Below are 288,358 nucleotides of genomic sequence, written 5' to 3'. Positions count from 1 at the left end.
TATAGTAACTGAATCGTGCACGTGGGGGCGCCGGTGGGTGCTGAATTAACCGGAACGGCCTGCTTTCGCATTCGAATGAAACGAGTCCTTTCTATGACAATGTATAATTTCTCGCTAGGACTTTCCTGTGCGTTCGATCGACTTAAGCGAAAAGTTTAATCCTTAGCCAGGTAAAACTGATTAGGTGTTTCTCCACTGTCTCTGCGCCACTGCGAAACAGACGACGGCGTCATCACGGTGGGGAGGTGTCACAGAGGAACGCGTGCACCACGCTTGCTGCACTCCCGATATAGGCAGAGTGCGTGCCTCCAGCTTTCACGACACTGCACTCTATCGAACGCCGAAAACTGCGCGGCGAGGAGGAGGCGGCGAATACAAACACTACAAACGGGTTGGAGCTTCGCCTCCTCACCCCCTCAGGGCAACGCGCCATAACTGCGCGCGCGAAGGGGCCGCGCCGAGGAAAAACAAAACCTGAACCGAAACCACAACACAGACGGCGTGCAACGCTAGGAAACCCTGCGTTGCCACCATCGATGCGAAGTTCCGTCTAGCTATTTCTGTCGTTTATCATCATCAACAGCAGCGGCCTATTTTTATGTCTTCTGCAGGACGAATTACCAATTACCCCAGTGCTGCGTGCACCAACTGATTCCAACTTGCGCCCGCAAATTTCCTAATTTCATCATCCCACCTATAGTCTTTTGCCGGCCTCGACAGCGCTTCCCTTCGCACCCATTCTGTAAATCTAATGGTCCACAGGTTATCCGGTTCCGTCATTCACCAGACAGCAAACGCTTAGACGCAGCAGAGATTCGACAAGTGCTTTTCGTCAAATTAAGCATTGCAGTTGATTGGAACTTGGCCGACCGCACGATAACCGCCTACTCCCCTTCTGAAGAAAAAAAAAAATCGCAATTGGCCGCCTTTATCCCAATGGTCAATCACGAAAGCCGAACCATATACGCAACTACACTCTAAGAAGAATTCCGGGGAAAACGGGAGTAACTGGGCAGTTCGTCCTAAAAAGGGCGCTTTCGTCCCTCAAGGGAGTAACTGCATGGATGTGCGTGTCGTGTGCAAATTTTGGAGAGTAAGTGTTTAGTCCCTGGTCGGAAAGAGAGCAACGGGAGGACGAACAGCAACAGTTACTCCCCATGCGCTCCGCTGTTTTCGTCCGTGTCGTGGAGTGATGCGGCAAAAACTGTATTGTCTATAAATCGTGAATAGTTCGAAGTTAGTGCAATGTCTATTGAACTACATGCATAGCAGCACTTTGCCTCTTCGTGAGAAAATTGCGTGAAATTTAAAGTTGGAATGTGAAGAGCCATGCCCTTCGTAGGCACACCATAAGTGAGCGATACACATTAAACGCGCAAGTCATTGATAGACTGCCAGATTGTGCTGGTCAATAGTACCTAAGTTCATTCCGTTCCAAGGAGATTACGAACTTAACTGAAGTGGTGTGTAGCTCAAACGGGACACACTAAGCGACAGAGCAATTGTCCGTCTCTGTCGTCTTAGGTGCCCCGTTTGAGCTCGCATATACACGTTTACATCGCGTAGTGCCTAAGTTTAAAGCACCCTAAGAATACTCGGGCAGATTTCTTTTCGCACTCGCTTATGGTTCCAGGTACACGCAACGTTACACTCTCGCCGCACGGCATACACAAAATGCCGAGTCGCTTTTACATTGCCGCACCTGCATGCGAATGCTTAACCTGTCTCAATTTCCTACACCGTCAAGCAATCTGCCGTGGTGCAGTGGTTGGAGGAACTGACTTGTGGGCGCGAGGACGTGAGTTCGAATCCTCCTTTCAGGTACCTTTTTCTTTTTTTTTCAGCTCAGTAATCTTTTTATTAGTGTATAAATGCCTAATTTTATTAATTCCACCTTTGCGGAGCATCGAAAATAATGGCCGTTACTCCCTTGAGGAGCATCGGAAAAGAGCAACTGTTAGTCCTCGGAGGAGTAACGGCATGGGGAGTAACAGTTCATCCCCTCGCACTTACTCCCTAAAGGGAGGAATGGTTGTGGCAGATCAGTTGCTCCCCTAAAGGAGTAACCTCAATACCCCATTTCCTCCTTTACTTCTTAGAGTGTATGACTCGCAGAGCGAGCTTGACAGCGACAGAGTCAACGACTGACGAGCGCTAAAACAAAGTGCGAAAAGGTGCAGATTGGCAGTATACTTCCATGACCTATATATCTTGCAGACCGTCTTGCAGACAACTTCTGTGTAGATTATCGTTACTGTAAGAAGTACTGCGAGATTGTCTAATCGCGCTCACATGCAGATTATTAACATCTTCCAACTCGCCCAGCTCTCGCTACTTGCGAAGTACTGTAGCTTGATAGCAGATGCATGCCGCGGAAACGCGACGCTGTACATTCAATTGCACTCACAAAAGGAAAAAGAAGTAAAAGCAAGGAATTTAGATTTTGAGAAGGTCAGTGACAAACTTCACACTTGATGCGATTTTAGAAAGCGTATGACACGCTTCGAAGTGATAAGCGCTTTGCCACAAACGTAATAAGTAACGTTTATGCGTGTTCCTCTTTTCGGAATCGCACTCGAATTGCCTGTTCAAACGTAATGACGCAGAGAACATTCAGGCGGCAGTATCGCTCCTCGCGCGCTCTATCAGAACCAAAACAAGGCCCCTGCCATATATATCATATATATCCTCGTTCCACCAAACAGGTACCTTTCGCTTTCATTTCCGTATTTTTCTTTCTTTTACGCTAAGGTCGACGCCGCGGGAGCCTCAACTTCCGGCGGTTGCTCCCTTCCGCCGAGGTCGCCGTGCACACATGAAACGCACGACATTCGCAACAGTCGGCTGTCTCGCGCCAGCAGCGCTGCGATCCAACACGCCCGTGGCGTTAGATCAGGGAGGGCGCGTGACCGCGTTGCGAGCTTTATCACGCGCGGCCGCGAACGCGTTTCTTCGAAGAAAAAAAAAAAAAAGAATACCCGAGTGAGATTCACCGCAGGTGTGGGGAAAAAAGAAGAGTACGTCACGCCTTAGAGGGTGCTACGCAAGCGTTTCTCGTGCGTTACGCCGACGACGCGTCACCTGTCTTGCGCGGCGTTTGCCTCGTAAAACGCCTTGAAAACCGCGATGTCCAAAAGCGACGCTAATCGTTCGTAAAGGAGCTCCGCGCATGCCCTCGGTGTGCAACGTCAAAACGGGACACGCGACGCGTCGACGTGCCACCGTGAGGCGACGGCGCCAATGCCGAAATCGCGCCGTGAAACGCTCACGTTTCAGCGTATATATCGACTGGGATACATAGCGCAAAAATTGACACAGGGACAAGCAGAACACAGCGCTCGTCCTGTGTTCTGCTTGTCCCTGTGTCATTTTTTGCGCTATGTATCCCAGTCTGAATGCATCCCACCAACACGCCCAAACTTCTTCCCTGCTAAAGCATATATCGAACTGCTTGACACGTCCCACGCGAACCGGCCCTGTGAGGCCAAGGACACGTCTTCAGCGTCGCGATGCAAGCACACGAAGACAGCCAGAATACGGGCGGTGACGCGCGACTGCCGCCTCTCGCATTTAATGTACTTTTCCTGGTGAACTATTTTCTGAACACAGGTTTCAACACAGGTTTCGAAAAAAACTTCCGGAAAGTGGAGTGACGTACTTATGACGTCTGTAATGCCCAGGTTGCGAGTTTATATTACAGTCGTGGTGCGTTCTCTCCTTAATTGCGTTCCTTTTAATGTTCTTTGAATGAATGAATCCACCGAATTTACGCCCAAAATTTTCTTTGGTTTCAGGACTAAAGGGTAATTCGCTAAATCGAGTCCTTCGGTTGCCCTCTAAATGGTTACCGCGGATATCGTTGCCCGGCGAAAATAGATTCTCTTACGTCACACGTATTTGCAACGCGCGGCTCTCATGCGTAACGAAACTGGAAACGAGTTTTCGAGAACGCTGCTTCTGCAGTTCGAAGGTCACACAAATCATCGTCATCGGACGGAAGTGCTGCGTGTTCGTCCAAAGCGCCGGGCCTGAGAAAGCGACAACGCGGACGACGCTGGAGAAAGCGAACCGAGGGGAAATAAGACGCCAGGAAGGCGGGCAGCTGGGCAGGCAACATACGCAGGAACGAAGAAACAATGGACGATGACCCATGTGCGCGAGGCTGCAGGTTGAACGAAAAAAAGAAGTAGGAAGACGACAGCAACCGATTCTCCGTACGACAAAAGGATATTGCTCCAGTTCATAGAGCGAACAAACCAAGGTGCGGAAGAAAGTCTCGTGGAGACTCTCCGGGATATTCCCTGTCGCCATCGCAAGCGAGGCAGAGCGCCCATCAGAAAACAGCAAACCAAGGGCATCCATTATCAGGGTGTCCCAGCTAACTTTAGTCAGAGTTTTAAAATATGCGATATGCCATGCACGTAGCTAGAAAGAACAAATGTGATGTTTGCCGTCGCTTGGAGATACTCAAATTATTTTTCATTCCGCCTAATCAGATAATTAGTCTTAATCAACTTCTTAAATATTATAATCAGATGAGAACTCAACGAGAAAAATTGTAGAGCGGCACAAAAAACTCCCGATACAGCTTTGTTGCTTAATACATGCTACATAAGTAAAGTTTTTTTACGAGCACGAAAGAAGTCCGCGAATACACGCAGTGCCTCGAGCTGCCAGTCTAGCGGCAATTTCGAAGTGAACGGGACCCTTTGAGAGGGCACATCCCGCTGAGCGACGGCTGTATACTGCGGCAATGCATGTTTAGAGTACACGCTTAGGAGCCAATGTTCTCAATGCATTTTCGTGTGAGCTTAATTTTGTGCATTATGCCTTAAATACAGCCGACGTGTACTTATAAGGTCCGTTAGAAATGCTCGCTCAATATTTTCTTTTTTCCCTGATCCGGAAAAGTAACAGTTTCCAATTATAAGGAACAATTATATTTTGCTCTAAGCGCTGTTTGTATCGTGCAGGGCTTTGTGCAGGACTCATTTTAATGTATAATACTTTAGCAGCTAATTGTGGGATCAGAGTTTGCGGTGTGCAGCGGTACGATTTCTAGAACGCTTGCAAAGTTCAGAGGCGGAAGAGCCATTTCACCTTTCGGCGCAGGTCCTGGCGCCGGCAAGAAGTCGATTTGGCGCAGCAGCAGCAAGCACTTTTGGCGCAAGGTTCAACGCACGTGTGCTTATATATTCCATGCAAAGGTTAACTGATACAGTCGATATGTTGCGCCGACTGGTTTGCGCGAGGCTTACCCTGCAAGCGCGGTCAGGACAGGATGTAACGATCCCCCCACACCGCGACGCACTAAGGGTCGGGTTCGTCGATACAGCACAGAGAAGCCACCACAGACAGATCGTCAACAAACGCATGTTTATTAACCCAGGATGCAACATAGTGCGACAGTCACGGCTTGTGAGCAAAGGCTCACGGCAAGACCAATCGTGTAAGCGCACCTGCACAGAACATGACAGCATGCAATATACTCATGACATGACATGCACATAAGGGAGCTTTCGAATAGGGGCCGCAAATGTTTGAAAAAACAGCGTCAGCGCTACTGCGCATGCGCGAGACGCAAATACGGTTTTGCGTTTGCGCCGACGACGTTATTTCAGCGAAATAGCGCAGCGACACAAACTCGACGCAAAAGTTGAGTCAAGGAACACGGCGACACCCATCGAAGTGGCGCCTCTCGCCGTGTACCTCCATTCGCTAATACCATTCTTAACTATGCACCACGTGCGATTCTGATTACAGCGGCTCTTTTGCAAAGCCCCGCTATAAGCTCTCCGCGGTGCAAAGCGGGTTCGATGAACAGCAAAATGAAGTGCCAGCAAGACGGTACAGCGGCGCTACATTGTACGTCTGTCAGCGAAAAATGAGCAAATGATCATCAACCGGACGAGTGAGAAACTACGGACAGACCCCTGCTTCCTTATATGATGATGATGATGATGATAGCGTGCCGTTGGTTTCGATTCCAGTTTTGCTAGCTGCGAAGCATCGACGGAAGAATGATTTCACTTCTGTGCATGTTTTGGCGCAGGCTCCACGCAATTTTCCGCTAAAATGCCGCTTTGGCGCAGAATGACGCAGCTGTTCCACCGCTGAAAATTTGACATGTCAAACTGCCACCACGTTCTTTTTCATTCTTTTTTTTCAGAAGTAAATGCCGAATTACAGGCAAAAATAAGAGCGTTGTCATTTTAAGTGATTTCACATTCAGTACACAAAATGTGCGCTAAGAATAGGGTGGAGGTGCCACTGCCTCGCATTTCGGCCGCCTTTGTCAACTATGACAGATGAGCACCTATGGCACGCTGAACTGCTGGGTACGCTCGTTTCGACCCGATTAGCGGGTCTTCTAAAATACTTCGAGCCGCCAATGCCGAATCGGCCTCCTCCGCCGTGTATAGGTCCGGCCCTTGGCAAGGCCACACCGCAGGCTTCAAAGAGGCGACGAACCCTCCCACCGGCGGTCGTTGTTCGCCGCGAGAGAGAAGGCTCGCCGTCGGGCATTCTTCGCACTAAATGGGCCGACAGGTGCGCCTGCCCCCTTTTGTTACACGCTCTCTCACCACGGCTGAGAGAAACGCCCGAGAAAGGTAAAGAAACACCGCGCGGCTTCGCTGCGGTGCGCGGCCCAACGAGGCGCCCGTCTACTTTTTTTTTTCCTTCTCTCCTCGGACGCGCGCACACACGCCGAAGAAGGGTCGCGTCACGCTAACGTGGCCGCGCCGGCACCGCCACGCCGGCCGCGCAACGACGAAAATCGCCGTCGCACTGCGCTTTCCTTGCGCGCACGCGGGTTCGGCCGAGCGGACCGAGACGAAAGGTGGCGCCGTCTTCGAACATGGGGAGGCCGCATCCACCAGTAAGGCCTTTAGAAAGGCCTGGGGTGCCACTATCACGACGTTATTGTTATTTAGACCCGTGGGCAAATTTGCTCCAGGGTAAAGAGCATGTCTAATAAAATATACACCCCGTGCCACACAGATGATTCGATCTGTAGTTTCTCTTGTTCTTTTGCGCTAAGCTTAAGTTTGGCCAAAGAAAGGTACATAAAGCGTCGTTGAAAGTATGGCTACGTATTAGTGCTTCGAGTTCAAATGGTAACGCTCTCATGCAGCCTCAGTCCATGACTCCTGCTTCGGCCCCTACAGACAAAATTACACTATAAATAGCCGACGCCTCTAATTTTAATGCCGTTCAAGAGGTGGCAGAAGGGGGGGGGGGGTGAACTTTATGTCATTCGCCTTAACGTAACCGGCTATCCAGTACGTTCGCACCAACTCATTCGGTCGGGCAATGCGTACTGTCGACGCCGTAGCTTGCATGCAATTAATTTTTTTTAATATTTGGGGTTTTACGTGCCAAAACCACTTTCTGATTATGAGGCACGCCGTAGTGGAGGACTCCGGAAATTTTGACCACCTGGTGTTCTTTAACGTGCACCGAAATCTAAGTACACGGGTGTTTTCGCATTTGGCCCCCAGCTTGCATGCACTGCATGCACGGTGCACTTCATTTCATACTGCTGTTGGTGCGAGAGTTCGCGCCATGCTTAGAGCGGAGGGATAAGAACATGCTGTTCCGCGAATAGCATCAGATCGACCCTGTGTCACCCGCTCTATACGATCGGCGCCCTATTTTTTTTTTTTCTTGGCTTCAAATGATCTGTTGTGAATGACAAACCAGGCAGACCACAATAACTGTAGATCAGGCCTCATTATAATGAAATATTGGTAAATGAAGTTTCAAGTCGCGTATGCAGGCCTACTGTTAAGTTATCATTAATTTATTTTCAAAGGACAGCTGTCGTCATCATCGTGTCAAATGAAATTTGCACTTATGACAGAAGCTCTGGAACTAATGCCATTAGGGAGTCTACTTGGGGTTCACCATTTATTTTTCACGCCGTTGTTCGCAGGTATAACGAGAGACACTGACAGGAAGACTTTAGTACCTTTCGCACTCGAATATTGCGACAGGCGTGTTGTACTGAAAGTTGGACAGAACTAAATGTAGTTTAAAAAATGAATCGCGAGTGATAATCTATACTCGCAGCGGCGCGCTTAGGACGGGACAGTATCGAAAGCGACACACACAACTTTCCATTAGGTTGAACGTTCGCTTTAGTGCGACGTTGAAAAGTAGGCGTTAAGCTGCATGTATACAGGCGCCGCGTCACCGTCTTGTGGGAGTAACCACAAACGGTCTATCTCGCAACTGTTTCGCTCTCTCTCCGCAATTTAGTCCTTCGTGGTCCCGAACGCCTATCAATTACACTAAAATCTTAGCACAGAGTTTAAGTCAGATGAGAAGATAGGTACTATAAGCATAAATTCAAGCGTGAATAATTTCGAAACTATGCTCAAATGCATTGTTCTGCTTCCGGTTTGACCTGCATTCGTAACAGTGGCTTAATTCAGATCCCGCTGATTCAGATTCTAAACGTAAACACTTGGGAGCACATAGCGATAACTCGTTGCACTGCATCCTGCAAAATGCGTTCTGATAAGTTATTTCCCGTTCACGTTTAAATTTGCGGATGACTGCAAACTCGATACGGAAAGGCAGGTTGTCGGTATTTGTACGCCTGCCTTCCCGTATAGGGAACCAGCGCTGGCATTTTCACGACGCCTGCAGCGCCACCCTGGCGGTCAGAACATGCACAATGCAGCCGCTCCCGCGGACGAAAATTGCTGCTGGTAGCGGCGTTGCGTGCGCTGAAATACAAGTGTCACAACTACGTCGGAATGAGGGAGGATATATCCTTCTGCGTCTTTCCATCTAAACCCTACGAACAAGAACGGAGGCGGCGTTGGATCCAAGCAGTCAGGCGAGCGCAGTAAGTTCGTCTTGTCGCCCTGTCAAGCGCTGTCGGGCTGGTTTCTAAATTGAATTTCGCGTGTGTGCTTGGTTTATTCGATAGTGAAGACGGACAGCCGTGGAAGCCAGTACCAAACAGCAGAATCTGCAGTCGGAATTTCGTCGGAAGCAAAATGAGCAATAGCATGCACCATCCGGCATTTGTACCAACCATTTTTCCTTCGCAATACCACCGCCAAGCTCCTTCCAATGCCACCACACCAAGCGAACGATACGAAAGGTAAATAGTTTCCATTATTGCCAAGAATTATGTGGCAGGGAAGCTGCCTTGTAATACGAGTTGTGTACGCATACTGCCGGCGCACGCGCGACTAAGCCGCCTATGTGTTTTTAAAAATGCGCATGCGGATGAGGACTCGGCCCTGAGATGCATCAGGTAAATTTATGTAATAAGTGCTAAATGTAGCCAGGGTTGTTACGGATCAAGCAGCGGAGCACTCAAACCTTTGCTTGCCCGAGTCAGCTGATGCGATAAAGCTTTCTTCTCCATTGACTGCTGTGGCGAAGTAACATCAGAATCTCTTATGTCTAGCCAGAGAAGTATGGAATGTCTTCAGGCAAACTAATACTTCCGAAACCATAGCGCAGCAAGACCGGTGCCGTAGCTACTAGATTTGCGAGGCAGGCTGCCACACAAGCATGGGTATGGCACACGGCGCAACCGTTAAATAAACGCACGTGCTCGCGGCGACACAGTGAAAAACATAAAGCTTAAAAAGCTTCTTTCGTCATTTCTTCACTTGATGGCGGTAGCTTCTTTACGAAAACTGTCCACTTGAAGCGGCGCGAAAACGGAAACATGCGAACCATATGTGCGAACTATGAAACAGCCGCGGACGTGTCGTCTGGTCGAGCGGCTGGAATATGCCGCGTTTCGTCGCCAGGGCGGCGTGCAACGCACTCTTTTCGACGCGCCGCCTATCCAGCGCTGGTTCCCCATACCACCAATCCGGATACCAACTTGCTCGACTTTCAGCAGTTCTCAGGTACACTTGAGCAGCATTTGCAGTTTGATTAGGCGTGCGAGTACGCACTTGAGCGAGCAGCTGGCAGTATATGCGGGAATTCACGAGTGCACGCCACCATACCGGTTAATGGTACCATGCAAATTACAAATACCAGTTACGGAGCACGGAGCGCGCCTACATTCCCGCGTACTAGGGTCGAATCGAAACAGTACAGCGAAAGCAGTACTGTAATATATATATATATATATATATATATATATATATATATATATATATATATATATATATATATATATATATATATATATATATAATGTGCGCGCGCGTGCCCCTAGATTGGGACCCCTCAACACGCGTCAATAAACGCGGCACTGAACGGCGACGCGGGCAGCGAAGCCACAGATTCGCCAGATAACGGGGACCTCCCGAGAGCGGTTAGCACTTATTTCTGGTGCGGCATGAAAGAACAAAAGGCGGTCCCCGCGGCGACAGACCGGAAAGAGGAAAAATAAAACGGGGACATAAAAAAAAAAGCGACGCCCAGAAAGGACCCACGAGTGAACGAAGGACATCCGGGGGCACTTCTGCACGCATGTGTGGCCTCCGCAGACGCGCTCCGATGCTTTGCGCCTGGAAAACCGTGCAACACACGGACGTTACCGAGCCAGCGTCAAGTAACTTTCTAATCCCGCAACACGCCTCCTAAATGCTTTGTATGAAACCGTGCAAGGAAGTTTTTTTTTTTTTTTTTAACAGCGAAGCTTTAGCCTCTAGTTGGTCGGAATTTTTCGTGTCGTGCTCACCCTAGAAAAGGGCTTTGTATTTATTTTTTGAGTTTCCGCATAATAGAACTATGTTTTCTTGTAAAATCGAATTGCAATCAGATTCTATCATATCTGCAGCTTGTGTCTGAAGCACTTTACTTCCGAGAAATTCAATTAATGAAATAACGAAGCTGCGATAGGCGGAGGCCCTACACCAATGAGGATGTATGCGGCACTTGGATATTGGCGCCAACCTGCGCGCGCGCGTGACGAACGTGTGTACACTGGATTTGTCGCACAGCCTGTGCTGCGGCCGTCATCGGCATTAAGGCAAACACTGACCAAAATACAGTACCGCCACCTAGCGGAGGTCACTCAGACACATCAAACAGCAGCTGGAAACGGGCTGTCTTTCAGTTTCCGCGTAAAATTACATTTCCTTGCATAATCGTATTACAATCCTAAACTCTCCTGTCTGCATCTGGTGTGTAAGTCACAATTTACTTTTAAACATTCACTTACTTCAATGAGGCACTTGTGCTTAGCGGAGGGCCTAGGAAAATTAGGATGTATGCTGCGCATCCGCACACGTGCTAACGTCGTTTAAGGTCATTTGGGGTTGGGTCGTGATACTTGTCTACCGTCGGTTGTGCTTGTTTCACGTCGGCAACACCTTCACTGCGCATCCACTTTCACAGTTTGGAATGGAGGCGGAACTTTTTTTTTCTTAGGGACACCGCAATTCGCCGCTTCGAGAGGGAAGCAAGTACGCCAGCCATAATACACTAGAGGGAATACAGAGTTCTAGACGGGGGCATATGCGCTTCGACATACCGTATTACTGCGACACCCGAGACTCAGACAAAACGCAGCGATAGCTTAGGCGTTCTGTTGCGTGCAGGAATTGGCTAGCCTATATTTAGACATCAATGTAACGCGAGACTGTTCCGGTACACATGGACGTACTAAAGCGGGCGTAGACAGCAAAACGACGAACAATATCGTTCTCACTACGGTCTCGTGTGACCGCGCTACGTGTTTCAACGGAACGGGGCGGCCTATGCATCGTCCAATCAAACACCTCCTGCGAGGCGCAGCTTCGCGCATTCGCTGGCGCCAGGCAACGTTTCCGTAATGCTGCACGGTACTAGACGAGAGACGTGCTGCCGCTGCCGAAGGCAGCCGTGCAGCAGTCATGTAGCCTTCGGCAAATATACGCCTACTCAGCCATATACGAGAAGCGACTATGCAAGCCCCTGGTCTTCCGCTGCACGGGCCCAACGTGGACCAACGTCGAAAAGGGAGGGGGGGGGGGTGAGGGGAATTAATTCCTGGCGATGACGAGCGCAATCAAGATGTGAGAACGTTTTACGGCCCGCAGACTCGACGCCGGTGGTCGCTGGGCGTCCTTGGGCATTTCCCTCATGCAACGCTCTTTCTCAAAAAAATAAAAGGGAATAAAAATGCCCCGGACCGTCCGCCAAGCACCATGCATAATTGAGCACTGTGTGCTCAGTGCATCGCGATGTCCCAATAGCGCCTCCACTATTTATTTAAAGCATGCTATATACACCGCGCTGCAGTTGCACATTAGGAACAATAGGTTGGTCAAATTGCACATTAGGTTGGTGAAAGCTTAGCGCACTATGAATATAGCGTGGGTCTGCCGGCTTTGCATTCACCGGCACAACAAATTTCCGCGTAATATGCACCCGTCTTCGCGTGAAAAGCCAGCAACGCGCCACAAATGCGCGAAGGAATGAAAAGGCGGGCACCGGTGAAAATTTTTAACCAGATTAATAGGATCATTTTAATTGATTGATCGAACTTTGGATTTACGTACGCTTGAGCTGAAAGTCAACCGATTACTTCCACAAGGTCTGCAGCGTGGCTGAAGACAAGAGTTGAGAGATCCTAAAATGTAACTGAAACAGCAACGAACAACATTTGGAGGTTGAAATCGAGAAATATGTTGGAAAGGGTATGTGTGGGGGTAGGAGCGAATAACTAAAGGCAATGAACAGTAATGAGAACGGGAAAAAAAGAAAAAAAAGACAGTGATCTCATACCGGACAGTGCGATAGCGGGCCGTCTGTCAGTAGATAACTGGACAGAAAGGTAGCTGCAGGTGGTAGATGGCGAGAGAGGTATGAAACGTTTAGTGTGCACGTACAGGGGGGCAAGTTACGTTTAATGTATAAGGTGGACCCAGTTGACGTGGGTCGGTTGGGGGAGAACCTGTTATTTTGTTTATTTTTAATCGTGCGCAATGCTGCACCAAATTAGCTACGGCAGCGCGACTCAACTCCGCCGTTTACGCCAATGCTTTTAGCGTGCCTGTGCATGCGACCTGGCCTTCCAGGCGTCCGACACTGTTCCCGACTATATACGGTGGAATTATACACAGGAAACATGGTAACAGCCACGGGCGACATGTATTTGCAGGGGCCGCTTCACCGATACTTCTCTGGCCCAAAATGACACTCGTGCTATAGGACACTCAAGGAAGAATACAAGGCAATGAAGGCAAGCGTGCTTGTGCCTCGTTAAGTGAAACAGGACGGTCAAAGTAAGATCCGAAAGATGAGGTGGAAGGCAAGATTCAAAACGCTCGCACTCTGCACAGCTCGTACAAAGCCTGCCCAGATCGATACTGGAGGTCGTTGATCGCGGAGTAGTGAGAAAAAAGACCAGACACGCGGGAGAGAGGTGAACGCGTGCTTCGGTGCTCAGGAAATGCCTTAGACCGCTCACGTCGTTCTGTACAAACGCTATGCAGATGCACTATTAATACTCCATCTGCAATATTCATAATGTTGCATCATGCGTGAGTATATACGCATTCATGTTTACCACCCGGTAAACACCCTTACAAAAATGACTTTAGACTGTCTATAGAAAGTCTATAGACTTTTCATAGACGACCTTTCCTTTCTATAGATTTGGACTTTTGTTGATATAAAGTCTATAGACTGTCTATAGACGAAAGTCGATAAAGTTTCTATTTCTTTTTGTCTATTCGCAGTCTATAGACGGTCTATAGAAAAAAGTCGATAAGGTGTTTGTTTCCTTTTTGTCTGCTTCCCCTCTATAGAATGCCTACAGACGAAAGTCGACACAGTCTCTATCTATTTTTGTCCATACTTTGTCTTTAGACTTTCTATAGACGAAAGTCGATAGGGTTTCTATTTCTTTTTGTCTATTCGCAGTCTATAGACGGTCTATAGAAAAAAGTCGATAAGGTGTTTGTTTCCTTTTTGTCTGCTTCCCCTCTATAGAATGCCTACAGACGAAAGTCGACACAGTCTCTATCTATTTTTGTCCATACTTTGTCTTTAGACTTTCTATAGACGAAAGTCGATAGGGTTTCTATTTCTTTTTGTCTATTCGCAGTCTATAGACGGTCTATAGAAAAAAGTCGATAAGGTGTTTGTTTCCTTTTTATCTGCTTCCCCTCTATAGAATACCTACAGACGAAAGTGGATACAGTCTCTATCTATGTTTGTCCATACTTTGTCTATAGACTTTCTATAGACGAAAGTCGATAGGGTTTCTATTTCTTTTTGTCTACTCGCAGTCTATAGACGGTCTATAGAAAAAAGTCGATAAGGTGTTTGTTTCTTTTTTGTCTGCTTCCCCTCTATAGAATACCTACAGACGAAAGTAGACACAGTCTCTATCTATCTTTGTCCATACTTTGTCTATAGACTTTCTATAGACGAAAGTCGATAGGGTTTCTATTTATTTTTGTCTATTCGCAGTCTATAGACGGTCTATAGAAAAAAGTCGATAAGGTGTTTGTTTCCTTTTTATCTGCTTCCCCTCTATAGAATACCTACAGACGAAAGTGGATACAGTCTCTATCTATTTTTGTCCATACTTTGTCTATAGACTTTCTATAGACGAAAGTCGATAGGGTTTCTATTTCTTTTTGTCTACTCTCAGTCTATAGACGGTCTATAGAAAAAAGTCGATAAGGTGTTTGTGTCTTTTTTGCCTACTTCCCCTTTATGGACTACCTATAGACGAAAGTGGATACAGTCTCTATCTATTTTTGTCCATACTTTGTCTATAGACATTCTATAGACGAAAGTCGATAAGGTTTCTATTTCTTTTTGTCTACTCGCTGTCTATAGACGGTCTATAGAAAAAGTCGACAAGGTGTTTGTTTCTTTTTGTCTATTTCCCCTCTATAGACTACTTTTAGACGAACGTCGATACAGTGTCTATTTATTTTTGTCCATATACTTTGTATATAGACTTTCTGTAGACGAAAGTCGATAAGATTTCTATTTCTTTTTGTCTACTCGCAGTCTATAGACGGTCTATAGAAAAAATTCGATAGGGAGTTTGTTTCTTCTTTGTCTACTTCCCCTCTATATGGGCTACCTGTAGACGAAAGCCGATACAGTTTCTATTTATTTTTGTCCATACTTTGTCTGTTGACTCTCTATATTATGGACAATAGTCGACAAGGTTTCTATTTCTTTCTCTACTCCTGGTGTATTGAATGTCTATAGAAGAAAGTCGATAATATGTAATTCCGAGTTCCCATACCCCCCGCCCTCTGCGAACGCGATGATATGGCACTGGTTTATGCACGACGGCACCGCAACCCTGGCGCGGCGGGCAAACCGTGCAGACTGCTAGTCTGCGTTCGGTGCAGCTGCACCGAACGAGGATCGCGGCGGAGCAGGCACCGTCCGAGTCACCAAGGTCTTCCAGGCACCCGAAGGCCCTAAACCTGGCTGCTTCCAGGACGTACACTTCGCGAAGACCAGGTGGTGAAGGTCAGATGGTGAAGATGTGGCAAAGGGGGTGAATAAGTGGCGAAAGCCCGCAGACCAGGTGGTGAATTCACCACCTCTGAGTTGTCGTGGTCTTGCATGTCTATAGATTAACAATAGACAAACATCGTTAACCTGGGCCCAACCCGTGTACGCTGTAACCAAGCGCAGGTACCGGTGGATAATACATAGCTGCATTTGATATAAGCCACTAAAGTTGTATACTGCTGAGATTGCTATAGAGCCTATTTGTAGACATTAGTATACACATAGTGTATACCTCCGCATTTGTTGACCACATATGATCTACGTAGTCACTCTCGGCAATCCCAAGACAGTCTTCACAGTTGTCGCATCACTTTTGCGGCAGTAGAATAACGGAAGCAAAACGCCAATCCAATTGTTAAAATATATGTTATGAACGCCAGCTTCAGATACAAGTGGATTCGAAACAGGCATCAAGCTAACAGCAAAGACACTCGTAATGTTTGTAGCTGACAACGCGGACTTTGTGAATGTGCCATGAACCGATGTCGCGCATGTAATGTTCGCGTTGTGTGTCGTCCGATTCTCGGATACTTTTCACATTGTCTTCATATCTCGGCTGCGTCACTAACATCGGGCGACTTTTGTTGCCTAATATCCTGCACTATAAACTCATCAACGTTTCTCATTCACTTAAAATAGGTGCCAAATTCTCTGAGCCCACCCAGTATTTCGCCGGCGGTATGCCTGCGCAGCCACGCATATGAGTACCTCAATGCTGTACTGATTGCTTTGACCTATCATCGGAACAGAAAATTAGCACTAACATACGTGCGGGCATCACATTTAGCGGTACGCTGGAAGATATGCTACAAATACGCTGTATTACTCATCGACGCTGGCAATAATGCGTTAAAAACGTCTGAAGGGCACCGTAACGGCTTTTACAAACAGCGCATTCATGTTAGCGTTCCAGTCTGATACGATAGCCCACAGCGTTTGTCTTACAACCTGCCAGCGCATATCCTTCGTCCACGAAAAAAATGCATAACGGAAAAGAAAAGCCACCCGTTCCGGCGCGCATGGCGCATCAGAGAGAGAGAGAAAGAGACAAAGAAAAAAATGAAGGAGGAAAAGGCGCTCACACTCCTCCGAGAGCGCACGCCCTCCGCGCGGAGCTCCTGCGCATGCTCGGAGTTCTTGCGCATGCGCGGCGGTGCGCCGTCTCAACGAGCGCGCCAGGCCCGTAAACGGTTGTGCCGGTGTGCGGTGTCTCCCTGAACGTTGGTGTCTGTGTATGCGTGTCTTCTTTGTGGCATCACAAGTCAACTACATTGAATGGTAAGCTTTATCAAAGACGTTTTGCGTCAATACCTCATGATTATGTGAGCGCATTTCGTAGCGCGAACCGGCTGCACGTAGCGCAGGCGACTCGGGTATAGTGTCGGTTTGTCGTTGACATGGTTTGATAACGCGCTCCTGTTCTCGCTTCTACTATACGGAATGTATTACGGCGAGCGATCGCTCGTGCGTGTTGATTTTATCATTATAGCTTAGGTGCGTAAAAAAGGAAGTACACCATGTTTTAACTTGATACTGAGCTACCACTAAGCGGATTGTGTGTGTTGGGCAGCCAGTGTGGTAGATCTCATTTAGTGGCGCTAGATCCGGCCGCGATGAATGCTGCACCGTATGTGTAGCGAAATTCTCGTGACACGCTTTACGCATATATCTCGAAATTGTGTTAGCATCAAGAATTTTCAAACAGACAGGCATAGTTGAATAACTGCTAGCGTACTAGGATGAAAGGCCCTGTTTGCGGGGCATGCATCAGCAGTGTGTGCGCTGCCGTTCTCGCATAGTTTCAAAGTAGCAGTATTTTTAAGGTTCCTGGCAACCAATCTAAATAATTTTGGGAAGTTACAGCAAGCAAAACACGAGACTTGAAGAAATATCTAGTAGAAATCTCTAGATTCACCCAATCTATTTATATGCAACCACAAACGCTTTTGGAGCATGAAACCTGCATGCGATAAGCTTAGTCACTTGCAGCTCCGCAACTTAGCCGAAAAAATTAGAGAACAATAAATTAGTCGCTCCGGGAACACCTTTACACGTTTCAAACTGAAGGCATTGCGTTTGACGGTAGTTGGAAGATTTGTTTTTTGTCTTTTTAAACAATTTAACAGCAGAAGTTATCTTTCGAGCTATATGAAAAGCGTTAAGCGGCTTCCGATGCTTCGGCGTTCTGTAGTTTACGTGCTCTTAATCACAAGGCAGCTGCTGGCGCAGATTCGCATTGTGCTAATCGTGCATGGTATGAAGCCATTGTCGTGCGTAATAAGTGTTCCGGTTTTCATTACTGTTGCCTGTAGCGCCGTCGTCTTGGACAGACTGCATACAATATGCGCTGTACAAAAGAAAAAAAGAGCCAGATTATCAATTTGGTGGTCTTTTCTAAGTAGATAACGCACAGATTATTCAAATAATTCAGTGGGCATTGCATTTGTTCTACCCTTATCAACACACCTAAGAGATCGTAACATGTTTTAGTTGATAAGTAACCTGATCAGTACGCCCCCATTCATGTGCATTCTACTGAAAGTGTGGCAAATGTATTCATCTCGAAGTATGAGAAAAGAGACATTGCAGACTGTTCTAAGCGGAAGTAAATTGCAAATCTTAACGTGATTGTTCAAAACTGCAGTCAGTATGCTGAGCATGTTCGTTCGGCACGGGCATATTGTATTAACACCTGAAAAATGTGCACAGTCCAGCCGGGTATCTTTGTTTCAACAAGTATTATTATAGGAATCGCTTGGGATTCTCGCATTTCTTTTATTTTTATAAGTACACTGTGTGTCACATGAACCTGTCCTAAAACGAAACGTACCGTTGCTGGCACCGGCGACCATTACGGTTGTCTAACTGCTTATCATACTGTAGTATAACGAAACATCATAATGGTACTGATTAATATTCCCATGTAGTCTTGTTCACCATACCATGCAAATTGTTCACCATACCATGCAATAAAACATTCTATAAAGGTGCTGATTTGTATTGACAAGCAGCCATTAGTCATAGTTAAACCGCATTAAGTATTGACTTCGATGGTTTGAGCAAATATATTAAGCTGCTTAATGAACACACAAAGAATATACACTTGTTATTTTTGCCTCATATTGCTGCATCTACTTATTTGCAGCATACACCTGCAGCACCTTTGGGACTAATGACACAAAGGTCAAGGCCAGCCTGGCGACCATGCTTGCCAAGGAGTAGTGTAAATATTTAATCTGTTTCCATAATAGCATACGACATGAATTTAAGGAATTCATCTATTATATCGAGCAATAAAAACGGTGAATGCATTGCTGGCGCATTTGTTTTATTTTTCGCACTGCATGATTCAGCACTATATAAATTCTTTCTGTTTGTGCAACATATATGAAAGTACAGCTGGTTCAGAAGCATTATTAATCTACTAACGGTAATGCATAAGTGCAGATGAAAAGGAACAGGTGCACATGCATAAATACATTCAAAACTTTTTGCTACCGCATGTGAACAAAAATGTAAACTAACTTGTAGGTAGCCGCTATGGAGTTATGGCCTTATACACTCTTTGTAGACTTGTCTATAAGATGTCTGTGTATATAGAGTGCCTATAGATTAAAAAAAAATTCATATTTGTTAACAAATGTCTGTAGAATGTCATAGAAAAAAAGTGTATCGGACTATAAAGTTCTGTTTTTGTAGACTGAAGTCTATAGAATGTCTATAGACTATCTATATACATTTGTATATAGACATTCCATAGACTTCAGTCTACAAAAGTAGAACTGTATATATAGTTCTACTTTTGTAGACTGAAGTGTATAAAATGTCTACGGACAAATCTCATCTGTAGACATTCTATAGACTTCAGTCTGCAAAAGTAGAACTGTAAGCCTATACACTTGTCCATAGACAGTCAATAGACAGTCTATAGACTCAGACTTATAGACTAGTCTATAAAAAGTGTATGGCCATAAGTCTCTAGACTGTCTATAGGCAGTGTATAGACAGTCTATAGACTCAGACTTTTTATAGACTAGTCTATAAAAAGTGTATGGCCATAAGTCTATAGACCGTCTATAGACAGTCTATAGACTCAGACTTCTTATAGACTAGTCTATAAAAAGTGTATGGCCATAAGTCTATAGACAGTCTATAGACAATCTATAGACTCAGACTTTTTATAGACTAGTCTATAAAAAGTATGGCCATAAGTCTATAGACTGTCTATAGACTGTGTATAGACAGTCTATAGACTCAGACTTTTTATAGACTAGTCTATAAAAAGTGTATGGCCATAAGTCTATAGACTGTCTATAGACTAGTCTAAAGAAATGTCTATAGACAGTCTATAGACTCAGACTTTTTATAGACTAGTCTATAAAAAGTGTATGGCCATAAATCTATAGACTGTCTATAGACTAGTCTAAAGAAATGTCTATAGACAGTCTATAGACTTCATAGACAAATGTCTATAGACTGTCTATGGACTTTCTATAAAAATTTTTGTAAGGGCATGGTGTTGCCAGTCACTGCCGGATGGCACTGGATATTTCTGTGGGCGTGGAGGGCGTGAATTTCGTTGTTTAACAGTGAGATTAGTTCACCCGTTACATGGAATTGCGTGTCACACTTGGTATTTCTAACCAAGCACGCCAATATTGTCCCTTTACCTCATTTTAACTTTCTACTCGGGCTTCATTTGTTCACTATAGCGTGTTATACTTGTTATAACGCGTTACAGCGTGTTATACCTGCACGTTCCTGCTGGTATGGCACCAGCTCTCGAGACAATACCGGTCCAAGGGTTATCGCACAAATGACAAAGTACGCGTACACCCGAAGGCCTGCTGAAAGGGGCGACGACCCCGTCATCCGAGCCAAGACGGGCAAAGGAGTGACAAAGAGCGTGCTTTGCTTTAGCGGAGGCCAACCCCCGTCTTCAAGCAGTGTAGCCGACCGGAACGCGGCTCCGAATAACCCCCCTGTCTACCTCTCCGCTGGGGACCCGCGCGTCATCAGAGACGCGCAGCTTCCGGCGTCCTCAGCTGCGTGCCCATACTGCGCGCCAGGCGTGCACGCGCACCTGCCGCCGCCGTACACGACGCGCCTTTACGGAGCTGGACACAAAGCCAGCCGGCCGACCAGTTGTTGGTCAGCAGAAATAGAACTCGAGGAACAGGCAACGGGCAATCGCCGGTGGCGCTGCCATTGATGCCGATGCATGCTTTGCAGAGAGCCCCGCCGCCATCGGCCGCACCCCAAAATGTAATGCGCAAATCAAGCGTCACTATATGCATGGCCGAGATGAAAATAGGCACGTGTAAACTTCAGCAGTACCTGTTGCGCCAACGGTAGACGTATGGTATGCGTCTGTGGACGACGTATAGCAAGGGTCTACCGACAGACCAACGTGCACTTTTGAATCTTCTCTGCTCGACTGTAATATCAGTGATCGGCCGCTCTGTTAAGTCAGCTGTGGAAAGAAGGCGCACTCCCTCCACGAAAGTCTCGCATGTCACTTGTATTCCCCTTGTCCTGCATCTCCCCCTGCGACGTGGCGGCCGCCCCGGCTGCGGGAAGTCGTGGGTTTGTCACCCGCCACTCACTAGTGTGAACACGAGTACCCCGCCATGCACTTACCAGGCCAACGCTCACCTCAGGCGAAAGGGGCTGTCAAACCTCGAAGGCACGGGGGACGTGAAATGCATCCTCCCGCGAAATTAGGGACAGCTGGGCGAGTTGGCGTATAGTGAACAGCGCCAACAGACGAGCACAATGACGCAAACGCTACAATACTGCGCACTGTCTTGTTTTACTTTCCTTGGGCTCGTCCTTCGCGCTATTTTCTTTATCATGACGTCTCCCCGATTTTGCTTGCGTACCTGGTACTCGACGTGTTCGGCCTGTATTAAATTTGGTACATGCCCCGCTGGCGAAGCCTCCCGTCCTGTGCGGTTCTCGTTAATAAAACTTGATTACATTGCTTAGGAAAGCAATCATTCCTACTTACCGTTAATGTTCGCCGTTATCTATTTTATACAACTTAATTAACATAACGTAACTTAATTCCAACTCCAAGTGCACTGATGCAAATACGGTCAAAGAAGAAGAGGCCTTTACGAAGTGTGCACATTTCTTTACCCGGTGCGCAGTCTCCACCACGAGACAGCTCGTGCTGCAGGCAGCGTTCCCGGACGCAAGCACCACGACGGAACAACGGCTATTGTTCACTGCGCAGTCGGTGCTATCAAATGGCTGCTGCTGTGCTCGTAACTATACAGCTCGTTAAACCTTTGCGCTTCGGCGAAGCCCAAAGAAGCCGCCGCGATTTCAGCACGCAAGACAGAAGCGCTTAACGCGCATTTGACGACGCTGTGCCTGCGTCAACAGCAACGCACTAACAGTAATTCATCAACGGCGCTACGGAAAAAAAAAAGAAAGGAAAAAGGTCATTAGCTGCATAAAGGGCAAAACACCGACACAAGTATACCACGGCACACGGAGAACAGCTGTTGCCGCGATCCGCACATCGAGCGCTTTAACAGTAGAACGGATCTAGTGTACGTTACATTAACTCTGACGAGCGCAAATGAACAGGCTCTTTGAATCATCGCAATCCCATAACGAAATTTGCTGTTTAACGAGCCAATCTGGTTCCGGGTTGGCATCCGATACGCTCTCGGCACCTATACGCTCACGCAAAGGCGAGTTTCGGAGAGCAAATAGAGCCTTCGACTAAATTGCTGAATATGCCGCAGGGCACGGTATATATATTGCATGCAATACTGAAAACTGCCTTCTCAAACTCCACAGAGCCCTAACAATGTGGCTTACCACATTATTCCAGAACCGCGGCAATACACGGGGCTGCCGATTTTAACGCCACATATTTGTGGATACCAAATTTTGTTCAAACCAAAACTAACTATAGTGCCAGCTTTACACTCTCAAGAGCATGTATACTGCTCGACTATTTCTCCCTGTCAACAAAGTTTGGTCTTGCTTCCGAGAGCGGCATATGCATACCTTTTTGAACTACATGTGTACTTACGGCATGTGCAAGTCCTGTGGCAATAACTACGAGGGATCGGAACAAAATCGGACTGCCTGTGAGCGACAGCCCGTTGACACGACGAGAGACAAGCCATGCACATAGAACAGCATAAGAACAGGCTGCTTGACAGATTCACGGAAACGTAACGGAGATGAGAAAACAAGTGAAAACGTACACCAGACCGTCCTATATGTGCGCGAATGGAGTCAGCTACACGTGCCAGTCGTAAGTAGCGCTTTCCAGTGAGCCAAAAACTGCAACTAAGCCAATCAAGTCAGCTATATCATTATTGAGGTAATCGCCAAGCTACAACACAGTTCAGAACCACCGAAGTGCTAGCGACAAGCCACGCATTGTCTTTTTCCCGACGCTTCCCGTACAGCTATGGCAATAAATAAACTCAGATTAGCAAAGCGAGCGTTAAATCAACGAAATAATGTAAATAACTGGCACCACGTGACCAATTAGAGAGACAACGAAACGCACGCTGACGACTATAGCTTATATATATTACATCGATTCAAGCTGGGACGGACAACCACTGTCTAGATCACGCCGCGGCATTAACAAGCAGCCGTGGTCCCGCCTCAGTAGCGTAACTACAGACAGACACGCTTGGCCTACTCCCCCCCCCCCCCCCTCCCCTTCGTCTGGCGATGACGGATGGGTCGCGACAGCGGTGTGGGGCGCCGCCTGCGTCGAGCTGCCATCGTGCACACACAAATGTCACGTTCCGCGTCACGTTTGTGCGTGCAGGTCACCGCTGTGTTGACGCCACGAATTACAAAACTACGAGGTGTAGAGAGAGAGAGAGGCCGGGGGGGGGGGGGGGGTTAGGAAGAAACGTGAGTGCGTGCTTTTGGTCGGTTAAGCCAGAAAGGCCCGGTAGGGACATTACATGTGGCGGAACCACTGATAATAGCTAATGACGTAGCTCGTTGCAGATAAGCAACGGTAACACACGAAAGTGATGAATGCGACAAATCTAGAAAGCACTGCTGTTTCCAATAGGATTTCTCACGATTACACCAGTATCTATAAACAGTACAAGTTCTCATAGAATACAGATATAGGGTATCTAGATAACAAAAGGCTTTCGAGCACATGTCTGCAACTACGCAGGTTTACCTTAGCATGCTGACCTGTCATGGCCATTAGTGTCCCTTTTATACAATGGCCAGTCGAACGAAAACGGTTATTTTTATATTGAGCGAATGAGAAACACTTTAGCATGATTTTACACGTAATTTTCCCCACAATCAATACAATTTTCCAACGTATGCGCAGCATCTGAATTCCCGTGGAGAAGAGGAAGAAGAGGAAACTTTATTAAAAAGAACGGTCCGGTAGTTTGTTATAGAGGCCTCAAGCGGCGGCTCCAAGTCCTTGGACTCGGGCGGCATCTCCGGCTTGCCGGACGGCCCAGAGCTGGTCTTCCAACTACGGAATTTTGAGAGTCGCCTTCCAGCGGCGGCGACGCCGATTGAGAAGGTCCCCGGCGGCTCCCGCAGCGTGGGGCGGCGTCCCGTGGGGAAGAAAATATTTTTGGCTGCGCAATCGTGCACCGATCGGTTGATCTTTATCTGACCGAACTTGTTTTCGCCAGTATCTCGCTGAGCGGGGAAAAAAAAAAAAAACATTTGGCAGCCACTCGGTACGACATCTTGTGAATACGGAAAGTGGTGGACACCTAATGCGTAGGTTGTGAATGGCAACTGTTACAAGGGTAGTGATAGGAGGACGGGCATTACGCTCTGGCGTCGCAACTCGATGTGCCTGACCCGAGTGAAGGGAGAGAAGTCACGCCACTTGGGAATTTTCGACGCCATACGCCTGTTGCGCTGGTAAACGTGTATTGGCGCACTTAAACTTTCACCCTTTAATTAATTTCTTAATTGGGGCGGCTATCTTTGCAACGAGACGGTGACGATGTTATGGACTATGTACCGGCAACAAGTTTGCCAACTTACACGTCAGTGGCATGAAAATTTGAAATGTACAACGAATTGAGGGTTTTCATTTGACTGCCCCTCGTGCTGCTTCACAACGATGGTGACAATCCCCTGGTGGTCAAAATTAATCCGGAGTCCCTCACTACCGCGTGCCACTCAATGAAAATCGCGGTTTTGGCACGTAAAGCTCTAGAATTTATTCACGGTAACTTACGAAACACGCTCGAAACCGTGCTGGCAATAGACAGGTTACTTGAAAACGATGACTGCCTATCTCCTCCTCCCCCGGTCAAGTGCACGCGCAATTCTGAGAGGTCACGCGCGCGCGCACACACACACTCGAACACCGCGACGGTGCGGTGTTATCGTGCCGCTGTGTTTACACAGGCCACAAACGGCTCTGCGCATTAATACCTGCCCAAAGGAAACACTATCGCGTTCGCCCGACAAAATATACCCGCACCTGACAATCGCGGCGGTCTGCGGTAACCGGCGTGGCGTTGTGCCGCAATTTCGTTTACCGACACAGCAGCTGACGCGCGGACTGACGGGAGCTGTCTGTAGCAATAGTGAACGTGCGCGCACAACTGTGCACGGCCATCTATCCTTTCGTCGCCGAAAGGAATTTGTATCGCGGACGTCACACGGCTGAATCATGCTCCGATCAGGCGCAAACGTCTGCTTCCGAGGATGGCGGACTTGCGTCTAACGCGGCTGTATGCACGTCTGGGTTTTGTGAGAAGCAGCTGCAGGTGCGTATACTCCTTTCGCCTTTGACCGTACTTTCCCTTACTACGAAAAAAGATCTACACTAAAGAACTTGACTAATAAGCTCGAGTAGAAGACGGTGTATGAAGTGTATTATAGACGGTACGCAGGCAATACCAATCCGGAAATGTGTGAACCATAACTAGGCCGAAAGTCAGACCTGTTAAGAATTTTTGTCTGCACCACACTCCCAAGAGTATTTGACAAACCAAATCACAAATATAAGAGAAAGTAAATCAGTCCGAAGGCATAATAATAATAATAATAATATTTGGGGTTTTACGTGCCAAAACCACTTTCTGATTATGAGGCACGCCGTAGTGGAGGACTCCGGAAATTTTGACCACCTGGGGTTCTTTAACGTGCACCTAAATCTAAGCACACGGGTGTTTTCGCATTTCGCCCCCATCGAAATGCGGCCGCCGTGGCCGGGATTCGATCCCGCGACCTCGTGCTCAGCAGCCCAACACCATAGCCACTGAGCAACCACGGCGGGTAGTCCGAAGGCAGCCCGGTAAACTTGTATAAGAGGTCGCCGCGCTTAAGTTCTAACATCAATCATTACGAACATGCCTAATCTTATTGCGCAGCTGCCTCGCTTAGAGCGCATTTCGATTAAGGAGGTGATCTATTGATAGGCAGGCCGACCAATCCGCCCTCGTGAATGTACAATGTGCGGTTTATGAGTGGGAAATCATTCAACGCTATTGCTTTTCCACACACACACACACACACACACACACACACACACACACACACACACACACACACACACACACACACACACACACACACACACACACACACACACACACACACACACACACACAAAGTGTGTGTCTCTCGAAAACACACACACAGTGTGTGTGTGTTTTCGAGAGACTCTTTTCGAGAGACCGGGGAAAGTGCGTCGAGCAGCGAAACAGGAGGAAAACAACCACCACTGTATACGTGCGGCGACTTTCCGAGTGCCCAGAATGAGAGCCCTTATGCCAGAAGTGCATGCTTCACGCGAGCGTATATTTTTTTATCTCTCCTGGCGACACCGGATCAAGAGAAAGTCGTTACACAGCAGCGAGCGCCGCGAACGAGCTGCGGGGCATTAAGCGCTCAAGTCACGAGGCAGTTCCTGTGCGAGGTGTTTCAGGCGATTATACACAGTTCGAAGAGGTTCGAGACTGACGAAGCGCTCCTTCAAAATGGCGTCCGCCGATTTCGCGGTAAGAGGTTGCTGGCTATTAGAAAATGACGACCGACGTTTCGCTTTTCTCAATTTCGCGCACACACCCCGGCGCCGGTATACGTCAACACGACGTAATTTCGAAGTCTGTAGGATTTCAGACTTCTGTTCCTTTAAAGAAGAATGCACACTGTAAAAAAATAAATGTGAGAAATAAAATCTCAGAATGACGTCACCACAGAAATTTCAATGGAAGAAAAACTTGAAAGTTTCTTTTTTCCAGTTTGACCTACGGCCAATAACATTTTTCTGAATTTTAACAAATTTGATCTTTATATGGTAAGTGAAAGATGTGCCATCAATACCGTGAGCAAGATAAGTTTTTCTCCTCTCTTTAGTATTCTCAATTTACATTTGTGAGCAGAAATACCTTGTATGCGCGACTGCATTGGTCTTTCTGAACAAGATTACACTGAGCCAATCAGGGCGACTCGTTCAGCTCAGAGCATGGTTAAATTAACTCGTAGAGTGAACACTCGAATGTGTCGCGTAGTGCCGGGTGTCTTGGCGCCAGACATATGGTATTTCTACATAGCGTGCTCATCTGTACATATATGATGACCTCTTACCAGCATTTGACTCTCGTGCTACATGAAAGCCGCAGTCATGAGGGGTGGAAAAGTTACTTCCTCAATCGAATAAACTATACGTAAATTTTTTGTCTCGAAGGTTACGGGGGGAAAGAAAGCGATTTTTTTTGCCAAACTCATGAAACAGAAGAAGCTAACAGAAAACAGCAGAGAACAGAAAATGTCACAAAAATTGCCTTCTGTTTTTAACACACACACACACACACACACACACACACACACACACACACACACACACACACACACACACACACACACACACACACACACACACACGCACGCACACGCACGCACACGCACACACAATACAACGGAAGTCAATCTTTACAGGCAAAAATTGACTAGGCCCCAGAAGGGGCCGTCAAAAAGCTGTGACGTCACGGCGCACTGGATTTCACCACAGCGTCGCCACCAGCCTCGCGTTAGAGTTTGTTCTGGCTTGAGGCTCTTCTTACGGCAACTTGTTTGTTATTGTAGCGACGCAATTTACTAACACACCTGCATCGCGGCTAGCGGCGCCGCACCAGCAGATGAACCGCGCACTCGCGACTGGCTCGTGCTGGAAGCAGCACGTGCAAACGCACACTACACACTCGAAACCGGTTGCTCGCGCAGCAGGTGTCTATCTGCTCCGCCGACGCGTCTCGGCAATGACAAGATGGATGGCGGCTGGTGTAGTTGCGACGACGCAGATTCGTCACACGTTCGCACACCACGTGACCACTGTACACGGGGCACAATGGCGCGGGCAGACAACACGGAAACCAATAACGTCTCATATTACATACACCACAGATTGAACAGACACTCGGCTAACGGTATGCACAACCTCAAAACAGCGCATGCACAAGGACAAAAAAGAAATAAATAAAAGAGACGCTCTAGCGGCGAAACGCGAGTGTGCGTGTGCGAGGCCATAACAGATCCCCCCCTCAAACTAAACTACAAATGACGAGCGCACGTCCGCTGAACAGGGTCGCCACTCTGCGCAAGCGCCGCGCTTGACGCAACGTTTTCGTGCGGAAACCAAGTCGAGAACGCACCGTGTTACTCTGCTTACGAGGCCACAGTGTGCCGTAGACAGATTACGCATTAAGGTCCCGACTCGCGAGAAGCGCATGCAACTCGTCGTCCACCGTTCCCCGGTGCGACTCCCACCTTGGCGACAGCCGTACCACGATTCGCACTTTAAAAGGGCACTAAGTGACGCACTAAACCAGCATATATTAACAGATTTTATACCAACTTTCATTTTCCAGTTACAGGTTGATTATTAGAAGAAAATGAAAATAAAATAGGTAAAAGGTTTTATAATGTCGCGGGTTTCGGAGTGTACTTATTGTGGGCTAACTTGTGCCCTGTGGGTAAATAAAAAGGACTGCCGCGTTCTAAACAGGAGATCAGGAATGCCTTCTCTCGAGCGTCGCTTCACCTCTTATTGTACACGCCGACAACGGCCACCTACGATGCGAGTGCGTGCGGCGAAAACACGTGCCATTATTTCGTCGTCTTTTGCTGCAATACGCCGTTATTCTTTGGGGGGGGGGGGGGCGCACGAACCTGGGCACGTTGTTTAAATATGTTTCTGTCTTGTATCATCATCCCCGCTTCAAAACGCATCGTCCCGCTGCGTAAAGTGACGAAATTGTTCACAAGCTGTTGTCCATACTAAAGTGGTATAGGGTACAAAATAGATGTTTGGTAGAATATTCACTGCATGTCCTAATATGGCTTCAGGCTGACCACATGTACAGTTTCTGTGCGACGCCGGCATCGTGATGAGCTCACTTGCCCTTCTGGCGTAACTTCGTAGTTCAGAGGACTGATGCGGCGAAGCACTCGGTAAGGGCCGAAATAACGGTGCAAAAGCTTTTCGGACAGGCCGCGCGTCCGCACGGGAGTCCACACCGATACTCTGTCGCCTGGTGCACATCTCGACTTCCCTTCGCCGCAGGTTGTATCGGTACGCGTCGATGCGCTGCCTTTGTTGAATGCGATGACGCGCCAGCTGACGTGCTTCGGCCCTCTGTGTAGTCTCTGATGTAAGGGTTACGTTCTGTACTGTCGCTGACAGGCAGCATTGCATCCAAGGGTGTGGCAACTGTTCGACCAAAAACAAGCTGGAATGGCGTTACTAGAGTGGTCTCTTGCAATGCGGTATTGTAGGCAAATGTTTCATAGGGTAGTACCTTGTCCCATGTACGGTGCTATGAGTCTACCTAAATTGACAACATATCGGTCAGCGACCTGTCCAATCGCTCGGTTGGCCCATTTGTGTGAGAGTGATAGGCAGTTGTTTTCCTGTGGCTGGTATGAGTCAGTTTCATAATGGATTGCGTCAAATCGGCTGTGAATGAAGTTCCTCGGTCCGTGATAATAATTGCAGGGGCACCATGTCGTAATACTATCCTGGTGACAAAGAATCGAGCCACTTCAACGGCCGTAGCACTGATTAGAGATGATGTCTCGGCATATCGGATTAGACAATCCGTCGCTACTACAATCCATCGTTTCCCTGATGACAATGTCGGAAAGGGACCGAGCAAGTTCGGTCCCTACTTGTTCGAACGGGGATCCTGGGGGTTCTATTGGTTGAAGGAGGCGTGCTGGTTTTAATGGAGGCGTTTTGTGTCTTTGGCAATCTCGACATGTTCGTACATAATGCTGTACTGAATTCAATAGCTTTGGCCAGTAGTACTTAGCATGAATTCGGGCGAACGTTCTGCTCACTCCGAGATGTCCTGCTGATGGGTCGTCGTGATAGGCTTCCAAAATTTCGGATCGCAAAGCTGAAGGAACGACGAGTAGAAATTTCTCTGTGCTGTGCTCAAAATTTCTTTTGTACAGAACGCCATTTCTCATCACATACGATGACAAGCCCCGGCAGAAAAGTCGCGCAACATAGACGGAGTGTCCCTCGAGGTGCCTGATGAGGAGGAGAAACTCGGCGTTAGACTGTTGGTGTTTGGCCATCTCATATGTTGTCACGGCTCCAAGAAACGGAAAGTCATGTCCATCTATCACAGGAGCAGATTCGACCGGCGCACGTGATAAACAATCAGTGTCACTGTACTTGCGACCTGACTTGTACACGACCGTTACGTCGTATTCCTGCAGCCTCAGACTCCATCTAGCAAGTCGTCCAGAAGGATCTTTCAGGTTTGCAAGCCAGCACAATGAGTGATGGTCGCCGATTGCTCGGAACGGTCTACCGTATAAGTATGGTCGGAATTTTCCTGTGGCCCATATTACTGCGAGGCATTCTTTTTCTGTGGCTGAATAGTTTGTTTCAGCCCTCGAAAGAGTGCGGCTAGCGTATGCGATCACTCTTTCCTCTCCGTTTTGCCACTGAACGAGGACGGCACCGAGTCCTAAATTGCTGCCATCTGTGTGGATGTCTGTTTCCGCTTGCTCATCAAAGTGCGCAAGGACCGGGTGGTTTTGAAGTCGCCGTCGTAGCTCATTGAATGCTTCTCGTTCACTTAGCCAGACGAAAGGCATATCTTCTTTCGTTAATCGCGTTAACGGCTCGGTAATCTTCGAAAATTTTTTGACGAAACGCCTGCAGTAGGCACAAAGTCCTAGGAATCGCCTAACGGCTTTTTTATCGATTGGTCTAGGAAACTTCTACTGCTGCGGTCTTCTCAGGGTCACGACGGATGTCTTCGAAGCTAATCACATGGCCGAGGAAAAGGAGCTCGTGGAAGCCAAGGTAACATTTTTGTGGCTTTATCGTCAGCCCTGCTGAACTAAAAGCTTTGAGCACAGTCCTTAGTCGTTCCACAGGGTGAGCAAAGGCGGTGGAAAAAATCTCGACACCATCAGGGTAAACCAGACAGGACTGCCACTTTAACCCGGAGAGCACAGTGTCCATCATCCGCTGAAAGGTGGCAGGTGCGGAACAGAGGCCGAACGGAAGTACCTTGAATTCGCATAGTCAGTCTGGTGTGACGAATGCTGTCTTCTCACGATCTCGTTCGTCCACTTCTATTTGCCAGTACCCGCTTTTGAGGTCGAGAGAGGAAAAGAATTTCGCATCCCGTAGTCCACCGAGGGTGTCATCGATCCTCAGAAGTGGACAGACATCTCGCTTTGTGACGGCGTTTAGCTTTCGATAATCAACGCAGAAGCGCAAGGTCTGATCCTTTTTCTTTACCAGCACCACGGGCTGGTCGATGGATGAATTACGTCGTCTCTAAGCATTTCTTCGACTTGTTTGCTGATGATCTCTCTCCTTCGGTGACACTCGGTAGGGATTCTGGCAAGTAGGCCTCACAGCTTCGTCGACAATGATACGGTGTTTGGCGGTGGATGTTGTCTGGGCTTTCGATGTTGAGGAACACGAGGCGAATTCTCATACAAAGTTTTCTATTTACTGCTTCTGGCTCGGTGATAGTGCTGCTTCGATGTTGACGGATGCAAGTCTACGTTGTCAGAATCCAGTAGCGCAGCATCGGAAGGGCTCAAATCCGTAATCTGTTCATAATCGTTAAGGCGGGAAATGACGGTTCCCTTCGCAACATGCTGGACTTCGTTTCTAAAATTAGTCAGGAAGACATTCGAACACCCGTCACGCAGCCGAACAAGACCCTTGCCATACAGATCCCTTTTTCGAGTAAGAGCCCAGTGCTACTGTCTGCTATTCCTTCATAGTCGCTGAATACGGTGCTTCTTACGGCGACAGCTATGTTGGATCTTGGGGGTATCGTGACGCCGTCGTCTATAATCTGAAGCGCATCAAATTGTTCCATAGAGGCGACGTTCATATCGCGGTTGTAGAGTCTCGCTCGCTGTTGTAGTGTCCTTTCCATGGTTGTAGCCTCGGAGAGGAATTCGGCGACGGTGCGTGGAGGGCTGCGAACCAAACTGGCAAAAAGCTCCTGCTTGACACCGCGCATCAGGTGTCGAAGCTTCTTGTCCTCGCTCATGCGCGCATCGGCCCGGCGGAATAAGCGGGACGTATCTTCGAGATACATTGCCACGCTTTTGTTGCTTCGTTGGCTTCTTGCTTACAAAGCGGCTTCAGCTCTTTCCCGGCGGTCTGTGCTCGGACACGTGGCCAACAACTCTCGTAGGAAGTCATCCCACGACCGGAGGACAGCTTCATGGTTTTCGAACCACATTCGCGCGCAGTCTTGCAACGCGAAGTAAACGTTGCGGAGCTCCCGGTTTTCGTCCCATCAATAGCAGTCCGCGACGCCCTCGAAGCCTTCCAACCAGTCTTCGGCGTATTCGAAGGTGTCGCCGTGAAAAGGCTCGGGCGTCCGCGGCTGATCAACAACGATGCGGGTTGAGGCTGTCTGCGATGTCGTTTCAGTATTGTCTGCTGCTGCTATTATAGTTTGCTCCGGCAAAAGAGGAAACTCAGGCGGCTCACCACGTAGGCGACGGCTCGTGCGCTGGTGGGCAGGCGTGAGCTCGTTGGGTCAGAGATGGCGTGGCTCCGGGCTGCTTTCTCCAACTCGAATTGGGCTGGAAATCATTACCCAGCACACCTCCACCAGAACTGTAACGAACAGTTAAGGGAGTCCACACGCAACTATTTATTGTGGGCTAACTTGTGCCCTGGGGGTAAATAAAAGGGACTGCCGCGTTCTAAACAGGAGATCAGGAATGACTTCTCTCTCGAGCGTCGCTTCACCTCTTCTTGTAGACGCCGACAACGGCAACTTACGATGCGAGTGCATGCGGCGAAAGCACGTGCCATTATTTCGTCGTTTTTTCCTCCAATACGCCGTTGTCCTCTTGGAGGGGAGGGGGGGGGGCACGAACATGCGCGCGTTGTTTAAATATGTTCCTGCCTGGTATCAATATTGTTATTTTGCCTGTTCTGGCGCAGTAGAATGTACTAGAACGCCCCTGGTAAAAAAAAAAAAAAAAGAAAAAAAGAAAAAAAGGAAAAAGGCCATTGAACGAGCTCAGCTCGTCAACGGTACTTGTCATTTTCTGGCCATTGATGAGCCTATAGTTTCCCCTCGGCGCTTAGCCCGGTGCTTCTCGTAGATGGCAACAGAGTCCGTGAGATAGCGCAGCAGAAAATTTATCCTTTCCGAGGAAGTAAACACGTTCGAAACTCGGATCTTTGAAAATAGCTAGACCAATTTTGGCCAGAATTATGGATACAGAGTGGCACGGAAGGGGCTAAAGCAGGCGTCGCTTCTCGTCTTGTTCTTACGTTTTTCTGGATTTACAAAGCATGCTGACACGATTAAAGTATTTACTTATTTATTTATTTTAGAGAGCGAGGGGGGATGGAAATGTCAAGGGCTATCATTGAAATATTATAAGGACTGACAAAGCAATACAACTCAAATTGCTTTTTTAATGCGTATTTTCACGCTCTGTGTATTGTCTGTGTACGCTTTCTTCGCTTTAATTCTAAATGTTACTCCTGTTGCAGCACCATCGAGAATCGGACGACAAAGAACTGAATTTGAGCGCGAAGTGTGCAGCCTATAACCAAATTCTCGCTTACGAAACACCGACGTACCAACCGTAACAATCAGCCATGTTCTCGGACTATACAGACATCCAACTCATTCTTAAATAATTTACGATGCCTTGGAATAAACGTTAGCGACTGCCTCTGAAATGGGCAATGTAACAGACCTTATCGACGGTCAGCGAAACCGACGAAAACGCCTCGTCGAGCGTGGGGCGTACGTAGCATTATGGACTATCGGTATATATGGAACACCCGAGTCAGACGCGTGCTGCAACTTTTGTGTGTGTGTTTTTTTTTTAATGCTGTAGCACTTTATATGTTCTACGCCTCCGGGCCCCGACAACTGTAGTACATGACCTTTGCGCAAGAAGAAAGAGGACGTTGTGTGCAACTGGCTGTAATCGAATAAAACACTCGTGTAGTGCATCGGTACCGTCTGGGTGCACTATGTGGTACGTCATTTAGCGCTGCGAATATATATATATATATATATATATATATATATATATATATATATATATATATATATATATATATATATATATATATATATATATATATATATATAAAATTGGGGTTTTACGTGCCAAAACCACTTTCTGATTATGAGGCACGCCGTATAGGAGGACTCCGGAAATTTTGACCACTTGGGGTTCTTTAACGTGCACCTAAATCTAAGCACACGGGTGTTTTCGCATTTCTGCCCCATCGAAATGCGGCCGCCGTGGCCGGGATTCGATCCCGCGACCTCGTGCTCAGCAGCCCAACACCATAGCCACTGAGCAACCACGGCGGGTGCTGCGAATGTCTGTATATGGCTACACAAAGATGGTCATTGTCCCAACGTGCGATACGTTATTAGCGTTTCTTTTATTAAACTTATCCGACCATCACATTGACACACAAGGCTCTTGACGATTCTACAGAGGCCTCGGAAATTGCAAGAACGCGTCATTTGATCTCGGAGGCCATGATTCTACATCAGTTTCCTACAAGAAAAAAATACCAGAGGGAACTCTTGCGGTAGTGTCTAGGGGAGCTGCAACTGTAGTCAACATGGGAATTATATGCTAGTGGCTAAAATGGAGATAAGGGGTAGTATATGAATTTACATAATCTGTCCCAGCTTCAAACGGTTTTCTTCACAAATTAATCATTTTCGACAAAACATTTTCTTAAGTACAACAACGCGGAATGATTATACGTACGTGTGCACAGATTTGTTGCCCTGCTGTGTTTGGAAAAGTGCGGTTGCCTTAAAGTTTAGAAAGAAACAGTAATAGGCAACATTGAGAACGTCTGAATCAACTAGCAAGAACGAACGAATTCATCCAATACAAGTCATGTTTAATACGACTTTCAAATAACAAGTCTAAAATAGAGAGTTCGAGACAATGAAGGAATGAAGTGGAAGTACATGTATTTGCACTATCTTCGTGCTCATGGCTTCAGATGTTCTTGCGACCTTACTTATCACGTTTTAATCGGGGATTTGACGAAACTTCCTCTGGTCAGATAAGACGAGGATGAAGTTGCGGGCACTGACCAAGCCAGGGCTTTTTTCCTTGGCTTGGCCAGTGACCGCAATATCTTCAACGCGTGTCAGTTTTCAAAATTTCCGAGCAAACAAAATTTTGTAAGCACAGCAAGGCAACAGGTCTCTGCGCACATAATCATAGCGAATAGTTGCACGCTTAACCCAATACTTTCCGTAAGATCACGTTACAAACTGAGTTCGCAATGCTGTTCAGGACAGAACAACGAAGTTTAGGCAAATCCATGCTTAATTATAAGCTTTCCTCCCTCCCCTTGTCCAGGCGGCGGGGTACTTAAGGTGCCCGCGCGAACAAGAGAAAACTATGATGGACGAAGTCTTTTCTTGCGACATGCCAAATAATGACAATAAATTCATGTAATACACATTATTCGCACGCTATACAAGGAGAAAAAAAGACGTTCCTTCAGAAAAAAAGAAAAGCGAGTCGGCAGCTTCGTCTTCTTGGCTGCGATCCTGGTCATTCGGGGAGGGTGGACTTAGTCTAGAGTTCTAAGGGCTTTTTTTCTTTTTCTATTCTACAGTTTCCTGTATTTGTGCCGACTGAACCGCCACAATTTCTCCCCCGTAGACACTATATAGCGCCAGAGTTCCCTGTAGCAGTTTTTTGTAGTAAGCTAAGCGCGATTCTACATAAGCAGCAGCAGCTAAAGAAAAATGTAAACGAACACGAATGCGTGCTCCTTCCGGTCCGTCTTGCGGGTGGATCGCGCTACGCGCTGTTGGCCCCGTTATCGCGAAGGCCTATTGCTGGTACCGTTGATGGCGTTGATGTCGCCGCCCGGCGAGCAGGTGAGCGTGTATGCGTGGCACATTCACATCGTACCTGCACGTTTGCGCAAAGCGAGCGGCATCTCGCTTTCCTCCACGCTCAAACCCTCCCCACCTTTTTTCCGGCAAAACTAATGTTAATGTATGTCGCCGCCGTTCCCACCAAAGAACGCAGTCGCCCTTTCTCGTTTTTTTTTTTGTCCAATCCTTTCCGTTTCACCGCAGGAGACACACGGGCACGTGCGCCTCTACGAGGAACCAGACCGAGAAGAGAGAAACCACAGTGCGTAAAGCATCGTCGCAGTTATGAAAAGCAACTGCTGTTGTGGGGCGCATGCGAATTCCCGGGACCTGTTTATGTGTTCTCTCCCTCTGTCCCCGTCTTTTTTGCGGTCGATATGATATGCAGTAAATACCAACTAGGCCAAAGTGAAGTTCTTCTGAATTCCCGGGAGCATAGGAAAAAAGCCAAGAAAAAAAAAAGAAAGAAAATAAAGCTATTGCGGTTATGTGAATATGAACAGGCAAAAGGGCGCGACAGAAATCCGCCTGTACACCATATCTTCTCCAATCAACACATGGCACTAAAGCATCCCTGCCCATATTTAAGGATAAACAATTAACTAAGCCTCAACGGGCATCATAAAAATTCATGACGTCACAGCGATTTAGTGCGGGAAATTCACCACCAGTCTTTGGTTCTTGCGGCTTTTCTGGCTTACCAGGCCTCTTCTGGTGGTAGGAGTCGCTTCATTGACCTGTAGGCTAATTCACTAATACATGTGACATCATTTTTCTGTAGCTACAAAGTAAACGAGTGATCACGTGGGCGGCTCCCTTCAGCGGCTTGCTATCGTGGTACGCCACATTCTGAGAAGCACGTTTGTACGCACTATCGGCATAAAATTCAAACATGAACAATTCCGAAACTACTCTAATGCGTTCTTTTGCTTCCAGCTGCATGCTGTCGACCCATCATCCTATAAAAATAATTTCAGCAGCCAATTTTCCTCCCGACGCTTCCAGGATTGTCGCTTTATTGCACACATTTCCCGCCTACGGTAATACATTCTCTGCCACCCACAAGCTTGATAATCGGCTATATGAACTCCTGGCGACAGCGCAGTTTATTTCGTCGTATTCCACCATTCTAGGGTCTGACAGTATAATTGCGCTACGATATGAGCACCTATCAATCAAAGATACGCGATACGTCGAAGTGCGTCACGCGCCTTATCGACAAAAATCGCACGAAGCCAATTTGTTTGGCGCATTGGTGTAGGAATATCTCTCTCTCTCTCTCTCTCTCAGCGCCAGGCGAGCGCTTTATCTGGTCCCCTTAGGGACTCTGATAACAAATCAATGTCAACGCCGAGTGATGCGCAAACAAATGCGCTCGCTCGCTCTAGTGTACACAACACTACCGCACTATACAAAAACACAGACAAGGGAGGGCGCACAAGGAATGGGGACACAACGCGCGCTAGTTTCGTAGCTCTCCTCGTAACTAATTGCGATTTTTCTTTTTCGTCATTTCCCCCCTTACCTAACTAAAACGGCAGCGGTGGCGCAAAAACCTCGGCGCAATGATTGTGCAAACAAAGGACGAACGCGCTCCGTGAGGTGTGTCGCTCGAGCAGGTCGTCTGCTCTTTTTCAGATACCGCGCTGCGCCGTGTGTCGTACGAGAGTGCGATAAACCCGACAGCGTAATAACGACGGGTCGGGCCGGTGCCTGCACCTTTCCCACCAAACCCAGATTCACGCTCCGCCGACCTCCGGCGGGGCCGTGCTCGCAAAGGCCGGATAACAAATAGGTGACCCTCGGAGGCGGCAAGTAAACACAATCGACAAATACGAGAGCCGCAGACGTGCTACAAGGCAAAATGCAAGGCACAAGATTGCCCCCAGGGATACCACGCCATTTGAGCATCTAGGCAAGCAAGAAGAAACTCTCGCAACGTTTCACAAAAGGAAGCTATTGTCCGTGCGTGAAGAGGCCCCCTCGACGCCAGTGGACAACAATTGAAAGCTGCTTGCGATGCGGGCTGCCAGCTAGCTCGTGTTTCGTGGTCGCATATAATACGCTAGCCGCAACAATTAAATTGTACGCGCAGAGGTCGCGTCCGGCTACTCTAAAACAGCACTAAGCAAAGCACCAGTATCCCTTTCACGTCCATGCAAATGCGAGCAGCAGAGTTCCGAGTATCAAAACAGCCGCGGTACGCATCACGTTACTAAAGGCGAAATATCAATGGAAGAGTTCCGTTAGATCAAGCTGGAACTCGACCGCTGTGCTAGCCGTTACCAAGTGGCATAGCCAGGCAGTGGCACACCAGGTGCAGTTAAATACTGACGTTAGTAAATATTGCACCCCCTCGCCTCGCCTGCTCGTCCCCGGTCAAGTGTGTGCGCGAAAACATTTCTCCTTACGCCACAGGCTGTACCCGCTCCTGCTATTAGTCCTTGAGTGTTTCGGCAGCGTGGGTTGGTTTCGATTCCAGCCAGCCTACAAGCGCCAACCTACGCGGAAAACGGCTCTCGCGCAAATTGACGCACGTACTAAGAAGGTGATGGTCTCTCCCCTTTTAAAGTCATGAACTGAGGTTCGCTTCGCCGCAACGGTGGCTAAAATTCGGCTCTGCATAACGGACGACGCTCGGACAAGAGGAGACGGCGGGCTTCCATCAAACAAGCTGCGCCCGAGGTTCACCGAAGCGAACTGTCAGGTGCTAACGGAAGGCGAAGAGCTTACCGGACGGCCACCCGAACGCTCGTGTCGTCGCCCATTATGCCGGTGGAAGCGAGCCCGTGGCGACAGCCTTGGTCAGCGCCGTAGAAGTCCTCTCATCTTTGCAGCATCCCAATGGTCGTCTGCGCGGCTTCGGCCTTTGCACCGAACGGGAGCCCGTGAAAGCACACAACACAGCGCGAGCTTTTCCGCCTGTCGGTTCAGCGCAGCAGCGCGACGAAACCGACGCTAAAACTGAAAACCACCGCCGGCTTGCAACTTGCAGCCAACTGATCTTTTTTTTTTCTTTTCCCTTTTTCCCCTCGCCTTCCAATCACGTGACACGCGTTCAGGTTCTGGCGCAGCGCGCGACCTGTGGCGCTCTCTCCCGTCTGATAAACACAACGTGTCGTGTGCCAGTGCGCGCAATCTCGGAGGCCTAAGTTAGCAAAGCCTCCGAGGTCAATGTCGGAAGCACGTCGGAAGTTATGTGTAAGTGCTGTGCAAACCACATGGGGTCTTTTTAATGGCTCTTTTGCATGCAAAAATTACTCGTCACATGGTAATAGAATTCAAAGTTATCGGTGGTGTCCAAGTAGGTGTCGTTCAAATTCACAATTCATAAGGTGGCGCCCTCTTATTTAACATGCGGGTCTTAAAGGCTATACTTTTTATTGTCGAAGGCGCCGAGTGCGATATCGAGAGCCGAAACACGTCACAGATGTCACGTTTTGGACACCCAAAACCTGACGTCCGTGACGTGTTTTTCATAGAGTTTCCCACAAAAATTTTGCCTCCTACAGTCTCATCCGGCACATTCAATATGCAAAAGCATAGCCTTTCAGATTCGCGTTTTAAATCTAGAGGGCGTCATTCTATGGGTTGAGAATATCTGCCCAGCGGTCGATTTAGACACCAATGAACTTCTTGAAACTCTTGGGTTCAGCGAGAGCAGGAGGAAAGTAAACATGTCCGCAATAGAGATTAGCAAGATGCGATTGGAAGATTGGCGGAAGTACAAAAACGACAAAAAATGGAGTCGTACAAGAACAATGTTCACAATGGGGACTCAGAAACGTTGGTTATGGGAATTCATCGTGTTTTTTTTTTAAACATAAGTCGTACATTAGGCACGACATTAGGTAATAAAATAACAAGGGCTTGGTGGCGCGACCCACTAACCCGTTCCAAAGGGGACGCTCATAACATCCATCCACCCATTCATCCATCTATCAATCCATAATTTGAACAGCGACTATCATAGAGTTTAGTGAGAAACTCTATGGGCGACTATGGATAAACATATGCAGATCTTGAAGGCTATGTTTTGCTGGTTGCATGCGGCGGGACGTTCAAAATATGATGCTATGTGACTTCTAAAATCTGCCAAATGCAAAATCATTGCCTTTGAAATTATTGGTCTCGAATTTCCGAGGGTCGTATCAAGAACGTTATATGAAGCTTTTGGAGTGGCAGCACAGAACACCTATACAAACTTAGAGAAGGGGAACTGTACCTTCCACAGTACTACGGAAATAAGCGTAGCGGTGGCGTCGTGAACTAAAGTATGCGACCACTGGTGGCGCTGTACAACAGGAAACGGAAACGGGGTTTTGCACAGTTTACCAGGTGTTCTGTGGCTTTACTGGGTTTCTGGCTGCTGCGCCTTGATCGTGCTCCCATAGGTGTTCTGTGGTGCTCCCGCGAGTTTAGTTGCTGTGTGGCTAACGTAACGCCTACATATGAATGTAGGCGCTACGTTTGCCACACAGCAACCAAACTGGCGGGAGCACGATCGAGGCGCAGCAGAATACATGTAGCACTGAGTCATATCGAGTTAAGGCACACCCTCAACTGACTTTTAAGGGCATCCCGAGCGGTTTTTCGTTTATTACGCCGCCGTTACCCCGAGTTGTGCCGCCGCGCTCCAGCTGTTGCATTTCGTGTAGGGCTACTGACAGAATGCGGTTTCCAGGTGGCACGATGGCCTCGACTGGAATAAACGCTCACGACACCAAAGATTGAGTAAGCCTGAAAATATTTTATTTGCAGTTTACAAGTACAACAAAAAGCACACGTCTACGCATCCACACAAACGCGGTTACATAGTCAAGAACATAGTCAAGAAATGGCTCATTAATAAGGGTAGCACAAACGCACAAGAAAGAAGACCTAAGCTACAAAACGTATGGTCGGCTGCTAAGTATAATAATTTCCCTGTCACCGCGTGTCACTTTTATACAGCATCTTTACAGCACTACCAGGCCGGGTAGTTTGGCGGAAAGAACGCAACAGCTTACGGCCGTCAGCTGCCTCTTCCTTACGGGTGTCATAATTATCCTAATCTCCGCATCAACGTCGTGCAAGTCCGCATATAGGTATCTGTATCTGAACCATATGTGCCAGCTTAATACATGTGAAGTGAAATTATGATAACCACTGCGTCTTATCAAAGGTATTGGTTTTGCAAATGCGCATTACGGCTGACGGAACGACATACTGTAAGTGAAGCACAAGAGAACAAGGACAAAAGGAGAATACAACACTTGAAGAAGAAATGAAGAATTAGTAGGCGTACAGCAAACAAGCGATGACGGAGAACACACAATGATGCATCGAGTGTTCTGTGACATCGGTTTGCGTACTTACGGTGTTATGGAGATCAACGGCATAAAAACGTACCTTCAAGCGTACTCCCTCAACCTCCGCCGCATTCATTATGATAATCAACGCCTAAACAAAATGAGGCACTATTTTTTGCCAAGAGTAGACCTCTTTACAGCAAGTCTATGTAGTGACTCGCAGACGAAACCAGCATGCTTTCGAAAATGTTTTACCGCCGTAGTATTCGAACGCCAACGGCCAGGAAAACACATCGATACCAATAGGCTGTCGGCTGTCGGTGGTTAATTAAGTACAAAAACCTTGACGCTATGACTAAAAAGCAGCTTCAACAATCAAATTTAAAAAAAATCAACTGCCTATTTGCCTGAGGTAAAAAAGCATCCTTAGACACCTCGATTGTTTATGTCAATGGTTTGTGTAAAGTAAAAAATTCAGCATGTTCAGCGCCCCTAGCAGAGAAAGCACAAATTAAAGTATTCGACCAAATTACAGTAGCTCCACTTGCGCGCTTACGCTGAAACGCGCCTCGATTGATTTTTCGCCCTCTGTGGCCATTTGTTGAACTTGAGAGTGTGCGGGGACTGGTGGCAGTTCCAGTAGCCGCCTACGGGAGCGAGTGAAGCCGCCAGCGGCCATATTTCTTGAGGCAAAAGAGCGCATCTCTAGCACAGGAGGTCGCGCTATACGCGCGGCGCTCGCTTTGTTTACGGTTCCCCGACGAAGAATAAAAAAAGAAACCCCCTTAGAAAGTATATCAGTCCGAACTTACATGCTGCCGTTGTCGACAAAATAATATTCCTGCGTCGATTTATTTCCGCCGGCTTCGAGAAAAGCTATCAGCGGGACGCTTCGTCAATCGCACTTCCTCCCTTGGTTAAATTATGAACAGTCTCTACATATTACTTTGTGCGATCCGAGTGCGTAATGAACATTCATCTCTGCTTATCCACTAGTTGACGTGAAAGATACAATAGACGCTGTTATACGGCGCGCCAAGTGAAGGGTCTCCGGAAGTCACGCGGCGCATCACCGCGCCATCCGCGTAGCCGTGTTCGATTGTGGCGCGGGCCTTTCCGAAGAGAGGTTTGTCCAGTGACGTTGGTGGATGTTAAGGACGACGACGATGTTCTCGCCGACAGGGATAAATACGTCAGCACTCACCGTTCCACGTCATTTTGCCACGGCAGTTCGAAGTAACGATGAGTAAAGACTTGCGGGCACCTGCATTTTCGCGTCGAGTCCCGCTTTGATAGTAATAATTCCTGTTGGTATAATTTCCATATAGTACGCATTTTTCTTTTTCTTCTGAGAGACCTAAAGTCCTGCTCGAGTTATATCTGTGGTCGCGTTATTTACGAGCAAATGCGGCAATTACTCTCTATTTTAGTACACAACGTACGCCGAGCTAGTTTACACAAGACATCGCAAACTACGTCTTTAGCATCCCGAACAACTTGACAGTCATATGCTGAAGCCAGAGCATGCGTCATGAACTTCACTGTGGACGTTCTTACAATTTTCATACGTGATCATAAAAACTGATGCCACTCATCCATACCGTCTAGAACTTCTTACTCTAACACAAACGACAACTAAGACATTGGTCATAAATGCTACACAGACATAGGAACAGATGAAAACATTTACAATTGACACCTGAACTTATACAATACATAATGGCAAAGACACGTACACCGACCAATAAAAACGTTTTATAAACAAGACGTTAGGACTTCCATGTGGAGGCCTTTTTTACAATGGGGCGAAAAAGGTTGAAGTGCCTGCCTGTTTAAATAAATTTTAGCATGTGGCGCAAGCATCGCGCGTAAGGCGGCAGGAGGATTCCTTCGTTTCGATTGAGCGCGTGTGTCCTGTTGATGTATTTCGAGGGACTCCAGGTACAGGCGTTTCGAGATTCCTTCTGTCAGAGGTCCCTTGTAGAGCCAGTCTCCACGTGATCCTGCATCAGTCGTGATCTGCTCTTACGATATGCATGTCTGGCATGACCATGAGTTTGTATCATCATCTGACATGCTTTTAAGACATTCGTGACACCGGAGCATTTCCCAAAGTTGTTATCAACTGAAACAGTTCGAGCGCGCAAGCCACTGACCCTCAGGCAAGATTGCCTTCATGGAAGTAAGACAATCTTGAGAAGTTGACATCTTTGCACAAATGAAAAAAAAAAAGAACAAAAAAAGATTCAGTGCCATTCCAATCGGTCAAGGTGGATGACCAGCGAAGCTGTTTATGGGGGCTCCTTAATGGCGAACTGTCCACTGCCGTGCGTCAAACGCCGTATGCACATAAATGGAAGGCGAGGCGCGACTGTTCGCTCCTCCACGATTTTGAGCCTCGGAAGATGATGAGGCACTGGGGGGTATACATACCCATGTATTGTTGCAAAACACGGCACGACACCTTTTACTAACGAATCCTGGCACGTGGAACAGATACGCACCTCGCTGCACTCCGGGGGGCGCACGCTGCTTTGTCGTAGCCAAGGCGACCGTGCGTCGGTCGACGTCCCGCAGTGCAGTAACGATTGCGAGGTCACTCGAAAACCACGAGCGGTCCCACACAACAAAGGCCACACAAAATCGGTTTCCCACAAACTCGATATGAAGCCTGGCCGTCGCTCCGATGCAACGTTGCAAGTTTGCGGGATCGGGGCCACATGGACGGTTAGCATTTCTTTCCGCCTCGAGGAACCGACACAGATTTCGGTCTGTTGGCGACAGCGCTTCTTTCTTCGTGTCGGCGCCTCTGTACCGACGCCGACAATCTGCCGCCCGCGGAGAGCTCGGCCTCGGTACAATATGACAGAGGCGCCGACACGAAGGAAAAGAACGCTGTCGCTGACAGTCGGCAGTCCGAAATCGGTGTCGGGTCAGCCTAGTGTAAGTGAGAATTACGGGGCCGCCACTACGGGCGAGCGGAAGGAAAGGAAGGAGATACGCAAGCGCTTGGAACGCCGACAAAGAGAGGTCGGCGCGAATGTAGACGTGGCCGACGAGGATCAAGTGTCGTATCTGTTCTGATCAGCTTAATATTTGATACGGGTTGTATTTGGACCGAAGATATTACACTTATTTTTGAAAGTTGGCGGAAATGCCTGCTTCACTTCCGCCGCGGGTCGGCCCGGTTTTGCACTATCTTCCCACGCATGGGAAGAAATTCTCTTCCTACACGGCTTGATAGACGCACGAAGATTTTTCCAGAACCTAGCCATATACAGCATTGCTGTAAAAACTTCAGCGCAACAGTGAATAAATACTTAATAGAATTTAGAGATGGCTATTGAGGAAAACTCCAGAAAAAGAGCGACCGAAACTTAGAGCACTCAGTCCGGCGGAAATGGGCTACAACAACCGAAATTCAAAGGCAACACTGCTCTTACCTAACACGAAGAACAAGACGATTATGTCTGGCTCACGAGCTCCGCCTAGCTGCGCCCGATCGTTATGGAACGCTCAGTTTTATAGTTACTAGTTGTTCGTGTGGTGCTTTGACTGGCCGGCGATTAAAAATCGTTGATCCATACCAGCTCAACCCGTGTAAATGTCAGGTGTCCAGTGGGTTGTTGACATCAGATGCTGCAGCGCTTGTCATTCAGGCGAAGCGAGGTGCGGTATAGACACTCGGCACGGCGACCGTTTCCGAGTTCTATGACGATGTAAGTCATGCGCTCCGGAGGACTACCAAAAAGCACACCGAGATCAACAACCCTGGTCACCAATGCACAATCAAATGAATCGCACAGTCTTTCCTATTCATTTCCTATTCAATCAACCAATGCACAATCGCCCTTCATCACGCGCCATAAATCGTTACCGTAACACGCATCTCTCACCGCACCAGTCGTCTGCAGCAAGTCGCACGGCCGCGTGCCCGAACCGCTCATCGTTCCGCCTCGTTCATTCCTCGAACAGCTAAAGACTGTAACGGCCTTCCTGCTGACATGGTTGACATCGCTTGCCCGTCTTTGTTTCAACAGCAACGAGCTTTGGGAGAGAGCCTTGGCCAGCTCCGACCTCGAGGATCAGCAACGGCTGATTGCGAGGGCCCAGGACGCGGCCCGAGCTCAAGGCATTCTGGAATGAGGACGCCTCTACAAAACTGCATGCACCCAATAAAAATGTTTATTCTCTCTCTTGTGATTGATCACTTTGCACATAGCCAATGATGCGTACATAACGTTGAACTTGTGTAAAACCCACCCATTATGTAGTACCCCTTCCGGGGGTTCTTTAAGTACAATAAACTGAATTGAACTGAAGAGAGAACAATATTATGTGTTTCGCATGAACGCGACATAATTCTGATTTAAGATGGTTTTTTTAGATTGCACAGGTTCCGAGATATGCGCCGTCAAATTTGCGGTAAGAATGCACTGGTGGTCCACTTACTTTCTTTAAGAAGACGCTGCTCTATATGCATTGAAGCACAAAAGCAACTGTAACGCAATGCGCTTCGTCGGACACTGAAAGTGGATATCTCGAAACTGGCGTATAGTCCTGAGAATTCGGTCCAACTGGATTTGCCTCGCGAACTCGCCGGTTACAATTCGTAGATTGAAACATGCGCCGTAAAATAATTAAATAAACATATAATTAATGTTACTGTGTTAATCGTTCAATTGAGCATTTGGATTTCCCGTAGAAGTAATGGCCGCCTCGTCGTCGGCTCAAGGTTCAGAACTGTGCAATCTGCCACTAGCAATTTATAAAAATTTGGTTCAGATAAAGAAACAAACACCTTGTATGCGGTGAAGCACACCATTTCTTTCGTAAAGCGAATGGCTTGTTTGAAGCGTTCAGCTATTCGCTTGCATTGGCAATCATCGTCCGTGGTTTCTGCGAGCTTTTTTTTTTTTTTGTTGCTATGATGTGCTTTTTTTTAAATAACCTCATCTATGTGCCTTGCTTATCACAATATTCGCTCGGAAAAGCGGTGTTTGGCCATAAGCAGGAAAGGTAATTTTTTGAAATGAAACAATGTGTTTATTTCCATTGAAGGAAAATTTCTGTAGTATAGAAACATAATTTTCCGTTATTTGTTTATTTTCGCATTTATTTTTTTAGAGTGAACAGTTGAAAATTAATCAGCTAGCGTAATCATTTCTGGGCCGATGATTGCTGTAGGAATCAATGTGTTGCATGAAATACCCGACACAGATAAAAACAATATTCTCAGAAATACGAGCGTCAGCAACATGCTAAGAGCACAGTTTGTCGACTTTGCGCCGCAGATAAATGTGGATCTTCCAGATATTTCGCAAACGTCTGTGCGTCGCATCACGCTGAGATTAGGTCTCCGTGCTGTATCATTGGAGCCTGCTGACTATAGTACATATTGGGCACCCTGGGTGGCAGAAAAATGTTTTTCGATAATCTCTGGCCATACTTCACACCATTGTGTTCGCGCACTAAAAAGAAGCCTGAAGAGCCACATGCTGCTTAGGACACCTTGAGTTCACGAGAAAAAAAAAAAAAAACATTTGATTCATTGCCAAATACTCTAGTTGGAATTTTTTATTAATTCTTCACTGTCTTCTGACGTTGAGGTGTACGTAACAAATAATTTTCATTTCAATAAAGACATTAGGACCAGAAGGGTCGGAAATGGTGATACTAAGTTGTTACAACAAAACCAATTATGTTTCTAAATTAGCTATATAGATTGCACATGTACGATAATTATAGAAACAAAGAACGAATAGAGTCACAAGTTCCGTCGCCTGGCGCTGCCGACCATACTCATTACGTCTTTGCGCATTGCATCATATTCTTTCATAAATGTTGATTTAATATTAATATAAATATTAATTAATTTATTAATCGCTCACAAACTCGCCTTGCTATAAGCAGAAAATTAAAACGCTATAGACTATAAATCTAAAGAAGAAGGGGAAGGAAAGGAGACGAAAGACCTTAAAAAGCAAGGAGATTAACCCGTAATATTTTTTTCTTTTATTACAATACTTCCGTTTCGTGACCCGTACACTGTAATGTGATTTACACCCTATAATTGAATAGTGGTGTAAATCGGTCTGTACCTCACGCATTTACACCCTTTCTTGGGTGTAAGGGTGCGAGGTGTAGGCCGATTCGCCCCGTTCTTCCCATTTCCCATTTAAGGGTGTAAATTAGTTTACAACACTGCGGCATGCGCATTGCACGCTCGCCGGCTCAGTAGGTGTTGCATCTCGACAGCGTGATCTGGGCGCCGTTGTTCACTGTCGGAAAAAGAGGTATTACGGCTCTTTTCTTGTACCTGGCAAAAAGAGAAAGAAAGGAAGAAAAAAAAAATGAGCGCCGATAAGATTACAACTGGGCCCAGTCGGTTCCGCACTGCATAATATTTTACTGGTTCCACATTGCGCAGAGCGCGAACTAGTTGTCATCGCGCTTATCCAATGCCATGAACACCGCGTTCTCGGCTTGCACAGAGCCACTGGGCATGCGCACGGCAAAACTTGGTTTGTTAATTAGGGTGAATAGAGCAACAATGCGAGAGAAACACACCTTATGATAAACGCAAGTTCTAAAGCTGCCAGGGTGAGTGAACGGTTAATATGAAGTAGAGACTGCGGAATAAAAAGCGCAACAGAACACGCGCAGCGCAGTTTTAAAAGGCTCTGACTAAGGCATCTGTATTTCAGTCACACCATAGGTGCTAGCAAGCCTCTATAAACTTTTTATATAACCTCATAATATCGTAAATAAAGTAAGTTGGCTGTTAGGAAGCTGTCCCGCCATCCTTTGTGCTCAGCGGCGCTTACACTGAATAAGACAAGTGAACCCATTGCTCGCGAATCGCGCATCCACGCAAACGGCTATAGGAAGGCGAATTGCACGATGGGACAGGAGGGGGTAGAGTTCAAGACGGGGTAAGTCTACCTCACACGGTGCACGACAATGCTGACGTGTCGCATCGAAGGAGAGAACGAAAGTGAGACGCGGCTGCTGCCGTGGTGCTGGCCTCGATCCACTCACCGGCAGAACGCAAATCGCCCGAAGCAGGTTCCGGCTTTCTTACAGGCAGGGGGAGGTGTGATGCACCGCGTGTAAACGCCGTCGCACGAGTATTTGGCGCGATGCGCCAAGAAATGCGATACGTTGCTGTCGCATTCCTGTGAACGAGGCTCTTGTCTGCTCTGCGATTGGGTTTTCAATTTGACAGGTCCTGTTCCTCCGCCGAACGAGCGCAACGTAGAGAGTTTAACAACAAATGACCAGTCTAAGTTATCCTGACACGCGGTCGTGATCCTGCAGCATCCTCGACTTAGACGAGGCGAGCGGAAGGCTATACACGTCGACATCTCTCACCTGGCCACGGCGATGTTATTCATCAGGGATACGTCCACTCTCTGAATCGCGAGCTCGCCCCTGTAACCGTTTCCGGTAGAGAGCAGGTTTACCGCACCTTCCAGTATGTCACCGACCCTTGTCCGAGTTGTGGACAGGTACGTGAGCCGGGAGCCGGAAGAGAAGTATTCATGCCTGCGCGCAGACGAGTCGAATTTTACAGAACGTGAATATCGGTGGCAGAACGAGAATGTATAGGGTTTTATTGGTGTTCAACTAAAACGAATGCAAATATTCGAGACAAACGATCTTCGAACATTGGATCGAATATTTTTCTCTTTTCCTAAACAAAGCGAAATAAGAAGATTGCGTGGAGTCTGCTTGCCAAAAGAGATTAGGTTTAATAGTTACATTATTTGATGCGTGCATGTAATGCTATTCACAAGACATCCGGTAAAAGCTTGTAGACGCAATATATATATACCGCTTTCTGCAGTCAGTTATCTGTTATCTGATTTCTGTTATCGGCTCTCTTGCGGCATCATGATTCGGATTAGTCTTCGTTTGCATCGATACTTCATAGTAACTAAAGCCCACTCACTAAACGCCATTTGAGCCTGTAAAGTATTTTAAATAAATTAATAAATCTTATGCCAGCAGAGCTTGCAGCTCCGAGCTCTCTCCCCTCCTCTCTCTGTCACCCTTCTCCCCCTCTTCCGCGTTACTGACCAATGTTTAGGAGTCAGCGCACTATCAACAGTTACGGTGCGGTCAGCACGCTTCCCACTTTGTTAATAAATCTATCTCGAGCTCAACCGAGACTCCAATAAGTGCGTTTATTTCTTATATTGGAACAATAACTCATATTCGACAATGCTGTGTAGCGAATCCTCGAATCGAATGCGAATCGAAAAGCAGGGACTATTCAATTCGCATTCGAAATGTCTACCATAAGCAAACCCTTACCACAACGTCATCGACTCTGTTACCAACAAGCTAGACTCATGATTCTAACACAATGAAGAAATTAGTGAGCAAGGTAAACTTTGCACACGGTGCTCTTATCAACAAAAGCGATAAAGATGGACGTCGTAAACTGATACGTGAGCAGCGCACCAGACAACGAAAGTTAACTACAAGGTTGTGTTTGCATAGAAACAGTTTAGTTCGTCTGAAGTCTTCAGTATTGCCACAAATTAGAGGGGTCGTTTCCCCCTTATGGCCATTGTGTAAGGGAAGCAATGGCGGTCACTACGCCAACGATGTATTTGAAGCTCAAGGTGGGTGTTACGGATCAGAATAATTTTATATTGAAATGACTAATTAATCAAATTTGTCTGCCCTTTCTTTACTATGCCCGCGGCTTACTCGCGGAGTTCGTACGAGTGATAATGACATGCAAAAATACTTTCCTAACATTCTCGTTACGTCAGCTTATTATCTAAGGCCAAATTTCAGGTACCATTTCATTACCTGCACTTCTCGATAGAAGCACCCCGTGAAATATGTCAGGCCTGTTGTACAAACAGAGCCGACAGCAAACAGTTGTACAAATGTTCAAAAGACCGTATGCATCAGTAAAGTAACAACGACACTTATTGTCCGTATTGACAATAATTATCCGCCTTGACAAATTAGTACAGCTGCAAGGAGAGAGCTCTCGTAGCGCGGAAAACTCGGTCCGACAAATCAGAAAGAATGAACAGTGTAACTCAGTATACGAGGCGCAGGTAAAGGCAAACGATCATGCGTGCAACCACCAGTAGGCTGTTCATATGAGGGCGGTATTGAACACGTTGACCTACGTTTTACTCAACGTCAAGGTTGCTTGTCCTTCTTGCCCCGTCAGTTGAAGGCGCAATTTCCCAGATACCGGAGAAGGCAGTGGACCTACGTGCACAACTATGTAATAGTGGTACACTGAAAAAAAAAAATAACGGAAAAAAATAAATCAAAAGGGGCTTCAGTTGACTTTGCATCTTTCGTAATGCAAACCATGTTGCCGTCCACTGTCCTAATAACAACAACAAAAAATGCCGTCTATACCGTAATCAGAAGTAGAAGTCTGCAAGAAATGTTCTCATAGCATGGACAACTTACAGAAACCATTTTGTTACGTGCTTTAGGATCAGGCTCATCGGCATGCCCCGTCGGTTAAAGGCAGTGATTCTCAAGCCTTGAGCCTTTACGGACAGCTTGACCTGCTCGCAGGTAATTCAGAGACTGCATTCAGTGCTTAGCCTTAAAAGCGTAAACAGAAAAACCTACACTAACGATGACCACGTTAGCAGTCACTAGAATTACGCTCGTGAGTTTTGTTATTTAGCTATTATTTATTTTACTATAGTTAAAACTCAATCTAACGAAACCCAATTTTAAGAAGTTCCCGATCTAACGAAGAAATTTCCATTCCCCGGCAGGTACCTATAAGGTTCAATGTTGTCATCAATTAGAATTAACGAAACTAACTTGGCCAAACAAGATTTAGCGAACTTTTTCCTGAAATAAGTGAGTAAGGAAAGCGGTGATTTCTTTCAAATTTCGACACAGACGGGTTTTTCTCTTCGAGCGTGCGTTCTAAAGTTAACGCGTTAAAACATCTAGGCGCTATAGTCGCGGCCCTATCTTTATTTTGACGAGGCTGCAGGCCGCGTCCATGAACGGAACAGCGCGGACCCAATACCGCCTCGGTATGGGCGGCGGCGGTTGCTTTATTTCATGGCTTATGCGACAGATGGCTGGACCAGCAGCAAATACGATGCCGCGGTAGCTTTTGCGTGCTGCTACGTTACAATTTTAGGTTTCGAAGGACCGAAAAATTCCTTTCTCCAATTTTTGCAAGGTTCCCGAACTAACGAGATATTTAGAGCGTGGTCATCGCTTCGTTAAGCCGAGTTTCGACTGTATTAGCTGATTATTCGGTACTCGGTAACCGGTGAAAGATAATGCTCATCTGCATCAAACAATCTCGCTCGCTCGCTTAATAAGTAAATAAATAAATAAATAAATAAATAAATAAATAAATAAAAGACAAACCAGTCAGTAAAGACAGGAACGTGCTACCTGCATGCACTCACGGCAAAATGGGGCCTCCTGGTTCGTCTGGATGTACATCTTGACGGTCCCCTGCCGAGGCCGTGACCTGATGGACGACAGGCCCATCATGGCGCACCCGGTCCCGTCAGGGCCGCAGTCGGCGCATTTTCCTGACAGGAACAGCTCGTAGCTGGCGCAGGCGTAGGCGACGAACGCGCACTGTCCCAAGTCACGACTTGCCTCAGTCACCAATGCCTCGGCCACGAACTGGTTGGCTCGCTCATGGCGGCATGTCACAGAGTCGCGAAAGCCTGTCTGGGGGACAACGCGCGGTCTGCGTATTCTTCGCACGCGCTGCCAGTGTTTCGAGGCTGCCGTCTTCTAAATCATCAGCAGCATCATCAACAGCACCACCATCATCATTAGCCTCATCATCGCCACCATCACCACCACTACCACAACACCACCGGTCACCTCTACACCACCAACCGCCACCAACTAGACGAAGGACTCTCCCACCGAATCACAGAGGTCGTGCGACCAAGTTGGCCACAGGGCTATGGTCGCAAGTAGTCGCTTTGGCCGACGAGCGACCATTTCTGCTCATTCGTTCGCCGCTCGATTTGCCAGATCTGCGACTGGAGCCGGAAAAGCTGTTGAACGAACCAGCAGCGCAAGAACAAGACGTCAGACGTCACTTAATTTACGTGCCAATTTACGCGAGACATTTCGGTGTGACGTGCTCGCCGATGTGAACATCGGCCATCGTTAGTTGCTCCTTGGTCACTAGTCGCGGTCGGTAGCGCGTCCTTTGTTAATTGCTGGTGTGGACGCCGCTTCCCCTGTGTTATGGTGGCTACCTATGCCCTGTGTCTATACCGAGTTCATCCTGTGCCTGCAAGCTCCTTGATCGTATACCACTGCAACTAGTAATCATCTAAAGCCCTAGACCGCGTTTCACTGCCCTTGGCACCCGTTCCGTTGCTCTTATAACCACCGGTTATCTATCGGTTCTGCGAGGTCACACAACGTGCTCAACTCTAGTTCTTGCTCTTATCCTAAACTAAAATACCAGCCCACGTTCACTCTCTAATCAATGCTGTTGTCTTTCTGCGTCTTAACATTAAGTTTATCATTTTGCGTCTCATCACTCTTCGGATGGTCTATAGCTTCCTTTCAAATTACTGTGTTATGACAGTCACTGCCCAATAGCATAGCACTGTTCTTTCTTTGTACGCATATGGAAACTGGCAGCGCTATGTCTCGCACGTAAAGGCCATGAAATGCTAAGAACGGCTATAAAAAGGTACTTCTGAGAGTTGGGTAAATTCCTCAAATAGTCGAGCAGAGATAAAGAAACAAACGTTTTCGGCAACATATTTTTGACAGCAGAGTACAATCAAACATCATATAATAACCACTAACAACTTAAGTGATTAACTAAAGGCACCCACTCGGCTTTGCATTTAATAACTTTTCTGCACGTGTTGCAGATTCGACAATGAAGGCAGCCATTGGTCAAGCGACCTCCATTTACCGACGCTCCTGGGCTAACATCTCTAGCAGCGGCTTAAAAAAACATGTCACAATACTGTTCATTGTATAATTTCCCCATAATTTTCCTAGTGCGCGCTTCGATCAAGCTCTACGTGGAACAACCATTAAGCATCCTGCCACAAAATGTTTAGAGCGCAGCTCTTAGGCGCCCGTTCCTGCGGCGAACGTCGATGTCGCTCGTAACCGAGCGAACATGAAAGAGCGGACGCGGAACGTAGCGGGATGTGAAAGACAGTGATATAGAAGAGATCGTGAGGAGGAAACCGGAGGAGGAAGGTGTGGCGAAAGCGTGAGAAGAAAAGCGTAGTGGCGGCGAGGATGGCTACGATATGGCGATAGAGTAGCGCGCGTCAGACATGGAAACAAAGCGCTGCATGAGCGGAGATCTGTCTGCGGCGGCTGCTGTGAATCGCGCCTCACCCGCCCGTTGCCTCTCGCGATCTCCCGATTAGCGAGGTAGTCGTGCCACACTTCGCTCCATTTGCAACGTGCCGCAGGAGACAGATTGTCCGCACCAGCTGCGCCTGAAATTTCGCGTTAGGGAGTACCGTAATCTTCGGTGCATTTCTCGTCACAATTAAAAAAAAAACTGGTGCTAGTTCCCGAGTATACCTATATACATATAGACATGCCTTTCTGAGCCTTGGCTTCCCTATTGCACGTGTTTTAGATTCAATAAGTAAAAAACAAAATATCGTTTGAATCATCGCTGATTATTATATAACTCTTCGACCTATATCATATCTAAGCGTAATTCAATTTAACCACACGGATAATTTGTGTGGCCTCCGAACGTTGCGATCTCGGAGGCCACGATTTTCCTAGCGCCGACCTCGTGTCAAGTTTCTTCACCAGGCGCGCAGCCGTAGTCAGCCCAATGCGATCATGATAGCTTTACTTAGCAAGCGAAATAAATAAATTGTATAAATGTTTTCGTTAGAGGAATAAATAACCATGGTGTTAGGCAAGGTGTTCTCACTGGCTTAAATTTAGAGCAAGATAAGTCCGAAGTCCCCTGATAATAGCAGTTAAAATAAGGAAATAAAGATATCAAATGTACACTGCCATGACCATGGAGTAAGGAAAAATATAGGAGGGAGCATTACGTCACGCAGCCAGCCTTGGCAAGCGAAGTGGTTGCCCAATACGTGAACTCTTGCGTCGAGATCAAGGAGCAAGAATCAAAATTTGCTGAGACGCATGGTTCCCAGTAGCTATGCCAGTAGTTTTTATTCGCTACGCGCTGGTTCAGCTGCCCTGTCGTGGCTCTGCCTGCAGAGCGGGAACACTAAAACCAACCGCGCACTTTGACGTGCGACCACGTGTTGAGCCACCACTGGCTCAGCAGATTTCAGCTTCAATCGCGTTGCTGTATGCTCCCTCCTATTTTTTCCTTACTTCATGGCCATGGCACCGATACGGTAAGGTTTACGTGTAGCGCGCACGTGTAACGCAGGAGGCAAACGCGAGCACTTCTACGGCACGCAGACATAGCTGTCATGGAAGTGAAGTTTTTGATGACGTAGCATGTGGGATTAAACTGGCGGAACTACAAAGGCCCTTCTTGGAGGTTACCTGGAGACGCCAGAGAAAGAAGATGAATTTAGCGTCAATGCAAATCAGAAGGCAGCGACAGCCGCGATATGAACTTAAGTCATTAGTTGATACCTTGAGTCAGTAATGACGCACTGCCATGTTCATTTTCTAAAGATAGGAAATATTGGAAGTGGCCCATTTTCCAAGTTCGACAACCAGCAGCTGACAGATTCCTCGCGCTAACAGATCGACGAATGTACGGTGTTACGAACGGCCTGCGGGGGCTGGCGAACTAGAGGAGAAGTGACCGTCGAAACCTGCCCGGCCCGCTGCGACGACTCGCTTTGGGAAAACAATGCGCCGAGTCAAGAGCCCATCACGCGCCATCATGTCTGCTGCGACGACTCGCTTTGTAAGGACCACAACGCGCCGCGTTCCCAACCGAGCGGCGCCGGTATGTCTAGACGCAGTCGGCGGACCAACTATTGTTTGCGGAGTCGCCGCGCCTTCACGGTTTGATTGGAGCGGGGGAACTCCTGGAATAAGAAGCTTTGTGGCGCCGTCTCACGGGTCTTAGAAGTCGTGAGTCAATGGACAGACGCGGCGGCCAATATCTGCGGAGTCAGCTCTGGGATCAAGAGGCGCCTGCTCGAGGCAGGACCCTTGTCTGGGAGAACCCTCTCACCTCGGTTTGGTCAGTGAAACCTGTGCGGAAGTGAGTGTATAAACCCTCCCCCTCAAAGACGGGTCGGCGACGATGACTTTGGACGCTCCCATCGGTCGATGGTTGAACCGCCGCTTTCCATCACCTAGGGATCTAGGGAGAGCAGAGTGTTTATAAGCAGCCGTGGCGCAGCTGCTGGGTGTGCATTCTCTTTCAGTCATGCTAGACTGATGAACTGTAACGTTCTCATGTAGATACTGTAAATAAATCCCATATTCCTCGTTCTCGATGAGAACAAGTCTCTCCCTCCAACGACGTCCTCAGCGTGGATGAGTTGGACGACGGCATGGGCCAGCTACCATTTATTTCACGCCCGACCCCAACCCTTGGAACGGTAAGGTCAGACGGCCACGTCATTAGGTATACGCGAGGACTACGTACCTTGGACGGCTCCATTCTTGAATGAAAAGTTCTTGACGATCTTTTCGCACCCGGGCTGTGTGACGCCGCCATTGGGATAGAAGTCGATGTGCGCCACTGGATCGATCATGCCGTAACCAACTGGAAATTGGAGGAGACCGAAATACTATACTAAATGAATTCTGATGATATGCGCGAAGTGGAAGTAAATTCAAGACAGCGGACGTTGTCATCCGCATGGCTTCTGCAGAGTTTCCTTTATAGCTGTTTATCCTACAGTTTCCGACTGATTAGTTTCAGTTGGTAAAGCGGCCAATCTGATCATGTGGTTCTTTGTGGTTTGATTGCCCGATTAGATAGGATTCTTCAACTACAAAGATATATTTTTCGATGAGCCCTTACTGGCTCTTCTTGCTGCATTTTACTTCTAATTAAGCAAATGAAAAAAGGTTTTCTTCCATGGTAGCCTGCACAAGGTACAGCATAGGACCCTAAGCTATTTAACGTTATTTTGATAATACACGCTCACCAAACTGATTTATTTTCGACACAAATCGCGAGTTTGCACATGTGCGAATTCCCGAACTTTGAAACGCTACTCTGGAACGGATGAATGAATTCTGGGGATTTACGTGCCGATCCAAGATTAAAGTCCCGGTTCAGGGCGAATTTTTTCTTCAACTGCAAGGCTTTCTTTCGAGGAACCCGTATAGGTTTCCTTCGTAGCGATTGCTACAACTGGGTGGATGTCCCATTTTGCATTTATTAAGAAAATAAATGAAATGAAGTTAGACAGTGAAGGCGCAGGGTCTACTTAGCTTACAATACATGCTTATTACGCGATGTCTTCAAGCATATGGCCCACCAGATTAAACGAATTCTCTAACACTAAAAATTCCCCACCGCTCTTCACAGCCTCTAACCAGATGCAGTGTGCACATATGTATATCATTCGCTAGAATAAACTCAAAGACTTTGATTTACTTAGTGAACTCTCATCTTAATCTGAGAACGACTGAAACTGACCTATAGGCAGAGGAATCATAAAACGTTCTCCGTCGGTGTGAATGGCGTCAACAAAAACGGCGTCACCCGGGTCCAGCCGTACTAAAGGAGACATGCCCTCGAAGAGTGGCCCGGCAGGATCAAGACCTGTACAAAAATCCCGAAAGTCAAGAGAAGCGCGCTAGATTAAGATAAGACAAGGGTAGTAGTCTTAAGGTAAAGTGTTTATGCCTGTAGGTAGGGCGGATGATGTTGGCTGCTCTGACAGATTGTCTGACGTCACCGTCACTGCATTCCCACCCATCTGCGTAAACAAATTCCACCTGAAACCCGTTATGGATAAACTCACGCGCAGACACAGTAGATAATGCAAGTCGTCCAAAATGTCTGAGCTTACATATGAAATCGAGATTAACACTCGGGTACTTCGACTGATCGAGAATTGCCGAACAAGGGCAGGCTCAGCTTGGAACCAACGTTTCGACAAGGAGCCTTGACCAGACGAAGGTAAGTTACATTGTGGAAACACTGGTTCCGCACTGAACCTTCTTTTATTCACCGAACTAACAAAGAATTAGGCTCTGTAGTTTTACGTGCAGTAACTGCGATCTGATTATGAGACACGCAGTAGTGGGTCACACCGGATTACCTTGGACTACCTGGCGTTCCTTAACGTACACTAACATCTAAGTAAACGAGTCACATGGTTTACATTTCGCACCCATCGAAATGAAATGTGGCCGCTGCGGCCTCGATAGAACCAGTGCATTCCCGTGTCACAGCAATGTGGCCTGTATTTAGACCCTGCACAAGATGAGACACGCCAGACTGCTAGTCTGGCGATGCTCATGTGCAGTGTCTCGACGCTGCGCCGTGCTCACTGATGGGTTGCAAAACTAGGCGCCATTTCCTTCTCCAGATCACTATATATTGCCCAGTGGCGTCCGCACGCTCCACACAGTAACACACCAGGAATACCGGTGTACACTGAGAAGCGAGTATTTCGCTAGCATGTGCCAGCTTCTGTAGCTAGGGGATACGCCTTGGAGGTTTCCGAGGAATGACCACAGGTCATGGAAGATCGGTAAACCCAGAATATATCAGTCTTTGGAGGTGGCTTTATCTCATTCTCTCTACTGCACCATGCACCATGTGCGTTAGTGAACTGCTATACTGCAGCAAGGCCGGGGCCGTTTCAGTATTAATCTCATTATTTTATTTCATTCAACAGTAACAGAGAGGCCGGCGGTGTATTTGTCGCCAACAATCTCCATATCAACACAAGAAATTATTCGATCTACATATCGTGGTTTCCGATTCCTCCCCGTAAGTGCGAGCAGAAGAAGGAACAAGAAGGCTTTTTCTTTTTACATTCATTGATCAGAGAAAGAGAAAGCTAGGAAAGGAAGGGAGGTTGTCCAGTTGGAATGAGAACACTTTCAAGAACTAAAATATCACTGAGCCCACAACGCGAGAGCAAAACGCCGGTGTCGCAAACAAGGAGAAAGTTTGCTTCTTGATCACAAAAGTTTGCCTGTTTATCCCGATGTGCGACGGCATCGACAGCGACAGTATAAGGTTTCGTGTTGCGCTTGAACTTTTCGGACGTTGCTGTTTGCGACGCGTCGGCACGACGCAGCACACAAGGCAACTAACTACCAGGGGCGTATTCCGGGGACGATCACTTTCGGCGATACTATCGCCTCGGCCATCAGGAGCACGCTGATTGGTTGGTTGCGCAAATTCGCATGGGCTGATTGGCTGGTTGAGCACTCCGCCACGCAAAGGCGAAAGTATCGCCGAAAGTGATTGTCCGAGAAAACGTCCCCCTGTACGGCGGGAGGAACCGATCACAGGCGTTTCACAAAGCTGCAGTATAGGACATAGAGTTTCTCACTATAATACCTAGAGGGAAATCTGGCGCCACCGTCTATGGGGAGTTTTTTAAGGGGGCACCGTGCCGTCATGGGAATGACGGTATATGTGCCTGCGAGGCTCGTGTTGGCTGGTGTTGCAAGAGGCTTCGTCTAAAACGTGGACAAGGCTACGCAAATAACGCGTTCTCAAAGTAAAATCTTCATAAAATGTTTCCGTTCACGCATATTACATCTTTACTCACCCACAATGCATGAGCAAGCGAAGAAAAGCAAGAACAGACGACCAACTGTTTCAAAGCGAGCGCGAACCTTGTCGTCTGTCCTCCAACTTTAGCGGCCCGCTGATATTTTTTACGTAACATATAGTCGTACACGCAATAACAAGTTTTCATAGTTAAACAAAACATGTTTTCGCGTAATAATAAAGTTAAAACAGCTTTTTACCCGCTCTTTTAGTAGAAAATGAATCATTGTGACAGACTGAACGGTACTTGCCAGGCGCGTCTTCAAGGTATCCTGTCTCTCCGAGAACGATGTCAATCCGAAGTCACAATATACCGGCATTCCCATGCATACCACAGCTCAGCAGCGCCAGATTTCCCTCTAGGTAATGTAGTGAGAAACTCTATGGTATAGGAGCTCTACCAGCGGCCTTGCAGGCGTCGCAGCTGGATGGTGCACGGAAGGAGATCGACGGCGTCAACGTTAGCAACTGCTCAGTGAAATGTCAGACAGCGTTAGGTCGATGTCTACTGCACGTTACGCTCGGAACAGAGCATACACACAGCAGCTCGGTAGGAACGTTACTGTGCTTATAGTGTAGTATATGCCGGCGTATACAGCAGCGGAATGCAGAACGCTGGTTTGGCTTCGCCGCCTAGGTAATCGAGCATAGCGTTGACAGTGCGTCCGCTTTGTTTCGTCGTTGTTGCGGCCAAGCGCGCTCAGCAGTGCTGGAGACCCTCGAACCCTCTCTCTGTGCACGATAAGCGCGTGCGTCGTCGATAGCAAGATAGCACGACGACGCCTACGCCAACGGGGACATCTTGAATGAGCCTTGAGCCTTCTTATAGTTGCTATAGCCATTCAATAAAAAAAATAACAAGACAAACGCGCACCTCCCCTATACACCGCCACAATACTGGTAACTATATACACTCTTAAAACAGTTGCACCTTTTGGGGTGTGTATTTGTCCCACAACAATAATTGCCATCTGCCTTGCTTGCGTTTCCTTTCTTAAAGAAAGGAAATGCGGGTAAGACAGGTGACACGATTATTCACTCTAAAAAAGGTATACACCCTTTGGGTTGTATTTTGTCTCCAAACAATAAGCGTCATCTGTCTCCAGTTATCACCTTGTTCTCGTTTTACTCAAGAGCTAAGTACGAGAAATTTAAAAGTTTCTACGGATTGAAAAAAATGGCATTTTGATGACCAAAAGTTTTCAAGGTCTTCAGGTATCTGAAGCGCAATCTCATAGGATAGCCGTAGACGTCAACACAAGAAAGAACAGCGTAAGTAAAAAATGCATTAGTTCAAACATGTCACAGCGTGAAAACAACGGAGATGGATTTAGCCGTTGCTCACCTGTAATTCTTCCGAGCCTTCGCAGTTTCTGTCCGGCGTAGCCAGCTATATGAGAGCCCAAGCTGTGACCGAACACGTGAAACTTGTAGGGGCTCACTCCGAACGCTTCCTTCAAAAAATTAAAACATAAATAAAATACATTGAACTAGTGATTTAAATGAATGAACAATCAAAGTAATAGAGCTATTTACACATAATTACATGGGAAGGTGACCTTGAAGCTCTGCATTCGGCATTCAAGCATAGAGTATAGTCCCCAATTTCTATTTTGGAGCTTGTGTCAATCCACTGCTACAAATGTAGATGAATTCGCAATCCTCTACATATATCCCTCAGGCCGTTTACTTTCTTCTTTTTTCCTCCCTTCTTTCTTTTTTTTCTATCGCTTCGTTCTTGCGTGTTTGTCTTTCCCTACTTAAATATATAAAGATACTGTTGCGAAAATTTACTGTATCGCTTGAAAAAGGTCGGTCCACCGACAAACATAAGCGCGCGCGCACACACACACACACACACACACACACACACACACACACACACACACACACACACACATATATATATATATATATATATATATATATATATATATATATATATATATATATATATATATATACACGAGAAGAAAGGGGGTTAGCAGAGGGGCCCGATTTTTATTAGTCATATCATAAGAATGGGGAATCCGGCTACATTGATGCCTTCATGTAGCATATGTGGGTTTATTGACCAGTTGCCTTCACCCAAAAAGGTCACGTTCTCGTGAGGCCTGCGGCAAAAAAGACGTTCCACGTCCGCCGCCAAGGTCTGTGAGTGGTGGCGCTGGCTAACACTCCCAGAGTTCTACTAGGACACATAAATACCCAAGAAAGTGGATGGGGAAACAGCGCCGCGGTCGCTCAATTGGTAGAGCATCGCACGCGAAATGCGAAGGTAGTGGGTTCGGTTCCCACCTGCGGCAAGTTGTTTTTTCATCCACTTTAATTTCCATTAATTTATTGTTTCTTTAATTTTACTAAGCACTAGTAATGTCCCCTATGTTGTCCTTGGTGTCGGTGTTTGTTGGCTTCTTATGATATGACTATATATATATACACTTCGCCTACTTTGTATCTCGCCTCATTAAAACTATCTACGTTTAAAGCTTTTTCAGTGCTGCGCGGAATGAACTCGCATCACACGGGTTCCTGAAGTACAGCAAGCAGCCCGACGCTATGGCACTGCGCTAGGAATGCCTGCCGGTAGCGAGGGCATTATTTTCAGTGTTAGCACGCTCCGGCGTGCCACCGGAGCGATCTCGAAGGCCACTTGAAAAGAGGGGGACTTAGCTGCGGCGCCGCCAGGTGGCACGGCGTGTCCAGAGGAAAGCGCGAGAGAGGATCCCGGCTGAAGTACACGATTAACGCGACGCGTGTCGGCGGTGGCAACACGGTGTGATACTGCATTGCTTGAATTCTAGTGGCATTACCGTCTATAGTCATTGTGAGATGAGTTCTGCCGGAACTTGAATTTTTTTTACGTTACCTGGAGCAGGCTGATAAGGCGAGCGATCTCCAGCCCGACCACACGGGTGTTGGCCGTCGCCTGGACGTATTCGTACCTGCTGCCCCTCGCCCAGTCTACCAGGATCACGTTGAAGTCCCCCAGTTGTAGAAGAGCGTCTTTGACGGCCTGAAATCAAAAACATTCGTGTATCTTGGTTTTACCGAAACATCTGGTCACCAACGACTACGATTGCGGCAGTGGCACACGCAATAATTCGGAATCGCACAACAACGGTGAACCAGTGAATGTATCATATTCTGTTGCTGTGATCTAGGAAATCCAAAATAGATCGACGTGGCTCGTGAACAAACTTTCGAGTCAGGGATGGCGAACAAAAAACGTCTTACGCACTCGTTTCAGAGCGCAGCTCTTAGGCACCCATTCCTGCAGCGAGAGTCGGCGTCGGCGTAACCGAGCGCAGCGGATGAGAGCGGGCGCAGAGCGGAGCGGATGAAAAAATCGGCGAGAGCGAAGAGACCGCGAGGAGGAAAGTGAGCGAAGAGACCGCGAGGAGTGTGCAGCGGAAGCATGACTCGGAAAGCGGAGGAGGGTATGGCGAAAGCGTAAGAGGAAAAGCGTAGTGCTGCGCAAGATGCGCACTGTGGCGACGATGTCTAGGAGATGCCGCCAGTCTGTTCATCTTCTCAAGCACGTCTTGCAGCGTAGCGATCACGTGCGTGCCCGGCAAGACGCGGGAACGCCCATCCCGTGGACCAAGTGATTTACGCGACCGCGGGTACACTGTCTATGGGATCAGCACACCCTTCATCACGGCATCTCCGTAATCAGTCCAGTTTAATACTGCACTGTGTCCAGGGTCAGCCCACTTTATTTGGCAAGAAGCTGACATGTGAGACATACCAAACCAAGGCAAAGAAGGCGCAGAAGGCCTCACTGTAATTAAGGAATCCCGACATGTCACTTTAAACCGAGAACGGAGAACCGTACTTGTGCGTTTTGCTTGATAGGAACATAAGCATAGCAGCATACCTTCATCGGATAATCGGGAACCCTCTCGACTTGCAGGAAACCGTGGGCGAACAGCTTGGTCTCGATGCGCGGGTCAAAGGCCGAGTCGCGCAGCTGGTGAGCGGTGACGTTCCATGCGAAGATGTCCGGCACGTCGGGCTTGCGGCGTGTGTACAGCTGAAAGTGGGTGCCAATCTTCGATCGCGGCCATGGCATGGCGTTGACGAAGCGCAGTTTGGGGTCGTAAAAGCCCGTCAAGTTGAGACAGCCGAGTTCCCCGTAGCAGGCCGACATCGGTCCTGCGGAAGATGGCGTGCAAGACCACGGGTGCGATCACAAGTAAGGAGGAAGTCGGAAAGCGGAACACAAAACAGCTATAGTGATTATTAATGCGGTGGCATTAGGAATGTCAAAGTCGAAAAAAAAAGTGTATGAGTGTGAAGTGTGGGAAGCTGGTCACGCAGTAGAGTTATATAAAGAGAGCAACTGACGGTAGCCTGCTCCGGGCCACTGTCAGTTGCACTTCGCTCCTCGAAGAGGCAGGACGTGTGCCGAGCGAGTAAGCTCCTGAACAACACTTTGCATTGTGCTGAACGTGTTTTAGATCATGCACCCAGGACTTCAAAGAGGTGTGAAGTAATAGTAACGCATTTCTCTAGTACTTACTGCTAAATCGCCATTCACTTGTTTCGCAAACATAAAAATAATAACCAAGGAGGGGTAATAAAAAGAAAAGGACATTAAAGCTGACGAATGACTCTGACAACACGGCATCCGCCATTTGGCCAGTAAACATAATATTTCGCAGCGAAATTCAGCACTTGTTTGCAAATGGATTTGATATAGTAGTCAATCAGGTATATTAGTCAGGTTTGGTTTTAGATTTTAACGCCCACAGAGTGTCGCAGTGACAGCGAGGTGTCAAAGCCTTCCCTGCTATATCACACAACGTTGATTGGTTCGTGGGGCTTAACAAGGCAAAGCGGCACTAGGCCTATGAGAAATGCCGAAGCGGAGGGTAACCGGGTTAATTTTGACCATCTGATATTTTTTGACATGATGCTAAACATAAATACTAAGTCATGTTTTTTTTTTTTGGCAGGACTCTAGTGCAGTACGTTGACGATGTCAGAGAAGTGCACTACATGCTCGAAATTGATCTTCCCGGTAACTAAATAAATGTTCCTGCATTCCTCACATATTTCCTCGCCTCGTTCTTGCATATTTCATGCGGGCTAGTGAAATAAATCTCAATCTGACTCTTTGGTCACTAAAATCGTGCTCATTCTGTAGATGCATATTAAAGAACCCCAGGTGGTCAAAATCAATCCGGACTCCACTACTGCGTCTCTCAAACAAATTTCAGAACGTTAACCCTTAGAATTATTTTTAAAAAGCCATGCTTACTGTCTCCGAAGATCAGACTGCGGGCTTGGTCCAACAGCGTGAGTAGCGTCACGGCAAACGTCACGCATCTTTGTACTTTAGATGTCAAAAACCTGCACTTTCGAAACATTATTGCCCAATTCTCCGAGCAGGGCCCAGGAGTCCTCGATCGGCACCGAGCATACTCGAACCATGCTTCGGACGCCGACGCTCTCACAATGTTGGTTTTTCAGCGTCGTGCAGCGCTCGGTCACGGTGACGTCGCATCGATCACGATACCTTCATGTGTGAGGCCAGCAAATTCACGGCGAAGACCGTGGCGCTTGTATCCTCAACGGGCACAGACTTCTTCCTGCAAACGAAACTGCGAATTTTAGTTTACCCAGGCACGATCGAGCACGGGCAAACTAAAGAATATTGATAGCTCGAATGGAAGCCCACTTTCAAGGCAAAGACGACCGTTTGCTTACTTGCTTGCTTGCTCCTCGCCTGTGGCGCTTACCCACTATGGGGGATTGGCCAAGAAGCCGGCAGTTAAAGGGAAGGGAAGAAAGAAAAACCTAAACGGAAAAATTAATCAGGGTGAAGTATAACGTTCATGTTAATTAAGATATAGATTTCCGCTTTTTACCGTCATGCACCGAAGGTAGACGTAGAGGTAGAGTCCATACATTGGTGGCACATACCCACTCTGGGGGATTGGCCAACAACCGGGTAGTTCAATATAACAATAAAGAAAACGAAATGTCAAATAATGTATACAATATTTGTGAATGCGTATATGAGAAAGTTGCTGTTGTTGCCTCAAAACATGGCTCGTACCTACGAGGGGGATTGGCCATATGAGAAGATTCCTGTCGGTGCTGGGACCTTTAAGTATATGGCACATGCCCATTGAGTGAATGAGTGAATAAAATTTTATTGGGTCCAGCAAAACGCGATGAAACGCGCACACGGCTAATCCCACGACGGGACTGACAGGCCTAGCCTGCCGGCGCGAACGCGGGCGCGCAGGACGGCCAGGATTTGGTCCTCAAAGACGGGACTTCGCAGGAGCGCGTCCCACTCTTTCTTGGTGAACTTCGGGCCCAACGACGCTGGGAAAATCTGTTGTTTTCTCTGCGCAAGTGGGCGCACATACCTACCATGGGGGATATCGGCCGAGAATCAGTCAGTTTGCGCAAAACGTATTAAAAAGGTTCAGAAAGATACCCTACCGGGGAAAGACGTGTTATTTAACAGTGCGACTATACTTTCATGTATTATATAGTGAAGTTAATCGAAAACTCTTTAAAATCTAAATCAATTCATTTATTGTTTTAGGAAGGCGGGCGACGTCATTCAAAAATGAATTCTTCCGCAGCAGTGCAAGCATTCCGGTATAGCTGTGCTACAATGTGGAAGCTCCAAACGGAAGTAGGACGGGGAGCATCCTTGTTGAGGCCAAGCTTGTTTACAGGGACCTCGAGAGAAACATTATTCGTAACGAGGAAAATTGTTGGCATGCAAGTAAAAAGTGGTCGTGTGTTTCCAGTTCACTGCAATGCGTACGTATACAAAGGAGATAGTACAGCCAAACCAGACCTGTGAAAATATAAATTTAGTGCTGAAACACGGCGGCGTATGATCGTTAAATAACCTTATTTTGCGCGTTTGGTATAATTGGCGGCTCCAGTAGAATAGTAGACGGCGATAGTCAAAATAAGAGGCCAAGTAGACGAAATTTGCGAAACTCGTTCAGACTCGTTAACCTCCGGAAACATAGCTGCAGTAGTGTAAACGGTCGGGGAGGAAATAATTACGCGTTTAGACAAGCATATCAACAAAACACACATAAAGAAAACAAAAGTTGGTAAAGGAGTAAATGACGACTACTGCAGGATATATGACGGTGCGACAATGGCGGCATGATGCACACGGGATTACAACGCGATGACGACGACAGAGCGAACACAGCGGAACGATGACCGACGGCATCACAACGAAGGAATGATCACGACTGAATGAAGGCTATGAAATGAAGACGACCACACCATGACAACGCTGTGTTTGTGTTGCAACTCATGTCCGCGCTTACGGATGCATGCTTCACCTGGAACCCCGGGTCGCGTAGGTTTACATAGCATGCGATGCCGCTGTTAGCACATGTCCGATACCGGCCATTCGACCACTGCAGGAAAAAGGGCTCTCCTGTCGATTTTCAATCATCCCTGTCCTGTTTCAGCTGACAACCAACTGATGCCTGGAAATTTCCTGAGTTCATCACACCACCTCCTAGTTCTCTGCCGTCCCTGATTGTGTGAGACTTGAAGCGGCGCGAAGAAGACGAGGACAGTAATAGAAAACAAACATAACAGGATGAGCGCTGTACTGCCAACTGGAAAATTTATTGAAAGATCAACCAGCCTGTTGTATTTGTTCTCGATTGTTGTCCTCTTCATCACGCTGCTTCAAGTGTTACTCAATATGAACCAACTCGCCCAAATCAAGTTGTTGCTATACCCTGACTGCTTCTCTTGTCCAGGCCCCAATTCCAATTAATAGGCCACCGGTTATCTGCCCTCTGCATTTCTTTGTTAACTTGAACATGGACTACAACGTTTGCTGTCTAATCCTGTCTTTCTTTCTCCGTGACGTTACGCCTATAATTTTCTGTTCTAGCGCTCCTTCCGCGGTTCCTAACTTCTTCTCAAGCTTCCCTGTTAACCTGTTTCTGCCCCGTATGTTAGTATCAGCATGCACACACTCGCCTGTGTCACGGAGGCGTGTCTATATCGCCGGTGAACAGCTGTAACAGTTATGCTATTCGCGCCATCCCACTATAGCGATTGTTCAGCCACAGAAGCTGATAGTAACTCTTTGGCGAATGACGCTGCGATCCACGGTTATAGAGTATCATATCGGGAGTTATGACGTGGCTGTGAGCGCCGACCTGTGCGCATGCCTGATGCAATTTTTTGTGTGCCCTCCCCCCTCCTCCGGGGGTACCAGATTCCACTGTAATTTAGTTAAGCCTTCAGCCATAACTCTTGCGTTCCAACAACTTTTGTCCGCACGTGTGCACCCAGGAAAGGGCGTGAAGTACTAAATACAACGCAGAAAATGTTGACAACGAACCCTTCAACATTTTCATTTAGCTAGAAAACATTATTTAGACAGTCAGCAGTAAGCCTGTAGAATTGATTTTACATCTAAAGACTGCGTGTTGACAGCCCGCAGACTTGCGGCTTTACCCTTCCCGTCGATTGGTGCCCGTATAGACGCTGGGCAGGTATCCATTTCAGAAGTTTACCAACCGCAGTAGACCAAAGAATGAATGAATGAATAGAATTTATTGATAGGAAAGACAGAGAGGTCGACCTGAGCTAGTGCGCTCTAGTCTGCTACTCTGCACTGGGGAAGAGGGAAGGGGAGTGAAAGTATTGGAATGGATGATGATGATAAGAGAAGTGGTGAGTGCTTATGTACATGAGACAGTTGCCTCGTTAGAGCCGCTCGTCGAGCTTGGTGTCCTGCAGAAACTCCAACAATACTTTTGTTGCACGCATTGAAATTGCAGTGTCAGGCCATGGGCCGAGGATAGCTTCCTCCGACAGTAGTTGCCTGCCAACGCTGGCTAAGAAACTGTCTAACGTCCTTCGCTCCAGCATATATGCTGGGCAGTCGCACAGTACGTGTTGCAGTGTTTCGGGCATCTGGCAGTGTACACAATCAGGGCTGTTCGATTGGCCGATGAGGTGTGCGTAGCGACGGGTGAAAGCAACGCCGAGCCGAATCCTGTGTAGCAATGATGTTTTGCTCCGTGTAAGCTTCGGGGGCAAACAGAATTTACCGTCTGGGTCAATCATATGTAGACGTCTGTGAATGTTATCAGAGTGGGCTCTGTAAGCCTTTGTAAGGTCCTGCATGAGTGCCTTGATCATGGAGTTGGTGTCAGGTCGCGAGTAGGCAATCCGTACTTCATCAGAGGAAGAGGAGGCCGATCTTGCCTCACTGTCAGCGAGTTCATTACCAAAAACACCACAATGGCTAGGCACCCATTGAAAGGTGATCACGTGGCCACTTAACTCGGCACTGTGATAAAGTTCGACGATTTCCAGCACGAGCAGATAGTATGGTCCTTTGTTTAAAAAGTATTTTAGCGCCTGTAGCGCTGATTTGGCATCGCACAATATTGTCCATTTATGGGGTGTCTGCGTTCTCATAAAACGGACAGCCTCCCGTATTCCCGCAAGTTCCGCAGCCGTAGATGTCGATTTGTGGTCTAATCGAAATCGTTGAGTAATTCCAAGTTGTGGGATGACAAATGCGGTTGTGGCAGATGGCGTGACCGAACCATCGGTATATACTTGTACAGTCCCACTATATAAAGTAAATATATGGGACAGGGTGAGCTGCTTCAAGCCAATGGAGGAAACGTGAGATTTCTTCCTAATTCCGGGTATCTGAAGCCTCACTAGTGGTCTTGGCAATGTCCATGGAGGTGTCGCGGGGATGTCGGTTGCCTGGAATCTTGCAGGTACAATGCTTGCGTGACATGCAATAGCTTTAGAAAAAGCACAGTCAAGGTTGATGCTTGAAAGCGTTGACAGTGGATGGTGTGAGTGTCTGGTTAGCAGGCGAAGATAGGTTCGCACAGGTTCACAAGACCTGTATATGTCGATAGGACAAGCCCGTGCTTCCGCTATTGTGCCCTTAGTTGACGTGCAGCGTGGCAAGCCAAGACATATCCGTAGTGCTTGAGCCTGAAGGCTCTCCAGCGTGCGTATACAAGATGACCCCATGTTAGATAACACAGGCATGCTGTAGCGTATGTAGCCCACAAAAAGTGCCTGGTACACTTGGAGCAAACTTCGCTCAGAGGGGCCCCATCTCAGTCCTGATATTACACGAAGAACGTGTATGAAGTTAGTCAGTCTAGCCCTAAGCGCAGTAACATGTTTGGTCCAAGAAAGACTGCGGTCTATTATCACGCCAAGAAATCTGTGGTGGGTGACTAAAGGAAGCGCCGTTCCGTCGACAAAGATTGGATAATTTGACATCGATTTGCGCGTAAATGCCATGACTGCACACTTAGTTGCTGAGAGTTGCAGGCCTCTACGGCGCAAGCACTTCGCCGTTATGGTAACTGCACGTTGAAGCCTTGCACGCACTTGTGGACGTGTGACCCCGGATGACCAAATACAGATGTCATCCGCGTACGTACTGATACGCGCTGTTTCAGGTAGCTCGTCTGCAAGGCCCACCAGTATCATATTGAACAATACTGGGCTAAGGACACCACCCTGCGGAACACCCCTGCGAACTTCATGTCTATCAGTCTGGCCATCCGAAGTGGACATGAAAATGGTGCGGCCACTGAGGTAACTCTGCAGCCATGCATACATCCGGCCACCAACACCAATATCCTCAAGCGCCTGAAGAATCGACTGGTGGAAGACGTTGTCGTAGGCACTTTTGATGTCCAGAAACATTGCGCATACCAGACGACGGCGTCTCTTTTCCTGTTGAACAGAAGATACTAGGTCGATCACACCGTCAATGGATGATCGGCCTCTTCTGAATCCATTGATGAAATCAGGAAGTCAGGAAGACCAAAGAAAGTATACAGGCTTCTCAACGACTTTTGTGTGAAAGCATTATGCCTACACCCCAAATTGACATATGTTTTAAAAGAATGCAGCTGTCAACAAGAAGTCTAGAGACAATCTATAAACTGTGACATTATACATTTGTACTAGGCTTGCGTCTTCCTTTATAAGGGCCCAGAGTTGGTCAACGTGTCATGATTCTTTATACTTGTTTATTTTATTTTATTTCGCCTATTAATGAGTAGGCCCACATCTACGATAGTAGCTGGTTCGTGCTATTGGTGGATAGATTATGGGATTTTACGTGCCAAAACCATAATTTGACTATGAAGAACGCCGTAGTGAGGGACTACGAATTAATTTTGACCACCTGGGGTTCTTTAACATGCTCCTAAGTCTTAGCGCAACGTTCATCCTGTTCAAAACGCAGGTCGTCGCAAGGCAAGAGCATTGAATATACTGAAGCAAATAAACAAGGACAAGATCGAAGCAAGCTTCGTCGACGCAGCTGCATACCGAGACGGCAAGGCTTTTGCGGTTCCCGTCGTGGACACGCTGGCCAAAGTCATGAACTGTGCTACTGTCCGGACGACGAACCCCGAGGTGGCCGAGCAAGTGGCCATTGCACTCACCATGCAAGACGGTCGGAGAGAAAGGGTGTATAGCGATTCGAATGTGGCCGTAAGGGCATTCCAGAAAAGCCGGGTAGCCCGGCAGGTAATTCAAATTCTGAAAGGCGCCAAACACGGCGACACCTCCATACACTCCATCATTTGGTTCCCTGCCCACGTCGGGGCGATTGAGGTGGTTCCTCTGAACCTCAACGAGTCTGCCCACGAGGCTGCGGGTGGCTTTACCGACCACGCTGTCCTCGGATCGGGCCACTTTCTCCCCGGACACAGAGACGCTCCTATCACGCACAATGAACTTACTAAATTCTTTTACTTAAAGAGAAGGGTTTCCCGCCGCCTCACTCCAAGCTAAGCAGGCCGCAGGCGGTCACGCTTAGACTCTTGCAAACGAACTCCTACCCAAATCCAGCGTCCCTTAACAGCATATATACCGAGATTTATGCGAACTGTTCTTGCGTGGCCTGTGGTGAGGTTGCTACTTTGCCTCATATGCTCTGGTAGTGCGGGTCGCTGGGCCCGAAGTTCACCAAGGAAGAGTGGGACGCGCTCCTGCGAAGTCCTGTCTTTGAGGACCAAATCCTGGCCGCCCAGCGCGCCCGCGATTGGGCCGGCAGACTAGATCTGTCAGTCTTGTCGTGGGATTAGCCAGGTGCGCATTTTATCGCGCTTTGCTGCACCCAATAAATGTTTACTCACTCACTCACTCACTCACTCAGCGCACGGGTGTTTTTGATGGTGATCAATCATGGTTATCATCATTATAGATATATTTTGTTTACGGGAAAGGCAGAGAGGTTTGCCTGAGTTAGTGCTCTGTAGGCTTATATATATATATATATATATATATATATATATATATATATATATATATATATATATATATATATATATATATATATATATATATATATATATATATATATGAGAGAAGAGAAGGAGTCCGATGAGTGGATGCGTAAAAGCATATAAAACAAACAAAAATTTCATTTATTCACATCTTCTTCACTGGCAGCCGTTGCCACGAGCCGGCTCCTGCTTTCCTCGCGATCAGGCCGCGAACTCAACAGAAGAAGCGCGTGCCATCGCGTGCCCGCGATACCGAAGATGAACCAGCCTGAACGGTCCAAGGGCAAATCCAAAACGCGTCGTACTTCCAAATCAAGCCGGGTAAGCAATTCGCACTCGCTCCACTGCATGCACACCTATAGTTGTTACATGCGTCCGTTTCTGGATGCTGTTTCACGTACAGAGCGTTGTACGTGCGCGCAAAGGCAGTGCTTGACGTACATGGCCGCCAACCCGGTGATGCGCCACACGTTCGAGAGTCTATAGACCGAACAACCTGCGATGTACCTACAGCGTGACGTGTAGACACCCTGACCAATTGTCGAAAGGCGAGGTGTTGTCGCAGAATCATCGTTGGAGCTCACACCCAAAAAAAAAGAAGAAGAAGAAAGAAGGTTCGGTTCTGTGTGCGAACCTAGGCTGCAGTCACTGCCGTAAGCACGAGGTCGCTGGGTCGACTGCCAGCCACCGTATTTCGATCGGGACGAAATGGAAAAACGCAGCAAGCACAACTTCATTAGCAGTGTGTTCAATGTGGCTGGTTGGTTCATCTTTAGAATAAAAACAGGAACAGCGCAACACAGGACGAGCGAGTAATAACGAGTAATAAGAGTGACAACTTCATTAGATTTTCTTACACGGGATCTTTCCAATAATGCCTCTCCCCACTGGTATTCACATGTTGCTCAGTGTTTCCAGGTTATCCTTCTTCCAAGCGTCAACCAATGACAATGTTTCAGTGATCAACCGATAACCGCCATTTTCAGCACGACACGGCCAACGGCTTGGTATAACCATAGCTACCGAGCACATCGTTAACTGTAACAAGCTAATCATTCCATTGGCTGTTCAAGTTATTATCCCTGTTTGTTTCGGGCTACACCTTAGGGTGCGCTGCGCCGCTCAAGTGTGATTACTTTGAGATGGCCACCAGTTGCGTTTGGTTGGTATCACCTGGCGACCTCGGAAAGTATGTACCAGTGCTAGAACTACTGTGTGGAAAGCTGCTGCATTTTAAATGAAGCTTCCCAGGCGGACTCTCCCGGACTTGGCTGACCGTGGGTACTATATACTGCTGCGCCTGCTGTCTCGCCGAGAAATCACGTGACAGCACTCGATCGTATCTCGCATAACGAATCAGCTGCACTAACCCTACATATGTGCCGCTGACCGGCTCTGTTCTCTACGGAATTACGCAGTGATACGACAAACGGTATATCTGAACACCCTCAGTGAAAGAAATATACGCCTTCAAGGCGAATAATTCCTTTATTAAAGCGAATCTTTCTGTGCTTCTTGTTCTCGAGGTTTGGTGAGTGTGGTCGGTCGGCTTCTTGCCGAGTAAGGTGGACCGGTCTCGAAGGCAGTGAAATAGTAAACTGGGATGATCCCGGAAATGGTGCGATGACAGGCGGGCCCATTTTGCAGAGTGCAATTTCTGCGGTCACGTGGGTCACGTGGTGGACGTTTCCGCGTCTTGTTGACTTACTGCGGGCAGACACACGATCCTTACGCTGCAGAAGACGAACAGTTTCATATCATTTAATTATCACTTCACATAGAATCTAAAGCGTGCAATGGATATGCATAGAATTTTGTTAAATTCAAGGTTGCTTTTGACTCTCGGCCGAGTCTATTTCTGTAAACGTTCGTCTCAAAGGGTGCATCACTTTTATCATCATCACTATCGCCATGCAGAAGATGGAGCACTCGACCGCCTCCTCAAACGCTGACGAGCCGTTGAGGCCGACTCCGGAGAAGACGACTATCAGCGCTGGCCAGCCATCCGATACTGAAACACTCGCCGCGGCGGCCAAGAAAAACGAGGAGAAACGACTGTCACCCAAGCGTTCAGCATCAACGTCGTCTCAGGTACAGTCCGCGCTCGTTGCAACGGATCCGAGTAGTTAAAACTTTCGAACCTTACAAACCGTAATTCTCGTTTTCTTACGTCAAGCTCCACTACCAATGCCAAGAAAACCAAGTTTTAGTGGATCCTGTGCTCGCAGGCTGTGAGATACGATGCACGAAATTTAAGCCAATTGCTCGAAGTGGGCGCCTGCAAACAAGCATGGCTGCTCCAGGGTTTAATGCGTTTAAATAAATGAGATGTGCTTGTGTCGTGCAGGCAGTATTACGAACTCGCCGCCGCGGGTATAGTATTCTGGTCAAGTCGTCAATGCCTGCGTTGCGATACTCGCATTCGGCCATTTTCGTCGCGCAGATTTCTGGATAGAGCTGGCTAGGCAGCATCGAAAGGTTCACATGTGCAAAACTGAGTAGCTTGCGTTGGAAGTTCAAGATCACCTCTGGTGCAAGTGACAAGGCCTGGTGATAAGTAGGCAGACGTTGCGAAGTATACAAGGCTTACTAAGCGAGCGCTAACAAGACGGCCGGTTGTACACTTTGTTACGCAGTTATTTTTCCAGATAAAGGGCGAAAAGGTTCCATTATAATACTAGTAATTTTTAGGTGCCATTGTCACCAGCCTTTGTGCTATACTGCATGACGCCGGATACAACGGACTCCGCTTTCTGAATTAAGAGGGTCCATTGTAACGAGCTCTGACTGTATCATAAAGGATCATGAAATGGAAAGCTGGCGTGCACCTGAAAGTAGCACAGAGCTGCAAAGGAAAGCCCATATGAATTTTTTGGAGGGAAGGTCCTCAGCTGAAGAAAAATTCCTCCCGTTCCGGGTATCGAACCCAGCACCCCTATCATGACTCACCCTGGCCACTGTATCTCTACCAACAGACTTAATTAGGAAAGTTGCGGATGGTAGGGCGAGAACGGTTTAATCGACAAGTTGAAGCACGGAGCAACATTACAGTTTCGTGCTACTTCCGGTCAGATGCAACGCCTCCATTTCATAAAACTTTCTCCATCTCAGGGATACCTCACGGATTTCTGGAGAGTTCACTTGGTTGAACAGTAACTCATGAATAATGTTTACATATACCTGAAATTGGACACTAAGCGTGTTCGTTAATGTCACAAGCAATTAAGAAAAGGCTCATCAACAGGAATTATTACGATGACTTTCCGACAAAGAGACAGAGTTCATCACCACGTCAAGAGTGGATGCTTAGGAGTGGCTGATCTAAGGTAGGATAATAAGTGTGGAAGGCGGCGAGGGGAGTCATCATAACAAATATAGAACTAGGCGGTGGAGGAAAGGGGGACGCTGCGGAGCGCGCAATTTTTCTGCGGAACATATACCACGACCAATTCATGTGTCAGAACTTGTAGAGTACTGCACAGGCCCGGGCCAGACCCGGGCTTAGGAGCTTCGGGCTCGGTTCTGGCCCGCATTAGGCCCGGACATGCTATTTGCTACTCCGCAAAGCTGAAGACTATAAAAACTTGCAGCCCTTTGCAAATTTAGGTCAGTGGTGCCTGTCGGTTTATGGGAGAGAGAGAGAGAATCAACTTTTGCGCTGAGCCCTTAGTGACGGTTGGTGCGCGCTGGCACCAGATGGGGTGGAACCTTCTTCTCAGGTCCCATATGCGTCCAGCAGTTCCTGGCCCCTAGCCGCCAGCGCGAGCTGGGTCGGTAGGTCGGGGCTGGACAACAAGGTCTCCCATCGCTCGGGGGGGTTGGGACTGGGGAGGGTGGGGGGTAGGGATGGTGGGGGGTTCTTGAGCTTAGTGCACTCTGCAAGGATGTGTGCTAGAGTGCCTTTTGACCGTCTGCAAAAAGGGCATGAAGTGTCATGCTCTGTTGGGAACATCTTGTGCAAGAGCACGGGATGCGCTAGCGACCCCGCTTGCGTGCGTCGCACGATCGTTTGCTGCATTCGGTTGAGTTGCGGATGCGGACGGGGAAGCCTACATCTGCCGCTTCTGTACATTTGCGTGATTTCTTTGTAGCTTGTCACGGGGTGCGGTAGCTCTGGCTCGTCCTCGGCCCGGATTGAAAGTTCTCGGGCATAGTGGTCGGCGAGTGCGTTGCCTTCCACGTGCGAGTGAGCCGGGACCCACACGAGCTCAACGGCCCGTCCCGGTGATTTGCATTTGGTGAGGATCGCTAGTGCCGCGGGAGAGATGTTCCCCTTGCGGTAGCTTGCGTAGGCGGTCTGGGAGTCTGTGACCACGGTCCTCACTCCCGGTTGTGCGAGTGCGAGGGCCACGGCCACTTCTTCTGCTTCGGCTGTATTCGTCGTCCGTATCGACGCGCCTGTGACCAGTTTATCAATGGTGGTGACGACCGCCGTTGCTCTGGTTCCGTGCTTGGGAAGCGAGGCGTCCGCGTAGAGGACCTCGGGGTCCTCATCCAGCTGTCGAGCCAGTGCCTTGGCCCGCGCAGAACGTCTCTCGTTGTTCCTCCCCGGCTGCATGTTCCGGGGGAGGGGCTTGGTTTTAATAATGTCTCTCCACGTTTATGGTTTATGGTTTATGGGAAAGTCGAGACAAGCAGGCCACGACACAGCAGCTGTACGCTGCAAAGATTAGTGTAAATTAGCGGCGCTCTTCGGCCACGGAGAAAACGGTACCGGTGATAAACCACACCAACTGTACGCCCCGCTTTTTAATGCGATCAGCATTCATTGCCTCCTCCAGGAACGTTTCATCTATCTATCTATCTATCTATCTATCTATCTATCTATCTATCTATCTATCTATCTATCTATCTATCTATCTATCTATCTATCTATCTATCTATCTATCTATCTATCTATCTATCTATCTATCTATCTATCTATCTCACGCCACGTGATCCAATCGCTTTCTACTAAACTTGAGCCACTACTTATGTCCTCGGGGTCATGGTAGTTCAATCGTTGTCATACAGTCATTGTCATCCCGTTCTAGTCATGTCGTTCTCGTAACGCTGTAGTACCATCGTCATCATTTCAGAAACGTCATCAAATTGGCGTCATACCGCCTTCGCTGTTCCACCGACCTTATTCCATTGTAATCATACTGTCTTCATTCAATCGCGATTATGGCGCGGTTGGCATGCCATCTTGATTATGCAGAGGTTGGCACGCCATCTTCGTCATTGCGTCGTCGACGTACGGTCATCGTCATGTATTTGTTGTCATATCGTGGTCGTGATACCGTCGTCGTCATTCCAGCTTTGTCAGCTGATTTTCGTCGTACTGTTGTCGTCCCGCCATTTGCGTCATACAGTCGTCACGCTGTCGTCATCACGTTATCATTATCGTACACTGTTCGTCATTCCATTGTTGCCAGGCCACCGTCCTCATGCTGCTGTCGCACCGTGGCCGTCATTTCGGAAATGCCATCGAATTGTTGTCATATCCTCATCTTCATACCGCTTTCGCCCTTCCATCAACATTTCTCCTCCTTACAGTTATAATTGTGCTGTCGTCAATCGATAGTGATTACGCCACCATCATCATGGCATTGTAATTGCGTCGCGGTTATTTATCGTCATCACTTCAGAGTGATCCCATCGTCGTCATTCCGTCGTACTCATAATACCTACGTCGCTCCTTCGTAATTCCACCGTCGTCACTGCATGTGCCGTCGGCGTACCGTCCTCGTCCTACCATCGTGCGATAACCTTGGCAAGCGATGGTCATAACAAAGCGAGCCAGTCACGGGGACAGTGTATGTCGCCTATAGTCGAAGCACTTGGAACCTCAGGAGGACCACTACAGATTCTAAATAAAGGTGTTCTAGTCAATATACGGTGTGCCACTATCTAGTTGCTAGATTGCGAGAATGTTAATCGCACTCGCTTCGATAACATTTTATGAGGCGTTCTTCTGGAATTCTTTCGTCTTGGCGACACTGAAGAACTCTGGTCAACATTGCTTACAGGTTACTAAGACCTCAAATTCCTTTAGGTGATCGTGATCAGGCGGAGACGGACGACCGGACGATCGATGGAGGTAGCGCTGTGAGTTCCTGCCTATCAACAAGGGGAATCGCATTGGGGTTGCCTTCAAGAGTTGCTAGACATCACGGAGTCGAATAAACATGACGAAGTGTTTGAAAGATAGTCGCACTGCAATGGCGTTAAAGAGATTGGAAGCTATTCTGCATGGTGCGAGACTCGCTGCAAAAGAATTCACTAGACTCTCTTCAAGTATCCAAGTTATCCTTCGTAGAGCAACCACAAGAGGAATCAATAAGAGTAGTTTCGGTACAGCTGGCTATATCTTTCGAGAGCATATTGCAGATCATTCTGCAATATACTGATGCTGCACGAAAATATGTGGATTTTCGACAGCGGCCACAGATGTACCGCGTTGCACTACCTGTGCGTGCTCATATTAATGGAAAGACAAAAAATAAATTTTCAGCAAGTTCTCAGAGCACCTAAATAATTTGGTAGCAAATAAGTTATGGAAAGTTCCTTGACAATACTTTTGTGTATTAAGGAATAGTGCAACTCGATACTGGTTTCTGTTATTTTTCTTCATTATTATTTGTTCAAACGAGTTGAATATTCTGTCATAGTTATCGCACGATTAGTTCAACTCATTAAATTTAGACTTTCGAGTGTCCAATGTTCTTAGATAAATACTTTAAGCTTACGCGGATGCTGAAAAGTTTCTCAACAATGGTGAGAGGAATCGGAAAAAGGAAAAAGAATGCAGAAAATGTTATTGTCTCAGTGAATTCTTCTTTTGAATGCTATTTTCGCACAATAAGTGGCTCAACCCTCGTGTTCACAGTCCTGTACGTGTTTTTCTAGCACTAGGTGAGTTGCCTGCGAATTTAATTGAATAGACAAACAGATCACATTGCAATCTGACGGGGAGAAATCTATATACGTTGCATACGTTGTACGTGCACTCTACTGGAACAAAAGTAGACGAGTCCAAATTTGCATATATTGCGAAACAAGGACGCTTAAATTGTCGACTGAAAAGCTGCCACTATTATAATGAAGCCGAATAAAGCAATAAAAATTTCATGTTCCGCATGAAAATATGATTGCACATGAGTGTTAGCTTTGCGGATCACCAATTTGTTTAATGAAGAAAGCGTTTTGTGGCCGTGTGTTATAGTATTCCTTAAAGCTAATAGACCAGCGTATTTAAATTTATATTCGCGCCAAATTTATTGGCTCGAGTTAATCACTGTACATCCGAATGATTGCATGAGATTCAAAAGTGAAGTGAAATGGCTGGCGGTGAATATGGGAGTGTTCACCTATGGTTTCGTTATAGTGTATTGCCGCACAACTATATAGAAAATGTAGTACAGCCGTTCATATCACACTTAAAGCACGAGCATAGTGACCAATGGATGCATTTCTCTATATCTTCCTTTCTAAACATAAGCAGGCGTTGTGCCGCTCCCGGCGGCTGTTGCGAGCCTGATCCCTCCATAATTTCCTAACACGCCATTGTATGTGTTTTCATACCAAATATTCGAATGCGTGTGCGTGTTCAGCTAGCAATGAAATGAGAGGTTCATTTCTCTCACATTTAATGTAGCCAGCAAGAGGGGGCACAAGGCAAAAAGCTGCTTTGATGCAGCTCGAAGACCGCCCGGTACCGTTGATCACATGATGGTATCTTCACAATAATGGAGAACGCGACCTAGCTTCGTATAGGCACAAGGTATAATGAGTCGAACACAACCTGGCCGGACCGGGCCGGAATGCTTCGGGCCCGGGCGGAGTACGGGCCAGGTTTAAAATCACCGGGCCGGGCTCGAGCGGGCTGACGCATGGTACTATCGGGCACGGGCCGGGCCAGGCCAGGCCTGAAAAACCTGCCCGTGCAGCGCTCTAGTCAGAGTGCCGGCATGTATAAGGGAAGGAGAGAGGGGGGGGCGCCGTGTCCTTCCGTCAATTTGTATGGACTTGTTGGTACTTCATTCTTAAATCTATGGGCGCGAAAGACGCAAAAGGGCAGAGCAGAGCACCACAAAAAAGGAGCACTTGCTTGGGGTCAAGCACCCACTCTTGTAATGTTCAGCTACGCGTCTCTTTGCGTTTGTCTTAGCTTTAGCAATGTCTTTGCGCGAGCGAGCACTTTATGCGTGAGCGAGCATCAAGGTCGCGCACGCCTTCCATATCCAGCTGCAGCCGGCCATCTTGTTCCTTCACCCAGTCCATCGAAAGGATCTAGGCCGTCAAATGCACGGCAATTAATCCACCCCCTATAACCGTATAGTGATCTTACTAAGGCGCCGCACCCTTGTTGCTGTAGCTCTCATTGAGAAGGGGGATTTCGTGCGCGTGTTAACACTCCTTGGCCATTATTTCACTTGCTCGATCAGTATGTCATAAGCATATTGCAAGCGTCGCCAGCCTACTAAACAATAGATAACGTAAAAACAGGTTCGTCAACGGTTTGGCTTTGTTTGTACCGACAGCTTGATATATCATTCTTTGAAGCTTATTGAATTCAGTGTCCTAGTGCACTGACAACAGCTTCTGGAAAGAGGTCACTTGGAATGAGGTAGTTAGTCGGGATGAGCGGCCAGAGCTCGTCATTGAAGAACAGGTTCGCGCCACACATTTGCCGTGGTCTTTCAAGAAACTAGATTGATTGCAGTAGCATTCTTCTGTTCATTTTGGACTGCAGGAGACATGCTCGCACGTCTGCCCCGGAATTTGGCTGCAGGCATTAATATTTCGTCACCAGAATGCGTTGAGCGCTATTGCCCAGCACATTTAGTTGACGAAATGACATTGGTCGAGAACGCGGAAAGTGATTCGTTGTAATCTTTTGGGCATGCCGATTTTGTAGCCATACATAAGAACCTCATTTACTTCGGCGAAGCGGTACTTTAAGAACGCTCCTTGATGCCAAGCTAGAGACAAAGCCCAATCGCCAGCGCTTTCGAGTCAAGCACGCACTCGGTGACAAAAGTTGTGTAACTCTTTTCTTACAGATCTCTAGCAAAAATACTGGTAAAACAGGGAGTAAAATTTGCGCTCCCCACGCAATGTGGGAATCGATGTAAGCGAAGCTTTCTGTGCTGTTTCCATTGACTGAAGATAATTAGCTGTGATTTTGACGGATGCAGTAGCAGTTTTGTATTTCACTCCCATCGAAATGCGGCCGCCGCGGTCGGGATTGAACCCGCGACCTCGAACGATGCCATAACCGCGAAGCTACCGTGCCGGGCACAAAGTGCTGACTTAACGTGCAACCGCTTCCGTAGTGTCGCCTAGACCCCATGGTGCTTTAATGCGGCTCTACTTCTGCACGTCCTGTGTAAGTTGTCCGCTTGACAAATTTGCATGTTGTTTATTTTTGAGAAATAGCAGAAACGTACCGTATCATACCTTCAGCTTACCCTCAACCACTGTCATGTCAATAGATGGCGTTTCCTTGCCTTCTCATGTAATCTCAGTGAAGCTTTCATTGCCTCCCCGCACTATGCGCGAGCTGACTACTGGATGCTGTTGTTTTGCTGAGTAGACAACTTCGGTCAATGAATGCGTGCCACTGGTTATGCACCCATTCCTGTCCAATCCTCCAGAATATAGACATGTGCCACTGTGACACAAATTGCATAGAAGACGTAAATGTACTCGGATATGTGTCGTGCTTCTCTGTGCATACAGCTCCCAACATTCTTCTCTCGACGTACGTCATCATCATCTTCGTCCTCGTTTCATCCGATACTCTTACTGCCTCGCTAACTCAAACAAGCTTCGCGTAATTTACATGTGTGCGCTTTCATTCTTCCCTTAGAACGAGTCAGACTGTTCTCGTAGGGAAAAAAAGTTGGTCGTTGTCGATGGTGTTATCCGTGGTGCGGTACGTTTGTGACACCCTACTGGTTTTCCGTGTGGTCGAAATTAAGCCGGAGCCTCATAACCTACCGTGCAGTTTCAGTACGTTAAAACTCGACAATTTAACTTGATCATTGTTCGAAGAAACAGAGAAATCTTAGGTCGCGAGAAGCCTCGATATCCTTGTGGCTCAACGGCAGGTGAAAAGCGCGTGCTCCGCCAGGAAAGGGCAGAGGTTCATGTTTGGCGGCACCGTACAGCTGTATATACGCTGCACGAATACCGGTAATACAGCGCTGACTTTGAGTCGCACCTACTATCACTGTGATACCATGAATCGAGTGACGTGCAGATGTTCAACGCAATCAGTGTTCAATGTAGATAAACGTCTTCAGAATTCGCATCTCGTATAAGGAATTACAAGTAGTCGTTTCAATTCCAGGCGCAACATAGACGCGGCAAGACTCATAGCATCTCTACCGGTCCCGCGACGCTAACGCATCAAAGCAAAGCTGCGCACGAAGCTCTAGCCGGTCAAACAGGCGCCAGTACTTCATTGCTGGGCCAGCAGGCTGTGCTGTCATCGATGTCAACGTCGACATCCACAGGAGGTGGAACCGTGTCATCGGAGAGCTCGCCAAAGTCCGGCAATCCGGGCGAGGCGACCGTCGAAGGGCGAGCCAGCCAACCAGCCGCCGCACCTGTCAATATGGCTCAGTCGAAGCAGGTCGGAGAGCAAGCGTCAGCGCAGCCCAGTGGCCAGGTCGCCGTCGGTGTGGCCCCGGCACCAAAGAAGAAAGAAGCAACACCGACGATTGAATATATCGAGACGCAGCCACCAGCGCAACCGAAGGTCCGACCAGTCGAAGAGGAGCCACCAAAGGCGGCGCCACCGAGCACGCATGCTCATACTCAGACGGCGCTCAATGAGGTGGCGCAGCCTCTGATAGATCCAGTGGACAAGCCGGTGCCACAGGCGTTGGCACCAGAGACTAAGGCAGACGCGAAGCCCGAGACGCAAAAACCGAAGCGGGAAAAGCAGCAGACGGTGGACAGCGTACAGCCTGATACGCTACCGCTGACACAGCTTCAAGAAAAGCATGCGCCCGCCTTTGTGGACGCGGCGACGCAGTCCTGCACTCTCACCGCAGCCGCACCCCCAGCGCATCGGAATGCCGCAGTCGACACGGGAACGGACGCTCCCGACGACTTTTGGGTGGCGCCCAGTGGCGATCAGGAGCTTCCTTTCGCCTCCCCAGAGTACACGTCGCCACCAGGGGGGGCGGTGGCCAGCGCCAAGGTAGCGGCTGTGAGAGGCGCCCAGAAGGCTGATCGCAAGCACTTCGAGAGCACGGCTACTGGTGAGGCCCCTGAGGATGTTTAGCACATACAAGGTTACGTACGCGAATGTTTGTTTAAAGGCTTCACTGGGTGTCTGTAGCGACCGGGCACAGCCATGTGATCCCCATTATTATAGCATCATTATAGTGATCACAACAATGACAATGGCAACATAGTGCTCGTGATGACACATTCAGCAAACGAACGACGTATATGAAATATCACTCGCTAAGAAGCTCACGCTGTATCAATCCTTTTCTCTTCAAGTTCTGCGAATATTTATTGTGGCTCTCCATTCTTAACCGTTCTTCGGTAGATTATAGTTAGCTAGTAATTAACACGTAATCCTTGTCTTACTGGCATCAATGTTGGCTTATTTTAACTTGTAGTACTTTATATTTTCATTCAAACAAACAAGACTGATGGTACACAGGAAGATGGAGACGAAACGTTTAACAGTGGTTGAACAAAGGAAGTTTCTGGGCAAAAACTACATTGTTGCGCTGACGATGACAAGTCCCCATGTCTAAACGTTGGCTCTGGCGACTTACTTTGTTGATTACTTTGCGGTATTTGTGTTTCCTTCTACGGCCCGATTTCTAGCCTTTGTACTGCAATGGGTACGCGCGTAGTTAAGGTCATAGCTCCATCCTGCACCCATTCCCTGGTGTATATCACCGATTACTGGGGTTATGCCATAATCGCGATCCGCCAACGACGATATTAAAGCTTCCAGCCTAATGCGTTCGGAAAGTTCAAAGCGTGGTGCCATGCTGCAGGGGGTGTCGGCCGCAAATCCATGGCCACGACGACTGAACCGGGCGGCGGGGCCACTACGGAAGCGACGGTCATGTTGGACGTGAACCCGTACGTGCGCTACCCGCTGCTCATCATGAACCTGCTCATATGGTTCATGGGTGTGACACTACTGCTCGTCGGAGCGTACGCCTACGTGGACACCTGGACCAAGTCGGATATCCCGTCGCATTCGACTTCCTACAACATCTACAGGTACGTGTGCAGTTCTTCACGAGAAAAGACTGCCCAATTGAAAGTGCTTGTTTCATGTACAAGTGCTTCTGCTAATATTAGTGAGAAGCACGTTAAATTGAGTTTGTTGGTAATTAATAATTTTCCTAGAACAGGGTGAACAAAACAAACGCGCAGTGAAGGCAAATGAAAATGCGACCCGCTGGCTTATGACTGAACATTTATTCAGAAAACACATGTTATGAAGCGCGCGTCTGTGCTCGTCTCTATTTCGCAAACCGTCTCCCACTGGAGTGCAAGATAAGGATGCCTTCAGTCAAAGCCACGATTGCGGGAAGGCGTGTCCCTATGCCATGACCGTTGAGTCTCAAGTACACTGTCGTTTTCCAGAGAGTGTTTCACGTCTTCCTATCCAGCGACAATCAAATTCATTGCCAAATCCAATTCAGCCGAATGAAATTCGGCTTCATATCCAGTTCCGAGCCCATTATGAGACCAAAAGCAGAAATAAACGCGAGACTTCTTCACGGGTGCTTAAGCACAAGTTCTCGTATCGTGTGCTCATCTCCTCCTTCCCTATCATTTAAGTGATAAAAGTGACTTAAATTAAATATCATCACGTGTCTCATTTCTCCCTCCCCCTAACCACCCCGTCAGCCTAGATTGCTGTTGTCCTGCCTACTTTGGAAAGCGAGCAGTCACGGTACGTATTTCTCTTCTTGCTTTCTCATGACAGCATGTTTGTGATCAAGATGGAGATCTCGGTGATGCTGTTCGGCATGGTGACCATGTCATTGTCGTTCTGCGGTTGCGTCGGCGCGCTGCGCGAGAACACCTGCCTGCTGAATGTCTACTCATCGTTCATCACTGCGCTGCTGCTCATCAACCTGGTCGTAGGCCTCATCGTCTTCTTCCTGCCGTCGCAGATCAAGAAGCTTCTCTCCGAGACTTTCTCCATGGAGCTAATCGTCCATTACCGGGACTCGCCAGACTTCCAGAGGCTCATGGACAGCATACAGGTGCGCACGTTGAAGGGTTGGGATACATTAGGGGATGAAAGAGAGGGAAGGAGTGGAGTCTGCTACCACATGCAACTCGTCATGCTCGTTTAAATGAACGCTGCAACGCTTTCCAAAGTGGGCCAGAGAAGAGAAAATCAAACACATATACGTTGGTGCGTGCATACGAGAGACGAAAGCCGAGAGACTACCAACCTTCGCAAGGCAGCCCACCATCGTTTTTGACATGCTTCAACATGTTGAGAAACCACCAACAGATGATTTAGTTAACCTGTAATTTAATATTGCGCAAGCATACCGAATGACTTCGTCAAAAAGGAGTATAAGTGAATAACGAACGACTGGCATTGTAATAAAGAAAATCGGGAGGGAAGTAAGTGTTGAAGATACGCCGCGAACGTTACACACAGTTGGGTAAGTACTGAGCCTTCGTTTCAGAGTCAGTATAATAGTCTCGCCATTGATAAACCGGGACCGCGCTGCACCTCTGGAATACGGGTAGCTATACAACATAGTCGGCTGTGAAGTTCAATAGGATATAGATATATCTGCTTTTAAAAACGTGCATATTGCACTTCGTGTGCGCTGCCATTGCTTGTCAGGCGAACCGCTAACCGCGACTGGGCGATTTCAGGAGCGGATGCAGTGCTGCGGCATCTCGAGGAGGAACTTCAGGGACTGGAACGCCAACATGTATTTCAACTGCTCCCGCGCCAACCCGAGCAGTGAGCGCTGTTCCGTTCCTTATTCGTGCTGCAAGCGCAACAGTACCGAACAGGTTCGTGCATTTCTGTCCGTCACCTGTTCGGTCATTTCACAGCGATCTTTTACGGGCTCCTACATATTCTTTTCTTGAGAACCCTCTAACGGCAAGCATGTGTTCAGCGGCGCGCCATATATTACAAGCATGGCGCATTCTTACGATATAATGGTGGTGAAAACAATGAAAGGGTGCGCACTAAGGCTTTGCACATTCGCATTTTCGTTGCCTCTCATTGTAATTGTTCTCGGTAAAAAATTTACGGGTTGTATTGAAGTTGAAAAGATGGTTTCTACAAGTGACACCGCAGCGGTTTCTACAAGGGCATCTTATCTCTGTAAATACGGTTTCGCAAGTCATATCGGGTTATCTTTTCTTTCTGTGTGGTAAGAAAGTTTTTAAGACTTAACGGTTGCGAGTATTATTTCCTTACTATTGAACATTGGCAGTGTGGTGGACGTGCTATATGGGATGGAGGCCATCACAGTCCGTAAATAATTGAATTTAGATAACTTTAATTACTCCTTTGAAGGTCACTGTTGCATATGCAGTGGCAGTATTAAGTGGGAACGTGCAGGAGATGTTTGCCGACAAAAATTTATCTTCCTCTGCTCCGATTCCGAAACTGGGTGCTCCCGCCACGTTATATTCGACGCCCTTAATTGTGATGCAAGCACTTCACTGCGATCGGCACCTGACACATACAGTCCGTTGTCACGCGCTTCTATAGTATCAGCGACGGTGCAACACAGAGAGATACGGCATGGGTCACAATACGGAAAGCATCACATGGGCACTGCTTTAGGGGTTCTTGTGCGCCATGCCTCGCAATGGTAGCGGGAAAAGGTTATAAAAAGTGCGCATTGCTGAGGGTATGGTGACACAAACAACTCGCACACGCTAAACACGCTCTACTCTTCTTGATTTGAAATGTTATGTTTGCGTGAATCATCGGAGCCGGTTAATTGCTCAAGAACAATCCGTCACTCGCGTTGAAAATATCTGTCCGCGCCCAAACGTACAACAATCACAGGTACACATCGCGATGCGGCGACACAGGTGGTGAGCCTCTCGTGCGGCCGCAGCGTCCTCAACATGACCGACTACGACGCCTGGTTCCAGGTGTACACGGGCAACTGCCTCGACTCGGCGCACCGATACGTGCGCGAGAACGTCACCATCATCACGGGACTCTGCCTCGTCTTCGTCATCGTGCTCGCCTTCGTGCAGATGGTTACGCAGGCGCTCATCGACGAGATACTCATCATTCGCCGCATCTACGAGAAGTTCTACGAGCGAGCCTACGACATTCGCGCCGCCCAGGAGCAGACCGAGCCGTCGGCCAACTAACGGGCGCTACAGCTACAGCCACGGCAAAGTCGACAGGTCCACGCGCACGGTATTGCTGAAGGCAGACCATTTACGTGGGCTCATACGCAAGAACAATCTCGGCAACTTGATTCGGTCCCGGTCACTACGTTAGCGCGCGTTGATGTCTGTTAGACGCTGGATGTGTTCGTTAATGTCAACGAAGTATACTGTTAATATACAAGCTATGCCAGAGAACTATGCAACCTCGTCGTGTTCTTTTTTGCGGCCTCTGGAGGAACACAATCTGTTGGTGACGAACTTCAGATGGGTGCACAGTTCACTGGATTGTCACAAGACCCGCGAGACGTTGCTAGAATCTGCAGGGTCCTTAATGAGTGGTAATTGCTTTTCCAAGGTCACTGGCCAGAGCAGACGCTATCGGTGACCCTTGTAGTTAGCTGTAGATGCACTTTGGAAAAGCCTTGCGAGACATTGTTACAACAAGACTGGGCTCTGGGCAACGCCTTCTTATGATGTCTGCAGCAGCAGAAGCTGACAATGACCAGAAAGTTCAGTGAAAATTTTTCGAAAAGCACAGGGCAGCCAGCTCGCACTCTTCGGTCATGTGTGCTACTGTTGGTATTCTGTGGGCGGCGCAGCGCCGCACACTTCGTTGTCGTGTAGATATGTTGTGCAGAGACGATTTTTAAAAGCATTATAATCTACCAGCAATTGTCTTCGCTGTGCTCAGCAGGTGCGAAACCTGTGAGCGCGTTTTGTGTCTGCGTTCTTTTCCGGTTTTTCGCGTGCATCTGTTCTACGCCATCGTGGATATAAGGGATACCTCAACTTGAATTGTATTTGTCACTAAGCGATAAACGAGTCAGTGCTTTACAGATTGCGTATTTGGTATTGTTATATGTTTTAACGGAAGTGCTGCACGTTCGGCCCTTTGCATGCTTTGACCCTTCGTCGTTTACTTTGCCTCGCCTATACGCTGGGTTCTCTTTCCGCGGTTCCTTTCTTCAGCGAGAACTCGCATACGTATACTTACTGCGGCGCGCAGTTCATAGTTAATTCTGATTAGTTCTTGCAGCAAATAAAATGGCGCGATAGTAGCTCCGATTTCGGCACGCCCTAAACAATTTACGTGGTAGGACAATAAAGCAACGCTGTATACCTTTCGGTATGCTCCCTGAAGCAAGACCATCACCGCGCGTAGTGGTTACACTTGTATCGCGTTTGCAAGGACCATGGCTCTATTAAAGCCTACGTAATGGTCTCTAAAACAACATTTTCGCAACGTACGAGCATGACGCATTTTTTTTTCTGCAAGCATATTGTACCTGCTTAACCGGTGAAACAGCAACGAAATAAATAGTGTAAATCGTTCCCTGCTCGCTGATTGCTCTTACCGTTGCAGGCCTACAGGAGTCCAGAATTCCGCTAGGGCCTTGAGCTGCCTTTTCTTCTCGGCGTACCGAGTTTGTAGCTAGTTCGACGACTGCCAAAAATTAGCTCCAAAGATGCTGTCATGAAGATGCACTCATGAAAGGGGAAAATTGTCATCAGCCTGAGCGCAAAACAAAACTACAACGGTGTTTTACAATTTTGTTTTTCTGGCCTCGAATAACGGCACTTCCGCGACGGGCATCGGCCACAATGGCTGACAATTTTTACGTTAAACTTCTTTCATTTCGGTCAGCATAGGAGTCGCTAAAACTGTATATACCGAAAACATGTAATATTGAGCTTTGATTACTTTGATTACGGCGCGGTGAAGTTTTGCGCTTTGCGGCGCCATCGTTGTTTTTACGCTCTAAAACTCTATCGAACAGCGTCCCGCAAAGGTTAAGCGTGCGAAACACGCCTACGCTAACGCAAGCATTTTACGCTATACTAAAACTGTTTATTATCGCTTATGTTTCGGGACCGCACCACCCACGAGCGTTATTTTGGTGTGGTTGCGTAGAGAAAAGAAGCCATCACTCGATCATGCACGAGTCACGCTCACAGATGGCGCCATTGTCAGGCCTTGCATGGCGCAGTTGGAGCTAAATAAGTTCTGCAGCACATTTGTAGATCCAAGTGCGAGTGGTCGCGTTTGAGAGAGACTCTCTCAAGTTCACTCTGGCCATAGTAGGTATAATCCATCAACCTCTAACCTAATGTGTTCATCATGTGTTATGAGGCTGACAAGTGTGCAGTGTGCAGTTCGTTGCAGAAATTTGGCGGTTGCTCGGCTATGGCAACGCCGCGTTCGACACTTAGGGAGCAGAAATGGCCTGAAGAGACATGGACAGAAGAACGGAGGGATGCCGATTCGCGCCCACCACCTTTGACTACGGCGGGCCCACTACGAATATGGAGCGAGCGCGATTGCAAGAGTAGACCGTAGGGGCACCCCTAACTCTACCATAAGTTAAGCATGTATGTTTTGTAATGCGTGAATAAATGCAACTTGTGCATTTGGTTAAGTCATTCTTGTACATCCTATAGTGACCGATACAGCCTACCCGATATTTCTTTTTCCTTTCATGAACTTTCCTCCAACTCGCGGGCTTCTGCAGAACTGATTTATCATATAAAGTGTCCATGGGCTTCTACCTCTCGATTCATTCGACCTTATTATGCGATCTGCTGGCCTCGTAATTAGCAAGGGCGTTTGTTCCAGGTTCGATGCCCCTGGACCAAGAGGAATTTTTCTTCAACTGCGAAGCTTATCGAGAAACCAGGGGCCCTATAGCGTAGAACTATTCCAATATGTTTTTAGTCCAATCTCCTGACGTCAAACTTGCGTAAACGCTGACGCAAGTATCAGGCGGTCACCCGCAGGGTTGTCTGAACAGACCAACCAAACGCTCTCCTCGTTCAAAGGAGGTCACTTTTGTTTGCTTGACAAACGAATAACATTGCTTACACTGAGCGGCTTGTCTTATCTAATTGGCTGACAAGAGGCGAAGAGCACGCTGAAGTGGAGAGGGATTTGATGGGGCCGAGCCACTGCAATGAAAATCGATAACAGGACAAAGAGGGTAGTGCCGGCGTCTGCGATTGGTCTACTTTCCCTTACTTAGCTTGCGGTGGCTGGTCGACAATCGCGGAGGCATGCAACAGAAGCTTAAGAATGACGCTAAAACGGAGCCTCAGCAAAGAAGAGTTCGCCGAAAGAGGCCGTCAACGTGCCGAAAGTGCTCGAGAACGTTACACGGCCACGCAAAAAGCTTTATTATACGCAAATAAACCTATACTCTCCGGCAGGTGCGAGTAGCCAGTGCTTGAGCGATCGGCGGCAGCCATTTTTTATTCCTTTCGGAACGGGGCAGTCGGCGGCTATTCAGAAGAAAACTCAGTTTTGTTCGGCATATTAATGCATCTTTAACGCATACATGTCACTTTGGCGCGGTGAGTCTTTGCGGTTTTGTGACGTCGAGTGACAGGCAGGTGAAGTGGATGCAGCCCGAAAGCTTTTGACCAACGCCCGAGGGCTAATGGCGAGAAGTCGTCGAATCAGAAATAACTATTTTTCTATTGTTCGGTCAAATCATGCATAATCAGTGTGCGCACGTCATATCAGATGGGAAGCTATCGCGGTTTTCGTGACATCGCGTGGCAGACAGGTGAAGTGGGGGTGGTCCAAAAATGCTTTTGACCAATCGCGGAGAGCTGATTGCAGAATTGGAATGGAAAAGTTTGGAATAGTTTTACGTTATAGCGCCCCAGCATTGGTTTCCTTTGTAGCTTCGTGGCTGTACTCTCAGATAGACGATATTTTAACCCATTCACGAAACTTTCTCCAACTTGCGGACTTCGGCAAATTGATGTTGGCAGACGCTTTCGCGTTCCGCTAGAATTGACGAGGCGAGCCTCAACTGCGTTGAGGCAGTGCCGTATCGTCGTTTTATACCTTCTTGTGTCCTTGTCTTGTAGTGCGCTGTAACAAACCTTACTATGAATCCCAACCAACTGGCCATGTGTAGTAAAAGCAGCACAAAAGGAACGGCACACATGACGCCCTGTCTTGCGTTGCCGTTCGTTTCGCGCAGCTTTTACTACGAAGATCAACTAACTCGCCAAGTTCTATTCTATTTGCTCAACTGCAAGACCTCGGAAGAAACATTTTCTTGGAATTTTCGACGAAGTTGACTGGAATAAGACGCAGTGATGTTTTGCATGTTAGCGATAAATTCTTGATACAACTCGAAGTGGCTCCGTTTGGCTTCAGATAGAACCTTGAACACTGACTCGTAGACATTCTAGACACGTGAATAAAAGGTCACGGAGTACTGCATGTTGCTGTTCAAGCACTTCTTTGTGCCTGTTTCGGTTCATGTGTGCATGTGAGCACCGAAGACACACAACCTTTGACAAAAGAACCGATGTCATTAGGAACATGTGTGTTGCTTAATCCTGGTTGCCCCGTGTGGCGGCCTTGGAACTCGGGGCGCCAGAAAGCTCTCGAGGGAGAGGAGCAATTAATCGCTCGTGCAAGTATTCCTCATGGCGAAGTGCGGCGAGTATACATGTTCTGTAGAAATACACTAACGGGCCGTACGTGCCTCTTATGGACGGTAAGTTCGCCATCCACCCTAATTTCGCAGAATGCTAGGAAAGAAAACCATACGTTATCCTCGAAGAGGGCTAACCTCTAGGTATGACGTTCGTTTATGATGAATATTTAGGCTTTTCCGCTGTAACGTGCAACTGCCAACAGAACGATTCTACAGTGCGCGTTTCTTTTGTGGTCTGTGCTCTTTTTCCGCCACGAGATCATCTCCGCGGCGAAAAAGCCGATCGCTTGACCAGAATTGGCTCGCAAGTTATATCACGCTCCCACGCGCCCTGCTCCAGTCAACGTGAACGCCGTCGCCCAGTGGCCCACTTCCGACGACGCTTTTAGTGCTCAAAAAACAAACCAACTCTCTCTTTCTCCCCCCTTCTCTCAACCTCCCTTCCCCTCCCTATCCGTCTCGCCGCCACTCAGCCCAGTCACCATCATCCACTTGTCGCCCAGCCACTGGATCAGCTCCCGCTCCGGCGCGCCCCGCACGAGCCACAGGAGCAGCAGCAGCAGCAGACGTCCCTGCTGTTGTAAAGAAAAACCCGGGGGCCGCGTGTGAAAGCAGTATAGCCGCGGGAACGTAAACACACGCGCACGCGCGCCGAAGAACAACAACGCATAAAAGCGCCCCGACGGGAGGAGGCTTTCGGCGCGAGGCGAGAAGCCGTCGTCTTGCGTTTCACGTCGCGTATCGGCGGGCGCCGGTTCTTCCTCTCCCAGCCGTCGCGCCCTCCCTTCACCGTCGACGGGAGGAAGACGCGACGCCAAGGATGACTCGGCGGCGACGCCGGCGAGAACGGCGGCGCCGGGCTGACCAGGCGCCTCGTTTATATAAACAAGGAAACCAAGAAGCGTCTGCTTCCCACACCCACCGCTTTGCGACGACCACCGGAAGACTTCGAACCCTCTGGGAACGGGACGTTCACAACTGTGCGCCGCGCCCGGAACGCGCGCTGCTCAACCTGGTCGCCGATCGGGTTCCGAGACGACGACTCGGATGCGCGAGCGTTTGGCAGGTGCATCTGGCGCATGCGCCATGCGCGCTTCGTACTGGTAGTTTCACTGGCAGGTGTCCGATTCAGCTTTTGCGGGTGAGCTTAGTCGCAGGTATGGTCTAGGAGGGGCTGTGGGCGACTTACGGAGTGCGGCTGAGCGGTACAGAGACGGTGCCGTCGGTATAACTGGCATGAATGTCGTGCTTCGTCGATGTCCTCGTACAGTACTTTACAACTTGCGCTGATCTTCTTCGTAAGTGTGTCTTGCCGAAGTGGACGCGCTCGACAGCCTGGTAAGCCATAACGGATGACACACCTCAATAGCTGAACATTGTAAGTTGCCTGTACGTGGGTGCCGTCTGGGTTCTCTAGGTATCGCAGTTTCTGTTGTCTGTAAGGTGGAGTATTCACAGCGTGCTACACCGATGAACTTTCAGGGAAGACAGTAGCTCTCGTCGGATTGGAAGTCCAAGAGGAGACATTCTGTGCTTCCAGAGAGCCCGAACTCTTTCGCGGCGTTTTACTGCAATTTCAAAGATCCGCGTCCCTGTAGGAAAAAACCTTTTCAGCGGCGACGTACTATGGCATCCACCTGAAGAAAGCTTCTGTACATGAGAAATTCCTTCAGGCATTTTATGTCCCGTCGTAAAGGCTTCTGCAATTGGCACGTGGCGATGAACAGTGCGTATGACATGGGCGCGAGTAAGCGATTGACTTGACAGCGAGCATCTTGCTGAGCGCTTAGGTATCTATTACAATTAGATTACTAGGAATTATCTGAACTGTCCTCTGCTATCTATTTTTGAGAACAATATGACGATGTTTCTTAGCAGGCTAAGCTTTATCGAGCAGGAAAGGATTCATATCTGAAAGCCATGCCAAGTGAGGTACGACAGTTCTGAACATAGAATGAAAGTGCTGACGAGGCTGTGGCTGTTCGTTCTTCTGTTCACGACTTTGTGTCCGACGCTCGAGCGCTATGGTGTCCGAGTGGAAGGACGTTCGATCCGCACTCGATATCCGGGACCGACTCCGAAAAGTGAACGCCTTAATGCACTGGGTGCTGTACTCAAGCGGCACGTCTCCAAGCTGCGAAGTGCCCCGAGGGCGGAGCTGGTCTTTCTCGTCGATAGCTCGGCGTCGGTGGGCGCAGAAAACTTCGTCAACGAGCTGCGCTTCGTGAGAAAGCTGCTGGCCGACTTCACGGTGTCTCACGACAGGACTCACGTGGCCCTTGTGACCTACAGCTCGAAGAAGAAGGTGGTCCGCGAGGTGGACCACATCACGGCGCCGTCGGCCGAGAACCACAAGTGTGCTCTGCACAATAGGCAGCTGGCCGGTGCGAGGTACTCTGGAGGTGGAACCTTCACCCTTGGGGCCATGAAAGAAGCCATGGTAAGCACTCTCGATATTGCTTTGATTCGCAGCACTGTCACTTATGTCACGTGTTGAAGGAGGTCTGCTAATCGACTGGGCTGGCGTAGGGCATTGTGCCCCTTACGAGTAAAAGATTTGTCCTCGTACAATGATAAATTAAGAAGGTAAATCAAGTTCATGGTTGGTTAGTCAGCTTATCTAGTCAGCTAGTCAGTATCCTAGGATTTGGCGAGGCCAACATATTTCCCAAAGTAAAGAGAGCGCAGAATATCAGAAGAGTGCAAAATGTAGAAGAGCGGCAGAATTGAAAAAGAGTGCAGCTCATGACTTGCTTTACTCGTTTCTCCAATGTGAACTGCTTGCACGCCCCCATGAGGAAGTTCAATCTAATGTTTTCTTTGCTACTTTACACTCTGGACGCCAATTAGTGTATAGCACGTTACACACAACATTCTAAGGCAGCCCATCGAGTTTGATTTATTTGTTCATACATATGCTATGCCACTGCAAATGTTCGCAACAGAGCTGTACTCGGGTCGGCAGTGAAAAGATGACGTCAGGAGAAATGAATCGGTAAAGCTGTTAAGCAGTTTAGTAATCACAGTCAGCTCTATAGCTCTTCCAGTTACAGCCCAAGTACGGCCACGAGCTGAAATGAAGTCGTCTCTCAACACTTCTCTGGTTGTTCGGACAGCTTGACAACATGAGAAGCTCAATAAAGTTCTGGAGCCCTGATTGCTTTCTTGCGCGGTAGCATTCTGTGCCGAAACAACAGGCACGTGCTCTCTCACTTCGTGTCTCTTGAAGGACATTCTCAAGTTTGCTCGCGAAGACGCTGTCAAAGCAGTGTTCCTGGTGACGGACGGTTACTCGAACGGAGGGGATCCTCGGCCATGCGCGAAGATGCTGCGCGACGGTGATGTGACGATCTACACGTTCGGAATACGCAACGGAAACGTGCGGGAACTGCAGGACATGGCCTCGACTCCATACGACGAGCACTGTTACATACTGGACAGCTTCGAGGAGTTCGAGGCACTCGCTCGAAGGGCTCTTCACGAAGGTGCGTGATTTTCACGTTCAGAGATGACGAATAATAATGACAAAGGTATTCACGGCACTTGCGTGCGATAAGTGGAACATTGCGGCTAGAGCATGTTGCACACCTACTCTCATGATTTGACATGTGTGTCGGTGTATTTTGTCAAGCACAATTGTGTATGCACCAATCGATCGGGAAGAAGAAATATAACATTTTTAAGAAATTTAAACGGCGACCTTTCAACCTTTCATTGCGAAGGAGGTGCTCCCAGTACTCTTCCATTTTGACTAATGTTGTCTTTATGGCAAAAAAAAAATCTTACTTTACCGACTGCGTTCGCCATAATGAGAACGACTCTAGAAAGAACTTGGATATGCTGAACGCACAGAAGTACATTTTGCCGCAAAGTATTCCTAAAATAGTCTATTTTTACTTCAACTGCATTTCTCGAAAAGAAGTGGCTCAGGGACCCTTTAAATAATTAACGCACTAGACACCGTTTCCTATTATTAAAAGTGCACAGTAACTACGGTAGATTTACCTTGAAGTTTTTAGGAACATTGAGCTGCACCTGAGCTCTAATATTACATGCGTTCATTCCTAGCACTCGTCTTGAGCGCTTTTTGTTTTCCGAGCTTTCTCTCGATTGGCGCCTTTGCGAGAAAACTTTCGCTTTTCTCGCAAAAGCGCGAAGTTTTCGAAAAAAAACAACAACAACAGGTGCATCGATTTTTCGGGCACTTTGTTTTTCGCGGCAAAGGTGCGCGCCAAAGTCATGTGACCGGGAGTTTTCGCGAGCCGCGGGGAGGAGAGAAAGGGGTCTCCAGCGGCTCCCTGTCTTTCTCGAAAACTCACAGATATGCACGTGGGCCCGCACCAGCTGGTGAACGCGACCGAGTGCGCGGGACTGTGTCCGGAGGGCGACCGGTGCTGTCACCACGAGGCGCTCTGCACGTGCGGCACGTCGTCGGGCCAGTACGCCTGCCTCTGTCCCAAAGGGCACTACGGATCGGGACTCAGGGGAGACTGTCACCGTAAGCGTTCCGCGATACTTAGGCGACGGGGGTTCACGTGATACCTCATTCCATCATCATCATCATCAGCCTATTATGTCTGCTGCCGCACGAACGCCTCTCCCAGCCATCTCCGATTAGCACTGTCTCGCGTCAGTCGATAGCGTCGCTATATCTGCAAACTTACTCATCTCAGCTCACCACCTCATCATCTTCTATAAGAGACTACATTTCCCTTCCCTTGGCATACATGCTGTCACTTCAACGGAGCACTATCAGCTCTGTACCTAATACAAAATAATACCTGACCTGTCCCACCTCATTTCTTCATCTCAATTATAATATCAGCTGCACCTGTCAGCTCTCTAAGTCGTATCGCAGTCATTCTGTTCTTTAACGCTACACCTATCATTATCTATCTAGCGTTGCAGCAGCTAGATGCGCCACCCTCTGTTGCACCCCCCCCTTCCCCGCCCCTACCCTCACTCAGCGCATCACAATTTCTTTTAGTCACCGCATAAGCAGCTCTGTGCATAAGTGGCTTGTTCTGCTGTGCGTGTTGGCCTCTTATTTTTGGAGTACCAATTACACGAAGCCCGCTTACAACGGTTCATGAGTGGCAATGTCGAACAGTGTATTGAGAACGCACAACGGTCGCCATCACTTTCGTTCGTTCGTTACTTATTCATTGTCTTGTCTATACGCTGATCGGGCGTTGTACGCGCGTAACTCGCTTGTTTCGTTTGCTCCGACGAACAGCGTGCCCTCGGGGCACCTACCAGCCCGTGGAAGCCAGCGGGGACGCGAGCATCTGCGTTCCGTGCCCGCACGCGCACCAGAACTCTTCGCCGGGCAGCACCAGTGTGGCCCAGTGCCACTGCAAGAGGGGCTACAGCGCCGACGGCGGCACCTGCAAGGGCATGTTGTTTTTTCATGATAGAATTCGGGAGCGCCGCCTGCTGCCGCTCTACAGTGCATAAGCGGTTACCTTGTTTGTACTTCATGTATGTATGTATGTATGTATGTATGTATGTATGTATGTATGTATGTATGTATGTATGTATGTATGTATGTATGTATGTATGTATGTATGTATGTATGTATGTATGTATGTATGTATGTATGTATGTATGTATGTATCTATCTATCCGCGTCATGCATATTATGACGCCGCGTTCGAAGCAACGCAATGTTGCACGAACTTTGATTCAGATCGTTGGTCGGGTTTGTCAAATTTATGCACACATTTCGATTCACAAAAATCAAATAAACCAGTCAATCGGCGGGTCGAACGATTGATCACTTGATCAATCAATGAACGAACGACTTAGTTAAGCATTAAAATAATGAGTCAAAAATACATCCGACAATTACGATGCTGAAAATGATGACAGTTGTCATCGATGACCACGCCATCGTAAAACGTACTCGAACTTTCTATGGATGCGTTCGTATATTTGTGATAAATTCCCGCGGTGCTGACGACAGCCATCCTTGTCTGCGTGCGCTCACGACTTGAAAGAGCTACAGAGTAGATTTCACTTTCCTCAAAGCAGAGATAGCTGTTTGAAGTACGTACTGCCTGGGTCACACCTCCTGCAGTCACCGACAGCTCGCCATTTTTTACAGAATTTTTCACACAAAAATTTTTTGCCATGTATGCTCTCGACACGCAGTGGTCCGCTGCGACACGCTGAGTCCCCCCGACAATGGGTACATGGTGAATGCAGACTGCGAGGTCGTTTTCAACGCCGCCTGCGGATTCCGCTGCAACGCAGGCTACCGCCTCATCGGCAACAGCATACGCGTCTGTCAACACGACGGCACCTGGTCTGGCAGCGATCTCGAGTGTGAAAGTGAGTCCCTCGTAAACTCGCATCAGTCGCTTTAGCAGATACGCCGATAAGCGTAATACTGTGAGTGCACTACTTGACCAATTCCTGATGCCAGCTGCGCATTCGCACGTAGGCGCTTACTCGCAGGTGGTTGCGATAAATACGGTGAATGGCACATCAGCATAACAATAGTAGATCAAGCTTGTTTATCAATGTTCTCCTCGGCGTTATGAAGGTAACATGTAAGGCCAGCACAGCAAAACAGAAACGCCGAACATATACACCAACTGAATTTATTGCCAAAAAGATTTGTTTCATCCCTGCAACTACAGTGTCCCTTTAAATCTCTTTCGTTCGGTAAGATCACTTCATCTTAGAGTGTTTTATTGGTTAGTTGGAACAGAGTTCTTGTACTGATAATCACGACATTCCAGCGCACCGACGCAGGTAGAAGTGTGGGCTGAATATAACATAGTAAATGAAACCGATGTCACACCATGCCATAGCGCAAGTCTTACGCCTTGTTTTACAGCTGAACCAGTGCACGTCAGGAACTAAGATTGCCGATGACATTCATGCAGCAGGCTTGTTGAGAAAAAGTTATGCCGTTACTTCCCGACCAGACGAGATATCGTCAAACTCTTGATTTCATGACAAAGTGTTCATTCCCTATCTTTGATTTCACCTGGGGAACAACACGTTCGCGATGCACGGAGACATATCTTCACGATAGAGGCTTTATCGGCTGTTTCGCTCGCAGAGAAGAAATGTTCCCCGCTGGAAGCGCCCCTTCACGGGTCCATGAGCTGCTCCAGCGACTCGTTCGACTTCGACACGACGTGCGAGTTCGAGTGCCAGAGGGGGTACGCGCTGATCGGCTCGCGCAAGCGGACCTGCCTGTCCATCGCCCTGTGGGACGGCCTGCCCGCGCTCTGCCGACGTAAGGTCCACCAGAAGGCACTGTTCACTGCACTGTTCACTAAGTAACTACTTAAGAGGGGAAAAACGAAACTATTAAGAAACAACTTATGATAACGCGATGGGGAGCTCATTACTCATCGAAGCGAGATGAAAACGCCTTAGAACACGCTCTTATAAAGCGAGATACAAGGAAGAAGTACATTCTTGCTGCGGTAAAGCTGGGGAGACGATGTAGCATGTTTTGTTAGAATGTGAAGATTTAGGCACCTCTGGCCTCCTTGAAGCCCTTGGTTTCAGCGAGAGGAAGGGGTAAAGTAAACACGTCCGCAGTAGATATTAGTAAAAGGCAATTGGAAGATTGGTGGAAGAAAAGTAGGCAAACGGACAAACAATGGAGGCGCGCAAGCACAAAGTTTCCAATAGGGGTTCAGAAAGTTTGGTGATGGGAATTCTTCGTGGGGTTTCTTTTTTTTTTCCTTTTCTTTTCTATTTTTTTACCATAGGTAGGACATTAGGCAATATCAAAACAAGAGCTTGGCGGCGCAACCCACCACCCCGTTCCAAAGGAGACGCTCATAGCATCCATCCATTCATATTTCTTGTCACGCGTTGTTATTAAAAATATGAGCTAAGGTTAAATTGGCGTCTCTTAGAATAAACTTAAATTTCCTTTATTTGTTATAACCTTTCAGTGACTCCGAGCGTCTTCGTGGACTTAGCGATTGGTGTATCTTGTGTTCTAAGGTACACGATACCTCAGTTGATATATCGAAAATACACATTCCGATACCCGTCTTGACGAATGTATCATGATACATATGCAAGATACCAAAAGCGTATCTTAAGAAAGCATATAGGATACACGTATCTTCGCTACTGCATGCCCAGCCTTGCTTATCCTTAAGTCGTTAGAAGCTATAAAAGTTTATTTCATCCAGTTTTCGTGTCGTCATGTTACTGGCCGCTTAATGTTGTCAAAAAAGGCAACTTCATTTGTCTCCATCGACTATTCGACCTTACCCTTTAAGGATAAAGGTGTTTAGCCATGGGACAAACCACCAAACCAGCACCCTTCAGGATGCAAAAAAATGTTTATTATCTTTATTATCTTGAATGAATGGCGCACCATATCAAGAGTAACCTTCAAAGGGACACTAACAATCAACACGAAATCGGTTTGAACTGGTATTCTTTCACAACAATACTTGCATTCACTTTGCGGAAAACGACTAGGTGGTACGCCAGTGTGGTTTCATTGCTTTCAACGTATAATTTCTCATAAATGGACCGTTTTGCCACAAGGGAAAACATCGAATCTTTATAATTTGAGTCTTCGGTTCCTCTATAATGCGGCGTAGTCCTTTGCCGACAAACAGCCAGCTGTATAACATTTACTCTGTAAAAACCTATGACGCCAAGGTGAGATGATGTGGCAACTTCAAAGTGGTGTTGCCACGCCTTTCGTTCTCGCGTCCATTGTGACCTTCGTGTCCTTTCAAATTATCTTTCATGTCCTTTTCAAGACAATAATGTGGTTAATTTAACGCTGACCCAAAAGCCACGGGGAAGTGAAGACGAATGTCAGTTACTCACTTTGGGAAGACGACTGGTCCTGTCGTTCTCCTTGCCCATTACCTTTTGATCGCGCTGTTTCCCTGTTTTACCAAATTTTCTCACCCCGATTCTGCACGTGACCTGAAGAATGAGATTGCGTTGCAACGCGCCGCAGCCGTCACCTGCCCACCCTTGGTGGCACCGGCTAACGGGGCCTTGAGCCCATCCCACTGCAGCGAGACGAAGTCGTCGTTCGGCGAGGACTGCACTGTCACCTGTGCCGACGGATTCCGCGTTTCGGGCCCCGACACTCGCCACTGCCTCGGCACGGGAGCGTGGAGCGAGCCCGACGACGTGACCGTCTGCGCTGGTAAGGATGCTGCCGTGTGGCGCCTTTAAGTATCCAGTTTTGGTCCCGATGATCGTGATGATAATGACGAACGAGCATCCGCTTTGCAACGGCGCGATGGCACACGCCACCGCGGGCTACGCAGGCGTTGTCGCAGGCCGTTTTATGCCAGGTATCCCTGGTGCACAGAACCCTCTCAAGAAGGTGGGTGCACGTGCTCGGGCGTGCCCAGATTAAGCGGAATATACGAAGTACTCTAAGGAGCGTCACATGATGGCAAACCATACTTATTGGTTTCATTCAGCTGCGGCTAACCACTTTCTTTTTTTTTTAAATAGTTGGTTCAAGTTACGCGAAACACCCTGTATACGCTTGGTTGAGTGATTCAGTCAACTCATTTGTTCTATAGCTCTAGTGATCATGTTATTTCTATGTTCTGAAACCAGAGTTTAAAAGGGTAACGACATAATATATTCAACTATTCATTTTGTTTGCATTAAATGGAGGCCCACTTGGCTTGTGTCGTAAACCTCTACACCCTAAAGAAATATTGACAAGCCCAAGAGCGCTGTAAGTAATTTATTATAATAGGTTTTGTGCAGTCACTTTCAGTTTCGTTTCCCATGAGGATACCGCGATGTGACGTTGTGACGCAGTACGTGGTCACATGGGAGCAGGACAATACGACGTTTTGACGCTCGCTACAGCTCGCTCGGTCGCCTCGTATGCTGATTATTGTTGTAACAGCATATGTAGCAGTATGTAGCACAGGCGATATGTAGCAGCAGTGTGCAGCATCGTAGCGGACGACCGGACGAGCCGGAGCGGGGTCTCAAACATCGCAATGTCCTACTCCCCCGTGACCACATACTGCGTCCTGACGTCACAACATAATAGAAGTGAAACCGAAACTTCCCTTAGAAATGTTATTATAGTAAGTTAAGTTACTTAGCCTTGTGAGACCTGACAGTACTTTCTTTCTTTTTTTTGGGGGGGGGGGGGGCGTTAGAAATACCGGACCTTCAATTGAAAAAAAAATAGAAGACTTGAAAATATCATGTCCGGTTTAAGTTTGACCCATTCAGTTTAAGAACAAAATTACGGAGCACATCTCTGGTATCGTTCATTGCATGGCTTTTTCAGTTAACTGCGAGTCCGCAAGAAAATTGAGACGTGCTAAGAAAAGAGTTCTGATTGCGCATCGCAGACTACGCCACCGAACGCAGTCAATTTCGATTTAAAAGAAGCTGGTCTACCTTCCCTCTTGTTAGGTACCGAGCCTCCTGTCATCAGAAACTGCCCAGGTGACATCGTGGTAAACTCGGAACCAGGTTACGGAGAAGCGATCGTCGACTGGGAGATGCTTGAAGCTGTGGACAAGACCGGAGCTTCGGTCTTCCTCAACGTGGCTCCGTCTGTGATGCCGCCACACTTGTTCCCCATAGGAGAACACGAAGTGTCGTACTGGGCCGAAGACGAGTGGGGAAACATGGCGTTCTGCAACTTTACCGTGACGGTAGCAGGTGGGTGAAAGTGACAGAAACCGTCCTCAAGGGTTCGGTGTTCGTGTTCACCGACATCTTTTGCTTAGCTGGTCGGCCCCTGCCAATTTCTTTAAGAAAGAAACTTCTGCGGCGATGATGTCGATGACGATGATGATCTCCATAAGGATCCTCAACTGTGGCACGTGTACACTTAGTTATCAGTCACCGAACAAGATCGTTCTCAGCCTAGAGCAGTGGCGTAGTTAGGAGGTGGCACACCGGGCACGTGCCCCATCCACCCTCTCCCGAAAGTTACACGTGTTACTGCGCGGCTTTTCCAGCCCCTCTCCCGTTCCTCCCTCTCCCCGTCTGCGGTGAAGTGTGTACCCCTACTCGAAAAAAAAAAAAGAAAAAACTTCTGGCTACGCCACTAGCTTGGCGCCAACGTTTCAATAATCTTACTTATCTTCGTCAGGCCAGCAATTGACAAAGGTTTCGTTGTTGTCCTGACGAATACAATTAAGTCCCCTTGTCGTAACGTTGGTTCCGGGCTGAGAATTTTATTGTTCGACCAATGCTGAGAACTTCGAGTGTCCATTATCCCGTGAATCCTTTGTCTCGCTTGGGCAGCACCCACTTGGGCACAGGGCAAGAATCGGGCGAAAAAATAAAGATGTTCAATAGCAAGAATAGTACGTAAATGAATAGTGAGATTAACTCTAATTAAATCATTAAAGAAGTATTACATAACGATGGATACAGTACCGCTGAATTGAACAATTCGGAGAATTGTGAATTGAAATGAACAGCGGTGCCTGGAGAATTAGCCAACTTAGTTTTTCCGCTTCTGGGTCCGTATTCGCCAAGAGCTCGTGCGCTAGAAATGTTCGTAAGACAAAATTCCAGCCAATTCTCGATCTCGCCACGTTATAGACGAAGGCGACCAGCCACTGGCGAAGATCACTTACGAACGAAGAATTTTGTGAATTCGTCATTTGTTACTTTGGCAAGAATGTTCACCAATAACGTAAAACATCATGAAAAAATTTACGAAACAACGCGCATGCAGCGAAGAGCACCAGACGATGGATACAAGACATAAACGAGACGCATCAACTTGCGCATCTGTGCCCATATCACACGCAAAACGAAATTTTCCTACGCTAGAATTGTGCGCAAGACGAAATTTAAACCAATCCTGCCGTTGGGCATATTATTACCGAAGGCAGCCAGCCATTGGAAAAGGTCACCTACGAACAAAAAGCTTTGTGAATGCGGCCCTTGTCCTGTTTGTATGTCGAGTGCGATAGTCTGCACTGTTCGATGCGTGTTGAATCAAAATCAAATGACACAACTTCGAACTCTTGCGAAAAAAAGAGAACAATGGGGCAGGAGTTGTTCCCGGTCATTTTTTTTCTCGTTTCTTTTTCTGTTCTCTTGACGTTATGTTTTGCGCATCTACCGGGCTTGCCGCAACTATGTCACGATGAAACAAGGACAGCGCAGGGTTAAGCGCCCTAAGCAGTTGTTCCTTTTTTTATAGCACTGAAACTCCAAGATTATTCAACTGCGATACCTCCGAACTTGCACCGTACAGGGCTACGCTAGTAGGAGCGAAATCTACTTCGCGTTTTGACTTCATTACGCGATATTTTAAACTTTACTGTCAGCTTGAAGCATACTTTTGTACACTTCACGCTCAACCTACACCTATGTTATATTATATTTAGGGGTGGGCGAATATTTGAAGTTTCCAATGCGGGTGAAATATCACACTCTAACTGTTCACATTTGAAAATGAACTATTCAGTATTTTCGAATAGCAAATTATCAGAAGTGAGACAACGACAAACGTTTTCGAAGCAATGCATAAACAAAATAGGTGCAATGTAAGCTTTGTTTGCGGTTTCGCGGCTGAAGCCTACATTACAAGCTGAGATTTTTGCTTGTAGTCAGTCATTTAGTTTTATGGCAGTCCAGTCACGTAACAGTATTATTTTTTATGCCACAGCCAGTGATATTCTTTTCTTGCAACGGACGCTATTACATGTTTCAATGGCACTCAGGTCGTTCATCAGCTTTTTCTTTTATTTTTCCAGAACCACTGGTCTTTCTTCAGCAACCCTTTATTTAGGGTTTTTGGAAAGCTAGTCATACAGATGCCATTCATTTTTGGCAATTTTTGGCAAGCTCTAAAGATGTTGAGAGGCTATTCCTGCAATGTTTTAAACTACAATTACTACTCTTGTGTTTACCACTGATCCCAATAGTCCTTGATAGCTGCCTGCCTTTTTTCACTAGTACATAGAAGCGTGGTACCTAAATATACGGATATAAATATTCCCCTTTTAAATATATGCGTCTGCATTTGACTATACGATATTCGGTTCCATTTTCGATACTTACTATTCGTATTCAATTGGTATTTGCAAACGTTGGTATTCGCCCACTTCTAATTATTTTACTCAATTACCAAAGCAGCATGAACTGCACACACAACGCACTGAAGTCACTAAATGTTACTGTTGCATTGGGTGTTCTGATGACACATAAGATGAACACGGCTTTTTCTCGTGTAAAAGTGGTCTGCTTTATAACGTGTTTGCTCCTTGCTTACAGACGAGGAGCCACCGTTTGTTGAAAGCTGTTCCGACCCGCCTGAAGCGTTTTCTGACGGGCAATCATTCGCATATGTGTCCTGGGAGGAGCCAGCGTTCTGGGACAACTCGGGGGAAGATGTGAAGCTGTGGAAGTCCCACAGTCCAGGAGTGTTTCCTGTGGGCGATACGCTAGTCACATACGTAGCAACCGACGCCTCTGGAAACAACGCCTCTTGTGTCATCAAGGTCACTGTGAGAGGTGACCGCTTTCTTCGTAACGGACACCCGTGCACATATAGGGAGGAAGCCAGATTGTGCATGCATTTGAAGCACACATCCCGGCTTTATTTCGCATGGCGTTGCTGAGAAGCATGCCAATGCTACTAACTTATATTTACGGACGTTTCATTGTAATACCAATGCACGGGCTATTACCCCGCTGCCCTACTATGCCATGGTCCAGCAAACGCGAGTTACATCAATCACACAACGTTGCTTCCAACCACATGCTTACGATGACTTGCCGTACATACGCCGTTTATGGAACCTAGAAACAAGCAGTGATGTATCCACGTGAATGTCTCAGGGTGAGGACATCATCCCCCGAAATTTTACTCATTCCAGTGACAACAACAAAAAATTTTTAAGTCAAGAACACCTTTCTAAATTAACTGCTCATTGTGCTCCTGCCTGCCGTGGTTCGTGGCCTATCTTTCATACCACAACAAAGCATCTTGTACAGGCATACAAGCAGCTCCAATTAAGTGGTCAAATTCCCTTTAATTCGCGTTGCCACACATGCGAGCAGGTTCTCTTCGTGCATGTTCTCGGGTTCTCTTAGTGCACACACAACCTCTTGTTCATGAGCCAACGCCACGCTAAGACTGTCAAATAGATAAACCCGTAGCATGGCTATTTATGCATACTTCCGCGTCTGCATGTATAATTCGCGCCTGCAGCGGATGTTCGCCATCTAGATTGGACGTGCCCTGTGGCAAAGACAATTCGCAAATGTGTGCTTAAAGGTTCGAAATTCAACAGTGATCAGGCTGAGGAGGATGGAGTACGGACAACACGTTTTAGAAGTCACTATTGCAGTATCACTCTGAAACGGGCCTGCAAGCTTACATTTAGTTTCATACCGACGTTATGCAGCGTGGCAAACCAAGCGGGGAAAAAATGCATGATTTTCCAGATGGCTTCATTTTTGAACTCCTCGTGTGACGACATTCAGCGTACCACTGCTGAAGTATCAAGTCATTTCTTCCTGCTGACCGCGCTTCCAGAACACCGATGTACCCAGCCACCTGCTCCAGCCAATGGGAACGCTGACTGCCAAAGCACCACTTCCGGTGTCACTTGCATAATTTCTTGCTTGGAGGGTTATGAACTTGAACCAGACAGCCCCAGTGAGTTCTCGTGCACCTTCGCCGAGGGATGGACTCCCCATCGACCGGAGTCTTTTCCCGACTGCTCTGGTAAGTTGCTCAATTGATAAGTCACAACGTTTTCTCTTCTTTTTTTCCTCGGATTACGCATGTATCAGCCACTTGCTATTCCCGCAAGATGGTCTGACAAATAGCGAAACACTTCATCCGCCGCCACTTTGGTACAGCGATTGTGATTTACTGCTGATAAACACATCTCCACATATTCAGTGCCCTGTCGCAGTGGCAGAATTCTGATAGGAACGGAATAAGAACCCATGTGGTGAGATATTGTAGCACTTCAATAAGCTCCAAGTGATAAAAATCTTTATACGGCCTTTCATTGTGGTGTTTATCATGGCCCATGAGCGAGTGCTGAATTTCACATCTCAGTGATTCACTAAACACACCCTTAATCAACAAGTCAACAGGAAAATATTATTATGACTCAAAAATGGAGCCCAAAGTTTCAGCTGCAATCTGAACAAAGCTTCACAAATGTAGGCTGTACACTTAAGCTGCGAATATAATATATCCGTGTAAGCAATAGCCCACAATCTTTGCTCACTTATAGATATGTGTAATATTTGCACGTGCGAGTCCTCCTAGTTTTATATATCGATACCGTCCTTTGGTGCTTAAAAAAAACGATAAATTCTGATGCATACTAGCAGCAGTTATCAGGTAGGCGTGTCTATTGCAAGCAAAAGCTACTTTCTGTTCGCCTGGAAAAACAACTCTTGAAAGAAACATCGCAAATGAAGAAGAAGCATAAGGTAAACTGGGCGGAGGACCAAATGAGAATGCTACTGACTAGGCTTTTTGATGCGAAAGCATCAAGTGGCCCATTGAGCGAAAAAGTCGGCGTTTGTAGCAGCGAAACTGCACCTGAATTCCCATTGGCTGCGACCCCACGTCACGAGTACGCCTCAACGGTGCAGAGCGGGAGAATTGGAACATCTGCTGCCACGATAGCGCGCCAGTTGTTGTGTGAGGGGAGAGGGCATCGCCGCGACGCCACGTCACCAGCGCGCCTCGACGGAGAGAGAGAGAGAGAGAAGGAGATTCTTGTTGATGGGAAGGAAAAGTTGGGGTAAAGTGCAGCAGATACGGCGACGCGACGCCGCCTGGCGAGACGGGTTGTCGTCGGCTCGCGTGACGCACGCGCGCGCGCGCGGGTGCCGCCGTTTCCCTCTCGGAAGCCAGCGCGCGGTCCGCATCTCTCCCCCTCTCTCTCTCACCCCCACTGGGCTTAGCTACGACGCGCGCCTACCTTTCTATCCCCACTCCCCAGTGCAGCGCGGTTGAAGTGTCCTCCAACGAGAGACAGTCACTGCGCTGTTCATAACCCATCCAATTTCACCTGCCCCAAACCAAAAATCGCTCACCTGCCGGCCTTGGCGGTCGCTGCTGCTTCCTCGGTCTCCCGTCGCGCAGGACGTCGGTGACATGCGGCGTCCTCGATTTCTTAGCAGTATCGTCCAAATGACTCCAGTCTACAGCCAACATTCTCACGCAGGAACTGTAAAAAAGATACATATATATAACCCGTACCAGTTTAATCGCAAAGCTCGATAATATATCCCGCGACAAAACTCGAAAACATTACTCGCAGCGCAAAACTCGAAGTACAGCTCGGCGGCGTTCAGTTGGGCATTAACGCTTTCGCATCCACAACTCGTAAGAAGTGCTTAGGTGTCCACGGATTTTTCTCCTTTAGAGTCTGTGCGATCAACGGCGGCGACGGTAAAAGCGAGGATGCTGTATTCCGCGCCGCTAGGATTGGAGTGCGATGAAACAACGGAAATGAATATGCGCGACCACATCCAGATGAAGCTGGCAACGCAGGTAAGACAAGTTGACCAAATACTCGTGCGCACATAGTTTTTTTTTTAAGTGATAACTTTCCTTAGTTACTTCACCCACTTTGGATGCTTGGTGCTTCTCGCTCTGTAGAGAAAGTAACAAGATGCATAGAGGATGAGAGCAGGAGACTACAGGAAGAAAGTCAATTGCGGAAGGGGAAAGAGCAGAGCAGAGCACGCGATAAAGGATAAATTCTGCCGTGAATCACTGTAGTGGCACGGAGAAAGGCAGCAGTGTCGCAACACAAGAAAGCTATCACTGACTTTGACAATAATCTACGACGGTTTCTGCCCTAATTCTTTATTCGAATAGTTCTTTGCTCAATCGTCTACTTCGCGCCTGCTGTGGTCTGCGTGGCAACGTTCGCCGCGCCGGCAGCAACGCAAGGTGAAGTAGTAGTAGAGTAGTAGTAGAAAACTTTTAATGAGATCGTTTAAGAGATTCGCGGATTCGAAGCCTCCGTCGTCTTTCTTGGCGCCGGCGACTTGAGGCTTCTCTTCAGCAAGGTTGGGCCCCTAGTCCAGGGCTCCACTGAGTCGCGCTGCATCAGCAGCGTGCCGCACTAAGGCCCTTTGGGCCGCGAGCTCGCTGCTGGTGAGCCGGCTCTCCCATTGCTCCGCACTCGGGAATTCGTGTTGGTGGAATGCTTTATTTCGTTCGCACTCCCATGTGATGTGGTATAGTGTGGGTGTGTCGCCGCACCAGGGGCAGTTTGCTCTGTATTGTGTTGGTGACATCTTGTTATAGATGTACAAGTTGGGGAAGGAGTTCGTTTGTAGCCTACGCCAGCCGACTGCTTCCTCCCTCGTGAGGGCTTTGTGTGGTGGTGGGTACTTGAATCTAGTCCCCCTGTATAGTTGTAATGTCTCTGTGTATCCCCCCTCGCATGCCAGTAGCTGAAGCTCCAGAACATCTGACATGCCTGCTCGGTATGTAAGCCCTCGAGCTAGGCTGTCTGCTCTTTCGTTCCCCGCTACGCCTGCGTGGCCTGGGACCCAGATTATGTGTTGTATGGGTGTCTGCTCAGCAGAGGCTGCTGCCCCACTGATTATCCTGAGGGCCATGCCGCTAATTCTGCCCTTCGTATAGTTTTTACACGTGTCTTTCGAGTCTGTTAAGATGTTTAGGGATCGGCCTTTCCTATAGCCTTCTGCTACCGCCAGCGCGACGGCAATTTCCTCGGCCTCCGTTATGCCCACGACCTCCACTGAGGCGCATGTGGCCATGTCTCCTGTGCTATTAGCTACCACCGTAGCGGCTAAGCGCTTCCCTGCATGTACGTACATGGAGGCGTCCGTATAGACTGTGTTCTCTGACCGGCCTAGCCTCCTTTCTAGCTGCTCGGCCCTTGCTGTTCGTCTGTCCTCGTGTAGGTTAGGATCCATGTTTTTAGGCAGGGGTCCTACATTAAAGGTCTTTCTAAGGTCGTCCGGTACGTCCGCGTATCTGTCTACCAGTCCGCACGTGTTCCGACCCAACCTTCTCAGGAGCGCCCTTCCCGTAGAGGAGCCTCTGAGTCTGATGAGTTGTGCCCCCAATCGAGCCTCGGCAAGCTCATCGAAGGTATTGCTGATTCCGAGTTGGAGTAGCTTCTCGTTTGATGCGTTTCTGGGTAGGTGTAGAGCAATCTTGTATGCCTTCCTGAGAATACAGTCGGCTTGCTCTCGCTCCGCCTTTGTTGTTGCGTGGTAGGGCAAGGAGTACATAACTCTGCTAACGATTAGGCTGTTGACGAGTTTGAGGGTATCTTCTTCTTTCATCCCGTACCTTCTCTGAGAGACTCTACTGATCATTCTGCCAACCTGCTCCGCGGCTCTTCTCAGCAGGCTGATGGTATGGCTGCATTTTCGGCTGCTCTGCAGCCACATGCCTAGGATTCGTACCATGTTCTGCTCTGGGATCAATTGCCCCTCTAGAACTACTTCCAGCGAGGCTTTGGTAGGATTTCTTCCGATCCTGATGATTTCCGACTTCTCCGTCGAACATCTGAGGCCTCTCTCCCTGACGTAGGTCTCTACGCAGGTCGCAGCTTCTTGTAGTCTGTCCTGCTTCTCCCCTAACGATCCTTGGGTGACCCACACCGTGATGTCGTCGGCATACATCGCATGTTGGATGCCCGGGATTTCCTTGAGGCGTCTTGCTAGCCCGATCATCGCCATATTGAACAGGACGGGCGATATCACGGAGCCTTGGGGTGTTCCTTTGCAAGGCGTGGTGAAGACGTCGCTTCTCAGCTCGCCTAGTCCCACGGTCGCTGTTCTGTCGCTCAGGAAGGCCCTGATGTAGTTGTGGGTTCTTCCCCCGCAGTTGGTGTTGTTGATGCCTTCCATGATGGCGGCGTGGCTCACGTTGTCGAAGGCTCCCTTTATGTCGAGGGCCATGACAACGTTTTCGCCACTTCTCGGCATTTTCTCGAGTACCTCCTCCTTGAGTTGGAGTAGTACGTCCTGCGTAGACAGGTGGGCTCTGAACCCGTACATGCTGTCTGGGTACAGTTGGGTCCTCTCTAGGTGCGACTGGATCCTTTTTGTGATTACTTTCTCGTACATCTTGCCCAGGCACGACGTGAGGGAGATCGGCCTGAGGTTCTCGACCTGGAGTTTCTTGCCTGGCTTCGGGATCATTACCACTACCGCGTGTTTCCACTCGGCCGGCACTTTTCCTTCGTGCCAGAGCTTGTTGAAGTAGGCTGTGAGCTGATCTATGGCGCCATCGCTGAGGTTTCTTATGAGCGAGTTCTTGATTCTGTCCGCCCCCGCTGCTGTGTTTTTTGTTGCCGACCTGATCGCCTCGACGACTTCCTCTCTCGTTATGGGCCGATCCATGGTGGGATTCTCTTCGCCCTGGTACTCTTCTTGGTAGCTTTCGACCTGGTCTTTGCCGTAGCATTTGACCCGGACTTCCTCGAGTAGCTGTTCGTCCGTGCCCGTGTACTGGTGCACCAGCCTCTGAATCGATTTGCCGCTTTCTGATTTGTTCTTGCTCGGGTCCATGAGGGACTTGAGGATCTGCCACGTCCTGGCCGTGCTGAGGGTGCCGTTCAGCGCGTTGCTGAATTGCTGCCATCCTTGCCTAGCCAGCTGCGTTGCATACTCCTCCGCTTGTTTAGTTATTTCGGCTATTTTAATCTTTAGCTTCCTATTGAACTTCTGTCTTTTCCAATGCTTGGTGAGGCCGCGTCTCGCCTCCCATAGCTTGAGGAGCCGCTTGTCCACCTCCGGAGTTTGTTCGGTTCTATCCACCTCTTTAGTATAGAGTTCTTGGATCTGTCTGAGTTGCTGGCTCCACTCCTCCGCAGATACAATGTCGCCCTTGATCTGCTTGCAGTGTGCTCTGAAGGCGTCCCAGTCCGTTAGGCGGACCTTGCCTATTTTCCGCTTGATATTGTTTGCGGTTGTGCTGATCCTTATTATGTGGTGGTCGCTTCCAAGGTTCTCGAGCAGGTTCTCCCATTCTGCTTGTCTGGCGCCCCTTACGAAGGTTAAGTCAGGGCACGTGTCTGAACTGACGCTGTTCCCCTGTCTAGTTGGGTGGTGTTCGTCGGTTAGCAATTCGCACTCTGCCTGTTCTGCTGCAGCGCAAATGCCACGTCCCTTCTTGTCGTCTTTATTGTAGCCCCACCTCGGGCTCTTGGCGTTGAAATCACCTGCTATCACTAGGGTGTTGTTCCCCGCGAACTTTTTCGCCTCCGTAAAGAGCCTAATAAAGTCCCCATCTTTCTGTCTGGGCGGGCTGTATAGGTTTATAATATAAGTGCTTTTAGATCGTGCTTTCTTTTTGGGGATTATCTCCGTGATCACGTGTTCGATCCGGGTGTCCTTTATTTCGTTATGTGCTATGGCTACTACTTGCTTGCTAATGAGAGTTGCCGTACGGCCATTTTCCTGACACGTGTAGCCCCTAAGCGTAGGGGTGCAGTTTGTTTCCTGTAGCATAATTACGTCTGGTGGGGTTCCTCTGGCATAGATGAATTGCTGCAGGAGGCCTTGTTTTTGCCTGTACCCCCTGCAGTTCCACTGCCACATCTCTAATTGTTGGAGGCGTTCTGCCATGATGGGTTACCATTATTTGCGTTGGGGGTTTCTGTGCCGAACCTGCGTTCGTTAAGTAATCTGTCTCTAGCATCATTGGTTATTCTCTGTGTGTTTTGGCTCTTGATGTGCGTCCTGACATTCTGTTCTAACAGGGCGAACTTTTGTTGTCCCTGCTGCATTTCGTTTTTTAACTGCTGCATCTGCTCTTGCATCTGCCTCTGCATGTTCATCATGAAGGTTTTAAGGGCATCGTTGGAGGTCCCTCCCTCGTGGTGTTGTTGCCCCGTTTCCATCGCCCTAGGCGGTGGGGTCAGAGTCCTAGGCGGGGCATAGCCTGTCCTCGATTCACGTAGTTCTCTGATAACTTCGCTTAGCTGCTTCCTAAGCTGCTCAAGTTCACGTTTAAGTGTCGTATTTTCCTCCGCTAGCTGTTTCTCGCGTGCGGTTTGTGTGTTGTTTGTGTTCGAGTGCGGAGCAAAGAGTGATTTGGGAGGGCCGTCTCCCCAGCTCACCTTAACGCCGCCGCTCTTCCTCTTTTGCTGTCTCTGCCCTTGCGTCTGCTTCTGCTGTTGCTTGCCGTTGCCGCCCAGGGGTGGGAAGGACTCGTCCCTTTCGGATCCCCGGCTCTGGCTCCGGTTCCGGCTGCCCCCGCGGCTGCTCCGGCCCGACTCCTGACTCTCGTCACGGAACCATCTTGGTGTTCTTCCCCGGCTGCGGCCCCGGCTACGGCGTTGCTGCTGCAGGGGGCCCCACCGCAGCTCGCTCGCCGACTTGAGTCGCTGTTTGCAGTCTCTCGTGCCCGCCACGTGGTCGCCGCCACACAGCAGGCATTTGGGTGTGCATGGGTGGTCTGCCGCCGGGTTCTGGAGGCCGCACTGTCTGCAGGCCCTAGTCTCCGGATTCGGGCAGACGTCCATTCGGTGCCCCTGTTGGCCGCAGGTGTAGCATACCTGCCTCGTGGGCCGGTACGGGTAGCACCAAAATTCTCCGCTGTGGTAGAGAACTTGCTTCGGGAGGGTGGGGCCGTCGAAGGTGATGATGGCCGTGCTGGATCTCCCGAGCATTCTGGCTGTTAGGATCTTCACGCCTTGCGTGCGAACTCTGAGGCTTGCCTTGAGTTCCTCGGGCGAAGTCTCCGGATCCACTCCGTGGATCACCCCGCGTAGCGTGCCGTCCGGCGCCGCCACGTGTGCGTTTACGGCGTAGTTCTTGCCTCCGAAGCTCAGCTGCTTGATGCGCATAATCTTCTTGGCCGCTTCTTCGTTGCTGGTGCTCACAATTATGATGTTCGATCCATTGCGCAGCCGGATGATCAGGTCTTCTTCCTTACATCCCCGCTCGGTAGCCGCGACTACCGCCCGCGCCACGTGGTGTTGGTGCAAGTCTCTGACTGCGAGTCCTCTCGGCCGGAGGACGATTTTAAAGTCGTCTCTGGGGAGTGGAGGCAGGCGTCGCCTCGGCGCTCCCTCCCTCTCCTTCTTCTCCGCCGCGGCTGGCGCGCCAGCTGCGTTCTTCGTCGCCCCTGAAAAAGGCGCGCAATCTAGGCCGTTTCCCGCCAAGACTTGCTGCTTGCCGCCGCCGTCTTGGCGTTTCCGTTGTTTCTTCGACATGGCGACTATCCAGCCGTCTTCTTTTTCTCTGTCGATGCCGCTTACTTGTGAGCGTTGGATCGGTGAGGTGCTGCTTCCCGGGGCTTGGATCCCTGTTGCAGCGAGGCCGTCTCGGTCTTGCCGCATGTGGGCCACTTCGATGGTGTCGTGGAAGTCTTCTTCCATGTTTTCCTGGGATTCAGCCGAAAATCTTGTCGGTCTTAAGGTCACGGGTTGGTCGTAGCTCGGATTGCTCGTTCGGGACATCGCTCCGATGCGTCTTCACCGCGGGCCGAAGCCGGGAAGGCCGCGGAGCCCCGTACGTAACGCCCTGCCGACCACGTGGGAACTTCAAATGCCGATAAAATCCGAAAAAATGGACCCACCGGCTTGAAATTGGTATCCTCGTGGTCCTCTTCACTTCCGACGTTGATTCCGACCAAAATTTCGGTAGTCCGATGGGATTAACCGGGTCAAAGAACCCCAAAATCACGGAGCGCATGTGAGGCGCGTCCGCACTCTTCGGCGAACGCAGCGTTCCCAAGGTGAAGTAAAAGACGCGTATTCAACGGCAGCGACGGCTGACGCGTCGGTTTGCGCAATCCTCTGTGATAACGGGTCGGCGGCGCCGGATGTCGCTTCTGCGCTATTCGTAGTTCGCTATAACAATGCGACACCAATGACCTGTATTATTATAAAGTATATTAACGCAATACTCCAACTGATGTCCGCATTCGCTATAGCACATCGAGCACCCAAACACTACTTCTTTTCTGTTCTTTTTTTCTACCTTCCTTTAGGCGACCTTGTGTCCCGTAGGTGTGAGCTGCGCTGTTGAAGACCTGCGTGTAGATTGCTCTGGGGGTGACGCGACACCGAGCCGCCAGCGGTACAAACGCTCGAAGGAGACGGAAATCAGCGTCTCTTTCCGTATCACAGGTAACGAACTCCTTCGATTTAACGCTCTGCGAGCGTGTTCACTATGGCAAGCATAACTCTAAATCAGAAATCATCAAACTGTAATCAGCGTTTCGACAGCGGAACGTGGTCTCCGTCAGAACGCTTTTACCCTGACGAAGACCAAGCGTCTTTGCCAAAACGTCGGTTCCACGGAGGATGAGCCTTCCCTTGCTAGACCACTGTTGACACCTTCAAGTCTCAATATTTCCATGACCCTTCGTCATGTCTAGATATGAAAGACGTAGTCCAACACTATCCTTTACGCGCCGTGGCGGCTGAGAGGCTGTGGCGTTGCGCTGCTAACCACGAGGTCGCGGGCTCGATACCCGGTCGCGTCGGCCGCATTTCGATGGAGGCGAAATGCAAAAAAAACGCTCGTGTACTTTACCATGTCAAATAACTTTACTATGTCAAATAACTTTACCAAGGGGGCCAAAATTCATCTCTGGTATACCCAGCTACGGCGTGCCTCGTAATCATACCGTGGGTTTGGCACGTAAGACCCAAGATATAGTTCAAAAAAATTTAAGCGCCATCTTTTATGTCGCCCAGGATGTTATACGGCATTCCACACAGAACAATAATAAACGAAACGAGGGCACGACGGCTTCTCTGCGAGGGGCGTAAAACTAAAGCGTTGTCGTCCGTAGGCCCAGAGTTTCGACAATACATCTCGGGTTGGCGAAAGTTTAGTCTCGCTGCTGTAGTTATCTGCATTGAGTGTGTATGTGCTGCTTAAAAAAAGAAATAAAGGAAGAAGGAAACCGAAAAGAAAAGGACGTTTCTTGCCAGTTCTTACGTTGTGTGCCGAAGATGGCAAAGTGGATACATTGTCATGCCCAAGAGTTCGAATGTATCTTATAGGATGGTGGTGCATGTACGCTAAGTGTGCAGACGACGTTCTTCTTTTTCTTTCGTTTTAAGACAATGGTGAGTTAACTAAAACAACACACAGCTTTTGCGAGGGAGTTCTGGTTCAACGAAAGGTAAGCGTTCGTTATGTCTAACTATTGGTCTCCTGACAATTATTCTATAGACCATCCAAACAGTCCGATACTGCAGTTTTCAGAGACACTGTATATATGTGCCCCTGAACTGCTGAACTGGGCGAAGGCACGAAATGAAGCAAACGCGCAGTGACGCATTGCGAAGAAAGCTGCAACACTTGAGAAACTGCCACATTATCGTTTTGAGCCGTGTCACGACGAGTTGTGGTGGCAAATGTTTGTTGAACTATAATTTTTAACGACTCGACATAGTGCCGTGCAACGTCACAGTCTTTTTCTTGCGTCACTTCTGTCCACTCCAACTCGTTTAATCTGCGATTTTCTCTTTTCATGACAAAAGCTTTTCAGGGGGTACCACAGTCAAAACAAGGACATAACAAGGTATATGGGAATACGGTGCTAACTATTACAACAGCGTTTTCCCTTCCGGAAACATAAATTTACTTAAGACTGAGAGCTAAGGCCTAAATAAATGCAGTTTTCTTGTGAACGCACGAGCTTGCATGGCTGCAACGACGGCATGTTTATGGAGCGTTCGGTGACAGCGTGCCAAGCAGCTCACATCGCAAGCCTCCTGTTTCCACAACAGGTTCGCACAGCGAAAGAACATCCTCCTCCTCATCCGACAAACATATTCTCTCAGCCATGAAGGCATTTCTGGCGAGTCTGAAAGAGGCCGTGCTTCGGAAGGAGCTGGACGTTACGCTGGAACAAGGCGACCTGACTGCAACGGCACTCGAAGAGTCGGAAGACGACACCCGCCTGGTTTGTCCTCCGGGAAGCATTCCCTCGCTGTCGTCGCATTGCGGTAAGTCATTAGATTGTCGTCGTTCCAAAGTTGGATGGTGGGACATCGGCTGGTATAGGGTGATTATGAGGCGCGGAATTGATCACGAAGACGACAATTTCAAAACTGTGGCGCATGCCCACTAAGAAGGGTTGGCCAGTTGAATCGAGGGCGTAATTTTCTTTTAATCTCCTCGATCGTTTTCTTCTTTCACTTCGTTTCTTTGCCACTACGCCCGACACGGGCAACCAAAGAGAATTCAGGAATCACCAATACACAGCTGCGGTGAAAAACGAAATGGCAAATCTTTGCTCACCGGTACTAATGATCAAGTGTTCTCGTTTACTTTATAGCTGCGCACCTAGCTTCGCTGCCTAAGGTCAGGGTTTCATATCAAGACGAATTTGAGACTGCCGGCGTAAAATAGGACAAAAGAATCTTATACAAAGTGAGTGGGAGACGTTAAGAGTGCTGGTATCCCTTGGCCTTGCCTTAATAATGACCACCTTCTTTAGCGCTGATTGTCACTTTTTTCTTGTGCGCTATTTTCTTTTAAAATATGAGGCCGATGAAAGCCTTCGAGTCCACGCTCATGTATGAATGCGCAGGCAAAAATGCAGCTTTCCCGCCGTCATACAGAAGAGCACCCGTACGTTTTACAGCGCAGCTGTGAGTGTCACTGTACGCGATGGAAAATGTTAGCGCAGGACGGCCGCGCGAAACGTGGCTTTGTTGTCGACAGAAATTTATTTCGACAGAACCATTCGAGCGGGCAGCTCTGAAAGCGCGCAGGGCCCGGAAAGTCGACTTTGACGGGAAAAAACTCTCTGCCCATAACAAGGAAAGCGGGACGGATGAACCAAGCAGTAGTGGTTGAACCAAGCAGAATGGGCATGGTATGGTTCGTCACTTGGGTAGTAGGCATGCACTAGGATTGGTCAGCTACGCTGGAATTTGGGCTGTGATTGTGCAGGGTCGCACAAGACTGGCGGTTTTCTTTACTTTTTGGGCGACTTACCGCCATTTTACCGTATCGTGTATGTCTCTTTCTAACGTCTTTTTCTAGCCTCACTATAGTGGGACGATCCGAATATGGTGCTGTCTAAAAATGGTGACAGAACTGATGATGACATGATGATGAACCACATCATTTATTCTGAGAGCCGACCTAATGATGATGATATTGATTATGCTTATTGTGATGACGATTATGATTATGATGATGACGATGATGATGACTGATTGCAGAAAGTTGGAAGGCGATACAACCTCTAGTTGACTTCGATCAAACGTTGTCGCTACAGCGCGTCTCTCACAATAACGTATACGGTTCGAACAACCCATTCTTACCCCCAAATCGCACAGGAAGACATCGTCTTTCATCGACTTCAACAAGAGCTTGAATCGCATTCCTAATTTTTCAATTGTTTTTTGTGTGTGTGACGCCGTGTCCTCATTATTTTCAGCCTAAAGGCGTATTTCTCGTGTTTTAGTGAAGTGTCCCGTGGGAACTTACTTCGATTCTTACAACAAGACTCAAGCTAAATGCCGACCCTGTCCCAAGGGCACATTCCAGACGAGCGAAGGACAGGAGATCTGTGTCCGCTGCCCGAACCGCACTTCCACTGCCACTGCAAGGTCTAAGAGCGAGCACGAGTGCAAAGGTATGTCCTGACACAGCAGTGGCGGTTCGCGTCTTATTGTATATGTGGATATAATTACATCTAATGGCCCATCCCTCTCTTACGGGTTCGGAAGCCCGACTCTAAAAGGGAGGTCACGCACACGTCCGTGCTCGAACGTCATCTTTCAAGACATTCTTTCGACTCTTTCAAGAGAAACAAGCGCGATAATTCCACCGAGCAAGAATGGTCGACTTCACTTCTGAAACAGAATATATTTCCCGTTTAACAACAGCAAATATTAATTGTACCATAAAACTTGAGCGAAGTGAGAGACAGGTAGGGCTACACCGCCTTCCAAGTCCTGAAACCCTTCCCTGTGACGTCGCATATTTCGAAAACGACGAAAAGAGGCTGGTGAATTCTCGTTCATTGAATAAAACATTACAATACATTCGAAGTCCAGATGACACCTAAGCTAGCAAATTATGAAGGTATTGCATCCAGGAAAAAAAACGCCTAAATCCGCGATGATTCCACGATGTATTTGTAGTCATGCATTGGCGTCATCGACGTGACGCTGCGGTTTCGGAAATGCGGCCTTTCAAACTGCGATTTTCTCCACTCCGCGCAGAGCAGTGCAGGCCGGGCACTTTCTCAGAGACGGGGTTAAGACCGTGCAAACGTTGTCGCAAGTCCCACTACCAGCCCGATTACGGAACGGCAAGCTGTACGCCATGCCCAAGTGGGACGCGTTCCAAGCGTCGAGGATCCGTAAGCGTAAAAGAATGTGAAGGTAGGTCTCCATGCTTCATGACACAGCACTACGGCAATTCACGCCTCCCGAACATTATTCGAAATTACACTTGAAGTAACGGAGGCCTATACTATGACCGGCCACGGCGCATGCCCTCATAATACTTCGTGTGCATATCACTCTTTAAATAATATTTTCTGGGCCGAAACGTCTACGCGTACGAAAAATGCCTTGCATGAAATAGTCGATTCTTGTTTGCCAAACATAATTTCTTCACTTAGTAGCCGTTTCAGCCCGAGGGATCCGGTAATCCTGCTAGTTCAGCGTGTACTAGAGCGTAAAGGCGATTTCGGCGGCAGATTATTGTCGGCAGCTATAGGTGCGTGTTTGCCGTTGAGCGCGAGGTCCCCGGTTCGATACCAGACTACGGTGGGTGCATTTTAATGTAGAGGTGTACAAAAGCCTTGCTATAGCGAAACAGTAGTAAAAATTAATCTCGACTCCCCCCGCCCCTCTCCTTCCTTCCTTCCACTTAGGCGTCTGTCACGTATCCAAATCGTACGTGACTATAGGACGTAAAACCTTGTTAATTAGTCTCTTGTTATTGTAAAAAGCTGACGAGAGGAAGCGGATTGTATGAGCCCCAAATAATAATAATGAAAAATAAAACACAATTTACAAAACGTACGAGTCAACCACGCGTCGGTAACTTGGCTGACATACGATAACTATGCAAGCCAGTGCCCAAGGCGTCTCAAAGTATAGTTAGATCCACATTCAGGATGTCCCAGCAGTGCGAAGCGATATGCACAGGCGCTTTACGTGTTTATGTTTCAAAAACCCATCCTCATGCTTCTGCTTTGTCTGCTGGGTGTACACAGCGAGAAGCAGCCAATAAACAAGCTACGTATTTCTGAGCAGACGCGCACACTGCAGAAAGAGCGTACAACCATGTTGACAATTGTCCGTTTGCCGTTTTCAGAAACGTCTGATAACTACCTTTTGTAAACTTCCCCACGTTCATTACGTTTGCCTTACGAAAAAAAAAAAAAAGAAACATCAAGCCAGTAAAATTAGACAATTTCTTTTTCGCCTGCACTGAGGCAGAGTTACTGTATAACCTTCGGGGAGCCAAGAGGAGTCTATACAGTACCTGCGCACGGAATGTGACGGTGGCACGACCGCACCTTCGTGACGGCACGCTTTTAATGCTTCTCTGTATCCAGAACAAAGTGCTTGGCCTTCGGACTACGCGAACGTCAGACTAAGCGCGTCCGTTGTGAGCGCGAGTCTCTCTTCGTTTCCTTTAACGGCGTTGTGTGCGTTTCACATCACAGCGCTTTGTTCTCCTGGTTTCGTGTCCAAGTCTGGAGTCGTGCCTTGCTTCAAGTGTCCGAACGGGTATTACCAGCCTAAGCAGGGACAGAAGGCGTGCCGCAGATGTCCCGACGGTGCCGTGGACGCGGCGACGGCCCAGGACAAGGCGGTCTCCGGTCACTGCAACGGTTAGTCACCTTGCGCACGGCGCGGCTTGTCTCGAGATTGTGCACCAACCACACACGCACACAGTGTCAAGTGGAACCGCGGAGCTTGTGACGCACCACACGGTGACGGAACACGCATGTTGCCGTTTCATGGTTGTGCGAATTCCGAGCATGAGAACGTCATATGAAAGCTCGATTTCTTACAGCTAAGCTGCTAAGGTGACTTTCACGACCGTTTTCGTGCGAAGGTGTGGGCTTGCTTGGCGCCAATGAACGAAGAGACCGCTACGCAGCCTGGCTTAGAGCCCCGAATTCGTCTTGAAACGTAATTATCAAGGGTCATAGAATAAACGCGTATGCATCACCCGAATACACAACACCCTTGCATGTTCGTCTTAGCCAGTTATTCATATTTTTTGTTTGTCACGCCGCGTTTAACCGGCTCCAGTTTGGATGTCAGCTGTAAGAGGGGCTCAAATCGACAAACATTTTGCAGGTATCGCGTCTGGGCATTTTGGCTAAGATCAATATTAGTTTTTAGGTCGAAACTCCCCAATCGTTTTCAGAAGGAGTTGAGTCGTGACCGTGCCGTTCGGCGCTTTGCTCCTTCGTTTGAAGATCACACTGGTAGCACTAACTTTCGTCTCCTGCAGTGATGCTGAACGCAAATGTGGGATCACTGCTGGAACTTTCCAAGAGCTCAGCAGCAACTGTCCATCTGGCTTCTTTGTGCTCGTCAGTCTATGTGTGAGGGACGGTTTTTGCATTCAATTTCTTTTTTTCTAAAATTGTTGCGTAAAATCCTGCGATTAATTCTCGTTAAATTTGTGATCTGATATTGCGCGCGCAGTTACACAGCGAATTCCATGCAGCGACTGCCTCACATGTTTAGAAATGGTTTTAAGCGCAAAATAAATCACGAACAAAGAACAGACACGAACAGGCGGATCTGTAAAAGGGCCGAAATTGTCAAGAAGCATGCAACTTTCTTTTTAAAAATGATCAGCCGCGGGGTCGTTTATAATATTCCTTTAAGATGCGGCAAGGTATACATCGGCCAAACTAGCCGTTCTATAAATGATCGATTGCGAGAGCACGCATTATCAATCAGAAATGGGACATGTTCGCATTTGCCGTAGCATTCCAAGGTGGGCACGTGTGAACCTTTGCTGGCAAACACATGCATACTACGGTAAAGTAGAGATGCCATGGCACGGGATCTAGCTGAGGCTATGTATAAAAGAAAATTTGGAGACCGGTGTATCAGCGTTGTTGTCCCTTTACGAGAATGATTTTAGTTTTCTGGCTGGTAGGATGTGATTAAACTTGGTATCATTCTCATGTAAACTCATTTGTTTATGTTCTTTTGTGCATGCTTGAGAGTACACGAAGCGAAGCATCGGGAAAATAAAGATCAGTTGAGAGTGTGCGCCTGTCCATGTTTTTTCCTTGTCCGCGGCTTATTTTGCGCCTAAAACAATTTTCTAGCCGTATGTACCAACTGGGCCCGACAGCGGACGTTACTGAGCATCACGTGTCCCACATTCGCTGCTGTGTGTTGATGGGCGGCCATTTCTGAGATCATCACGCATCGAATCTCTGCCGTCCGGAAACCATAGGTGCTATTCGAATACACGGCTTCTTGATAGTTCTCCGTCACTACCACAAACATAATGATGTTGACATATTTTGCAACTAAATTCGCAAACAAGGACAGTAGGTTGTTAGACGCAGCACTGCCGCCTACTGAATTTCCATGGAAACGTTACCAATGATATGTCCACTCTGAACACTTATAAAGCAATCAATAACACCGATCATTTCTTGAATTTAAATATCATAGGATAATAAATAAAACTGTGTTGGAACTTTTCTGCCAAACGGTATACAACTTGAGCCATGTTCAGAGTCTGACTTAAATATGCAACAATATATATTTAAGTGACAAAGCGTCGCGCTTCTTATCCTTGTCATGCGATATGAGCTTGCACAGTCATGAACTTATATAGTTTAACTATAGAAGGTAACATAGAAGGAACCATAGAGGGGAACGTTATACAGTATTTTTGCCCTTTGGACAAAAATGGTTTGATATATCATGTAATTCGATATACCCAAACTCGCCTATAACGAACTTTAAAGGCAGTTGTGATGCGTTCGTTATACACGGATTTGTTATCTTCAGTGGCGAATAGAAGCAAGCAAAGAATCCATTTCTTGGAAACAAAACTACGCGTAGCATAGGCAGTAATTTTTGCCTGCATCTTGAGCTGTTTCTCAGTGTCACTAAGAATGGCGTTCTTGATGTCGTGTCTGATTTCTTTTCCCGGCAAGAGACGCGGCGAATAATGTCAATCTCCCCGAAGAGCAACGAGCAGACGCCCGAATTCGCTATGTCCACTACCCACTATCCAGTTCATTAGGAGGGAGTTATATTGCATAAGTATCGGTCACTAAGTTTCCCGTGTTAGATATAGAGAGTAGTCTGTTACATTCAACATTCGTTATAAGCACGTATTCCTTAAATGATGATATTTGCGGAAACATCTTGCATTTAATTTGTTATATACCGTAAGTCGTTATATCCGTGTTCCCTATACCGAGAGTCGATATATTGGGATTCGAGTGTAAAGAGAAAATGGTACAAATCACACTCATAATGTTGCTAACAGATCGTTTGGCAGCATAGTACAAGAAGAAGCAGCATTCGTAAGCGTCGCTACATGTTCTCGTCATTTCCCGTTTTCAGGTTCTGTTCCATCAACTGAGAGAGTGGACTTGCGAGAATTTGTGGAAGCCAATCCTTGCCTTTCTCAACCATGTTTAAACAGAGCGACATGTTTCGCAGTGCCTGCTGGTTTCCTGTGCGTGTGCCAACCTCTATTTGCAGGTGATCTATTTGTTTGGCTGGTTGGTTCGTTGCGCGTGTGCGTGCATGTGACGCACGCATACAAGGTGCGGCATGTTGGCGCGACGCAGTTCGCGAGCCAACCCATGCTGGGCGGAAATAGCAGCACGCGATTCGATGATGACCGGGGCTGTTTACAAGTAATGTCTTCGTCATAAATAGAACTATTATATGCTTCAGCTGTACATTGCTCTGAGATTATTTCGGCTGGAGAATAGGGGATCGCGCACACCCTTGTAATGCACCTGAGATATAGTTCGTGACAAATATTTGCAACCAACGTTATCAACAAATAATACATTATCTTGCGCATGGCATTAGGTTATGCGGAGAAAGTCTCCTTCGGGAGCGCTCAGCATACTTTGGCACGCAGAACAAGCACGGCGCTTCTCGTGACTCCAGTGTGTCACGAATAGCCGGGAAATTATGATCTTTTTCATTTTCTCCTGGCTTCGCAGGGCCGCGATGCGAACGTAGGAGAAACCAGTGCACCAGGAATCCGTGCCGTTTTGGAGCGACATGCAGCGAAGAACCGGGTGGCTTCAGCTGTCATTGCCCTGCCGGCCGTACAGGAAAAGACTGCTCGGAAGACGTCGACGAATGCGCCTCGACTCCTTGCCTGAACAATGGCACTTGCGTGAACACGTTAGGCAGCTTTAGCTGCAGCTGCAAGCAGGGATTCGGAGGTGACTGCTTCTTTGTACCTCACGGGTTATTGCGCGCATTCGAATGCGATGTCGGCGCCTTTAGAAAGCGCCGGGACTCCTCGCCTAATTTGTAGCGTTTGGAAGCACTTGAGTCCACTGAAAGCCCGGTTCACCTCCAGCGACGACAATACTATTAGTCTCCCACACAGCAACTGAGCTTCGTTCTCGTATTCGGGACACACTGGTGTCATTTGTCGTCTAGTGTAAACTTTCTCCGTCGCTTGCGTGAAGTGCGAAGGTGCCGCTCCCTGAACAAGTCAGTGACCATGCTATAGTCAAAACGACAAACTGAAGATTACAAATTCAGGAATGTTACCGTCTTTGGTCGAAGACACATTTCTCATCTGAGATTCCCCGGGTTATGGAGCGGGGCAAACTGTGCCTTATTCCTCACTGACGGCATGCTGAATCCGCTGAAGCTAGGTCACACCGGGAAATTCACCCTTACCGCATGCAACAACGTATGCTGAGCTAACGATTCGGCGTCCGCGTCTATAGCACGGATGTCGCTGCGCCGAAAAAGACAGTCGCAGGTGTAACCAGCGTGCATGGTGGCAAAGAGCAAGCCTTTAAGTAACGTTACTAGCTAGAGAAGCTTACAGCGAGTCTTCAGCGCATTCATGACACAAGTCTCAAAAATGCCTCATCTGCGTATTCTACAGGTATACCTGAACCTTGAGTTCGACAAATGCGTTCTTTTCACTCTTCGTCTATGAACTCAGGTTACTCAGCCTAAAACGGCAAGTGCCGCACGTGCGCGGAAAAGTCGCTGAAAACTGGTCCACCACAACAGCCTATTCCGTGGAATTGGGAACACACGGGAGGCTCCTTTAGGTTGGAACGCTACATGAAAGCCGTGAGGACGATCTTTCTCTCGCGCATTTTTTGGAGTCCTCACACATTTTCTTGCAGGTCAAACCTGTGCTGTGGACGAGGACGAATGTCTGAGCGCACCCTGCCTGAACGGAGGCACGTGCTTAGATCAGCCCGGAAACTTCAGCTGCCTCTGTTCCGCTCTGTTCGGTGGCCGCTGGTGCGAGGAGGAACTGGACGCCTGCGCTAGTGGGCCCTGCCTCAACGGCGCGAAATGTGTGAACCTGGGATCCCGCTATCGGTGAGCGCGCGTTGCCTAGAGTGACCTCTATTGCCGTGGCTCACCAACCGTTCCATGATGCGACGCTGCACACGGTCAAATTCCTTCACGCTGTCAATTAAGTTCCGCCATGTTTGCGTTTTCAGCCAATGAGACAGGGCGTAACCACCTTTTGAACCAATCTGAGCTCACAAGATGGCGAACATGACAATATGGCGGAATTCAGTGCGCAAAATGGCACCCCTGGATTTGGTTTCACATAGATCGCGTGTTTACTTGGCCTTGGCACGAGAGCGACTGATTCGCCCTGATTTGTGGTCTGGCAAGGATCAATCAGAAGCGGATGCAGAGGATATATGATACACATCTTGAACACAGTGCGTGTGTTCGCAGATGTCTAAGTTCATTGAATTTCAAGCACGTGCTCCAGATAGAAAAGGCATTTGTCTTGTAAAGTGGGCAGGAGAAACAGAAAAACAGAATTAAGGTGAGCTGTCATGGAACATGCGGGAACTTTCACGACTACAAGCTCAAAGAGAACATTTTCTTGTAGGATGCAATAGACCGAGACAAGCGTTCTTTAAGGGTCGAAGGGAAATCACAAGCATAAATATTAGGTGCTAAGAAAGGAAACACAAAAATTTTCTGACTGAGATTGTCATTTTCGTGACTGAATAATTTGGCGTTCTAGAACATGGCCAAACGGTTCCATTTTCAATTTCATGACGCAGACCGATGTGCATACGATATCGACATGACTGCACAGCGCAAAAACACGAGGACAGAAAAAGGACACAACACAGGCGCTGACTTCAACTAAGCTTTGTTTACGAAACCGCCAGAAATGTATGCTTTAGACATGAGCAAAAACGTTTTGTATATGTTTATATGTTTAAACGGCGAAGCTGTTTATGACTAGGTTCTGGCGAATCTCGTCTCCGTGGACATCCCAGGTAGCACAAAAGAGATACGTAACGTTTTCGTAGCGTTTATCCAAGACGATAAAAACGGGTTAAAGAAGACACGAATGAGAGAACTTCGGCGGGAAAACGTCGGATATCTCTGCTAATGTCCGGCTTAATTACTTTCTTGAGACGATCTAGAACAGGTCTGCAAGCCGTATTCGAAAAGCTGGTCTAGAAATAGGATTGGGAAAGACACAAGTAATCCTTTTGCCAAAACTATTCGTAACCAATTTCTAAACGTTTTTAGGACGTTATCAAAAAGCTGGTCTAGAAGCGGTCTTGAAAGGTTTACGATCATCTGAAGCTAATTTTCGCGGGTGACGGGCGCGATCAGACATCGTTGTTCAAAACACGCGTTTAGTTTCGCCTCACGCGACTGGCCTATGCCGCGCAGACGTCGTCAGCCGCACCCGTTGGCACGGCCTAGGCCAATCGCGTGAGGTGAAACTGATCGGGCGTTTCGAACAACCATCTCCAATCGCGCCCCAGATGAGTAGAAGCGTCGGTGTTGACTGTAAGAACCATGGCGCAGTGCCAAGCACTGTTCCCCGCATGGCCGGCGCATCGTCTACCAAGTCGCACGAAAATGAGCCTGTTAGGAATAATAAATCCTTAATACCGCCTTTAGTAAGCTACGATGCTTACAACCACAATGGGCACGACCTCCTGCAAAGAACAAATGGCCACGTCTTGGCAGGTGGCCAGACCAAGCCCTTCATGCCAAGAGTGCATGAAATGAGAACATTGTGACAAAGCAAGAACACTTTATTAAAATGTAATGCTTATGCAAGGTTCGAACAAACTGTGTGAGAAATGCAAATAGAAATAAAAGTACATCAACAACGACACAAGTCGCAGAAAGGATTCGTAATGAACTCGAAAGTGAACATTCACTAGCACATAAACAACATTCCAAGTACACATACAAAAATGAACAGAAAAACCTGGAGTGTACTAAAGTGTCTAATTTATCATAGTAAAGTGCGCGTGCTATTAGATGGACTAGAGTTACGCAGAAGTGACATCGGAGCGAATGGAAGAAGTAGACTGAAAAATGCAAGAGTATGAATTGGATGGTAACTGCCTCCAAGCAATGTTACCAGTCATCTAGAAGCTTGAAAAGAGCACAAAAAGAAATACCACCGCATACCATCATAAAACAATCCTGTGACAGAAATAAAAAAAATGGGAACAATGCAAAATTGGAAATATTGCCTTTAGGACATATCAAAGAAGGTAATGGCGAGAAAAATAACCATACAACAAAAAAGCAATAAAGTGAAATTAGTACAGAATACTTAAACGGGGGATTCAGTGTAACAAGTGAACACTACTGTAGTACAGCGAACGATGAGACAGTAATGCTGCATCTTGCCACTCCAGAACGTGAGAAATGAATATGCAAGCCTCATATTACAAACTTACATAAACATGGAAATAAAATGGAATGCACTGGAAGCTGCATTTGTGTAACAAAGGAAGCAATGGTCATAATAAATAGTAAGTGTTTTATCTAAAAAGCCCTTTACAAGAGGCAAAGTTGTACCTCTCTGGCAAAAATAAAGTTGCAACGAATAATTTGCAAACCAGCAAATACATTAATTAGCACACTGACATGTCACACTTTGCGCACATCTCCAGTCTCCTAAAGTAAAAAAAAGTACTCTGAATGAGAAAAACGTTTAACACATGTAGCCCAGAGCAAATTCTTTGCCAGTTCACTCACACTTTCACATCCAAAAACATTTGCCACAAAGTCCAGGCACAGTTCCACTGATGTTTACCAATTCACCCCCGCTTTCACGTCCAAAAATATTTGGCACACAGTCCAGGCAGAGTTTCATAGATAAACAGCTTGAGAGCACCCTACTGATTATTGTGCAGTCCCGCTGCTGGAAATAGAACTGCCGCACATGCTGGTAGTGGTTTCAATCTAGACACAATTGCTGCCCTGGACAGGTATGTTCAGATATCTGCACTGGTGCTCCATTTTGTCGAAGTAGACACATTGATGCACTACGCTGGTAATTGAAATGTTTTGAATGCACAAGTATTGGCTTCACCAGAGAGACTTGCCCACATACCACCACTGGCATATATATGCACTTGCTCTTCACTCAGTAGCATTGAACTTAAAGTGTTCCCTATGTGGGAGCCATGTGTAAAACCTGTGTCACACGACCACTCTCGATCGCGATCAAGCCCGATCCGGATCGAAATTATCGATGCGACTGGCTCACTCTCGTAGCTTGCGCAGAGGAGCCATCACGACCGAGAAATTCGATTTGTAACGGACTGGATAGCGGCTAAAAGAGCCCCGTGTGAAACCGGTATCAAATAATGCAAAGACGTACGCTAGGAAAATATGGTGCACAAGGACAAAGAACTGCGACATGCCCTGTTGTGCGAAGCGCGCGAACAGAACACATGTATATATATATATATATATATATATATACAAAACTGCGAGAGCGCTTCGCGAACTCCATGCGCACACATGGCACCCGCACGAACTCGGCAGGCCGCCGTAAAGCGCGAAGGGCGCACAGCGTACATTCCGACACATGTCCCCAACTGCAAACAATCGTACTACCTAAAGCATACAAGTTATTTTATACCAAGGGCATACTCGACTCACGTATGCAGTATGCACAAGCGAGTTATGCAGCGTACATGCTGTATCCATTCGCCAAATAGTAAAATTGATAACAAGCACAAAGCTACAAGGGACTCAATACATTACTACCATTTGAGGCGTCAAATAAAATCGAATTTGGCCGTTTCATATATTGGACAGAATATATGGACACATGTGGTACCCGGTAATACCATGAAATACCCATCACGTGGGTAAAGGGGGCGAAAACACAATCGAGAACCTGAAGCGCAAACGATAAAAGCACGGTATGGTGCACGCAAAATTCTGTCAGTGCGCTGTAGCGCGAGAGAAGAAAATAGGGCGAGCACTTGACCTGTTTTGGGACACCGCACTAGTAGTGAATCATTAAAAAAAAGCCTGTTTGAACCAGTTCCCTTGTCTGCAACACTCTTGCTAAACGGGAGACTAAAATACCACGATGATGGCTCTATTGCGGAGATCGGCAAGGTGCGCACAGACAGAAATTTTGCCGCCTTTCTTCGCATTCTGCAAAATGCTTTCTTGTTAGGATCACGCATAGCGGCCGACCCCGACGCTAGGGCCACACAGGCACGATTTCGTCCCTCTAACTTTCCTCCTTATACTGCCCTTAACGCCTTAATTACAGCGTCAGTGAAAAGGCGCCTCACATAACATGACAATGAACTTGAAGAGCTGATTACTGCCCTCCACTCCGCGCCCTCCAATTGAAAACACTACTGATTTCCAAATTAAACTACACAAACAGATCGCACAACCCAAACTAATCACAGAATGTCGTTTTCTTGACAGCAAAGCACTGCAACACTTACATGACAAAGGGCAGCGGCAGCACATTCAGAACAGTCGCAAACAGACCATAGTGCCATGCGAGTGCGATAACGTAACTATGCCCGGCTTCACGAATAACGTGGCCGCCTTGATCACATAACAATTGAAAACACTACTGATTTCCAAATTAAAACCACACAAACATATCGCACAACCCAAACTGATCACAGAATATCGTTTTCTTGACAGCAAAACACTGCAACACTTACATAGCAAAGGGCAGCGGCAGCACGTTCAGAACAGCCGCAAACACACCACAGCGCAATGCGAGTGCGGTGACGCGACGACGCCATGACGACGCGACTATGCCCCGGCTCGCCCGCCTGCCCGGCATCACGAATCACGTGGCCACCTTGGTCACATGATTTGACGACGGTATCGCCACCTTGCGCAAGGTTGGATCGCGTTGATGGGTTGTTGAATATTGTAGAAGCCGCTAAAGAGGCTGACGCGCCGTGGCGTGGCGGTGGCGTTTTGAGTCGTTTGCAAAACGTATTCACCCCTCGTTTTTAAGCTGTCTGGCTTCCAACGTTATCCAAACGTATTCACCCCTCGTTTTTAAGCTATCTTGTTTGGAACGTCTTTGATGCGTCGATTTTGGTCAAAAATCCGTTTCAGACGTTGAATCCCTTAATACGACGTTTTCAAGACTTTGTGTGCTACCTGGGATAGACCAACAATTCTTAATACGTGGGCCGATCCCGAAAATAGTGCAATACCAGACCGACCTGCGGCGGAGGTGACGCAGGCGTTAAGCACTTCCCATACGTGGGCCGATTCCGAAGATAGTGGAATACCGGACCGACCCGCGGCGGAGGTGCAGTTCGCCATTAAATGGTCCACATTCACAGCTTCTCTCGTCATCCTTCTTCACTGAATGGAACGACAGTGATTTTTTTTTATCCAGTGGCCATGCTTCGACGTAGGAGGGAGCAATTATATCATGACAAGAGGGAGAACACTGTACAAACGCTGCCCCGTGCTCGTGCCCTGTTGACCGTGTTTCTTTGCGCGCTGATTACAATGGATAATCTCCAAATCACCCGTTTCACCATCATCTTTCAACACGCGAGTTTCGCAACCGCTCTAAACTCGCGTTCCTGGCTTGGTTCGCAGATGCGTGTGCTCAGCCGGATACGATGGTGAGCACTGCGATATAGATATCGACGAGTGCTCCGCTGCACCTTGCAACGAGGGGTCAACGTGCCTAGACCTCGTGGGCAGATTCGAGTGCTCGTGTCCACCTGGACTCACCGGAAGATTGTGCGAGTCAGGTGAGATGGACAGAAAGCGCGTCGTCGCGTAATACGACGAATGTTTCAACATTAACTACATCGCTTGAATTAATATAGGTAGTTAGAAGGACGACTGAACTACATTATTTTCTTCAAACACATTGAAGCAGATATAGTATATAAGACAAGAATACAACGAAACATGAAAGATATCATAGTGTACCTATTCTTTTACCGTATTCTGTGGCCGCAATACCGTCATTAGTTTGTTTCTTGTTTTTTATGCAGTTGTATCGGTAATCTGACAACCGTTCGCTTAACCAACACAATATATGTAGGAAACGTTTGACTACTAGAAGCCCGCTTTTCAAGCTCCTTTACGAGGCAATTGGATTCCAGGCAAGCTTACATGCAGCATTATGCGGGTTACACGACGGAAGCAACAGTAAACATGGTCCGTGAACAAGGTAACCTTATAATGTCATTGCAGAATATGCACTAATTGAAATTTCAGTGGTTCTGTCAAAGAATGTCTTTGGCTGATCAAAAGAACATGTAGAGTATGCACATGCGAATTTCCGTTTTAAACAACGTCGCTATATGGCAGGAACATGCGCAGCTGAATTCACCGTTCCATCGCCTCTTGTATATGGCCTTGAAACTTCACAACAAGCCTCGGAAACAACGTACTCATACCCAGGAATTTCATACATTGCTCTTGTGGCCATCTGTCGAACTTCACAGCAAACCCCAGCGTAACTCAATGAGCAGCATTGAAGAAAAACTATATTTCAGAAGGACGCCCATTCTCCAATCGAATTTAAACTACTTTAAGTTAACTTAGCAACGTCTTGAGGGTAAGCCCTTGTAATAACACGCGTGTTTACGGCGCTCATTCGTAACTTTCCTGTTGCGTTATAGCAGCCCTCGTAATCCCGGCCATGATTCAGCTATAACGCAGTCAAGAAGTTACGAATAAGTATCGCAAATGCGCATGTTAATATATATAGTATACAAGGCCTACAGCGCCGACGTTTCTAATTGAAAGTTGTTAAAATTCGGGCGTCCTTCTGATATATCGCTTTTGAAAAATGATGCCAACTGAGTTACGCTGGCGCACTGTGGTGAAGTTCGGCATCTAGCCTAAGAGGCAATGTCCAAAACTCCTGGACATGCATAGCGAGGGGAGCTGTCGCCCCCTTCTGAACACCTGCATTGGCAAGAAAAATATTGGTGGACTGCCCAAACAGCTCAGTTAGTCTGCACTTTTCGACAGCGGCTCGAAGAAATAACCGCTTGTACATAATGTTTATCTGTCTCTCTCTTCCAACTTTTTCTAACAGCAAGAGTTCTTTTCTTCCTTCTTCTTCTTCTTCTTGCTTCGCAGAAGCGGACCCTCGTTTCAAGCTTTACTTCTCCGGCACGAATGTGTTTGACAGGGCATCCGTCGAGTCGTTGAGGAAGCCTTTGAAGGAGCTGACAGCTTGTATGTGGATGAAGACGACGGACAGATACAACTACGGAACACCGTTCTCTTACGCAACGGATGGTGTCGACAACATGCTGACTTTCACAGACTACAGCGGGTGCGTGTCACCGAGCGTTCTCATCTTGCACACGATAATGCCACTTTGGCAAGTTTTGTTTGATCATTACAACTCTCGACATAGAGTTTAAGAGAACACGATACGACACTAAGTAAGCCTGACGCATTACAACACAACTCCATGCAGGAGAAAATTATGGATATTGCACGGCGATAGATTAGATAGTAAGGATTATCGGCAGCGAGAAATACGAGAAAGCGAGAGAACAGCTGATCAACAATGTTTAGGCATAAAGCGTCATTTCCATTTGGTGCGAAGCAACCAGGTCGGCCACGTGGCCACTCTGTGGACCGTGGTTGTTCAATCCTTGTTCATACCTCTAATACTCCACCGATGCAGAATGCCTGTCTAAGAAGAATCTGTTTACGCTGAAAAATGATCGTTTTTTGTGTACAACTGTATTGTAAATAAAATTTATACGCCGCCATGTGGGGCAAATTGGCTTATGTGTGCTCCTTGTGCACGCGGAACAAGCTAGGATTCGTGTGCATTTGAACTAGAAGCTGCCAATGTGTTACGTTTTTCTGAAGCCCGTTTTGAATACTCACCTTGTTTGTGTGACGAGGAGCAGTCGGCACCATTTTTTTTGGTGCCAACTTCCCCTTGCGTGCTCACAGAGTCGACTCCTATTAATTATACCTCGGTTAATTCGAATGTTCGCTTAATTCGAACGCTCCATAAAGTCCCAGTGAGAAACCATACATTTCCATCTACTCGTTTATTTCGAACGCGAAAGCAAGCTGCTCGGCGCACGTGAGGGGGCGCCAGAACGCGAAAGCAAGCTGCTTTCGCGTTCTGGCGCCTCCTCACGTGCGCAGAGATTAGTAAAAGCTTGAAAACACACACAAAAAATGAGCAGATGACGATACTGTTTCCCTAGCGACGATGTTTCCTGCAGCAACCTGTCCTGCAGTGACAATGACGACTTGCGCTGTGCCCTTGGCGATGTCTTTTTGAAGATTTTGCCAGCGCCGACAATTGCTCAGGTCTCTTGGCCGCTGACTGACGACAGCATGTATAGTTTTCCAATACAGTATTGAAGTATGACGACGGCAACAGACTACTTCAAGGAATAAAAATATTTTAATAACTTCATTTTGCCGCCGTTTGCTCATTAGACATTTCTGATGAGTGGATCGAATTTCGCAGTCCCGCAAGGATCGAATTAACGAGAGTCGACTGTGATAACGAAAAAGGAAAACCTCTTAATTTGGTATTTGCTCTATTCCAATCCCAATGCGGTCCTACAGCTTTGTGCTGTACGTCAACGGGCACCGCACCATCACGGACGTCACAGCAAACGACGGCTACTGGCACCACGTGTGCTTCAGCTGGTCTTCGGCGGAAGGCCTGTGGAGCGTCGTCAAGGACGGCAGACTGGCGGAGAGTGGCGCCGGACTGGCTGCCGGCACAGAAATACCAGGTATATGCGCGTCTACAATGCACAGGCATCCGACAACTTGTGACAAGCCATGAACAAATTTGTTCTCGGCACGTCATGATCTTTGTGGCCCGCCACTGATATGTAAAGCTGCCTCTAATCGTAAATAAGAAGACGCGTATCTTCGATGTCCGATAACAAATGCCATTCACTCCTCGTTATTAGTCCACAGTTTATTAATATGACAGGCTTTACTGGTGCTGTGACATGACTTCCAAAATAAACCATCATCAAAATTAAGATTATATAGTTTAACGTCCTCATGCTACACAGCGCACTACGGTAATACCATAGTCGAAGATCCGGGATTAATTTTGAGCGTTTGCGCATTCCAACGTCACCCGCATGCGGTCGCCGCGCCGGAAATCGAAACCGCGACTATATATCAAGGATTTTCGTATATTGAGTTTTCAAGTAGTTTGAAGGAGAATTGCATCTTATTTTAATGCAGAAAGGGACGCCGTTAGCATTTGGTGTTCCTTCGTAGTCTCATTCACAAGCAGTGACAGACTTCGATGCTGCTTTGTTTCGATGCTGCTTGACTTCGATGTCGCTTAGCTTCGGTGCCTTCGGTGGTCAGAGGAGGAACAGCGCATTCATCATGACGAGACCGCTAGTCACCTATGTGACTAAGTTGTCCGTTCGATGCCCGCGCAGCGAACGGCACCCTGGTCCTCGGCCAGGAGCAAGACAGGCGAGGAGGCAGCTTTTCCATCTCGGAGTCCTACTCCGGCGAGATGACGCAAGTGAATGTGTGGAGCACCGTGCTGAGCGTCGACGAAGTGGCCCCACTCCTTACTCGCTGCCAGTTCTACTTCGGCGACGTGGTCGCGTGGACCGACTTCAAGGAACGCCTGAGAGGGCACATCTCGGCAGTCAGCTGGGGATTTTGCCACGGTGAGCAGTTCTTTCTCTCTGCATCACAGGCGGTTTCCTGCAGCCTGCGTTTGTGACGCCTGCGATTGAAAGGATCTTCCACATACACCACCATGACTCTGAGTGGCGTCGGTTAGCAGTCCCAGTACTCGGTTAAGCGTACACAAATATTTGAAAGGGGTCCACGTCGGGCCCGACGTACGGCCTGAATTGGCTCTGCGTCCACTGCTTTTGGGTTATGTGTCTTGAAAGCGACTCGGTCCCAGGACTTCGGCGTTGTTGTTGTTGCTGATAACGACGACGACGATGAAGAAGAAGCAGAAGAACAAGTGCCTTTCCCTTTGAAACGGGTGGTCGTTATAATGGTGGCTGGACCCTTCGCGCCCTCAACACACATCCATATTACCACGGACATTTCACTCCGGTCTTCCATTGACGATGTTGGCAACCGCCTGCTTTGCAATGTTGCTGCCATCCACTGTTCCCGATGCTATTGTCGTACAAGCGGACGGCCTCGATGGAGCTCTTGCGTTGGCGGTAGAGCACTACTTTGGCATAAACTCCGACCGATTCCACCTGTATGGTGTCTCGTACGAGGCCGTATTCTTGCTCCAAGTGGTGTACACGTCGGGTCCACTCCATGCGAAGACAGGTTGCTGACAACTAGTCGAAGACTCTCCTCGTCCACCTGTCGGGATGTATACGTAGCAAGCGGGTGCACAAGGCCAGCTTGCTTGAGGCCTCCCGTGCAGCAAAACTAGACCAACCTAAGTCGCCTTGGACGGCTTCGTTTGCCACAGTTCCATGGCATCCGACCGCTATTCGGCCGACATCTCACTGTCGCCTCAAGCAAATTACGGCCTTTCGCCGAGACGAACACCACCAATAGAGAGTCCCATAGGCTCTCGCAAATTAGCACGAATGACACTAATCAAAGCTGTGATCGCGTAAGTTCTCGCTGAGGTAGTGTGATCAGCGAGCACCAAGTGCACAGCCCTCGCTGTACCTTTTGTAGACCGATGGAGAAGTACGAAGTCCTTTGCTATGAATAATATTCAAAATAACTGCTTACTACAGCGTCCCAATCGACCACAATGCCATCAGGGCACTCGCAAAACGTTTTACTACACGCGAAAAACGCCGTGTCGTCAAAGCCATGCCCTAATGACTCGTGATACCAAATGCTTACTCCCGACCACATGCACTCGATTTTCGAGCGACAGCTGTTGCCGTCGCGGAGGGCGATCCGTCGTTGTCACATGTCGCCGCGCCGGTTTTTGGCCAGCCAGAAAATTTCGCTCGTTGCCCTGAGGTCCACGCGGCGATTTCCACCGGCGAACGCGTGACTGCGCAATAACATACCAGCAACCAGTCCGCCTGGTCCGCCTAAAGTCGCTTGATATATATATTTCTTTTATGTAGGAACTGTAGGTGCGCCATCTTCGATCTGAATTTGCTCTAGCTACTTGCTCCATGACAGCAAAAAATAGTAATATCAGCCATCACTTCGTCTCATCTCAAGCTAAGGCCAAAGTCTACACGTTGTCTTTGTCATTGATATCAGCTGTTTGTATTGATGTTGTAAGCCTGAGACGCCACCAAGATCAGCGAAAATGTTGAGTTTTGCTCACCAGTTGGGTATCACGCCATTTCACGCTGGCTGCATTGAACGGATTTTCACTGGTGGTAACAGCATATTAAAGCTACAGATCTAATGCACCTTGGTTAAAAGATTGGCATCCTGGAACGCTTGCATTTTTTTAAGGGCGCATGTTTATATTTATTCGAACAACAATGTCAATTTGTCGCTACGTTTCTTTCGCGATGTCACGTGACGTCCAATGGTTACTCCACGCCGCGACGCGACAGCGCGACAGGGCCTGCCGGTCTGCCTGTCGCGTCGCTTGTCGCTTGAATATCGCGTGCATGTGGTTGCCGCTTTACGTTATCTGAAACCCCGAAGCACGATCCGTTATTCGTTGTTGCCCTTTTTCAATCCCTGAAAAGGCATATATTGCGACAGAAACTGTGCGTACGCACAAGACGCATAAACGATGTCGTCACCGCCGTCATTGTGCTGTCTCGCTCGACGGCGCATGCGCGGCTCGCACGCGGTTGGTTAGAGGCATAGAGTTTCTCACTACATTACCTAGAGGGAAATCTGGCGCTGCTGCGCTGTGGTATGCATGGGAATGCCGGTATATTGTGACTTCGGATTGGCATCGTTCTCGTAGAGACAGGACACCTTGAAGACGCGCTTGGCAAGTACCGTTTCGTTTGTCACAATGATTGATTTTCTACTAGAACAGCACGTGAAAAGCTGTTTTTTAGCTTTATTATTACGCGAAAACATGTTTTGTTTAAATATGAGAACGTTTTATTGTGTATACGACTACATGTTACGTAAAAAGTATCAGCAGGCCGCTTAAGTTGGAGGACAGACGACAAGGTTTGCGCTCGCTTTGAAACAGTTGGTCGTCTGTTCTTGCTTTTCTTCGCTTGCTCATGCATTGTGGGTGAGTAAAGATGTAATATGCGTGAACGGAAACATTTTATGAAGATTTTACTTTGAGAACGCGTTATTTGCGTAGCCATATCCACGTTTTAGGCGAAGCCTCTTGCAACACCAGCCAACACGAGCCTCGCAGACACATATACCCTCATTACCATGACGGCACGGTGTCCCCTTAAGAAACTCCCATAGACGGTGGCGCCAGGTTACCTTCTATTATAGGTGTTGTAGTGAGAAACTCTATGGTTAGAGGGCTTCCAGAGACGCGGGAGTGCGTTTGGCTGCAAAAAGGACGAAGCGAAGTCGACGCCCCGTCAACGCACGCCGGCGGAGCCACGGCAGCGTATCTGGCTTCGGCCACTACACGTATATGCACACGAGCGTTCCTGCTGAGCTTATGTGGGTACGCACTGCTGTGATCTGAACGGGCAGCAAACTTCAAACTAATGTTGTCTAAAATTTCACTGGGCTCTAACTCACGCCGACAGTTTGTCGTCGGTCTCACCTCGTGCGTCATCGTGTTGCGACGCCTCCAACTCCGCCTGGCGACGCTCCTCACCACGCGAGCGTCGCGAGCTCTCAGGGCGCCGTTCCTTCTAACCAGCAACAGTTGCCTTGCGTGCAGTGGCACCCGCTGTCTCAACGTGTCGCAGCCGCGTATAATTAGAGCACCAACCGAAGAGCCCAGATACGACGCTTAACCTTGCTATTGTCAATGCTTCGCGATCGACGACACATGTAGTGTTGCGACCAGCCTGCGCCCTTTGGGCATGTGCTATCAGCATAAATTCAAACGTCGGCAATTCCTAAACTATGCTCGAACGCATTATACCGTTTACAGGCTCACCTGCGCTTGTAACAATGGCTTAATTCGGAATCCAGAACGTACTTGGGACTACTGTACATTCCGGAATAGCTTTTTTTTTTCTGACTGAGGCAACGTAGCTGCTGACGAAAACACTACGTCTGTAAATTTTAGCGACACATATGGAAAAATCCACATCCTTGCCGCCAACCTAAAGCTTTTTCTAAGCCGTAAACTTAGGAATCATTGGCAAGGAGAATGGGATAGCCAAGTATTGAATAAGCTACACATGATAAAACCAGAACTATGGAACTGGATAAGTCGGGAAGCAGCACGGTACAAGGAAGTACTTGTTTGCGGATTAAGAATAGGACGCACTTACGGCACTCACTCTTACCTCTTGACCAGGGAGGGGGGGGGGCGGATATCCTCCGACTTGTAGTAAGTGCGGCAAAACTCTCACAGTCCTCCATGTTCTTATTCAGTTCCCTGCAATAGAAGCAGAGAGGAAAAAGTATTTCCCTTCTGCATATCGCGAAAATGTACCTCTTCACCTGGCATTTTTTCTTAGCAATGAACCCATTGTTAATTTGCAAATCGTGTTAGATTTCTTAGCCGAAACCGACACCCTGAAAATAATTTGGTCAGGCAATTTTAACACGTGATTTATAGCCATTGCATTTGAGGGCTCTCTTAAAGTGCTACTGTCACTGTCGTCTCGTTGTCACATGTTTTTAACGAAATACAATCGCCATAGCCCACATCCCTAACTAATCACTGTCAGAATTTTGGTACCTATATCTTCTACGCCATTTACAGCGAGTTTTTAGACCTTTTACAGCCATGTCACACCTACCATGAGGAATTCATTGTCCACACAATCCACAATACATCGTTAACATTACCATTTGTAATGGCGCTCTTTGGCCATAACTGGCCCTTGCGCCATAAAACGTCACATATCAATTTCTTCTGACTGACGGGATGACCTCGAATATCTATGAATAGGACACCCATCTATCGCTTTAAATGTCAAACTTAAGCTGCTACGAGTGCTTGAACACTACCGGGGTGCCTTCCCGTAAGAGTTATGGACTCTGCAATGCATAAGAATCTGGAGAAGAAACAAGTGCCTCACGATACTACCGGCATTACTTCGTCTTACCTTAACCGAACCTACCAGCGAGACGCCTTTTCGAATATGTCAATTTTTTAATCATTCGCCATTCTGTGATTGCTAGTGCTTTCGTCCGCAATTAAAGAAGGCTCGCTTGCCTTGGACAGGGTGTCCACCGCCTCCAGCGCCCATCCACGGATTGGTCAGCTTCTCGATGACCAGTACTGCATCCGTAGCCACCTACAGCTGCGACCAAGGACACGACGTTCAGCGGGCCACAACCCGTAGGTGTCTCGCGTCAGGGGAGTGGTCGCATCCGATACCAGTGTGCATCGGTGAGTATAGTCGCTCTGTAAGGCGTTATTTTCATTAGAGTGGAGCTGCTACGAAGTCGGTGACTCTAGTAAAGTCGCACCTCCGTGAGCACACTGCAAAAATGCTGCAGCAGCCGTGCGATCTCGTTTACCGCCTCTGTGTACCAACAAACGCGTTTGCATCGGTTAATTGTTTAAAGAAGCGACATTAATAATGAGCTGCTCGTCTACCATGATATAGGTCACAAGATCTTCACGGAATGTTCACCTATCAGTTCTGCCTCTTTTTATGCAGGTACATCTTTGATTTCGGTCAGCTTCTTTCATTTCGCCATATAAGTCGCCCATCCTATCTCAGCGAAAGCGTAATATGCTTCTAAGTGGAAAATACAAACGTTTGGTGGATTTCCTCGAGCAGAATCAAGCAAGCAACCATGCCCGTACGAGCTCTGATAGGTGCAAGTGTACTGGCGGTTGAAATGTCAACGTCAGGCGTCGTACTGCTGCTGTTTCTTAATTTAATTAACTACACAACATCGTACTTCTCCCGCGCTTTGAGAATTGAAATACTGTCGTATCTGGCAAAAGAAAACGGAAATTTTTGCACAAATGTGAAGCAAACAGCAGCTATTTCTACGGTATATCCAAGTCAGCGCCGGCTCGCCAAATATTACCCTGGAATTTTCTGCAGGCGTACCATGCGAAATTCCAGCAGAACCAGTAAACGGCAGCGTCCGAGGAACCGGGTTCCGGTACTCGGCCAAGGTCACCTACGTCTGCAGCAGGGGCTACCGCATACTTGGTTCTGCCGACAGACGCTGCCAGGAGGACGGGCGCTGGAGCGGAGAAGAACCACAATGCGAGAGTAAGACGTCAGTGAGCTGCCAACATGCCTTCTTTACTCACACCGCGCGTACCAGCAAGTAATGTAATGACAGGGCCGGAGAAGGAACACCCAAACTTGCATTCACGATATCATAGAGGCTATACATCTATGGCTATATAATATAAAAAAATGATCAACAGTGGTCGAACCAGGAATGTTGGTGAAGCCGATGTTTCGACGAACGCACTGGTTTACGTCATGGAGTTTCACGAAGCAAAACATTCCGTAGGGAAACATGGAAGAAGGAAACAAGTAGGAGTGAGCACTGCAGGCAGGGCTGCAACACGGCAGCCGAACACGCGCGCATCTAGTAAAGCGATGAACGGGTGCACGTTCATGGTTTTGTTGCGCCGAGTTTTATTACTGAAATAATAAATCTCGTCTTACCGAAGCCGAGGTAAAGTTCGCAGGATTCAACGGATGCAGGTAAAATCTGTAGTTTTGGGACTTTTGGCCTTTCACGTCATCAGATGTGACCTTGCCACGTCTTTCAGTCCTATCGCTATGTATACAAACGTGTTCACTGACAAGATGAAAGAGTTAGTAGTTTCAGAGCTTCGTCCTTCGTACTCGTGGTCTTTCATTATGTCAATGTTCAAACTACCCGGAACCAAACATTCTCCAAGCGAATGGAGTGGCTTCACGCAGAGTTCGCTTGCCAATGTATAGCCAAGGCTGGCTGTGTGACGAAATGCTTCCTCCTAGTTCCTTTCCTTCCTCCATGATGGGAAAGCTACTTGATTCACACGTGCAAGGCTCGAACCCACATGTCACGTGTAAACCAGATTGGATATTTTCTATCATACTGCTGATGGTCAAGCAGATTAGTAAGGGAGAGCCTTGGTTCACCCAAAAGAGTAAAAATGACTATCCTAGCTACCTGTGTAAGACGTATGATCCGAACGATACTGGACACAGACAGGAAAGCAAAAAGGCGACATTTGTTCATTCGGACGACTCTCCATACGCGTCGTCGATTCTCGGTGAAAGAAGCCGATGGCGACTGCGCCGGTTCTTCCTTGACGCGTAGAGTGCACGCTCCGACGCATCAGTGGAAGATTTTAAGAGAACCTCATGCGTCAGATTATCGATGGCGTCAGTGAGAAATCCGCGCCAGGAAAGTGATTATACTGAATCGAAAGTCTACAGTAGCTACTAGGAGGTATTGAACAGTGGCTGTCCTTCAGTTGTCTGGCAAGAATTCGCCTTCTGTTAATGACACGCAATTCGGAGACTCTTGAGAGAAGTCCGATCAACAGGCGTGTTACACATCTTGAGTATTGGTAAAAAATCGAAACACAAATAAAGACACGAAGAGATGACGCGAAACGTAGTTGCCCGCAGCTAATATTTTACTGAAAACTTGAAGTAATTACGAATATACAAAATAAAGTTCGGCTGCTTTGCCACAAAAGCCCAACACAAAACAGACTATAAGTGCAAGCGTGCATAAATAATTTAAAATTATAACAGCCGAATAAGCACCTGTCCCGTCATTTCTTGGTGTTTTTTCTTGCTGTGCTGTAAGGTTACTGAAGATGAACGCGGAACGCCCGTATCTCAATTGTACTACAGGACATTTTACTGTTTTTTTTTTTATTTCACAGGCATCACATGCGAGACCCATCCGCAAGTCACAAACGGAGTGCTGGCTCCCTTCAACGAGAGCCAGTTTCTGCCGGGCAGCAAGCTACGAGTCATCTGCGAAAAGGGTTACGAGTTTCGCGAGGGGGAACTCGTGTGCACGGAACACGGGGAGTGGAGCCCTCTCAACGCCATCTGCCAGCCAATCAGCTGCCAGGAACCGCTCACGGTAGCCAATGGTGTCGCGGGACTCGTCTCGGAAATGGACGGTGCGCGCGTCGTCGTGACGGTCACTTACTCTTGCCGCGAGGGGTTTGTGCTTAGAGGCCCGCAGACCCTGGCCTGTGACGTAGAAGTGGGGACGTGGTCGCACGACCCACCGACGTGCGAGCGCCTGTCGTGCGGGCAACTCACGAACCTGCCGGCAGGAGTCTTGTGTGAAGCTGGTGACAGGCACTTCTTCGGAGACGTCGTGAGGTCGGTTCTTTCTTGGTCTATTGCTTTATCTTTGTCATATGAAAGCGCCCCTTTCCAAACCGCACCGGTCAGTGCAGACGTCTCGCTCGGTCAACGTAACTATCACATCATTCACAATAAGTGCAAAGTGTACTCATTGCCTGCTAACAAGCGTGCCATCCACAAGGTCTCAAGGTAAGTGCAAGGTAGGTCCGGTGAGTTGCCTGGCGTCGTTCTTTATCCTGATCTGTAAGCACCTCCTTCAAACAGCTGAGGAACCCATCTTCTAGCAGTCCAGGAAGTCCGTACCCACATGATTATAGGCTAAATGTCATGTTCTCAGCGAGTTAACTTCGTGTTGATACTCTTTTTCGGCTGAAAAATTGCAGAATAAGGATTTCTAAGGATCGACATACATAGTTGACGCTTCAGGCAATCATTTGCCGAAGCATTCGCTAGGTTGGCAGGCAACTATCACTCTAGTTTAACAAATAAACATTTACCACCACAACATGCCATACTTATTAGTTACGGGTTACCGAAGATATACGTTCTCAACACACGCTTGAATAATTTTCAGAAGAAAAAGAAAAGAACTAATGGCATTCTCATAATCTGTACGGAAAATTCTGGGCGCATCCTAAAGGATGAAGCTTAGAATCTCACAGTATTAAGCGTTCGCAGCTAAAATGCCATTTTGTCTTTTCGTGTGTTTATCTTGCTGATGTAGCTGTCACTGCGATCTTGGCTACAAGGTTTCTGGGCGCATGGAGATAGTCTGCCTGGCGAACAAGACCTGGTCTTCGTTGGAAGCGACATGCACGCCTATGAAGTGTCCAACGCCCGCAAATCCTCAACACGGCGAAGTAATTGCCGCGAGCTTGGAGTATGGAGCCATGGCCAACTACCTGTGTCACCCTAATTACACTCTACTGGTGAGACCTCTTTATATGCGTATACGGCCTTCTCTCTCGTAGCATGAAATTATTAGAAAGCTATCGTATATAAGCGTACTTCTTGTTGGGCTCTAGTTTTTGAAACATAGTTACCAGTGGAGGGCCACAATGTAACACGCACACACATATAAAATAGAGACAAGACGAACGCGACTATACCTAATTTTAGTCGTGTGTGTATCTGTGTTTATACGCTAATTTACGTCCGTCTTCTAATTACTATTAAAAAGCTGTTCACACGCGTTCTCTGGATGTTCTCCCCATATCTGTCTCAAGAAAATTAAAAACAGCTAGCGAAAATTCCACCGATGAATATAGTGACAGGTCATGCCAGTCAGCAGTGCAATTTGCGGGTCATCGTTCCGCCTCGAGACAGCAATCTGCCCGGCAACTCACACGAAAGGGATCGGCACGTTCAGCGCGGCCATGTTAGTCTTGTTCGAGCGCTCGGAACACTATCGGCACAACTGCGCGTGCGCCAGTCTGTTAGGTATATTAGTGAATGCCGAAAAGGTCTGAGTGAAATGCAAACGTACCCTTCTCGTTCCTTATTATTTTTTAAATTTTTCGCTGATGCGTGCCATGCAGGCATGTTACTTGCGCAGCGGATGACTCGCGACTCGAGTACGCACACGTCCATTGGCTAATCCTGGCAGTAGCCCTGCGTATGCAAGCACCAGGCTCTCTTCACGTATCCAAACGTCATCGCTTCCCAGAGGTAGAACAACCGGAGGCTGACACATGCTAGATATGGGCCTCTTCCACAAACATGGGTAGTCTGTCGTCAAGCATGACCTGCGCACTAATGGCGTAACTCGCTGCGCGATGCTGTTGCACCTACTTCTTAACCCTATGTGTCCAAGACAAGGAGAAGAGAATGTTCTCACTCCTAGGTACAAGCAATTCCTTGTCCACATCCGACAATGCACCATGCTACCTGCTTTAGGGTTAAGCTGTGGCACTTTTGAGGTAAAATCAGTTCTATACTTTGCGAAAATGGTAGCAATACTGCATCACGAGAAGCTTCCGTCAATAAAACGCATTATGGCGCGATAGCTCCGAGCACTCGCCGGGTACAGTACGATGACCAGTAGCATTGTCTCACTAGACGTATGCCAGTCGCATAAGGTGTGTTTATCACACACTTATGAATAAAGACCCTCTAGAGCATCTGTGTCATATCACAGAACACCATTTTGTGTCCTCTTCAGGGAACCCGCTGGAGAAGGTGCAGCTACGATGGGTCGTGGAGCGACCACGAGCCAACGTGCGTTCCTCTCGAGTGCCCGCCTCATCTACCTGTCGCTAATGGCAGGCAAGTACGAAAAAGCTCATTTCTTTCCCTCGATCGCGTCACAAGTCTTTGAAGACGAAAGGACAACGTTGCGATTTCTTTTAAATGCAGTAAAACGTTGATTTGGGCGAGTTGGTTCATAGATATCCAAACGGCGCAGCGCGACTAGGACTGAGACAAAGATATACAAACTACATCACAAGCGTAATTTTTAATCCATGCCTCCTATGTCCGGGCTAAACTCGGTCCTTCAGGGATGTCGCATTGTGTGCGGAGCGGCGGGAGGTATTAAGTGTGACCACGTGACATTAATTTACGTGCACCGAAACATCATTTCAACATCGTTTCTTGTGTGTTTTTGTATTCTGTCCCCGGGTGGAATGCAGCCGCCGCGATTTGAGTTCCATTCCGCGACTTCGCACGTGAGGCAGCAAGTGACATATCCGTTGAGTCACCGTGGTGGGTGGCCCATTCTTAATCCATTCTTAATCCATGCTATAAACTTCACGAGTCCCGTTGCATGATCACAGCCGATGTCGTACTTCGACGACGATTTACGTTGTTCAGGGATACAAAGACATTTAACGAGGCACACAAACACACGCACGGGAGTGCTGTTAGCACAACGAGCAGAAGACAATTCCGGAATATTTATAAAATCTTGATTTCGTGGTCGAGGCTACCGCGGACAATATCGCGCATGATTATTAACATTGTAAACGTACCTAAAAATTATTTAAATGTTAAAACCTTCAAGGATGCTCATTAAACATGCATGTCTAGCTTTGCTGAGAACAGGTCACTTAGGATCTGTGCCCACCCACTTTTTTTGTGCCTCGTATTGCATTGCAGTGCTTCTTCATACGTTTCACAGAATGAGTTACAAACTCATCCAAGAAACAGCACTCCTAAAAGCGATTCATAGTTTCAGTGAGACCGAATGTACGCCTGCATCTTCTCTCTCGCCAGAGTCACCGGATCGGGCCGGACACTGGGCAGCATGGTCTCGGTCACGTGCTACCGCGGCTTCGAGCTGCGCGGCGCCTCTGCGCGCATCTGCCACAACGCTGCACTGTGGTCGCCACCCAAGACGCCGTTGTGCGAGCCTGCGCACTGCTCCGAGCCCATCGTGGGGCCGTACGCGGCCCTCTCGTACACGGACACTGCTCTGGGCAGCACGGCACGCTTCTCTTGCGCTGAAGGCTACCTCCTGGTGGGCAACGAGGCGGCGGTGTGCGGCTGGGGCGGACTGTGGGCGCCGTCGATTCCCGACTGCCTACCGGTGAACTGCGGACCGCCACCCCCGGTTAGATCGAGAACGTGGCACTTTCTTGGGATCGTGTTCTCAGTCGATCGCTATCGGGGTTGCGATCACTTTCCCGTTAGAATTGGCACCAAGATGTTACACTTGACACTGTCAAGTTGCGCCATGTTGTCAGATTCGCCATTTTGTGGGCTCTGATTGGTTCACAAGGCTACTACGGCTTCACTACGGCTTCTCCGATTGGCTCAGTGAGCCAGCATGGCCGAATTCGACATTGCCCAGAATGTAACCCCCGGCCGAGTCGGTGTCTACGGGCGACAGTGTTCCTCGCATCTGTGTTCCTCAGCACGCTGTCTTTTAGCAGTCTCTCTTTATTTATATCAATTTTCTTTTCTTTTTATATCAGCCCGCACCATTAATAAGTCTTGGCAAGTGCCAGGAACGGTGTTGCTGGTGGACGCCGACGTGTTCGGTGCCGAGTCACGTGAGATATCGCGAAAGTGATCAAAACCCGGAAAGTGCTAGACTGAGAATATTGCTCGCGAGGTTTATCACTCAGTGTGACTCCAAACCAGAGAGAATTGCGCCATAGGTCACCCACACTGACCTACTTATGCTTGAATATATATTTTTTCTCTATTAGAATATTGAATTTTTGCAAGTACAGAAATAAACGGCAGATTAATAGCACTGCGTTCACATCTCCGTACCTTTTGTTGCGTTGGTGTCCTTGCGTTTGTAATGCTCCACAGTGCTTCGACTTCAAGTTTGCAGTGTGTAATTATAAGTAAAATCGTTTCTACGAATTCCAAGTCACTGGATCGGCTCGCCCAATTGAAGCGCGATGTAATTTTATCCAAGTCATATCGAGCCTTTCAAATGCGACGATGTTGCAGGCACAGACAAAAACTTACTGCAATTGTTTCCTTGACAGGACCGCTACTATACTGTTTGCAACACGTCGGAACACACTTTGGAAGTTGCGCATGACGTACGGGGCCAACGTTATTAAAAAGCAGTCAAATTGACTAAAAATGCTCGCACATGCTCGCAATGTGCAACTGGTCCTGCACATGCAGATATTTATCCTGGCGACAGTACACATACCATCCTACTGCTTTATGGGATTAAGCCTACCTAAACTATTGCAAGAAGTGTGTTGCAGTGGTCTTCTGTTCATGGCATTTTACCATAGCAATGAACAAGCACGATTCATTTCGCTATGTGCAGTTAGAGCACGGACAAGCAGTGGAGTCAGGGAGCACGAAGTTCCAAAGCGTGGCCAAGTACAGCTGCCGAGCGGGTTTTCGTCTCCTGGGCTCTGGCCAAAGAACGTGCACATCGAACGGAACGTGGAATGGTGACATCGTGTGCGACGTCGTATCGTGTCCCGAGCCAGAGCAAGTGCCCCACGGTACTGCTGTCTACCCAAGCACCACGTATGTGAACTGAAATGTGCTTATGTGGTAAATTCAGTTGTTCCCAAACCGAGTATATGTATAAAAACGCATTCGACCGGTTGTCAATTATCTTGACGCGGTGGTGAAGGAGTAAATGCAAGAGTGCAAGAATAAAGAACGAATGCAACAATGCAAGAACCAACGTAACTGCACTGAAAGTTAATGCTGGCTTGCGCAAAAAGTTGCGAAAGTTCTTAGTTGCTGATAGAATCGCCCGGAGGCAGCCTTCTTTCTCCAAAAAGACTGTGGCAGTCGCGGAAAGCCGATATATCTGTACCACGCTGTCTACGTTTATCACAGAATAGCGACTGTGTCTAATTATCTATCACCAAAACTCACGCTATCTGCTTGAAAGCTTAGAAATGTGAAACTATGGTTCGCTTCCGCATTTTACATGTTAGTCTTAGTGAAAACTGACCTTACACTTGTCAGGATACATCTCTTCGAAAGAAGGGAGTAGTGACAGCTCCTTGCTAGAGCTTAAGTACTTGTTCAATTTTAACCCAGTTTAAGAGAGAGCTCATATAACCCCAGTGGAGTTCGTTTACTACGATCAACGACAACCATAGCAGACTATATATATTCTCTATCGAAAGTACAAGCAAAATGGAAAACTGTCGGCGTTTTTCTGCGGCCAATCAAAGGATTAGACAGATTTAGCTTGGCGTTCCACTGAGATCAGTGCGTGGACCACGATGCGGTATGCACACAGCTCTTCAGCAGGAACAATAATGGACGTGTGTGTACAGCGCTCATGCCAGCAGCGGAAGCCAGAACGATGCCCTGGCTCCAGCAGAGCCGATCGAGCGCAACGTGACGGTGCGTTTACTTGGCTTCGTCCCTTCTGCACCAAAACGCACTGCGTGTCCCTGGAGACATTCTAGCTCTTCACTCACGGGCCGTGCATTCACGTCGATACCTTGACAGCACAACGACAACAGCGCAAACGCGAGTCTGGCATCCCTATAATTGCTATCGAAATATTCTGAGTCAAGCAGTTACTCTTCATAAAGGAGTGGCCCACACTACATTTGTCCTTTAGAGTACCGCATTCTGAAACTACATGAGCCTATCAAAATATTATGAACAAAGCAGTTGCTCTTCATAAAGGAGTGGCCGACACTTCAATTGTAGATAACACAGTCCGAAACTACATGGGCGTCCAACGGAATACTAACGCGCGAGGATTTGGTTCCGCAGCTATGGTTCTAGCGTTGAGTACCAGTGCGACCCCTGGTTCCAACTGGACGGAGTCCAACAGAGGACGTGCCTGGCTGATGGAACATGGTCGGACTCAGCTCCGCAGTGTCAGCCGACGTCGTGCACAGTGCCGAGACCAATCAAGCATGGACGGGTCCACACCACGCAGTCCTTCAGTCTGTTCGCTTGCGAAAGGGGCTTCAGACTCGTTGGGCCCAAAGCTCTTAGGTGAGCCTTCTCGATATGCATGTGACAGCAGACCTATTTAATAGCTTCATGGGCAAAATGATAAGGCTAACGCGAACAAAACGACACGGGCAAAGACTCGCGCTCTTTAACGGTAACAGAAGGCCCGAAATTAAGTGCGCCAATCGATCCGAAAGTAAGTATGCCCCGCCATGCCAAACAATTATTTAGATGGTATTTAAAAATTAAAAGAAAGAAAGCCAATGAATCTATAGGCACGTTCCACTTACAGGTAGATTACCTGTAACTCGAAGCTGAAAAGAAAATTAGAAAAGAAGTGAGATAGAGTTTCGCTAACGTGGCATTCAAACCGCTCTGCATTCACAGAAGTACAACTCACGTATAGCCATGCAGCTAGAAAATACCAATGAACGCGTTAATATAGAGCTTTAGGTTAGGGGACGTAAACTCCACTGTGAGCCCTTCGCATTATTTTGCTCGCTTCGGGTTTTTTGCACACTCGGCGGTTTGCGTCCCCTAGGGTGCCTCAATGCGCACCTTCTGCGGGCGAGGAGGACATCGGGGTGTCCTCCCATAACCTAAAACTCTATTAAATATCTCAACTTTGTATTCCACGCAATAGTCGCGCGACGTCGCCAACACCTCATTCGTCTTTGCGTTATCTTCTGGCTTAGCAAGACCCTCCTGACGTTATCTCACGGCCCCTTTCAGCATCCCTTCAAGACCTCCGACATCGCACCAACGGCGTATATACAGCGTAGCCTTGAGTAATGCGTGTGTTCATTCGGGTTCCAGGTGCCGCGCTGATGGAACCTGGAGCGGCGAGCTTCCCGAATGCGTTCCCATGAACTGCTCACTTCATGGACAAGTGCCCAACGGGAGACTAGTCCAGGACGACGCAACGGGGGAGACGGTTCGTGCGTCCTGCGACCCGCGCTACCGGCTGCACGGCGTCGACCGCTGGACGTGCCGGGCTGACGGGTCGTGGATGGTGCCCGGGGAGACCACGTGTCTTCTGGCCGAGTGCCCTCCCCCCGACCCTCCCGTCAATGGAGTCGTCTCGGGAACTAATTTCAAGTACATCGAAAACTTGCATCGACGAACTGGTTAATTAGTTACTGAGGGCTACAGTGATGCTATCATGAGGAAGGCAAAAAGCATACAGCTTTGCAAGTGCAATTTTTTCGTGTTTAAAACGTCTGAAAAAAACAAAAATTATTTTAATGGCGGATATCTTTTTTTTTTAAGCGAAGAACGAACCCTTCTTGCATCACTTCAACGTGATCATAAAATTAGTTAAGAACCATTCGCTCTTGTTGCAAAACTTTTTGGAAAGCGAATTTCGGAACGCAAGTTCACTCTCGCTCTAGTGCCGACCTGGAGCGATCGCTGCGTTGCTGTACATTCCAGTGGAATAGAGTAGGCCTTTGCAGTCGTTCTTATGTACACCTGTGATCAAAAGTCTGTGAACCAGGGGATCTGTAAAAAAAAAAATCTTTGTTGCTTTGGCATGTAACGTGAAACTGAAGGCTGCAGTTCGGACTTGGTGTCGTAAATATCGAGGTGCATTCGTCAGTTTTATGCTGACATTCTGAGTTGTCAAGAAATTCAGCTTCCTTGCACTACCCTTGGTCCGCATACTTTTGATCACGGCTGTACAGTAGCGCAAGAAAAGACAACCTAAAACTAGTAAGGTATGAAGTAACTAGCTAAAGAGCACCTCTACCATACAAAAGATTTATAGCTATCAGGCCCAATCACTAATTACCACGCCTGCCGCGATTACGCGAGCCAGACCGAAATAAGGCATTTAATTACGGCCGCATTTTACATACACAGAGGTGTCGTTGATATACATGCTGAAAGTTGAATAATGCAAATCAGTTCCGCGGAAGCCTGAAGGTGGAGGAAAGTTCACGAAACGGAAACTGATGATGACAATTTACCTTTCATGGACTTTCCTCCGCCTTGCGAGCTTACGCAGAACTGATTTGCAAGATTCATCGTCGATATGTTCGAGTTATCTATTAATTCGGCCTCGCGCTGCGATGGGCTAGCCTCCTGCTTAGCTCGCATGATAGAGCGACAGCCCTGATAAGGCGGTGGCACCGGTTTCGATCTCTGCATCAGGACGAATTTTCTAACTATGGAGCTTTCTTTCCGAGAAATCCTTTGTAGCTTCGATCGCGCTACACTCAGGTGCACGGCAATTTCATTTCATGCTGAAAGGTATAATTCCTGGTTAGTAAATGAATGTATTCATCCGAAGACAAAGAGATGCGGTTCACTTATAATATGCATCGTCAAAAGGTGAAAACGAAGGCGAAAAGGCGCCCCACCGGAGCAAATCTGCTGTTTTATTTTTTATGGTTACGGTAGAAATTTAATTTTCACAAAATCATGCAGGCTTTCCAATCTCTGTATTTCGATTCTAACCTAAATTGTACAATGTTGACATCGTATTCTGCAATTTACATTGACCTACTCGATTCTTGGCCAATCCTCTAGAGGGACTAGGTACCAGTATATCACAAGACTCCGCATCTGCATCTAAACCTGCTGCGACTTCTCCGTTTCTGCCCTCTCCCCCACGGCCATTCTTTAACAGCATATCGAGCGTCGTCTTCTATCACTGCAACCCGGGCTACACCCTCGACGGCCTGCAGCAACGCACCTGCCTGGACACCGGACAATGGGAGAGTGACGTGCCAAATTGCAACCCGGTGCAAGGATGCGGCACGGCAGCACGCCCATGTCCAGACTCCTCCTGCCCGGAACCTCGGCAACCCCTCAATGGCCACGTCACATACGACCGACTCACGGTGGGGGGCATATCCAACTACACCTGCCAGCCCGGGTACCGTCTGTCGGGCCCAACCTCCAGGCTTTGCGGTCGTGACGGACGCTGGGAAGGCAGGGAGCCCTCGTGCCGAGCCAGACGGTGCCCCCCTTTGCAGGTATAGTCTACGACGAATTTCCCTTAATTAGCCCTAACGCACGGCAAACCAACAGCAACCATAAGCAAGATACCGTTGAGAGCTATGACAAGGGCTGCAGCCCTAGAGACTTTTTTTCAAGGCCCTGGTAAAGACAAGTTGTAAAGTTGGGACGAGGCTCGAGCAGGGTTTACATCAACTGTCCTTCCCGACTAACAGTGATTGCGTTTCTGGTATCGGGTGTCTAAAAGGGCATTGGGCACGTGTTCCGCCCCAACTCCCCCTTACAACACCCACCTGCCCAGCCCTCTCCCCCGATCAAGTTCGTGCCCTTCCCACCCCCACACCGAAAATTCTCGACTATAGCACTGGTCACAGCGGCGGTATATGCCAGGCTCTACATTCAACAGCAAGAGGTATTGTCGGAAGCCTGAACACAGGTCATTTTATTTTTTCAGTGCTTGTCGCCGTAGCTTGAAAGGTGAAGCAAAGATGCTCAATTACTACGTATAACGAGCGCTGCCAGCCACGCCACTGAGATGCCACCATTGTTTATTTAGCAAACTCGGGCTAGTAGCACTCATATAAATCATCAGATATTCGCAGCATAGGCGTTCAATGCCTCGTTATAAGGAAGTTCATTCAAATGCCTCTCTGCCAACTGCAGGTCACACCGGAGCACTCCCGCGTGGATTACACGGGATTCACTCAGGGCCACAACGCCACTTTTTCCTGCGACAAGGGTTACTCAGCCAGAGGACTTTCGAGATCCGTCTGCCAGTCCGACGGTTCTTGGAAGCGAGAGGGAATCTTCGAGTGCCTCCGCGACCACTGCCCACCCTTGCAGAGCCCAGCCCGAGGAAGGCTGATCCTGGAGGGCGCCTGGCTGGGCGCCAAGGCCCACTACGAATGCGACGCTGGTCACAATATCTTTGGCGGTGCCTCTCGCGTCTGCGACCCAGACGGCACCTGGAGCGGAATGGAGGCCTCCTGTGTCCCCCCTTGACGACTCGGAAGGCACTAGTGCGTCTCTGTTCTTCGCGAAGGACTGTGCACAATGACAGAAACTTGGACGCGGAAGATCAACGCAACTTTAATTGCACACAGGAATTCTAGTACTAGTCTTAGAGAGATAGAGAGAGAGTTGTCTTTAACGAAAGCCGGAAGTGTCTGTCTGGACGACAGTCCGGCATTCTACTCCTAGTGTTGCGTGAAAGATATATGTAAACAGCGACCAGACTAACACGCAAACGAGGCATACACCTGTAGGGAAGCACGGACTCAAAATGTTCATAAAGTCGTGAGCCTTACGAACCGTTCAGTGTTATTAATGCAATTAGCATTCTTTGGGAAATTGACCCAGTTCGCGATATATTTGTGCTTTCCTGCTCGTTTGTCCGTATCTAACCTCTTTTTGCCAACTTGGATCAATGGTGTTATGATTGGGGGTTCAATCCCATCGCTCGTGATCCGTTGTCAAGATTAGAGTCGGGCATGAATTAGAAGGTAGCTGGCCCCTGCCGTCGTCCAACTTATCCACGCTGAGGACGTTGATGAAGGGAAGGACTGCTTCTCATCGAGAACGAGGAATATGGGTTTACTTACAGTATTTATATCAGTCTAACATGACTACAAAGACGGCGCCGAATAAAACAACACACGAAGAAGGGGGACACGAGACAGCGCCGTCTTTGTAATCATGCTTAACCAACTAGCCCGCCAACACATGCTCAGTTACTAACATGACTGTTTGAGAAAGTACATCAGTCTAACATGACCGCTTGAGAGAGAGTGTCCTGAGCAGCCGCACAACAGCGGTTTTTAAACACTCGGTCCTCCTCCAATACCCAGGTGACGGAAACGACCGTCCAAGCACCGTAGGCGAGTTGACCAGGCACCGTATGGGAGACGAAGCACCGTAGGGGAGACGACACGGCACCGTAGGGGCATTTATTCCCCGAACTGCAGCGTGCCCGCCGGCCGCTCATTTTCTGGCGTCTTGGTCGGCGCGTGGGAAGGGGTGTCAGTAGACGTTCCCGCGGCTCAGTAACAATAGTTGGTCCGCCGAGCCCGTTTAGTTACAATGGCGACTTCGTCAAACTCGGCTCCAGCGACGGAGAGTCGAGGACGCACGTATTGTTGTTCACACACAGTCGACTTAGTCACGCCGTGGCTAGAGGTGTGCAGCGACGCTCCCGGAATGTTGCCTCCACAGTCGCAACTAGTTGGCAAAACTTGCACTGCAGCTGGCCGTTCTTAACAATGGGAAGTCCATGGTCTAAGGGTTAGAGTATTGGGCTGCTATGCGGGGAGAAATGGATTCGAAACCAACTGTCAAACCAATTAAGGCCGCTGGGTGTATGTGCCGCTCTGCAATGAACCTTTCACGCCAACTTGGATCACTGGGCATGTACCACTGGGCATTGTCTCGCGTCTGCAACAAAAAAAATTGCAGTTACGCCTGAAAGGCGAAACATTGATTGCGATAGCAAAATAGTAGACAGCTTCACGAAGTAATGATAGTAGTTTCATCGGCCATATAAACTTGTAAACATTCACTTACTAAATTAACAAGCTTGGTGTCACGCACGCACAAGAAAACATGAGCATATTTCACTCGATCACCGCGGAAACTCGCTGTCAAAACGGCAGCAGCAGTGAGCAAATTGACGTTAGTGCTGCCTCTCGCTTCAGCGCGAACAGCAGCGAAAAAAAAAACTGTGCAAGGCGGACTCTGTCCCCGTCGCAAATCGTTTTCAAAATGAGGTCCGCGCGGCCACACCGTACGCAGCAGCTGCCGGACTATAACGCCGGCGCCGTACCCCCAGTGCCTTGCGCGCGACGGAAGACGGCGCGCTTCCTCCCCATTTTCCTCCCTTGCGCGCGAAAGTTAACCGCCATCGTCTGCTCACCCTCGCACGCTTTCACTCGCACATAGAGCATAAGGCGCGCGGCGACGATGTCGCCGACCTTGGATTTATAGGGAACATCACGGTGACGGCAGAAATGCGCCTGCAGTGTCCATACTATTGATATCACAATAAAATCCTTTAAAATGTATGCGGTTATTGGGCGGTATCGAATCAACTCTGTCTATATTCAGGCAATCTTGTCTGAATATATATATGGTATCCCACGTAAGCTTGAGCTAAAAGAAATATATGCGAGGGCTATAAAGCTAGAACTTCGCGGCAACGCCACTACATTGCGCATCGTGTCCAGAGAAAAGCGCGAGAAGCTAGGCTGCAGTGCACGCGTTATAGAGGATATGCCTCGGCGGTGGCAATACGGTGTATCGCTACGTTGCTTGAATACTTATCGCTTTAATAACGTCGATAGTCGTCCTGAGATTGCTCCCATAGCTGGACATGTCAATTACTAGCCTTAGTGGTCAGCCTAGCCCACGTGGCCTAGCCCCATCCATAGAGTTCCATAATATTACTAGAGGGAACTGTGGCGCTAGTGTCTACAGCAGCATGGGAATGATGGGTAGTACATGGATTTGCCTGAACTTCGTCCTTCTGGCTTTAAATGACTTCGTGACTTGGCAAAGTGATCATTTATAAGTACTGAGTAATAAATAATTAAATCAAACATCGAAATTTTCCGTCGGCACGATTGGAACACAGGACCTCAAGCACAGAATCCCGACATGGAAACCATTACGCCACGGACGCATGGAGATGCGTAACCACTGCAATGAACAGCGATTATGGGTGCTTGCAGAGCCTTACTACCCTCTGCAGCAAAACAAAAAAAGGAGTATAGATTGGTTTGAAATTTAGACCAATTCAGACCCATATAAAACCTTAATGAACGAAGCCACAAGTACGTTTGAAGCCTCAAGCACGAAGATCAGACAAATCCATGTACTACCGATCATTTCCATGGTGGCTGAATGATCGCAGCGCCAGAGTTCCCTCTAGCAATTGTAGGAAACTCTATGCCTCCATCTAACTCGGGCCACATCCGATGAGGATGAAGATTACCGCATTCCATCAATAACTTCTTTTTCTGTTAGCGAAACTTGGGAAAACTTGATATGCCGCCCAAAGTAGCCGCGACTCCCATGGTAGCTGAACGACCGCAGCGCCAGAGTTCCGTCTAGCAATTGTAGGAAACTCTAGACCTTCATCTAACTCGGGCCACATCCGCTGATGATCAAGATTACCTCAGTCCTTAAATACCTTTTTTTCATTCGCGAAACTTGGGAAAGCTTGATGTGCCACCCAAGGTAACCGCGACTCCCATGGTAGATGAACGACCGTAGCGCCGAAGTGCCCTCTAGTAATTGTAGGAAACTATGCTCCCATCTAACTCGGGCCACATGCGCTGAGGAGCGACGTTACCGCAGTCCTTTACATTTTTTCAAGCGAAGCTTGTATTGGCTCATAAGTGGCAGTCTGGTCACGCAACAACCCAGTCGCTCCCAGAGCAGAGCAGCTGCGGGAAAGGGCGGTTTGATGAGTTGACAGTTGGGCCAGCGCCCGAGCGTCATTAGCAAGGATCCCAGCTGCATAGGCGCGCGCTCACGCCACGCGTGCGACCAATCACAGCCGTTTCGCTTCCGCCGGGGAGGGAAAGGGCAAGAAAGAATTTCGCGCACGCTGCGCCGGCTTCGTTTATGTTCAGTTAAACGGATGGGACGGCCACGAGGGATTGAGAGCGTGAGCGAAACGCTGTGCGATCTCAGCTTGGACTGCTTCGCGTCGGCGTGCCTAGCTACGCAGCTACGGCGCGGCACATTCAACTCTCAGTGAAGCAGATTTATATCATGTAATAAAGTGCTTAATCTTTCTTTTTTGTACTCATCAAACAGCTCTAAAAATATAACTATTTTTATAGATATCGAAGCATTTTGAAACACTATGAATGACAAAGTACGAAGTGGCGTCTTCAAAGGCGTCTATGAGTGAGCCCAGTGTGCCAGTGTTGTCGCGCGCTTGGAAGCGCGTCTTTGTGGATGCGAACCACCATTTCTCGCGAGGCGCGGCGGGCGCAAGGCGCGTAGGCGCGAGCTTGCGCGCGTTCGTAAGCGTACGTGTGGTCTGGGCTTTACGCCACGTTGGCGAGAACACCGTCTATAGTTCTATCGTTGATTCGACTCACTAGCGCCGCCAACGGCCGGACTATAAGCGCGCCTTTAGAGCCTTCCGAGCCGAGGCAATTTTGCTCCTGCAGAGCTGGAGGACGCGAGAAGCGGTGAATTCATGTGAATACTACTAACTGCGTAATACCTCAAACTGTTAAGAACACGTAAATTCGGAGATTTCAATCCAATTTGTACTTACTAAATACAGTGACCAAACATATGTACAGTCGCAATCAAAAATACGCGGCCCACAGCTCCGAGCGCAAAAGCGGAGCCGTGGCGCCCCGGTGCGGGGCCGCACCGGGGCGCTGCTATATTCGTCGGGCGCCTGCTTTGAGGGTGCACCGAGTGACGCCAATCTTCGCCCTCACTCTCGTGCGGCCAAGTCGCGCTTGATAAATTTCAAGTGCGGCGTTAGGCTGTTTCGACGCAAAACATGCGGCGAAACATGTATTTTTGACTGAGACTGTACATTGCTTGAGACTTGACCGATGCAATCATTGTGGAGAGCAAATGTTCAACATTTTCAAGTTAGCATGAGAGTTTATTGTGGTTCTAGCAGTTAGTGATTCAACGGATTGTGCAGTTAATGGTGTATCCACATGAATGCACCACCGCCATTGCGTTCGTCAGCAGAACTGTAGAAGATGTTGCACAGCTCACTGGAATAAGCGAACAAATTGGTCTGCATTGATGAATGCTACTAGCATCCCCTTTGTAAAAGGGCAGTGGGCTGAGCTACCAAGCTCGTCATTATATTGCCTAATGTTGCATGCTAAAAAAGAACCACGAAGAATCCTTATCATGAAACTTTCTTAAGCTTGGAACTTTGTTGGGAACTTTTCTTTATATGCCTCCATTGTTTGTCGTTTGCCTACTTCCACCAATCTTCCAATTGCCCTCTAAACAACACTACACCACATCGCAGCTGCATTCGCAGGCATACTAGGCTTTGCCATAGGACTATTGGTGACCAGGAAAGTACTAAAGGACTCTGACGTTACCGAGCCGCTTACATAGAATCGCACAGCCCTGGTGCCTCTACATATGGCCATATACAGAAACGCTACTTTTGCTGCTTTAGAGCCGACCCTTCGAGACACCCGCAGAATGTGCATCAAGTACACCAGACGACTTATATTAAAGAACGAGGGCGTCACAGACGAGTGCGACACGACATTTATGGAATTCTCGTAAGTGAAAACGATCCTGCACCCCCACCAATTTCCATATCATGCAACTGGATTGCAAGCAACATGTTTTCTCGAAAAAGTGTTGCGCATATACCGCAGCACCCGCTCCATCTACTCACACTGCAGCACTAGCCAAGTCACATGCATCATGTTCGCTACATAACGGCACCCAGTGTCACAGCCGAACTTGACTCTCTCCTTCGTGCTAGTTGCGATGACCGAAAGAGAGCCGAAAGAGGGGGCTGTTGTTCATAAATGGCCTGTTCTCTGGCAGCCATAGAGTTTCGCAATGCTTGCAGCACTTATCAATGTTCCTCTGTATGCTTGTCACGTCACTCAACGCTGCTCTCCACATGCGCACACAACAATGCAGCCAGAATGACGAACAGTTTGATTCACCAAGGCTGGCGCCAAGACATCGCAAACTTCGTCTCCTCTCCCAACCTCGCCTTGCGGACTGTTCTTCTTTAGCTAGCGGCAACATGCATTGAACGGTTTTGCCACCTAGGCAGTCACTATTTCCTCCTTCACTTGTTTCCATTGGCTTCTCTGGTGTGTTATCTTGGAACTTAATAAAGATAAAATATCGTTCTGCTGTTTGTTTACCTTTCAAGGAGCCTTCATCTGACAAGCACTTGCTGGCGCTTGACAGTAGAGGAGCATCGGTCCACATGAATGCGCACAAGCTGTGGAGCACGACTTGCAGGTGCAATGGAGCCACCGTAAGCTTCAGCATAGGTGATCCAAAGCTGTTCATAACAGTGTGTAGCCAGAGTACTCTGGTATAGCGAAGCAGTGTTCTCTTGAAAAGGGTTTGAAATCCCTTGAACGTAGGGAAGATAAGCGGCTTCTTCGGGATTGCTTTTGCCATAGCTACAAACATTTTAAAATGACCCGAGGCAGTAATTAGAAGAGAAATCAGAACAATTGTAACAACTTTTCGACCAAGAGTCAGCTGATTGATCCAAATGCTGGATATGCAGCCAGCCTTCCGACATGGTCATAACCACTTCCAGACTTGTAAAAGATGACAATTTGTGCACACAATACGAGAAATGAGTCCCGGCCAACTGCACCTAAGAATAACCAAAAGTGAAATGCCAAATATTGCAACAGTCGCGTCACAAGTGACCCACAAGCACAAGCACAAGCACTTCCACTGAGCTGAGGGAATAACTGCAAGGCTCAAGGCAAGGCATAGCTCCATAATTCGTGTTTTCTCACTTAAAATTCTGCTTTTATCAGAGTTTAGAACTTTCCTTCTTGTTGCAACAAATTCCATTTCAACGCTTTAAGTGATTGCCCACAAACATCACTGCTGCATGTGGCACGAGTATGAAGTAAGAAATGAGAACTACCACTTGCTGTAGTACTGATCACACACACCATGAACACACCATACCGACGTCACCGTGAGCACATTGTGCCACAACTGTGGAAGGCTCCCGATTGCACAATTTACACCAAACACTGTTCAACCAACTAGCATCCATACTGAAGGCTTTTCGGAGTTCACAGACACAGCCATGGGTTTTTCATGAACTGGCCTTGCACAATGTTATATACTACCCCTACCGCAAAGGCTTCACTGGACTGAACGAGAACTATGGTTTGAAGTACTCCGTCATGTGATGAACTTGCTTCCTCTTGTGTAGTTTTGTTCACAATCAAAACAGATAATATTAACACCCAAAAGGATTCCATAGCACATGTGCCTAAACATGAAAATGACACTTTTTGCTACCATGTTGGTAAAGGCTTTAGCATGTACTCAAGCTTAATCATAGAAAAATGGCAAGAACTTCAAGCACACTCGCACAGGCACAACTGCACTTGCATGCCAAGCACGACAACATGGCAGCATTTGTTAACAAAAGAACTTAAATAGTTTGCTGCGATCTCTATTTCATTATTTCATAGAGCAAAAGCAAAAATGAATAGTACAACAACAAATTTTGAGGTTTTAGGTGCCCAAACCACTATTTGATTCTGAGGTATGCCATAGTACAACAGATATGCAAAGAAGGAATAAGCACACTTGAAACATTATTATTATCATAACTTCATCCCTTTATTCAATACATTCATGTCATGTAACCACAGCGTGGAAACAAAATAACGCAATATTCTACACACGCTTAAATTGTTGAGACCCAGTTTACAATGACAAGCATCATGGTTAGAAATGACTTCTGTAAATACAATGGGCTACAATAAGGTACATATTTTATGCCAGTTCTGGCTATGATGCATGTTATGCTTAAAACTGAAATGGCCTCTTCAATATAATTATTGAAGAGGCTCCGCCATGGAAGGATCTGTACAAACATGATATGCCCCATGCACTTTACAACCACATTAGGCCCGTTTTACTCTATGGAACAGCAGTAGCAGCAGTAGCATTCGTGACACTGCTGACCTGTTCAGGACTGCATATATCTTCAAGGAAGAGCTTGGCCAGGTTGCTGAGCCTTGTGTTCGGAGATTCCGAATACCGCACCATGCAGTCGATCACAGATGCTGTTGTGATATCTGTGCCAAAACAAGAATTTTAATGGCATGAAGCCCCAGTTCCGTGAAACGTGACAGATCACTAAGGGCAAATTTACACAGGGGCATCCGGCATCTAGAGTGGTGTGAAATCCAATTTGGCAATGGCAATATCTGCCGAGAAAGCCCTCTCCCCGCCCAGTAGTTCCACAATGATTTTTGCTGTTGCTGCTGTCGGAATCCCTAGCCGCGGACCAACTAGAACGCAAGTTAGAAGTCTTAAGGCTAGACCCACCACCACGCTGACCCCAAATGCCTTCGGCAAATGCCTCTTTCGCTGCTGATGCAGTCAAAAGTGTGCTTGCCAGGGGGCCCTGAACTATAGCTTGTTCCTGGGGTCGTCTTCACGATTGTCGTGAAAAAAGGAAGCACCCAAACAATGCAAGCAGAGAATGTTTGGGGCATGTGGGGACATCCGGTATACTCCGCCACGTGTGTAACTACATGCACACTCAGCAGATGGCACTAGTAGCAAAATACTGCCCATTATTCGTTGTTTTACTTTTTGTGGTACCTCAAGAACTCCCGCGGCACGGTAGACATGCAACATGAACGGCACTGCATTTCAACGGCAGGAGATTTCTGCTCACTGTAGACGCCGAATACTCCAGTATGGCATCAAAAGGTGCAGAGGGCAACCCCATTACATAGAAGTTCTAGTATAGCTCCTGCAAAGCACCTGCACCCACTAAAAACATTGGGTTCAAAGTGTGCATGCTCCAGATGCATTGGGCAACTTCCTGTATTACATGTACACCCTGCCACTTGGATAGAGGGTTCCAGGCTTTTATGTAGTTATCACACTAATAAGGCAACACCCAGAGCGCCCGCTTTGAACCAAACTCCCCGTTGATGCTGTGCCATTTGTGATGTTTCCATAAAAGAAACAGCAAATTGCATTTAGTTTTACCTCGTGCCAGTTCAACAACAAAATATTAGTTGTGATTTTTCGCTGTTTTTAAGGCACACCACCTGTTTACCAATGTTAGGTCGAAAAAAAGACACCACCATTGCCACGTAACCACTTTCATCCTCACCTGCCAGATGGCATTGCATCATTTCACATTAACCACAGGTTGGGAGTGCAGAGATATCTACTAAATGTTTGGTTGACGATGTGCATAGTATTGCAGACCATAGGGGTAATGACAATGCAAAGAGCTGGAACAATACACTACGGCTATCTAGTATCAGTTCTTCCGTTACCTGTGGTTACACAATTGCACCAGAGAACAGGGCGTAGCCGAGGTGGGGGTTGGGGGGGGGTCGTGATGTAAGTATTTTATTTGCAGTAAGCAATATACAAAGCTCACTGCAGGGGCAGGGGCTAAAGGCAATCAAGCCTTTGTCCAACCTATGTCCAACCACAGCCCAAGATTATATGTTATTTAAAAAATAAAGAAAATTATAAATAAAAAAATAAAAATGAAAAAATTTTAAGCGTACTGTTATTTAAAAAATAACAGTACGCTTAAAAGTAACATAAAACTTTATTTACCACACATATTTTTTTTTTCAGCCATACCAGAGGCATGACACCCCCAAAAAGTTTTCTGGCTGTACCACTGCCAGAACCCTGCCATGGCTCCAGCAGAGCCAATAGAGTGGAATGTGGTGCATTCACTTGGCTTCGTCGTTCTTGGACCCAAACACACTTCCGTCTTATTATGTGAAGTATGAAGTAATAAATTATTTCCCTGTAAACAGCTAATGAGATAGGAAACGAGCTGATTTGTGCTTCGTCATGTATTCTTCACAATGTAAATAAAAAATGAACTACAACTACAACTTTACATTTTTTTTAATGCAGCAAGTTTCATTTGAGAAAGGTTCAGTAGTTATTTACTCAAGTGTTTGAGCAGTATATTTGAAAAGGGATACCTAGTGCTAAAGCTTCTCTTAGGCCTGAAGCAACCATCTATCAATCACAGCACAGTATGAACTACCTGTCGGCTTCATGTGGTTTTGACTAACAGAAATTGGGACCCTTGGTTCCCCCACTTCTCTTTCATTGCAGAGACTTGAGAATTTCTTGCTCATTCACTAGTATTCCACTTAAACAAGCTGTCTTGCAGGTTTTCAAGTTCAATATATGTGCAAAGCTATGCTGCTGCCACGGTTAGTTTACAAAGAAGCGAGCAACACAATTAATCTTTACAAAAGCAAAAGCGATATAACAAGGCTGTCACACAAACCTCTTTAAATTAACCTATCATTCAAGGACTCCCCTGAGATGTATACTTTGCTGTTAAAGAAAAGCTTGCATACAAAGTCACAGTAAGAAAGACACATTCAAGATTTGAAGCAACCAAGATTGTGTTTAGACAATCTTGAAGTTATTAGTATTTAGAGACAATCAAACGAGCTAGGCATTATGGAAACAGAAATGGCATCACTCAAACTCACGAATTGAGTTCAACATCAACTTTGCTTTTCAGTTTTCATTTTGTCTATGTCGAAATGGGGAACACTGACATTAGTTGCAATGAATACCCTGATGGGCATCTCACCTTGTTATTGCAATCAACAATGACCATCAGCCCTGCATTCATAAAGCACACCTTATGATACACCTAAACTCTCAAAACACCCTGGAAGTATAGTTTCATTTTAAAAAAATTTTGCTTATATGGATCAAGAACACAGTGAGACCGTGAGACATATGCACAACAGACCTGTCTGGCAACCAGAAAGCCCCAGAGAAATAAGTGTTGTTATTGTAGACAACACCGTCTCTTCCTGTGATGTTGAGAGGCAGCTGATCAATTTGCTGAGGTTGTCAGGCTTCAGCACCTCGGCACGAAAGTCCTGATCTGTAAAGAAACCAATGCAATATGAAAAGAAAGCCACCAGAGGGACAGGTGCAGTGGAGGATGCCTTCTCAGTAATTCATTCTGCCATCTCTATCTGAACAAAACTGCTGAGGCAATCCAAACACTGCATGAAAAAATGTCTTGGCTAGTTCAATAGGGCAAGCAAATGTGGCCCATTTAATGGGGTGAAGCTCTAGAGTGCTTTAATTGCTTCCAACCTCAGCATAAGTATTCTTCAATATCACATTCATCCAGTCACTAGCCAACAAATTTTTAAGCAAGCTTCACAGTGAAAATGGGTCTCTTGCAAAGCTCGTATACCCTTGCGATAAATGGCACTACTTGATTATTAACTCGTACTTTCTGGTTTCAGAGATGCATCTAGTTTGTTATATCCATTGGCAAATCAATTTAACTTTGTTAAAATTAGTTTTTAAATATATGGATCTCTACGGGGATTTCACGAGGAATTTCGTTTACTTAGTTATATCCCATTTCATTATAACAAGGTTCAAGTGTATCTGCAATACTACATCTACTTTATATATACAATGAAATTATGCTGTGCCTCTGCCATTAAGTATGCAGCTTAAGATGCAGCCCATGTAAAGAGTGACTGTTTTTACTATACGAGATAAATGAGGTCGTGACAAGTTCTATACGGTCAGGTAAGATAAAAATATGCAGAAAAGACAGACCGCTGGTAAACGTGCGATAGATTACCACACTTTGTATTGTATAAGTGTTTACAAAAAAGTGTTATGTTGCATATCTCACTGTGGATAGAATCATCACTGGAAGATGCGAGAAGGCATTTATTTACACAGATTCATTAGGTGTGCAGAAAGCAGACCATGAAATTGTAACAGGTAACATGTAAACGTGCAGCCTCGCTCAGTAAACAAAGTGATGCAGCTGTCCCCATCATACTGGGGCCACCGACTTTATTTCATACAGAGCAAGCATTGCGTTTGTGGGGTTCTCATCCGTGCTCTTGGGACAAAGGAACGACAACACAGTAGTGCAAACAAACACAAGGGCATTTATTGCACCTTTCATAGACTAATGCCTGCTAGCCGAGTTGCTATCCACAAAATACGCCGATGGGCACGGGACAAATCGTGGAAGTCCGACTCACCGCGACCGGATAACGAGCGAATATGTTTGCCCCATGCTGGACACCAACGCCTGGTCGTTGGTGTCCAGAACACAAACAGTGGCGCATTCGAACGATCGTGTTCATCCATTCCAGGGCAGGCTTCGCGAGACGGTCTCGCAGAAGCACGGCTCTGCGCACACGCAGAACGTCCGCGCTGCTTGCCGATCCCGAGCCAAAGAGGAAGAGCCTTCTTTTTGCACCCAAGTAGCCCCGCTGTTAGGTGGCATTAGCAGAGCCACACTCACAGCCATCTCTCGCAATGCGCTTCAACCAAACTGACTGCCGCTGGCACCAAGCCACGTGGTGAATCCGGATTACAGGAGACGGGAATGATGCAGGAAAACATATCAGGGGACACGTGAGAGTCGTGCATCCCCACATCCCCCCAACCTTAAATCTCTACATATTCTAACAAAACATGTCACACAATCTAACATCAACACGTGCTTCGCGAACAAGGTAGTACATGCAACAGTGGCCACGCTGAGGAAATGTCCACACGCTGTCCACAACATGCGAGCCGACATAGACCCTGGGGTACACTGCTGGCGTCCGCTAGTAACAACAGCCACTCTGCAGACTCGACGGCACGATTCCACGCCAGGACTCTGGAAATGGCGACGCAGTAGTCGGTACGAGCAAGCGTTGCTCGCGCCAACAGGCCCTGCTGGCGAGAGCCGCAGTAGCTGTTGGTGAACGCCGGCTCTTTTTTCTGCCGCCGAGGGTTGCGAGCCGGATACAGGCAGCCGCCAAAGTCGCTGCGCCGAACTGGCCACAGCATCACCATTGCCTGGGGTGGCTCGATCGTAGCCCGGGGCAGCAGCGCAGACGATGTGCAAGTGACAGCAAACCAGGGGTGACTCCACTCACGCTGCGTACACTCAACGCACTCGGCAAACGTAGTGCAAGGGAGAGGAATTGTGCATGCGCATCGCCCACGTGGTACGATGTTCAACTCGGCTACCAAAAGATCAGGCGGCTACTCAGATGCTAAGTTCACGTGAACGAAGCTTGCTTCCTTGAGTTGAATGAGTAATTTCAATTCGTGCGAGGCTAACTAGAATAAGGGAAGCAAAGTGCAACACCTGAATGCCACAGTCCACCAGGTTGTGTCCCTACACGTCGGACAGGCAGCTTCGTAAAGCCTTAGGCCTAAAGCGTCGCTACCCCGACAACAACCGGCTTCCGAAAAACAACACCCAAAATGGGCACAAAACATGCACCTGCGAAGAGACGTCAGCTCTGTTAGATGGTCCTACCCCACTCGGTGCACGCAGCATCCAAGTTGACGGCGCCCACCGTCCCAGACTGTCTCGGAGCGCCCAGTGCCAGGCCGCAAAACCAGTCAGCTCATAGGAGCACCCGTGGCCCGCAGACACCCAGCTCCCAGAGCCGCAACTTCATCAGAGTCAAAGAAACGGAAGCTATTTACATCAGAAATTCAGACCACCCACGAGGCTTCCGTACTCACTCGCTTCAGGCTTGCCAATGCTCCACGGGCACTACGCTTGACTCTCCCAGGATGTCGAACATGCGGCTCTCGTACCGACGAATGTCATTAAAAAAAATGATTTGCGAAAAGGCTTAGCATGTTAAAAAATTCAAACACACTACAGCCACTGTCGCCTCGCTCAAGAAAGCACGCCGCCAACGCTAGCAATCAAAATCCACACTAGCCCTACGCTTCAGTTAAAACAAAGGTCTCGAACGAAGCAAAACTGTTACAACTATATCGTCTGATGCCCCAAGAGGTCCACGTTGGGCAGCCAGATGTGGGTTTCTCATCCATGCTCTTGGGACAAAGGAACGACAACACAGTAGTGCAAACAATCACAAGGGCATTTATTGCACCTTTCATAGCACCTTTTACAGCCGAGTTGCTATCCACAAAATATGCCGATGGGCGCACGACAAATTACAAAAGTCCGACTCACTGCGACCAGATAACGAGTGAATATGGTCGCCCCATGCTGGACACCAACGCCTGGTTGTTCGCACGTATGGTTACGCGAACAGTAGCACGTTCGAACGTTCATCCCTTCCGGGATAGGCTTCATGAGACGGTCTCGCAGAATTAAAAATTTAAATAAAATTATGAGGTTTTACGTGCCAAAACCCCTTTCTGATTATGAGGCACGCCGCAGTGGAGGACTCCGGAAATTTCGACCACCTGGGGTTATTTAACGTGCACCTAAATCTAAGTACATGAGTGTTCTAGCATTTCACCTCCATCGAAATGCGGCTGCCATGGCCAGGATTCGATCCCACGGCCTTGTGCTCAGCAGTCCAACACCATAGCCACTGAGCAACCATGGCGGATTGGTCAGGCAGAAGCATGGATTGGCGCATGCGCAGAATGTCCGCGCCGCTTGCCGACCCCGAGCCAAAGGAAGAGCCTTCTCCTTTTTGCGCCCAAGTAACCCCGCTGCTAGGTGGCGTTAGCAGAACCACACTCGCCTGCTCAAAAGGGCAAAGAGATGCCAGGATAATGAAACATAGGGCATTGTGGGGGTACAACAGGTATGAAGTACTGAGAGACATTTGGAAAGGAATAATGGTGCCGGGGCTTACTTTCAGGAATGCGGTCCTGTGCTTAAGGGGAGAAGTTCAGTCAAGACTAGAAGTAAATCGGAGAGCTGTTGGGAGATTAGCACTAGGTGCCCACGGGAAAACCACAAACCAGGCAGTACAGGGGGATATGGGCTGGGCATCGTTCGAAGCACGGGAAGCTCAGAGTAAAATCCTATACGAAAAACGCCTGAGGAAATCGGACAATAACAGGTGGGCAGCTAAGGTATTTAAATACCTATACAGAAAGAGCATTGACTCATAATGGCGGAAAAGAACTAGGAAGCTAACCAGTAAGTATGCCAGACATGAGGACGGAGAAAGACAGAGCATTAAACGACAGGATAAAAACGTGGAAGGTAAAAATGGGATAAATTCGATGGAAAAGAAGCATAGTGTTGAACTATATCGATACTGGAACCAGCAGATCAGAAAGGAAGCGTCTTATGATAGCTCAAGAGACAGTGCCCTACTCTTTGAAGCTAGGTCAAGATGTCTTAGAATGTGCAGTTATAAAAAGAAATTTAACGAAGAAGAAGACAATGTACTGTGTGTGGTAAATCTGTAGAAACAATAGAACACCTCATACTAAAATGTGATGGTATACATCCCGATGTCGATGCAGGCACAGTCACGCTTCCTGAGGCCCTAGGGTTTAGAGATAACAATAGTCATGTAAATAAATATGCGGTGGAAATTTGCAAAAAGCGATTGGAAGATTGGTGGCTCAAAAGCAGAGAGGTGACATAAGGTTAGAAGTGTAGGAAGACGTCAAAACGGAATAGCTTTACGTTATACCGACCGTATTTACAGAAAATGCCGAATTTTAATAACTTCCAACACAGTTAAGCAAAAATAAAAAGCTGAGCATGGTGGCAACTGCCATCATCCCATTTCAAAGGGGACGACGCTCCTACCTTCCATCCATCCATCCATCCCGCCATCTCTCGCAATGCGCTTCAACCAGACTGACTGCCGCTGGCACCAAGCCACGCGGCGAAGCCGGATTACAGGAGACGGGAGCTATGCGGAAAAACATATCAGGGGACGAGAGTCGCGCATCCCCACACGTTGGAGTATAGAGCGGCTTTACAGCATAGAGCTTGGAAAATAATTATCACATCTGATACATTTGCTACATTATAGTAAGAGAAAACCTTGATAATTTCCTTGCAGTAAGCTTGGGTAAGACTAGCGTCGTTCCCGTCTTGTTACCTTTTTTTTATACATTTTCCTCGTAAGCACTGAAAATATCTCAAGCGACTTTTCGAGGGAAGGTGGCGTTCGCCCCGCTCCCCCTCGCATCGCCTTTGGGAACACTTAACAGCACCCGTACTCAGCAGAAGGTCCTTCAGCATGACGCCGCAGCAGCACTCAATGTTGGTGTATGCAGTGTGGTGGCGTTATTTCTTTTCAGACGTGCGTAACCTCGTAGGTGCCACACAGACGGGAGTGCGTGGCAGGTGCATGCGATAACCACGTATGCAAATGCCTCGCGCTAGTTTCTACTAGAGGCAATCAGTGCTGCACTAAATCTAAAATGGCGCCATCGTAAAGGAATCTTTCGTTGCGGTGGGGAGTTTATCGTGTTTATCTTCGGAATTTCGCAAACGGCCGTGATAATTACAATGCCTGCAGTCACATCTCACTGCAGCGGATGACTGACGGGCATGTGTGACTAAACATTCAATGCAAGCGCGCAAACACACCGGCACTCACCTGAGGAAAGGTTGCAAATTCCACCAATGGCAAACTCCCTCAGGTTATCGTTGGCACTGTCCAACTGATCTGCATAAACAAAGACCATGGTGAGATGCAATATGCATTCACGCAAAACGCGCGTCGAAACGTACCCACGAACAGGTTGAGAATGTTTAGGCGCTTGAAATGATCGTAGTTTGCCGGATCGTAGGCAAAATTAGCCAAGTTGGCGAGAACTTGCTCTTTCGCCTCTGAAACAAAACAACCGAGCTGTCAGAACGGTTTCAGTTTCTGCCATGTAGTAACATAACGTTCGAGTGGGCCGGTGCTTACCACTCGAGCAGCTGGTGTGGAACTCGTTCACCAGCTCCTTGAGATATCTGAACCTCTCCTTGGGGTCGTACCGGGCCATGACGTACGCAAGCTCACCACATGAAACGTGCTAGCTTTGAAGGTCCACACGGCTGACAAATGCTAACGATGCTGCGCATCAGCCGCCATTTTATTAAGCTAACTGCCACAGGGAAGCAAGTTAGTTTACGGTAAACATAAGAGACGGCGCTACATGGCAAGCTGGCTTTTCTTTTTTTTAATGGTGCGCTATGCTACCGAGGGATGGCAGCACCGACCTAAAGAGAAAACAGCTGTTTATAAAATAGTGGTAAACATCGGACGATTTTCTTTGAGTTGTTCATGATCTAGACGTGCGATAGCTGTAGGTTGTAGCCTCAAATTGGCTTCATATGTAAGGTAAATTACGTTACGCATAAATTGTTGCTAGATGTAACCTGAGTTTCCAGCGTCCGCCGACGTTTTGAGTTTCGCACGAGATCAAAAACATGTGTTTAGCTTTGGACTGCTGCGGTGCCTGAGAAAAAATGGCGGACAAATCGCAACCTCAAGGCGCTCAAGGGCAGCCGCTCGTCAAAATAGGACACTATATCCTGGGAGAAACGCTCGGTGTGGGCACGTTCGGCAAGGTGAAAAGTGAGTGCACGTTCCAATACGCCTTGCATCGCGATGGCAATCCGTTACGCCTCCGCATCAACTTGTCCGTGCAGTGCGCTTCGCAGCGGCTGCAACTGCAGGCTCGTTCGTGGAAAAAAACTAAATGCGCAAAAACGTCTCGAGCGCGAGATGCGCGCCGATAAAGCTTCGAAACCGCTGTTGTTCTCGCCGGCTTCTTTTCGCCGAGAATAGAAATTGCCGACCTTAGCTATTTGCTCGCTTTCAGTCGCAAAACTCTCCGGCGTGCGGTGGATCGGAAACCTGCGACTCGCGGATCCGCTGTGTGGCACAGCACGTGATCGCAGCAGCTAAACGTCTCGGCGTTATTCTTGAAAGTGGCGTTGAAGCCGTGGCCGTACTGTCCTCGTCTTGTGGACAGCAGGTTTGATTTGCGCAACTCGCAAGCGAGCTCATAAGGTGACTGACAAGATGGGGCCCAAGGGATTTTTCGTCTCCCTGATGTTGGCTTTCTTGTTGCCTTAAATTACACTGAAAGTGTCTCACATTGCATGAAAAGCGTGCCCTGTGAAGCAGCTGCATTATTTCTTTTGTACCTACAGCGGCATGTCACCAGTTGACTGGTCACAAGGTGGCTGTGAAAATTCTGAACCGGCAGAAGATAAAGAATCTCGATGTCGTCGGAAAAATCAGACGTGAAATACAAAACCTCAAGCTCTTTAGGCACCCACACATCATCAAGTTGTAAGTGAAATCCGAAAAGTCATGGAGGAAAATGAACACCTAGCACAGCAGCATACTTAATATTGCCCATCTTTTATTTCTTAGGTATCAGGTTATCAGTACCCCTACTGACATCTTCATGATCATGGAGTATGTGTCTGGAGGAGAACTTTTCGATTACATTGTTAAACATGGAAAGGTAAGGAACAACATGTATGATTTGACATACAGACCTTCACAAGGTAGACCCAAAGGGTCTTTGGTTTTTGCCCTGTGAAAAGCCTGTTCAATTCAAAAGACGAAAAGGAGAATAACAGTCGGCAAGCATCTATCGATGCGGGATGTTAAGTACATAGATATAAACGAGGTGCGAGATGAATTTTTTAAAATATTTTCCACATCAAGGGATATTACCCTGTGGTAGAGTTCAGGACAAAATAAGCCCACTGCTAGGTAGATCTATGATAGCCCCTATCTAGATAACTGGTAGATAGGGGCTCTCATGTTTTATGGAATCATAAGCACCCAGGTTGGATTAAGGCGTCTATGGTTAGATCTCTAGATATTTTTAATTGGTGCATAATTTCAACTTTGCTCTTGGTTTTCTTGTTTGTGAAACAGTACTAGAATATGCAAATATATCAACTCTATCCTGAGCGCTTAAAAAAGTAGTTCTACAGTTTCTGAATATTGTGCATTACAGTCATACATCCCAGTGATACAGTGAAGTCACTTTGTAATAATGGGCCTCTTCCACTACAATGTGCATTTAAATGTATAAAGTTTGAAAACAGCTATGTGGGGTGTTGATATGAAAATGTTTGTACTTAATGCTATTGTCGGTACACCACACAGTGCATTCAAAAAAGTACTTTGCATGCTATGGAAGTCATATACTTGCAGGGCAATGGGCCATTTGCAAAATTCTGTGAGCCGGCTGCCCTGCAAGGTCGTTTTTCAGCTAAAATATATGCTAAAGGCTATAGGCTACAGGCTAAATTTCTCTTTCTAAGTGTGATCCTCTCAGGGAGGAGGCGTGAGCAGGTAGGCTTTCTGAGAATAACTTGGAAAATTTTATCACCACGAAACACCCACAGTGTAGAAGGACATGCAAATGTTTAGCTATGGTAAAGGTGAAGTTGTTGAATGGGAACAAGATTTTGTTCTACAAGTCCGTGGTCAAAAGCTTTTGGTTGGAAAATGGCCTTTCTTAGAGCACATGAACAGCACCATTTCTGCAAATGGTTCATTGGTTTTAGATGCATTGGACTGGCTATAGCAACTTCCCGGAATACTACATAATGAAGTACGCCCGGCCACAGAATATTACAGACCATGAAATATGAGAAAAAGCAAAATATCTTGCAACCTCACGACACAGCCTGGTATTTGCATTTCGGGCCTCGACTAGAATATGTTAGCAACATTGTCATATATAGTTTTATTGGCTATTGCTACATGCTTCTCAGGAGTTGAACGTTTTCTGAGACCCCGTAGTGCAGAAACTTTTGTGGCCGGGTGTACATTGCAAGTAACCACTAATACACTGATCTGTGTTCTTCTTTTTCCAGCTCAAAGAGTCGGAAGCACGTCGCTTCTTTCAACAAATAATTTCGGGTGTGGCATATTGTCATCGTCACATGGTAGTGCATCGAGACTTGAAACCTGAAAACCTTCTCCTCGACCAAAATCTGAATGTCAAGATTGCAGATTTTGGTGAGTTTATGCTCAGACTTTTGCCCTAAGGAGGCAAAACGTGTGTATGTACTGCACCAAAAGCTTCTGTCAGCACCTGAAAGTTGTGTGCTTTGCTTGGTGACTGACACCTTGTATTCTTGGCATCACAAGGGCTCTCCAACATGATGATGGACGGTGAATTTCTCAGAACGAGCTGTGGATCCCCCAATTATGCGGCACCCGAAGTTATTTCTGGAAAGTATGTAACTTGTTCTGAGCATTCAGATTACAGTGTTGAACCATGATTCTTGCCTTGTCATTCAGGGCGCATACTGGTAAGCAGTTGGATATTGCATATCATAGTACCCATGCCACAAGGGCAAGGTTAATGTTATTAAGAGTTTAGGACACATTTAGGTTAGGGTAGGTTAGCTTCAGTGAATGCAACAAGATTTTTTGGCAATTGTAGTATCATCTAAAAGACTTATGTAACAGTTTAACAGGCAAAAGTTCAAAAAATGTCAGTAAAAGACATTAAGAAGCATATTTAATGCAGAAATCTCTCAGATTACTTCAGAAATGTGGTTTTCAAGTGCATTCATAGCTGATGACTTGCGAGCAAGAGCATGCATTCGATGGCTGAATGTGTTTTATGTATGCACTACACTGCTATCAATTTTAAGGTCGTTAAGTATGTCCATGTGGCTCCGTGTGAATAGCTTGAAAGCTTAAGGCATGCATCAGTTAATATAAATTTTTTGTGGCCACTTGGTACAGGTATTACATTGCATCTGCGTTTGCAGGCTTTATGCTGGCCCAGAAGTTGACATCTGGAGTTGTGGTGTCATACTGTATGCTCTTCTTTGTGGAACGGTAAGTGTTTTAGCTTTGGCAGCTCATACAAAGTATGTGCCATTTCTTTACCTACATGATGTAAAGCGGGGTTTTCATGGGCCATTTTAATGAACAAGGCCCCATATTCACACTTCTCAAACATAAAAGCACTTCCTTGTTGGCTAATGTTCAGGCATCTGCCGCTCATGATCGTTGTGAGACGATTACCACAGTGACGGCCAATCTTAACTGGCAATTTTGTAAGGAAATCTTCGCGAGTACAAGCCCAGGATATTTACAAAGCAGCTCTTCCACTCTCTGCACATAAGTAACGCTTTTGTGAATCGACTTTTCATAAATGTAACCAGAAAGGGACGAATTCATAAAAGTGCATCGAATAGGCACCTGAACAGTTCTTTGTAATAATGTTTTTCTGTCATCAATAAACTTAATCTAAATCTGCAGTTTGCTTATAGAGTTACTGGATGTTGAAATAGTTAATGTTTATCTTGATTTTGTACTATTGCTTTACAGCTTCCATTTGATGATGAGCACGTCCCAACATTGTTCCGCAAAATCAAATGTGAGTTTCTAATCCTTCTCATTAGTTTCTTGCTGTTTGCGTATTGATGTTCAGCTCTGGGAAATGCAATATTTTAGAACTGTAAGTGGAGGTGAGCATTGCTCTTATATTTTTACACTGATTACTATTACACACATTTAGAAAAAATGGTCGCTTGCAGTTTGCGTGATTCTGTCCCGTCAGCTGAAGTACACGAAAGAGCACAATTACTTGAGAAACAAGTTGCAATGTTTGGTTACTTATTTGCAAGGTTTCACTAACTTACTTTGGGGCAATGTCCCCTAGTACAGTAGAATTGAAGGCTGTCAGTAATGAAGTCGTGTCCATTTAACAGAAATTCTTAAACATTTAAGATAAACAGCCCCACAATCTGACAAAAGAAGCGCACTGGTGCTCTGCTTAGTTCTGCTTCATAGTGCACAGTGTTTACCTTTCTATTCTCATTTGTTTGGCACAATTGTTTTTATTTTAGCCGTGCATCAACTAGCCCAAGTCACCATGCATTAGCTTCTTTTTTTTCCTTACATGGGCATGTGCTATTCCTTTGTTTTGGTGAAGTCAAGTTTTGAATTAGCATTGCTGGATCAGGAGACATCTCTCATAGGCTCCGCAGAATCTTGATTTCTCCTGCAGAGGCTTTAAAGCTAACCTATCTGGGAGATATATGTATACATATATATATTTTTACTTTCTAGTTACTTGTAGCATTTGTAGAAATGGCCGTTTTCCTATAGAATATTAAAATGTTATTATGGCAAAGTTACATCCAACACATATATTCGTTATATTTATTGTTAGTATAATAAGCGTATTTTCATTACACGGTGATATCGGCAAGAAACATTTTAAATTTGCTTCATTATATACAGGTTTAATTGTACACATACCTGCACAACAAAAGAATTTAGGTGTCCCCGATGGCAGATTTGCCGCATCTTGCAACGCAGCAGCGAGAGTGACAGCTGACGAATACGTCGTGGTTGACGACGACGTGATGATCTGCTGGGAACTGACGATGGCTGACATCGTCGATGGGAAGGAGGCGAAGGCCAACTAAAATAGCAGTGATGAAGAGCCTGCAGGCGAAACGAGAATATTGACAAGCGAGGCAATAGCAGCATTCGGCGTTCTGTAGATGTACATTGTGTCGCTCCTGGGTTTCGCAGTGGAGCATGTCGTGCGATAAGGTTGGCTGCAGTTGCATATTGTATTGGACGAAGTGTCCAGAAGAAAATTACCGACTTCTTTCATTAAGTATCTCTTTAATTCATGTTAAATAAAGGTTTTCCTTTTCTGAATGTGCTTAGCTTGCTCTATTGCGTGCGATACGGTGCATGACCTTTACAACGAAGTGACCTGTATAACGAAAAGATTTTGGAGGCCTCGAGCTCTTCCTTATAAAGGCGGTCGACTGCACATTGTTCATTTGCATCGGTGACATGAATGTCATTCACATCTGCAGCTGGCATTTTCCCTATCCCGGACTATCTCAACAAGTCGGTTGTCAACCTGCTTGTCCATTGCCTGCAAGTGGACCCTATGAAGCGAGCCACCATGGAGGATATCAAGTGAGGCTCCCATGCCCCCCCCCCCTTTTTTTTTAGGGTAATGGTATAGGATTGCAGTAAAAAATTGCCAGCTCTCCACTTAGCCATTCATGAACTGCACATGGACTCACAAACAGCAGAGTCAGTTGTAAGCCATTGTTTAGTCACCTATGCCATAAATAGAGCAGATTCATAATAATGGTAATAATTTAAATGGATCATAAAGTTTCAAAAACTGGTGACTAAAACGTCAACCTCAATTGTTGGCTAAATTCAATGGCAGCATGCTCCCATCAGATAGTTAGTGTTGATGTCAGGAAGTGCTTCCATGATAGCAGCCTTTAGAGAATCTCTAGCATTGCACAGCTGTTTGCTAGTCTCCCTCTAAGTGACACCCCTACATAGCCATGTAAAAGGCTTGAATATTGGGAACTAGGACACCACAGTGAGGGTAATAGTGCCACAGAAGTTCGCAGCCAGCCAGTCTTGGGGCATGCAGGCCCTGTGGGAGCAAGCAAATCAATTTCTTAGGTGTGGCACCTAATGAAATCATGCACAGAAGGTGTGGCTGTTGACTCTGCCATGTGAAGCTGCATCGCAATGGCCTTTATTGCTTTTCGAATATCTGAATGGTATGTGGCCACTGGGAGAACTTATTTTTCCCAATAACAAAGGATTTGCAACATTCAAGAAGGTGGCAATCTTAAAATGAATGTTATCAGTGTGTAAGGCGACTAGGACAGCATACGGTTTCATCTCATGTGTCAGACTGGAAACTGCTACCCTGGAAAAAATGTGCTGGATAGTTAAGAAAGGGTGCAAATAGACGGATAATGTTAATGTATATGGCAATTCAAAGCCATGTCCTCCAGTACTTGGCACATCTGTGGGGCTATTCTGTAAATGTCCACCTAGTGGACTTGTCCATTTCGTCTGCTACTGAAGTGCTAATTGGCCGAAACCACCTATCTCCTTCTGACGTGTAATCCAGCCCAGCCAATCAGGACTTCAGCAGCAGACAAAATGGACATGTCTACTAGGTGGACATTTACAGAATGCCACCCCTGGTGCATGGCTTATTAACAACATCAACTTGTATAATGATTAAATTATGACTGTTCATGAAGAGCAATTAACATTTAGAAGAAAGGCGCTCATGATAGGTCCAACCCTGGTATTGTAGAGTTCCCAATAATTAGTAGAGACGAAGGTGGGTGCCAACGGCACTTTGCCTCGGCACACCGCGGTTGGCGCACGCCTTTTCAAGAGCCACAGGGAGACAATGGGCAACAACCATGTGTAGGCTCCGAAAGCATTTATTGTGCTTGCAACTAACACTTCGAGCAGGCCAGCTAACTATAGTTAAAGGAACCCTGAAACAATTTTGAAAATTTTGTGCAAACATACTGAATTGTTAGGGTAAGTCCTTCTGATCATAAGGCGACACATTTAAGCACTCTGCATGTAATTTATTATAAGGTGTTAAAGATGTGCATTGCTACTGATCGCAGTGACGCCGCTGTCTTAAGTTTTTAGTAGCTTCATTACAATCTATTTTGCTGATGCGCATAACGTCAGTTGGGCATTCTATCCGATTGGCTACCCAGGTTGCATCATTGATCATTTTTCCAACATTATGGTGAACAAATGTTTAGCGTAATAGTGGGAATGTGTCTTAATTGGTTTCTATTTAAAAAACAAGGTAACAGAAAGAGAACACACAGCAAGTGTCATCTGCTTGTACTACGACGTGCTCCATGTTGGTGCGAGCTGCACATTCAATGTTTGTCTCAAGGTTTCTTTTGGCGAAGACCATGAATCGCCCTTATTGCATTGTGGACTGCAAACCTAGCAATTGGCATCCATGTCAAGCTGCAACGCCGTGTCCCTCTGCATGGCAACAGGCGAGCGGAGTCGCTCTAGCACATCATGCTGTCGGTATCTGATCGGCACCAGGATCTGCGCGTTTGTAGCCGTCACTTCATGCCGAAGGATTACAACAACTAGATATTTTTAGCATGTCCGGTATTCCAGTAAATGTAGGCAGACTGGGAATTTTGCTAAATGGGCGGAGGCGCAAACGTAAGTGGCCTGTATGGTACAGCCACCTGGTGGCACAGAGCTCAACCAGACAAACACAGAGCTAACATAGTAACCAAGTGTATTCAACTCTGCTGCTGGTGTAAATCTGTAGCAGTAGTGTAATTTTGCACACATTGTTTTTTAAAAGCTTAAAAATGTTTTAAACTTGGTTACAGCAGTATTATCTATGTTTGATGATAATGATGATTTATTGGCAATAAACAGTCACATAGCCTGCTTGAGTTAATTGAGTATGCTGCACATGCTTTTAATTCTAGCATTTTTGTGTACACCTCCTTAACCTTTTTTCTCTTCCTTAAAGCTTCTCTCTCTACCTTGTACTGCTACCTATGCCTGTAACAGAACCGACCATACCAAGCTCTCTGCTGCTTTTTTTTCCACCATGACTCACGCTAGAAACATTGTTGGCTAATTAGTGCGCGGGAAAAGAAGAGTGGCAGCGGAAATCAAGGTTTGCTGAAGACCAAAGAGATTTGGGCAATCTCAACAAGAACCCACAGTAGTTGCTTGGTGGCTCTGATAGTGCTTACGCTCATTTCGCATTAGCCCATGCGTTTTTTTTTTCCTCTCTCCTAACCTACTGCATGAACTTTTTCAACACAAAGTTTTCCGCACTAGGGCCCACCTTCAAACACAAAGATTTCCGCAAATTCAGACAACTCCAATGTTTCATTTGACCCACTATGTTAACATGTCAAAGCACTTTGGAAGCCACTTAACTTAAACAAGGCAATCCTGGATTTCGGTAAATTACAACTTTTTGGCTTCCCAGGCGAAGCAATTTGGCCAGAAATGATTGATTGATTGATTGATTGATTGATTGATTGAAGTACATTTATAAACCATAAATAGTAAGAAAAGAAAATGTACCCATATATGATATTCAGGCACATGTACTATGTAGTATGTTACACCAACTGTGTTTGATATTAACTGACTGCTGCTGTGCAGTGTCATCGCAATTAGAACTACATAGTAATTACATGAACTTGTCAATATTGCTGCTCAAATGTAAGCAGGCATTCACATCTTATTATGTATAAAGGTGCAGTCATCTTTCGGACCATATCTTAATCAGATTCTGTTTGTTCAACTTTCGGGTATGTCGGACAAGCATATGTGGTCTCGAAAAGCTTATATTAATACTAGTCGACTGTATTGATCATAGCTACATGCCCTATGGGCCAATGGTTACCCTTAGTTGATAATCCTTTATGTTTGGTTGTTACTTCTGAAAACAGTAGGGGATATGTACTAATGCGCACATATTTGCTCGTGTTGACGTCATTTCACTTTTGATTAAAGGGAGTATGTGCAGTATGAAGAACAGTGAAGTTATCCAATGATGTTGAAACAAAGCAGCCCTTTTACCTGTCATGTGGACAGCCACACTAATCATCTCATTCCAGCTTCACTCATAAATCATAGGAACTGTAGTGTATACTTATTCTTCATTTGTTGAAAATAATTTGATAGCTTTTTCATTATCGTCTGGCTTCTTGCCTCTTTGTTTGACGCTAGATTACCACTGTGCATGCTTCTGGTGTGCGAGGTGCTCAATAGATGGCGCCACCTCTGTGTTAGTGGAGCTGGCTGGCAGTTTCGGTGGCAGGGTAACTTAAACCTGGAGTGAAGCCCTCCCTGTGCAAGGGAGAGGGCAGAAGAGGGAACGAATCTAGCAAGACTCCACATTCCAGTCACATCGTCTTACTTTAATGAACACAACATTTATGAGGCAAAAGTAATCACTGTTCCAGTTTCCCTCTATTTCCGAACACATATTTAACACCACATTACAATGTGCTGTGTCTCTTTCTTGTTTTCATATTCACATTGAAAACAGGTGATAGTGGCCAGTGCTGCATATAAATTCCTGTTTCTTCTGTGTTCCAGGAATCATGAGTGGTTCAAGAAGGAGTTGCCTGCATATCTGTTCCCACTACCCAATGACAATGATGCTTCGATAATTGACATGGATGCCGTTAAAGTTGTTTGTGAGGTACAGTGAGATTTTGTCATTTCCCTGCCAGTCACAACTGCTAAGCCATGGCTGAGTGCTTTTGCTAACCTTGTTTACTCGTCCTGTTAATGGTATTAGTGACAATGTCACTTCTCCTGCATATGTAGACCTCAGAGAAAATACTAATATCAGTGACTATGGCATTTTGCTAGGTCATGGGTTAGATTCCTAACTGTGACACTTGCATTCTGCTAAAGTTTATACGCAGAATTCTTCTATAATACTGAGGTTTTGGCGAACATTAAACAAGCTCAAGTGGGCACATTTGATCTGCATCTCCTGACTACAGCGCACATCATATAACAAACCGTGGCTTTGGTGTGTGCTCGTAAAATGCTATCAATGAAAAAACACAAACGTGTCATTGGTGCCAGTTAAACAAAATGTCGAAGAAAACGTCCCACAGAAAAAGGCATTAAAAGGGCATAGAGCAGGGGAAGGCTTGAAAATGTGAGGAACACAAGCACGTCTGATTGTCATGGCAACTGTAGTGCCATAGTGACTAGACAGAGACAGGCCCATTGTTTTCTTCAGCCATTAGATGATTCCAATATGCAATGTACTTGGCATCATGTGAAGTGCTTTTCAGATTATCTGGCCACACTATAGACTGAACATTCAACTCAAAGTGCTTGTTCCCATACATTAGAGACTGATGTCAATATGGCAAGTGGCTCAAATGACAGGACATTAAAAAGAGATCGAATACATGCCCTGTATATTAGTGTCAGCAACAACATGGGAGAGATGCAACACATGCATAATAAAAAAAAAAGATAGAGAGAGACAGAAAAGTACTGTCTATAAATAATAGGCAGTGCATGTGTTTCATCTTCGTCATCCATTGCCTGCACTGTCCACTATGTTTAGCACAAAACTACAATAGACTTTACACTCTTAAGGCACCATTTCTTGCGTGCAATTATCCCCGTTGTGATGAGATCCTGTTTCTCTCTTTCACAACGACATGGTGTGAATGCAGAAGTTTGGCGTGCTAGAGAAGGAACTGCACAGTGCGCTGCTGAGCGGTAACCCGCACGACCAGTTGGCCATTGCCTACAACCTGGTGGTGGACAACAAGCGCATTGAGGACGAGACGGCCAAGCTGGAGATCAAGGACTTCTACCTGGCTTCCAGCCCCCCGCCCACGGCAGCCCTGCTTGACGTGAGTTGCCTTTCAAGGGGCCCCAAAACATCTTTTTTATTTCTTTGGCCTTGAGATACATGCTGGAATGAATGTGGCAGCTTTGGAGGAATACATTCCCCCAAACATTATTGAAATGATGCTGATATGAACGGAGATATAGAAGCACAATGTTTGCCTTCCCCATTTTCCCTCTTCAACTCATCTGGGGCAGCGCCAATAGCAAAGTCCTACTTTAATTTTCTTCTTCTGACGGTGCACCTAAAGTCACCTGTTGAGGTTGACATCTGACAAACATGCCAGAGAGCAACAGTGAATCAGTTACAGGATAGGCAGGGCACATTAACAGCTGCCGCTTCCCCACTTCTTAAAAGATCCGAAAAAATGTGCATGGGCACCAACTTTTTCTCTTGAGTAATTTATGGTCACAAATGTTCGGCTTATAGCTGGTTGATGTCTGTATGCTGTCATGCCTGCTACAACGTCAATTGCCTGCATCACATAAGGCAGGAAAAAGAGGCAGACACCTCAGGCATGGACTGGAATTGCCTTTCTGCATCTGTCACGCTTATCACAAACACAAAACTTTGAGGCTGCTGTACAGCATGTCCTTTGTTAATGTTCTTACTGCATGTTGTTTTTTATTCCCCTCCTTTCTGTAATGCCTTTGGGCCTTGAAAGTATGTCAAATAAATAAATAAATAAACAAATGCTGGTGTGTTGTGTCCTTGTGCAGCAAAGCCCACAGAGGCCACATCCAGAGCGCTTGGGGAGTCGGCAAAGGATGCTCAGCGGAGGCAACGGAGCGGATCGCAAGGGCACCCCCATGAAGAGGGCAAAGTGGCATCTGGGTAAGCCTGCTATGCTTGGTAATCAGTTCCTTGCCTGGTTAAATATTTCGGTGCCAATCAAAAAATCCAACTGAATACCCAAGTAGAAAATTTGCTCAGGATTCTGTGCGCTATATTCGGTAGATTAAAATCAGTTGTTTGCAGTAACCGCCAGACTGAGAAAAGTACTGCATGTTATATTCAGAGCACAATTTTAAATTAACAGCAAGAGTTTTATTCCTCCCTAATTTTTATGGTTCAGAATGCAACAAGTTCAGCCACGAGACAACTCAACTCTGCTGGAAAGTGAACTTGTCGATAACAGGAAGAGCAAGCTTGTGCAAACATTGCACAAAAAAGTGCGAATGAAAGCCAGTGGCATAGAAGAGACTAGCTACAGCAAGAAAGTTGGTCTAAGGGCTTCCAAGTTTAATAACATGATCAGTTGCATCACCGTGCACCCACACACCTGCCTTGGCGAGCACATATTGCTCCTCGGTGTAGCGCATCACAGGAGCATATGTAATATGTTTCAGGCTTGTAACATTTTCTTTTAAATATATAGTATGTATAAGATAGTCATCTGCACAAGGCTGCTTCAGTCATGTTAAGGGCAACCACTGGAGATGCAATTTTGATATATATATATATATGTATGACAGGGTGGTATCCAGCATCAGCTTGCCTATTTCACATTGCACAGTAACCATGCCGTTGTTATAACAGAGGTGTGATAATTATGTGAAACACAGTTCAGGTGGCAGTTACAGCATAATGGTTACACAGCATGAAACTATCAAGCTTACAACCAAGCCACATCCCCCCAGAAAGAGTACTGGAAATGCGCCTTATGTGTCACACCTTTCGCATGAGTTAGGTATGCTGTACCTTACACCCTGTAGGCTGTTGTCATGAAGCTGTTTGAAAAGGAGTAAATACAAATGGCAAGCTGCATGGGTGAGGCTCTTGTTATGCTTAAATTTATTGAGCTTGTATGTTGTTGATTCTACAATCATACCTGTTTGTTATTTGACAGGCATTCGATCACAGAGCAAGCCCCATGACATCATGAATGAAGTCTACCGGGCCATGAAGGCACTGGATTTTGTAAGTTGCACTCTACTGTCATGTGTCCGACTCAAAGTGCAACATCCTTGTTAAACAGGTAAACATAGAGACAGAAAGTGAGCAAGTTGCAGTTCAACATGCTATGGAATAAGTTCCAAAGATTTACTACTGCATATTTTCTGATTTACAAGTCCAGGAAGATTTATAAACCTACAAAATCCTTTTAACAGTTCGTTAAATCTTGCAAAGCTTTTTTGATTCTTGAAAACCTTTTAGCAAGAAATATTACATCGAGTGCTATAAAAACTTTAGAATGGTATATCCATGAATATGCATGATGTACACATTCAATGAGATAATTTGGGCTACGAAATTGTAATGCATCGTGGGCAATGGTTTAGGCAAACATAGTTTGGGGGGGGGGGCACTTGCCCTTCGTCTGGCAATGCTACTGGTCATGGGTCTGAATTGTAGAAACTCAATCAAACAATAGTGTACATTTCTTATGTCTTCATGTCACAGCATTTAGATTATACAATATACAGTCAATGTCCAATTTTTCGTACTCCCTAGGGGCCACGAGAACGCCCAAAAAATTGAGCAGTCCAAAAAAATGAATGCATGCCTTTGACTGTCCCGAAGGGCTCAAATCGCCGCAGGCACGACCAAAATAGCCCTGAAGGCCTGCCAGTACACTTCTTAGTGTATTGGTGCTCGTACTGTGATAGGAGATGGTGGTTGCACGCGCGTATAATAATTGAGAAACACGCACTGTATCCCGTAACAAGTGCCCCTTCCCAATTTTTGTATGCTTGACTGCAATACTTCGCGTATGCTTCTCCGCGTAATACTACAGTATTGAGGTGAAGCTGGCTTTCGGGAACCGACATTATGCAACACGTCGTGCTTTCCGAGCTCCAAAGCCATTGGCGAGGATTATAAAGGCGGAGTCAGTGCCATTGCCGACAGCGACGAATTCTTTAAATAAAAAACACGGCACCGAACAGCGAGAAGCTTGGTCGTGAACGTTGAAGCAGGTAGGCCTCATGTTTCCGTAGTGGCGGCTGTGGCTCCCAGCAGATTTGTGTGCGAGAGTGCCTGTTTGAGACAGCGAGATAATCAAAATGGCTTGGTGGTGGCTTTGGTAACGCCGTTTTGGATCTGTGGTCATGGCAAAAAGTCAGGAAAATTGGAGGGCGAAGTGTTTTTGCATCCTGAATTACACGTTTCTATACATTGGCTCTACAGGATACATGGTGTTGCAGCGAAGGCGTTCGAACAATCGGACATGTCCGATAAAGCAGGTGTCCGGAAAATCGATCGTAGTCTGTAACATTTTGAGAGGCTGACTGGCTAAATCGGTAGAAGCACAACCCTGCAGGAAGACATAACTCTCTTGCCAGAACTATTTCTACCCTGTGTCCTGATTGAGCGCATTCACATTAATAGAAAGTAGAACATCATGTTCAATGTTACGTCATGCAGAAGTGAAATAGCTGCCGTTTGCCTATGTGATGAAGATTATACAGCTATCCATCTGGAGAACCATCACTTGCGCACAGGACCGGCTCCTGAACTTTTGGTGCCAACACTGGCCCAAAACACCCGCATTTCTTTCATCTGTTTCTTATAAATAAAAGCCTCCGTTACAGTTTGTCCTACATGACAGAAGCACAGGTACAGCAGTGCCTCAATAAATTAACTTAATTCCTTCTGTGAGCGAGTTTGTTCTGTGAGGATATATGTCCTCGTTGCTTCGTGCGGGAAATCTAATTCATTCCCTCCCAGACATTGGTTATATCAGTCTGGAAAAAAAAGATCGGCTGCGGCTTAGCTCAGCTAACCCTAGAGATGCAAAGCGAAAGCTTGGTTTAGCCTGGTTAAGTCTTGGTTTCACTTAGTTAACCTTTGATTTAGCTGTAATTATTATACTTAGGTATACAATCATCGTTAAGCCAGGTATGATGGCTGTGCCTAGGTTAGTGGCCAGACATGACTGTGATTATGCTTGGGTAGATATGCATCATTCGATGGTACGACGCCTGTTGTGCCGCAGGGAAAGCGCAAGTGCTAGACGTGCAAAGAGACGCTGCGAACATGCGCAGCGTTGAAGCACAAACGGACAGGGTGCCAACACAGACAGGGTGCGAATGCGGTCGCTACATTGATCTCGACGGTGCAACGTCTGTTGAATTCCGGACTCTCTTCAGTGCAGCAGCTCGCCAGGCAATATCCGCGGGGTGGTCAGATGCCACTTGGCGACGACGGCTCAAAGCCTCCTGCTCCCGCGCAACGCTCAGAGATGACGACCCGACCTCACTTTCATCCATGGCCAAGCTCGTACTGACTAGGCAAGCGCAGCGCTCCTCTTAGCCAGGCACGCAAGGAATCACGTGGTCAGGCGGCAACCCAGCTGCGGAGAGCGCTTGCGCCAAGGTGGCGGCGGAGCTCGGCGCGACGAATCATGTGATGCGTTGCCAAAGCTACGGCCCAGCTGAGGTGAAGTGAAGGTCAAATTGCTGGCAATGGTGAAACTCTGTTCAATGCAATTAGTAAAGCTTTCACTTTAAAATATTAGTCCAAGGTAATCACCAAAGGAGGAGAACGTTCAAGATCCAGAAAAAGGTGGTGAAGGCAGGACTATTATTTATAGTAATAGTATTTGTATTCATCTGCACTTACATAAACACTTTGTGAGTACGAGTGAGTACCCCTCAATTAGATGAGGCGGAACACACTGTTGTGGAGAGCTGTCTCCTGTTTCTGTCTTGGCCTTTCTTAATGCTTCAGGACAGAACTAAGCCAGTCACCTGCCTCCCTTTTTCTTCAGCAAATTTCTGAAGAGCAAGTCTAGGTCCTGGAAACGTGCAGGCGCACCTGCACGTCTTATTTGTTTAGAGGAAATGGGCTCGCTCTGGAAGTTGAAGATTGCAAGCAAGCCCAGTTCCCTCTACAAAACATTTGCCGAGCAGTGCGTCCGCTCAGCCAGGCATCACTGTAGTCTATGTTTCCACCAAGAGCTTGGGCCCAGATTCAAACGCAATTGGCAAACAATGGCACTCCGACAGGATAGTGGCAAGGTCTTGTTCATGACATATAATTTTCTGTGATATTTCAAGTTGCTTGTGTGTGTTTTAGTTACTTTTAGAAAAGCGGTTGCTGGTTGGTACATATTTGTACAGTTGAAACTCTCATTAGTAGACACAATTTCATTAAGCATATTTAAAGAATACTTGAGTAGAAATTTGGTCAGTAATCACAATTGAATGTGAATGCATTGTCGGCGTAATCCAACATACAGCAGTGCTTTCAAAGCACAAACATGAGATCTCGTGTGTTTACATGCAGTGAGTTATATGTTTGATATCCTAAGACACTGCAAGGCACAATGTAGCAATACCAAAAGACCCGAGGCTTTTATTTTTTAATTCCTCCCGATATTTTTGGAGATCCCTCTAAGGCATCTTCATAGCCTGTGCACTGATTTGGGATATGGTAAACCCATTCAATCCATAATCAGTGGTGACCTGACCCCTCTGTGGTCATCTTTCCCTATGTGTTTAGTGCTCTGATTTAAGTGTTATCAATAATTCTTTCCCCCTTTTTAATGCAGGAGTGGAAGGTGGTTAACCCATTTCATGTTCGTGTTCGCCGAAAAAATTCCACCAAGGGTCGCCCGGTAAGAAGGCAATCAACGCCTTTCTTGTCATCCGAGGAGCTAACTGCGCTTTTCTCGCCATAGGTAAAGATGAGCCTGCAGCTCTATCAGGTGGAGTACAAGAGCTTTCTCCTGGACTTCAAATCACTTCCCGCCAATGAAGAGGCTGCACCACAGGACCCAAGTAAGTTCCATTTTAAAATAAGAATTGTGGGGTTTATCGTTCCGAAACTGCACAATGGGTTATTGGGGATACTTAATGGAAGGCTCCGGGCTAATAGTGACAATCTGGGTTTCATTAAAACATGCACATAAATCTGAGTACACACACGCAATGCAGCTGCCACAGCCAGGAATAGAGCATGCGACATAGTGCTTAACACCAGAACAACGCAATTTGCAAGACCAATGCCTAATGTGAGTGTGCGGCCTCTGTTCTTAGAGTTGCATTGTTGCTCATTTAGTGTCAGCGATGCATTATTATGGGCATGCTGTGTGTTGTTTCACTCACTCTAAAAATTGTCTTGTGGAATGACAAATGCCCTTGTTTTCACTGTTTTCAAAAACACCTCAAATGACTTAATTTTTTATGAATGTTTATGTTTGTGAGCAAACTATGGGATGGCAAGGAATACACCCCAACCTCTGCAGCACAGTATGACATTGAATGTCTTGCACTGGTGCGCTGATGCTTTTTTGTGACCTAGCTACATATTCTTAAGCAGTCTCAGATGGCACAAATGCAATTTGCTTTGTATTGTTGGCCTTGTGCTTCGCACACTGCTAGTGCTTTTTCTTCCCCAGGTGTTGCCGAGACAAGCTACAACCAGATCCACAACACTATGGAATTCTTCGAAATGTGTGCCGCACTCATCACGCAGCTGGCCCGCTGAGCACACACTACGACAGTGTATAGTGCCCCCCATGATGGCCTGCTTGACGTTAAATGTTGCCTCCCCATGTCAGGCTGTCTAGATCGGGCTAGTGTGCCGTTTTTGCCAGAGGTGCTGGTGACTATCTGTCAATGTAAAAGATGCAACCAACATTCGTACCAAGTCTTTCTGTGGTGCCAATGTTTATCTTAACATTCTCCAATTGTCGGAAGCAGTTTTGAGTGCCACGAAGCGCGGCACTTGCTTGCCTCTTTTAAGAATGCCAAACGTATTGCGAGCCGACGTTCAGTCGGATCAGCGAGGTAAAACAAAGAAGCTTAGAGTGTACTTGTTAAGCCCTGGTATATGCTCTCGTATATTTTTTTCTTTCTTTTACAGTAGTATGAGTAGTATAAAAGCTGAATAATGCATAATGATGCACACAGAAGCCGCAGGATCAAAGGTTACTTGTTGCTGTTACGCCAGGCTTCAGCTATTACGACTCACTCACGCAGTCTGCTTACCCCTTCGGCACATTTCTTTTGACTTCAGCATCAACCCACTCAGCTTTCATAGAGCCAAGGAAGCCTTAAGCAGCACACTAGCCAAATCTAGTCGCAGAGTCCAACCCTTCTTGGCAAACTGCTTATGTAAGTGTTTGTCAAAAGTTTCGAAGCCACTGGTGTGCATGACCACACATCTGCTGTCAATTCATGTGTCGTGGCCCTTGTCGAATTTTGCTCTAAAGCCCACGAGATGTTGAGGCACTGTGCTCCTCACTCACAGCCCATCTCTTATGCAAGTTGATTTTCTGGAAACTTGACTGCTGCATCACTTTGACCTTGACGACTATTAACATTGAGCAGAGTTTGTTCATTCACCAATCACAAAGTGCACTCGCATGAGAGAAGTTTTGTCATGTGTGGGCCTTTATGTTTAAAACCCCCAAGGATGTTACAGTAGCCTTGAAACATTATCTTGTTGCTTTGAAACTTTTGGCAAAGACTGTACCTGACCATGCCATGTTGTACAGAGAGAAAGAATGGATGTAGAATGCGTTAGCTTTGGTTATAGTTATTTTTTTGCCAAGGTCTACTAAGCGAGAATAAGCTTTATATACTGGCAGCGCAAGTATTTACGGTGCTGCCATTTTGTGATTTAATGTTAATCCTGAAATGTCACAGGCTGTGCTTGTCACTGCTGGATATGCTTACGTGCGAGCATTTTGCTATGGGTGCTACAAGTGAAGTTTGCACAAACGTAGAGAACCTTGACTGTTACATCCATGCAGCCTTACATTAATTACATACGTAGCCACTTCTTGTGAGGACATGTTCGTTAAGACTTTGAAGCCCACTTTCTGTGTTGGCATGCTTTGTTAACGTAGTCACTTGTGTTTCTTTATAGCTGGTTGTCTTTTCCAGTACTTTAACTCTCCTTGATTTGCTGTGCAATTGGCACTGTGGTTTGCCCCCATTCTGTTACAGCAAGATGTCCAGCTTACATTGTGGTAATCTGCAGCTAACTATACCTTTTCGTTCTTTTATGAAGCTCTGCATTTTGTTATTGCCTGTACTTGATAGTGTAAGGGATGCCCAATGTTTGGACAACCCAGTTTCACTGTGTGTGAATGTGTGGAGCAGGTCCGACGAGGTCCAAAAAAAGTGTAAAAGCAGTGTTCATGTGAAAAAGTCTTGTTAAGGACTACATCCCACTTGGGGGGCTGCTCACGATTGTGGAAAGAGCTACCCCCTTCTCAACATGCATATTTTGCACACCCACAGTATTAAGCAGCAACCATAAGAAATGCATTTGTGACATAGTTACAGCGTGATGTCACGTCAGTGTCACACTGTGCACTAACTGCTGTTGTATCAAGGACAAAGGCATGCAAGAAATGTGACACGTGCTTTGCATTACTGTGACAAAGTTGAAACAATAACAGAACATCGTTTGTGTGCTCACATTGTAGAGAAAAAAAATTCGTGTGACTGCTTGTAGTCTGAAAAAAAGGTTTCCTAGGTCGATTCACAACAGCCTGCTCATATTGCTTGTAGGTGGAACTACCCTTCAAACATCTAGCATGTGAATGTTAAACATTCTTTTTCATAGTTGTTTGTTGGAAAGAGTGAAGCTTTATGTAAAAAAAAAAAATACTGCTAGATCTTTGTACACCTGGGTCACGGTACAGGGGAATTTGTTGTTTTTCTTCTTAGTCTAAGGTGAGTTGTCCTGTACATATTATAAATATATAGACAAATATGCATATATGTCAATACAAGAATGGTACCAACAGTTGTGCGTCTGTCTTGGCCCTGGCATAGAATCGGAGCCAGCTGCTAATTTGCTGGGAAAAACTAAAGGGTTTAAGTGTGGGAAGTGAGCAGACATTTTAAACGTGACCACATAATGCAAGCCAACTGGCCGAGATTGAAAGTAACTCTGTTGAAAATACACATATTAAAGACCATCTGCAAGAAGATTCCACTTCAGCTAAATTTATTACTACTAGTATTGCATATACAATTGAAGCAATCTTGTCAAAGCTGTAGAACTGGTAACTGTCAGGCTTTCTTAACCAATTTTAAATAGCACCCAAGTAGATAGAGCACGCACCTGGTGGTTAGTGGATATGAGCCACAGATTCCAGAACATGACAGATTTTCATCATGTTGTGAGCACCAGAGCATTTATTACAAAAGTTACTTGAAGGAACATTGGTGCTGCGGTTTTTCAGTTATGGGAATGACGGCTAATGCAGATTAGAATGCAGCTGCCTTGCAAAACTTCGACGCTTACACCTTGAGCATAAAACACTGATTTCCCTTCCCCTACAGCACATCACGATTATACCGTTTCACATAGGCAACGCTACAAAGGCTGCTCACATTTGTGACCAAAACATTGTTCATCGCACAGGAAAGATACGTGTATGCGTCGTGTAATTCAACGTAGCATAAACTTCCATACTTTTGTAGCAAAAGCTGACATTGACATTGCATGGAAAGCATCAAAGATGCAAGAGTATTTACCATCGAATGAGCAGAGCAACAACTTACGTTCAATTTTTAGCTTGAGCAGCATTGCCTGCGAAGTATGAGAGTATAGTAATCGCAAGTAGTATGTCATCAAAACTCATTAAATCAGCACTATGAGAAAAACTTATACCTGTGTCACACGGGCACATTTGGAAGGCCTTCCAGTCAACGGCCTTTGAAACGCCACAACTCTATCGACTCAAAGGAGTTGTTGCGCTGCTACACGGCACTTTTGAAAGGCCATTGAGTGGTTCAGGCGTTTCTCGCAAAATTTTGTAGTGCTGCGGATCTTTATTTTTGTTTTCATGTCACAAAAAGTTAAACATTAAAACCATTTAAAAGCACTATAATTTCTTTCATGTTTGTTTATACATTTTAAAAAATTTGTTTATACATTGCCATACATATATGTTTAGTTTTTAAGTTGTTGAGTAGCAAAACTGCGGCAACGTTTGTGCCGCTCGATGCGGCTGCCGTTATGGTGTGTGTTCGCACATGTCAAGTGGCAAATACACTTTATTGAATAATGAATAACACTCATGTATAGTATTTTTAGAGCATTTGGTTTGATTTGTTCTTTCTAACCGTGAGTACGAGCACACTGTGAACGAGAGGGCATGTTTGCGCTGTTTCCATTTCCGTTGCTCAAAGGCCATCGAGATTTCGATAGAGTTGTAGGGTGCTCTGTTGACTCGATAGGCTATTGACTCGGCAGCCTTCAAAACCGCCCACGTAGCAGCTCGAACTTGACCGTTGAGTCAACTGACTATCGGTTGGAAGGCCTTCCAAACGCCCGTGTGACACGGATATTAAAGGGCCCCTGGAACGGCTCGGACAAATATTGTAAACGCGTAGGGTACAGCTAAAGTTAATCATTCGCACCACAATTTGTGTGAAACATCTCATATTAAGAGCGCTACGGACGATTACTAGTTACCCTCCTCCACAGTCATACATTTTTTCAACTCATTCACTGAGTGACTGGGGCTAAGCTCCACCTTCACTGGCTCTGCATCATGATGGCACATCGTGTCGTCGACTTCCGGTTCTCTAGGAGCGAGCGCGCAAAGCCTCTCCAAACTCTCCACCAGCTGCTTGGCAGTCGACCCCATGCGAAAGCTATCTAAGCAGCGTGCATTGCAAGCAGTCTGTCGAAGCACCAAACGTGTCTGGTATTCCGGTAACCACAGGCAAACTGGGCATTTCGGCAGATGGCTGGAGGCATAACTTCAAGCTGATAAAGGAACTTTAGCGTAGACGTACGTGAGCAGCCTGATCGGTTCAGCCATTTGGTGGCGCAGCGCTTAACCAGCCCAACAAAGCGGTAATATTGCTCTAACCAAGTGTAAACATTTTAAACATTTACAAAAATGTATTGATGCTTACACTCCTGCGAAAAATTTACACCAGCAGCAAAGAAGAATACATTTCGTTACTGCTACTATGTATGGTTGAGCTCTGTGACACCAGGTGGCTGCACCGTGCAGACTATTCACATTTGCACTTCTGTTCATCCCGTTAAACGGCACAGTCAAGCGGCCAGACTCTGTCCTTGCGCTTGCTCCAATACCGGAAGCGCTTAACGCTATTGCGTTAGTACAATCTTCCCGTGTAAAGCGACGGCCGCAAACGCACAAATCCTGGTGCCTATCGCATAGCAGCAGCCAGTTCGCTCATCTGCTGCCCTGCAGAAGGACACCATGTCGCAGCTTGGCATATTGCCAGTAGCTATGTTTGCAGTCCACAACGCAACGAAGTCTAATCATGGTGCTTGTGAAAAGACAGAGACCGACCGCGGAGCTCTCGTCGAAATGGAGTATGTTTTAACACAAGCAGATGACACTTGCTGTGTGCCGGAAGTGCTTAAGTGTAGCAAGAAATTGTTCTTGTACATTCTCTTTTCGTTATTCTTTTTATAGAAACAAATTAACTAACACTCCAACTATTACGAACATCATTTGTTCGCCATAAAGGTGGAAAAATTATCGATGACATGTCCTGGGCAGCCAATTGAATAGCTCGCCCTAATGACGTCATATGGGTAGGGGCAGCTGAAAATTCTGCCGAGCAGTGTGCTGCGATCGGCAGCGATGTTCATTTTTAAAACCTTGTAATAAATTACACACTTTATGCAGAGCACTTAGATGCGCCAATTAATGATCAGGACCTCGGCACGTTTGTACAAAATCTTTTCAGGGTCCCTTTAAGCAGTTCTAGGCTAAGATAGCATTATTTCAAAATTGCTTTCATAATTGTAGAAACATGTTCATTACTAGAAGAGAAAATATATGTCAAAGCTCCACTTATTGGATATTATGCCACAACCCCAGCACGTCAGTGTGAAATTTTTACATACTTTGGCTGTTGAGATGCACTAGAAGTTCACAAAACTTGCAGATTTCAGCTTCAGGATACTTGAGAATACAGTGTGGTCGTAGAGTACTCCTTGTAGTCCAAAAAAGAACTACGGCCAAACAGGTGCCATCAATATCTAAAATGCGAGCTGGTATGAGAAATTGAAGGCGGTATCGCCACCAGTCTTGTTTTTCTCTTACCAAGCCTGCTCTTAAGCAACTTTTTGGCATTGCACAAAGGCACTTTATAAATACAGCAAATAGTGCCCCTTCAACATCCAAAAACATGTGCAAAAATAGTGGCCTTCTATACGACTTTCCCTAAAGCATGCCTACGTGCACTTCCAAGACTAGGTTACGTAGAATGCCAATTGCCAATGTAGTGCACTGCATTTTTTTTTTCAAGCCAAGGCTGCTATGCAGGAACAGTTTCGTATGTGCACACAGTGCTTTCATGAGCATCTTGGACATGTGCAGTTAAAAATGTAGCTCCAGTGGCATGCACACTTCTGTTATACTGGTTAGGCATGCAATAGGAATGATGGGTAGAAACAAATGTCTTCCATCAAAACTTCCATCACCTCATCGAACATTGTGATTTTCTACATAAACGTTACAGTAATGTTCTCTCAAATTCAATGTAGGGCATCAGTGCCACTTTCCAAGCAACTGCATTCATTTTTTTCAGATTGAACAAAAATTTACAGATGGTCAGAGTTGCTGTCTAGTATTGCTTAAGCCCATAGAGGATAAGGCAGTGTACATCAGCAATAAACCTGAAATAAAATGTCACCACAATCTGCTTTGTAAAATAAGCCATGCGAAATCGTCAAAAAAGCTATGTGCCACAATGCTTGACTCACAGTAGCACAATACCACAATGCTCTCTGCAGATCAATCTCCAGCACTCAAACCCTTAACATAAGACCAACTATCAGTGGAACCCAAATTGCTCAACAATGGATTGTTGCGAAAATTGCCACTTTGGCTTTTCCCACAAATTATTAGGGGAGTGTGCGAACAATTGCAAGTTCTGAATTACAATATTGCCAAATCCGATTTAGCCTTTGAATTAGTTATTCGTAAATATGAATATTCTAATTTCACAGATGCATCCAACCAAACATTGGAGCAACCAAGTGGACATAAAGTACAAGATTCTATGTAGTGGAACACTCCATATACTTCGCTCGGTGAGCAAGGCTGGGAAAAACTGCCATCATGTGCACTCACCAAAGAACAGTCCTGGCTATGCAAACTGCTCATTGTTCCTAATGCTTAGTCCTTTTAATAAAAAACACTTCATGTTGTGTAATGACAGAAGCTTGCTAACAAGAGTATACTGGGATGTGAATATTGTTTTGCATTAATGGTGAAAGCAGCTGTTTGTCATTCAAAAGCTATTTCAGTATTTGAACACTTGCACTATTCAACCTGGTCTCGAAAATTGCCATTTGCACACCCCTAGAAATTATACTGGATTAACCTTGCTTCTATGAATATGTCAAATCAAGGTAAGAATGTCAGTGTTCCTACTTCTCTCATCTAGTACTTGAAATGCTAATCAAGTTCCACACTGGCAAACAACAGTCATACGAAATAGCAGTGTTGCACACTTGTGTTTAAAACACAACCACCAAAACCACACTTGTCCTCTCGGCAGGTGACCCCAAGATTTTCAGAATGAATCAGTCCTCCGACCATAAAGCGGCTGACGATAGACAAAAGTTCGTACAAAACCACCACAAGAACACACTGGAACCTGCTCCAGATCAATCGGGAGAAATATGTGTTAAATTAAGACCACAATCTATTCCCTCCAAACTGACCAAACAAATTCACCATTAGAATCAGTTTATGGTCTTTGGAAATGCAGCTGTAACAAACCAGACATTTTCAGATGTTTCTATTGGTGTAACTGCCCACTTAAATTCAGTGGGCTAGCGTAACAGGCAAGTTGGGAATGCCCAGTTTTATTGTCTGAGCTTTTGTGTCGGCTTTTATACACATTGTTTATTTGCCACCAGCTGATCCACCAGCAACTGCATGCTTCTGGGATTTCGGAAGACCTCCCTCACGGAAACCGTGCCTGCAAGACAAGCATCACCACATTTTAAACAAGATCTTTCCAAAAATAAATCAAACATTAAAGTTTCATGCATGCAGCACACTGACATTCAGCATTCAGGTAATAAATGCTCAGCATATCAACATTTAGGTAATGCTCGAGATGTCTATTAGCTTATTCTTCGCCATAATGCTACTTCCAATGTAACAAATTTACCACCAGCTCATATATACATGAGGGGATATCTATAACGCTCCTCCACTCATTGCTCCATTTAGAAAGTGGATGGCAGTGCCGGCTCTCAACAGAAGTGGTCACCATGCTTCATTGGCAGTACATGGCCATTCTTGAGGAGCGCAGTTTCGTATGCAGTAGAGAGGTGGTGCTGTACTCAACTTGGTGGGGTCTAGGATTGTTAGAGAATACAGGGATAGTCTTGTCCTCATTGCTTATGTGGGACAGTGCGGTGATTTCATAGGATCAACCCACGGCAGTATTCTCGGACATCACTTTCACATGACATAGTAGATGGCGCATTCGATGATTTCAAATTCCCCGAGTGCCTTTGCAAAATTCCCTGAATGATGCAGAACTATGCTTTATGTCAAGACGGACTGAAACCATATCGCCCGATGCTGTCGCTCTCTAGCAAGCATATGAAAATTTATTTTGGTTTGGAGGCGGGACACCTGCATCTCGGCATCAGCCAACACTGTTTTGAGCTCAGGCTCCTTCAATATGGTGGCAGCACGCTTCCTTTCCCGTTCATTCCTACCGCGAAAACGTCCGAAAAACTGGCCAGTTGGAAAAAATAAATGCATGTCATTTACTGCCCTTAAGGGCTCAAACTGCCACAGGCACATTCGAAAACGCTCTGAAGGCCTGTCGGTACACATATTAGACATATTGGTGCTCGTACTGCGACAGGAAATACTGGGTGCACACGTGTATAATTAAAGAATACATACTGTGTCCCATGGCAATAACCCCTTCCCACGCTTGTTATGCTTCCCTGCAATACTTTCATGTATGCCTCACCAAGTAGCATTTCTGTGCAGAGGCAAAGCTGACTTTTGAGAGCCGGCATTATGCAACACACTGTGCTTTCCAAGCTTCTAAGCCAATCGCGAGGACCACAAAGGCGGAGTCCGTGCCACTGCTGACAGCAGCAAATTCTTTCAATAAAAAGCATGGCATCCAATGGCAAGCTTCATAGCGAACGTCGAAGCAGCTAGGCCTAGCATTGCCGCAGTGGTGGCTACGCTGCCAGCGGATATGCGTGCGAGAGCACCGGTTCAAGGCTGCGAGGTAATCAAAATGGCAGCGGTGGTGGCCTTCATTAATGCCATTTCGGCCCTGCGGTCACGGCAAAACGTCCGGAAAATCGGACGGCGAAAGTTCTTGAGTCCGAAATTTCAGATGTTCTGATACATTGACTCTATGGGGTACGACGTGGTGCAGCGAAGCCTTCCAAATTATCGGGAGTCCGGAAAGTCGGTCGTTGACTGTACAATGGCAACTCCTCCAGCTGACGACAGGGTGTTAAAGACGATTCATTACGATTCCTGTCTATTACTCGAGCCAGCATTACCGCGACTTTCGACACTTTCAATAAAATTACAGCTAATTTTCCCGCAAATAAGCACAAAATCCCCGTGCTCCCCCGAGTTTTTCCAGACTACTCAAAATCCCCGAGAATTCCCAGTTTTCCGGGTTGGTAGACACACTGCAAGCCTATCAGCAGGCGCAGAAAGCATCCATCTCGGATAGTGATTGTGAATACATCCCCTATACAGCACCATTAATAAACTATTTGACATACTTCAACTATAAAGGCACCTTACGCCGCATTCAGAAATGCATCTTGACTTGAGGCCCACGCTTGACTTAATTTAAATTACTCCTGTCGTGAATGCACCAAAGGTAACGCAATGAGCGCCTTGGGCGTGTTCGCACCAGGTGTTTATATCAAGCATGGGCTTCAAATTAACATGCATTTCTGAATACGGGGGTTAGAAAAGTTTTATGCTTCAAGTAGTTTCTAACCTTTATGACGGCACAGTGTTAACAATAAGCGTGGATATGTGACACCATTGAAAATTGCACCATCATTCAACTTTAGGCTTTCATGCACGACTTTATGGCTGACTTTGGCACAAATATTTCAATGTGCAATGTCTGTCGTTTTTAGTTTTTAACAGAATAGTGTGTCAAAAACAACCTGAATGACACTTTGGTATTTGTATGGCCCTATAAACTACAGGCCTGTGCTTTTGCTTGTGTACACAATAAACTGATGGAATTTTGACACCAGCACGAATTTTATAAGCCTAAAAGGCTATAAAGTGGCATTTTCAACATTCTGAGCATGAAAATGTAAAAGACAGTCACAAAACAACAGTACAAATTCAGAAACGTTAGGATGTTTCATGCTTACTCTGGTACTGCTTAGAGCAGCCGCACCTAATGGGCAATCGGTCACGAAGGAATTAATTTTCCAAGACCATTAATGTGTTAAGAGGTATGCCTAAGCACTTAGTGAACAGCTACAGCCATCACAACTAAGCATAGCTATGGATGTCAGCACTAGCACAAACCACAAAACATGCTATGAACAAGTGACTAAAATGCTAAACATGTGCAGCTCTTGCTAACACTTACCAAGCAGCAGTGAAACACGGCTTTTGCTCATTTATTTTGACTAAAATAATGACTTACTGGCATTAACTTTCAACATATACAGCACAAATGAGGTGTTACTTTATAATGGCCATAATTGATTAAATGTTATTGTCTCAACCATCATTGCCAAGCTACCTCAAAAGTGCAAATGCAGCAAATGAAGGCATGGCACTAGCCTTACTATGCTGCCTCACTATAACAGCAGCAGCACATCAGTCGACTTCACAGTCTGCATGGTTTTGAGCATATGTATGAGGAGTTTAACTGTAAATCATTTTGCAGAACAGACAGTTTCATTCAACTGCAGGTAAATTTTACTTAAGATATGGAGGTAAAACACATCGAGGTGAAAAAATCTCGCCACATGAGAACTTCTATACAGTGCTGTGGCAATTTTATTCACAATAGTGGACCCATAATGACTAAGAAGTTAACGAATCGCCCGCACTTCTGTAAGGCCCGAAAAATCACAGCTCAATGAGGGCTTGCACTCTCAATTGACCACTTCTGTGAACAATAGCAGGTCAGTTGGCTAAACCCAGAAAAACTGTGCACCACAAAAACAGCTTTCTTGCATCTCAGTTAAGTGCTTTTATCAGATAGATATAACAAAAGTAAAGCCAAAATAGGCTCGGAACTGCAGTGAGGGATTACCCAGGATTTTGTGTAACGGGCAAAAAAAGGCGGAAGCTGTTGATAATTGCCAAAATGGGTTCAGTCCGTTACAGTAGTTCGACCATGTTACTGAATATGTGTGTACTGTTTGCCACCGTTCCTCACCTGAAACGCCTCCAGACCTTCCTGAGGTGGCGGAGCCGACCGGTGCCAGTGGTCTTCCTCCTCTTAGCCTTGACGCTCCAGTTGTCTGCAGTAGGCGTACAACGAAAACGCCGCAAATTATAACGCAGTAACAACGCTAGTACGGTTCAACAACACGCAACACTGCATCAGTGGTTCCTTAGATCAGCACGATCCATATGATTACAAAAGCTTTTACATCACGTGCACGAAATCGCAGTCGTCGTCAACAGGTATTTAACAGTGCTTGTACCGCATAGTCAATGCAAGAGATATTCAAAACGTGAAGCCTAGAAAAGGACACTAGTGGCGTTTTAATCAATCTCGCGCTTCTTCCTATCAACACTCAAAACAATGGACGCCGCCTAAGAACACGTGTAACCAGCTTAATGCTTGTATGATCACACGGCTTGAGACGGAGTTGATTTCAACACTGTCATCCGGTCATTTGCACGTTGGAACTACTTCAACGCTTCCCAGTCGATAACTGTTTACGCAAATTCTCCCACAATTGACACTGTAGACAAGAAATGCAGCAGGGGGCGCGTTTGCGCAAGTATCAATCGCGAGTAAAGTGTACTATGCGTAAGAAGCACTGCTAAGTACGACGACGAGGGAGAAATGCGTTTACTTACAGCTGCGCATCTTGCTGTTTGGGTAGCCACACTGGGCACATCGAGACTTCTGAATGTGGTAACTGCTGCGCCCGCAACGCCGGCACAGCGTGTGGGTCTTATTTCTCCGTTTTCCAAAACTGGAGGTACCCTTCGTCTAAAACGGAAAAAGCACAAAAACGTTTGTCAAACATAGGTTGCAAGACGCGTCCTGGGTTGAAACCAAGGCGGCTGCATGGGCGCCGACACCTCATTTTTATCGAAATGAGAAATTTTCGGACAAAATAGAACTGCAGTTGTATTTGTTTGGAATTAAAGAATCGTTTAATGAATGTCTCATCGAGTAGTAAAGCCTACAATTAACGATTCTAATAGATTTTCAAGCAACGAGAAAACACTCACCATCTCGACGACCTACCAATCCACGAAAGGACTTGGCACAAACAGTAATGCAGCGGCGGGGCTTGTGGTGGCGCTAGTAGTCAGTCATGTAGGGATCATGTATTTACTAGTTCATATCGGTGAGGCTGGTCGCGGTGACGGTGGTTACGGTAGTTACGGTCAGTGTAATCATCACATAAAAACGTTGTTATTTTATGTGGGTGTGCATGGTGATGCGCATTTTCTTTAAACCAAAAATTTGGCACTTTGGGAAATCTTTGCTCTTGTTTTTTTTGCATTACACCTAGCGTAAAACATGCTGATGATGATGATGATCAACTTAATGCCATGCATGAGCTGTTCAAAATTTTTCTTGCTGAACCAAAAGCTCATAACGACACATGACGACACGCGATAGGTTAATATGGTGAGCTCTCGGTGGTTTTGAGACTACGTAACATTGTGGAATTATGTGTTATCATATCAGATATCCAAAGCATAGTTAATATAATAGCAACTCTATGAGCCACAGGCACAAACGACTTCCGAGATCAGTTGTTCGGATATTGCCAGCATTCGACAGGCAGTGTGAACTGTACTGGCGCGACTTTCAACCTTTCAACTACATTCTACTTTCAATAATTTGTACGTCGCCACCCTATCAAACGACACGCTATATTGCTTGTTTGTTTTTGCGCTGATCCTTCATATTTACATGCCGCACCTAATATATTTCGTTAAGCGCGAAAAAGCATATACATACAGCAAAAATGCCGAAAAGAGACATGGTAATTTTCAAAACGAGCCCGTGCTCACAAAATACCGCCCAAAACACCTGTACACCGTTTTGTGCGCAAGATCTTGTCCCCTCACGATAATTATCATCTATATTGCGTACACTTGCGTAATACGTTCCTGTCAGGATGCTGTGCCCGGCTCGCTGATACGTGCGCTTTCCGTTCGTGAGCTGCAAGTACGGGGGCATGCAGAAACCACCGTGGCTGCAACTATACCGGGTTTAACGAAAAATAATACATGCAAGTAGACGTCGTTTATTTTGAAGGTAGGGGGGAGGGGGCAAATTAAGCCCCGAATGGCGCAAATATAGATCTTTCTTCTGCATCACCATCGCCTCAAGAATACGCTGCCAAGCACTTGTATCTGGACTGAAGTTTCCAGAGGTTCATCAAGTCCGATCCTTTCGTCTTCTCCGCTATCCTCACCTTCATCCTGTCTCGGTGCTCCAGGGTGAATAGTTCTTTCCAACCATTCACTTTGCCCGACCGAAGAGCGCGGCAGAACCGGTCGCCATCTTGTAGGAAGCCAGACGCGAAGACGCCTTCTGCAGCCGCGGGAGGCGAAGTCGACGCAGTAGCAGACGACGAATCCAAACCCTGTTTTGGAGCTCCGTACACTCGTTTCATGTAGTCGAAGCTCGACTTCTCGCAGACGTTCGCGAACACACCACAGTTTTCCAGCGCTTCGCCGTACTCTTCGCCAAGGAAGTGGCCCAGCTTCAGTATGACGCCCTCCCTGTCCGCTTTCAAGTCTTCGAACGTAACGAAAAAGACGTTGTCGTCGTCTCGGTGGTCGTAAGCACTCCGAACGTGGTCGAAATAATCGCCGAAACTGAACTTGCCCTTCACGAAGAGATCGAAGAATTCGTCGAAATTCGAACGGGGGGCCACGAGCGCCGGCGGCTCTGTCAAGCTGAACTTGACGCGGTGGTATAGGGAGGCGCAGCAGTCCCAAGGGTTCCGGGCGACGTAGACGTACCTGACTTTAGAATGCGAAACACCACCGCGAAGTATCTGCAGGTGAGTCTTCAGTGTCCTTGGCCCTGCAGGAACAACGAGGTCGGGATCGCAGCTTCGTCTGCCTGCAACGTTCTGCGGAAACCGGACAAGTGCAATGTTCTCAGAAAAAAAATTTTTTTATATATACATATTATACTGAGTATCAATTAGAACGCAGAGCACCAAAAAATGTTTTCGTTTCAGCAAAGATATGATACACACACACACACACACACACACACACACACACACACACACACACACACACACACACACACACACACACACGTGGACCACCTCTAAAACGAAATGACCTGTATAATGAAATGTTCAGCATGTTCGGGCCGAATTCATTCCGATCTTTCATAGGTATTGCAAGCGCCCTTAGTGCGTAGACTACTGTATACAGTCGGCTTCCATTAGTTCGACTCTTGCTATTTGCATATCTATATGTATATTTGCATATCCGAAAGGTCGAACTTACTAACGGCGGCAAAATGAACGAATTCAAATCTTGTTTATTGGTCGAACTTGTGAAGGAGAAGAAAGGAAACCGCGGGGCCCGATTTGTATTAGTCATATCATTACAATCCAACAACCAAGGACAGCATAGGGCAAATTGCTTGTACTTATTAATTGAATTAAAGAAATGAGATATTGACGGAAACGAAAGGTGATGAAAAAAACCAGTGGCCGAAGGTGGAGCACGAACCCACGTCTTCGCATTACGAGCGCGATGCTTTAACCAATTATGTTTATTTACCAGAACTAAACCTGGGATATATATGTTTGTGTGTGTGTGTGTGTGTGTGTGTGTGTGTGTGTGTGTGTGTGTGTGTGTGTGTGTGTGTGTGTGTGTGTGTGTGTGTGTGTGTGTGCGCGCGTGTGCGTGCGTGCGTGCGTGCGTGTGTGTGTCATCGGCAGACTATATTTCAATACAGTATTACAATAACTATGCATGTCATCAGTGGTCAGTGGCCCACAGACATCCACGTTATCGTCGGCACTGTCAAAATCGTCACAAGGTACACCGCCAAGTGTACATAGCAAAGACGTCGTCATTTCTACAGGACAGGTTGCTGCCGTCAGTGTTGTCACCCAGACAACCAGTTAACCGAAGCGACGTGCTTTCGCGTACCTACTAAACAAGTCTTCCTTCCATATAGTATGATGTATGGTTTCTCGTCGGCACATTCCAGTGCGTTCGAATTAAGCGAAAAATCGAATTAACGGGAGTCAACTGTTCAACGAATTTACCGGTGGCTTATTTGTTGCCCTTACAACGAACGAACGTAGCACCGCTGCGTCCGAACAGCGGCGCGCGTGAAGAACGCCGTTCGACGCCGCAACAAAGACGCGGAAAATGCCGCGAACCTCGGTGCCAAAATTGAGGTCGGCTGCGGCCACGCATTCCGTCGCAAGAGCAAGGTCACTGGCTTATCTCACTAAGTATCTCTTGAATTCATGTTAAAGGTTTTCTCTCGCTGCGTGAATGTACTTATGCCCCCCTCTTGTGAGTGTATGCTGGCCGATCTTTTACAGCGAAGTAACCTGTATAACGAAGGGTTTCATGTGTCCCAAGCGCTTCGTTACATAGGCGTTTGGCTGCATTGCAAATACTTGTTCTTCAAAAGTTCCTTTTAAAAAGCTTCATGATTGTCCCTGCCTTTCATTCGGGTTTAAAATAAAAAAAGGCGCTTCTTGGAGGTGTGCGTAACCATTCATTCTTATTCCCAATAAGTAGAGTAGAAAAATTTATTTATCTACTCATTTATTTCAGGTCACTTCGATTCTTTAAACTTAGAGTTGTATAGATGCCAGCTAGTAAGAGTATAATGTAAGGTACATGTGAAGTTGCGTGTGCTTGAGTACTTTATACAGAATAACTGTTGAGTGACGTACAAGTCTATCCAGGAAGGGTGTGCGCCTCATGAACTCGGCGTAGTCCTGGGCGCTTTGACCGGAGTTGAGGATGAGCTGGACGATCTGTTGGACCCAGTGAACGCCGCAACCAGGGTACGAGACGAGGATGACGTCACCATCTTCGCAAACGTAGCGCTGCGATCCGCAACCGTAGTGCGAGTACAGGTCACGCGTCTGCATGACAGGCACCGGGGAGGGGACCGCCTCGCGAGGTGGCTGGTCGCCCAAGGAGCTTGTCACGCCGCGTTCGCACTGATCCTTTGGCTGGGTGCCTGCGAGGAAATTCCATTGGTTTGTTCTACAGTGAACTAGAAGTTTCTAGTGCACTATAGTTTGTTCCAACGAGCATAATTTCGACGCGGAGGGTCCGTAACAGGCGCACGTGTGGGGAAAGCACGTGCACAGGTATAACACTGCTTTCAGTTTTTTTTTTCATGTGGTAATTTATATTTTAAAGTACTGACAGATAATAGAACGAAAAACAAAAACAAGGATGACAATGAGGCACTTTATTACCGCAGCTATGAATGTCCATACATGGAACTCGAAAGAAACATACAAATGGCTGCGCAAACGGTGTCACGAAACAAACAAACAAGAAAAAAAACGGCAATATAATGACATATTACCATGATCTACAGAAAAACCTTGAAGAAATTCTGGTTCTTTTTGTTGGGGAAAACTGAGTATGCTATTTATATAAATATTATTCAAATAAAGATATAAAGATGTGAGATCCATATGTTGTTCCACGATCCAATTCAGTTTCCTTCGTTAGGTATAAAAAAAAATGATGCTGAAATGCGCGGCACTGCGATGTAAGCACGCACCATATCTAAGCACTGATAGCAATTCCCGTGTGACATTTGTGGTGCTCTTACTGTGTGTACTTTGACTGCTGTCGTGTCGCAATATTTGCCGACCATTTATGACCAAGCGAGCCGATTCAACTATGGACGCATTTCGTCAAGCATTTTCTAGAAATGATTTCATTCAGTGGCCGCAAAAAGCATGGACTGAGTTTTCACTAAAACAGATATACAGGAGAAAAAAAATATATGAGAGAGAGAGAGAGAGAGAGAGCGAGAAGGAGGCCAATGTACTGCGCCTTCCGCCTTTGTTAGCGTTCGCTTAACTTGCGTCTTCCTTTCGTTTGCTACGCGTTGCTTGGTGTGTTCGAAAAGTCGCGAGAGTGCCCATTTTACTTCATACTTGCATTCATATACTTGAGTGTCTCGATGCGCTGTGAAGTGCAGCTCTTTTATAAGCACATGCGTGCGCCTATTATGTACTGTAGCACTATCAAAAGCTGGTACCACCTGCATCACTATACAAAGCTAATACTGTGAAGTTTTTTAACAATTCACGTTTATTTTTCCTGCCTTTCGTCTTTACAGTTGACATAACTATATTTAAAATAAGTAGTCACTCCATTCTGACAGTAAGGGTTTCTCACCGCGCTGAATTATGCGCACTTAACATTTTATCTGGAGTTATTAATCGAATTAACCAACCAATACGGTAGGCACAAAAACCAAATGACAAGATAAAATCTGAATATTGTTATGAAAGCACCTTTTGTTATTAATATCGGCTGCGTCTTAACAAACTAAGCGTAAAATTCTACGAGGGAAAACACCTATAACACGGTACGGTATAAACTTGCCCTTGGGCAGTGCTTGTTAACTTACCGCTTAGGCGAGTTGTTTTGATCTACGGCGGTTTTTCGATGAAAGCCTGCTGCACATCCGGTCCCGTGCGTCAGTATATACATATATATACTTTTTAAATTTTGCTTTTCTTTTTATTCTTACATATCTCAGCCGCCATATGAGCGCAAACGCTCGTACGCGTATGTGCGACAGAAACCGAAACTGATTGTTTCCTGTTCGAACAGCTTTGTAAAGGCAGAAACGACCATTGTATCAGATGTATTTCCGTGAAGCGGTGGGAATAGACATTATCTCACATCGCTAGTTCTTTAATTTTTAACATACTATTTGCATGATTCAGTAACTGATAACGTAAGGATAGCGTGCGCTGCCATGACGTATCTTATCATACGCGTAGCCGTGATTTTTTTTTTATCTCTTTCTTGGAACCGTTCTTGTGATTCTGGAAAAACACGAGGTGCAAAATACACAGGGTGCAAGTTTCCGTTATTTTACAAGTTCCCTGCTTCGCCGCATTTGGCGTCGCCGTGTGCAAACCGGAACGCCTCCCAAAGAACATGGCGCATGTCATGTTCCGACAGCGGAGCTCTAGAGGCGGCCGTTCATTAAGAAGTAAGCTTGTTAAGTTTTTATTGACGCTGTTTGTCGTCTACAATCTCTTACGATGAATCACGTGTCAATATTTTAATTCCAGGACGCCATGACAGCGAGGAAGAGACGGTTCACCTTGATTTAAGCAAAGGTTAGGCTTATCAGCTTATGAAATAAGTTGTCCAAAACATTTATGGTTGTGTTTTCATCGCGCTGTGCTTGGCATGTTTGCTCGCAGATAGCTTTGACAGTAACGTTTTACGACTTCACAATTGACCCGCAGGACCGGGCCAACCGTTTGGTAGTCGTAAACGAAACTTGTTGCGTCTCGAGTGTTTGTTTATTTTCGAGAGTCTTGTACCGTTATGTTCGTCGGAGTTGATCCAGCGTTACTTTGGCATTTTGTCACTTGTTCGCGCTTGCACTAATTGAATCACCGATAAAACTTACAGCATCTTATTTTTTTCGAGCTGTACGAGGCCATTGATTTAGGTGAATCACTGAATGAGACGTTCCGTCTGTGTGCTCGTGGAAGTTTCCTCTCTTAGAAACTCATGTTAAATTGTGTCACTAGCTCAGTTTGGTATGTCTCTTCTGTCGTCCGGTTTCTTAACGGCACGTAATAATGTTCTCGCGCTTTGTAACTCTCTCTCTCTCTCTTGTTGCTCGAAATCGTATGAATCCCACAGGCGTGGCGGACAACCTGAGGGAGGTTCTCATCTATTTGGTGCGCCAAGACGGCAGCAAGCAGAGGAAGATAGCGTACCTTAACTGTCTTGTGAAGCTGAGCCCGAAGATAACTCCAGAAACAGAACTCGGGCTGACTCTTGAAGATTTATTTTGTTGGTGAGTTTACTGCATAACACCTCCATCATTTAGTTTCGTTCTCACACTTGTTTATGCATTATGCGGTGACACGTTGCTTTTCAACTGTGGAGCAGTGTGGTTGTTGCGGTGACCTATCGGGAATGAAATTGTTCCGGACGCCGATTTTATTGCATGATGTGGTATTAAAGCTTTGCGATCGCAGGGCTTTCAGTAAACTAGAAACGATCTCTCATTACTACTGGACTAAGGGAGCAGATGTGGTTTTCGAGCGTGGACCCCAACTACATTGAAACCCTTGGTGCCTTTCACAGCCATCACACATGTAGTCTCTCATCCGTACTGGCCGTCGTCGCTTTGCTGTCTGTATTAGCATTTCTTTTGTGTAACATCCTTATGCAGGATTGGACAGTGAATGCCCCGGCGGATATTCAACGATAGCAACACGTTCTTGATTTTGCTCTTAGGATTCGTAAGTGAAGGCTGCTGTATTAATATGGTACTGTTCTCTGAATAATGCCTATTGTTTAGCTCTTGTACCTTGCTTTGGTTTCTTCATGAGAAGCTGCTGTAATAGAGCAGTGCTAAATACTCCAAAGCCCTTGAGGAAATGCAAACTTTTTTACAACTGTGATCAGGCAGGTGCTCATAATGAAAGGTGGTAACAAGACTAATGTGTGTCTCTGGACTAGCTCGTGTATCGCACTGCGGAGAAGGAGCTCCAATAGAATTCACTGGCAAGCCGCAAGAAGTGCATTTTGCTCTGTTTTCATTGGTCACTGACTAGCTGACTATATGCCTCCTTGATGAGACATTCTTCCATTAATTTTTGTGCAATAGGTCGCATGACCTTAGTAAGAGTGTTTATCATTGTTTACTTTGTCGTGGGGGTGCATTATGGTGTTGATGTAAAGCGCTGTCTTCAAGGTAGTGTTTTTTTTTTCTTGAGATTTCCTTGTTTTTCTTATTACATATTTGGTGACCGCACATTGTCACTACATGCAGATTCATGGGAAGCTTATATGGCAAACGCTACGCATCGATGCTTGAGGAAGGCAAGGGGCAAAAAGACGTACTGTTGGTATCGTAGAGATCTGAAAAAAAAGAAAAGAAAAGAAAAAGACAATTTCTCTTTTGTATAGATTAGAAAATATCTTTTAGTTCAGACTGGAGGAAATGTGGTTTTATTTCTCTTTACTTTATAATTTATACATTTCAGCTACCACAATTAATTTACCCTGTGATATTTCTTTGTTTCATTGTCTGCTAGTTTCATTGGCTAGAAGATAGTAATATATGACTTCTTTTTGACGTTAATACTCCGATAAACTGATTGATTTAGGGCCATTTATTCAGTTTACGCAGATTTGGCGTGCTCCTGTTGTGTTGAGATCCTGGTAATATAAAGTGGTCTCCAAGAGCACTTTAGGGCTGTCTTGAGAGGTCGAGGGGGTCTATTTTATTGGGTTTGTTCATGAGTACACGGAGATTCTGTCACTTTTGCATGCTTGCTTTTCTTGTTTGTTTTTTTGTCATATCTGTCACCTGTAGTTCGAAAGCTAATATGGAACATTCTGTTGTCCTCTTGGAAGCTAAATGTGCGAAATTCTTAGCATGGAAATGTTGATAACCTGGCAGAATGGCTACGACATAGTGCTGCTGAGCATCAGATTGTGATTTTAATTCCCTGCTTTAGTGGCTGCATTCCAGTGGACGCAGAGCGCAATAGCAAGCTTTGGGTGTATGTAAGAAGAAGACCCTGGGTGGTCAATATTGATCCAGAGCCCTCCACTGTAGTGTTCCTCACAATGTAGAGGGTTCGTCCGTAAAGTAATGAGACCGCCTGCTGTGCGGCGCTGCAGTCGCCAGTAGCGTGCTCCCCGGAGGTGGGATTTGTGGGGGATGTTCTAAGCTAAATAACGCACCGGGTGGCACATGCGTCTGAACTCTGGCCCAGTGAAGATCTGAAGTGGCGCGAAAGCTGTTTTTGAGTTTTTGTCACAGCAGAAAAGGTAAAAATGCAGTGTTGTGATTACAATTTGCTCTTGCCTGGACAAAACCGCTTTCGACATGCTTGCCTTAGTTAAGGAGGCCTACAAAAACGACGCCATATCAAGGGCCCAGGTTTTCCAGTGGTTCGGTGAGTTCAAGAATGGACGAGAGACTGTTGAAAACTTGGAGCGATCTGGATGCCCTTCAACGAGTGGTTTGGAAGAAAATGTGGGCAAAATAAAATGTCCCCTGGACTCCGACCGTCGTTTGAACATTAGATTAATCACTGAAGACTTCAGCATGTGCAAAACAATGATTCACAAAATTATTTCTGAAAATTTAAACATGCGGAGGTTTGTTCGAAATTCGCACCAAAAGTGTTGAGTGATGAACAAAAACAATGATGAATTGACATTTCCTGTGAGATGTTGGTGCAGTTAGAAAGCGAACTGGGCTTTTTAGACAATGTAATAACAGGCAACGAAGCATGGGTGTTCCAGTACGATCCCGAAACTGAGTGTCAAAGTGTGGAGTAGCGCACTGTGAACTTTGTGCACTCCAAGAAAGCGAGAATGTAGAAGTCCTAGGTAAAGACGATGTTCATTGCGTTTTTTTTTTTTTTTGAGAAGTGTGGGGTACTCCACAAAAAATTTGCACCCACGGGACGAAGCGTGGTGGTCCACAAAAAACTTGTGCCTCCGGGACGAAGCATCAATGCCGTGTTCTACAAAGAAGTCCTTGAGCGCCTTCACAGAGCCGTCAAATGGAAATGACCAGAGATTGCCGATCACTGGAAGCTCCACCACGACAACACTCCAGCCCACACTGCCTTCGTTGTGACCGCCTACCTGGCCCGTGTAGGGGTTGCAACCCTACCACAGCCACCGTACAGCCCCGATGCGAGCCCAGCAGACTTTTTCCTGTTCCCAAAGCTCATGAGAAGCTGGAAAGGTCACCTTTTCAACGATGTTCTTGCCATCCAACGCGCTATCATAGAGTCTTTGAAAGAGGTTACAGCAGCTGACTTCCAGAGAGCCTTTGCAGAGTGGGAATCGCATTGGCAGCGGTTGGCAGCAAGGAGACTATTTTGAAGAATTTTAGTAATATGTACCGATTGGGTCAATAATTCTTTTTACCAGCCCCGGTCCCGTTACTTTACAGACAAACCCTGTATGTGTTGCTTTGGGACATTAAACCATATCAAACAATCTATCTGTCTGTCCATCAATCTACTGCAAAGACTGAAGTACTGGGCGATCTCTTTTGTTCATTTTTGCTGCTGCAAAGTCTACATGCACACAAGCCTACACTAGCTTCGGCTGTTGGCTCAACAATTTTAGGCACACTGTGCATGTACGCGTTGAAGGAGTTGGAGCAGACTAATGATTTACAGAAAAAAAAAAAAACAGACAAGGGAAGGTAGGGATGACATGAGTGTTTGTATCGTCCCTACTTTTTCTTTGTTGATGTTGTCCTTGCACTGTAAATCGTGAATCAATCAAGGGTATACTTTAATAAACTTGAAGAGGTTTAAATAAATCCAGAATGCTGCACTGTATGTTGTTTTGTAGCCACTGTGTCGTTTTAGGATTTTAAAGCCCCTTCAATCCATCAATCAAAACATTGACCTGATTTTTGCAGTCTGCGGGTGCTTCTTGTGCATGATGCCAGCGAAGTACGGGCAGGATGCCTCCGAGCTCTGCGCCATCTCGTCAGAGACATTGATGCCGCTCGGGCACTCGCGGCATCGCACATTCCACGCCTCGTGGCACGTGCACTGGATGCGGCCCTGGAGAGCCGCACAGAGCGGCTTCAGGCCCTGAGGCTGGTGCGACGTCTGGTTGCTGTGGCGCCACTTGAGCTGCCAGCTCAACTTGCTCGCAGCCTCGTCGCCGTGGCGGCAGACGGCGCCAAGGAGACTGATGACCTTGTTCGTGCCTGCCTAGCCACCATTTGTGAGCTAGGTATGTTGTTAAAGTAGCTACTGTGCTTGTACGCTGTTGTAAAATACAGAGGTGAGCTGGTTGGTCAGTGATCATGGTAAAACAGTGTGAGAAACAGGACAAGCGAGAGGACATAGATGGTCTGTTATACACTGTGTTGCACAAATAAGGGATCCAGGTTTAAATGCCTCTTTTGGCTAAGCAGCTGCCTCCTCATTTCCTCTTAAATTTTGCACAGAGGCGGCATTACATAGTGCATTCTGTTTATACCATGTTTGAACACGGTCCTTGCCTGTTTTATCTAGAATAAATTGGAAGACCTCAATATAACGAATACAGATACAACAAAGGTAATGTTGTGCTGGTAGTGGCTCCATTGTAATGAGGTTCGACTGTATGTGCTGTCTGAAGTGACAAACTGAAGTGACAGGTGCTGATTTTATCAGCAGCATAATGGTGGCACTGCCTTCAAAGTTCAAAGTTTATTCAAAATCAAATGTACATAAGTAAACAAAGTACTTCGATGGATCTACCACTGCTGAAGCACTGCAATGGTAGAGCCAATGTGAAATATGTCGGAATGTACAGGGGTACTTACGTAGGCACCCTGACTGCGTTGGTAGATTCGGAGGTCTTGACCGGTCGAGCATTACTACCAGCCTCGAGTTAGAGACTCGCAAAGAGATTGCGCCACATTTATGCAATTAGGCTGATGATATGTGGGGTATTATGGTGTAAGGGCCATCGATGACCAAAGGGCACCAAGCTATGGTATGATGTACTTGATGATGCAACTAATGATGAAGGGTCATGTGGCTGCATACATAGAGTTTCCTACAAAATTACTAGAGGGAACTCTGGCGCTGCAGTCGTTGTACTACCATGGGAATGATGGGAAGTACATGGATTTGTCTGATCTTCGTGCTTGTGGATTCAGACGTTCTTGTGGCTTTGTATATCACGCTATATAAATCTTATTGTCGTATATTTCAGCGCAATCTATATTCTTCGAAGTGTAGAAGACGCCAGGGAACGCGTACAATTGCTATTAATTGCAATGATTGAGCTTGTTTATGTGCCCAAATCGAAACGCACCAAGCGTCTCAAAGCACTTGCATGCCCGCGATAAATTCATAAGTGCGTTTCATTCGCTTGTCGATACATGCATCCGTGGCTTAATGGTTTCAATATCAGGCTTCTGTACTAGAGTCCCTGTGTTCGAATCCTGCAGTCGGGCAATTTTAATGATGTTTATTTAATTATTTATTACGCAATAAACTGTTGAAAATGACGAGTTTACTAAGTCACAAAGCCGTTTGAAGCCAAAAAGGACGAAGTTTAGGCAAATCCATGTACTTCCCATAATTCCCATGCTGGGACAACCGCTCCCATTGTAGCTCACGTAGACACTAGCGCCAGAGTTCCCTCTAGTAATTTTGTAGGAAACTCTATGGCTGCATAGACCCTTTCCAAGGAGCAGCTTGCTCTAGAGGAATGATATGGTGCTTTCGGTGCCATGCCGTGCGTTGCCTCAGTGAAAGTGCGTGAATGTGAAACTACCACCGCTTCTGCCCTTCTATTGTGTGGTCTGCTGCTGAAAATGCAACTGGGTATTCACTAACACACTGTGCTACATTGATGCTGCGAAATGTGGAATGGTAGAGGGAAGACGTGGGCAGTTGGCTGCAAAAAATAGTGAGTGGCATATTAAGGAATGGAACGAATCTGTGTGGCCAAGTTCACAAACCACTACTAAACAAGGACTGGATTGCCTGTATTGCTGGCCCTTCACAATGCCTGGCTTTCCTCAAGGATAAAAAAATTCGCTCATCCACCAGTGCTGTATTGTACTCCAAAGAAAGTACAACCCCGAAACTTTAGCAAGAGTGAGTACCACTCATTACGCAGTGGCAAAAAAAGTAGCGCTTCTTCATTCCTTGCATAGTAAGCTTGTTGTACTTTATCTGTACACATTCGCCCCAACAGCCTTATGTGAATGGGCACACTCTTGAATGAGTGCACCGTAGCATGGTTGATGGTGACTACACGAACAGCACATGAATTTACGAACACGAACTTTCCGCAACTGTCCATAAGTTAAGCAAGTACCATAACTAGAAATAATGTCTTCACTAAAAGTGATTGAAAAATACAGAAAATCTATATTTCAAGCCATTGTGTTTGGCAAGAACAAATATATCGCAACTGAGCACACTTGCATGCGATTAGGCAGCAAATAAACAAATCAGATAGTGACTGCACCGGGGAATGCTACTGAGTCAGAAACATGACAAGCCGCTGCTTCAATATTTTTGCCAAATAATGAACGAAGAGTAAAACACACAGATTCTGATTTAGTTCCTGATTCTGATTTTAAAAGAATGTGCATATAAGCCACGGAAATAACTGCATACAACAACGGTACAATCCTTGCACAATTATTTTTGTGGGTGCACTACTCTCCACATGATATCTTCAGCAAGCAGCTCTTTCCTCCCGCTCTTCGGCGATGCTGAATGCTGATAAAGCTGGATTCGCACAATAGATGTGATTACTGATGAATTGGTCACGTGGCATGTGACACGGATTGGATCACTTCACAGCTAGCATTTGCACGACAAAGGATGACAGTGCGGACGGAGCAGCCCTCGCATGGGCAACTGCGATGGAGCAAATGTGACCGAGCCACATCTCTAAGCACTTGGCACAGACTGAGGGAGCAATTCGGGCACGGGTGACGTACGTATGATCCACAAGCTGAAATGGTGACTTGTTCTATCATGTGAAAGCGTTATCATCAGTTTCTGCTGGCTGGGACAGCTGTTCAGCGCAGCTCATCGCGATTCAAGTTCTAGTTCACTGGCACATTAATTCACTGCAGCATGCCGTGCTGCCATGAAGCCACACTACAAAGTGAAATTAGCATCCCATGTTGTCCTGAAGCCACATTTCAACGCAAAATTCACATAAAACCTGCACCCTTACTTCACTGTTCCACTTTTTGCATTTTTCTTGCGGGTTACGTGTGCAAAAATACCGTATGTGTCCTCTGAAGCTGTGGCTGAAGCTTTGTGTTGTCTACTTAGTCACTGTGTACAATATTTGCAGATACAAAGGTTTGCTGAGCTGCGCCAGTCCTCATGCACGTCCGTTATTAACAGAGGCAAGCAATGAACGTGATCATGTGATCAAACATGGCGGTGCCAGTGTGATCACTGTGAAAAGGTCTATAGGGGACTAAACATAGTAGTAAAAAATATAAACATATTAAAATAATGACTGACTTGTCAGATGTGCTAATAACCTGAGGCCAATAGAGTGATTTGACAGCAACACATATTTGTCCTGTAGGAAGATTCACCAGAGCTGACTGAACCGAAACTTGTTTTATGTTAAAAGGGGTTAAATTGAGTGAGTCACAAAAGATGGTACCATCATTTCACTGTTAGGGCACCAATCTTCCCTAAATTTGTAATTTTCTTACTTGCAAGAGCTTTGCTCATGGTAAATACAACACTTTGGACACCTCAAAGCAATAATAGATCTCTCTAGCTTGATTAACTATTTGCGTTTAGTTTTGCCTCCCTTGAAGTAGTCAACATTTTGAATGCTGTGCAGCATTGATGAACCCAAAGCTCTGCGTGGACACTGGTGGCTTTCGAACATTGCTCCAAAGTGTGCTTGACTGCCATCACCCGCCCCTGGCAGAGGCGATGCTGGGAATCATCTTCCACTCTATAAACGATCCAGCCACACGTCAGCTGCTCAGTCGTGATATTGATCTTGAGGTGAGTTGTGCTTTGAGGTGATTACTTATTGCTAGAGTTGGCTTCAAGAGTAACTAGGGCAACTTTCTTACCATGTTAGGGGAATGAGTTCTTTGGAACTCTGCATCCATATGAAAGGGCAGAAATGACATTCATTGAACAAAAACAATCTCAACTGAAATGCATCAACAAACACTGATACAATTAACTGTACCAGCAAGAGCTGTATCAATGTTGTTGCTTGTGATGTCAGTGTTTACATTAATTGGAAGTAGAAGCTGTGCTAGGCTTGCGACACGCGGGCACTTTCAGTAGGCTGAAACTCACTGCTCGCAATATGTCTTCTCAGCAGCAGATAAAGGGCCCTTCACCAGGTTTGCGGATTGGAAACAGACAAGTACGGTGTGCAGATCATCCATTGTTGATTGTGTCTGCAAAGTGTGATACTGTTACGTCCCATGAAAACAGCTGAAATTTCAAACGAAAGCCCGTACATCTTTTCTCTCGAGGGAGCCCCGCTTCCGGCCAGAGAATGCAGGACGCACGCATAAATGCCCCTACATCAGATGCAGTGCCTGCAGTGCCATTTTTTGTGGCACGTGACTTCGGTAAATTGTCCAGTGCAAAACTCGTAAAACCGCCACTAGAAGTGAGCGAGAGAAAAAAGAAAGGCGGCGCTTATGATGTAATGCGATGAGGTCCCGACGAGAAAGCAGGGAAGGAATGTTGCCTGTGGATGCTATTTGAGGCAAATGTAGAAAGTGTCAATGTTGGCAGTGAAGCTTGCTTCCTTGCAACACGGTGACGCAACTTTTAAAGCGAAAGCTTTACTGGCCGTGAACTTGCGATTTCGTCGTGGCCGTGCTCCGAGGAGGCACATGACGTCACACCGCGTTCCTCATCGCACTGTGTTCCTCGTCGTTGCGTTCGCCTCCACTCGCTTCGCCAGCTGCATCGCATGCCTGATAACATGTCGGAGGATTGAAAAAGGAGAGCTCGTGTGTGCCGCAACCACAGTTGAGGCGGCAGTATGGACGACGACTTAAGTAAGCCAATTTTTCGATTTCTTGTATCTCCTCTAATAAAGAACCAATTCGAAAAGTTCTTGCTGTAAAACACCCCCTAGGTGGCACTTTGCAACATCTAATGTATAACCAAAATTTCCAATGAAGCCTGCTGAGGGCCCTTTAAGCTGCAGCAATGTGATATTTGCACAATAACTTTCAGTCTTTATGTAAATCCATATTTGGTTGGCAGGCGTATGGAAGATCCGTGATTTACTTGGGAAATGTTGCTTGCATTATTTTTTTCCCCTATCCCCCTGCAGTACTTGGTCGCCCCATTCACGGACAGTCACTTCAAGTATGCGCCGGACACACCAGAAAACAACTTGGGGTATGTTCTGTTCTGTTGGCTATCTTGAAACAATAATCTGTACCATGCTTGAGTCAATGTAGATCAAATTCAGTGAAAATGAAGCGTTGCTTCACATCATCTTCAACTATGCTTGACTTTAGTCCTGCTATATACTTGCAAATACTGCATGCTTCAGTTGTGCTCAAAGTGCCCAAAGCAAATTGACTTCAAAGATTTGACGTAAAAGATTCATGACGTAAAAGATGATTGGAATTGTCCATGTTGCGAGGCATTAAGTAGGGTTTCCAAATCGCTAAATAAAGGAAAAGCTTCATGATTTGCCAAATTAGCCAAGGCATAGCCAATCTATGCAACCGGTAATTCAATGTAGTCAGATCTGGCAGTCCTAATCCCAGGCTTACATTGTGTTGAAGCCTTGCTGCTAAAAGTGTTTGCATGAGCTTTTGGTAAGTTTAGAGTGTTAATTTGAAAGTTTGTTGGGCAGTTGCACTGCTTCAATTCACATTTACAAGCGATGTAATCTGCATGTAACTTATTGCAGGGAATCAATCAATTTGAGTCGGACACAGGACATTATTACTACGCGGATGTTAGATTGGAGCATGGTGATGTGGGAAGCATTTATTGATGAAGGCACTAATGCTTGCTTGAGCAATTGTCTTAACACTGATTAATTGTTAGCTTTTGTAATTCAGTTTTTAATAATTGTTTCACATTTATATTTCATGGTTTACTTTTTTTTAAATGTGAGAGTTTGTGTATACGAGCGTGAATGCTCAGAACTGTGTTCTCCATTTGCCAACACTACTCAGAAGATGTAATGATAAACACCCAGCCACAGCTGTTGGCAGGAAAAAAAAAAGAACACTGTTGAATTTCAGTTTAACAAACACATATATAACGAAATATCAAATATAACAAATTAAATTTAAAGTGCTCCTTGCTAGTATCAGTATGTCGCAAATATATGCTTATTACAAAGGTTCGATATAATGAAGCTATAATCTTGTTGTATGCGACTTTGTTGTAGTGATGTTCGACTGTAAAATAAGAAACTGTATGCACATTTTTTAAAATGCCGCCTATTCTTCATTGTTGATGGACTGACAGCAAAAACAGAAAATGATTATTGCTTTGACTTTAGTTGTTGCTACACTTGAATATCTACATAGGTGATTAACTTACAAATTGCTTGTTTGACCAGTTGAGTTAAAATTTCGAACCAGTAGCCAGCCATGATCGTTTGCGATCCTGAATCACTTGTGTTTACTTTGCTGTGCCTAGCATGTAAATGAAATAGTATAATTGCCTTGTGCTAGACATTATGATGCCTTCCATGAAACAGCTCAAATATCAACTTTAATTTGTATCCTTCCGACTACAGGTATGACAAGGTGCTGAGGTTTCAGTCAAGTAGGATAGCCATGACTTCAGTCCTGAGGTCCTGGCCCGGTAAGCCTTTATGTTACTTTGCTGCAGTATTGTCCAAGGTGGCCATACATTTCTGTTATGAGCTTCTTGCATAATGGTAGTTTGAAATGTCCGCATTGTGAGTAATCCTCATAGGTATAGTTAAAATGCGAGCATTGTCATTGTTCTTTTTAGGGATGGTGTATTTCTGCAAGCCTCCACCGTCCGGTCTGCAATCTCTCATAGAAGTTCTTTGGCTTCCTCTTCCTGACACAAGGGTAAGACTTCACCACATTAATGTGATTGTTAGAATTTAGGAGTTACAAGTAATTTATTCAATTAGTACAGCCGAATCTTAATAATCTGAACTCAAAGGGGCCCGAAAATTTGTTCAATTTAAAATAAGTTCGAATTAAAAAAAAGAACTTGTTCTTGAAGTATTCGTGCACCATAGCACGATGCACGAACACTGGGAGTCACGAAATATTGTGGTGTGCAAGTGTGTAGTGAGCGAGGACTATGAAACTGCCCACGCCGGCCAACGCTCGCTTCCTGATAGTGGCAGAAAACGAAACTTCAAGGAGTAGGTTAAGCTGGTGCAGGTCTGGTGGCGCCGGTGCGGAGGCGCGCATGCGCAGAGACTGTCGAAGGTGAGGGAGTTAAGAGGGAGCACAAGGGGAGCGTAGTTGCGAGAAAAGGCGGGAGCAAAATGGATTTGCTTTCCCGCCAGCTGGATGGATGGCGCTAGTTACCTCTGCCACCTACTGCCACCGAAGCAGCGAAGTTGCCGAGGCCGGACTGTGCCTCCGCTGCTGCTCCTCCCCCTGCGTGCTCGGGTACTTTTTCCTTCATCTGCTGACAGATCGGCACTGCATTTACGTTCTTTGTCCTGCATTCTTAACATGAGTAACAAAGTCATTGCCACTGATCATACACCACGTTGGTGTGATCCTTCTGTTGCAGCGTTGCCGCATTCAAAAGACAAAGGGAATGAGGTAATAGGTGTCGCCTTTGTGTCCTTGTATTTAGGGTCTGTCCTGTCATACAGAATCAGATATGGCGCACTGTCTCCAACAACTTTTCTATTGGGACATCTCGGTTTAGACTTGTCATTGCAAAACAAAAAAACAAGTGCAATTGAAAGCTGACGTGAGCAGACAACAGTCCGAAAGAAGTGGTCCGGCTGAACAAGATGCGAGTATGAATGGAGTGGTTGGGTGGGTTTGCATGACACAAGTTTCCTGTGCGTACGTCACTTTAGGGGCCACTCTGATTGGTCTTCTCTGCTTGCGGCTCGCTTAGTGCCACCGCGTGCAGCGAGAAATTGGCCCAGGATTGATCTCTCCCGTGGTGCGCGTTTGGCCGCTAGCATTGCTGGGGCATTACGGCACGACGCAGAAACGGCGACCTTGCCATTTGAGAGGGTGAAATTTTTGTCTCGTTTTTTTTTTCTTCACACGCAGCAGCGTTGAAGGGTCTCTCCTAAGTTCTTCCTCCATGGCGGGGTCACAGCAATGCTGGTCGGAGGCGCCGCCACGTGATTTGGCGCGCTGCTGAGAGCATTGTCTGAGTGCAGTATGTTAGAATTAACCGTCGCAAATGCTTGTGCGTTCAAATTTTTGGGCACTTTCAACCATTGGAATACACATAACTTTGACAGGACCACAGCGTCAGTTTGAATTAAGCGTGTTCGAATTAACAAGATTGGACTGTACATAACTGTCTCATGTGCATCGTAGCATTAGATTGCATAGAAGCTTGTGAGCACAAGATCGTACTGAGAATGGCACTCTTACAAGCCACTGTATGTTGACGATACAGAAGACCGAATAACAGATTAAAGACTTGCTCTAATTGTTATGGCATAATATTGGCTCCTAGTATTGTGTATCTTAGGCACAATCACTTGCCTAAGGGTTATATCATAAGAAGCTAACAAGCGCTGACACCAAGGACAACATAGGGGAAACCACTTGTGCTTAATAAATGAAATAAAGAAACAATAATTTAGTGGAAATTAAAGTGGATGAAAAAACAACTTGCTGCAGGTGGGAACCGAACCCACAACCTTTGCATGAACATAGGGGAAATTACTTGTGCTTAATAAATTAAATAAAGAAACGATAAATTAATGGAAATTAAAGTGGATGAAAAACAACTTGTTGCAGGTGGGAACCGAGCCCACAACCTTTGCATGTTGCGAAGGTTGTGAGTTCGGTTCCCACCTGTGGCAAATTATTTTTTCATCCACTTTAATTTCCATTAATTTATCGTTTCTTTATTTCATTTATTAAGCACAAGTAATTTCTCCTATGTTGTCCTTGGTGTCAGTGTTTGTTGGCTTCTTATGATATGACAAATAAAAATCGGGCCCCTCAGTTAACCCCCTTTCTTCTTGCCTAAGGTTTGTAACATGGCCTCTGAACATAAGATTGTCAGGCATCATTCATAAGGTAAATCTGGCTCCTTTGTTGTAGTGAACAAAAGTGTCACCTTCAAAGAAAGGTTCTGTATTTCTTTATTCACAGTTCAAAGATTTTATTGGTTATAGTACTATATTAGTCCATAGCTTGGTGTTCTTAAAAGGGGAATAAATTAGTTAATTCATTCATTCATTCATGGCTACAGTAGTCTTTGCACCATTAAACGCTACCAATAATAAACAGTGATTCGAATCTCTCAGCAGGCCCCCGTATGGGAGCCAAAACGTCTTGGTTTCTTTTCTTTTAATGTTTTTGGTCGGTGTCCATTTTATCCTCGACTATAAGCAATCCCGACCTGACGAATTTTCGTCGAACTCTTGATTTCATGAAAAGTGTTCGCATGAAAATGAGGTAGTGCGTGATGATCAGTTACTTGTGTTCATTTCTTTGGTCTGGCTCGCTGTTTAAAAGGCAGCGAATGGAAATATTAAGAGGTAGTTCAAGATCGGCCCTCCTCATTCAAACTCACACAAGATGCTGTCAATTTTATTTGTTTCGCTGAACCAATTTGACTGAAATTTGTTGCATTTAAAAGCGAAAACTAAATATTTATACATAAACATGATGTAAGCCGTATAAAACAACACTAAATTACTTCCTTTATCTATGCAGAAAAATATAATTGAGTTGCTGTACGACGTCTTCTGCCTTCGTATTCCGGAATGGACAAGTGATTTTGAAACTGCACTCAAGTCAGCTGGTGAGTTGCATCATGTTGTTGTTCTCACTGTAGTTTATTAAACAGTCGAATCCTCAATATAATGAGCACAGGTATAACACATTATCAAGTGTAATAAAGTAAATCTAAAATGTTGGCTATGCTTTATTCCAATGAGTATTCTGCTGCTATGACACATCCAAAAATGTAAGTTCTGGGACATCAGTCATAGCCAAGTGACTATTTGTTCACTCTGCAGCTCAAAACTATGCGCTCTGGCAGAAAAAGATGTCAAATAGTTTGCAAGAGCAACTTGGAAAGGCACATTCTGGACATGTCTGCATTTTGGCCAAGGTTTGGGTTTGCTGGCAAACATGGCATGTTTGCTTGTTAGCCAACATGCCAATCTTACCTGATTATGCTGATTGCATGGTTGCGTATTACCATCTGTGCAAAGCGTGTTTATAATTTTGCATCAAGTGCCCCACACTGGCATGGGAAGCTGCCAACAGGCCTTTATCAAAACGTATGAGAGACCATTTGCTGGCCTGTTGCAGGCATCACAAACGGTTGCATTTTTTTCGTCTCGATGTGATTACAATTCCTTTTTCCCTGCCGGTATCATCATGTACACTTACAACACTTGTCAGGTAAAACTACTTTTGTGCCAAATGTGACTTTGCTAAATGATGTTTGACTATAATTGTTGCCTTTATGGAGGCTAGTGAAGGAGGTTTGCGATTAAGAAATTCATGCCAGAAATGCATATGCATATGCATACCTTGCAAAACGTGTTCTGCTAAACACTGTTATGCGACTTGTGTTTGCAGATCGAACGGCTATCCGGGAGTCATGGAAGCTATATGAGGGCTTCGTGGTTGCAGAGGCTTGTGATCTTTTACCGCCACCATCAAAGCATAGGTGACTTTTTAGATCTTAACTTCTTTCTTTTATTGCTTGTTTGGTTCTTTAAATTGTCGACAAGCTGTTATAGGCTTGTCAAGCTTGTTATACAGTGCAAAATTTGAGCTTGCCATAGTATTTTGCGACTTTAATTAGTAATTGTAGCACACTGCTTAAACTTAGATATCCAGCCCCTCTGTCTCTTGAAGTGTTATGAAATTTGCATATAGAATCTTATTAAAATGTCAACCTATAATATGTGTGTACAAGTGTGGAATACACTACCTTCTTTGTAAAACACATACATTCGAACACGGCTACATCAAACTCGGAAAAAAAAAAAAAAAACGCCTATCAGTTCGACATAGAACATAATTCGATATAAGCCTGCTAAATAATTGGAAGTTGTAAAAGCACATACCATTTATAAGATCACTTTATTGATGAAACCATCTTAGTTTTGCATGAAATAGTCCTGCACTTTCTTCTGCTTGGACAATTTCACTGCCTGCGACGCACGCACTTCTCCACATTGTCCAAAGAGTCGGAGCAGCTGAGGCCGCAACCTTCCGCATTCACACAGAATCACCGGACTAGTTCAAGCACACCAATCACTTCAGAGGGTGTGAACAAAGGACCATCGTTGCTTTCCTCATTGTGCCCACTTTCACTTGTGCTCGGTACAATGTCGGCAATGTAGTCTTTGTTTTTGGGCTCTCCCATGGTCGCGACACCAGCATTTGCACTCATAAACTCATCCACCGTTGATTCGTCAACAGCTTTAGGAAATTTTGACAGCTGGCTCCAAACTTCGGCAACACCGGCAACGGCTTCGTCGCATTCATCAAAATTTACAGTCATCTCCGAGCACGCAGAGGGCCGGCACGGCCGAAGTCTTTTGGGATGAACCACTCGTACACGGTCGTGCGTACGCGTCGGGCGCCATGGGTACCGAGTCGCTAGTTTAGCTGCTTTAGCCCTAATATCCCCCTTATTCTTCAAGATCGTGCTGAGAGTGCTCCTCAGAATCTTGCACACTGCGGGGACATCCGACTTCTCACCCTGTTCGACCCGATTTATGATTTCGAGCTTTACGACGAAAGGCGAATTGTGCGGCTCCATCATGGCAACACTGCGAAAAAAGGCCCACAAGGCGCACACACAAAGAACCAGAAAAGCAGCGAAACAACTCGCACTTTCGCCATCTTGCACGATGAGGACACAAGAGCCTCTGATTGGCTGTCTGAGCAAGCGCTGCGGGCGGGCCAGGATGATTTTTTGCAGGGAGCTGTCGACGGCTCATCCGAGGCAGTGCGGTCACGGTAGGGAGAGTGGTTGGAGCCGGGTTTCCCCAGCACTGCTAGGGAAAGCCAACTTCTAAGGGCACTTTTCCACCGCTTGACGTTCGATATATCGGCAGTCGCTGCTATTTTCGTTCGATGTAAGCGTAATTTTTGCTATATAGACTCATTGTAACCATACCTTGTCCAGAAATTGTTCTGTATATAGAATAATTCGATGTAAACGGGTTCGATATAGTCGATTTCGACTTAACGCAATGATCAGTTGGTATCAGAAGGTTATCTTGAGCATTAGAGACAACAGCTTCTCATAGCAGTCCTTAAATTGTATCTAAAAATTTGAGTGTAAAATGTATGCCAACAGTTCTACATGAAAACGCAGTTACTGGCAACCTCCTTGCTTTTATAACAACTCTCTTGGAAGTAATTTTGCTGAGCTATGCAGTGAAACATAGCTGCTAGAAATTAAGTGCAAATTGACACACATACACAAAAAGGTAGAGACAATACTGCACTGATCTGTCTGTCCTCCGTATATGGATGTCAATTTGTGTGTCTCTTCTTGTAACTGTCTGTTCAAACTTCAATAAAATAAAACTTTTCCATTGCATCTATGCTTTTGGAAGCTATGATCAACTATTTGGGTCTGGAATAAAAGAGCTAAGAACACTTCAGTGATGTAAGTGCTGCACAGTTGTGCCAAACTGTGCAGTGAAGGAAATGCTGCTAAATGCTGGGCCAAATTATCGTTTATCACATGTGTTGTGCCACTCCTGCATCGACATGCACCTGGTCCGTATATTTGAGCAGATAACAATAAAAACAGAAAAAGGAAAACACATTCAATTTTGTCAGCACTGAAGTGTATGGGCATATTTTAGGCAGGGCCCGGGACCCCCCTTCCTTTCTGGATCTGCCAGTGTCTACGGAGAATGCAGCAGTACCGTGGGGAAGTCGAATAATCAGAGCAGGTGCAAAAAACCAATCAGGGACGGACATATTACAATAGCACATACTTCAGCTAGTTGGCTGAAATGCACTTTTCTTGGATCTGTTGATGTTCTTGCATCTATTGATGTCCTATGTGTCAGAGTGTGCTCTTCTGTGGCACTTAATTTCTCATTACTACAAGTGATAGATATTTGCGGTCGCTTTGTGATCCTTCAGTATCTACATGCCTTTGATTAGTGTTTTACATCTGCTGTGTGTAGTTTATAAATAATTATTTAATATAACTATGGTGATGCATAACTGTGAGGGCACAGATGCTTGACGCGCCTTTGTGTACGGCGCATTGTATTAGGACTAGACAGCCCGGACATAAAAAAAGATGTGAAAACAGCACAAGGAGCTAGACAGGGATGCACAAGTTACAGAACACCAATGCTATTCCATATATGATCTATGCCTGCGAGGACAGCAACAAAGATAGCGTCCTTGAATCGGGTAGCTGTACGTATCAACTTGAGAGGGACATGAGTCTAGCAGATAACACGCTTAACATATTAAAGCTATAGCAGATGAAAGGGATAAGGAAGCCAGCGAACAGCTTGTGAGGAACGAACACTTTATTGAAATTTAGAATTACCTGTGAATTAGGGTAAAACTGCATTTATCTTCATTTCTTTATGTAAGAATTAAGAAAATGGAACATCAATTCAAAGAAAATAAGTTGCATCTTAGTATAATACTGTATTTCTCGTTGTATAAGACGCACCTATATTCACGCACTTGCCACGAAGAAACTTCATAACGTGTGGTTTCGGAAGTATTGTGAAATGCTCTACTTAACAATTACCATCTCGGAGTACTAGTCTCCCTGTGAACATCTATGAAGCGAACTTGCGGAACAAAAAGTGCACACCCACGCATTAAGAAACGTCCCGCATAAATACAGGAGAAACATTTTATTACTCAAAGTCTTCTACTTCCGACGCGTTCTCAAAAAGTTCGGCGAGTTCTGGCGGTAGCATCACTGAGGCGTACTCTTCGGAATCGCTGCTTTCGTCGAGCTCTGGCGCTGATGAAGCTAGTAGGCATGCCTTGCAGAACCCCGCACTCACTGTAGTATCTGAAACCGCACTCAAGGCATCACAGACCCATTTCGTAGCTTCGCTTAATGAAGCGCGTGCCTTAAGTGCCCTGTTGCTGTGTAGCTGTGCTCTGCTTCAGTCATCCATGCCTCCCACAGGCGTAGCAAAACAGCTTTAAAACTGCGGTTCACCGCGATGTCCAGAGGCTGTAGTATTTTAGTCATACTGCCTGGGATTACTGCAAGTGTACAGTTTTTGGCTTTTACGCGCTTGAGCGTCATCCCAGTTATGTGCGCTTGCATGCTATCCATGACCAGAAGGCCCTTCTTAACATTAAAAAAGCCCTCTGGCTGCTTTAAAAAGCACTTTTCGAGCCACCTGCCCATCGTGTCCTCATCCATCCAGCACTTCACATTTGTCTCTTATGACAACACTGGGCTGGAAAGCTTCTTTTGGCATGGTCTTCCTTTTAAAAATTATCATGGGTGGAAGCTTCCTCCCGTCGGCACAGCACGCAAGCACAACTGTGAAATGCGCTTTTTCGTGGCCTGTAGTTTTAATTGTGATGGCCTTATCACCTTCCGGTGCCACACTCCTTTCCCTGGGAATATCAAATGTCAGTGGCACTTCACCCATATATATAATACGGCTGTCGGAGATGCCATAATTTTTAATTTCTTTCTTTACGAAAGACTGAAATCGTTTAATTTCTGTTTAAAATATTCCAGGAGCTTTTGGCACATGCTTGTGCGGGCTTTAATCACCAACGCTTTGCGGCACATAAACCTCGAGCACCACGATGGCCCACCAACAAAACCAACAGCGGCCATTTTTTTTGGCCAGAGTCTGTGCTTTCAGGTGCAGCTGCACCATTGATAGCGCCCTACCTTGGGCATGTCGCTACAAAACCCATGTGTGTAGGCATCCTTCAAGTTCTAGCGATCGCGCCTTCTTGCCGCGGTCAGCCTTTTTTGCCGCTCTTCATGGCCTGGAGCTTCTCTCTAGACTGCCGCCATGTGCGAATAATCTTTTCGGTGAGATTGAAATGACGGCCTGCTGCCAGGTTCCCGTGCTTCTTCGCGTACTCCACAGCAGTAAGCTTACGCTGCGTCGTTCTTTCGTTTAGTAGGCGGCATACAACAGGTGAATGGTGAACAGTGAATGACAGCGAAGCAAACAAACCGAATAAACAAAGCTGCAAATGGTGACTGGCTGGAATATGCGCAGCGGGCCGAACGGGCCTAACGCCAAACCGTTCGGGCAAGCAGTTCAACTGTCGCCATCTTTTGCTATTTTAGCTCACCGCTTGCGGCTTCTGAGCATCGCACAGCTTCCGTGATTTGAAAACTCGTAAAGCGACATATTTTCTTTTTTTCTTTTCATTCTATTGACTTTCTTTTTTGTTTTTGTTTTTTTTGTTATGGAACTCTAGTTTGCGGAGGTTGACTATTTGTTATTGCATTTATGACACATCATTTGCATTGAGCTGTCATAATAGTTAAAAAAGAAAGACTAATCAGCATCAACAGGAGTTCCTTCAAGGTTTACCAAAATGCAAAAAATATATATACATATAAGACAATCCGGAGCATTTGTATAAGACACACCGCCGAAAATTTTAGAAGAAACTGCATCTTATGCATCAGGAAACATGGTACATAATGAGTGCAATTTTTATTAAAAATACTATCTCATACCGCATCATTTTCCATTAACTGCATGTGGAACTTTCTCTTTGCACCAGAGCAGTGAGTTATTGCTCCAAAGTATTGTTTCCTTGCATGAAAGACCAAATTTTTCTGCCCCGAAAGCATATATTCCCACACCAAACTGATTTTTTCTGCTCCGTAAGACTAAGTGCTGCTTCCATCACTGCACTTTAGAACCTGCATATATCTCTTGCTCACGTGACTACATACAAATTTATACAGGACCTCCAGTAAAAACATTCTGTTGCAGAGTGTCTAGCTCTATTATGTGAAGATTTCGCATTCACACTTTTTTGCTGCCTTCACGACAACCCATTCGCTGTGCCTTGCAGTTGCCTAGTGATGTCATTCTGGGGAACCTATTGGCCTAACATTCAAAAGCCAATCTTTTCCTGGTTGCATGCATCCTACAACGAGCACTGACCACATTGGTCGTGACCTTAGCCCTTTGAGGGTCGATTTTTTTCTCCATATGCGACTGCCCAGGGTCGATTTTTTTTTATTACAGATTCCGATTCTTCTTAGGGATTTATTTAAAAAAAAATTACCGTAGTTTTTCTAGGGTGACCATAAAGTGAGAAAAAAGAATAGTATTTTGCGTTCGTATATATGCACTCTTCATTCATGAATAACAACAATAAAAAGGAAATAAACTTATCAAAATTAAAAATTTGATGCATTTTTATGCACATAGTTCAAGGCTTTGAAAATCCACACACGAGAATATTTCACAAGCCTCAAATGTTCCTGCTCTTACACTAATACGTACATCCATAGCGGAATCGAACTGTGTAGGTGCGCGCACTCAGGAAAACTGTTTGGTTGTGTGCCCATCAAAAAAAGCAAAACGTGTGACAAACTTCCGCTAATCTTCATCTTATCGCCAACCAGCTAGGGCAATTAGTTTTCGCGAGTCTTAAAAAGAAAGAAACGAAACGGAAACGCATGCACAGTGGCATCCTTCCTATGCGCATCCCTGTGAGCACTAAACGAGCGAGAAACAAGCGGTCGCCCTTTGAGCGATTAGGAACGAGATAGCCATCAGTTTCGCAAGCGCAAAAAGCCGAAACCGCCTGCGAAACAAAATCCAAACGGCTGCCTGCCCGCGCACACGCCAATGCGCGAGCAGTGGTATATAGACGCACGGGAGCAAACTAATGCTAAAACAAACCATGCAACGAAAACCGAGAGAGGGAGGTGCATAAAAAAAATTCCCTGTATCCTCATGTAGTGGCAGCACATGACAGAAAAGAAAAAGTTAGGAATTTGGCGCGCTTTTTAAACATTCAGACGGTGCCGTAAATATACGGCATCGACCATTTTCGGACTTGCTCGCGGCGCTGTATATTTACGTCATTGACCACCAAAGGGTTAACTGTTCGACTAATCATATTGTACGTGTATTGCAAATAGTGTACATTCTCGAATTTACGCAAGCATCAGCAATTGCCCTGAAATGTATGATGAGTCATGTATAAGTAGTTGATGCACTTGACTCATGAATTCAGACCCGCGACTGTGTTCAATGCTGTCATTGTGATTTGAGTGTTGCTTGTCTTTCTGGGTGCAAGTTTGCTCAGTGAAGAGGTAAGATTCTTAACTCGCAGTATTGACAGTGTTGGATTTTTCACCGGCACTATGACGTGACAGTATGTCAGGAATGTCCCAATGCTTATCCTGTTAGTTACATGAAATTTAGTCAGCTCAGTAAAAGGCGGCAGAGCACCATCATAGATAATGCCTAAGACAAGAAACTGATGATAGAATAATTAAATGGTACGGTGTATTCGGGAGCTACTCGTGATAAGCAGTAACCCCCATGTAAAAATGACACTCCGTTAAATGAAAAAGTAGTGGTAGTACTACTATGGTTTCACAGTCACCAATGGACATTTTGACGATCAGCACTGCTATCGTACCTAACTGTGGCATTATGGCATGCTTAAGGCTCATTCACACCGGTGACTGACAGCAGTCATATGTCCAAGTTTGTTCGCAAAGCGACCAGTCACAAATTGTCGGTTGTTCTTGAAAAACGATTATTTTGAGCCTGTTGTCTGATCCTCGATTTTTCAGTCGCGCGGCCGTGGTTGCAAAACGGCTAAACCAGTCAGCGGTGCGCTGAAGGTTAGCACGTGTTTTCATCCAGCGTCCTCCTGTGTCACACCAAACACAATCTACGCCACCATGACAGACTACAGGAATGTAGTGACAAAGTCCACGCCATCATGACAGACTACAGGAATGTAATTGGAGTCTTGCCTTGTGATGCTGGGGTGCAGCAGTGCCAGCAACGGGTCGAGTGTATGCAGTAGCATTTGCAGGAGGCTACCCAGCAGCAAAGGAAAGCACAAAAATTATGCACCGATTCTCGTGCAATGCGAACTACAAATTGCGACATCAGCACAGTGATGACGTCTTCCTCTTCGCTCGGATCAAAATCCATGGCTGTTGCCGGAATGCGAAACCGGTGAAGTGCATGGGAACTGCGTAGATCCCTAGAGTTCTTGAAGATTGCGACTTGCAGCTTGTGCTCAGCTGGGTTTGCCGGTATGAGCATCAGTCACCTTCAGTCACTTTTTGGTCGCCTAGTCGCAAATGGTCTCACGACCTCCTCAAGTTGCTGGTGTGATTAAGCCTTTACTTTTGTAGTTGGCGTCCTTATGTGTCATACAAAAAGAAGCTCACTTTGATGGTGAAATAATGAAGTTTTTTGCAAGTTTGCAGTTGAACTTTTGTTTTCGAAATGTTCTCATGGTAATTTTTGTGATGCATATTGTTTTTTTATTTGTTATTTTACTTTTTCTTTGTCACTAGAAAACCAAGTGAGTCATGCCCTCCTGTATGGTTTCTTTTTATTTTCCTGCTTTCAGGTCAAATTTAGTGGGAAACTACTTAGCTCTCCTTTTGTTAGCATTCGTACAGGCTGGAATCCTAGAGGTGAGCATGAATGATATTTTATTTGTGGCGTTTTATGTTGCCTTCTGGTGTCAGAACATAAATATCCTCATTGCTCAACTGTGCTTGGCTCTGGTATTACAAATGTAATAATCAAATTTGTCAGTGTACAGCCAGCAAAGGTGAGCAATAAAACAAGTAAGTTTTATACTTTATGTGATAACTTGTACAGCTAACTTGCCATGGTTCACATTGGGATAATTCAGCATGCTGGATAACTTGTAAAAATCTGAAATTTCTGGTTGGCTGGCTTTTTTTAAGTGCGCATCAAATCACTTGATTTTAAAAGGGGATTTTGGTTGATCCAAACATTTTGGCTGGCCTAGTAATGCATCATTCTTTCCAGCAGGAAGTCAATTTGAACAACTTGATAGGCTGGAAGGAGAGTGCTTTCGTCTTTCCAGTTTGTCTTCCTGTAATGCACAGACAGGTGCATTACTTGGCAAAAGAATGCGTTGCTCAAAAAGCAAGTGGTGTGAGAGCAAACACATGCAGGCGTTCATCTGAAAGTATATTTACCTCAATATAATATAGTATTTAACTTTCTGTAACTCCTTGTCCATAGAACATGTATTGAAGCTCAGTATAACAAAGTGTTTTTATGCACGTTTAGATTTAATGAAATTTCACTGCCTCTGCGAAGGAATGCCGGGACAATAAACGGAAACTTCTGCAAATACAGATGGTCAAATGGTTGAATTACATGCGGACGCTTGCGTGCGCACCTTTTCAAATTGTGCGCTGTGCGATCGAGATCGAACGACAAAGTTCAGTGGTGCCATGTTTCATGTAAAGCCCAAATGCGATAAGATAAGATGTAAAGCCCAAATGCGCCCCACACCCTGCACGCTTTACGTGCGAGTAAAAGCGTGCCAAGGTGAGCCGAGAAGGATGGTGGCTTGACGAGCGCTGTCCCATGTGAGCTAGGGGAAGTGGGGAGGGGATTGAGCTCGCAGTAACGTGAAGCGAAGGTGGGTGAAGTTGGGGGGTTCAGATTGACACTACAGGTTGGCACGTGTCTCCTCTTCTAGGGTGGCTGTGCATGGCTGTCAACGCTGCTTAGCACATATGCAGCCTGCGTTTGCAAAGATTGGGCTAGTTGAGATGGCGTATGACATCGTGCACCGTCTTCTCATTTGTTTAGTGCTGGAGGTTGCGTAATCTTGAGTTTGGGAGTCCGTCGAAGTGGGAGGCAATTTAAACATTCGCTCCTCACTGCTGGAATTTTTCGTGATAAGGTCGTCCCACTGCGGGTGACACTATCAGCTGCAGGGTTGGAGTGAATGCAAAAGTGTAACTGGCTTCGCTTTGTACCGCCGATGTGAAGGTACTGTCGACAGGCCATAAAACCGTATCTTTCGTCACCAACTCTCAAATTCAAGAAAATTACTTTCTTTCTCATTCATGTTTGCTTTTTCCAATTGCCGAAAAATGCAGAACATTTTTCAGTCTCTTCCGTGTAACAAAAATTCATAGACGACTGTACTTGGTATTTGTCTAAAAGATTGAATTTCATTATAATGATATTTCAATATAACAAAGCAAATTGTGGATTTTACGAACTTTGTTAAATCGAGGTTTAACTGTAATGCAGTTGAAACCCGATTTACGAAAGCCGATTTTATGAATTTCCCTAGTTTACAAATTCCCTAAATGTTTGCCATTGGGCTTAATGTATTTACGGATTTGATCTTTCAAAGGACGTTAGCTATTGCTATTAATTTTATGAAGCTGCCCTGAAGAAAAGAAGGTGGAAAAACAGCTAAATTTGCCATAGAGAGACTTACGCATGCATGGCTAAAAGGAAATAGAAGAACAGCCGAGAAAGAGGATTTGCATTCTTATGGTGATCAAAGTGATGACTGTAGTCTAGAGTGAAACAACATAAGCCGTATTTGTCAGTTGCTTTACGATTGCTGGTTTCGGAATGTTCCACAATAAAGCTAGGTCATGCTTAGCCCCAGGCAGCAGGTCGAACAGTCTACTTCCAGTTTCTGGGAATAGCTTAGCCGGCTTGGTGCTGTCCCGCCAGGCATGAACATTGATGACTGTCTTAGTGCCGATGCCAGCGCAAATATGGACGTAACAGTGAATTTGGATGATGGGAGCCTTGTGAAGCTTGGTGCTGACGCAGAATAAGTGTTAGAAGATGAGGACATGGACACTAACGTAGGTGTTGTACTGACGGCTACTGAAGGTCATGTACGCTGTCGACCTCCTCAGATGGTTTGCTGGGACTCGAGAGGCTCTCATTGCTGTTTTGAGCTAGAAGAGCTGCTTAATCCTTAGTGACAAACCAGGCAGGGCAAAATAACCAAATTTCTTTCTAGACATAAATTGGACATTTTACAAAGGTGCTCTCATATTTTTAAGTTTTATGAAATTCCCGATTTTATGAAAGTTTGACCGTTCCCTGTTCGCAAAATAAGGATTCAATTGTAGAATGAACTGTACAGCATTTTTTACAATTGAGAGATAGTTCAGGCTGCCGTGATTACAAGTGCAGCTGATACATCTGCACATGTTGCATCCTTGGGGTGCTGTCTTGCTGAGTTGCTTTGTTTGCAGCTTTTGTTTTAGTCAGTCATTCTTGTACAGAAACTATGTTTATTTGTTAAAGAATTTAATTTGGAAATTTTCACTGCATGCATTTGTCTTCATGCCCAAATCTTGCTTTAAGCAGCATTACCTGCTACCCTTTGCATTGCTGTCAGTCTCCTTGAAAAACCAATATTTCGTGCAATTTTGGCCATGATGTAATGATTTCAGCAAGTGCATATTGTTGCTATAGAATTTTGTTTTGCTTTAGCTTGACATTCTATTAAAATTCTATTTGAATTCTATATCATTTTGTCACAAAATTTTATGTTGAAAAACCTTTATCATGCATATACTGTATCTGCCACTAATAAAGTGATTAGCCACCCAACTTAAAAATCTACCTCGGTTAACTCACGTTGTGAATAAATGCAAATGCCTCAAGGGGATGCTAAGCTCTAAATCCGTTTAAACTGATAAGGTATTCTTTCAGAAATCTTTTTTGATTCCTGAAGTGGGAGGTTGATCTAGAACAGGAAATTAAGGCCAAACTCCAGGTTTTAAGATTTTCATGCTGAAACTCTAGCACCAATAAGTTAGTTTGACGTCGTGGATTTCAAAGCATTTTCTAATGCTATTTGGGCCACAGAGGCTCAGTAAAAGTTATCAAAACTTGCCAAGTTCACTCTGCTGCTCTGTTAGGATGCAGTGTAGCCAATCTTTATTTATAAAAATGAAAATTTACTATAAGCATTTTTTTCCTCTAGAGTGTTCCTTTACGAATGTTAGGAGTACAGTGTAACTCCTGCTTTTGCACATTACTTTTTGGCATTGTAAATGGCTTTCAGGCTGAAGATTAAAGTTGGATCAAGCTTTGTAAGTACACACTGCCTCAACAGATAATGTTCGTATACAAAACTTGTCCTTGTAATTGTTTGGTCAGCAAGCCTACTATTACCTGATCTGCGGAATTCTGTCATTTGTGTGCCAGTAAAGCACTAAATTAAGATGCTGTTTGACTTGTCGTGTTGTGAGCATCTTTGTTGTAATTTGAAGTGCGATGTGCTTCACTTCGAAACCTTTTTGATGTAAAGAGGAAAGAAATAATTACTCTTCTCTGGGAGTACTTATAAAATGTTCTCGAGTGTTCAACAACCAAATAATGTGTTATCTTTTTATCTTTTTCTTCTTCTTGACAAAATGTAGGCGCTAGTTGAAGTGGTAGTGTCAAGTGAAGATGCCTTGGCTATTCAAGCAACAATACTCTTGGCAGAACTGCTGTACATGGTGTGTTCCAAACTCTTTTTTTTCTCCCGATACTATTATAACTATAAGTTGTCTTGTTGCCTTCTTGCTTGGTGTCCTCGTACTTGAATGCAAGATAAATAAAAAATATTTGTCATTTCCTGCATATTTTCTTCACTGAACTTTGCAATGATTGAAAAATCAGCTTTGCTGTACTTTTTCAACTCTCTCAAGCAATGGTTAACCCTTTAATCCCCAAATTAATTCCGTAGGAAATGTACCAAATTTCAGAAATTTTTTTGTTTTGTGATAATTTTTTCTGTCATTCTGCTTCTGAAAATGTATTGCTTGATTGACTATTAGCAATAGCCAAGCAAGCACACAAATAAGTAAACAAAAATAAACACACAAATTGGTTATCAAAAATAACAAAAAACAAAAGTTACTCTTGAGGGCAGCCTTCCTTCAATGACGTGCATAGCTCGTTATTGGCAGTGGGAGCAGCACAACATTTGGCTGAAGGGGTATCGCTCGTCATTGGTGATAATGGTACAACCTCGCATGGCAGGTGCAGCTCGGTATGGGGGACTAAAGGGTTAAGGCTACATAAATATCACCTGCACAACCCTCTTTCCACCTGTTAACAGCCACCTGAAACGTGTAAACCGAAGCTGTAGTTCCACTGAATGAAATGTCTTCTAAGCAGCTACTTAAAATAAATAATATAAATAAATAGTTGTGCTCAGTGTGCATGGATTAGCCACTGAGCAGTTTTCAGTGCACTCATGTTTGTTAAAGCCCTGTGAAATTTGTGGTCTTAAGCCGTAAGGACTCTATGCTAATAGTACAGTCTTAAGAATAATTTTGCGTGTGGTTTAGTTGATGCTATTGTATTAGTTGACAAATTAGTCAAATAATTGATGGAATTAGCTTATAGTGGCCTATTTGATGCTATTGAACAGTTGACTGTTTTGTTTTCAGGAGGGTTTGTTTCTGAGAATGTTAAAAAAACTTCAGTTTGGATTTACAAGTGTACAGTAGAATCCCTTTCAGACAAGCACGAAGGGACCTTAGAGCTGTGTTTGTTGTATCAGAACTCTGGCTTAGCATATATCTTTCAAATCTTCCTGAACAGAGCTTATCATGAAATTTACTTGGAAGTATTTTTGTACATTAAAGCGACTCTGCTGTATGATCTGTGCAGGGTAAAACACTTGAGTTGCTTGTCTTTGTCTCTTACAAACATTTGTTACTTTTTCTTCCTAAATGACTGGCAGGCCAGTGTCTACTTGCCCTCTGAAGCTGGCCGACATTGCCACTGCCTGCCGACACTGATGTCACAAGCGGCTGCTTTTGGATCGCCCCAGGAAAAGCGCATGTGAGACAAAGTCACGCTTTTGTGTCCTCACTCTCACGCGACAAGTCTTACGTTAGATGTCCGTACTATGCTGTGAAGTATTCATGAAGATGCCGTCTCACTGTTGTGACCACCGCGACTGTTCTAGTCCATCTTTTTCAACAGAGTAGGCATGCCACTACTGTACTACGTATGTAATGTAATAAGCATAGGAATGCTTCTGCATGCAGCTGCAGTTTGGGTTCATTTTGTCTGACATTGGACGGAAAACCCAGTTATACTTGTGAAAAATCTCATAGAGTTGGGACAGCAAGTTAAAATATGTTCCTTGTGGGGGATTTTTTTCCGTTATCTTCTTTGGGTTGCAGAGCATCAATTCAAAAACAAAAGATGCTTTGCTGTAGAAATGCAGTTCAAATTTTGTACTTAGGTTCAGTTGTAGTTGGAAGCAGTTTTTTTAGGGAAAGAGTGAAGCAAGGAAATTGACAATTTTTTTCCTTGCAGCCGTGCGAGCACAGCTGTGGCCCGTCTGTCGCACCTGCATGCAAACCGGCGGAAAGGCACAATGCCAAGCAGCCTCTTCCTGGACCAGCTTCTGCAGTTCTGCAGCCCGACCAAACACCGTAGCGGCAACCAGGACTTCTGCGATGCAGCGGGCAAGGTGCGCCTCAACGCCTGCCTGCGTAAGGAAACGGATGAGAGTGCCATGCACAGCATCCGAGACTCCCAGGTGCTTGTCAGGGAGTACAACTCCTGGGACTGGTACCTTGTGAGCTCGTTACTCAAGTGGCCCAGCGATTCGCTGCGCGCGCTCAGCGAGAGCACGCACCGAACTTTTATCCGCCGTCTTGTCTTCTTCTATAAGCCGAGCAGCCGCCAGTTCTCGCTGATGGAAACCAAGCGTGAGTGTGCAAACCAGATCATCACCGTTGGCTGCCAGCTGTTTGAATTTCTGCTCGAGGCTGATGAAGGTCGAGCCACCGAGTTCATTGAGGACTTCTTGATCGACTTGTGCAACTGCCTTCACGAAGCGCAGCTACCTGGGGCTGCCATGTCAGCGCTTTTGGGACCTTCGAGAATGCTGGCAATGGTTTCGCATGCCTACTTCCTTTTCATTGGCCGACTCGCAAGTTCTAGCAAGGGCTCACGACTCTTGGAGAGGCTTGGAGTGTACCAGCATATTGTGACGCTGGTCACACTGGAAGGCCATGACCTGTACTTGAAGCTGGCACTGGCATCCATGGACTACACCAAGCCAGGCTTTGCGAGGTCCCTGCTGATGACAGCACTGACAACAAAGTGCGAGGTGGGTTGTCATTTCACTCGCACCTTTTTACTGAAGTTAGTGTTGACATCGTGTGAGCAGTGTAGTATTCAGGAATTCAGAAGAATGACTCCATGTCTGTTGTTAGGCATTTGGCCGCCTGTTATATAAGTGCCAGTACTGTATGTAAATTAAGGTTGTCAAAGTCATTAAGTATGTGTATTGAGAACTACTAGTGTGCTGCCTGTCAGAAATTTTGGACACCAGTCTCTTCATCACCATGCACATGTTCGTACCAGTGAGCCATAGAGCATATAAATGTATTGTTTTCTGCATCTATAGTTGAGGCACTCTTTTTTTTTATAGCTGTTGAGGCACTCTTTTTAGTCTTAACACATATCCTGTTGCTTTATAATATTGTTTCAAGTGGCTCCAAATAGCCTGCAGAAACAAGACTCAGTGGTGGAACAGCTGTGCCAGTTGCGCTAAACTGTGCTGAGGGCAGCCTTGTGTTCCATCCCTTGCCGAAACGGCATTTTAGTGGAAAATTACGCCGAGCCTGCGCTAAAGCATGCATAAGACTAAAACCCTCCTTCCGTCAGTGCTTTGCAGCTAGCAAAACTGAAATCAAAACCAACAGCACGCTATCATCATCATCATAGAAGGAAGCTGACACCTGTCCATAGTTTCTCACTATATACATAGTGACAAACTGTCGGAGTCAGCCTATCGGAGTCATCCGGTTCGTCATTCGTGCATTCTTCTCTGATGGAAGCACAATGTAGTGCCGCTGTACCGTCTTACTGCCGCTTTATTTCAGTGTTCATCGAACCCGCTTGGTACCGCAGATTTTGGCGAAGGAGGGTGTCACATTCTAGGATTACAGTTAAGCCTTTTCATTGTTTATGGGTGATGTAGGGCTTTGGAAAAGAGCTACCGCGATCAGAATTGCATGTGGTGTATACTTAGGAATGGTACTAGCGAATGAGGTCGAATGTGGTACACGGCGAGAGCTGCCACTTCAATAGGTTTCACCATGTTTGTTGACGCAAAACATTTGTGTCGAGTTTTCGTCACTGCGCTATTTCAGTGGAAATGCGTCGCCGATGCAAAATCTAAACCCTCTTTGCGTCTCGTGCATGTGCAGTGGCACTGACGCTACTTTTCTTTTACTTCTTTTTTGCAGCCACACACCTTTGCGGCCTCTATTTGACAACTCCCTAATGTCTGTGGCATGACATGAGTATATTGCATGATATCGTGTTCAGTGCGGCACGCATAGTCGATTGATCTTGCGGTGAGCCTTTGCTCACAAGCCGTGACTGTTGCACTGTGTTGCATCCGGGTTTAAGAAACACTTGTTGACAATCTGTCGGTGGTGCCTTCTCTGTGGCGTATCGATGAACATGGCCGCATAGCGCTCTTTTGCATCGCAGTGTGGAGGAACGCCGCGTCCTTTCCCAACCACTATTGCAAGGTAAGCCTTGCACAGACCTGTCTCCACAACATATCGACTATATCAATTAAAATTTGCATGGTATATGGCATACATGTGTTGGAATCTGCACAAGAAATGCTTGCTGCTGCATCAAATTGGCTTATTGCCTGCACCAAGACCTGCGCCAAAATATGAAATGGCTGTTCCACCACTGAAGACCCTGCAGTATTCTTCAAGTTTCTCTCTTAGTTTTAGTATTGCTTTTGCACAGATATGTCCAGGCTAATTTTATTGTTGGTATATTTAGGTAGCCGGCTGATATTGTAGAGACTGTGTGCTTGATTATTTGGACTTTTACAAAGTTAGGTGGGCAGATGAGATTAAGAAGTTTGTAGGGACGACATGGCCACGATTAGTACGTGACCAGGGTAGTTGGAGAAGTATGGGGAGGCCTTTGCCCTGCAGTGGGCGTAACCAGGCTGATGATGATGGCACCACTATGTTACTATGTGCTACAGTTGCTGCATATAGGCGAGCAATTTCTATTACTATATGGAGTTTCTACATGAACTGCAGCAGCGGTGAAATGGTAGAGCATCCACCTTGTATGCGGAAGGCACTTGGTTCAAATCCCGGTGCCACCAGAAACTCGCCGTTTCTTTTTTTCTGATCGGTAGAGGTGTACCATGTCCTGGTGCTCAGTTGTTTATATGGAGTCTCATCTTGAAAGGGGGCCCTATGAAGATTTGTGAGAGTCTTTGAGCACCCCTTGTCCCCACCACAGCTTTGGTGAAATAGTCGAGCATCTATCACTGTGGTGTGGGAGGCAGACAAGTGCTGCCGCCAGGTACCTATCTGTAAAATGGGCCCAAGCGCGCTCCCGGCCTGGCGCTCGGCAACTACACAGGAGTTCCAGACGCTTGGAAGGGCAGCCACATTTTGGGAAGTTGTGTGGCATTTTGTTAAATGCGAAGCATTTCTTGACGAACATTTGCCACTTTGACAATATCTATCTGGCCACCTTCGTCTTGGTGCTCTGCTGGTCGTTTCGTTAACTTAGCATGTACCAGAATTGGCATAATATGACAAGATTGTATGACGAACATAAATGATCAGTCATGAAATTAATATCATCACATGACATGGGGGCGGGGGGGCAGGCCATGAAATCGCCACCTATGTCTTGGTGCTTTCATGGTCGTTTCGTTAATTAGGTATGTACCAAAATTGGCACAGTATCACAAGAGTGTATGCCAAATGTGAATGAACGGTCATGTCATGAAACAGCCGCCTATGCCTTGGTGCTCTCATGGTCACTTTGTTAATTTGGTATGTACCAAAATTGGCATAGTATGACGAGTGTATGATGAACATAAATGGTGGGTCATGACATGCGTGTCATGTAGGTCATGAAACAGCCACCTATGCCTTGGTGCTCTCATGGTTGTTTTGTTAACTTGGTAGGCTCCCTGCACACTGCTTCTCATAACATTGATTCCCACAGGGCTTGGGATCTGCCGGCTTTTTTTGTCTCTGTTCTTGTACAGCAAGCATGGCGGTCTATACGAATCTCTCCTAAGTAGCACATCCCTAGAAAGCCAGACGCCTGGCCAAGGGTCTGCTTGTACCCTTATAAACCGGTGGGGGGCAGGCGATAGGGATCGAACCACGCACCTGCCATAGCCAAGCCAGGTGTCCTACCCTCTGGACGACCACTGCAGTTCCCCTAAATGACACCAACGTTGTTCACCTAAAGGAAGTTTAGACCAACGTTTGAGACATGGTTCTCATGCACTGCATTGTAAATGTTGATTTTGTGAATGAAATCGCTGCCATGTTGGTTTTGTGGGGACCTTTGCAGGAAGCACGACTCTATGCAACAAAGTTCCTCAGAGTCCTACTTCGATTGGAACTCTTGGACTTCAGGAAGTGGGTCATGGAGCTTCTTGTGACTCAGCTCTGCGACCCAAACCGTGCAGTCATGCTGACTGCTGCCTCCATCTTGGATGAAGCCTGTGATGTCAAGGTGTGCATTTCTTTTATTGCTAACTGTGCAGCCAATTTAAGAGCTTTAACATAACAGAGATGTACTAGGATGTACTTATGCAATGTGTTCTTTCATCTCGTTTCTCCCAACATCATCCCCCATTGCGACCCTCTTTATTCCCCTCTTCCCGTTTCCTTGCTCAGAGTAGCAGGCCAGGTGCTCCACTTTCCGGCTAACCTCTCTGCCTTTTCGAGTCAATAAGCTGCTTCTTCTTCTGTAGGTGTAGCTCTAACGGCGCTAGTAATGACTTCTTGTGCCACTGTTTAACCTAAATGCACATAACATTTACCATATTTATTTGATTATAAGGTGAGGGTGGAGTAGGGAGACCTGAGAAAATGAACTAAGTATTCACACTAATACAAGCCAATATAGAGTAGCCGACAGATTATTCAGACTCGGCGGCGTTTGTCCTAAATATCGATTAATTGAAAACCCATGGAATAATTGGTGCAGGCTATATGGGAATTTTGCCCTCAGGTGTGGCTTGTCGCTACCAGCACTGATGTTTGATGACACATCTTCCAGTATTCAAATTTGTCTGTGCCAGTATGTTTCTGCTGTGCTACATCCTTCCCACTTTCTGAAGACAAGTAAAAGCTTTGGGTTGCTCGCCGTGGTGATTCTAGCTCTGGGAAAAATTTGCCGTGAATGAAAGGGACAAAGTGTCTCCTGTAAACTAGAAAAAAAAAAAAATGTAGCCACGTCTAATGAAACTTGCCGGTCTGGTTAAACACAAACGATAATGAAAAGCAACACTGTTTTAAGGCAACTTGAAGAAGACAGACTGCCTCACGGCTTCAGTTGCACACTGTGCAGTCGGCGTCATCAACCTCTTTTAATTCTGTTGCTGTTGAGCTTAGGTGGCCATGCCAATTGCCAGCATAGGGGCCAGCATAACATAGAATCACATAGCTTTATGACTGAGCCTGGCAGGCATCTGAAGAAAGGCTGTTTTATGTTGTGGAAGAATATGCAGTTGAATCTCGTTTTAATGAAGTTGCATCTGACACAAAAACACCTTCATTATATCCTATATTTGGTTCAAGCATACACGCAGGTAACGGTGAAAAAAATTTAGAAATGCTCTGCTCTGCTGTGAGTACGGAACCATGCAATTAGTGATAATACATTCTTATCTAAAAAACAAAACATTCAATTTTTCCTGTGCTTTTTTTTTTTACTTCAGTGTCTGTTGGCTTCATGTGATTGCCACTAACAATAAATTAAGCTCCTGAGTTCCCCTTATTCTTCTCGCTCAGGGCCTCTGGGTTTTGTTATGAAGAGCTTAATTCAAGATACTGGTTTGCGGTAGTGCATAAAAGCTTGACAGCAATTTTTTTTTTCGTTTTCTTGTTTTGTTTGTTTCAATGACTCATTTCCTTCACTGGCAGGAAAACCTGGAAGCACTGATTGCGCTTCGTCCCGTGCTGCTGTCATTTGGAGACCGAGGCCTGCTCCTGCACATCCGTTTCCTCTCGGTGCCGAGTGGCTTCAAGTACATGCTGGAAGCCGAACTGCTGGGCCATCAGCTGCAGCAGTGGGACGAGGTGGGTTGTTCGACTGGTTGACCGGTTTCGTTTACCGCAACTGAATTTCTTCTTTTCTTTCTCTCTTTATTTTTTTGTTGACCCATTCTCAAAAGTTTCTCCAGCCACTTGTCAGTGTTGTTTGAGCTTATTGACGTTCTGGCGTCTTTCTTTTTTTTTTTTTTAACACAAGAACGGTACTTTCATGTACAGTGCAGTTGAGTGTTAAAGGAGGCTAAAGGGAGAAATAGGTTTCATTTAATTTCTTAAATACTTTTCTACAATGCCAAGAAAAGCCACTCTTACTGTCAGAGGAACCTTGGGAAGCCAGAAAAAAGGCACAAAGTCAAAAGACTGGTGGCAACGCCACCTCAATGTTCCAGCGCCAGCTCGGTGCAACATTGTGGATCTTGACATTGTCTTCTTGGGGTCAAGTTAATTTCTTATTGGTGGAAATGGAGTACATTGTGTTTTAGAAGAGCCAGAGACTGAACTTGGCAAGTTTTGACTAATGTTATCATGCCACAATGGCCATCATACAAGAAAATATGTTGAAATTATTTATGTACACTGCCGTACCGGCAGCTTTTGTCACACGATATATAAAAAAAAGAAGGAAGTTGAGCATTTACTTTTTCTCCAAGCAATCAACCTTTTACTGTTAAATTAACAAAAATAAAGGTTTGAAGGAATAGTGTATCAGCCAAAACTTATCTGATCCAGTGTTTCTTTTTAATGTCTATTAAAGGGAACATTGCAGATCCCAGTTCTCATTGCACTCTAGCTACAAGTGCTGCTGGCCAAAGCTATAGCAATGCACTCACTGCCCAATTGTGTAGAAAGTTGCCAGTGCCACCCCCTGGAAGTAATCTGCTGCAAAGCTGGGTGATTGTATTCCTGTCAGAGGGAAGAATTGGCATGTGCTCTGCGCCCATGTGTTCCTTTTAAGACTAGATTGGACTGCACATTGTCACTCTTGTGAGTGTTTCTGCATGATCGGAATTTTTAGGCGGCCAGCGTTGGTACATTCATTTGGATGCTTAACTCTTGTAGGAAGCTGGCTATGGTGTCGGGCTGCTGAGCACGAGGTCGCGGGATCGAATCCCGGCCACGGCGGCCGCATTTCGATGGGGGCGAAATGCGAAAACACCCGTGTGCTTAGATTTAGGTGCACGTTAAAGAACCCCAGGTGGTCAAAATTTCCGGAGTCCTCCACTACGGCGTGCCTCATAATCAGAAAGTGGTTTTGGCACGTAAAACCCCAAATATTATTATTATTATTATCTTGTAGGAAGCAATAAGATTAGCCTAAATGTTTTGTTTAGTGCACTGTGGTGACCTAATCACTGGTAGCGACAGCTTTGTAGTTGGTTTGTTAATGTTTTTAAGAAACTTATCCATCTCTCTGAATGTATGCTAAGATGTGCGGCCATCACTCATTAGACCAAGGCAATTTCAATGACTGCTCGATGAGCCTGTGTGCCTGACATGTCATACGAGGACATTTAGTTCAGAGTACCCTCTCCTTTTTGTGCAGGTTGATAATCTTCGGTATGTGAAGATTGTTGAGGACGCCATCAGCCAGGCTGTCACCTGGCATCAGCGAGGTGAAGATGGAACCTATGGAAGGCGGAGCAGCAACACAAGGTTTGTGATTGTGTGTTTATGTACTGTTATTTTAGGTGGTATCATTCCGCAGTCGGTGATTCAGAGGTATGTAGATTGGTTGCACTACAGACATTAGTTGCCTTCATTGCAAGAAATACTACCTTGTGTGCATTGAGCCTAGTGTTTTTTGCACGAAGTGTGACCTAGGCCTTCTGTTTAATGAGCCTATCTACTATTGAGACTCGCAGTACACTTTATCATGTAAGGTGCTGTACTTCAAGTGTGGTGGTTGCATGCACATACTCTATTTACACAATTGGAAGTTGACTCAAACGTAAGTCGACCCCCCATATTGCATGTCAGGGATAAAAAAAAGAGACAAAGAAGGGCATTCCATAGTGAAACCATATTAGTTGCCTGACCACTCGTTCTCACTTGTGCTGTTGCCTTAATGGCTGCCACGGTCCCACAAATGAACTCTCTTCATAAACATAGATGCCGAAGCCCTGTTGGCTTTGAAGTTTGTCCTGGGTATTCCTGCTTCCGAAGTGAAGACCCGTGTTTGTTGCATGACCATGTTGCACATCAGTGGCAGAGCCAGATTGCTTATTTCAGTGAAGTACGCCGCGAGCTTGGCCTCTAGCTTTGGGAAGTGTCCCAACTTCGACTCACGGTGACCTCTTTGCTTGCCATCACAACTGAAAATTTCTCGGCGCTGCAGCTGCCACTTACGCACCACCCATTTCAATACGTAGAACTTGCGATCCACCATGCAGTTGTTTATCTGGCGTAAAGAGTGGTAGCCATTTTGAATGTTGCTGTGAACAAGTGCTAAATGCTTATTGGACACAAAGCACTAATGAAAACTGATGAAGTGCAACACTGAATCATGGCCGGCGAACAAGTCAAACAAAGAGCCAAGGAGAAATGCATAAGCAGTGTTGGCTCTTCCGTCAACTGTCAATACTCCCCAGAAGCACTGCCATTCTGTGTGTCAGTGCCACTGTGATTGGTAGAGCGGCCCTTCCATTAGCTATCGACACTCCTGTGGGCGCCATGCGTGCAGTAAACATTTTTGAAAATTGAGAAATCCTTCCAAGCAAATGCGCGGAATGGCTGAATTCTGTGCCTAGAGCTGTAGAGCAAGCATAAAATTGTAGCATCCCTGATATCTCGTTTGTCTCGCCTTTATTGGCAGTGCCGTGCTTTAGTTTCGATTGCAAGTCGACCCCAGGTTTCATACTTTAAATTATGTCGCAATTGGTCACACTAGTTCATTCATTTGCAGCATGCATTGACAACAATAGACAAATTGATGCAATATTTTTAGACTTTAGCAAAGCCTATGGCAGGGTTATTCATGAAAAATTGATCAGTAAGCTCATAAATATTAACCTTCCTGACATTTTAGTCTCTTGGGTTTCTGATTACCTACATAACCGAACACAGTTTGTTTCAATTGATGGTTGTGATTCCTGCAGTCTTCCTGTGACGTTAGGTGTGCCTCAAGGAAGTGTTCTGGGACCGTTGCTGTTTATTTTATATATATGTAAATGACATTGCCTCTGTAGTTATTCTTGGAACCTAAATTAGGTTATTTGCGGATGATGTTTTATTTTGTGAAATCAGACTTGTACATGATCAGGTTGAGTTGAATTCTGATCTTGCTAATGTATTCAAGTGGTGCACAAATTTTGGCATGACTGTTAATACCGATAAAACTGTTTATCTTTATGTCCACTTAAATCCACTTAACTCCACTTAACCCTTCGAGGGTCGATTCTTTTTATTGCAGATCCCAATTCTTAGGGACTTATTTCGAAAAAATTTTACTGAAGTTTTTTTAGGGTGATCGTAAAGTGAGAAAAAAATATTTTGCGTTGATATATATGTACTCTTCATTCATGAATAACAACAGTAAAGGAAATAAACTTATAAGAATTAAAAATTTAATGCATTGTTATACACAGTGTTCAAGGCTTTGAAAATGCGCACAGAGAATATTTTGTAAGACTCAAATGTTCCTGCTCTTACACTAATATCTACATCCATAGCGTAATCGAACTGCGTAGGTGCACTCACTCAAGAAAACCGTGTGGTTGTGTGCCCATCAAAAAAAGCAAAACGTGTGACAAACTTCCGCTAATCTTCATCTTATCACCAACCAGAGGCAATTAGTTTTCGCGAGTCTCAAAAAAAAAAAAAAAAAAAGAGCAACGGAAAGCATGCACAGCGGCATCCTTCCTATGCGCACCCCTGTGAGCACTAAACGAGTGAGAAACAAGCGGTTGCCCTGTGAGCGATTAGTAACGAGATAGCCATCAGTTTTGCAAGTGCAAGAAGCCGAAACTGCCCGCGGAACAAAACCCAAGCTGCCGCCCGCCTGCGCGCGCGCCAATGCACGAGCAGTAGTATATAGATGCGCGGGAGCAAACTAGCTCTACAACAAACCATGCAACAAAAACCGAGAGAGGGAGGCACGCGAAAAAAAATTCCCTGTATTTAGTGGCAGCACATGACAGAAAAGAGAAAGTTATTAAATTGGCGTGCTTTTTAAATGTACAGATGTTGCCGTAAATATACGGCATCGACCATCTTTGGACTTGTTCGCGGCGCCGTATATTTACGGCATTGACCCTGAAAGGGTTGAATATACAGTCAAACCCACTTATAAGAATATTCAAGTGCCACGAAAATTCCAATGTTATAACCAATAATTCTGATAACCAGGTTGCATGAAAAAATCAAAATAGGGGGTTGGCAGAGCTGATGTGAGAAAACTGTAATAGCAAGGTCAGTGCCCCTCCCCAGCACCTTCCTCCATCCAGCTGCTGATTGTGTTCACTCGTTTAACTGCTTCCTCAGCACTACGGCCATGGGCAACAAGTCGCGGCTGTGCTTATAACCTGACATCCTTTCCTTTGAAATAGGTTCACAGTTACAAGTACTTAGAAGTGACAGTCACTAATGACCTCTCTTGGAATCTGCACAATGACAGCATTTGCTGGTCAGCTTTCTGCAAACTTTGTTAAACTACGAAGTTCTCCTCTACATAAACTACAAAGTTCTCCTCCTCAGGTCATATTTCTTGGCTGTTTCACGTTCATACGACCTAAGCTTGGATATTGTTGTATTGTTTGGGATCCTTACAATAAACTTAACATTAGAAATTTACAGCAGATTCAGCGAAAAGCTGTCAGGTTTATCTATTCAAAATTTAAGCACACTGATGCTGCTTCTGAACTCACGAAAGCTAACAACATTGAACTACTTGACTCAAGAAGAAAAAAATGTCTGAACTTTTCGAGCTTACTTCTTTACGGTAAAATGGCTATTGACCACTGACAGTTTCTTTCCCCATTGTCTACAAGACCTATGCGACATTACCAAATGCACATTCTAACCCCCCCCTTACTTTGCAGGAACTAATATGAGTTTACCCTTTTTCTGCATTCTGTATCCCACTGGAGTAGACTAACAGAACCTTATGATGCACTGTAGGACTAGATGGTAATGTCTTCTTGTGTTCTTTCCTCAGATGCTTTTTCTTTCTTTCTCTTTCTTTTTTTGTAATAGAGATATTTTGTAAATTGTATTGTCTGTCCAGCTTCAACCAGATCGGTCTGCATTGTGTAAGAAATAAGAATAAATAAATGTCAGTACAGTATATTGTGAATGGAGGATGCTAGAGCCGCCCAATGTTAAACATACTGTAGTTCCCAATTAGAAAACTGTGGATTGATTGATTGGCTCATAACAGTAAAGGGCCATTCTGCAAGGTGCATTGCCATTACATGCCACAGGGCTGATTCCTGCTACTTGCAAGGTTAGAATGCCAGTGGAGTTCTATAGTCGGGTACAACTTTAGAAAAAAGGGGAGGCTCCGCCCAGATGACCGAAGTGCGACAACAGATTGCCTCTGCGACTAAAATAATCCTGCTAAAAAAAATTGTGGTCTGAAACGTGCAATTCTCGGTATAAATAAAGACTTTTGTAGTTTTATGACTGGTTTAGTAGAGCTGTCATGTGCTACAGCACGTGCCGGATCACAACTGAAAAATAACCCCAAGCCTTTCACAATGCTGCCCCTCGTCTGCTCTTTAGCTTCATTGCAAGTGACAAAAGTAGAAAGAGCAGCTCTGCATTGCTTTTGCGCTTGTTTACATGTACATGGCACATTTACTACTCCTTTTCCGAGCTTAAACTGAATCAGTTGCGATAGAACAAGACCTATATAAAACAACGCATTTATTGCAATCATTGCAAATTCAAGATGCTCGGTGTCAGCAAAAGCATGGTGTTCAAGGTGAGGAGGGAGGTCAAAGCGTTGCATATTTCGGATGGCAAACTGTCGGTGCCCTCGCGAAAGCACCCACAAAATGCGGAGAAAAGAAGACGCTGCACGAAGTATGACAGTTTCACGTTTTGCGCGCTGAAGTCATGTGTGCACGATTTCTTTCGCTGCAACGAGATACCCATGCTCAAGAAGATAACGAGTTCTCTAAGCATATATGCATCTCCCATCACTCAAACGACGTACTGTGCGTCGCCTGCTTGTTGAGATTGGATTCAAGCACGAGAAGAGGAGCCGCAGTTCGCTGCTTTTCGCCCGGGATGACATTGCAGAATGACGGAATCGCTACCTTCGTGATGTGGAGGGCCACCGGGCGGAAGGCCAAAAGATCTTTTTCCTTGACGAGACATGGATGGCGGCGGGACACACTCGGTCAATAGTGTGGACAGACACCGTGGTGCAGAAGCGCGGACGCCTATACACTCGAGCAGATGGCCTGTCGACGGGTCCGAAACAACCTTCTGGGAAAGGCTAGTGCCTGATTGTGATGCACATTGGCAAAAAGGATGGCTTCGTCGACGGCTGCTTAGATATATTCCAAAGCCAAAAAAACAGGCGACTATCACGAAGAAATGGATGGCAATCGCTTCGAGAGCAAGCTGCCACATGCACTGATGCATAAACGCGAACAGAGGTAAGAGGCAAAGTTACTGTGCAACCCACATGACGCTTTTAAGAAAATATCTGTAAACCTTTCTGTTTTCATAGGCGATCAAAATTTCTTTTGAGCAAGTTGGTTAATCACATTGTGGCAACAACACAAGAAGCAAGGACAGGAAACACTACGAATAGGCAGATTGAGAAGACAAGGTAGACCAGTGAGAAAGACTGTAATGAGATGGAAGAGGCCAGCCCTGCAGTTTACAGGAATTAGTGCTTTGAATGAGATTGGTTAATGAAAATGTGTAAAAAGACCGTGCTGAAAGAAAACTAGCAAAAACCAATGCTAATACAAAATAAAAGGCCAGAAATAAGAGTAAGCGCAAACACGTGGAGCAGGCACGTATTCAAACACATACGCGAAAACTAAGAAAATCTCAAATATAAAGAAATGTGGGAAATAAACAAAATTAGACAAACGCAAGAAAACATACACACATTTACAAACAGGCGCGGGTAGACGTATTAGGAGCGGGTTCACAAGATGATGTGCCTACCTTCTCGTATGTTCTTTTTTCCTTTTTACCATTCTCTTATTACTGTTTTGGGAATTTTTAATTGCAACATATCACGAGAATTGAAAAGCAGCGCGGTGCTGTGTTGTGGGAAACTATATCGAGCGCTGGCAACACAACTTATGCGTGACTGTGCCACAGCATGCATTCTACAGCTTGCGCTTGCAGTGAGCGCCGTTAGACAGCAATCAGTCGAAGGTGCTACACAATGCTCGAACACCGCCGCTAGACGCTCGACTATCTGACTGCTGACAACGATCGTTCACGCTATGTTGACGGCAACAAATCGTTGCGTTGGAGGCTTCTTTTGCAAATATTTTCCGTTGAGATACACGATCGTAGGTTCGTTTCATGCGCGCACGCTTTTCTCATTTCTCCTCAAAGTGGTTTTGCTCCATCACTTCACCCCATCCGACGAAAGACGCAGCGATGCAGTACATGAACACACCCGCCGCTAACAGTAGGCACCAGTCTTTGGCAAGCTTTTCTCGTCGTAACTTTACTTGGGAGCGAAATAAAAAAAAAACATGGAACAAATGCGCAGGATGGTCGTTGTGGGATCCTGTTTTCAGACAAAGTGTAGCGCAGCGTCAATGTTTCTTCGCCGGATCACGGCTTAGAATAAACGCACGTGGCACAAATGCCACATCATAAGCTTGCAGTAATATTTCTGGCATGATAAACCATCACAAACAGTTTGGGAGTTCACTGTGACGAGGGGCTGACGTGCACAGCTGACGCGACTTGGCCCAGTTCGAAGCGCGGGCAGCCATCTTCTCTGTCGGCGGGACCCGCCATGGTTGCTCAGTGGCTATGATGTTTGGCTGCTGAGCACGAGGTCGCGGGATCTAATCCCGGCTACGGCGGCCGCATTTCGATGGGGACGAAATGTGAAAACACCTGTATACTTAGATTTAGGTGCACGTTAAAGAACCCCAGGTGGTCGAAATTTCCGGAGTCCTCCACCACGGCGTGCCTCATAATCAGAAAGTGGTTTTGGCACGTAAAACCCCATAATGTAATTTTTCCTTCAGCGGGGTCACTGTCCGTCCAGCCCATGACGTCAGTCCAGAGTGCGCGCCCATTGGTGGATGTTCGTGTGCATCCACCTCAGCGTAGTAAACGGCCCCTTTTTTTCTAAAGTTGTACCCGACTATAGTATTCTAGTCTAGTAGAGCGCAATACCCTTGGTTTTTTTGCCACACACCTGGTCCAGCAAGAGAGTTGTTTTTCATGCTGCCTCTTCATTCGAATGTGACCGACACAGCCTGGAATTGAACACAAGTTAGTGTTCGAGCTCATGGATTGAGCTCGCAAGATTTTCTTTTGCCGTGGAGCAGTGCAGAACTCTGGTGAGAATGATAGGTGACCTCACATTGCCATGTTTCTTTTTGCAGACTCAAAGTGCAAGACGTGTTTGCCCCTCCACATCTCTATGGCCAGCTGGTGCAGCACAAGGAAGGACTGGAATACCTGCAGAAGCACGGTTGCCTGGAGCGCCACTGCGAGACTGTCATCTCTGGGGACATGTCGAATGAGGAGTCCCTCCTGCGGCTAAAGGCATCACTGTGGACAGTGGTAGGCATTTTTTGTGTCGTGGAGGTGCTGTTAACAAAAGTTGATTCACGGGCAACACAGGTTCAGTTTTTGAGGCACACTAAAGGGAGACACATGATAAACTGATACGCTAGCACTGCAAAGTGTCCAGAGCATCACTTAGACTTAGTAAAGAATCTTAGTAAGTTAGAAAGTGATGGTAGCATTAGACAGGATTGGTAACCATAGTACATAGTAAACATAGGTGTTGCTTTGAAGCATTAAACCATGTCATTAATTACTATGGTAATTGGAAGCACTTATTTATTCATTTATACCTTTTCCTTTTACCCACAGTGCCTCACTTAAAAATGGCCAAATTAGTTCACCTTCCACCTGACTCCTTGAATTTCTTTCTGTGACTAATCTTTTTCTCCTCTCTGCTAGGAAATTAGAGCCCTGCTTTATAATTTCATCAAAGTGTCTGTAGTAGCGTCTCATAAACAAAATCCATGACCAGGATTGATGCCTCAACAGATGTGGACAGCGAGGAAAGGGGTAAATTTTGCAATTTGCTCACCCTCATATTTTCCAGGGCCATGTTGGAACATCACCAGAAGGCTTTGCACTTGTGGCAGATGCAGACGTGCTGCCCTCTATTGTCAGAATGGCGCAGGAGTCTCCAGTGTACTCGATCAGAGGGTAAGTTTTCCGTTTCGTTGCATTGTGCCCTGAATGCTGTTTTGGTATAAAAATGATTTTGCCTTAATCCAAAGTTTTGAAGCCACTTCATGTTGCTGTTTGGAGTAGGACGAACGTGGGTTCCAAATCGTCCATTTGCATGAACGCAGTAATTCTGTAGGATGTAGTCATATATCAGTAGTTTGTTATATTCATGCTTACTGTAGTGTAGTTACTAATATTTGTAGTGCAACTCAAATCTAGTCTCTATAAATGGGCTGAACTGTACTGGGGCTCCTGCTGGAATTTTGTTGCTCCAAGAGCCCCAAAACCTAAAGACGGAACTCGTCACTCTTATGAGCTCAAGAGTGGCAGGCATGTTCGAGGAGCTCTGCTTACATGGGCTGTCATCCACAGATAGGATTTGAGGCTTTTGATGAAGACTGTACATTAGTGTGGAGACAGTGCTGCCTTCATAGGCATAGTTTGCTCCTTGTTTCCTGATGGTCAGCACGGACCGTGCATGGATATCACACTGATAATGCTGCAGTACTGCACTATTCCTTTTGACTGAATAGAAAATTCATAACCTTTTACCATACAGAGTAAAGTCACTCTTTCATGGTCCAAAGTTATATTTCACTTGTGTGCAGCTTGGTTTTCAGTGTGCTCCCATAGAACTTGAAACGCAAAATGATGTGGGGTGTAGGGCAAATGACAGACTGCAGTAAAGCCTTGTTAGTTTGGCCCCCGTTAATTCGGAAATTCGGTTACTTTGGACACACTGTCTGGTCAACCTCTTCTTTATATGGAAGGCCGACATACCTCAGTTATGCTTTCAACATGGCAACAGCAGTGCCAGATTTCCAGCGATTCAATTTTTAGATAGCAATACAGTAAACAGAATACCATGTATCTTGTACGCTTGCCTTGCTGTCCACTTCTTCATGAACCAATGAAAATAGACTAGTTTATTATTTAAAATTTTTTTTTTTTACTTATTGCCAGAGCAGGTAGCTTCTTGCCAATTTACATTGCATTGTTGTCCTTTTCCAGTGTGTGCTTCTATGTGCTGTGCCTACTGGCCAGCACTGGCGACTCTGTCGAGCACCTTAGTGGTCTTGGCTGGGACTGTGTCCAGCACAAGCACAACGAGGCCTGGCCTGTGGCATCGGACGCCTTGCGTGCTGTGCAAACATCACCTGCACCGCTCCGGGCTCACACGTGGTCCATAAGCAGCGCAGGGAGCCAACGGAGCGAGGTGCTCACCGCCAGCGCCCTGCACCGTCGCTTCCATGGTTCTGCTGCATCGTCCCTGAGTTGTGTCGATGCTGGTGAGACAATGCTACGGAGGACGCTCAACTTTGTGTCAGAGCAGGCAAAATCTCAGGTGGAGAACAGCAGTGGTGTGCGCCATTCACAGACTTTGCCGCGGAATGTGACGCTGTCTCCCCGACATGACGCTCTGGTTGCCTCGTCTCGTAGGCCACGGTCATCGTCAGACTGCAGGCCGGGCGAAGCAAGGCATGACGCTGAAGGAGAGGCGCCACAGGGGCAAGCCCACAAGATTCCAGGGGTGTGTTGGTTGCTCCAGTTACGTGCTTCTAGGCATTGCCTGTAATGCTTCCCACTCACACTGAATGAAGGCACATAAATGTTTTCATCCAAGTTTGATTACCAGTGAGCAAACAAGGGCAACTTCAGCCCAGAGGCAGCATTTCAATGAGGTGATGACGGTAAATGTCATCTTCTTGTGACACCCTTCCTCTTGTTCGGATTTTCTTTCGTGCGTGCTGTGTTAAAGCATTCTATTATTGGCTGTCAGATTGCCCTCAGTACATTTCTCTGAACTGTGGACAACAGCCATATGTCGTTGCTCATAAAACTTGCCTGCATTTTGTACCTTAGCTATTTATTGGATGTAATAGTACCCTCGCTTCAGTCTCTTATTGAATTCTTGTACTTATTCAGAGGAATTCTTGGATTTTCATGCAGCGAAATCCTAAATGTAATCATACTATTTCAATTTCAGGCGGTTGCAATCCACCCCTCTGTTGCCGAGTGCAGACTGCTATCGGTGCCTGACAGCTCAAAGGAGCGCTCAAGTTCCTTTGGAGGGAGTCGTGACTCTGGAACCGAGACATCGTTCACTGAGAAAACCTCCAGCAATCCTGAAGTGAAAGGCGAGCGGAGCGACAGCAACGAGAGTGCCATCACCACTGGTACAAGCAAGAGCCGGTCTGACAGTTGCACAGACTCAACGACGAGTGGTGTGAGTTCGTGCGATGAGAATGCTGCCACGACGAGGACAGTGCAAACGCTGAGCCCGATTGCGAGCTCGACCTCGCTGAGCACACTGGGTGGGAATAGGGGCGATGGTGCTGTGATGCCGCGGAGACCTGGGGGCTTTGTCGGGGGTGTGCGGACGCTTTCGCGTAGCAGCACGTCCACGAGTCCGGTGTCTCCGGACTCCCCAGTGCTGATGTACACAAGTGCGCGGGATGTGGCAGGCTATGCGACGCTGCGGGCAGTACGTGAGGCGTCGTCAATGCGGCGGCGGCGGAAGCGTGTTTGCTCAGTGGGTTGTGACGGGGCAGAGCAACATGGAGAGCTCTTTTCGCCACTGTCTTTTGCTGGCTGGAGCCTGGATCGCAGCGGATTCTACATGTGAGTGGCTTGTTAGATACTGTGTTAGATATAGTATGAGTAAAGGCCGTTATGGTCTACATCAGCCTAATTTTGTGTTGTCTATCACAGGTGTGACCATGATACCTTGTTTTTGTGACAAAAAAAAAAGTAGCCAGAAAAAAGGGGCTGGGAACACACTTTCACTTCCTTCCTTTCTTCCTGAATATTGGTTGCCAAGCCTGCAGTGTGCAAGCCATTGTGCTATCTATGATAGTGCCAACTCAAGCTGTCATTGTTTTCATGCCAACATTGCTAACATTGTTACCATGTTGTCGTCAGGCATGTGCATGCATGGTTATTTACTGCGATGGCAGCTAAATGTTGCAGCATGTACCAAAAGCCACATGCTTCGCTGACCATGCTTCATTACAGTAGGATGTTGCACAATGGACTAAGCACATTCTTGTATTGTTGCGATTACCACTGTGTGATCAAGAATCTTAGCCATCAATGTGACCACTATCACTTGGGAATTGTACTCCTCTTTCATGGCCACATGTCTGCCACATACATAAGTTTCCAACTTTTTATAACTGTGGAGTTCTTGATATGTGCCCGCCACTTCCATGCAATGTGAGCAGCAGAAGGTTAACGCAGTTTCATTGTCTCTGTTGGCAGAGGGGAGGAGCCATATCCAGATGATGCAACGAGTATTCGGACTATGTCTATGTCAAGCACTGCCTCTGCAGCAACAGCCCGATCGTCAACTAGGCGGTCTGAGGAGAGGTTCATGGGACTCTGTTTGCCTGTTGACACTGCACTCATCTTTTCAGTAAGTTGATGCAGCTAACAATGTTTCTTATTGTCTGTCATTGCTCATACGCACAGGTTTTGTTCAGTCAGCTATGACATGTTATCATTTGGAGCCACTGTTCTTAATGAGTCTTCTTCACTTCGTGTTGCCAGTCACTTGCCAGTTAGTTCCTCCGGCTCTTAGCACTCAGCTGTATATCCATATTGTGTTGGTACCTTTTCTTGGGCCTACATAGTTTTCACCTACCGGCAGGGCTGGTTGTCATTGCTAATTGATGGCGAATCAGTTTTGCAAAAATCTGCAGGGTGGAGGAAAATTTATGAAAGGGAAGTATTGTTATTAACCCAACAGTAGCGCAAAGTTCTTGGCGGTATAAGTAAGCTCATATTTTCACATCCACTGTGGGGCCTCAGTTGGTATGGCTTCTGATCCTGAGCAGAAGCCATATCATGGGCTCGATTCCTGGTCAGTCCTCCGATTCTAATTGTGCAGACGATAAAAATGCTTGTGTATCAAGCTTCTGTATGAAGTTTTCGGATCGGCTTATGTGATGTACTCTTTCCTCAAATCTTCACTGGTTTCTTGTCAATCACTGGCATAATCAGAATGCAGGGTTTTGGCATCAACACTCCCCTTGAGAATTATAATGACCCTGCTACAAAGAAGAGCGCAAACAGGGTCAAATTCACACAGCTTTTCATTCATGAGGCTTGTTTGTCATTGGCCAGCAACCTTCGGTAATATATGTTTGCTGTTGTTACTGGCTAGCACATGTTCTTTTGAATTGATCTGTAGAGCAAGAGCTGCTTCACGAATGCTGGTCCAGACGAGCACACAAGGTAGTGGACAATAGGGAAACCTCCCCGTATGTTCATTATTATTATTATTATTATTATTATTATTTACGCAGTCTGGACACCGAGACACTTGTCCCTAGTAGGCAACAAGGCGGCCCACACTGCAGCCCCAGAACATACTCTCTGGGCAGCCTCACTAGGAGACAGAGTGACAGTCTGTCCAGACGAACCCGTACCACACAGATACACGGACATACTCGCATACCACAGACTGGGGAGAAGAATCGATACCCCGCCACAACCAAAGCTCGTGAAAGAGGACGCTAGAAGTTAGACAGCTACAAACCAACACTTTCCCACATGGTACGAAATACCATCTCCTTTACCCCACACTTTATGAATATGACTGCTAATTCTGCCACATGCCAAACACCTTCAACCACATGATATGAGAATGCGACTGAAACGCTGCCATCCACCTCACCATCCCCCCCCCCCCCCATCCTCCACCCCGCACCGGAGCAGTGGGAGACCCAGCTCACCGGCCTCATCCCTGACAACCAGCATCAGCTGGTGAAGAGGGCAAGGCAGGCAACCAGGTCACATGGCTTTCTGGACTGGGGGAGCCATCCGCGAGGAAGGCGACCAAACAACTTTGTCTGCACTGTTTTTTTATTTGGAATTGTGGGGTCTCCAAGGTGCTCTTAGGACAAAAGAATGATTACACAGTCGTGCAGACAAACACAAGGGCATTTATTGCACCTTTCATATACCAGTGCCAGCTAGCTGAACTACTACCAATATAAATCATGCTGATGGCTGCGGACGAATCGAGGAAGTCCGACTCACCGCAACAAGATATCGAGCGAATATGTTTGCCCCCATGCTGGATGAGAATACCTAATAATTCACATGTACAGCCACGCGATCGGTCGCGCATCCTAACCATCGAGTTCATGTATCCTCATGCCCAGCTCCGAAGCATCATGAGATGGTCCCGCAGAGTGTGCCGACAGGCGCGAGACAAGTACGTGCACTCTGCCAACCTCAAGCCAAAAGGGAATAGGCTACTCTCTTTTGTGCCTGAGTAACCTTGCCGTTAGGTGGCGCTGACAGTGCAACACTCACGCAATCTCTCTTACTATCTATTCTGCAACTGCACCGATTGCTGGCGTCGCTTAGCTATGCGGTGAAGTTGGATTACAGATGCACAAGCCATGTGGGAAAAACAACACAAACGGCCGCAAGAAAGTCGTGTGTCCCCACAGAATGCACCAACTCGCACGCTTTTCCATTCTCTGGAAACAATCCGTAATTACTAGACTTGAAATGTGAGAACCAGCATAGGGACAGGAGGACAGATGTGGATCTGCGTCAAGTCTAGCCATCATGGAATACCAGCCAGCCCATCCCCAGGCCTTGCCCTAGGAATGCACCATTCAGAAAAATATAGGGACACTAAAGGCAAATACTAAGTTGACGTGGACTGCTTAAATATCATTCTAGAAACCTTGCAACGCTTATCTTGTGCCAAGAAAAGACTTAGTTTACGAGCAAATTGCATCTGAAGGGTCTGAATACCTTTTTCAAAATTCATATCTCCTGCCACCCAACAGGGGTAGTGGTAAAGGGTGGCATTGCATGCGCCATCACCACCCCTTACTGCCATCAGTAAGCAAAACGGCACCCGACAGATGGCGGTACTGAGCCAAGACAGAGGGATGGATTCACTGCTGCAGCTGCTTTTTGGTCAAGTGCCGCATCGCGTGACTTCTCATGGAAGTTGAATTCTCTGCTACTTGCAGTTTGTACGAGTTTCATGAGCCAGCAAGACCAGCACAGCACTACGCGATAACAAAACTACTGAAACTCAAAAGTGTGGGTGGCGCGTAGTCGAGTGAAAAGGAAACCTTTCGACTGCCTGCGTTGTTGTCATGGATAACTTCAATGAGTTCTTTTTTCATAAAATAAAATAGAACTGGACAAGTAGAATTTTATTTCGTCTTATAGTACAATACGATGTTTTTTGCCACGAGTGGTTGAGTACTAGTGACAGAACTTAACTGAGGAGGGCTCTCATCATCAGGCAAGTACTTGAATATCCCGGGGGTGTCTCTAATCATGTCCAGCATTTACCTCATTTTCTCAATTATTAAGGCTCCGTTTGCGATAATATTGACGCCTTAGAGATTCTAGAGCACTCCTCTATCACTTAATATTTGCCTTTAGTGTCCCTTTAAGAGATAGCTGAAACCACCCCCAAAACAAAAATGAAACTATGCTACTGCCCGTAATGTCGTGCTTGTCCAAAATGATTTAAATACATGAGGCATATTTGTGCCTAATAACTTGCATGCAATTTCTGAGTGGCCTTGGTGCATTGTTCATGCTGCACTGCCTAGTGCATGGTTATGCCTTTGTAGTCATTTGTCCATTTCTTGTTGCAGGTTTATGATCAGGTGCAGCCATCTATGGGGGGCAATGGAGAGGACAAAATGACTGAATTGGCTGAGAATGTTGAAGAGCGGAGTGACGGCTTTGAGCTGCACACGCCGCGAGAGTGTCTCCTATGCCACAGCGTTGAGCGAGTTGCAAAGATGAAGCAAAGGCATGCCGACAGCCCTGAAAAGCCAGGTTAGGCCTTCAACCTTTGATTATAAATTTTTTATGAGCATTCAGTTGAGTTTCCTAAAGAAAACAGATAGCCGAGCAAGATCATAAGGCTTTACTATTTGTCATAAATCCTTACCAAGCTGCCAAACATGAAAAACTGGTCTTATGTTCGGCAGGCTTTGTGTGCTAATCGCATCCCTCCATTGAAATAAATTACATCTGATTTGTGCCTTTGAAAGGATGTTGTTGCCAGGATAAATTTCTTGATAAGAAAATTACACATCACATTGAAAGATGATTGTTCTGGTAAAAGCAAAGTATCTTGCAGCCCTTGAAGAGGTTAGCCTGCAGCTTCATTCTTAACGAAAAGAAGAAAAAAACTGATGCAAGGCTTGCATTGTGTGCTTACTACTTTTTTCTTTTGTAATATTTAGTACAAGATTCGGTGCAGTAGGTATATTTGTTCAAATAATTTCAGTGAAACAAATTTGAAAAAAATGTGCAGAGAGAGAGAGAGAGAGAGAGAGTCATTTATTATGGTAGAAAAGCTGAGAGGTCAGCCTGAATCGAAGTTCTTATCTACTCAGCATTAGGGAAGAGAGACAGGAGTAAAAAGATAGAGAGAGGGAGAGCGTTGTTGATGGTAAAGGTGAAGATGGTGGTGACTGAACTTGAACAGCAAACACTTTGAAGTCTCAAATCTAGACCACTTTCGTGCAAGAATTTGATGAGAGCCTTTACAATGTCACGCTGATAAGAATCTGGGCAAGGTCCCAATAGAACCTTTTCACACAAAGGTTGATTGGTGAACTTAAGCAATCGCTCTACCAATATTGCCTTTGCACAGCATATCGTGGGCAAATGCACAAGATGTGTTCAGAAATGTCAAGAAGTACATTGTCCTCCTATAGAGCCAAATTTGAGACACCACGCAAGTTGGTTCATGATCGCAATCATTAGGGATACATTACATAGAGAAAGAAGCAACAAATTTTAATAAAGGCGGTGCCAAATTGCCAAATACTGGCTCATAACTTAGGTTTGTTTAAATGGAAGGTGAATCTTAGAAGAAGAAAGAAAAACTGACTTCAAGTATTGAATAGCACTGTTGCAAACACCTACTCTTGTTAGTGTGCATTCTGCAGCATCTTCGTTGCCTGCTGTTACAAGTAGTTGGCCGTTGTTGAAGCAAAACCAAACATCTGTTGCTGGTTTTGATGTTTCAGTTAGTCCGGTTGGCACAGTCAGTCCGACAATAGAGGAACACTGCAGTGTGGACGTTCGTGATGCAGCCGTTGGAGCATTCCCTTTTTCCCATTCTAGTCAAACTAGTAAGTATTGCTTGTCACTGTAGTCCATGTATTCTGATGATAAAGCTTTTTGTATATATTGCTGTTTACAGTGGAACCCCGTTGATGCGTTCTTCCCTGTTGAATTTTCCCAGCTGCTACGTCGAGTCCCAACCTAAAGCCCATTCACTCCTGTGTATTACCGTATTTACTTGCGTAATGATTGCACTCGCATAATGATCGCACCCCTGAATTTTGTTGCCAAAATTCGATTTTTTTTTTCTTTCTGTGTTGTGACCGCCCCCCGAACTTGCTGCAGCGATATGTTGTGTGCCAAGTCTAGGTAATGATGATTGCGCTTACCATCTGTCGAATGCTGTCTAATGCTATGCGAACGACTCTTCAAGACATACCAAGCGGTCTGTATGCACCAAACATTCTAAGCAGATGCCCCATTTCATTCCTTTCCTCACTTTCCGCACTTCCATGAAAAAAAAAAAAAAAAAAAGCTACAACCAAACTTGCGTTGGCTTTATTATTTGCAGGCTTTATAATGGTTGTGCTCAACAACAATAACAAAAAAGGCACCTTTCGATTCCTCTCGTCTGCACTCGTGGGCACGCAACAAATTGCGAGCGGCAATGATAGCAGCCACGTTTACACCGATACGTTAGAAGTGTACCCTATTCATACGCCGATGCTGTGTCACTCAGCTAAGATATTCGCCCACCCTTAGCAGAAACGTGCCATATTATGATAGTAGTGAAGGTGAATGCTGCAGTTTCCGCAGCATGCCCGCCATGTGTTTCTATGTCACTGGCAGCTAAGCGCGCCCACCTCAGTTTCTGTCCCCTCAAAGTGGACATGGCTATGTTATTGCCACAAACTTGCCGATATTAATGACATCATTTATTACTGATATGGTAGAAACTGCTTCAATGCATGTAATGTACTCACGAGAAGAAAAAAAAAATCACATTTGGCACATTCGCCTTGCTCCGTTGGCCGCCATTTTTGTTTTGGTGTCCCACACTGTTAGAGGGGCAGCCGCCTGTTTGTTGACCTGTCATGCCACAGCAAATGCGGGATAAAAAATCTTTTTTTTTTCTTTTCACGGAAAATTATCCCGTTTAATGATCGCACCCCTGAATTTGCGTCAATGTTTTTGACAAAGAAGTGCGATCATTATGCAAGTAAATATGGCATGTTCCCATTTGATATGTCACCATTCTGTAATGTTCCCGCACTTTACGTTGCATCATTTGAATGTGGTGGTTATGTAAATTTAGCGGTGTGGAGGCAAATGGTCGAAGTACGCGATTGTAATCCTGATAAGCGTGTCATAGCATAATTGTACTAGCTCTTGCTGCCTCCCTAAAGTGAGTTTCGCCTTGATACAGCTCTGTTATGCGGTGAAACATACTAAGCATGAAAAGGAGCCACTATCACTGAACATAGTGTGTGCTCCTTAATTATACATGTGCACAGAGTTGTTGCTATTTGGGGCCTTCCTCACTGTTGCGTATTCACAACTGTTACATATTTTTTACATGATCTCTTAAAAAAAAGTATCAATGGCGTTCTTCTGTAGTTACTTGTGTTTGTATGATTTATTAATAAGCACAGTCTTGGTTGCTTAATTCATGATGTGCAATAATATAAGAATTGCATGTTATTGATCAGCCTGATGTTCTGTAACTGTGTTTTATTATGCTCTGTGCTGTGTTTTCTTTAGATACATCACCTTTTTTTCTTATACACACAGTAATGGATCCGTCTTCGCTGTGACATGCATTATGTCAGTTCTTAAGATAGTTAAGGAAAACTGACTGTAGTAGCATGCATGCATGGACTGTCGTTACCTATAGAATTTTGTTTGTTACAAATGCAGGGAAAAACAGGAAGTCAGGCGAGAGGTCAGCAGACAGTGACTATGACCCCATTGCCGTTAGGCGGGAGTTGCTCAAGTACATTGCCAACCTCAATAGCTCAGTCATCATGAAGGGATCCGAACAGGCCCTACTGACGTGAGTGCTTGTTTCTCATTTTAATATTTCTCTTGCAGAGTGGAACAGACCCTTATAAGTAGAAAGCATGTATTTTATTGTTAAACCACGTTGCTTTTTTTCATCAGAAGTAGTGGAACTGTGGGCTGAAAAATATGTCTGTAGTGTTCCCTGTTTTGAGTGGAGTTCCAGTGGTTGCTATGCGTTACAATATTACTCACGGCACGCACTATTTGAAAGCTTCCGAAAAACACTCATGTCAGGCTATTTTGTGTGATATGACTGAAAAAGGTTGTAAACATTCTTGCCAGGGGAGTAACATGTAGACATGGGGCTTGAATGACACAGCCGTGAAAAACTAAATCTGTGCAGCTTGTAAAAGCATATTTTTATCTCCCTGTGTGCTTGCTATAACATACCGAGTTGTTGCCTACTCTAAGACATTGCTCACTGTTTTTCTCATAAAACATTGATTTCACAGGAAATGTGCCAAATTATCGTACTTACTTAGCACATAATTTTTAGTAATCATGGCAGGGTGCGGCTCCTACACAAGTTGGGCATATGACTACCCGCTGAAACTGCGTACGACATCATGAATTCTTTTAACAGTGCAAATGCTGGTGACATACTATGCACACATTTATGATTCAACGCTACTGATGAAGTTCTGCTTTATTTTTCATTGCCTCTGATTGCGACCATCATTACCTCTTCAGCTAAGTCCCAAAGACTTGTCCTCAGTGCAGTCCATGCTGTTGGATGGAAGGTGCTTATGGGCAGCCAAGTGTGTCCTCAGAGAGTCATTTGATGGGGCACTGACTATTTTCAACGCTAAAAATTCTGGCACCATACGGTGAATGGAAAGCAAAGAATTTGCTTGACAACAGAAGCATTTGTTCTTAGACCTAACAGCATCAAATCTGACAATGTATCTCGAAAGCGGCAACGAATTGTCGTTAATATTTTGTCCAATGAGATGAGCGAATGCTGACTTTACCTTATGCCTGTGTGCAAATGTTCACAAATAGTACTGCAGCTGTGGTGGATTGGGTCTAAAATGGGTGCCTTGTTGTCACAATAGCTACGTAAGCCACAAAGTTTCCTGTTGTCTTCCGTGCTTGCTTGCTGTGTAGCCACTGTGTTGTCGCATATGTTAAGCTTTTTCTGTAGGCCATTCAAATACTGTCTTAATTGTTTGATTTTAGCCTGAAGCAGAAGTACCCAAGCGCCTTTCAGGATGTGTGCCTTTACTCTGAGGTCTGTCTGCTGATGTCACGGTACCGGTACAGGCTAGGAGCCCGTACCTTGCTCCAGGAACTGTTCTTTGACCTCAGCCTTGAAAAGGTTTGTACTTTGAATACGAACAGGTGTTGTGACAGTTTGAGAATGCAGCTTGGTTATACTACAAGTCCAACAGTGCAGGTGCTGATTTTTCATTTTTTTGTTTCCGAGTCTTTAAAATCTGCTATCGAGCGACAAACAATGTCATCTTCGTTTAATTCTCCGCAGAGGTCGAGCTTGTTGTCAGTGATGACGAATCATTCAAACATTATATCAGTGGGAATGGAAGCACCTGAAGCCTGCAGGTTGTCAGTTGATTGATTGTCAATTGTGCTTCTATGCTTCGAAGCTATTGACAAGGATGACGAAGGCAGAGTCAGTGCCATTGCTGATGACAACAAATCCATTCAATGAAAATCGGCACCAAACAGCAGGAATCTCGATAGCAAGCTTCGAAGTAGCTAGGTCAAGCGTTGTGGACGGCACAACGTGAGAACAAAACAACTGCACGCTAAACGCTATATGCATTATGGCTAAACACAAATGGCTACGGCTGGATACAGCCTCAGTTGCCAGTGAAGTTCCATGGGAGAAAGCTGGTTTGAGTCTGTGAGGTAATAAAGATGGTGGCACCAGTGGCTTTGATTAATGCCATTTTCAAACTGCGGTCAAGGCAAAAATTGGACGTCAAAGGGTTTTGGCTTCCGAAATGTTGGATGTGATACATTGGCTCTATAGACTAAGTGAAAGTGCTGCGAAGGTGTCCAAAATATCAGGCATGTTCGAAAAGTGCATTGTTGACTGTAGCCATGTTCATTACATTGAGGTTTCACTGCAGACATAAGGTGGGTGGCAGGAGGTGTTGTGTGGGTACTCACCGACCTCAGAACACCATCTTGTTGGAAAAACCTCCTCAAAACTGACTTACGAGAAGATTTATAGTTATTCTAATACCTCTGTCACATGGGCAAACTTAAGTGCACTTCGCTGCTATTGTCATTCGCAGGCTGCCACACAGGAACACTTAGTGAGTGTGTTCGGCGAACACACTTAACGGCAGCAAAGTGTGTAGCCTCATTAGCAATGAGTAAAACAGTAATAGTGAAAGCAAGCAGAGTCAGGAGTCATCTTTAATAAAATCTGTTGTAGATTGCTAACATTACCAGGTAATAAAGTGTGCCACACTGAAAAAAAAAGAAGAAAAAAACCCTACTTGCTCTTGGGCTGTTTACAGCCACACCAGGCTGCGCAGTTTGGTGGAGTTTGCGGAGTTTGGTGGCAGTTGGGTAGTGGTCAAGTCTTGTCTTGGCTCGTGATAGTTAATATTGTTATGGAGGTTGCAATGGAATTGTTTGCACTTAAGTTGATTGTAAATCCTGTGTCTAACAGCAACAAACTGTTTTTGTGCAGGCATCTTTAAGTTAACAAACATATGCTTTGCCTTCAAACTGCTGATCACCATCGCGACCAATTTGAAAGAACACTTTTCTTTCTTGTGTAGCAGCACACCCCCAAGATGACACTCGGTGCGCTGAAGTGCACTTGCTCAACATGCACTTTAGTTTGCCCCTGTGACAGGAGTGTACCTAAGTGCCATGTCCTTGTTAGGTGATGAGTGACTTCCTTATGATAAATGTATGTGAAGTCTATGCATGTTTGACATACATTGTCCCTGTAGATTGAAATGTGAGCTGTAAACAACTATCGTATTTACTCAAATCTAACGAGCACCTTTTTCTTGTAGAACGGGTCTTAAAGTTCTGTGCGCATTAGAATTGAGTATGACCCTAAATCTGCATTACTATATCGCCATCGGCATTTCCAAATGGCCGCCTCGTACGCGCTTCGAGCCTAGCTCCTGTACTTCCTCCATGTGCTGCAGTACGTATGCTTAGGCAGTGCTTCCTTTGGCTTAGGTTAGTGCACTGTCCGTCTTCCCGTTTTCTGCATTTGCTGTATCAGCATGGAAGTACCGACTGCAAATACGTGCCGAGGCTATCACAATGCCGCGATTAAAAGGAACGTGGTCACGTGTGTGGAGACGGACGGAAATCGGGCTGCATCACAGGCGTTCGGAGTTCCCGAAACTCGCGTGTGGGGCTGGCGTAAACAGGAGAGGCATTCTACACCGGTGGCTGCTACATATGGCGCGGCCACGCGGCCTCTGTCTTGAAAGCGATCTGCAACGGAGACAAAAGTCTGCGCATCTAGGTGCACCGCGCTGTGTTCTTGTTGTTTAGTTCGCGTTGAAGCAAGAGGCTGCACAAAGGTCAATTCCCTCGCTCCTGCTACCACACTTCCTCGCTTCAGCATGTTGATGAAGAGTTTCCGCAGTCATTGAGTGACACCTGTTCATGTTTGCTTGTGCGTGCGTGACACCATGCTTGTTAATTTAGCTAGCAAGCGAATGTTTAAATGTTTATATGGGCAATAAAATTACCATCCTTACTTTTCGTATAGCTGTCTACTAATTTGCTGTTGTAATCGACGCCTCGCCTCTCGGGCGAAACTGCAACTTTTTTTTTTATTTATCACAACTTTAGTGCATTGGGAGTAAATCTGTTTTTTCCAAATGAGTGAAAGTTGTATTTCTGTATGAAAGAATGAGGTGCGCAGTACTGTGAAGGACTTTTCTTTTTTTTTAGGTCACGGCAAACGGGTGCACGTTACAATCTAGTGTGTTTATTTTTTTTCCCTTCTTTTGGTCGCGGAAAACAGGTGCGCTTTACAATCAAGAGTGTGTTAGAATCGAGTAAACACGGTAATTAAAATAACTTTATGCATAATTATTTCAGAAAGTGATGTACAGTGGCCAAGCAGCTTATTTTTTAATGTGCTGTTGTTTGTGTGCATGGTAGCTTGAATATGTAGCTATTGTCACTAATGCACATAAGACTGGAAGCACAAAACATGTTTTAGTTCTGTGGTGAGCACACGTGCCCATTTCCTCCCGTGTAGTCATGTTGTTGTGTTCTCGCGTTGCGGATACGTTGAGAGCCGGCATAGACACTCGAGAGGCGCATTATGCCCCCTCCTGGATCTCCTTCGCTCTCACAACTTGCGCACCCCTCCTCCCTCCCATGCCAACTCGCGGGAAAAGGAAAGGTATTTGACATGCATGGATGACATTCCTCTCGCAAGAGTAATAAGGTATGTAATAAGGTATAAAAGAGCGTCGCCGGGGAATCCAACCTCGAATATGACCAACGACCTAACAAATACCTGCCGCGACCCGTGGGTGACCTCGTTGCCCAACTATCATGCGCAATGAGGCAAGCCTATTTATTACCTATTACAGAGTTGACTTTCCCTCTGCAAGTGTTACTTATTGCACGCGGCACTAAACATTCCTAGAGTTGACACTGCTGGTTGCCTTATTTGTCTGAACCCGACGTAGCTGCTATTACACACACTATGGGTTGGGGAGTACTATGGAACGAATGTGTGTGTGGCTAGAGCTGGAGCTTGCCTTCAGCCCTAGCCAAATGCGTACCCCCACATTTGGCACCCAATGTCGGGCACCAGATGTGGGCTCTCAAATGTGCTCTTGGGACGAAGACAACACAGTAGTGCGAGCCATCACAAGAGCACTTATTGCACTTTTCCTACACCAATGCCAGCTAGCCGAATCACAACCAATAGATGGGTGTTGACGAATTGAGGAAGTCCAGCTCACTGCGTTTGGGTGTATGGTCATGCGAACAGTGGCGTGTTCGAACAATCGTGTTCATCCATTCCGATGTCCTGCTCCTAAGGCTTTCACAGGACAGTCCCGCGAACGATTGGTGAGCATGTGAAAAGTCCACGGAACTGGCCGACCGCAAGATAAAGAGGAACGGGCTACTCCTGCGTGCACCCGAGTAACCCCGCCACTAGGCTGCATTAGCAGTTCAACACTTGCGGCCACTTTCGTACTGATCTGCAGCTACACTGACTGCTGGAGGCACCCAGCTATGCAGGCAAGCTAGATTACAGGAGATGCGAGAGCCATGCGAGGAAAATAACATCAGGGGACGCTCAGGGGATGTGCTAGTCTAACATCTGCACAGCTCACATTGCTTGTTCACATTTAGATTTATTGATATTTAAATTTATGATAATTTATGATGCCAAGTCATAGCTATTTGTGTGCTCAAAGACTTGAAATGTAATCACATTTTTTAAATCGGCATTTGCTTTGATGCTTTCTTTTTTTTTTTCAGCAATTTTTTGAGGAGGCAGAATGTATCCTAAGGATACCACATGTTGTAGTAATGCCACCTAAGGAGGAATCAGAGGCTTAAAGGAGCCTCCTTCGACCAAAACATGATTTGCGACACCAAAAGCTCGGCATCTGCAAAGCGCCGGCACTGCTGTCGCTGACATCATGGTCAAGCCTCGCTGTGTATTCCTTCAGTGTGTAAAAAAAAAATAATCTACCAATGTCAGATGCAAGATGTCTCCAAATCAAATCATCTCAAGCCAAATGTGAAGACAGATGACCCGTGATCCAATGCTTGACAGTTGCAATGAGCTTACCATGTTAAGCCTGGCTGCCCAATGAGAGAAGTGCTGGCTCAAACTGTGATGAGTGCAGTGTTGCTGAAATAAGCCAAAGCATTGTCATAATATTCTCAGTGATTGCAGTCTTAAGCAGTGGCTTGACAGTGCTAAGGTGCACATTGCTTTGTTGATGAGAGACCCAGATGTTTGTGGCATTTATTCCATAGACATAGTATGTGTTGTGGCCTGTTTAAATGCTTATGTAGGACGTAAAAATGGAGGGGAGGGTATTTTGATATTTGACTACGTGCAAAGTATCATGCCGAGATGCCACGTAATACAGCTGAATTAGGCTTTGCTAGAATAGTACTGTGAGGGTGGAGCTGCACTTGTGTGTTGCACGCCGATAAGCAAGGAAAAGAAGAGGGGGATGTTGAACGTGCCGTATTTGCTTGAATATAAAGCTTTTCTTTAATCTTTAGCCAGAGTTACCACAGTCTGAGGTAGCACCTCATATTATATTCAGGAGCACGCTCTGAATATATATGCGACCACATGGAGAAAGCTCAGCCGTCATGCAAATAAGCTGAGTGGGTAAGCCACTGTATCCATGACAGAAGATTCAAGTCTGCAAATAGTGAGAGCTCAACTTGGGGTGATGTAGGTGGATGGACTTTGAAGGTTGCAGATATGGTTGAATTATGCATAACTTGTTTGCATTACTGTGACTTGCTTTTTTATGCTAACAATTTTTACAAAGATTTTGCTTGTACCCCTGTTTTGTTTATCACTGAAATTTTGCAACACACTGCATTTCTAGGTCTGCATCATTTAGTAAAACACTTGGCAGTTGTAGTTTACCTGGCTTTTCTTTAATATAAATGGTAGTGTTTACTTTATTCTGTACAATGCCAAGTATTTTATTGACTAATGCGAATCAAAGAAATGCAATCTTATTGTGAAATCTGAGCGATAAACAGAATAGTAGTAAGTGGAAAATGTTCTTCTAGAGTAGTTAGAATAAAATCACAAGTTGTATTATCGTGGTGTTTCCATATTTTCCTGCTAGTCGAAAGTGAGGGTGCACTTACATTTGTAGCTGCATTATATTTATGCAGATACGGTATCTCTTTCATGTTGTTATGTAAGTTAACCGTGTGCACTTTGACACTAAAATGAGAAAGTGAGCGAGGATGAATAGCAACTTGTAACTGTGACTCGTCTTTCTTTTTTTTTTGTAATTTTCTTTTTTGTCACTATATAACCAAGAATTCAAAATGTGCCAAGTTGTTTGTGAATTGTTCTCAGGTTTGCCGTTTCTCTTATCCCGGTGTGGTGCTTTTAGAGTTACCAGTACATGATGCCTGTAAATATGTAAAGGGTTTCCAGCATATGTACATAGACCCAGGTGTGCCTTTTGCTGGTATACATTGGTAAGCATGCTCGATTTTTTGTATTTATGAAAAAAAAAAAGTTATTGTTCTCTTTGTTGTGGGGATTCTTCTAACGTAGTGTTAGCCGGCGTGTTAGTTTTGGGTTACAAGAGGTGTTCTCTTTTGTTTTTTTATTGTGTGTGTGTTGCATTGTTGTAGCTTATTTCTACTTACGTTTGATGAAAATAGTGGAACTTGTCAGTGCTGCTTTTTGTTGTTTATTTACTGGTTTATATGTATCACCAAGATGGAAAAAGAAGTGCTAAGTTATATAGGGGAGGACGTTTACTGCTGAAGAAACTGTGAACATGTTCTTTGCACGTGATATTTTTTACCCGTGTGGGGGACAAGAGCAGTTGGAAATTGTATGCAATTATTTTAGCATAAAGATGTGTCTGGTCATGATGGAGGCATACAGCAGACCTACAGTTATTGAAACTCAGATAATTTTAATAATTTAACGAATTCTCAAAATTTTGGCTAGCCGACTGCGTTATTGATGCATTTTGAAACTGCCCAATTATAACGAGGATTTTGGTTAGCTCAAGTTCTTTGCTATCCCTGGGCAGATGAAAGGGCCAGAAATGGCTACCTAGAGGACATTCATCAGGCAGCAAAAACAGTTATTAACCTAGGCTATATTGGTCGATTAATTTACATTTACAAAGCCACCTTGAAGTTCCTTCTCAACTAACCATGTCAAATATTGGCAGTATCTGCTTGGCACTAGTCAATTGTTTGTCAGTGAAGTATTATGTTTTATTCTAATGCGAGTAAAGACTCGTTACTACAACTTTTGTACACTTTTACTGTACAGTAAAAATTTAGATGCAGGAAAATATACCATGAAATCTGAGAAGTCACTCTGATGCCACTGATGCGATGGTTTGGGTGTGAACTGTTAAAAAAAGACTTGGCCTTGCTTTCGTTTCACTCTGATAGTTATCTGTGTTTGTCTGTTGGAGTAATTCAAATAATGTTTTGGAAGAATACTCTGCCATTCTATATTTTGGCCCTTTAAGTATAAACCCCATGAGCACGATTTTGTGCGCGACGGCTTCGAGCGACGGATCTGGCCGCCGCTTGAACAGATCGCTCGGTCTTGTCGCGCGATCGCTTGGTTCTGCAAATCTAGAATTCGTCGTTCGTCGCCCGGAAGTGCTATGAGAGACTAGCCAATAGTAGGCAGCCGGCACGGTATGTACATTAGTGACATACTACTGGTTTGCGCACGTGCGCACTTCTCAGTATACAAACGGAACGAGCAAACTACCAAATTTTGATATGTAAACAAAATAAACCCATTACAAGACATTCAGAAATACTTTATGCTGCTTTATACAGCCAAACAAATCAAATAATTATAGCAAGTGCCACACCAGGTTTGGCCCTAACTCGATCCTTTAATATCAGCAACACTGGAGAGATGTCGCGCGAAGTGGTCGCTTGCTTGGAGTTTGACTTCTGGGCGACGAGCGAACGCAACAGCCATCTCCATCGCGTCGCTTGTCGCTGTCACGCAAAAAATCGCTTGCATGGGGTTTATACTTTAATGGCCAAGACTTGTCCGCACTTGATATTCAAGGTGCCGTGCATGTGACTGTAACCATTATAATGATTATAGGTGTTAAAATAGTGAAATACCCGAAACAAAATTACCTTCAAATATTGAATCGGCCACCGAATATATTCTTTTCATTTCTAAGCAAAGTGAAATAATATAAAAATGTTTGCGTCGGACCAGCTTCATAAAAAAAGGTTTATTTGCATTATTTGGCTAATGCACCGAGGGCCATTCACAACTGGACAACTTGCATTTATAAACAACTGCTTTCACTTTCCTGGAGCACCATGACAATGACAGTAAGAAAACAAGGGAGCGGTATGTCACCACATGCACATTTGTTGATTAAAGAGAGAAGTGCGATGCTAAAGCATCGTACATTGTGTTAATGGGTCCGGTGAGACTACCTAAATCGAGACAACAGAATATTTAGGCTGCCTAAATGTGACGCACTCTTACGTAATGATAGGAACTTATTGAGCAGACGTAATCTGTCATCTGCATTCGCTCGGGAATTGATGTCTCAAGCAACGACTGCGGCTTTCCTGCAGTAGAATCACTCCAAACACTCCTAATGAAGTACTATAGATAGGAGGCACCGGCTCTGCTCGTTCACATCACAGTGCATTTGCCAGATGGCACTACCCATGGGAGGAAAATGCGAAGGGAGGTGCTTCTCCAATCAACCGATTGCTTCCAGGAATTTTATGTCACCACTGCTGCAGCAGCTGTGGATCAGATGGTGCTGCAAAGAGAGAAAACTTCTCCTGTCCTTTGCCGTACCTGGATTCATAATGGGGCACACAACACTGACAATTGCTGTTCTGTCCTTCCGTTTCAAGCAGGAGTATCGACACTTTGGACATGATTAAACATGCTGCACGCAAACTGAACAAAGTGCCAAACCTGAAAAGTATGTAGCACGTAACTTTCACATCCGCGCAGACGTTCGGACGTGAAAATTGTGTACTTCTGCTGTGTATTTTTGCACAACTTTATTTCTCGTCTGCTTTCTACAGGGACATGTACAGATGCTTTGCATACGTCCATAAAGAGCAGGGGCATATGTTCATTTGCATTTTTTTACTTGTGCGCATATAATTATGTGTTCGATCGCTGTAGAATTGAGACACTGAGGGCCAGAGTTTCTAGCAGACAGTAAGCTCGACGCAAGCCGCTGTGCCAGCTCCACGCTTCCGCTGCCCCTGTTCTCCGCCACCATAGCGTGTGCACACATGGGAGCAAGCTGTAGTACGGTTGCCATGTGCCTCAGCAGATGGCATTTCGCAAGGAGTGTAGTCAGCTGGGCTAGGGAGTGGTGGGGGAGAGCAGAGAAGTGAGCTACATGCCCGGCGTCCGCATTTCATGATTTGCCCCCTTGTGAATGCGTTGCATGGTGGTGGAGTCTGCGCTCCTGTCTGTCTTACTCCATGCTCACAACTTAGACGGGCCATTCTCCCCCAAGACATTATCCTTTTTATTTGACCCCCCCCCAGGAACGAAAATTCAACAACTTTAAATAGTGAATTCCCAAATCGAATACAAATTGAATATCCAAAACTGTTTGATTTGTATTTGAAATTGCAGAACAATGGCACAGCCCTAATAATTTTATTCACTACAGCACTTAGTATGTTGAATAGGGTGTAAAGTACATCACTCATTGCTAAATTTAATTTTTTTTTCTGCTTTAGACTTGCATATTTTGGCAATGTGGCAAGCTACACTAATTCAGTATCTGTTCCGAGAAACCGAAATATAGAAAATTTTGCCAAATCCTGCCAACCTATTTGGCATAGTTCTGCACAAGCTTGGTCCCTGTAGCTTTTCCTTTATAACTACAGAAAGTTGTCCATGAGTATAGCGAGCAGGGGTGCATTTCTGGAGATTGCAGAGTTCTGCCATATTGTTGAATTCGAAATCTTGTCAGCTCATTGGTTGACAGTGTGGCTATGCCCTCTGTCATTGTCTCAAGAGGTGGTGGAATTTGACACGTGTCCAGAGTAGCATACCTGGTCACGTCAGAAGTGGCTGTGTATTACATACAGCAGAACCACTCTAATATTCCCCACACAAGACTGAAGTAAAAGAAAATGTATGATTACGCAAGTTATACGGAGTGTATGGACAACACTGGATAACTTATAATCATGACAAACCAAACTAGCCTGCTGGCATGCCCCTATCAAGAAAAAAAAGATGCAATTGCTGGAAAAATTTATCGCATGAACATGCTGAATGTGCTGTTACTCTGGTAACATGAAAGTTTGGGAGTGCGAGTTGGTGCCAGTGCACATGGTTACAGTCAACTTTTTTCCTGTTTTTTTTTTCTTTTTTTTGGTGTGTGTGGCACCATACAAAGAAATGTTGAATGCTGTTACTATCATGGGGGTCGGCTTCAGTGATGTAAGAAGATTGTTTGAGTGTGGCTGGATGGGTATCTGTAAGAAGGTCATGGCCCTATTTGGAGTAGTGCATAAAGTTTGGATATTTTCAGACCTGCACACCTTGACAACTCGAAAAATACCAGTTAGTGCAAAAAAATGCTAGAATTTGGGGACAAGTACTACATAAAATAAAATTGCTACTCAAGATTGTGACTGCCTATTTTTGAAATCGTAGGCTTGTTATGTAGAGACGCTGTAAACAGGCTGTAGAATTATCTGCGCACAGACAAGCAGAAGTGTTCATAAGGTCTATGAAATGTTCATGTAATGCCAGCTAAAATTTCTGTTGCCTTTACATACTTGAAGTGGATATACCTGAAGTGGATCACAGTACTGCGGGTTTGTTGAATTATATTTGAGTGGGTCAGAAAATTCTTGCTCCGAAAAATCTGTCAGCGACTGAATTTGTAATCTTTTGAGGTCACTTTTTCCCAAACTCGACACAAATGAAAGTCTTAAAAATATTGGTGGTGTTATGGAAATTATGAACAAGCTGTGAAAATTGGGCATGTCACAATAAAATCTGAAATGTTGGTAGGTATGTAGTTGGTTCACGTTAACATTGTACGCACAGTGCAGAAGACAATACAGTAGCATGCATTGTGAATGGCACAGGTGTATTGAACTGCACTTTATTGAACATTGAAGCTGGAAATAAGTGTTCCTCGTGAGTTTGATGTTAACATGCATCAATTAACATGCATTAAGGATGTCACAGTTACGAATGAACAGCCATGTGCAATTGTTAAACTTGTGGGTATATATATTTTTTCCCATCCCAAAAGAATCCAGAGTGTCCAACCTTGTATACGTTGAGCAGTGCTGAACTGACATTCATACAAAGTGTGCAGGGTAGCTTATTATTTATCCACTTTTGATGTCCGAGTCTTTCTGTACTGTTCAAGTTGTTGCTCACTCGCAGTAAAATAGATGTAGTAGCATGTTTCTAGCTAGGCCGATGGTCCTGCGTCCTCGGCAATAGTGGATTAGTCAAATTCAACTTGGTTGTCACACTTGTTTCAGCTCTGCTGTCAATGCAGTGGCTAGTGGTACTGTGTAACTTATTATGATAGAAATCCTAACAAAACAGGTTCACTGGAAGATGGAATCTTGAAGTGAGCAATGGTGAATGTCTCCAGCTGAGCTAATGTTTGGCAAGGGAACCTGTCAAAACTTATTCTGGCTTTCCTTGACGAAGACAGGTCCCATCGTCGAAATGTTGGCTCCAGCCTTTGAATCCCTTGTTCGATTTCTTACCTATGACAGAGTGCCCTTAAGTGGACAGGTACCATGCTTTCATGTGTACTACATACGCATGGAATATAAGTTTAAAAAATTTTTATACGCAAAATTTGCCTTGTGGCAGTGTTCTGCATTGCCATGAAACTGTGTTGTGCTTCGACGTGGAACAGCACTCGGAGTGGTGATGATTGAATATGTGCATATGAAACTTTGTGGAGCTTGGATTTATGCCGGTAATTGCGCGGCATTGTTTTTATATAAAAGTTTGAGCATTGTTTGTACAGATTTATTTGTCCTTTTTCAAAGGGCTGTAAATTCTGTGTGTGTGTGTGTGTGGGGCGGGGGCACATATGTGCAAAAATATAGTAGCTAGGACAACAGACACATGTAGCCCTGTTTGCTATCTGCGACCAAAGAAGTGGGAGAGCCTAAAAAGAAAAATTGCATTAAAATCGTCTGCAGGTAATGTGCTTCATTGCTCGGCTTGTACACACCATGTTTGTTGGACAACCTAATATTTTGCTGTAATTATTTGGCGTATAATGCATATCGGTAAACTGAAACTGTATAATTTAAGAAACCTTGTTCCCAACTTAAAAATAAGTAACCTGCATTAGGGTTTTGGTTTCATGTGCCTTCCCTGCCAAGTGCGACATTGACTTCCAGAACGAGAGCTGTAAATATATTTCTATTTTCCTATGTGTGCGGAGGTCCAGATATAGTTCTTTTGGCCTGTGTGGAAAGGTATTGGTTTACTTTCTCACCTCCTAAACATATCAAATGATAGTTTTGTTTGAAAAGCTCCTGTGTAAATATTAAAACTTCCATTTTAGTAAAACCTGCTTGACTGGGAGTGTTGTCTTCATCTTGCATGCTAAAGACCTGGAGTTCATTGCTGCTTCCAAGTACAGCGGAACATGCCTTGACATTTTTTTTTTTAAGTACGACATATACTAAGGGTGTGCAAATAGTGAAACTTCAGCTTGAACTGAACGGCGAAATGGTTCAAGAAGTTGGCATGTGTGGATTTTTCTGACTCACACATGTATCAAGTTACAGGCATTGCAAAGAGGCTAGTATGCTCAAACAAGTACATCAAAGAAAAAATACTGCAATTTATAAATTGAGGCTATGGATTAATACAACAGAGTAAATATCGATTTATTGAGGTAAAGAAATGTATGTACTGGGTGCGCAAGGGATTGGAGAACACGGCTTCGAATCGTCCTAAACATTAACATTCTATCTGTTTAAGCACTTGACTTCGTCTTCACAAATTCCTGTCACCTATCTAGCACATTTATTTTGGGATAGCAGCGTTCAGTGTGATGCATGAGATGAAGCCTTGCATTGCCCCAGTATTTTCCATGCAGACTGCATTGGCTTGGAGATCGCCACCTCCTTGAAATGTCACGAACCACTTTGTTTTCAGGGTAATAAGTGATGCCAGTGGCCATACAGGTGGTTCAGTTTCTCCAGGAGGTGGAGGTCATGATGCGTGAGAACCTTGAAAAGCCAATTATGGCAACTGCCAAGCAGCTTCCGATGGCATGGTCAAGCTTTTTGGGCACGGCGGCAGTAGGCGCCAGCCCTATGTAATTTACTTCCTTGCTCCCACTGTACCTGTGCAACCCAAGAGTGTCTGGTTGTGAATTTCTGTGACCACTGTACCCTCGATGTAGTGTCCTTGGTTTCGAATATCTAAACATGCTCGCCACTATGTATGGTGGGCTCTACTGAGAGGGAGACTAGCAAACAGATACACATTGATAAAAACTTGCTAAACACTGTTATTGTGGAAGCACTGCCTGACACCAACACGCAATATCCTATCTGAGCTTGTCGTCGCTGTTGAACCCAAATTCAGTCGGTAATTGATGTCGGTACTTGAGGCTGAAGATGGTTTTATTCAATAGTCATTTAAAGAATGACAAAAAAAACTACAACATTTTGGAACAAGTATGTCCAATCGTCTGAAATATTGTTGATCATCCTGTCCTTGTGTCCTCAAATACTTTGTGCACCTGGTGCAGGTTGAAATCCAATCTAATTGAAAGGCAAATCCAAGAAGGGTCAATGTTTACAGAATTCTGCTTGCTTATTGTGCTGCATAAATGTTTTGCACAGCAATTTTTAGAATTTATGTCGGCAGCAGGTTGCATGCCTAGATATCACTGCATATTCTTATGAGCCTGTCAATATGTTAGCTGCGTAGCAAGTCGGCTAATAGCATCACTACTGTAAATTAACGATTGCAACCTACAATACTCAGCTGGCACTCTATAGTCGAAAAACGGAAAGCCACCACCGATCTTTGTAGACCAGGCATATGTCTGCAGGTGCAAGTCTGGTTACTTTTGAGCTTAAGTTTCAGTTTATTTGTGAAATGTAGCAGCACTACAACAGTTGGATCCGACACAATACCTTTGTGATGCTTGATATGTCCAGGAAACAAACTTGCAATCTCATTCTTGACACCCTAATCACCAAGCATTGTGAAAGAAGCATGACCACAAGGCGAACTAGTGTAAACAGTTTTTTGCAATAAACTTCAGGAGAGATTGGTGTTGGGCTAGTTTGTACATGACAAAAAAAAAAAAAAAACTGCAAGAAAAAAAAGATGGGACTCCTTGCTGTCATTTCTTGTGCTGCTTGGTACCTTGTTTTCATGATTTTTGCTAATAGCTTACAATAAATAGGTTCATGGTAAGTAGACCAGAGGGAAACTTGATACTGGTGCATGCTGCAGTTAGTACAAATCACTCAGCTTGACAGGAGCTCTGAAAGTGTATTCTGGATGTCTGGGCAGGAGCCAAGGCTTATTTTACCAACACAAACTTTTTTTCTTCTTGTTATTGTGAAACCACGGCTTAATTTACTGTATTAGAGGGGGTTGGCCCTCAGTTCTGTGGCAGCAGTACCCCCCCCTCGAACCTCTAAATGATGGGTGACACATATACTAGTGTAAATTTTGCCCTTTCAGCATGGAAAGACCGTCCGATCTTATTTTAACCATATCTGTCATCGCAATATTATTGTAGGCCATGAGTAGTCTCAATGGGCTCCAATTCCTACCATAATATGGTTTTCAGGCCATTAAAAATAAAAATGGCTGTTCATACAATCGTCATGTTACTGCCCAAAGGTTGACTAAATCTAGATGCACCCAAATTTTTTCTTATTCATGCTGTTGAAATTGCTGGACAATGCAGCGTGCCTTGTCCCAGAAAAGATGACAAATGGTAGAAAAATTTGCGCACTATGCATCACCCCTCTTGTCATCTTGGTATGGAACTTAATGGCGCACTGAATGACACTTGTTCAATTACTGCTCACTGCTTGTGACACACAGAAATTGGTTTTCATGAGAAGTCTCACGTGTAACTGCGTGCTTCCCGTTTTTCGATGTCGTGAAATTTTGTGCCAGAAGTGCATTCCCAAAGTCATTCCAAAAGTAAAGATTGGGCTGGAGGCATTAAACATGGTGCTCTTGAACAAAACGTTTAGTTTCTTGGTGTCATTGCTGCTGCAAATTCAGCAGCAGTTAATTGTGCATTTACTGGAGCTTCATATCTTTAATCTACGCCTATAACTGCATGGTAATGCTTGTTGTAGATGGGCTTCGTTCTAGCATGTAAGTATAGCTTCTTTTTCTCACTTCAGAACCAAGTTAGAAGAATCTAGCTTTGCTACACTTCGCAACATTCGTGCCTTCTGTACATTACGCGAGCATACTACTTAGCTAATATAGTTTCCTACAAAAATTAAAAGAGAAAACTCTTGCAATAGTGTCCATGGGAGCTCCACTTCAGCCGGCACGAGAATGATGCGCACGGATTTGCCTAAGCATCATTCTCCTTTCTTTCAACGGCTCAGAGTTTATTGTTCACTTCAAAAGTGTCAGCATATGTCATACTGTAATGCAAGTATAGCCATGACTTCAGTGTTTTGTGAATCTCTACTTTTATCTAAAAAAAAAGAATATATGGGGCTTTACGTGCCAAACCCACAAGCAGATTATGAGGCATGCCATAGTGGGGGACTCCGGATTAGTTTTGATTGCCTGGGCTTCTTTAACATGCACGCAAGTCTAAGTACATGGGCGCTTTTGCATTTTGCCCCCATCGAAATGCTGTGGCTGGGATTTGATCCCGCAACCTCATGCTTAGCAGCGCAATACCAAAGCCACTAAGCAACCACGACAGGTTGTTTCTCTTCAGTGCTCCTTAAAGGGACTCTAAATGAAAATATTAAGTCAAGCTAGGTAGACGACTAATCATCTAGGAGCCTACCACCATTTTCTGCGTGCCAGTATGTCACTTTGTTGTACAGAAAATTGCTGCCAAAGGTCCCGCTGCTTCTCAATTTTAACAGTGCGAAGACGGAGGAGCTGACGTAATCTCCATGTGACCTTCTATGGCACTCTCCGTGACTCAGAGTGCCGACATCACAGAAGAAATACCACAGTCCTCAACCGGCAGCGTCACTCCGATTTCCCATTTTCACAATTTTCTTGTATACAAAAGCTCTGTCCTCTCTACAAATAAATTACTTATTACAGAAGCTAAATCTAGCTTGACAGCTTGACTTAATATTTTGCTTTATGTCCCTTTAAGGCATAAAAAAAAAAAAAAGTTGATAGATTTGATGTCAATTCTGATTGTATGTTTTTCACCCAGAAATTTCTTCGGTCATGCTTGCTTCTAATAATTTACCAATGCTGTTCATGCCATAGCTGATATCCGACAAGCAAATGTTAATCCCAGTGCTGGCATAAGATGCCATGACGAATGTGGAACTGCTGTTTATTGTAAACCTACAAAGTTGTCAGTGTAGGCGCTAATGTAATACAGATGTAGCAATGATCTACTCCAATGCCTTCACCAGCGCTTCGTGAACCTCAACTTCGATTTGTGCCTCCGCCCTTGCAGTGTCACTGGACGCAGACTGGAGAGCTTGGTGGGCCTTGTTAAGGCCATCTCTGCACAACTGCAAGACAGGAAACACTGCCGCTCAGGGTGATGCCCGCGATGAGCACTTAAAGGCCAACTGCAATGAGATTTCACTTTCAACAACGAAATTGGTTATAAAGAAGTAGTATACGCCACTGAAGTAATTTTCACAAAGCCACAGGGCTGGTAATTGCAGAATTTGCTTATTAGCAGCCTCCAAACAGCACCTAAGCAGACGATGTGTACACCTAGTGGTTAGTGGCTATGTGATGCCAGACCCAGCACGTTGCCCTTGAGATTTTTCGGTGTGTCGCAGGAAGCCACAGGCACTACCCAGTCTTGGAGGTTGTGCGTCACTTCTAGCGAGCAGTAATGGCAGCATTTCTTTTTTCACTTTCAATAGCAAAAGCAGCTAAATTCTGTATGGAGGCTCCTCTATATCTGCACCATCTTAAACTAAGCGCTTTACACAGTCCAAAATTTCATTGCAGTTGGCCTTTAAAAGGACAGGGAACAAAATTGAAACGTGCAAGCTTACATATATAAAAGCAGGGCATTTTAGAAAATGTGTTCGAAATTCCGTAATATTGGTGAAGATGCGATAATGGAGCTATTTACTCATCTTCGCTTTTACCACAGGGGCACATATCTCAAAAAGCCTCGAGCTAGTAATTGCTCTCGAGGCTGATCTTAGACACAAATACACAAAGTCTGGGAGGATGGCTGCTGTGGCAGCCTAAGTGGTAAAGCCCCGTATGTATAATGCAGAGGATGTGGGTCCTGCTTCCACCTACAGCAAATTTGTCTTTGTCGAACTTCTTTTTTACACTTCAATTAAACATAATTTCACCTATGCTCTTTATTAGTCTGTTTCCTTCAACGGTTGTAACTGTCAAAAAAGCGAAGCTTCTCAGATCCCCTTATTCTCACTAATTATTGGACTAGTAAATAAGAATTAAGAGTCAGATGATTGGTCCCAATGCAGACTTAGCCCATTATCCAAGGAGTTCATAACTAGTTGCAGATATGTAAAGAGCTAATGCTACTAATTCTTGCAGCGCAACAAATTCCAGAGAATTTCTGTTGCACCCTTAGAAGACGCCTATGAATGAAGTTACCAACGCCTCACTCTCGGGCAAGCACGAAGTGAGCTTCCTTTTTTTTTTTATGAAGCTGCGATCTGGCTCGCCTCATGCTTGTCCAACGTTTTGAACCAAAGCAATGAGCTGCAAGAAATTATGCTCATGTACTCATGGGCAAACCTCGATGCAAAACTTTTAAGATTTCTGGAATTCTAGTCTCACCTGGGGATCAAGGCGGTCGACTGGAACTGCTGCTTCGGCCAGCACTTGGACAGTGGAATCCTCATTGATGGAGATGGTTCCGCTGCTCACTGAAAAATAAGAGCACCATGGCATTGTGGTCAGTGCATCATTTAAACTCTTTGCACATAGTGTGTTCAGTACACTTAGTATATTCGCAAAGCTTTGTTGATACAATAACTTCCACGAGTATTTTGTTATCAGCATACACCTGCACGCATTAATTCCTGTCACTGCAGCTGTACCACGAAGGGACATCGTCCTTTATTTACATTCGAGATGTACTAAATCACCGCGCATGGGTGGGGAGGAATGCACGTAGGTCGTCGCTGCATCGGTAAGTGCGCGGCCCTCACGTTAAACACCTCAGACTTTCCTTAGCAGTAAATATACGTGATTTTACAAAGTGACTACACGTAAGCAACGTAGCTGAGTGTGAGCGGGGGAAATGAAAGTTACTTGCCGAAATATTTCTTGGACTCTCCCTCCTTGTGGTACACTGTGACAACTCCTGGCTTGATCACGGCCAAGGCGGGTACGTGGTTCGGTAAGATACCGAAGTTTCCGCTGTACGAAGGGACGTCCACTTGTTTGACATCCACTTTATCGTAGAAGGTCTGGAAAGGAGCAGAAAGGAAAGGCCGCACTGCAATTCTGCTAGCCGCGTTCCACGTGCCCGTTGAGGCAAATACAAGCAAATTACGACAGGCCTCCCATTTAAGACTCTACGAAAAAAGTTCAATTAGCTAGAAGTCTGAAGTTAAATCCTGTTTGCAAGTATTGGCAAACTCTTCAGCAGTTCTGAACGTCGGCGGAGCAATGTGGCTGGGCTCACCTCTACCGGCGAGGCGAACGTGAGCGGCATCTGACCGTCGGCGTATGTTCTTGACTGGACAGATTGGGATGCTAGTAACCTAGTTCTTGGCAAAACATAACGGCAAGCTCCAACAGAAGCTCGAAAGAGGGACATTTTGGCTGTTCAATGTTGTTTGCGTACTCCAATAACCTTCGTGCAGAAATGGTGACCCGACCGGAGCGCCCCCTGATAATTCTGTTGCCCGCAAATGAAGCTCCGACAAATTATATATACATATATATTGTAGTAGTTGCAACAGTACTGTCCTTTGTACTAGCACACTAAGTAAACTTTATTATGGAGTAATTTGCTTTTCAGCCTTGAAAAATGCGGTACTGACTCATGAAAAGTCAGCACGTACCGCGTTTACTCAATTTTAACCCGACGTCTTTAGGACTCTTTCTGTTCTCTTTTTTACTTGTACAGATCGCGAAGAATAAAGGAGAGACATTTATTTGGAAAGTACTAGTGACAGAGTGTTCAGAGCTTAAACACTTTCAACTGCAGGCATCTTTTTTTCCCCCGCACTGGAGAATACACACATCAAGAATTGGGAGAGGGAAAAGAGGAAGGAGGAGAAGAGAGAGAGAGAAAAAAAAGGGGGGAAAATGTTTTATCACAGTATGACTGCACACTGCTCGAGCACGGACCCTGAACAATGATAAAAGATATACAAAAATACAAATACAGAGCAATAAGCACACATTTAAATGAATATGAAAGCATCTTCACAGTATGATTTCTCAGAAATCAATTGAGCCTTTTTTTTTCTTTCTTACAGATAAAGTTTTTATTGTATTTTAAATGACCAGCGGGTGTGTCATTCCAAAGACAGGCTCCAGTAAACTCTCTGTGCACGAACCTATCGTGATATATGGATCTAAATTAAGTTGGCTATATATAAATTATGTACAGATCAGGCTTCATATGCTAAAACAGTGCAATGGTAGTGGATTGTTACACAGCGTAATGCTATTCACAGTGTTAGCCACTTAATTTAAACTTGTATAGTGAGCTTAGAGGCAACATGCGAAGTAAATTATATAGTTTTGGTTAACATAATCATTCCGAGGGTGTGTTTTGCACATCGAGTAATCTGCTGAAGGTCAGGTACTCTTTGAGAGCCTCAGCCTCTCAAGCAGTAACATGATAGGCTCTGCATGAGTGTGAAATAATAGCATTTTCGAGATGTTTAGTTAAAACACTCTGTAAAACACCTTTGTAAAATGTTAGATCTAATATAAGCAAACTATATTTCACTCACTGCTAATTTGAAAATCCAAGTGCATAACTAAATTTATCTGCACACCCAGGATAGATGGAATGATTAAATTATGTATGATTCAGATTTACAACTATATTGTGATAATTATGGTCTTTCTTTTTGAGTGGAACACATGCAACTGGTTTTCTGAATCCCTTTTAACAGTGAAATGATTATCTTCATTCCTGTTGAAAACACTACAAAGTTCATTTATTTTACCCTGGAGGCACTCCACTACAGCACACGTGAAAAATAAAGCTGCGTCATTAGTGTACAATGAAGCCCCTGTAATGCAAAACTGGTGGAAAGTCATTAGTGTAACAGGGAGAAAACCAAGTGCCTGAGCACAGGTCCTTGTGGAACATCCAGCGCAATGCTTTGCGACACTGAAACAAGTGATCATTCATGAGACACCGTCTGTTTGAGAAATACTTTTGAAACAAATTGTGTACTATACCTCAAAACCTTGCCCACTATCTGTTTTCTTGCAGACATTATCCATGATCAACTCTAATGGCTCTTGTTATGCCAATAAAAATTACATGGCCAATTTTGTTAGTGTGTATTGCAATACTGATAAGTTATTCAAGAACAAGAGCAGAAGATGTACAGTAGATCTGTGGTACCTGAAGACACACTAATTTGGGCAGATGACATATACACAGTCAAAAAAATACTATATGCATCTACAAACTACTTTTTCCAACAATATATTAGTACACTCACAAATTATACTGGCCTACAGTTAAAAGGCTGAGATTCCTCACCATCTTTAAGCATACATACTTTTGCTATCCTTAGCACATAGGGATATACACCATGCAAATCCTAGCAAGAAGTTCAAAATATACAAACAGTGAGCCCCTAATAGCATGTTGATGCTATCTTTCATTAGCCTAGCAGGAATTATGTGATGGCCTGGACATCCAACTCTGTTGAAGCTTCTAATTGCTAACAGTAGTTCCTTCATATCAGAATGCAAAGCTACTAACAAGCTATGAGCATCAGATGTAGAAGACAGTACGCTGCTTACAAAAGTCCTATAGGAACTACATAGCTTAAAGGTGTCCTGACATGACAATTATGGCTTACGTTTTTTTCCCGTTTGATAAAGGTCAAAACCCTCTGAACCCTAGGAAGTATACTGGCAACTGCCAGAGTGACCTAAATAATTTGCTATAATCCTTGTTTTCCATGAACCAATTTCGTTACCCAGGAAGTGGGTGAGCCATGTTGTCCTGATTCATTGACTTGTTCCCTTCCTGCAATCACTGCTGCCTGCTTCTTGCAAGCGCAGTCAGAAAAAAACTGCATGCAGAATTTTATTTTTGGGAGATCATTGTCACTATATTATCACTTCATGACGTCAGCAAATTTTGATCTACTTCACGACATCACAATAACGTTGACAATACCAGGCCCTGCATTTCGAGACCAACTATAAGAATCAGATTAAACTATCCCATGTTCCCCAACATTTATACTAGCCAAGTGCGATCCTTATACACTCAAGAAGTGTGGTAGAGTTTCTACAACTTCGAATACACACCTCATTACTACTATAAAGGTTTTGAGAAATGCACAGACACTTTCTTGCTGACAAACTTGGCAAACTTCGACAGTGAAAATTTTACATATGTCTGTCTGATTGAGAACTGAGCAAGCAGGACTAAGCTAGACTTTGAGAACATGCCTCATTGTGTACATTACAGATCTTGGATCATCTTTCACAAAAGTGGATAGAAAGCTTGAAAGCGCGTCTGTGCCTCGGCCTATGTCACCTCTCAAGGAATTGGGTGAGAACCAAAATGGTTACTAGTTCAACAAGCATTTTGTTTGGAGCTCAGTCGGCTTCATTCCTTTTGACCAGCAATAGCAACTTAATCCTAAGCTTCTGTCAGGAGTCTCACTTATGCAGTACATCAGTTATAGTTCACATAGCGAAGCTCTAGGTTTGCGCAAGAAGAATAAGAGGGATAGACGGCTTTGATTTTTCATAGGTTGCAACGTGAAACTGGAAAAAGCATAGAAAAAATGAACTGTTTTATTGAAAGATAGAAAAATGAGGAAACGGTGAATAGGATTGGTGGAAATGACAACTCGCCACAGGAGGTAGCCAAACCCACATCATCCACGTAATTCACGCAATGCAACGCTATACCATTGAGCTACTGTGGCGGCCATTCTATTAATTTTCTTTGGTATTTGTGTATGTGTACTAAATTTAGTCCCGGGAAAAAGAAAGGCTTGCATATCTTTAGGCTCCATATATATACATCATTGAAATATAAAGATGTGTACCTGCCGTGGTGTCCCAGTGTCCTTGACAGTGTGCTGCTAAGCTTAAGGGTGCGGTATCAAATCTTGGCCACCACGGCCACAACTTGATGGGGGTGAAATGCAAAAACGCCTGTGTACTATGCTTTGGGTGCATGTTAAGAGCCCAAGGTGGTCAAAATTAATCCAGAGTTGCCCAGTATGGTGTGCCTCATAATCATACTGTAATTTTGGCATGTAGAATCCAAGAATTTCATTGCTTAAATATGTGTCACTTCTTTCGTACTATGCGACCGTTGAGCAAATAAAATGTGCACTGCTAGAACCAGATGAAACACACAAACACTTTGAATATCATGATTAACAATTTATGTACATGAAGATTTATATACATAATGACCACTCAAACAGTAGCATAACTTCATTCATTACCTAACGCTCATTTAGATTAGGTGCAGTCTCCTTCTGTATTCTGCTGCTAGAATTTGACAGCAGAATTTCAATAGTGCCTTTCAGTTCCATCATTTCCTGCATATACTTTGCTTCTTGGTGCATCACCTTCTGCAAAATTTTAAGCCTACGACATGTCGCTTTACATGTTGTGACCTCTGGATAATACACTTCAACCATCAGTGAGGCAACGTCTAACATGATCCTAGAGAAGCGAGGGTCGCTGACATTCTTCGTAACGAAAAGCATGAGTTCGTCCAGGTCCTTCCCCGACCTGCCTGCAAGGGCAGACTTCAGGGCTCGCCTTCGAATCAGCTCCTGCATCACGGCGACGGCGATCTGCGGCTCCCTCGTGAACTTGGCGTCCCGCAAAGCTTGGGTGAGCGCTTTCGAGACTTGGAATTTTCTCAGGAACGTGTTGTACTTGGCCATTTTCTGCACCGTTCGCTCAGGAACCACGGCATCACCTTCGCGAGGCACAAAGCCAGGGTCGCTGTGAGTCTCCTGGAAGTAAGAGGACGATCGCTTGCGCTTCGCGGGTGCGACTTCTTTCACGTTTTCGCTCTTCCGCCTCTGTACGGATATGAGTCCCGACGTCATGCCGACAACGAGGACTTTGTCCTGCGGCGAGATGTCCAGGGAGAGTATCGGAGAAGGGTAGTCGAGCGTGTGGACCACCTGGTACGTGGCGACGTCGAACACCTTGACGTGTCGATCGAGCGAGCCGGACAGCAAGCGCTGTCCACTGCTGGCGAGCTTCAGGCACGTGACGGTCTTGTGGTGTTGCGTCACTTGGGCCAGTATTCGACCGGCCACCACGTCCCACACCCTTATGTGCGGTCCCCCCGCCGTGAGAAAGATGCCCCCCGTAGGAAACATGAGCACCGACTCGACGGGGGAGCCGTGGTTTACGGTAACGACGGGGTCGGCAGTCCTCAGGTCGAACACCTTGGCGGTGTGGTCGTACGAACCGGAGAGCACTATGTCCGGGTTAGCTTTGCACACGGAACCGGAGCGCACGTAGTCATCGTGCGCGTCGAGGGACAGCAGCCTGGTCTGGCCCGGAATGTCCCACAAGGCGACGGTGGAGTCATCCGAAAAACTGAGCAGCTGTGTGCCGCCGCGGGTGAAAGCGACGCGCTGCGTGGGACCCTTGTGGCCCGTGAACTGCCGCAGCAGAGACCTCGTCTTGACGTCGAAGATCTTCACGGCGCCGTCCTCGCCACCGGCGGCGATGAGGCTGCCGTCAGCGCGAAATATGCCGCCGCAAGCCGCCTTCGAGAATTTGGAGAACTGGCATGTGATCTCGCGGCTGACGGGGTTGAACACGCGCACCCTCGACGAACATGTGATTGCGAAGGCATGCGGCTCCTGGAGCGAAATGTCAACGTTGTTGATGGATCCGATGTCCTTGATGGTCACCGGCAGGGAAAGTCGCTTCCAGTACACATTGTCTTCAGTTACTTTAACGCCCGCACGTGGATATGAATATATTTGCACACCTCTGAAGTCCGCCATCTTTAGCCATGGAATGACGCGATGCCTATGCCAGTGCGCCTTTTCTGAAATTTAGGAGTTTAAGATCCGCATGGATGGATGGATAGAAGGTAGGAGCGTCCCCTTTGAAACGGGGTAATGGCAGTTGCCACCATGCTCAGCTTTTTATTTTGCCTTTTATTTTTATTTACCTGTGCTGTGAGTTATTAAAGTTCTCGATTTTCTTTTATTCAAAGCTTTTATGAGTACTATGCACTAAACTGTTTGTGGTGCACATATGACCTTATATGTCACTGATTTACTTTGGCTTGATGTTATGCACACCCGGCCGTGCTTAATTGTCAAGTCATTTGCTTCTCTGTGGATGATTTCAATTATGCTTTTGAGGCTAGTGTATAGCTACTCGAAATAGCATTTTGTGAATTTTGTTGTACCTTTTCATGCCACAAATTAGGCGCGTTACTCTTCACGGACAACAGCTTCCATAACTGAAAAGTTTACGTGGTTTCCACCTAACGAGTTGTTTCACGTGAAATGATCCACATATCGCTGTTGCATGTCGTTGTCTTCAATAAATTGAAATTTTCAGAGTACAGAAGGCAAAAACACGGTCGTGAGCTTAATTTTTGAACACAGTCAGTAGCGCATATTTCCGAGGCAAGCACGACAAGCATGTATGAAGCGTATGCCTGCAAGCTCCCGCCGAAGTGCCATCCGACACTCGAGTTACTTCTCTTGGTGTACTTTGCTTTTGCATCACATTGCTTAGCTTCGAGATGAGTTCTTGAAGATCGGGAATAATTAAGTCGTGGAATCGCGCCGTGCACCAGCTAGCGTTCATATTTCCGGCAAGGATTCAATACAATATTTGTTCTCAAGAATGAAAATATAGGGCATCGTCCTCAACATGACGTTCACACACGTCAGACCTGCGTCAGACTTATCTGTGAGGTATTCTTTATTTCAGCAGAGCATGTGTTTCCATATATAAAGCTCTCTGCCTTAGTCGCGGTGCGAAAAAAAAAGTGAACCCCAGCATCAACGAGATGCTGGTGCTCACTATCCGGTCATTGGAGCAGCCGTGGGCAAAGCAGAACGAAAGCCGTGGGCGAAGCAGAACTTCTTCCTGTTACGAGACGCCGGCATACTTCTGCGCGAAACTTTTCACCGGGAAAAACGCCACACAACACACGAGACCAACAACATGACCACAGTAGCTACCTACAAAGCAGTACCATCGAAATGAATGCAGAAGTGAAAGTAGAAGCGAAACCAGAAGTGACGAAAGTCGCGATTGCAGCGCCACTAGTTTGCGTGACGACCACATCGGTCATCAGAACGTTGACGCAGATAACCTTACCAAGCGAACGCTCCGTGAAGCCAAGCCCTTTGCCAGTGATGGCCCAACACGTGATCACTTGCGTCGAGATCACGGAGCAAGAATCGCGATTTGTGGAGATATTTGGTTCTCAGTAGCTATGCCAGTAGCTTTTATTCGGTGCGCGCTTGTTCGGCTGCCCTGTCGTGGCTCTGCCTGCAGAGCGGGAACTCTTAAACTCAACCGCACACTTTGACGTGCGATCACATGGTGGGCCGACAAGTTTGGCTTCAATTGCGTTGGAAGATGCGTGCTACTGACTGGTTTTTTTCCTCCATGGGTGGGATTGCCTTTGTTATTTTCCCGCCATGGTGCGTCGAAATAGCAATTTTCGTGTATTCTGTCTGCATCGTGTGCATTTCGCGTATGTTTCAGCGTTCTTCTAGAATATTTTGCTGATCCAGTTGAAGCGGCGTTACTTAGGTTCGTTGCGAAACCCAAGCGTAGTCTGTTACGGAAAATCACACAGCCCACAAATGTTGTCACACAGTTTTTCACCGGCGTACGTTTTTGTAAGCCTTGGGTCTGGTACCATGCATATGAGAGCAGTCGAAAGGTGCTTGCGTCAGTTTTTCGCCATGCTCATTTCCGTCAGTCGCCAATGCATTCATTATGCTCTTTGCTACGAAACAGGCGCTGTTACGAGGAAGCTTTAGCTCATGCCCAACTCCGACGCGGCCTTTCCAAGTACATGTAAAACGTGAAAACGTTTTTGTTGACCGATTTTAATGAAATTTGTTGCTTTTGAAAGAGAAAGTTAAATTCTAGTGACTAGGGGAGCGGAATTTCAATTTAGGGATTGAATTTTGTTACATTTTCAAATATTCGAACGTTTGAAAATGAAATAGAAGCACGAAGTTTACAAATTAATAGATCTGTATGAAGAAAAGATATCGTGGTTCTGTAAACGTCATCCAGTAGATCATTGAAAGTCGACAAATTGACATGTCATTTTACATATTACGCGAATTTGTTACGTTGTGTACAAGGGTTCTGCAAAAGCTGTATTTCCATATTACTGAATTTTTTTTTAGATTAATCTTTAACATATCAATTTTGTCCGCTTTACATGTACTATTAGATGTAATTCACATAACTGTGATATCATTTTTCATTGCTGAGTTACAGAGGTTTGAGCTTGATAGTTTCGTTCTCTGAAAATTTTCGATTTTTGCCAATTTTTAATAAAAAAATGAGGACCTACATCAATAATTCGAAACGAGTGGTCTCTAGATTTTAAGTTTTTCTTTTAAATGCAACAAACCTCGTCAAGTTTGGTGGAGTGGTTGCCTAGAAAAACGAATCCTCCTTTTACATTAGATAGGAGCAACCGAGCTAAAGCTTCCTCTTAAATTACGACAACCTTAAGCCTGGGATACATGGAGCGGTAACCGACGTCCAGGCGGCGAAATATCGGAACTCCACGGTAATCAACAAATACAGAGCACGTGCATAATGTTACGACGTGGGAAGCTCAACTTGAACTTATTAGGCTTTTAATGAGTAATAAGGAAGTAATTACATAAGCAGCGATCTCTTGTACACTGACGTACTACGTGTTAGTTTCTCGTGATTCAACCTTAATCAAAATACACTCCGCCATTCGAGGCGCAGTTTAAACGCTGTCGCGCAGTGTTGCTGCAGTGAATGCAGCGTTGTATGAAACCAATGTATCACCACTTGAATGAAGTGATCAGTCATCTCTGGCTGGAGCCAGCATTTCGGCTTGAGGAGTTGTCGGCGAAAACAAGTACCATTGTGAAAACGTTGGTACACCCCCTGTTCGACTGCTGTTCACTTCAAGCCTCCATTTTCCTGTGGTCCTGTTTCTTGTTTCGACCATTTGAGATATGACTTGGAACCTAGATGAAGAAACTCATCACCAATGAGACAGTAGTGTGACCTTTATAAACTTTGTGACAAGTAATTATACCTATGTTAACACTGCATGTGCACATTTTGTACATCACCGACAGCTACTGCACCTGCGAATATTTCCCAGTCAGAGGATGGACTATACGCTATTGTGGACTGTCAGTGGTAAATTCTGCATTGTCTTTCAATACTGAAAAGTTAGAAAACCTCATGACACCATGGGAGCTGTGGGATGATTCCAGATCTAATTTGGACTGCTTAATTATAGCAGATGATTTGAATCTTAATTGAGAATAAAACTTTCCATAGCAGTCCGTCCTTCAAATTACATGCATCAGATTCTCGTGGAGCGACGAATAGTGGTCAAACGACGGATGTCACAGGTGACGTTCTGACGGGAGGACTTGTTTTCACCAGGCCCTGACGAAGACAATTAAGTCTCGTTGTCGAAACATTGGCTTCAGAGACATACCTTGTTCGACTCCTGTTATTACACTAAAGGCACCATTTTTGTGTGAGCCTGTCTTAAATTGTTTAAATGCTCGTTGAGCAACAAAAATGTGTGCAAGTCATTATGACCGTATTGCGCGACGAAGAGTGCGAGTAAATTTTCCGGAACAATAAGATGCACGCCGAAAGAATGGAAACTTTTCTTCGGGTGTAAGTCTGCATAAAACTTTCTTTTTTGTCCTAGCATGGATGTACATCCTGCAGAAGTGAACGTAAGAAAAAAAAAAGCTTTTAGTTTTGGAAATAAGCAAGCTTTTGAGAACGTGATCATGGAGAAAACGTAACATATCTTTGAGTATGTTATGAAGTGTGATCTATAAGACAGTGTGTAGATTACATCACACACACACACACACACACACACACACACACACACACACACACACACACACACACACACACACACACACACACACACACACACACACACACACACACACACACACACACATATATATATATATATATATATATATATATATATATATATATATATATATATATATATATATATATATATATATATATATATATATGACGGCACAATATTCACTCAACGCTTGAAGGAATGGTTGTTAGGCAGGCCGTACTATTTGTTTTATCTCGCATAGCGCTTCCAAAGTAGATGTTGCGCTTTTCGTCATGAAGCTTTTTTTTTCTTGGCTCAGTTAAGCCAGGAAACACATTGACCCATTTGCCCATCTATACCGCCAATATCGATTATACTTACTACTATTACCTGCCATTCAATAACATTGCTTATGATTTTTGGTCATCGTAACTTTTCATATTTTGTTTCACCTCTCCTTTCCAAATGTTAGGAGAATTTTGACGGTTTGTCGGTTTGAGAGATTGCATATAATGACGTAAACAGAAGACTTAATATCACGCGACATTAGGTACAGTCAGGGACCAAAGTTTGTGGACCATGGGCACAACAAAAGGGTTAAATATGTGTGCTCAGAGTGCAGTTCATGGCGTGAAACTGGAAATGTGATGCTTTATATCATATGGCACCACTTCGTTTCTAGCTCTGGACATTAATTATCAGATAATTCATTATTGCTTTGAATGCTGTGGTACACAAGATTTCGTTCGCGACCGTATTTCTGCATCATTTGATGAAGCCTTTGTTTCACACGGCACTACATTACCGCTAATTCGTGGCATTCAGTCATAACTGCTGAAAATGGGGA

The 288,358-nt window shown here is 45.9% G+C and overlaps 11 protein-coding genes and 1 non-coding gene across 18 annotated transcripts in view; 5 read left to right on the top strand and 7 right to left on the bottom strand.

Moving 5' to 3' along the window:
- Positions 1 to 38,860, bottom strand: part of Klp31E (kinesin-like protein 31E) — a 107,316-nt gene extending 68,456 nt beyond the window's left edge. For 2 of the 5 annotated variants that reach the window (XM_075671785.1, XM_075671790.1), the window contains exon 1: positions 38,595 to 38,860. In XM_075671785.1, coding sequence (XP_075527900.1) covers positions 38,595 to 38,629 — 35 coding nt within the window. In that variant the 5' untranslated portion in view covers positions 38,630 to 38,860. The other 3 variants (XM_075671786.1, XM_075671789.1, XM_075671787.1) reach the window with 3 other exon arrangements.
- Positions 38,861 to 44,192: 5,332 nt separating this feature from the next.
- Positions 44,193 to 44,375, top strand: LOC142562608 (U2 spliceosomal RNA). The gene has a single exon (XR_012823943.1). It is a non-coding gene; the product is annotated as a U2 spliceosomal RNA (small nuclear RNA).
- Positions 44,376 to 47,199: 2,824 nt separating this feature from the next.
- Positions 47,200 to 64,435, bottom strand: LOC142559924 (pancreatic triacylglycerol lipase-like). Its single transcript, XM_075671621.1, has 10 exons — positions 64,111 to 64,435; positions 62,725 to 63,002; positions 61,714 to 61,860; positions 60,190 to 60,298; positions 56,745 to 56,870; positions 55,740 to 55,859; positions 51,583 to 51,912; positions 50,311 to 50,425; positions 48,527 to 48,700; positions 47,200 to 47,471 (listed from the first exon to the last, which is right to left on the bottom strand). The coding sequence occupies exons 1-10, from the start codon at positions 64,217 to 64,219 to the stop codon at positions 47,387 to 47,389; spliced, it is 1,593 nt and encodes a 530-aa protein (XP_075527736.1). The 5' UTR covers positions 64,220 to 64,435; the 3' UTR covers positions 47,200 to 47,386.
- Positions 64,436 to 73,069: 8,634 nt separating this feature from the next.
- Positions 73,070 to 87,533, top strand: LOC142559922 (uncharacterized). Its single transcript, XM_075671618.1, has 6 exons — positions 73,070 to 73,249; positions 81,498 to 82,416; positions 83,176 to 83,407; positions 84,123 to 84,405; positions 85,040 to 85,183; positions 86,225 to 87,533. The coding sequence occupies exons 1-6, from the start codon at positions 73,070 to 73,072 to the stop codon at positions 86,513 to 86,515; spliced, it is 2,049 nt and encodes a 682-aa protein (XP_075527733.1). The 3' UTR covers positions 86,516 to 87,533.
- A 4,004-nt stretch (positions 87,534 to 91,537) lies between these two features.
- LOC142559918 (sushi, von Willebrand factor type A, EGF and pentraxin domain-containing protein 1-like) lies at positions 91,538 to 155,829 on the top strand. The gene is made up of 34 exons (XM_075671613.1): positions 91,538 to 93,427; positions 94,217 to 94,472; positions 95,309 to 95,485; positions 96,224 to 96,382; positions 97,141 to 97,320; positions 98,060 to 98,239; positions 99,950 to 100,144; positions 101,395 to 101,646; positions 104,227 to 104,466; positions 105,494 to 105,685; positions 107,355 to 107,482; positions 113,924 to 114,062; positions 115,680 to 115,898; positions 117,371 to 117,541; positions 118,134 to 118,295; positions 119,594 to 119,761; positions 122,490 to 122,630; positions 123,107 to 123,334; positions 124,268 to 124,469; positions 129,999 to 130,156; positions 131,505 to 131,703; positions 132,975 to 133,147; positions 133,823 to 134,062; positions 138,643 to 138,810; positions 139,481 to 139,654; positions 141,283 to 141,736; positions 142,446 to 142,650; positions 143,883 to 143,986; positions 144,935 to 145,271; positions 146,460 to 146,668; positions 147,890 to 148,117; positions 148,892 to 149,173; positions 150,705 to 151,053; positions 151,700 to 155,829. The coding sequence occupies exons 1-34, from the start codon at positions 92,942 to 92,944 to the stop codon at positions 152,036 to 152,038; spliced, it is 7,494 nt and encodes a 2,497-aa protein (XP_075527728.1). The 5' UTR covers positions 91,538 to 92,941; the 3' UTR covers positions 152,039 to 155,829.
- A 3,534-nt stretch (positions 155,830 to 159,363) lies between these two features.
- On the bottom strand, positions 159,364 to 168,638 carry LOC142560030 (armadillo repeat-containing protein 7-like). The gene is made up of 5 exons (XM_075671783.1): positions 168,442 to 168,638; positions 168,261 to 168,359; positions 168,127 to 168,195; positions 162,543 to 162,680; positions 159,364 to 159,849 (listed from the first exon to the last, which is right to left on the bottom strand). Exons 1-5 carry the CDS (start codon positions 168,518 to 168,520, stop codon positions 159,692 to 159,694), a joined length of 543 nt encoding a protein of 180 aa, XP_075527898.1. The 5' UTR covers positions 168,521 to 168,638; the 3' UTR covers positions 159,364 to 159,691.
- Positions 168,639 to 168,755: 117 nt separating this feature from the next.
- On the top strand, positions 168,756 to 188,428 carry AMPKalpha (AMP-activated protein kinase alpha subunit). Of its 2 annotated transcripts, none has more exons than XM_075671781.1 (15): positions 168,756 to 169,095; positions 169,677 to 169,818; positions 169,903 to 169,996; positions 171,369 to 171,513; positions 171,646 to 171,733; positions 172,278 to 172,347; positions 172,843 to 172,891; positions 174,354 to 174,459; positions 178,435 to 178,540; positions 179,544 to 179,726; positions 180,442 to 180,556; positions 181,572 to 181,642; positions 185,217 to 185,282; positions 185,346 to 185,445; positions 186,066 to 188,428. In XM_075671781.1, exons 1-15 carry the CDS (start codon positions 168,987 to 168,989, stop codon positions 186,152 to 186,154), a joined length of 1,533 nt encoding a protein of 510 aa, XP_075527896.1. In that variant the 5' UTR covers positions 168,756 to 168,986; the 3' UTR covers positions 186,155 to 188,428. The 2 variants fall into 2 exon arrangements, with proteins under 2 accessions (XP_075527896.1, XP_075527897.1); XM_075671782.1 differs by having other exon boundaries at positions 168,762 to 168,858.
- A 5,054-nt stretch (positions 188,429 to 193,482) lies between these two features.
- Positions 193,483 to 197,874, bottom strand: LOC142560031 (large ribosomal subunit protein eL37-like). The gene is made up of 3 exons (XM_075671784.1): positions 197,709 to 197,874; positions 197,056 to 197,140; positions 193,483 to 193,614 (listed from the first exon to the last, which is right to left on the bottom strand). The coding sequence occupies exons 1-3, from the start codon at positions 197,716 to 197,718 to the stop codon at positions 193,539 to 193,541; spliced, it is 171 nt and encodes a 56-aa protein (XP_075527899.1). The 5' UTR covers positions 197,719 to 197,874; the 3' UTR covers positions 193,483 to 193,538.
- Positions 197,875 to 199,111: 1,237 nt separating this feature from the next.
- Positions 199,112 to 203,527, bottom strand: LOC142559448 (sulfotransferase 1C2-like). Its single transcript, XM_075671039.1, has 3 exons — positions 203,479 to 203,527; positions 201,767 to 202,059; positions 199,112 to 199,957 (listed from the first exon to the last, which is right to left on the bottom strand). Exons 2-3 carry the CDS (start codon positions 201,965 to 201,967, stop codon positions 199,202 to 199,204), a joined length of 957 nt encoding a protein of 318 aa, XP_075527154.1. The 5' UTR covers positions 201,968 to 202,059; positions 203,479 to 203,527; the 3' UTR covers positions 199,112 to 199,201.
- Positions 203,528 to 203,928: 401 nt separating this feature from the next.
- On the top strand, positions 203,929 to 271,621 carry rictor (rapamycin-insensitive companion of Tor). 2 transcript variants are annotated; one of them, XM_075671777.1, is made up of 27 exons: positions 203,929 to 204,072; positions 204,155 to 204,202; positions 204,741 to 204,897; positions 208,540 to 208,832; positions 212,430 to 212,599; positions 213,906 to 213,973; positions 215,340 to 215,407; positions 215,561 to 215,643; positions 218,461 to 218,548; positions 219,337 to 219,427; positions 227,326 to 227,392; positions 231,155 to 231,235; positions 232,471 to 232,571; positions 233,055 to 233,856; positions 237,114 to 237,278; positions 238,694 to 238,849; positions 240,366 to 240,475; positions 247,363 to 247,543; positions 248,097 to 248,203; positions 249,239 to 249,758; positions 250,215 to 250,849; positions 251,489 to 251,642; positions 254,869 to 255,055; positions 256,261 to 256,365; positions 258,215 to 258,350; positions 259,538 to 259,676; positions 263,816 to 271,621. In XM_075671777.1, the coding sequence occupies exons 1-27, from the start codon at positions 204,018 to 204,020 to the stop codon at positions 263,894 to 263,896; spliced, it is 4,848 nt and encodes a 1,615-aa protein (XP_075527892.1). In that variant the 5' UTR covers positions 203,929 to 204,017; the 3' UTR covers positions 263,897 to 271,621. The 2 variants fall into 2 exon arrangements, with proteins under 2 accessions (XP_075527892.1, XP_075527891.1); XM_075671776.1 differs by having other exon boundaries at positions 203,933 to 204,072; positions 208,510 to 208,832.
- Positions 271,622 to 275,569: 3,948 nt separating this feature from the next.
- On the bottom strand, positions 275,570 to 278,112 carry ATPsyndelta (ATP synthase, delta subunit). The gene is made up of 4 exons (XM_075671780.1): positions 277,891 to 278,112; positions 277,519 to 277,672; positions 277,038 to 277,126; positions 275,570 to 275,770 (listed from the first exon to the last, which is right to left on the bottom strand). The coding sequence occupies exons 1-4, from the start codon at positions 278,023 to 278,025 to the stop codon at positions 275,648 to 275,650; spliced, it is 501 nt and encodes a 166-aa protein (XP_075527895.1). The 5' UTR covers positions 278,026 to 278,112; the 3' UTR covers positions 275,570 to 275,647.
- A 3,692-nt stretch (positions 278,113 to 281,804) lies between these two features.
- LOC142560027 (U3 small nucleolar RNA-associated protein 15 homolog) lies at positions 281,805 to 283,451 on the bottom strand. The gene has a single exon (XM_075671778.1). It carries the CDS (start codon positions 283,418 to 283,420, stop codon positions 281,885 to 281,887), a length of 1,536 nt encoding a protein of 511 aa, XP_075527893.1. The 5' UTR covers positions 283,421 to 283,451; the 3' UTR covers positions 281,805 to 281,884.
- Positions 283,452 to 288,358: the final 4,907 nt, after the last annotated feature.

The sequence above is a fragment of the Dermacentor variabilis genome, chromosome 10 (assembly GCF_050947875.1).
Source record: "Dermacentor variabilis isolate Ectoservices chromosome 10, ASM5094787v1, whole genome shotgun sequence".
Lineage (NCBI taxonomy): Eukaryota > Metazoa > Arthropoda > Arachnida > Ixodida > Ixodidae > Dermacentor > Dermacentor variabilis.
This window is presented reverse-complemented; position numbering and strand designations above follow the sequence as displayed.

Coding starts and splice junctions, on each gene's coding strand:
- LOC142559924 (XM_075671621.1), bottom strand. CDS start 64,219: ATGTTTCGAAAGTGCAGGTTTTTGACATCTAAAGTACAAAGATGCGTG. Junction 61,861..62,724: donor TTCCCGATTATCCGATGAAG/GTATGCTGCTAT, acceptor TTTTGATTTCAG/GCCGTCAAAGACGCTCTTCT. Junction 47,472..48,526: donor AATAACATCGCCGTGGCCAG/GTGAGAGATGTC, acceptor TCTTTTTGCCAG/GTACAAGAAAAGAGCCGTAA.
- LOC142559922 (XM_075671618.1), top strand. CDS start 73,070: ATGCAGAAGATGGAGCACTCGACCGCCTCCTCAAACGCTGACGAGCCG. Junction 82,417..83,175: donor CTTCGAGAGCACGGCTACTG/GTGAGGCCCCTG, acceptor GCCATGCTGCAG/GGGGTGTCGGCCGCAAATCC. Junction 83,408..84,122: donor ACTTCCTACAACATCTACAG/GTACGTGTGCAG, acceptor TTCTCATGACAG/CATGTTTGTGATCAAGATGG.
- LOC142559918 (XM_075671613.1), top strand. CDS start 92,942: ATGAAAGTGCTGACGAGGCTGTGGCTGTTCGTTCTTCTGTTCACGACT. Junction 95,486..96,223: donor ACTCAGGGGAGACTGTCACC/GTAAGCGTTCCG, acceptor TCCGACGAACAG/CGTGCCCTCGGGGCACCTAC. Junction 101,647..104,226: donor CTTTACCGTGACGGTAGCAG/GTGGGTGAAAGT, acceptor CCTTGCTTACAG/ACGAGGAGCCACCGTTTGTT.
- LOC142560030 (XM_075671783.1), bottom strand. CDS start 168,520: ATGGCCCGGTACGACCCCAAGGAGAGGTTCAGATATCTCAAGGAGCTG. Junction 168,360..168,441: donor CCACACCAGCTGCTCGAGTG/GTAAGCACCGGC, acceptor GTTTTGTTTCAG/AGGCGAAAGAGCAAGTTCTC. Junction 168,196..168,260: donor CATTCTCAACCTGTTCGTGG/GTACGTTTCGAC, acceptor TTGTTTATGCAG/ATCAGTTGGACAGTGCCAAC.
- AMPKalpha (XM_075671781.1), top strand. CDS start 168,987: ATGGCGGACAAATCGCAACCTCAAGGCGCTCAAGGGCAGCCGCTCGTC. Junction 169,997..171,368: donor ACATTGTTAAACATGGAAAG/GTAAGGAACAAC, acceptor TTCTTTTTCCAG/CTCAAAGAGTCGGAAGCACG. Junction 178,541..179,543: donor CCGTTAAAGTTGTTTGTGAG/GTACAGTGAGAT, acceptor GTGTGAATGCAG/AAGTTTGGCGTGCTAGAGAA.
- LOC142560031 (XM_075671784.1), bottom strand. Junction 193,615..197,055: donor AAGGTCTGGAGGCGTTTCAG/GTGAGGAACGGT, acceptor CTTGTCTTGCAG/GCACGGTTTCCGTGAGGGAG.
- LOC142559448 (XM_075671039.1), bottom strand. CDS start 201,967: ATGCAGACGCGTGACCTGTACTCGCACTACGGTTGCGGATCGCAGCGC. Junction 199,958..201,766: donor CACCCTTCCTGGATAGACTT/GTACGTCACTCA, acceptor CGGTTTCCGCAG/AACGTTGCAGGCAGACGAAG.
- rictor (XM_075671776.1), top strand. CDS start 204,018: ATGGCGCATGTCATGTTCCGACAGCGGAGCTCTAGAGGCGGCCGTTCA. Junction 233,857..237,113: donor CACTGACAACAAAGTGCGAG/GTGGGTTGTCAT, acceptor GGACCTTTGCAG/GAAGCACGACTCTATGCAAC. Junction 251,643..254,868: donor ACACTGCACTCATCTTTTCA/GTAAGTTGATGC, acceptor TTCTTGTTGCAG/GTTTATGATCAGGTGCAGCC.
- ATPsyndelta (XM_075671780.1), bottom strand. CDS start 278,025: ATGTCCCTCTTTCGAGCTTCTGTTGGAGCTTGCCGTTATGTTTTGCCA. Junction 277,673..277,890: donor CGTTCGCCTCGCCGGTAGAG/GTGAGCCCAGCC, acceptor GCTCCTTTCCAG/ACCTTCTACGATAAAGTGGA. Junction 275,771..277,037: donor TCGACCGCCTTGATCCCCAG/GTGAGACTAGAA, acceptor CCTGTCTTGCAG/TTGTGCAGAGATGGCCTTAA.
- LOC142560027 (XM_075671778.1), bottom strand. CDS start 283,420: ATGGCGGACTTCAGAGGTGTGCAAATATATTCATATCCACGTGCGGGC.